This window comes from Podarcis gaigeae (genome assembly GCF_964106915.1).
Source record: "Podarcis gaigeae genome assembly, chromosome: 7".
Taxonomy (NCBI): domain Eukaryota; kingdom Metazoa; phylum Chordata; class Lepidosauria; order Squamata; family Lacertidae; genus Podarcis; species Podarcis gaigeae.
The window spans coordinates 51,319,323-51,607,680 of NC_139683.1; the positions used below are offsets into that span (position 1 = coordinate 51,319,323).

General features: G+C 41.3%; 1 protein-coding gene and 1 long non-coding RNA gene across 5 annotated transcripts; one reads left to right on the forward strand and one right to left on the reverse strand.

Moving 5' to 3' along the window:
- The first annotated feature begins 55,313 nt into the window (after positions 1–55,313).
- Positions 55,314–178,158, forward strand: CDH7 (cadherin 7). 4 transcript variants are annotated; one of them, XM_083746920.1, is made up of 12 exons: positions 55,314–55,493; positions 66,628–66,852; positions 113,522–113,816; positions 137,882–138,001; positions 145,391–145,558; positions 147,652–147,839; positions 153,926–154,179; positions 159,959–160,095; positions 161,814–161,935; positions 163,008–163,125; positions 166,147–166,398; positions 176,723–178,158. In XM_083746920.1, exons 1-12 carry the CDS (start codon positions 55,368–55,370, stop codon positions 177,214–177,216), a joined length of 2,499 nt encoding a protein of 832 aa, XP_083603046.1. In that variant the 5' UTR covers positions 55,314–55,367; the 3' UTR covers positions 177,217–178,158. The 4 variants fall into 4 exon arrangements, with proteins under 4 accessions (XP_083603046.1, XP_083603047.1, XP_083603049.1 ...); XM_083746921.1 differs by having other exon boundaries at positions 55,361–55,493; positions 66,439–66,852; XM_083746923.1 differs by lacking the exon at positions 55,314–55,493 and adding an exon at positions 55,616–56,156 and having other exon boundaries at positions 66,439–66,852.
- A 97,736-nt stretch (positions 178,159–275,894) lies between these two features.
- On the reverse strand, positions 275,895–278,489 carry LOC310849021. Its single transcript, XR_014566738.1, has 3 exons — positions 278,327–278,489; positions 277,186–277,282; positions 275,895–276,282 (listed from the first exon to the last, which is right to left on the reverse strand). It is a non-coding gene; the product is annotated as an uncharacterized lncRNA (long non-coding RNA).
- Between the last annotated feature and the right edge of the window lie 9,869 nt (positions 278,490–288,358).

Consider the following 288,358-nt stretch of genomic DNA (forward strand, 5'->3'; position numbering starts at 1 on the left):
AGCTCTCTCTCATACACTTAGATGATGTTTTCTGTCCTGGTCAGTGTGATCAAAAAATTGTTGTTCCCATTCCCATGCTTGGAAAACCATTGTCAGCGCCTTCCTATTAGCAGCAGTCTTGCACAGAAGTCAAACAAGTAGAGCCCATGTATATTTTTTGAGTTTGCACCCATGAGAAAAAAAGCTGTGGCTTAATTACTGGGTTGCTGTGCCAACAATATGTTTGACCCCATATTAGCATGGCTGGGGAAAAGAAAAGAACAACAATACGGGACCAAGGGAAATGCTGACCCATACAACATTTTACCTCTTCCAAGGTGTCAAGGACATTGTGCAGTGCCCTTGAGGAAAGAGCGCTGCCTCTCTTGCAGATGGTGGTGGGCAGGGTGGGTGGAGATAACAGCTGGAAGGGATGGCACCATACACCAGGGGATGCACTTCCATGTGAGCGTCAGGGAAATGATGTATGCAATAATTCTTCTGATTAGACAGGATATACTAATGAGATTTAACAATGTAAGGTAAGGCTGCTTAGATCCAGCAGGGAAAGCCACAGATAGGAGAGACTCTTTCCTCCACCCGTTTAAGGAGAAAGGGGTCCAATAGGACAGGAGGTGATAGAATATGCTGGTGATATTTATTTGCACCACTTTTTTTGCCTAGCCCAAGACTCGGTTGTGCATAAAAACCCTGAATCTGCTATGAATTTATTATCTTAACCTTTTAATTAAGCCTAACTGGCCCACGAAAGAAGCTTTTCCTTTGGGCATAATTGTTGGTTATGTGATGCTTTGGACAAGAGCACCTATTTTTTCTGCGCCCAAGTGCTGATGTTTTCCACAGAAGGCTTCTTTTGCCCTGCAGAAGCATAACTAGGAAGAAGAATGCCTTGGATAATGAAACTATTTCATGAGGATCTCCCCTCTCTTTTTGTTTGTTTGTTCTTTTTTCTACCAGCTAAGGTACTCTGGTCACAGATCAGTGTTTGTATGGCTAATGCATTCCATGAGTCTCCCCTACCCTTCTCTCCCCTGGCAGAGCTGACTACAAAATGTCCAAAGCTTTGCAATGTCAGTGTGTTGTTAATATCTCTACAGTAAACTCTTAAGTGAATCTGACAGTTGATAGTGATTATTAACCTTGCGCTGAACCAGTAATTAATCCATTCAAGCTGTAAAGGAGAGAGAGAGAGAGATGGGGAAAGGGAGAACGGAAAGCAAACTTGACTGCTGTGGCTCAGTGATTCTGCTGAATCCAAGTGCCCTAATCTGATATTATTTAAACTCATTAGTATTCCCTGTCTAATCTGGAGATTTATTACATACATCATTCCCTTATAGCTCATACACTCATTTGCAATTTCCAAGAAGCAATTCCTTCCTCGGCACATTTCAGACTTGGCAGAAATGAATGAAGTAAATGAAATGGAAGGAAATGAAATAAATATTTCTTTTTAAACAACAACAACAACATATTATTATTGAAACATTAGTTCCTATGTGTATTCAGTTTCTTCGCTTATGCCAATAATTCCTTCACTCTTGCACCACTGCTGCACAGATCAGTTCCCACCAAGTCAATTTTTTTTTACAGAAAATAAAGGACATGTTTGGTTGTTTTATTATTTATTTAATAATCATATTGGCAACTCATCTTTCCCCCCAAAGAGCTGAAGTGTACATGGTTCTCCCCCTCCTCATTTAATCCTCATTTAATCCTCACAACAACCTTGTGAGGTATGATAGCTAAGAGGTGGTGAAAAGTCCAAGGTCCCCAGGGAGCTCCATGGTCAAGTGGGAATTTGAATTTGTGGTGTGTGTGTGTGTGTAGTACTCCCATACAGTTTGGGAGGTTTAGGGGTGGGTGGGAATTTCTCATAAAGCCATATTTGGATTCTGATAATAATCCTAATTATTATTTTTTAATATTCCCTGCAGTATTGTTTTCTGATTTTACTCAAATGTTTTCGTGTGTGTGTGTGTGTTTAAAAAACCAGAACTGTATCATATATATTGGACATACACAGTGCTTTTTTTCTTAAAAAAATGTTTAGGGGTACTCTCATTTTGACTCAAGAAAATCACCATAAATGCTCGCTTCTGTCTGAGACTCAGGATACACCGTGGCAGGAAGTGAGGCCGCCATTAAGGGTATCAACGGAACTGACAATTCACCGTGCTAGAGAATAAACAATTTTTAAAAAAAAATAGATTCAAAAAATGTTTAGGGGAATGCGTCCCCCTGTGTACCCCCAGAAAAAAGCACTGGACAGACACATGATCCCGTGAATGCTAAACAGTAGGATTTACTAGCTTTCTCCTGAAAGAAAGTAAGTTACTCAGTACAAGAGTATACTAATTCCTGGTGTTAAAGGTCTTACTGATATTGCCACACAATACAGCCACCATTTTGCATTGTTAGCAATGGTGATTTGAGTTACATAATAAGTTATATTCCATAAGAATTATATATGCACTTCATACTTTCTGTTCATCGCTACATTGTTTGATAGCTGCTGTTGAATAGCTAATTATCAGGAAGACAGTTCTAAGTTCTTCTGATAATTCCCTGCCTGACATTTTTAGAGCAATCAACAGCCTAAGCAGAATAACTAGTTAGGTAAAGATTGAAGGGGATGCATTGAAGGATAGTTCTATTATCGTTGCATTTATTTTATTACTGTATCTTTTAAAACCACACGTTCATATAAAACATTGCAAGGGGGCATATACCTTAAAAACACAATACTACAATAAAAATATTCAACTCTTCAGTAAAAACTGGTAAGCAATTTTTGGTCAGTGTCTGAAAGGGACATTGGAAAGACATTCCACAGAGCAGGGCCTGCTCAATTTAAAGCTTGGTCCTTGATAAAGGCCAGCTAAGCCCTCAGGGGCATGTGGGACCACCAAAAGTGTTCCACAAGAAGTCCTCAGTGATTGATGTGGCACATAAGGATCAGATGGTCCTTGAGATACTTTTGGCCTGTGTGGACCATTTAAAGCTGGAACACTTAAACCATAAATGAAAACTGCATTTGTAAATATTGTTGATTGAAATGTAAATACATAATTGTGGGGAAATTAGATGCTTAAGAGCAAACAAATGTAAAATCAACCAACTCCTGCCTTCAGTAGCTAATATGACCCTCTTAAATCTGCCTTTAAAGAGGCTCTGGACTGGACTCCTAGCTCACCTTGGCTCAAGTTAAACCCTGCTCCCAGTTACCTTCCTCTGCTGATAAAGTTCTTGGTATTAAACTTCAAGGAATGGTTAGGAAATCAGGTTCTTGCTATATGCTGACAGGTGGTGAACTGACAACTCTCTTCAACTCCTATTTAACGATACAGATCAAGTGGACCAAAACAGAGCTGCAGATAAGACTATTTTGGTCATGGGTATCTGGCTATGGAATTAACTTCAAGAACAGATTAGAATAATTCAGAGTCTGGCCACCTCTGAGGTCATACTTCAGGACCTCCTCCTCTGATAAAGCTTTTCCATCATGCTGACACTTGTTAGCATCTCCTATTTTGTTTGCTCTTCAGATGGGGCTCCACATAACCTATGAGGGAAGGGAGTACAAGGTTTCCTGAAGGGCATCAAGAGCCCTGGCCATCTCATTAACTAAAAATAAATAAAATAGAATCCGGGACTTCAGAAAAGCACTCCTCTAAAAGAAGTTAATTCATGAAGACTCCACAGCAGTAACATATCAACTTGAACGTGGAAGATTTTTTTATTTTTATGAACACATGAATTTTCCTTTTCAAATAATTTTAATTTGCCTAATAGCTGCAACATAAACCTGTGAAGTTATGAATGATTGCAAAGAAATATTCGCAGAGCAAAATAAAGTTAAATCTCATTGACTCCTACAACTGGGCTGCTCTTGTGAGCTTCAGGACCCAAACGACTACTATTTTTGTAACAATACATTTTAATCAGACTTATTAAAGCTTATTATAATGTAAGCGGTTCATTGCCTCATGACAAAACCAGAACATTTCTGAAGTTGGGTGGATTGTGGACTCTAGTTAAGTGCAGTATGACCTACAGCCTGAAATGTGAGCGTGCCACTCATAAAATGAGGTATAAGCAGCCTAGCATGGCATGAGGACACAGCTGCTATCCTCAACAGAAGTGTCTCACAAGTGGGGCAGAGCCAGTAGGCAAGCTTCCCAGCAGGTGGGTCACTGTTGCTTACTGGGAGGGGAAGGGGACTGAGAAGTCAACATCAGTCTTATGAGTTGATGCATTTGCCCCACACCAACCTCCTTGCTACTTCACCCCTTCATATCTCGATCCTGGTAAACAACAGTTGCCTGTAGATATAATTAGTGCTTACTGGAAGGACAGATCCTGAATCTGAATGCTCACTGGAAGGACAGATCCTGAAGCTGAGGCTCCAATACTTTGGCCACCTCATGAGAAGAGAAGACTCCCTGGAAAAGACCCTGATGTTGGGAAAGATTGAGGGCACAAGGAGAAGGGGGCGACAGAGGACGAGATGGTTGGACAGTGTTCTCAAAACTACCAGCATGAGTTTGACCAAACTGTGGGAGGCAGTGGAAGACAGAAGTGCCTGGCGTGCTCTGGACCATGGGGACACGAAGAGTCGGACATGACTAAATGACTAAACAACAACATAATTATTGTGGGTAGTATTCAAGTTTGACTTAAAGAAGACCCCTTGAAATGCATCACCCTAACATAGCTATTTTCATTAATTTCAGTGGGTCTACTATGAGTCAAACCTAGTTGAATTCCACTCTGTCTAATTACCAGGGTAGATGTAATAATTACTGCATGTTAAAGACTTGGACGTTGCACAAGATTTGGTTCAGACCTTTATTCAGTGCTTTGGAAAACAAACCATTTTCATGTGAAGTGCTTCAGAGGCTATCCAGTTCAGGTTTTAATCCAAAACCTGATTAGGAGAAATGAAATTTCATATCTTGCCTATTCACTATTATGGGGAAAGTGAAAAATGACTACAGCTTATTTTCCTTGTAACAGAGCAGAACAAAATTTGTGGGCATGGCAGCCCTTTCTGAATGGATGAAGCTGGACAAATTACATACAAATGAACTCGGGGGTTTTGTTTGGACATCTGCCTGCCTGCCTACCTACCTACTCTGCCTTTTTTCTCTTTTGGGGGAGTAAAATTTGATGAAAATTGCTGGCAGGTTAGCACCTCCTGAGGGGATATATTCTTCCAATACCTTGATATCTCGAGAGGTATGATGAATGAACAAAACAGCTTCAGGCTTGTGTTCTGCTCAATTGACACCAAAACCCAGTGCAACTGTGTGGGCATGTGACACCGTGGCAGAAGGATTTGAATGCACAGCATTTTGCAGATGATTTATCTGCACCATTTTATTTTTTAACATCCAAATATCCATCTCAGTGGTCTTTGCCTTGGTTCAGGGTGCTTCAGAAACATCCCACTTCATACTCAAAAAGTCCCAGATCTGTCCAGAGTGGCCCAGTTCATTTCAGGATTCACCCAAATCCAATGCACATCTCTATTTAAGACCCCCTTCTAACATGAAATTGAAGAGATCAGATGCTGTCTTCCAAAACTTCATCCCCTCCATCTGCAAACCAGTAAGCATTCAGTGATTTCCTTCCCTGCACTGCATATCTTAGAGAAACAGCATCATGTTAACTTAGTCCTAATACTGTATGCAGAAATACAATGATGATCATTTACTTAATATGCCAACCAGATATGCCAAAAAAACTGTGCAAAAGAATAAAACCACTGTTCAAAGTGATGTACAATCAAAATAAAGAATATCAATTAAGTGTGACTTATTCTGATTTTAAAAATATTAAATTGTACATATATGGAATTTGGGCTGCAAGCACTGCCTAGTGGTCCCACAAACATTGCTTTCATTGAAATCATGTCAACATGCACACTAAGTATAGCTCTCTTAAAATATGTTTGGCTTTTCTCTTACCTGATTTCTATTTCAGCTTTTCTGTCAGCTTAATTGAGTCTTCACAGCATGTAAACCATTAAAGTTCTTCAGAATGCACAGAAATTAAACTCCTGAAGGATCCTGTGGCAGAAGTGACAAGCATTTGCTGACAAGCTACAACAGGGAACAGGGGAATTTCTACCTTCTTTGTGTTGCTATAGTATTCTTTGTACTATAGAGCACAAATTGATTTTTATAGATTTACAGCTGAAACTTGTTGAAGACTTTAATGCTCCACTTTTTTTCCACCACTCCCAGATTTCTCTCAGCCTCCAGTCTGATTAAGAGTTCTGGAGAACTCAAAAGCGTACTTGTTTTTTGACATCTTGATTGGTTTGAATAAAAGGGATTACTATATTGTAGATTTGGGGTTTCGTTATGGACCAACATGGGAATTGTGACTTGCCAATGGTGGCTCAATAAGATTGTTGCTAAACAAGGATTTCCTGCTGATGAAAAAGCACCATCATCTTCCCAAGGAAGTATCAATATGAATGAAATATCAATTGTTCCGGGTGCCCGGGACCAGGACAACTACATCCATAATTATTATCAATGCCAAAACTTTTCTCCAACCCTTTTCCAATTCTCAGGGGTGATATATTTTTGCCCCTCATCCTGTGAGTGTCCAGAAACTGCTGGGCCCAAAGTGATGGCCCAGTTCCAAACCAACAAAGCATGTTGGAATAGATTGTTTACAATGCTTTCAGAAAAAGACCCAAACTGCAGGACTTCTCCAGATTTATTTTTTAAAAAATATAGTTTTCCTATTACATTTCTGAATGTTTGCTGTGTGCAGAAAATTGCCAGATCTGCACAGCAAGCTGGTTCTTGTGAATGGCTTGCTGCGTGGAGCTAACAGTCACGGTCGCCACTAATGTGTGTAGAAACTTCTCACATTTGTTTCCTTTTAGCTTCCCAGCTATTGTGTTTGATGCTTTTTCACAGGGGTGCCAGTACCGCTACTTTCATGACAAGAGGAGCGCTGCATTCATTGTTCTTTCAAGGATTGGGTCAAGCTCTATGGGGATTTCATGGTTCGAGTCTAATATACACTGTCACAATATTTTCTTTTTCACTGAGTGAACACATCAGGGCTTCCTGTCCCTTTCCTTAACCCTATTTCTGCTGACTAGCCACCAAATGCACACAGTATTTAACCTGCCAAGAGCAATGTCTATGCTGCTCAGAGGTCACCAGCTAGCTTGTGCTGCAGAGTAATGCACTATACTTTGTACCATCCCCAGGAGATGAAAAGCAACATCTGCTTCCTGACAAGCTGTGTAGTCCTGAAGTGAGAGATTTATTAGGTTAGTCTTGATCTATGGTCTCCCATGAGGCAGGGTGTGTTGCATTACCATACAGCCATCAGGCACAGCTAATTCAGCTTCCTAAAAGGTGAACTTCAAAGGTTTGCATTAATTAGGAAAAAAATGAAAATCACCTTTCCCCTCCCTGCCAGCCAAGGGGAAATGCACAGCTTTGGAATTACAACTAAAGTACAATTAATCGCTCTGAATACCTGAAGGTCAGCTTCTCTTTTTCTTATCTGTGTAAGCTTGAAGAATTTACAAAAGATCCTGCAGGACCTACTGGTATTCCCCTAACTCTGAAGTGCTCTCTGCTGACCAACTGGAAATCAATTCATTATTGGATTGATTAATTTTCAGTATTTATATAGTGCTTTCAGGCACAAAGAGGCCACAATGCATTTTCCAATGCAGTCAGTAAAAGCACTCATTTGTAATATTTTAACACTGAAGCAGAAGCCCTAATAAAATATCATAAAATCAACATGACAAGAATACTATAGTTTCACACTGTACCATGAGCTAGAGTGGGCTTACTCCATGGGTGTAGAGATATGTTTTGACTAGATGATGGAAGCTTACTTTACTTTTGAGGTGATTGAGGAGTGCTTCTGGGTGTCCTTCCTTTCATTCTACAAATCATCCAGCCAATGGGCTGCACTCTGCCTTCCCATGTGCCCACACTTCAAGTAAGTCCCAGAGGAAGCTCATCCCAGGAGTGTCAGGAAGTGTGGACAGCCAAGAAAGACGCAAACTTGCAATGATAAGCAGTAGCAGTCAGTGGAAAACCAAATGCCAGGCTCACTGCTGGTTTCCAAAAAAGAGAAGGACAAGGGGGCAAGGAAGTTGGGGTGTTATGAGCGCAGTGTTGGGAGCCCAGGTAAGCAGTACAGCCTCACCTTGCTCTTCCTAATACTGATACTATGTTGTTGTTGTTGTTATTTAGTTGTTTAGTCATGTCTGACTCTTCGTGACCCCATGGACCAGAGCACGCCAGGCTCTCCTGTATTCCAGTGGATCCCACAGCTTGGTCAAACTCATGTTAGTAGCTTCAAGAACACTGTCCAACCATCTCGTCCTCTGTCGTCCCCTTCTTCTTGTGCCCTCAATCCTTCCCAACATTAGGGTCTTTTGCAGGGAGGTGTTATGTACTGAGTTGAATAGGATCCAAAATGCAGCAGTCTGATTGGTCCTAGAACAATAGGATTCAGAATGCGGCAGTCTGATTGGTCCTAGAACAATAGGATCCAGAATGCAGCAGTCTGATTGGTCCACAGGAGCCACCCAATCCAGCTCCAGGTGGAAGTGAATCCACAACCTGATTGGCCTACAGGAGAATCCCAGAATTAGGAACACCCCAGGCCGCAACGCACACATAGGCAGCCGCCGTACCTTGAGGACTATGAATGCAACCTCCCGGACAGGACTGGAACTTAGAGGGGAGGGTGTTATGTACTGAGTTGAATAGGATTCAGAATGCAGCAGCCTGATTGGTCCTAGAACAATAGGATCCAGAATGCAGCAGTCTGATTGGTCCACAGGAGCCACCCAATCCAGCTCCAGGTGGAAGTGAATCCACAACCTGATTGGCCTACAGGAGAATCCTGGAATTAGCCAATCACATTGGGCCCATTATGTAAATAATGTACCATATTAATATTTTAATATTTTAATGTTCCATTATTTTAATGTTGTATTTTATTTTTGTTTTTAAGTTGTAATAATTCATCTTGTTTTTATTATTGCTTGTAAGCCGCTCTGAGCCCGGCCTTGGCTGGGGAGGGCGGGGTATAAATAAAGAATTATTATTATTATTATTATTATTATTATTATTATTATTATTATATATAAAGCAGACATTCTGAGGGAACTTCCATTCTTCCTCACCACTATGAGGTGAATAAAGAGCATGAAATCCACTCTCGACTCTGAGTATATTTCAGGAGTCTTCTCTTCTCATGAGGTGGCCAAAGTATTGGAGCCTCAGCTAAGCTCAAAAAACTCAATTCTCCAAAATTCTAATTAAAAAATCCACCCTCAAATGTGCTAATCAGAAAAATGGAATCTTCTTTTGCAAAGGAATACAACATTTGAGAAAGTTTTGGCACAGTACTGGTTTCTTTGTATGATTGCTTGCATTGCTGTTTCTAATTGTATCCTTATTATTACTGAATTATCTCACGCACCACACTGCTCCCCTTGAAATCAATACTGCTGCTCTTGAGATGTAAAGTGCTACATGCGTTCTAAGGCAATCTTTATTCCCGCTGCAGTCCCTTGCATTTTGCTTCTTTATGCTGAAGATATATTTCACTGGAAACTTTTCACTAGATATATTATCGAGCATGATGATGATCTATGGCCAGGTTCCTTTCAGTAAAACAGTTCAGAATAACCAATCACAGGGGGGAGTTTGCCAGAAGTGTTTAGATCACATTTAGTTTCTCAACCAGAAGATGGGAGAGGACTGGAGGATGAGAAAAGGGAAGGAAGATACTGACTTTACTAAAAACAGTTTAAGTGTTGTCAGTTCTGGTTAGGTGTTGTTTCTTGATAATTAGCTGGAGACATGCTCGAAACGGCTTCAAAGCACATTTTTAATGAGGCCATACTGTGGAGTCCACAGAAATACAACACTAACTATTCAGTGCAATGTTAAGGAGCGCTGGATGTTTATTAAGCTAAGCACGTCCTTCCCATATATAAACTTTAGTCAAATACACACACACACACACAATTCTGTTTTGTAGTGTGTTGTTGTATGTTACAGTATTGTTGTCCTCTCCTGCTGCAGTTACAACATAGCAAGCTATGTGACAGTCTAAAAAAGCTAGATGACAAAGTCTCATAATTTTTAATCCTTTAAGTCATGGGTGCAGGAGCTTCCCTTGCCCAAGGGCCTCCTTCCTTTTTGGACAACTTTCTCAGGGCTGCATATAAGTGGTGGGAATGGCCAGAGATAAAAAGGCAAAAGATGTGACTCTTAGCTTTGTGCCAGTCGCATCTCTCCATCCAGACAAGTGTAAGGCATTGCCACAGTTCAGATACGCTAGTCAGGCAAAAGAACTTGAGGCGAATTCAGAGCAGGGCCAGTGAGAAGCAGAGCGTAAGGAAGTGATATGGCCTGAGGAAAGCACTTGTAGTGCATCTCTCTCACACGCAGATCGCCCCCGCCACTCAACAGCTGAGATTGCCCCTATTGAGAGGAAGGGGCAATTCCAATTTCAAACATTCCTCTCACACCACAGGTACCTTCTGGTGTGAAGGAAATCTAGCCTGGCATGGTGGTATGTAGGCACTGAAGTGCAAAAGGACCATTAGAAATTGGTCAGAAGTGCTACTGTTATAATCAGTAAAACTAACACAACAAATGCCATGCTTGAATGCAGGGAAACAGACAACCTTGAATACTTTCTCCCCCTCAGGACATTTTCAGAAAAGTGTACAATACGAGGTTTGCCTTTATAGGCTAATGAAGGTCAATTCAAAATAAAATCTTAAAACCTTTAATTAAGCCTGGATAAGTTAAACCAGTCATTATAATGCTAGAAGTAAAACCATGCTTTGTTGCCCAGGTGATACAATGAGCATAAGAAGAGCATTGCTGGATCAAGCCAATGGCCCATATAGTCGAGTATCCTGTACTCAAAGTGGCCAACCAGTTGCCTGTGGGAAACTCTCCACAATTTCCATATAAGTGGTTTTTGAAAACACGGAGATACCAGGCATTTTAATAACCTTGAAGACCCCCTTCTTACACTAGATGACAGCGTAGATGGTTCAGGACATGGCCTCTGGGCACAATTTTAGTTCATGTGTCCCTTCTTTCAACACCCAGGAAAGTCACTTGAACAACCTTTCTTGCATCTGTAAATAAGTTTCAAGAAGCTGTCTCTTTAGTTGGCTGACATATCTGATTGTAGGGAGTATCTGAGGAACATGATACAAAGCAATAGTGGCAAAATCCAGTTCATAGCGTACATTATAAATTGGCTGTCATTTCTGTTAATTCTGATTCACGCAGTCTAGATGTGTTACAGTGCTAACACAGGAGACACTTTCAGAAGTTGAAATAGCAGCTTCCTTGAGTGGGGCATGCTGCCACTTTGTTCTGGGGGTGAGCATTTCTGGTGATTTGTTGTTCCTGTGAGTAAATCACTTTCGCAGACAGACCTTCATGCTTGTCAAAGCTTATTCATGATGCACTTTGCATCAAGGCTACCTCTGAGTGTGTGGACTGACCTGCAATTGCTGTCCCAATCAAGCTGTCCCACCCCAATTGGCAGGTGGCCATTTTTTAATTAATAAATTTAGGGAATGGAGGTCAAACCAGTTTGGAAAGCCCTTATCAGTGTTGAGGGATTCTCCTTTAAATCTTTTGTAGTTGTAGGTGGCTAAAATGAGTGACGTGTTTTATACCTCTACTGACAAGGGGACTGTATTGCATTCCTTAGGTTTAGTTCAGGCTTGGACATTGTGGTACTAGGCAAACATCATGGTGGGCTTTCTCTGAGCATCTTATAGGCATACTGGTCTTGGCCAAGTATTTTAAAGCTCCTTCAATAAAATTGTGGCCCAAACAATCCTGTATCTTTTGTTCTACCCTCAGCAATAAATCATTTAAGGTTTATCCAAAGTTGAAAGCCATGAGGAGTACGTCTGAGTCAACAATGGAGAAAACCTAGGCACAAATAATGAGACCAAGAGTCATGAATTAAGCCCTTGCTGCAAGATGATCCACAGTATTTCTGATGGTTCTGAAGCTCAGCAAAATAAATCTGCTTCCCAAATCCCTCAGCATTAAGCTGGGAAGGAGAGACAAAGAAATCAGAAACACATGCAGCGTTTACAAGTAGATAAAAGCAGACAGATTTGACAGTTTGTCTCTGGACCAAACAAATTTATTGACAGTCCACCTTTGAAGCATTTGGCACCACTCTGTTTACGAACAGAAGAACAGGGTGAGATACACTTATTATAAGGAAAGGGTCGCGGGAGGCAGGGAGGGAAGAAGAGAACCCCCTCCTTCTTCCACAGGTCAACAATGGAAGAGCGGCAAAGCAATTCTGAACTTCGTGTTGCATTACAATCTCAACTGGATTGTTATATTTGAATTATGGTGTCTTGTGTTTAATAAGTATGCAGATCTTTGCAAGAAGGGGCAGTGCAATATCACACAGGGCAAACCATATCTGGGTAATGAACAGCCATGAATCGGTATTTACAAGCAGTTTAATTTCCGAGGTCAAGACTCACAAAGAAGTTATGTTCCTTATTAATTCATTAGAGGTGCAGGGCTATTTTATTGGAATATAAAAGATAACCCTAACTTTGATTTAAACAAGCTGGTAAATCCAGAGCTTAAACGATTCGGCTATAAACAAGGAGCTTTTAAAAAGAGAAGAGTCTATTGTGCATAACACTTCTATTTCTAACAACATAAATGTTAATGTGATAATAAAGCTGCTAATACATTGCTCTAAGACATTCGCTTCATATAAACAATGGCGTAGTTTTCAAATTTACTTTTAGCATTTTGTGGACACAGTGATGGAAAAACTGCTCATATCTAGAGCCACCTCTTTCTCCCTCAATAACCTGCACATCACTTTGCATGTGTGTGAGCTAGGGAGGAGGAAAAAGGTCGTTCACACTTAAGGTGGATCTACTGAATTTGCACTTTGCGAAACACAATGCGAACTGTCACAGTCATCCCGCAAAATTCACACATTTCACATTTTGCAATACGATTCTACAGCCAAGTAATGTGTGTAAAAAACACATATTTTATTTATTTCATAAAATGTATACACCTCTTGATTGTAAAGAACCTGGTTTATGAAAAAGATAAAACAATAAAATAATCAATCAGAGCAATTAACAATAATTTAAGACATTCAAAAGAAAATCACAATCAACAATTAACTAAAACAGATTAAAACATGAGCTTTTGCATTAAGTTAGTTTTGTTGCTTGTATTTATTCTTTTTCTTATTTAAAAAGACCCTAGTGCTTGTGTAGGGTGGATGGTAGGAAGACAGATCATAACATTTCTTGCAAACTAATAAGAACTCCAGTATTACCAGAACCAGAAAACTATTGAAACATTCTAACAAAAGGTAAATAGATTTGAAGACCTAACCAGCAATTATTGTGTCAGGGCACGATGATAAGAAACGCTGATAACAAAGTTAATGGCAGGATAGGTGGCAGTCTATCGGTTGGAATAAATTGTTAGGTATGCATGGAAGTATGTTGTTAGTTCCAGGGTAGTCAGAAATCACTCCATCTATTTCCTATTCCTGCCTTCATATGGTTTCATCGGCAGTCAAACTGCAACACCCATGCACATGAAGGAAGTATTGGCACACTTGAAGTAGGCAAAGTGAGGAGTGAAATCCTGGCAGCTGAGTAAGAGAGGAAATAGAATGGAGTAGCTTGAAATGGATTGTGTGTGTGTGTGTGTGTGTGTGTGTGTGTTTGCATCTCTGCATATATCTGTGTGTATATGAACATAGGCATGAAAATGCACACACATATACAGATCTAGCAGGGGGAAAAATAGCCAGCAGCCTGGTGAGAGGCATTATCACTCATCTAGTCTCTGGGCAATCATGTTGAGGCCACTTACCTGGAGGTAGAGAGGAAGGGGTGAGACACCAATGAGGTCTGTGTGGTGTAAATACACCGGCATACATTCTGAATTGGTTCAAATGGTGTATTTGCATAGCACTGAACTTTCTGTTGCCTTGCCACTCTCCCACTACCTCCTAGTAGTGATACAGCTGGCCAGAGGTCAGTTGAGCAGTGAGGCCCCACCACATTGCCCACTATTGGCAGAATGAATGACTGTTTGGGCAAGTCACTTTCTTGTTCACACTGAGAAGTTATTTTTAAATGTTCCCAGAACTGAGCACTACCCAGAGAAAGCAATGGAGAAATCCAAGATGTCAACGTAGCACTCCCTGCCAAATGTAGAATTGTGGGTGGGAAGCCAACTGCAGGCAGAGCACCAGTATGGAATGCTGACTGGCTACTGGAGACAATGGAAAATTCTCTAAGTGTGTGAATGGACTGGAGTGGCCACAATCCTAAATATAAGCACTCAGAACTGCAACTTTCTATTGCTTGACATAATTTGTGTGCTCTGATTTCATGATCAAGTTCATAAATTTATAAGAAATGTTGCTTTGTTGGTAAAAAGCCAAATTTCAATGATTCAAATAAAATTTTGAAACAAAATACCTTTGAAACAAAATACCTTTGATTTTATTTCTTCTTCCAACAACCTGTATAGTAATAGGTAAATGTAAAGGTACCCCTGACCATTAGGTCCAGTTGTGGATGACTCTGGGGTTGCACACTCATCTTGCTCTATCGGCCAAGGGAGCCGGCGTTTGTCCGCAAACAGCTTCCAGGTCATGTGGCCAGCATGACTAAGCTGCTTTTGGCAAACCAGAGCAGTGCATGGAAACACCTTCCCGCCAGAGCAGTACCTATTTATATACTTGCACTTGACGTGCTTTGGAACCTCTATGTGGGAAGGAGCTGGAACCGAACAATGGGAACTCACCCCGTCGCGGGGATTCAAACCGCCAACCTTCTGATCGGCAAGCCCCAGGCTCTGTGGTTCATACCACAGTGCCATCCATGTCCCATGTGTAGAAATAGCTCCATGCTAATCTATGAGTGGAAAACATGAAGTTCTGAAGAGGAATGCCCATGCATTAGGGGCAGGGCTTGCATATACACCCCTGCCCAACCAGCCTTTGAACCTTCTTGTGTTTAGGTGAAGTCATAAATACAGCTAATTTCCCTTTCCCACTAAACATTTCAACTGCCATTCCCAGATTATATGTGGAAATGTTCAGGTCTGTTTCGATGAGGCATACTGAGAATTCAGGAATACTCATGCACACAGTGGAAGTAAGAATAGTTGATTTCATTTCTTACACCCACTTTCCTTGGATTTAGTTCCAATGAACCCAATCAGACAACCTTCTGCATATGCATGTCTAGGGTTGTATTGCCAACATCATGTTCAGAAACATCATGGCAAGTTCAGAAATAGGATATACATGAAGTCATGGCTGCTTAATCATCTTAAAATCATGCACATGAAATTGCCTCAAACGGAAATAGTGATGTGTCAGGTTGCCAATAAAGAATAATTTTACTAGGCAAATATACCCCCCCCCAATTATGACTGTGTGATAGAACTGCAACATAGCTGAATACCGGGGGGGGGGGGGGTATCTGATTGCACATTTTTTGGCACATGATGCCACAAGAACATTTTATTAGGCAAATTGTTATGTTTATATACCATGCATGCAGATTACCATCTATAGAATGACAGCTGGGTAACATCGGCTGAATTTGCACCCACATCATAGATATAAACAGGCACACATTTAAATAATGGTGCAGCATTTGATGACTTCTTATTTATGAGAAGAGGCATGGGAAAGTATTTCTCAACAGCAAATATGACTAACTTATTCATGCTAAGATAGTTCTTAATAAAGCATTAATAGCAAAGGGCAAACTAGAGTATATCTCTTCTGAGTAAATATTAAACTAACTTAACTTCACCAATTGTTTCCGTTGCAACTGTTGTAGAATACAGAGCTAATTGTTTTAATGTTCTAGCCCTCCAAGCTGTGCAGATGTTATGCAAATTGCTTAGTTCTAATTTTCAGAAAGCAAAGAAGTTGTGGTAATTATTGGAAGAGTTTTCTGGATGTTTCAAATATTGTGTGGTATGAGTTGGTAGCCTTAGAAGGAGTGAAGTTGCAATGAATCTTGAAAAAATATCTGAATGCTAGGACATATACCGGCATTGACTTGCCTCTGGTGAATGCATCATCTACTATGTATATGAAATCCTAGATTCAGATCACAACAAGCAAATAGAATCCTATTGCATAAATAAGAGTACTCCTATTTGATAACACTTAAAGATAACAACACTCATGCCTTGGAATATATCTAGAATACCAAACTGGGGAGGTAATTGGCTAACAGAAAGTGTCATTGATAGAAGATTATATTCCCCAAGTTGCTGGACCCAGGATGGTCAGTGCGTAATTGCAGAACCCAATAAACTTGTGTGGCTCTCTCCCAGTCTTCAGGTCAGTATGGCATCCCATCTTGCTTTCGAATATACTGCCCTTCTAATGGTTGGGTTGGCATAGGGGCTGGTCTTCTGCCCTTAATATTGTGCCTCTTTAATTCAATTTGTGTGAATACATAAGCTGTTTTCTTGGCTTGGAATGAACTCTTAGCAAACTGATACTGTCAGATCAGTGCTCACTGCTATGTTTAATTTATATACGAACAAAAAAATATTTCTAACATTGCTTTGTTCTATTTTCATCTATACTTTAGTATAATGGCATTGTGGTGTCTGCAACAATCTGGCTCATTCAATTAAACCAGCCTTTTTCACCCAACCTGGGGACCTTCATATGTTTTGGACTACATAACCCATCTGCAACAGCTGGTGTGAGGAGATGGAAGTTGTAGTCTAAAACACCTGCAGAAAGCTGTTGTAAACAATAGAAAAATCAGTACAAAACTTGTACATGTTGGACCTTCATGCATACATAGTTCAGAAGCATAACCACTATTTGGGCACTAACTTCTCATAACTAATAGTGAATGAGTTGATTTCCAATTGTTCTTATCGATGTATTTCCAAGATGTGAGTGGGTAGAATGACAGTGCCCTACCAGATGATCTGTGCTCAGCCTAAAGCAAAAGTGAATTAGGGGAAGCACCATGCCACCCATGCTCTGGGCCAAGGGCGCAAGGACAGGTGGGAAATGTGCTCCATTGAAATGCATAATAACCTGGTAGGAAATTACCTTTAGCATTTCTCGTTTTCCAACTGCATTCAGACTCCAGAGCAAAGATGTGCTACTGCTGCTGCCACCACCAACCTATTTCCACAAGGTTCAGCATGAAGACAGTGTAGGTTTTGCTGCACCAGATTCTGCAGTCATCTTTCTGTGACCTGTTTCAACCCACACTCACGGGGGAACAAATGTACCAACCTTGTCTTGATGTTCACTAGGCAACATGGAAAGCAACTATGAAGGCATGACATAAAATGATATCATGCAACATTTGAAAAGCAAGCCAAAATATGGGAGATCATATGTAAAAAAACAACAACAACATGCCAAGTGGAGATAGATGATAAAGGATATGATCCCCACAGTGGAATTATATTAGATCTGCCGAGCTGGCTGTAATTGATAAATGAGTAGAGTTTATCCTTTCAAATTCTGTGCAATGACATCATGTTGTAATTTAATGCTGGGATCAGCTAAAGCTACACCAGCAGCAGCCCCCTCCCCAATCTTATCACCAATATGAGGGGACTTTTGCAGACAAATAATAAACAAGTTTCACTTTAGGCCAGGAAAGACTTCAGTAAAATAATTGCTTGAGGTCTGACACTGATTGATGAAGGGATGCTTATTTGTCCCCTCTATTTGGATTACTTTATTCTTTTTTCCCACTTTGCTGGTGATTAGAGGGGTTTCAAAAGTATCTAGATTAATTCTGGCAGAAAATGAAGGATTACCAACATATATTTCACCCTCCCTGCAAAATTGCATCAAAAGATGTTGCATCTCTTCCTTCCTGCTTAATTGTACTCAACAACTAATTGTTTACAGGGGATTAAAAAATAATAATAGAATAATCTTAGAACAGTTTCCCCCACCCCTTCAATAAAAATGATGGGTTGATAAAGCAGTAATTAATTAACTTTAGGGTCTGATATCAACATTCTAACATTGCCAGCACACCATGGAAGAAAACTTGAGAGGCAGAGTTGTGGTGGAATGGTAATATTTATTCAAATTTAACAAATAGAAGCAGTACCAAACAATAACTAAACTACGGGAATGTAGATTTTAATTGACATATGAAGGAAGGATCCCTCCCTCCCCAGGGCATGTAAATAGCCACATTTCATGTCTCCCCAGACAGGGATTGAGAGAAACTTCTCTCTTCCTTCTAAGTGAGCTTTGCATATGTGAACCTAATACATGTATCCAGGTATCACTGTCCAGCATTCACCAAGGTGTGCATGTCAGGCCTAAAGGGCAGCCCCAGGGACCTCCATCCCAAGCCAAAGGCTGTAGAAGAGGACACAAAAGTGCCCTGAAACCCCATAATGTTTCAGGGTACCGGTTAATGCTCTGTCACACTTCTGCTCGTCCTGGTGCCTTTCCCCTGGGAAAACTCACTGTTTACTGCTGAATTGAAACAAATGTCAATCAGGTTTTTCTGCAGATTGACCCTTCTTCTGATTCAGCAGTAAACAGTAGAAACTCCTAGAGAATGTGGCAGGACAAACAAAAAGAAACTGCTTGGATTCGAGCCTAGAAAACAAGCAGAAAACCTCTCAGACCTGTGCTTTGTAGGCATGGAACAAGTGGAAGTGTTGATGAGCCCTCAGTTAAGTTCTTAAATTCTGTTACCTGTCCACATTGAATGCCAAATAGCCCAAATAAGTACAAACATCAAAAGCAAGTAGTAGTAGTAATAATAATAATAATAATAAACCCGACAGTGTGGTGTAGGGGAAAACAGAGGATGCCAGTAGGCCAATCAGGGGCTCCCCTCAAAAGTTCTACTCAGCCCTCAGAAAGGGTGACTAGCCAAAAAAAGACCCCACACTATAGAAGGAGGTAGGACGCTGCATAAGATAAGGAACAGGTAGAAAGGTCAGAGGAGACTTCAGTTGCAGCCTGATAGATGCATTCCTGCCATGTGATTCCCAAGACCAACTTGTGTCTTCTCCCAAGAAAAAGGTGTGTGACAAATCCACCCTGCTAAATTGCAGGAGTGGCTTTAGGCCAGGAGAATAAAACTGATTTCATTCAGTTCCACTGGACCCTAAACTCTGCAAAACATTCGTGCAAAATTTGATAGCAGCCATTTGCTACAGTTTAGTGAATTGGGTGATAGACAGTTCAGTATGTAGGTTCTGCCTCAAGCCAAACACTGGTCATTTCATTCAAGCTGTTTACAACCATAAACCAACTCATGTGTGATCAAAATGTGGAGGTTTTCTCACTCATAACTGGCACCTGCAGAAACCCATTCATTTTTTTAAATAAAATGTTTCTTTGGTATTGGAAAGGGGCTAGCTGAAGACCCTGGCACTTAACTGCAATGAGATGGCTATCTCAAGTATCAGGTGCAGGGACAGAACATTGCTTGTCTCATCACCTGCCGGCTACTGCTTCAACTGCCCATCCACCTGGTGATGGTCCTTCAAAGCTGTTGCTCCTTCTTTAGTGCCTCATTCTGAGGAAGGAGGTCCTTCCTAAGAATGAGACATTGTAGGCGCAGGCCACTTTCGCTTTACCTCATTGGCCAAAAATCCTGTTTAAGGTGAAGCAAAAGGTTGCAATATACTGTATACTTTTACCTAATTCTAAACATAACTTCTAGCCACCATGGCAAAGCAGTGGCAGCACAGCTGCTCTTCAAAGTTACCTCATCCCTTGCTCCTTCTTCAAAGTAAGGCAAAGAGGAGGGGTAGACTGTGAGTTTGCTGGTGCTGCCATCACTTAAAGGTAAAGGGACCCCTGACCATTAGGTCCAATCGTGACCGACTCTGGGGTTGCGGCGCTCATCTCGCTTTATTGGCCGAGGGAGCCGGAGTACAGCTTCCAGGTCATGTGGCCAGCATGACTAAGCCGCTTCTGGCGAACCAAAGCAGTGCACGGAAACGCCGTTTACCTTCCCGCCGGAGCGGTACCTATTTATCTACTTGAACTTTGACATGCTTTCGAACTGCTAGGTTGGCAGGAGCAGGGACCGAGCAACAGGAGCTCACCCCATCGCAGGGATTCGAACTGCCGAGCTTCTGATCAGCAAGTCCTAGGCTCTGTGGTTTAACCCACAGTGCCACTTGCGTCCCATCACTTACACAGAAACAAAACAAAAGTGTAAGAGGATGGATAATGGAAGAAAGAAGGGGGACCGTAACAGTAGGAGGGAAAGAAGAGTAGGAGGAGTAGGGGACAGTAGCAGAGATGCCACCCATCTCAAGTGACACAATATGTTCTGGTAGCCCAAACCACAAGCAAAATAGCCCTTTTTTGCTCATGTCCCCCACCCCCTGGTATCCAGAGGCATGCTGCTCTGATCCTAGAGGGGTCACACGGGCAGCATTATTCATTAACTCCTTTTCAGAGCCATCCAAGTTGTTTGCCATCACCATATGTTGTGCTCCCAAATTCCATCCCACCTGCAAGATGGGATTAACAACATTTTCAGAATGGGACCTGCTATGTTACATTGAATTCCATCCTGCTCTGAATGCACCACCTAGAAGCCAGAGGCTTGTAGCACCCATAATGGCATCCTTCCATGCCCAGGAATAGTCTGTTTTTTGCCCTGCCTAGCATGGTCTGATGGCACACAACTCTGACAGAAACTCAGAGCACACCAAGCAATTTCTAAATTCTCTTGCCAATCAAGACGATCTTGCACTGATTGTCTCTGTTGAAAATATTGCAGTCATTGTATCAGATTCAGCTGGGACATATGAGCCAGCATCGTAATATAACCTAGGCACACTTGGCCATTATAGGTCCATGTCTTGCAAGCATGTTCCAAACTAGGCACATGTAAATGAATCACCTAAGCCCTCTTTGCACATGCCACTGCCAGGAATGAATTTTTGAACATCCCAGCTTCTGAGGTCCACTCGAGTTCAGCAGAGTGGGGGGGGGGGGAGGGAAATGTGTTAAAACTTTGTTTCCATTAATCCTTAAAACAATCTGATTCTGAACATGTTTTTGTTTAACTCTGTCAAAACCAATGGGATTTACTTCTGTCTCAGTACCCTTGAACTAGAGTCTCCCTACACACAGAAATAAAAACCCTGAATGTTCATATGGAACATTTGCATTATTTCAGTGTCAGGGACAGTACTGCCCATACACCTCCCACTGTGTGCTTCAAGCCAGCCCTGACATTGCCCTGAATGGTGTAGCTCTCTGTGTTCATTCATGAAAGAGCTCTCTGTGTTCATTCATGAAAGTGCCTGTGGAATTATGGATTGGATTGAGTATGCTTAAGGCAGTGGTGTTAAGGTTTGATGTTTGAAAGGGAAACTTAGATGTTCTGGTCTTGTTTATTGATTCAGTTTTGCAACATATCTTAGTAGGAAGGAATGAAGCTCAGTTTCTGTTTCTCATTTTCTGATCTTCAATTCATTTTGTTCTATTTCTGCATCAATTTGGGGTGATGTGTTGTTTTGCAAGCAATTTCTCCTAATCTAATGCTTTTATATACATTATTTTCCACTAATGTGTGCATATTTTGTACGCAATTTTTGCTTGGAGAACTTCGCGAAATCTGAAGAAGCGTGATTCTCAAAGAATAGCTGTTTTGATTTGCATATTGGTTCGGGAGGTAGGCTTTCATTAAAATTATGCCCCCACCTCCCCAAGTCTAAATATTAGTAAGCAACTTATTGTCTTGTAGGAAAAAGTCTCCCACTTCATCTTGATTTTTTCTTCCATCTTTCTATGTAGTCCTTTGATTAAAGTCTCTACAAGTTCCCCAAGGTTCAATCTACTTAAATAGTAAGCTAAAGTGTCAATGTATATAAGCCATATGTTTATTTCAGATAGCAATAAACTCAGAAATCAAGATGCACGTAAAGAAAAAGAGAAAGCATTTGATCTGGATTGAGACATATAATTTTTCCATAATGGTTTCTATGAAGGGCTTGTGTAAAAGGCAATTGTCTTCTGACACATCTGTTAATTCTGTGTTTTCCGCCCCTGGTTTTTGCATAAAGCCTGCTATGTCTAATTTCAACATTTGAAAAGCATTTTCTCTTTCTGCCTTTTTCCTAGACGCTATCAGGAGAATAAAGCATTATGGTTTTGCCTCTGGGGCACAGAGAGACATTGTCCCACTTAGAGAGAGGGGGAAATAAAATCCTTGTATAATAACTGCAACTCCATCCTATTTTATGAGCCATTCACAGCTGCTAATTTATAAGCTTTGCATTTCTTTCTTCCAGAGGAAAGATCCATACAAATACAGCTGCTCAAACGTCCCAAACTGTATAATGCCCAAATGTGAGTATGCAGAGCAAAGCCAAGAAACATGGATTACAAATGTGGATGGTTTGACAACAATAGAACTTTAATTTCATAATTTTGGAAGACAGACTTTGTTAGGTTTATTCATCCTAAGCCATTTTACATTTACTAAGTAGAATCACTCTCACTTCCTTTATTATATATTTCTGATTGCTGTTGGTTTTTGAATGTGTGTGGTAGGGATATATGTGGAAATTAGTGCTTTGAGCACTCCTATGTGCTGATGCAGGCTGCAAACTGCATACTGATAGCTACAAACCCAGCACACTGAAATACAAATGTGGGCAAAAGACATTTTAAGCACTGGTGTGCTTCAGATATTGTGGGCTTGCCTTAAAATAAGGACTTTCTGGACATGAAATTGAAATTATACTGCATTGTGCATTACTAGTAGATCTACTAGTGTTTTTCTTTTTTATGTAATAGATTTGGTTTTACTGGAAGATGTGGAAATCATAACTTATTTGTTAACAGCTGCCCACATAATGGTATGTCACAACTGGAAGGGAAAACAATCCTAGATTAGATTATTAGATCTTAAGGATTTGGGAATTAGTTCACATGGTTAAGCCAAGTAACATTACGAGTGTAAGGAAAGGCAGACAACCTAACATAAAATGGCTCTATTTATTCTTTAATAATTATGTACGGAAATAATTGCCAATCTGGTTTTGTTCCTCTTTTGTTCTTTCTTTCTTTGTTCCTTCATCTCATCTGTTTCCTCTTTCCTCTTACATTATCTAAGACAGAAATTTATTGTGTTATTTGCTATTATAATAAAAGCAAAGAAATAAATAGATGTGCGTAAAAGGCTACTGCCTTTTTTAAAATTAAAAGAACAACACTAAATGGAGTTGTAAAAACGTCATGCAGACTTCCTGTTTTACTGCCAGTCATGTTCTTTCCTGATGAATCTGTATTCCTAGCTATAAATGAGTTAATTACAAGAAGCTAACTGCAATTTTATACATGTCTACTCAGAAGTGAGCCCTATTGAGTTCATACTAGCTTTTTTGTGTGCTTTCTCTGACTAATGTTTCTGATTCTTTTCAAGAGAATGTGTGTTAAGGGCATAGCCCCAAGTGCCCTGAAAATAAGAAGACCATCCCCAAATCTCTAGCCATTGCGGGTTCTCAATATGTCACAGAGAGTCCTGAATTACCAAGGGGCCTTCTCTTCAGTACAACATTTCAACATGTTACTGGAAGTTCAGATCCCTGCGTCCCTCTAACCAGTGCTATTTTTCTAGAAAAAGAGGTGTCAACACTCACCATGAACTTCTCCCTTGTTCTCTTAGAATGGCAATGGTACCCACCTGAGAGGTGCTGGAGCTTTACTATGCCTTCCTCTCCCTTTCTCCCCTACTCAATAAACATCAGTTCCTGTTAGGGGAAAATGATGTGTAAACAGCCTATAACTATTTTCATGTGTATGTAAGAAAGAGTGTGCACATGAGTTTGCAAAAGCCTAAAGAGATGTGTTTTCAGCATCTTATGAAAAATGCATAATGAAGGTGCCAGATGAGCCTTTGTGGAGAGGGAATCCCACATATTACAGGCAACCACAGAAAATGCCCTTTCCTGGGCTGCTATTCCATCCCCCCCCCCAAATAAAGCTGAGGGCAGTGAAACTGCCAATAAGGCCCCCTTTGTCAAGCTTAACCTCGAAGAGTATCTTTAGGGAAGGATGAGATCTTTCGTTTATTTGGGATGTAAGTTGTATTTAGGCAAAAATCTAAATACATTGATTCCTCGGGTTAAGAACTTAATTCGTTCTGGTGGTCTGTTCTTAACCTGAAACTGTTCTTAACCTGAGGTACCACTTTAGCTAATGGGGTCTCCCGCTGCTGCTGTGCCACCACCGCACAATTTCTGTTCTCATCCTGAAGCAAAGTTCTTAACCCGAGGTACTATTTCTGAGTTAGTGGAGTCTGTAACCTGAAGTGTCTGTAACCTGAAGCATCTGTAACCTGAGGTACCACTGTATCAGTCACAAGAAAATACTAAGTGCTCTTCAGTTATTGAGAATGTGGTCTATTCATAAATGACTCTTTAGTTAACACAATGGGAAAGAAAAGTCATACATTGTCCAATGTTTACCTTTGCGTTTCCTTTCAAAGGAAGTAGTTTAATTATTTTTAAATTAAACCTCTCTGAATTATGGTTTTGATGTACTTTTTTGTCAGTATAATGTAAATTATGAAACACCACTGGAATTAAGGACCTGGAATTTGGTCCTGAATTAAGGACCAAACCATTTTTGGAAATGGTTGTTGTGGCTGTATAGACACCATACGTTTAAAAGCACACTTAAAGCACATAACTTCCCCCAAAGAATACTGCATAGCTTACCCCTCAGAGAACAATTCCCACACCCTGGGAAATAATGTGCTTTAAATGGATGTTGTGCAGATAGCAAAAAAGGGAGAGGAAAAAGTAGCTTCTTTATGCATCAAAACAAATATTTACTTGTGCATATAGTGTTGGCAAATAAGGCATAAGACATTTGTTTCTAAGATACAAATCTGAAGGAAACAGCCAAGACTTACATTGTAAATCACTGAGATCACTGAACACAATCATTTCTGAAATGCATTATATATAGTGATGCTTTAGATCTCAATTATATTTAGTGATTCATTTTGGCTGTACTGAGATGCTCCACTGATGCAAAGGAGCTGTAAACCAGGATTTACCAGCAACCTCGCTTCCCCTTCTCCATGCTTCATGAAATATACAGGGAAGATAGAAGCAGAGAAAGAAGGATGAGATAGTCTCCTTTCTCTCTCATGCTCCATTCTCTTTCTCTTTTCACCTTGAGCTGTTTGAGGAACACAGTTTATTGTTTCTGAATTATTAGGTTGAAAAGATGGGGAGGGGCAGCTGGTCCATATTCATCTCCTAATCCTCTTGAGTCATGAAGGAATGTTGAGTCTGAAGTGCAAGAAAGTGCCACACCTTGTCCTTGAAGGGTAAGGGACTGAGAAAAGTGGTCATCTCCATAAGGAAATTTGGTTCATCCTTTGGGGAACCCATCAATAAAAAGGACTACAATCTGAAGAACATAGCAGCGAATAGCAATGATCATTTTATGACCCATCTTTGCCACATGTAAAACACATTCCAGTTGTTGAAAGGGCAGCTTGAGGGGTATGAAGTAGAATTTCAACCTGTGAGCTACCATTGAGTTATACACAATGCCTACAACCGCACCAGCCATACCAGTGAGGAAGCCTCCTAATAGGTTGATGGAGGTCAAGTGGTACTTCCTGACCCTTACAAAGGCTCATGGATCAGGCTTGCTAGCTGGCCTCCACTACTAAGAGACCATACACAATGGCTATTGAACACCCTTAGCCTATGCTCCGACTCTTTTCCTGCCTCCGATAATAGGACTTGGGTGTGAAAGACTGACAGTGTGTCAGCATAATGAAGACAACTGGCTTACCAAGAATCAATGTGAATATCATATTATCTCACTTCTGTGGTTTTCTGTATCCACTCTATGTCAACCAGTAGCAGTTGAATCCTATATAATCTCTTTGGTGTGCTATGCTTTCAACGAGTGAGTTATCTCTTTTAGTTTAGCATTCCTTTTTAGTCTACCATGATATATAACCTTGCACTGAAAATGTGGTATATTGCAGCAAAGGGAATATTATGACTCTAAAACAAAAATAGGAAGCATCAAAAGTAGATAAAGAGAGATATAAAAGGGCATGGCATTTTACTCAGTTGTATTGTTTATAAAGCCAGATTTAATTCTCCAAAATTATCAGGAGATTTACAGCTTGGAAGTTCTGAAGGCTCAAAACACAATCTGCAAAATGAGAGTAAGGGAAGGAAAAGCAATTTTCTTTTGCAAGCATGTACTATCAAATTTACTAATTTGGACACTAACTCCATTCCGAAGCTTAGCCAGCCTTTAATAATTTAACAAGTAGCCCTGATAATCTGCTACATTGTGCACAGTCATTGTGCCATTTCTAATTAAAATTGACAAACCCCCTGAAACTTGCCCTGGACAAATGCGCTGGTTTTAAAGTAACTCAAATTAATTTAACTCTTTGGGAACATGTTTGTTTTATAATGTTTGGACACTTCTAAAAAGGGAGATGGAAGCTTCTATGATGGGTCTGAAATTCTTTTGAAATGTCACTGAAAATAAAAAGCGATGGTTCACATAATGTGTAAGTGATAGCACTGCTATATGTCAGCTGCATGTCCAATATTCCATACCCAGGATTTTATTTTGTTTTACAGTTCTGGATAGGAAAAAGGCAAAAATAATCTCCTGATTTTAAGTATGCTACGATTTTTCTTACAAACTCATGGGATGGAAAATGTAGCTTCTATTAGGTAACGTGGTATATATTAGCTAACTTCTTGCAGGGAAGTGGTATGCATAGTCAATCTCTGCAGGAAGCAGAATTGAACTCCCACACATCTGCTCAGTTTGGCTGTGGATTCCAGTTGCCCACAGGGAACCGATAATGCGCAGTTGATCCCTGCAGATGGAAAGCAGGATTGTACCACCATCAACTTGGTCAGTCCTCTTTGGTCACTTTGTTGTTGTTTAGTTGTTTAGTCGTGTCCGGCTCTTCATGACCCCATGGACCAGAGCACACCAAATACTCCTGTTTTCCACTATTTTCTCCCAAACCCTCTGGCCAAAGTTGAAACCTTTGGCATCAGATGATGGACAGGTAGATGACCCTGCCCACCTGTCAAAGTTGGCCTATGGAGGTGGGAGGAGGTAAAGATCTGGCCTGCTAGGCCAAAATTGTTCCCCAACCCTGAGATCAAAAATGGCATATCTTATTACATGTTTGCAGCTCCATGCTGTGTATGGTTTCTAGTTTTTACTACTGAAGAATAATTGATGCTCCGTCAAAGAAAGAATCCAACTGATAAGAGATACACTGCAGAGAACCCAGTGAGTGAGAATTCTAGCCATGAAACACCCATAACAAGGCACAGTTCACTCTACCAGAGTGGATGCATGTTGGAGAATACTTCCAAAAGAATCAGAATAACACACTATTGGGATAAAGGAAGATTTTGAGGAGCTTGGTCTTCTCAAAATGAAAGTATCTCATAATTAGATTGTATATGTGTGTGTGGGGGGGTATTTTTTTAGGGTGGCCTTGAAAATGGAATGGGGGAAATAAGCAACACCAAGAAAAAAATTGAGGCTAGAAAGACAACTGAGAGGGGGGGAAATAGTTGATTGTGCAACTTAATGATAAAGTAACCAATACTTAAAGATCCAAGTATTGTAGACCACATTCCTCCCTCATCTTTTATAGCGACCATTCAAGTGCTTCCACAGCACTGTCACACACGGTTTAAGCTTGGCGTATGGGGAAATATGGCTTTGTGGTCTGTTTCTCCCATCTCCCCTTGAGAGTCTGGATCTATGTGTATTGTATATTATATATATCATAACCTCAGTATCATGGACAGCAGGTGTGTGTTGGAAGGTCTGGATATTGAGTGCAATGCACATCCCCATGTGCCACTTTTTATATGAGAGATCACTGCCTCTTCCCTTACAGCCACATGGGGGAAAGTAAAGAAGTGCATTAAGATGAAAGGTTATTAAACCTACATTCTTCTACTATGGTGCATCTTTTGTTTTCATCCTGTGTTCACAGCTTTATCTCAAACTACAGATCCTTTACTTTGCTCCACAGAGCCACTGAGAACTGAGCCAGTTCCCATCAGAATAGCCTGATTTCTTCATTTGTACAGTACAACACTTTGTTCTCTCTCTAGATCACACTAGTGGATTTCTTCAGTGAGATGGAATCCAAACAGTGGCTTCTATAAAGAAAACACTTATCAGAGTCCTACTGGTGGTCCAGAGATGGTGACTTTGTCTGATTGTGCTCTCAAGTACAACAGCAGCACTGATGACAATGATGCTAGCAAGCCAAGCCTTCTTCTGCCATTGTTTAAATTTCAGTAGAGAGTACCTACAAATTTAGCTGGGGGGAGGGGTGTTGCAATTTGTAAGATTAGCAAAACTGATGATTTACAAGGTGGCCACTGGGTGGGGCACTAGTGCATGTTTATATAGAAAAGTGTGCTGTTGCACTCTGCAGGAGAATTCAGGAGAAGCTAACAGAGTAAATGATGTAATGATAATTAAGAAAAATATCATTGATTTATAGCATAGTGAGAAAAGCTTGTGTAAAGCTAAACGTAAATTGGCTTTAAAATGTTCATGTGACATTTTTCTTCCCCTCTTACTTTTTTAAAAAACAAAGTCACATTTTAGGAAAACTGCAATATAGCTTGCCTACAATAATTGATCTGCCTTCCTTTATCTAAGTATTTCCCTTTTTAATCCATTGGTGCATCCGCCTTCCTATTCCTCACATTGTGTACATTCTGAAATCAATTCATGGTCAATTTTCTCTTAAGTTAAAACCAATATTGTCAAATATTTGTCAGAGTTGTTGCTGTGGCTCAATCTAGGATTAGATTAAATCCTAGATACCTCTGGTTTCTGAAAACTATTGTTTGGGAGTTTTAAAAAGTTTTACCAAGAATATTTTTATACTAACGTATAGGCAGTTCAGCAGAAGAATCCCGAAATATGAGTCATCCTCTACTCCAGCCCACAAGGAATTAAAAAGCCAATGGGTGACCCTGACCTCCTGTGGGTTTATGGAATCTAATTTTAGTGAACAGCAAGGCATATAAGTCTGCCTGAGGGCAGCCAGCCACCCCTATTTTCTCAACAGCATAAAGGAAATTTTTTTGAATGGGAATCTTTGATGAATGCTACTGTCCTAAAATGTTCCGTGAAACTTCACAATTTCAACAATAATATGAAAGGCTACTAATCTTGCTTAGCACTACTGGAAATATGTGTCCAAGCGTGTTTGTTTCTTTGCTTTTAAAAAACAACAACAATAAAACAAGGAAAGTGGACTTTTTTGTTAGGGAAATATTCCTTTTGTCCCCCTTCAAAACCTGGCATTAATTGATGACTTTTGTACTGCCCATGGCCTGTTACTTTTATAAATTGTGACTATCATTTAGAAGCAAGGTTAAGGTAAAGGTAAAGGGATCCCTGACCATTAGGTCCAGTCATAGCCGACTCTGGGGTTGCGCCGCTCATCTCGCTTTATTGGCTGAGGGAGCCAGCATACAGCTTCCGAGTCATGTGGCCAGGATGACTAAGCCGCTTCTGGTGAACCAGAGTAGCGCACGGAAATGCTGTTTAACTTCCCGCAGGAGCGGTACCTATTTATCTACTTGTACTTTCGAACTGCTAGGTTGGCAGGAGCAGGGACCGAGCAACGGGAGCTCACCCCATCACGTTGATTCGAACCGACCTTCTGATCAGCAAGTCCTAGGCTCTGTGGTTTAACCCACAGCGCCACCATACTTAAACAAAGGGTGCACAACTATGACTGCTTTATGCATTATGAATGCAAGAATACTGCTGTCCCTACTCTGCCTGTAAAGCATCAGGTTTGCTCTAATACATGCAAATTACAGGCAGCTATAGCTCTTTCCATGCACTGTATGTATGAAGCGGCAAAGCATACAGAAAAGGGATATGGGGTTGCATCTTTCCTTCTTTTCCTGCTGGAGATGGGGCAAAGATATGATTCAGTTTGCATTCAGAGGCAAACCTACCTAATTCTAAGTTTCTGAAACAATACACAAGTCTAAATACAGCCATGCTTCAAAAGTAGAAATTCTCCGAATTTTACAATGCAATTTTACAGCCAAGTAATGTCTGCAAGAATGCATATTCTGAAGTGTGCATTTTTAAAAAATAGTCATGAAAATAACACTAAAAATGCATTACATTTGGGGAAACTGCTTTGCAAAATGTGTTTACTTTATTCAAAATTGCATACAAATATATGTATCCTAGGAGAAATTCACTGATGAATTTTCATGGCAACTTCAAAAACAACAACAACCTGATGAGGAAATGTGAAGAACTGAACCAGACATTGAAAACATGAGAAACCAAGGGAAACCAAAATAGACAGATTCTTCTGCTGGCCCCATCTTCACATGTTAGCATGGACATTAAAGGCAATAAACGTTCATGTATAGATCTCGATATTGTGGAGGTTTCCCTGGGTCCCAGAAAGGTCTCCATTCAAAGTCTTCCCAGCCTGGTAGACTTCCATGCCAATGTATGATTTATGGTGTGGGGAACAGCTATATATCACTGGAGGCAGTTCCAGAGGCGTTGGCCCTGAAGCCCTTTTCCGTTTGCTCCTTTGCCATAACTAAATTCTTTATTACTCATATTGTTCTTACCCACATATGACTATCCTCATTTATGCTACCAGGAAATGCACCCACTGAAAACCCTAAACGGCCTCGGCTCAGTATACCTGAAGGAACATATCCAGCCCCATCGTTCAGCCCAGACACTGAGGTCCAGCTCCGAGGACCTTATGGCGGTTCCCACACTGCGAGAAGTGAAGATACCAGGAACCAGGCAGAGGGTCTTCTTTGTGGAACCCCCTCCCACCAGATGTCAAGGAAATAAACAACTATCTGACTTTTAGAAGACATCTAAAGGCAGCCTTATTTAGGGAAGTTTTTAATGTTTGAAGTTTTATCACTTTTTAATTATTATCATAATTAATTCTGTTGGGAGCCGACCAGAGTGACTGAGGAAACCCAACCAGAAGGGCGGGCTATAAATAATACATTTTATTATTATTATTGAAAACGTTCCTGCTATTTGATTCTGGTTTTAATATGTATTGTTAATTATGTGATAAGGATAGTTGTCAGGCCTAACTATCTTTCCATAAGTCTCACTGGATTGTTGTTTCCAACAGCCTAGCCCTAGACCATGTACAAAGTGCAATAAAATAATTAAAACAAAACAAAACTGGAGGGTAAAAGAAATGTGAAGAAATGGAGAAGTTAAGAGTTCTGATAGTTACATTTCCATGCGCAGGATAAAAGAAGGAGCTCAAAGTGGATAAATATAAATGGTAACATTAAATGGAAAGGAAGGGGATATTTTCCTTTTGGTTACCAAATCTGATTTCAAGTCAGCTGCTTGAGATCCAAGCAAGATAAAGGGCCAATAGTTGTTTGCTGCCTGTCATGGAAACTAAAGAGCTGGGTTTGCTCCACATCAGTCATGACAGAAAACTAAAAGGTATTTATCTCTCTCTGGTGGGGAAAGGAAGGGAAATAAACCCTCACATAAACACCAATAAAGGTTTTGCCTGACAGCAAGTGATCTATCTGTTCCCTAACAGTTCCAACATCCAATTTTCCTCATGCTGAGGCAATTCCTGTCTTTATCAACTTCCTTGGCCTCATGTGCCTCAAAACTACATACAAATCAACAGCACAAGAAGTAAAATGGAGGCCCTTTTTAAAAAGGGGACAGCAGTGTACAATAATGGGAGACAAATTGCTACTCTTGCTCCAATTCCTAGTGCCCAAGAAACGCCACAATCGGCAAAAATACCATTGCAAGATGGCTGGATGGGCAATCGCCCTTCTAACCCTTGTGCTTGTGGCATTGTGTAAGTACACTAAATCAGTAACTATATCTCTGGCAAGCTAACTTGCTCTGTACACTGAAATTATTCCTTAAAAAGCGTGTTCTCACTAAAAGGAGAGCACGGGTTGCGGATGGGGCTATACAAGGCACCCCATGATTGCTAGGCAAGTTAAAGCCAGGGCTTGTTTAGATGGGAGGATCTGGTTATCTGGGGAAAGTTGATGTTGCAAACTTAGGGGTGGGGTCAGTGGCTATTTAAGCAAGGTCCACAGCTTTCTCTTTCTCTTTTGCTGTGGACATCGGATCTTGTGGACATCGGATCTCATCGGATCTCTGAGTGACTACAGCAGAAGTTTGGGTCGTATACCCTTTCCCTTTGTTTTTCTTCCTCCATTTTCTCCTCTTTCTTTAATTTGTTGCTGAAAGATCCTTCCCCACTTTATTTAATTTTCCTGTTTGTTTTGATTCCCTTTAATTTAGTCGGGGGGGGGGTGCTCGGCCTGGGCCCAGGGGCCGTGTGGGGAGGGCTTCCCTCAATTCCCCTGCCCTCTTGCAGGGTCGATCCCCAGTCAAGGGAACATTTCTTCTCAGTTTGTCCTTGCTTCTCCCTTCCCCACAGGCTTCTGTTGGTAGCTTCCCTGCGGCTGGCTGCCTGGCTAGGGGTGGCTTACCTTGCCCTGTAGCAGGCCCTGGGAGGCCGGCCTGGTGTTGCTGGGGGGCTGGGTGCCGCTGGTTGTCCCCAGAGGTGCATTGATTTGAGCGGAGAGCTGTGAGGCCTCCATTTTGCAGCCTCATTAGGCGGGAGCGCCATTTTGATTCCTCTCGGCCACGTGGCGGCCTCTAGCGTTCAGGCCTAGTAATTGCAGGGCCTGGTGGTTGCTTTATCCTAGGCTGAGTATAATTGGTACTACTGCGACCTCTTGTGGCAGTTGATATGTTTGCAGGCAATTAATTTCTTCAATTGCACGCAGCCTGGACGGCTAGTGTAGGTGTGTGTGCTGGTAAAGAGCACAAGGTTGTGGTTTGTTTCCGTATTGGACAGCTTCTGATTTGGTGGCTGGTGCTCTTCCCAGCTGCTCCTGGGTTACCGATCTGTTGCATAATCTGTAAGCAAGTGGTTGCCTCCTGTCTACTGGTGCATCATTTTATAGTCTAGGTCTTAGTTTTAATTAACTATTTAATTCATTCTGCTTCATTTTCTTGCAGATTCTAGCGTCTTAAAGAACTTAGTTGGTTTTTTTTTTTTTTTGGTTTTTTTTTGGTTTTTTTTTTTTTTCCTCCTCTACTTAATTTTATTTTCTTTTCTTTTCTCACCAGTAGTAGGAATGGCTCCTAAGAAGGCAGCAGGAAGGCCTGTTCCAGCCCGCTCCTCGAAGCGGCCTATAAAAGGCCCATCCCAGGCCTTGCGATCTCCGCAGCCTGGTCAGTCCTTGAAACGCATCCAGGCTATGGTTTCAAGTTTGTCTGGCGACCCGGTGACACTGGCAAGGGTAGAGGCGGAGATGGATGGCCTGCTACACCGTTGCTCGACCCCGTCAACGTCATCAGCATTCCCGCCTCCCCCGGTGGATGTTTCCTCTCCTGCATCATCATCTAGTGAAGAAGGGGAGCCACTGTTAGCCGGAGTTGGCTTACCTGATGCTCCGCAGGTCCAACCTTCGGTGCTGCCTGTATCGCAGGATGCAGTGCCTAGGGGCCGTGGTCGTGCCAGGGTCGGCGCCAGAAGAAGCGCATCGACCCGGGGCTGCGCTGTACGGGGCTCACCTGTACGGCCCCCAGCGCTGGGGCATTCTAATCCAGTTCATTCACAAGTTGTCTCTGTTCAGTCAGCCCCAGGTGCAGTGCAACAGGGTGAAGCGTCAGATTCTTCGATTGAAGACAGTCTTCCTCTTCCTCCAAGGTCCTCTTCCGGTGGGCATCGTCGCCGAAAAAGGGGCTCCAGGAGGCACTCTAAGAAGAGACGGAGGGACACATCGTCCTCCACTTCAGGTACTTCCTCCATCAGCTCTAGCAGTGATGAGGGGGCCCCCCTTAAGCTTTACTGGGGCTACGGGGAGTCGTCGGGGCTGCCAAAGTGGGTTTGGGAGCGTAGGGCAAATTCTCATAGGGCCAGGTATGGCGCCGTACAGGAGTGTCGAGAAGGGGTCCTGGTGCCTGACGTAAGAGTCTCCACCAATTCTGCTAGGGATATTATTCCTGGTGCCCACTTGTCTTCCAAATTGCGGTCTAGGATTCTGGATGGCCGCTACGTGGATATTTTCAGCTTGGCTCCTCCGCTTGATGGTCGGGAGCCGCTGGACAAGGGCCTTTCCGTTCCCAAAAGACGGACAATTGTAGCAAAGGCTGACAGGACTTTTGAACGTTGGATGGATAGTTTCCAGGTTTTTGCTGGTGTGATTTCTGCAGCGTATCCCAAGAGGTCTCTGCACCTCTGGGTTTATCTGTCTATTGTCCGTTCAGCTTTTACGATGGCTGGCGAGACTGCTGCATTATCATATGACCAGAACTTTAGGCGTAGGGCGGCCAAGATACCGACGGCCCGCTGGGACAGGAAGGACTTGGATGTGTGGACCACTTATGTGGCACCACGTATTGAGAAGAAGGCTTCTGAGTTGCAAAAATTCAAGCCTGCCACCCAAAAAGTTGGGCGCAAGTGGTTCTGCTGGGACTTTAATAAGGGCATTTGCCAACGTCAAGCCTGTAAATTCGCACACCTTTGTGACAAATGCTCTGGGAGCCACTCGGCTTCTGCTTGCTCCGCGGCCAGGCGGCCCTTTCGCAGGGGAGGGGGCTCCCAGCAGCCCCCCAAGGTCCCTGCCCAGCCTCCTGTTCCCGGAGCAGGAAAGTGATATCTTTTCTTTGGCCTATACTCCGGTTCGGCTACAGCCGTTACTGGCGTTACTGGAATCTTACCCAGACAGAGAGTCAGCGTCGTATTTGAGTAATGGTTTTTCGCTGGGATTTAGGATCCCAGTGGTCGTGGCCCCTGTAGCCCAGAATCCTAGGAACCAGAAATCCGTTAAGGACATGCCTGGTGTGGCGCGTAAGAAAATTGAAAAGGAGCTGGCTTTACGTCGTATGGCTGGTCCTTTCGCCACCCCCCCCTTTCCTAATTTGCACATTTCACCCTTGGGAATAGTTCCCAAGAAGGCCCCGGGGGAGTTTCGCCTAATTCATAACCTCTCTCATCCTAATGGTACGTCGGTTAACGACGTAATTCCCCCGGAGCTCTGTTCGGTGAAGTATGCCTCTCTTGATCATGCGATCAAGATGATAAGGAAGTTTGGGCCTGGTGCCCTATTGGCCAAGTGCGACATTGAGTCGGCTTTTCGTTTGTTGCCAATTCATCCTGAGGATTTCTGGCTGCTGGGTTTTCAGTTTGACGGGGGATTCTATTTTGATAAGGCTATGCCCATGGGCTGCTCGGTAGCTTGTGCGGCTTTTGAGTGTTTCAGCTCATTCTTGGAATGGGCCTTGCGCGACAGAACCGGTTTGGGCGGGGTTACGCATTATTTGGATGACTTTTTACTGGCCTCCGCGAGGGACACGGGGAATTGCGTGGTTCTGCTGCGTGCCTTTGCGTCCCTGGCTGAAGACCTGGGGGTTCCATTAGCGGCAGAGAAAACTGAGGGTCCCACTACGCAACTTACCTATTTGGGTATCTTGTTGGATACCGTGGCCCAAACCTCTAGTTTGCCGCCAGATAAGTTAGTTGCTTTAAGGAAGGTCATTGAAGAACTGCTCCCATTGAGGAAGGTTACCTTGCGACAGCTTCAGTCGTTGCTAGGTCATTTAAACTTTGCTTGCAGGGTGGTGGCGCCGGGGCGCCCGTTCTGCTCTCGCCTGGCCAAACTTAGCTCGGGGCTGCAGGCACCGCATCATAGGGTTCGTTTGTCCGCCCAAGTGCAAGCCGACCTCCGTGTGTGGCTGGAATTCCTGGAAGAATTTAATGGCGTATCACTGTGGCAGGACACTTTGAACCTCCACAATGATTTTCAAGTGCATTCGGACGCGGCAGGGTCACTGGGGTTTGGTTTGTTTTGGGACGGCAGGTGGTGTGCTGAACCTTGGCCCCAGGCTTGGTGTGGGGAAGCGATAACTCGAGACCTGACATTTCTTGAGTTTTTCCCCATAGTTGTTGCGGTACACTTGTGGGTCGAGCATTTTAAGGACCATCGGGTTTGTTTTTGGTCCGATAACCAGGCAGTAGTGACTGTTTTAGCTAAGCAGTCATCCCGGTCGTCTAGGGTTTCGGCCTTGCTTCGGGTGTTTGTTTTGCACTGTCTGCGTTTTAATATTGTATTTTCTGCTCGCTTCGTTCCGGGTATTTCTAACGAGATTGCTGATGCTCTGTCCCGTTTTCAGATGGAACGATTCAGGTCATTGGCGCCAGAGGCTCGAGACCGTCCGGAGATTTTCCCGGATCATCTCTGGAACCTTGGCAACACTTAGTTTCACAGGGAGTAGCAGCATCAGTCGCCCCTTCCACGCTAAGGTCCTATAAGAAGGCCTGGGCTGATTTTCTGTCCTTTAATGGCCAATCGGCGGGGGCGGTCATCACCCCTCATTCTACTGCCCAGGTGCTTAAGTATCTGGCACATTTGTTCCAGATGCGCCGGGCGGCTAGGACCCTGCGACTTCACTCGGCAGCAATTTCTTTCTTTAGCAGGGCCACTTTTGACAAGGACCCATGTAGGAAGTTTGTGGTGCGCCGGGCATTGGAGGGATGGGGACGGCTCACCCCATCGAGGACTGTTCCCAGAAGTCCCATCACTTTTGAGTTGCTGATACAGATGCGCAGTAAACTGCGGAGCATCTGTTGGTCCAAGTTTGAGGCCCGTCTATTTTCAGCAGCCTTTTCCTTGGCATTCTTTGGGGCACTGAGGGTAGGCGAGGTGGTCCTGGAGCAAAAACGGGATGGAGGTTCCAGGGGTTTGCTGTTGCAGGACGTGAGCATGTCACAGTCGGACCTGAGGGTGCATATCAGGAATTCGAAGACCGACCAGGTGGGTAGGGGAGCCGTCATTCGGCTCTCGGCAACGGGAGAGAAGGGTCCTTGCCCCGTAAAGGATCTTAAGAGATACTTGTCCTTGCGGCCGGCAGGCGAGGGGCCTTTGTTTATTCATGAAAATGGGCACCCTTTAGTCCGGCATCAGTTCACTAAGGTGATGCGCAAGGTGGTAGTGGCCTGCGGCCGCAAAGCATCGGAATTTGCTCCTCACTCCTTCCGTATTGGTGCCGCAACGACAGCTGCCCATTGGGGTTTGTCTGCAAGGAGGATAAAGGACCTGGGTCGTTGGAGATCGGATGCATTCAAAGTATATGTGAGGAAATAATGGTGGTGTGTGTACTGACATTTTTGTGTTTTAACCCTAGGTCTGGCCGCTATCCGTATTTGGATAGTGGGACACAGCATTGTGCACTGGGCCGCTGTCAGAGCTCGTCAATCTGGTCTGGGAGCTGGCTTGGGCCTTCCGCAGCACGTGCAGGTGTCCTGGATTTCCAGACGAGGGATGCAGTGGAGAGAATTATTGCCTCTCATGCACAGACGGGTCCTCCACGCTGGCCCCCCTACAGCGATAGTGGTGCAGCTGGGGGAGAATGATATGGTTTCCTCTTCCTGCTTTGGGCTGCGTGCTGCCATATTACTGGACTTGAGGGATTTGGCGGCCTTGGTGCCTTCAACCACACTAATTTGGTCGCAGCTGCTGAAACGCCGCATTTGGAGGGGTAGCCCTTGCCCGGCGGCCACCGAAAGAGTTAGGAAGCGGATTAATTCCGCGGCAAGCAAATTGGTGGTTGGTTTGGGCGGATTTGTGATTCCTCACCCTCTGATTTCGTTCAAGGCCTCTGAATTATTCAGGGATGATGGGGTGCATCTTTCCCCGTTGGGGAATGATGTCTGGTTGGATGCAGTGGTGTCCAAGTTGAGGGTGTGGTTTAGTCTGTGAGTGGTTGGCGGCGAGCGTAAAGGGCTCGGGTGGCGGTTAGGCATTGGTTAAAATTGGTTGGTGGAGGGGTATGGATAGGCTGGGCCTGCCCCTCCAATGCTGCACGGGTATTCCGTTAAAGGAATTCTGGAACTTACCATCCCCTTCGTCCAAACCCTTGGTGCAGGGTGCGGGCCGTGTAAGTTCCAAGGAGCATGCGGGGATTAGCTGAGGGTCTGTTTCGCAGCTCCAGTTGACCCTGATCTTGCTCTTCCGCACTGACTACGGAGTCAGGGCTGTCCCCAAGGCGGGGAGGACAGATAGTCTAACCAATGCCTAAGCAACCACTCACAATTTGTATTGATAATAAAGTTGTGGCCAAAATTATGCCAAAAACCTTAAACAAAAATAATGTGTGAAGTTTGAGTTATTGGGTTTGGGGTGTCTTGGGGACCTCAGCACGCAAAGCGTGTTCTCACTAAAAGGAGAGCACGGGTTGCGGATGGGGCTATACAAGGCACCCCATGATTGCTAGGCAAGTTAAAGCCAGGGCTTGTTTAGATGGGAGGATCTGGTTATCTGGGGAAAGTTGATGTTGCAAACTTAGGGGTGGGGTCAGTGGCTATTTAAGCAAGGTCCACAGCTTTCTCTTTCTCTTTTGCTGTGGACATCGGATCTCCCGCCCGCCCTCCCTTGTTGGGCTTCGCTTGACCTTGCTATGCCTGTCATGGGGTCGTTCGCCTTGGTGCGGGGGCCCAGTAGGAATTTACCTCTTGGCTGATTAGTGTGTGCCAATTGGGTTTTGCCTACTGCGTAGCAAATCGTCACAACTTGTAAGGTTGGCGGTTAGGCATTGGTTAAAATTGGTTGGTGGAGGGGTATGGATAGGCTGGGCCTGCCCCTCCAATGCTGCACGGGTATTCCGTTAAAGGAATTCTGGAACTTACCATCCCCTTCGTCCAAACCCTTGGTGCAGGGTGCGGGCCGTGTAAGTTCCAAGGAGCATGCGGGGATTAGCTGAGGGTCTGTTTCGCAGCTCCAGTTGACCCTGATCTTGCTCTTCCGCACTGACTACGGAGTCAGGGCTGTCCCCAAGGCGGGGAGGACAGATAGTCTAACCAATGCCTAAGCAACCACTCACAATTTGTATTGATAATAAAGTTGTGGCCAAAATTATGCCAAAAACCTTAAACAAAAATAATGTGTGAAGTTTGAGTTATTGGGTTTGGGGTGTCTTGGGGACCTCAGCACGCAACAATTAATGGCTCTAAGAACCAGCTATGCATGGCAAATTGATGTGTTCCTGTGATCTTACTGCAAAATGTGCCTTTTTTAAAAATGCAGAAGGGATATTCCTGCAGCAGCAAATACGTTCATAGAAATCAAGTGAGAACTGAAGATACTCTGGTGCATCTCAGACATGGACAAATCTGTGATGGAGATACATTTCCGTGAACCACATAGCAATGGATTTCATTTGAAGGATAGAGCCACGTGAGCCAGGTTCATTTCCCATGCATAGGATCAGAGTTAATCCCGGAAGAAAAGCTAAATCAGCATTAGGGTTGGCATTTTGAGGTATTTGCTGATGATTCCATTCCAGCAAAGGGCCCAGTGAGAACTGTGGAAGCCCCACAAGTAAGCTTCTCTTCTTTGTTGTTGCCACTGCCTTTTCACTATCCTCTAAGTGAGGTAGTAGTGACAGATGCAAGAAGGGAGAGCAGTTCACCCCTTTGGCGGAGGCTCAGATTGGGCGTAGAGGAATAAGGGAAAATGAATGTACAACGTTGACACCAGGGAAATAGTCAGCCTGCTGAATGTACCTAGACTGTCTGTATAATCTGGAAACTGAAACACACAGGGCTGGGTAAAATTAAGGCATGGGGATTCCCCCAAAGAATTCTGGGAAATGTAGTTTAAGAGTGCTGGAAATTGTAGATCTGTGAGGGGTAAAGTACGGCTTCCTTTACAGCACCTTTATATCTCTGCATATATTACAGAGCCAAATTTGGATCCAAAGGCTTCCAACATTGTCCTCTGGAATGCCGGCAAATAATGCAGCTGTCTCTGTGTGTCTCCTTCAAAAGTTTGCTACTCATTCCTCAAAATACCTCCATAGCTGATGTGACAGCCCCTGGAATTTGAGACCCACAAGCATCTTCCTAATGTACCTTTATAGCTGAGAACTGTCTGCCGACCTGAGACGATGTCTGAGGAGAACTCTATGCCACCAATGACCACTCTATCCCTGCTTTTCCAGAAGGGCTATGAAAGAAATTATGCTCCAATGAATGACAATGATAGGGTAGCTGAGAACCTCAGGCCATGCCATCTTATGAAATGCTGCCCGCTGAAGGAAATATTTACAATTTTATAAGTCGGATCCCCTGCCCTCCCGCCCTATATTCCTGCGTTCGCCATCTTGGCCTTTCTATGGACTATTGTTGGTCACCTGTTGAGGGGGCCAGGTAGGAATTTTCACACTTGGCAAATTGGCACCAGCCATGTGGTTTTCGCCTGCCTTGTAACAATCGTCACAACTTTATAAGGTTTGGCGGTTAGGCATTGGTAAACCTGGTTTATGGGAGGGAAGGTTGTGGCCTTCACAATCAACAGGGCTCCCCCTACTGGTAGTTGACCCTTATGAGACTACCTGCATGACCGGCAGGAGTCAGATATAGTTGGTTCAGTTCCAATGCCTAAGCCAGTACTGCTCACATCTGTAACCAATAAAGTTGTGGCCTTATTTATCCCATTAACCCAAAATAGTGGTGTCCATGTGTTTCATTATCTAAGAAATGTGGTAGGGCTTAGGGGCACACCATGCAAAAATGTGTGGTGTGTACACAGCCCAGGTCAAGGGGACAGTCTATGCATGTTTGGCAAGATTCCTTCCTTTAGGCTTTCCATTAACACCTATGGGTGGGAGCAGCATGGGGTGCAGCAGAAGGGCTGGGTAAGCATGCCCAGAAGAGCTGTTTCTCCTCATGTGATTTTAACTGTGTGCAATATCAACCTAGGAAGATGGCCCCAACATTGATATTGCGCCAGTTACCAAGAGGTATGAAAAACAGGCAACAGTAATTTCTGAAGCTCTGCTGGTTTGTCATATTGCGAGAGAGGCGGCTTCTAAAAGGAAAGGGGATAGAATCCCCACTGTGCCCATGAACCTCACAGCACAGCCTTTGGGATCCACGCCAGTAGCTTTCATTACAGCATTGCATCCGTGTTCAAATATTTAACAAGCTTGTTGTCAAAAGTAAACCAAGTATTAATTCAGGACGTAAAGTAAGCATAATAAAATATTCATAAGTACTGGCATTAAAACAACTGAAAGTAAAATGAGGGGGGGAATTAAAATGAAGTTCAAGATTTAGTAGGAAAAGAACTTACTCAATAACCTCGCTAGTCTTAAGCACAGTGACTGTCTACAACATAATATCGCAAATTACTTCAGCGATATGTAAATTTAACTCTCTGCATTCAGTAATTATGGGTGCGATGCACAAATCACTTACGTAAGAAAACTTGTGTGTGTGTTTTATATCAAAATACATGTTATTTCTATTTAAATAAATGAAATGTAGTTTACGTGGAAGCACCTCTCTAGCTAAGCGGTTTGTAAATCGCATTCTCTTTCTCTCTCTCTCGCCTTACATTTGTGTGTATCTAGTCTAGTGTCTGTGATTTATATCACTTAGAAAAACATGCATATGCAGTGCTTTTTTTCTTAAAAAAATGTTTCGGGGTACTCTCATTTTGACTCAAGAAAATCTCCATTTTATAGTTCAAAAAATAGATACAGTAAATGGACAAAAGTACAAAGATTCACAAAATGTTTAGGGATAGCTGTACTCCTGCGTACCCCACCCCCCAAAGACAACACTGTACATATGTATACAACCTGTAGTGGCAGTAACAAGGGGAAAAAAGTAGATAGACAAGCAAAGATGTAAGTAACAACTAATTCAAACTAGAAGAGTCCTGTTGAAAACAGTGGCCATGACTACTGTTTTGAATGTTGGATTCAGACCTGGGAGACCAGGGTTCAAATCCCCATTTGGTCACAAAGTTTCTTGGGCCATTCACTGCCTTTCAGGCTAACCTATCTCACAGATTTGTTGTGGGGATTAAATAAGGAAGGAAGACTCATGCATGCCACCTTGAGCTCCTGGGAGGAAAAGGCTGAATATCAGTGCAATAAAACAAACCACTGAATTAACAAATAAAAATAAGCTGCTTGATTTCAATGGGTCTGCTCTTAATATGACTTACAGCACAATCCCAAACAGGTCTACTCATAAGTAAATCCTATTGAATTCAAAGGGACGTACTCCCAAATAAATGCGATCAGGATTGCAGTTTTAGCTGAACACAATGCATAGATATAGATATACACCAGTACATTATTGTAAATACTATGCACATTGATAAAAAGAATGCAGTCGTTTTAGCATTTTTGATCATTCTATAAAGCAGACACATAGCTACTTCATCCAAGTTGTTTCAGCCTATAACACTTAACCCAAATGAAAATGTGGTACTCGTATATTCCATCTGTTGAGTATGTTCACTTATCCATCTGTGAGACTGTACGAGCCATTGGCTGAACTACTGTGATGTCAATTGCCAGGGTTCTACTTTTAGGGTTCTCTTCACATCTATCTAAAATGATCTGTTCAGGAGTTAACTGTGATCACAAGGAAACTGTAAACTGAAGGCACTGTGTACTGTTGATGCAAAGAAGAAGGGTCAGATATTTAATGTCTGAATTTAGAATAAACCCATTATGTTTTATGTTTCACTTTACCGCTAGTACTAAACTAATATGAAAGCACCAGTGCAACGTGTTGTTGTTGCTGTTGCTGCTGATTTGTTTATTTCTCAATTGTATATTAAAATACAGGGGTCCTGATTAAAGCTTCAGGACTACAAAAGTAAAGAGGCTAAAACTCTTGACAGTCATTAAACTAGCTTAACATTTTCACATTATTGTGTTAGGCATTGTTGTCTCATTATAGTCCTTCTGGTGAGCATTACAAGGCTGCCTGTCTCTTGCTCTTGAGAATCCCTCATTTTTCCTCATGTGTCAATAACTCTCAAAAGCCCACAGTGTGGTGAACCTTTATTCCCTTGTGACAGCTGTCAAAGCATTGCCGTGCCACACAATTCACGCTGTGTTCTGGTCCTACATATTAAGGCTTATCCATTCCTTGCAGGGCAACAAAAAGGAGGTATGCATGAAAAAGCAAGTCCAGGAGAATCATGGGACACCCAAAAAGAAACTGGGGGGGGGACTAAAAACATAAAGAAATTTAACTAAGAAAGCTGAAAAAATAAGACTTTCTTGCCTACGAAAGGCAGAAAGCATAAAAGTGACTGTCCGGGTTGCTTCTTAATGCTATGAATACACTTGAGGGAGGCAATTCTATGGCACGATCTGCCAGGATGGGCACCTTATGGTGCAGTGGATCTCTGGTTCAGCTGGTGTTAAGTCTCAAACCCTAGCTCAGCCAAAGACATGGCAGCATAGTTTGCTCATCCCAGCATAGTTGGGGCTCAGCTGGCTGAGCTGAGGCCATTGTAAGACCTCAGATAGGGGTGTTCTTAGGGTGGGCCAGGACCAGAGAGCGGGGATTCAGGCTGGATCCTAAGCCCAGTCAGCTCTGTCACATGATCTGTCAAGCTGGCATACAACACTATTTTAAAGCCCTGTTTCCCCTCTGCCAGGCATAGGCAGAGCAGCAGCAGCAGGTTTTAGATGTGGTGTAACTTTAAGCTGTTGTGTTCAGGTCCAGATAGCAGGCTTCCCACAAGCATCTGGTTGCTTACTTTGAGAACAGATTGCTGGACTAGATGGTCCTGCTCCAGGAGGCTCATCTTATCTTCTTATGATTCACACATAAGCACCAGAATGCACACAAAACTCTGTGTTGAGGGGCATGTGGCTCACACCAGCCTTTTTCCCAGCAATTGTACTTAGCAACTTCTGGGAAATTTTTCTGTGTTTAGAATAACTATTTATAAGCCAGGAATCGGACAATGTAACACAGTTCTAAAAAAAGCAACATATCATTATTCAGATACAAGTCTTTGCCAGTTTTAAAATAATTGAGGTATTTATTTTGGAAACTAATTTCTAGCATAAGCAATAGATACTCCTCTGTTACAATCGTTTTAGGCACTTTATATACTCTATGCAGGTTTTGTATTCGTTATCTGTGCTGTGTATTGTAGTTTTGACCTTCTAATTTGCTACTAAGTAGTGTAGTTGTATTGATTCAGTATCAATTGCACTGCAAAGTGGTGTGGCCTCATTGATTTAACTTGTAAAATGCTACTGGAATAAATCTGACAATTTCCCTCCCCCCCCAAAAAAAATCATCTCTTGAATTCACTTACAAAATTCCTGATTCAATTTCAGAAGGATAGGTCAACTGCTGTTTACTCAAAGAACAGTCTTGAGTCATCAGTTTTCTAATATTCCCCCCTCCACACCTGAAACATAAAAAAGCTAGGGATGAAGTGGTATAATCAAGGTCAAATTTCCAACTGAATTCAGCCAAGGTGGAGTTTCACCATGTGGGTGAAACCAACTTATTTCAATATTATAATAAGGCAAACTCCTTTTAAATTCATCACAGAATTCTCAAGATTTTTGCCAAGCCCCATTTCATTGGGTAGTATGAAACTAACAACACAATCCTAAGCCTACATCCACTGGGATGAGCAAGTTAAGATGTGGCAGATCATAACCAGAGTTAAGATGTGCGGCCCCATCATCTGCTGCCCTGTGCATGGAATGTGGCCATAAATTCTAGCCCTGGCTGTACCGGTGGAACAATAGAAGATGTGTTTATGCTTATGACTCCAGTGGCTGCTTTCTGCTGTTGTGGAGCATATAGGAGCACACTTGCTTCAGTGCCAAAAATAGGGAGGAGAACAGTTCTTTTTGTTGTGTATCTGTTCAGACTCCAGGGCCTCCTATACCCTGTTGCCATTTTAGAGAGGAGCAGTGGCCCATTGATGTGTTAATTAATCTGTTATGTCTGGTCTCACTTCACAGATTTGCTGGGCTGATTTGTAGCAGGGACAGAAATGGCAGGATTTGAGGAATGCTGTCTGACTACAATCATCTGCGGAAGCTTTGCTACACACCAGTTCAATTGCAAGGGCTTACATTTTGGCCTCCTGAAGTGCGCCATGCAATTTTAGCTCTGACTGAATGTTAAACTGTAAATAAAAAAAAAGTTTGAAAAGGAAGTCAATGCATCAAATTTCCAACCTTTGTCAAATGCTGCATATCCTTTATATAGCAATTTGGTGGTGTGTTTCTTCCAAGCACTAAGCAAGCTGATAAAACAATGTGAGCTGCTGGTTTATCACTTTTTTGAAAAATAAAATTGGGAACCAGAAATGAGGAATCACAAAAGAGGAATAACAAACAAACAAGTATTCTAAAGATGCTGTAAAAGGAGAAAGCAGCAGCAACCAGACACACATTTAACATGTGCCAACAAGAAACTCTGCAGTATCTTTTACCATTTGCAGCACAGCATATTCTCAAGCTCTCCCCTCCTTACCTCCTTTTAATTAAATATATTCACACATGAAATAATTTGGTGTAACTTAATAAATGTTTAAGCACCACTCCCTTCCATGTAACTGTCTTGTAGTTTAAGTCATTATGGCCTACTTTTCAACAGGAGAATGTCTTAATTTTGAGTGTATCAAATCTAATCCTACGGTTTATTGTGGGTAACCCCAGTTGGTCCTGTTCTAAGGCTTTCCCTTCTTTTTGGAGGAACAGAAGTTGCACGCCGGCACCGCTGGTGGCCTGAATCACCTCAATTTGTTCTAGCAATCAGAGGCAGCTGCTCCATGTGAAAGGAGCGTGGACCAGTGAGCAGAGCATTAAGACTGACCTCGGGCTGAATGTGAAAAGACTCAGCCTTTTCTACTAGGCCACTGGAGCATGTGCAAACAGATTTGCCGAGGTACAAAATGCTCCAGTGATTTAAAGCAAGGTTTTCGCCTCTCTTTCTCTCGTTTTCTTTTTTTAGGAATGAAACAGGACAGAAGACAATCTTAGCAACATCTGTTGCCTTTCACTTGTGCCTTGGCAGAGGACAATATCTTTTCAGAAAGCACTGACACGCATGAGAAAAGGGGGGGGGGAGAAGGCTTCAAGAGAGAAGTATTAAGACATGTTTCCCAACACACACAGTTGGTTCTTTTTTATGGAGGGTCTATCAGAATTCTTTTGATGAGGAAAATAAGAGGGTGGGAGGGGGGAGTCCCCCTTCCTTTGCCATTTCCCTCCCGTTTGTGGCAAAATTGTCCAGAAAGAAATCTTTAGCCAATAACAAAGTCCAAGTGGCCTCTATAACACTGCAGAAACTGTTAAATCTGCCTCCTTTTGCTTTTATTCTCTCACTGAAAGGATGCTTGACAGCCCTAATCTGAAACACACTTAATAATAAGTGTGAAGAAATTTATGCTTAACATGCGCTCACATCTGTTACTTTTTAATTTTCTCATTAATTTGAGTTGGCTAATCATAGCTCAGGAGTGGCAGCACTGTTGTAACACTTGTACTGTGAGTTTTACGACTTATTGTTTTATTATTATTTGTGCTTGTTGTTTAGACAAGTTCCTTCTCCAATTCCTTGACGACTATCCCACTCCCCCCCCCGCTCCATTCCATCTCACACTTTCCAAAACAAGAAAATGAAATGAGCACTAATTTTATCTAACTCAGAGAGAGAAGGGGGTTAGCTGCTCCCTTCCCTGCATCACTTTTCACAGGCAATTTTGCTCAGTCCATCCATGACATGCCTTCATAAAAATGACAGATGAAGCAGCTGAGTAACTGGTGGGTATATTATCCTCCTGCAGGCATCTGCAGCTCAGAAAAGCACCTATTCTATTGTTGGCCTTAGGACTGAGAAGTAAATTCTATATTGTACACAAAACCATTCTTACATCCATCCCACCATTTTGTAGATAAATTAAATGTGACCAACCCTCTCAAAAAAGAGAGAAAAATAACAAGGAAATGGCCTGACACGGATTAGCGGCAAAGATGGGGTGGGGACAAGGCAAGATACAGTTTTAAATAAACAGGAGGATATTGTCATCCTATACAAGTATAAATGTGCAGATATTGAAGATTTCACACACAATATTTACCTTTTGTGCCATGGTCTTTAGAGTAATAGCATCATACAGGTCATGTGTATTTTTGTCTGCAAGTGCTGATGTTTATGTAGCCAAAACAGCACCATGCATGCACAAGAAAAAAAAGTATTATCAGGTTCAGGGAAACACCAAAGTCTGCAGAAGTACAAACAAATAAATAAAAACTAAGGGGAGAGAGAGGAGGACATCAGAAATAGACTACTGTGGATTTTGTGGATTGAGCACGTTCAGTAGTCATGGAACACTGACTGTTGGGAGGAAGAAAGGAAAGCTGGGTGGAAGGGAGAATGGAATGGAAACACTATTTTTAAGGCTTGTTTTCTACTTTCCAGACTAAGGCTGGTTCAGCTAGCAGTAGCCCTGCTGAACGGAGTTTGGCTCTGGTGTGATTTTACACTGGCTTAACATACATACTTGCTTTACAACAGCTATATATATGTATACACACACACTATATACACACATATACACATTTACACATACATATACAGATGTAGGATTGCTCCCTAAAGGATGTGGGCAGGTGGTTTTTTATGAGATGGACAGAAGCAGTGGTGCCTGAACACAAGAAGAGCTGTAAATGAGATGGAAGGTCCACAAGTAAATATTTCCTCTGAGGGAAAGTATATCAACATAATGAAAGAAGCTTGTTTATTTGGTGGGCACATTCCATGGATGTTTTATTTGCAGCATTATTCCTCCACCAACCCCTGGAGTTCATCTGTGCTCCTCATTTCCTACCACAACTAGTAGGGAACTTTCATAAATGGCCACTGTCCTCATGACTGACAAGAAGCTTCTCTAGGCAGTGACCCAGTTATGCATTGCTACCCACATTTAGCCCTAAAGTACAAGAAGTAGTCTTTACTATTTCTTAGACAATGAATCAAAGTCAGTACTTTCTTAAAGGTTTTCCATACACAGGTGACCTTTAGCATTTTGTCTACAAGAGATCTGCTACCCCACAGTAAGATGGAATTGCCTCGTCTTGCTCCTACAGTGAGACAGTGAGACTATGAAACTTATATATCACAGAACATATGCTAGTTTCTCCGCACAGCATTTCAATGCCTCAGGCAAGGTCCAGTTAGCACTTTCTGTTCCTTTATTAGACCTTTGTTTTTCTTTACTCCTACAAATTTGAAAAAGGACAGTTGTGCATTTTCAGGTGAAACAAAATGATAACAGCATAACATATATAGGGATGGATTTGTTCTACAGATGTGTTGATGTTTGGAGACACACCCAGGCTACATTCCCAGAGTGGTTTAATCAATCTCGCTGAATGTGGAACTCTTGGAATTGTTACTCTGGGAGAGGTATAGGGGTCTCCTAACAACTCTTAGCATCCTTAACAAGTTACAGCTCCCATAATTCTCTGGGGGAAGCCATGACTGTTTAAAGTGGTATCCTAGTGCTTTATATGCATGATGTGAATGTGGCTCTAATGTGGAAACCAACAGGTAATATAAACAACAGATTGTGATATGTCATATAGCACAATGGCATATATGTATTCTGCCTGGAAATGATAGAATAATCTATCTTAGTCTACAACACAACTAGCATGTATCTTCTGAATTTGCATATGTGTGCACTAACCATTTATACATGTGAAATTTGCACAACCCTGTCTTCTTCATGCTGAGCAGATGGCACTTCTTCATTCACTTCACCGGGCAGCTATGAATGCCCAAAAGGCTGCACTTATAATATTGTGTTAGACTAAGGACAGCAAATGTGGTGCCTCGACATATTGTTGGACTACAACTTCCATCATCCTGGACCTTTGACCATGGGGCTGATAGTTGTAGTCCAACAACATCTATATGATTAAAGATTGCATGATATACAGCAAGTGAGAGAGAGAGCAAGTGTGACAGACATTCATGGAGTCATCTTCCTATTAATAAATCAATGTTAAAACATTTTGTTGTAGCTGCAGCGGAATATCCAAGGTTTAATGAATTAATGTAGAAGTGGGACAAGGAAACAGTAAAGTGAATTCCACTATAGAACTATATAATAGACTGTGAATGGCAATCAAGTTGAGTTCTTTGTTGCTAGAAAGTTTTCCGTCTTTTCTTGACAGGTGTTTTCTGCTCTTTTGAGAAATGTGAATGAAAGAAATAAGCGTAGATTGAAGAGAGTCAGAGCATGTGGATCTGTGTTTGATTTATAGTTATATCAGGATGCTTATGGAAATAGAAAGCATTCTCCTTTCTCAGACGGAAGGTCATATATTCAAGTCGCACACTTAGAGTTTGGCTTCCACATAATGCCGTAGTAAGGGAGTGGGGTTTGTGTGTGCGCGCTTAGAGCTAGTTATATTTCTGTCATGCTTATGCAGAGCATGGAACACTATGCCTGCTATCCTTCTGATGGAGTATCTGGCACATGGAAAGATAAACTTCCTGAGAATGTATCCTTCCTATTCCAGAAAAGCAATGTTATGGCTTAGATTGTAATAATATTCATGAGGGACTGGGGCTCTGTGGTTGGCATCTGTCTCAGGAGACAATGGAGGAGTATTCCTTTGGGGGTGAAGTCAAACTGCTGAAACTGTTGAAAGCTCCAGAGACCATTATGGGAGAGGCATGTTTTGTTGTAGCTGGGGCAGAGGAAGGTTGTGCTGATGCAGGCAGATGCACCCTACAGAGCGGGCTTGAAGTTGCCAGCCTTCCTGAGAAAATATCCTTCCAGAAAGGTAATGTTGTGGCTTCGATTGTAATAATACCCAATTCACAAGGGATTGTGGCCCTGTGGCCCTCCATATGTTGTTGGATTCTAACTCCCCTCCGCCTCATTCAGCATAGCCAATGATCAGGGAAGATGAGAGTTGGAGTCCACAATATCTAGAGCAGTAGTGGGGAGTTTCTTGTCCACTGAGACTCAGATCTCCACCAGGCCATTTTAGGCAAACCTTGCCTATTCTCCCTGTGTGGGACAACATATGTAAAGAGTTGCTGGAAAGTTCAGAAAGTGCCAAATGTACATTTTTTTAAAAAAGTACACATTTTGTTATTTCTGAGCTTAGCATTATACTTCATAATATAAACATTTACTCTCTGGTTGACCATCTGATGGCCTGTAGTCTTGATCTGGCACCAAGCAATTTTATCTGGCGCTAGTGGCCATACCAAATATTTACCAAGACAATTTTCTGCGTAATTTTATTTGCAGGACACAAAAGAAGATTGCACTGTGAAATGCTTCTACTTCTTACAATGTTGCTTTCTCTTTTTGATACTGTATCTAATATGTAAATGCACAGATCAAATTGCAAAAGCTACTTCCCTAGGGTGTCCATCAAAATTATGACAGTTGCTACCTCCCAGGGAATGATCACTCAATGCTTATTTTTAGGGGCTAGCCATGTCAGTTCAGAGCATTTGATCACCACAATCTATGTGTTAACAATCTTCGCCTTATGTTATTCCTCTGCCTAGTCACACAGGAAATGTGACAGATTGCATGAGCAGAAACAGCTCGGTAGTATTGGCGTAAGGATGTCTGAGGGATGAAAAGCCTGCCCCCTGAATCCTACATGCTCCTTTGTGAGCTAAAGTGCCAGATATAGAGGCTGAGACGACGCCATTAGAGCAGGTGTATGGCAGTGGCTAAATGTGTGCGGAAAAGGTACTGATTAATATGAATGCTGTAAGGATTACTGGCAAAATGTATCTGAAGAGCTTTGGACAATGGAAAGTACTCTTAATGTTATGTACCATTATCCAAATATGACTAAGAGAAGATTCGTCAGTTGCATCTGTTCCATTCAAACTAGACTACTGCAATATGCTCTGCATCACACTGTTTGGGTTTGCCCACACCTCCATTTGCCTCACTACTAAATCAGACCAAATAGCAACCAGGTTTTCCATGGCTGTTTGCTCTGATTCAGCGGTAGAGTGCATGTTTCCCAGGGGAAAGCTGTGGGACAAACACAAAACCACTCAGACCTGTGCTTTCCAGGCACAGGACAAGCGGAAGAGTGGATAAGCCTAGTGTAAAGATAGTTTGGAAACTTCCGCTGACACAGAATGCAGCCACAAATGTTCAAGGGGGCAAGATATTCGATGGAACCAATGCTGTCCAAATCACATGGTCTGCCTATTTGTTTTGGGGTTTCCTTTAAAGTGCTGAGGGTTGTTGTTGTTTTTTACCAGTAAACTCATAAATGGTTTGGGATCAGATGATCTGAAGGACCACCTGCACCCATATCAATCGGTCTCTAAGACAGACAAGCCCTAGAGACCAGGTCATTTTGGTGGTGACCTCATATCACAGAGACTCTCTCCTGAACCTTGCATCGTTTCAGTCATGCTTGCAAGCTGCCCTAAAAGATGGCACAGGAATGCCTTTAGTTAATAAATAAAGCAAGTCTGAGGTCATCACAAACGATGCCCTTCTTTTGCTCAGAAAACGTCTTAGTCCTTCAGCCTTGCTCTTTAATGGCTAGCCTAAGATTCCACTTTTCTTAACACACACACACAAACAAATGAAGAACAGAATCAGCTCCGTGGTTAATTACATAGGCACGCACAAGAATGTCACAGGCTTTTTGTGGTTGAATGCATTCTATTATATTGCATCCATGGCCTTGGATGCACAGGTTTGAGATGGGAGATTTCTTCTACTTGCCTCTTCAAAACCCCCACAAAAAACCTGTCCTTGAATTCACGATGCTAGAATGTTGTGCTTTTGGTCTTTGCTCATAACCCCTAATCAAAGATGCAAAACCTCAAAAAAGGGTTAGGAGATATGGTAGAGATCGTGATAAAGCTGGTCTTTGATTTTTACCCTTACAGAAATACCAGTGTTTGTATTTCATGTTTCAAAAGCTACACAATTTGAGACTGACATGATATTTGATTTTCTGAGCGATTAGGAAGCACGCACGCGCGCACACACACACACACACACACACCGCCCTACCCTTTTTTCATTCTTAAAAGGAGGAAATTGCTTTATTCTTGAGATATTTTGTTATCACTGTTGCCACAGTTCACAATGTGCTTTGAATTAAAGAACTACATTTAATTAGAAATCTACATAACAGCTTTGCTCTTTGAAAGTATGCAAAAGCTTTGAAGAAAAGGCTAATGCGCCTAAAAGGCAAATCAAAAGGCAGTGCAGGGCCAGGTTTATTTCGATGAGATTTCTCTGGTTGTGATGCATGTTTCTTAAGGACAGGAGATATTAAGAATAAATAAATAATAGTAATCTTTGAGGAAAATTTAATCTTGACACCAGCCATAGTAAAATCTAAGTTCAGAGCTTTTTTTGCTTTTTCTTTTTTGCAGATTCAACATCCACGTAAAACAAAGGGCTCACAGATTCTCATAGGCTGATGGCCCAAACCTGATGCCACCATCTCTACTTTTTACTAGCTGCTAAACCGGGGTGGGGAACCATAAGTCCAGGGTCCAAATGTAGCCCTCCAAGCCTCTACATCCAGCCCTGGCCACACCTCCTTCCTTTGCAAAGGAAAATAGAAGCAGAGGCAGAAAGGATCAGCCTTAAATTCTGATTAGTTGCATGACTTTGCCATTCTGTGTCAGCTCAAAGGAGTGTTGCTTCTATTTATATTTATATATATATATCACAGAGATTTGCACCTTTTCTCACCCTCTGGTCTAAACACATTTTGAAGCCCCAGGAGGCAGATTAACTGCAGCCCCTTTCCCTCTCTGTCAGAGGAAACCCACTCTCTGCTATTGCTTTGGATCCATCTGGATTCACTCTTTTGAAGGGAGGACTAGATGACAGTGGTAGGTAAAGGAGAAAAAGAAAAGGGCGATTGCTTTAAAAAATAAATTCTACATGAAAAAGATCCAGAAAACCTCCTGGCAATTCCGTACTGTGGAGCAGCTGTTTTCCACCCCAGCATCTCAGGAAAGCCCACTGGTGCTGACCAGCTCCTGCAGAGGCCCAAGAGCCTCCAGAAAGGTTAGGGTCCTCTGTGTGTTTGTTTGCAGGGCAGGTGGCATAAGGCAGCTTCTGCTCCCCTGCCCACAAAAGTGAGCAAGTGAGTGGTGGTTGCAGCTGCCTCCCATCACTTATCATGTCACACCTTACTTCTAGAGGTGAGATGGAAAGGACTAGGGCTGCCCTGCTATGCCCCGGGATTTCAGGTGAGAATATAAGCTAGAGGAAGTACTGTAGCTGCTTCTGCCTCTGCCTTTTCCCTATAGGCAGTGCAGTTGGGCCATGTGTCAATTTATCCATCAACAGGGCACCTAAAGAGAGTGAAGGTGTGGAAGGGAGCAGCAAGCCCTCACCTATGCTTTCTATCTTGGTGATACAGCAGTGCAGCTCTGAGGGCTGGGCTGGGCCTGACCCCTTTGCTGCACTGCCCACAGAGAGAGTACAGGCAAGCAAGAGGTGGCTTGCAGGACTGGTGCCTATTCCTGGGCAATTGGTCCCACAAGAGTGCAGCTGGATCAGGCAATGGGTCCACTCCATCCATTCAAAGCATATCCAAGGCACCTTCAAAGCACATGAATTCCAGCAAAGAATCATGGGAACTGTAGGTTTCCCCCTTCACAGAGCTACAGTCTCACCATTCTTTGGAGGAAGTCATGTGCTGTTAATGTGCATTGAAAGTGAATTAAATATGTGATGCCAGTCTGGCTCATTTATCTTTTTTCTCCGTATGGCACAGTAGGGAGGTGCAGGTCCAATCCTGACCACTGCTACCCACAGAACAAGCAGAACACCTGAGTGAAACGAGCTCTCCTTCCTGGTAAATCTCCTCTTTCCCTTTGGGTGCTGTGGGGGTGGATGAGGCCTGTGTGGACACCCTAGAGAGAGGACAAGCAAATGGAACACAGCAGGAGCATCGTTTGAGCACAGTATGGAGACTCCGGCCTTATGGCTGATGTACCTCCACAAGTGAAAACCCTACACACTCGCCTGGCTTCCTAGGCATGGGAACAGCAGCTGAGCCTGAACAGCAGGCCCTGTTGCCATTATTGTGTACATGGCTGGGTTGAGGGCAATTGCCCCACAACACCAAACTCTGCAATTAGCCCTAGCTTCCTTGTTCGCCCTGTCTTTTGGTGAGGAGGATGGGTGTTCAAGGTCAGCTTGAGATGCTCTGCTGCCCAAGGCAGGGTAAGTGCCATGCGGTGGTTAGCACATTGGGCCTCCCCATTTGGTTATGAAGCTCCCTTCTTGACCTGTGGCCAGTTACTTACCTCACAGGTTTGTTGTGAGGATACCATATGGAGAGGGAGAACCATGAGCTCCTTGAGAGAAGCGGTGGGAAATTGATATCATCAACATCATCGCACACCTCTGTCCATGGATACAACCAGGATTTATGTGTGGAGGGGCAGGGCAAGGACACTCACCTGTCACCATCCTCTGTCTGGCTCTGTCTAGCAGATTTGGAATGAAATGTCTCCACAACAGTTGCTTTAAATTATTTTCTATTGACCCCAAGTGTTCAGAAAAATCTGCTAAAATCTTTCTGCAAGTTCTGCTTTTAGTTAAGTTTTTTTAAAAATTTATTTACTTGATTTGGAGGGTGGGGACAGCTGCCCCTCTGGCCTCTGTCCCCTGAAAAAGTAAATGCATATAGTACCCCGGGCTAGCCAAATCATTTCCCCGTCCCTGAAAGTATTTTATTAATTAAATTAATATACCACCTTTCATCCCACTGAGCAGCAATACAAATGCAAGGATGCCAGGATAATAAACTAAGGAAGGCGCACTTCCCTGCGACTTCTTCCCGAGACCTCGAATGGGCCGCCTGAGGCCTCCCTCTGCCTAATGAAGAAGGCTGGTCCCGGGAGCTCGCTTCCCGGTCTAGAGCCGTCTCCTTGGATCTCTTTCCTTCCGGATGGGCTCCCTAAAACGGATCCCGGGGTCGACTTGCGCTGCAGCCGCCCGCCCCTCGCATCCCGGGGACTCTCTCCTTGGATCTCTTTCCTCTCTCCATCGCCAATCGAGGCGCAGGAAGCGCGGCCGCCTCTTCTCTTCAAGCGAGCGAGCGAGCGAAGGCAAGGCGCGCGGCGCTCGCGATCGGCCGGGGAAACGGGGCTCTCCTCGCCGCTGAACCGCCGCGCTCGGGCGGACGGCGCCGATTGGGCAGGGCGGGGCGGGGCCCGGCGCCGCGGGAGCACCCCCCTCGCCGCTCATTGGCTCTCGCGGCCTCTCGGCAGGCTCCGATTGGCGGGGAGGGAACCCCCTGTGTCGGCGTCCGCCCGAAGCTAAGCCGCTCGCCTAGGCGAAGCAAGTTCTCGAGCGGAGCCCGGGCACATGGTCGAGAAGAGGCGGCTAGGACTTCGCCGCTCCGGCGCCGGCCCGCTTGGATTAAAGGCTTCTGGCTCGGCGGCTGCGAGGCGAGAGAGACGCGCGGGGAAGGAAGCAGCGCGGAATAAGCAGGTAAGGCTGCATCGTGAGAGCAATTGCAGGGAAAGCGGTGGGTTAATTTCTCTCCACCTTCCCCTCCCACTTCGCATTTTCCTCCTTCGCAAGCCTTTCTCCCGAGTCCCGGGGCAAAGTCAGCTACCGCTCTGCGGCTAGACGGGCGGGCGAGGGGATCGCGTCCCGAAGTTTGCCTCGCCGATCGCGTCTCTCGCTGGCAGCAAAGACGCTGCCTGGGCAAAGAGGCTTCCCCGGGAGAAATGCTCGATTTCGCCGAGCTTGCAAAAGGCACCCGGAGCGGACTTCTGCTGCCTCTTCCCCTCGCCCTCCCACCAGTCGATGCCATAGATAGCAAGATATGATCGCGGGGAACAAACTCCCCATAAGGACCCTTAGAAAGAAAGCGGCTCGAGAATGGCTCAGGAGGCAGATCACGTAGGCAGCTGGGACGAAGCCAGCTACTCTTGCAAAAGGAAGCAAGGGAGGGGGCAGAGCTTCTCATCCCCGCCGCCCCATGCAATTTGCTGGAGAGCTAAACTGTTACCACCTTGCGCTTGTCCTACTGCCTGCTGCTGGTACTGATGCTGTGGACTGGAAGGCTAGTGATGCAGGCAGATCTCCGCGCGTGCCTCTGCCGTCTCCATCCTTTGGAAGCCGGGTTGTTTCGCAGTTTTTGCAAAGGTGGAAGTGAGAGCGTGTTTTTAATTAGCATGCACTTAGTGAGGTTCCCTCTGCGGTGTGTGACTGGCTCCTGCTGACCTCCATCGTGTGCATGTGCGTGCGTGTACCCCCGATTCTCCCCCCCTTTTTTTGTAAATTAGATTTGGCTTTTTGCCCTGCTTGCCTAGCTGATCAAACGTCCTGCTGATCGATAAAGTAAAATGGACATTTTGTCTAATGCTCAGGTCTTCCATTTGTGATGTCAGGTGAGTCCCTGTTGCCTTCAGGATGACTTTTGTTAGGGATGGGTTTAAGGAAGGGGGGGGGGGAGAGAGACTGTGCTCGGTGAAGCTTTTTTGATTCCGCAAATGGAATCGTTGATACTTTAAACCTTTTCAGTTGTTGGGAAGAATAGCCCTGTTTGATAGAAAGTGCTTGGAGTCAAAGCAGACTTGAAATGACACTCATGACTTCATTGTTTCATCTAACAGGACGCATTGTCCTTTCTCTCCCCCTCCCTTCTTTCTTTTGGAAAATAAAAATATTAAGGCTTTGTTGGATATAATTATACCTTGCTAAGATGACACAAGCAGCCAACCACCATCAATTACAACCATAAACCCCTCTTGGTAATGATATATAGGCTACTGTAGGCACCCCTGACTATATTGTGCTAATTTTGATGGCAGATGAATTTATGTGTCCTTTCCATTTATGCCTTTTAGTGAAAGTCAGATATGTTCATCTTTTGCAAAAGACAACAAGCTAGCTTTTCTGTTGACATTTGGATTCTGGGATTTTGTGTGAGTGCTAATATGTCAGGTAGCCAGATATCCTGACAGGTCAGTGGTAGGAAATGGTATTGAGGGGTCTGGTTGTTTTCTGGCAGTCAGAATATAAATTGTAAAGCTGCTGATACATAAATACCAGCAACGATTGATAATAACTGGCATGGCAGTACTCAGAGTATTTAGCAAAAAAAATAACTATAGGTTTCTTTAAAAGTATTTCCCTGCTGTGCTGCCATGATTTACCTTTGAAATCTGTAACTGAAGATGAGCTTTGTCTTTAGTTCAAAACCTCCCAAGTCTAACTTTTAAAGCACCACAAGGTGTGAGTACCTGAGGGAGTACAATATGTATGGCCTGTGCTGTTGATAAAGAGTAGCAACATTTCAAATAAGTAAATAAAATCAGCTGACAGAAATGGAGCTTAATTGATCAATGTTTTGTTTGGCATTAAAATAGGCTGAAAAAGGTTTCCTATGAACAGAAAATACTTGAGATTAGACACAGAAGCAGGACTTAGAGATGGATGGATGATGATGATCTGAACCAGTAAGGATATTCCTATGCGAATACCAAAAGTTTTCAGGTTTTGCTAGAGCTACACATGGAAGGCTTAAGCTGGTTAAGATAAGGGGGCGAGGGACACAGCACCATCCAGTGTTAAATAGTGATCATCTTTCTGAAAAAACTTTTAAGGTCTTCAGGGTTAATTGGAGGACATTGTACCTTTAAAAAGTGAAAGATTATAACTAATTAAGTACCGCTTATAGGTCAGGGGGATGGTGTTAACAACGACACTCTTTAAGTCTCCCTGTGCTGATAGAACCACAGTGCTCTGCTTTCCTTGTGTGTAAGAGAGTAACTGCAGAGCATCTGTAGAACTGCAATACATCCTAGAGTATGGCCATTTTGCCTAAGAAGTATGGTCCTCATTTTGACGTCTTGTTTTCAATGCCTTAAACCTGCACCCTAGGTCTTTGGTGCATGCATGTGTTTAACCTTTAGAAAAGTCAGCCGCTGGGCTGGGCATATCTGCTATTCCTATAGAAAACCATGTTTATTTCATCCTGAGTCAACATCCTTAGAGTGAAGAAGATTTTTTTTTTATCCCAAAGTGTTCAAAAATGTAAGTAGTTAATGGAAGTTGCTTATTTTCAACTTTTAAGTGATCTGGAGTTGAGAAACTCTTAGCACAGCCTGGGATGAAGTAAGATTCCATTGTCTATCTCACAACCAGATATTGCAGTAACATTTTCTTCTCAACTGTCTTCTTTAGCTGATGAGGTACCATTTGTTCATGTGTGCTTTCTCGCTAGACTTATCTTCTGCTTTCTCATGACAGTAAGGCATCAGATGAGCCTTGCTGAGAAGGGGTGCATAAAGATAGGTGGTGTGAATGTGGAGCTATTAGCAGCAATACAGGAGTGCCTCCTCTGGGAACATAGTGGCTTTGCAAGGAGGGAGCTGCTACAAAGTAATCCCTTCTGTATATGGAGATGTCTTAATCTTGACAAGGAAATGAAAACAAAGGCAGAGTTGAGTGCTGGATTTGATTCCTGCACCTCTGCTTTAGCTATAGAAATAGCATAGAAAAACAGTCTGTCCTCTCTTTTCCCAAATGGACGTTTGGGGGATTTTTTGAAATTTTGTTCTCAATGGAAGACAAATGGAAGCAAGATAGAAGAGCTCAAACTGTGTGTGTGTGTGTGTGTGTTGAGGCAGGCAGGGGAAGCAGCACTTTAGTAGGCTATCATTGGATAAAGTGCTCCAAATGATGGAATGGCTTTTTCTTTTTCACCTTCGAAATGATTTCCCCCTCCACTTATCTTCAGAATAAAAAAGAAAGAGAATCAGGGGCATTTGACTGGAATAATGTGCTCATTTTAATATCATAGGCTCATTTGAGAAAACCTTAGGAAAATGGGTTGGGTTACTCAACTTCATGTTGTAAAATTTAAACACACATCTTAAAAAGTTGTAAAAACATCGTGCACTTTAGTCCTGTTTCTTGAGCGTTGTATAAAGAATCATGATCACTTTTTTTGGTGTATATAGTCCTTACAGAAAACTGTGCCATACCCAGAAATATGCCTTTTCTTTGTTTTGCAAACTTGTCAAGTCCTTTCTTGTGAGTTTGAAGAACCAGGACTTAGTTCGATGTAGCAGGGCCGTATATTTGGACCAGTTCATGCTCCTTGGATGTAGATACCAGGAAGCATGCCATATATGTTTTCACTCCTTTGTGACTATTTAGCCAAGTTTAATAGTTAATACAGGGAACTGAATGCATATAATAAGCCAGCTTATCTTCAGAGAACTGTCTTCTTAAGGGAACCCTCCTATACTTCTCCCAATAAGACAGCTTCTGTCTTTGAGAACATCTGGGTCAGCAGTTGTAATATGGATCACAATCTAGTTATAGTTGTGGTATATGCTGTAACTACCTAGATTCCACTCCCTCCACACCTGTTTAGGGTCCATGAAGCAAAGGTGCATTGAACATGCCTGAAAAATTGAACATTTCTCTTTTAAGGTTGGAGAGGGGTGTGCAGTTATGCTTGAAAGCCCACAGGAGGTGGACTTAGATGTTGTACCAAAAGCAATTTGGTTTTTCCTGTGGGTTTGTGAAAGAGAATGACAAATTGTAAATGCTGTAGCTATAGCTGATCAGCTATCATGGGGCAGACCTGCTGCTTCCACAAGTATTCAAGGGGTCGTAGTTCAGACTCTGGGGATAGCAGTCAATGGTGGAATTATCACAACACACAGAGCGTTACTTGATTGAAAGACTGAGGAGTAGTGTGAAGATGAAGGGATAGATCTTGCACTGTTGACCTAGATGGGGTATAATTTTCCAGTTGCCATTGTCTGCGCTCCATATCGGGGTTGTTTCCAAGGAAAGTAAGAATCAGGGTTAACAACTGGGCGGTGCGATAATGCTGAGAAGCCAAAACCATTAAGAAAATGGGAAATAGATGTGAAAGAAGCATTTAGGGCATTAAAAGGCTGCACATGACCTTGCAATGGAGAACTCTTGCCCTGTGGATGACATGGATAAAATATGGAAAGTTCTTAGAGCAAGCTGCCTTTCTATGGGTCTGTAAGTTATAACAGGAATACATTTGCGGTCGTGTCGTGTGGAGGTCAGGAATAGAGGAGAAAAATACTGATGGGGCAAAGCCTCATGCAGAAGATCAGTCTTCCCCCAAAATGGCAGATTGAGAGTTGGGGTGAAGTGGGCTTTGGGATGTAAATGAAAAGGATGGATTTGTGCCTAAAGGTCAGGTAAGGGAATGAAAAGAACATGCCACTTCCCAAAAGTTTAATTGCTATATAAGTTAATAAACACTGTTAAGATCACTCATTCATGACATCTCAGCTAACTGGATCAGAATTGCAATTATTGCTATCATGGTGCTGATCGTACTTGTAGTCAAATATAATAATTAGTATTTTTAGAGGTGAGAAAAATCTTATGCATCCTATCTAAATCTGTGGCCGCACGCTATAGTTAACTGTTTATAATGACTGCTCGTATATGAACACTGTGAAGCACAGCTCAATGCTAAAGGCAGTTTCTTGGAAGTAAGTCCTTGTAACTTTCATGTAACTGTGTTTGCAGTCACGGTGTATGGGCATTGTGTTCCATATATAATGGTTGGAACCTTAAAAATCAGTTTACTTGGAAATAGGTTTCATAGAGTCAGTGGGGCTTATTTCCAAGCAAATGTACTTGAGATCAGGTGCAAAAAAAATTAAGTGAAACTTTATTTGCCACTATATTTTAGAATACAATTTCTTTCCCAATGGGACACTTAAGGTTACATGCAGGTAGCAAGAACTGTTAATTAAAAAACAACCTCAACAGTTTTTTAGGCTAGTGAACTAAATATGTTTGTTAAAACATATTGGAGTGGATTTTTAGTAGTCATTCATTACTAATATTTCTTAAAAACCCTTTCTGTAAAATAGACATGATTACAGTATCCTATCCCAATATAAAACCAAGAACCAGAGAATATGCTTCTCTGAGTTTTTGTATAGAGATTATTGAATTAAAATGCTGAGTTCTTTCACAGTATATGGGCTGCAGTGATAAAAAATGAGAATATTTCAAATTAGAGTTAAAAATAGAGTTTTTAATAGAACTTGAGGTTTTTTTAAAAAAAACCTTTTGAACTGTTTGATCTTCAGTTATAATTAGATGTTTAACATATACGCTAATTGCAACTGCAAATAATTTTTCCTCCAGCTCTTTTTGCCCGTTCATCAATTGTGCATTCCGAAGACATTCAAGGTTGAGACAAGTGCATTTTAAAACAAAATCTTTGAGTCACTTTCTCCTTCACTTAGTACTTTACTCCTTGAAGCAGAGATGACACAAATGACACCTAAATCGTAGGAGGAAGGTGCAGTCTCTTTATTGCTTTCAGTGGTAGTAATATTAGTTGCTGAAGCTGACAAACACAAGCCTTGAATGTATGCCTTGGCAGTTAAAAGGCCTTTCAGTAATATGAAAGCTGTGATGATATTTAACGACTTTGTACAGTAAATGATCCTGAAATGATGCTTATTCCGACACATACATATAACTCAGTAATGTGTATTTGTGTGTTTATAGCTTTAGTACATACTTCTATATGAAACAGGGGATAAAGTATATTTAATAAATAATTGACTGTTCTGCAAGAATGGAAGGATATTATAAACTCGATATTGCTTTCCCTTTTTTTTTTAAAGAAGTTTACTACACCGCAGTGTTAAACAGACTGGAAAGGCAAAGAAATAAAAGTAAAGAATTTGTGCAGATAAAATAACAGCCATTAAGACGAAAGCAAGTAAACTATCCAGTTGGAAAAATGTGTTGCCACTTAACTGAACAAAAATAATTAGAACAATGAAACATCCTGCTCAACCCATTTGAAAATGGGTAAATAATGAGGGCTTCCTGCAAACGATGCCAGTGCTTTGTAGGCCAGGGTTAGTCACTTGTTTACTTACTTCAGGTATCCCCCCCCCCAAAAAAAAGTCACTCCCTGTGGATCTGACACCAGAACTGCATAGATGCCACCTTCCCAAGACTGCATCTGGCTCAAGGTTCTGGTGGTTTTATATAACTCTTCTTTCAGATATTTAGCATTGTGCTAAGGGGAGTTATTGATGACCTCTGTTACCATTAAAAGCTCTGCAAGGTTTCTTACTATGCCATGGTGATAGTATATATGTAATGTGTACACACCATATATTTAAAGCACGTCTAAAACACATGACTCCCCCCCACCCCGGATCCTGGGAACCAGCACCCTTAAACTACAGTCAGTGTTCAAAATTAGCCCGTCACCAGACGCATTTTGCAAATAACACGGGTCCAATTGCAACCACGTGGCGATCTCTAGATGCAAGCTTGACGAATGGGGAAAACAAAGTGTCACTTAGAGAAGGACCTGGAATATTTTCATTGAAACTTGAATTTGTTTTATTCCGGATTGTTTTATTTGATGTTTTCATGTGTTGTAAACCACTTTGAGATTCGTTCTTTAAAACATAAAGCACTGTAGAAATGAAAATAAGAGCAACAGCAGCAGCAGCAACAACAATAAAGTCCACTGCAAAACAACAAACAAAAACAGCACTCAGACTTTCCATGGTGGCAACCGTAACCCAGGTTTAGGGCGTCATTTGGTAATTAGATTGTATATGAGTTTCTAACACTGACTAGAGTTTCCAGGACTCTTTGGGGGTTTCAATACGTGGTTTAAATATATAGTGTTTATGCAGCCATGATAATAAACCCAGGGCTGCCAGCCAAAACGTTGCAATATTTGTCCCCATGTCCTTTGCAATATAGAGTTCAATTTACATCAGAGCCTGATTTCTTTACACTGCATGTTCCCCGCCAGCCGCTGCCAGTAAAGTGAAGCGGTGCTAATGCTTAGCAAAATTATGTCAGGATATGATGTAACTGGAAAACACATGTGATGGAGGGGGAAGCAACAACATGAGACTGCCATTTCCTTCAGCCGCCCTTTGTTTCTGATAGCTCCACAGTGGTGGCTGTGGGTAAGCTCTTGACTGTTTGCTGCTTATGACTGTACCTTTGGATTATAGTGGCTCTCCACATGGCAATTTTCACGCTCTTCTTCAGGTTTAGAGGAAAGGATAGCAGCTTTTTTTTTTTTGTCACAATAAAGGTTACGGCAATCCTGGAGTATAAATGTTTCCTGGGAGCAAGACATTTCAAAGTGCTTTGAAAAGAGGCCCTAACATATTGCAAATGTTTTACTGACATTTCTTATGAAAATTGAGCTGGTATTTTTATCCCTGTTAAATAACAATCTGTTGCCTCTCTGAAGGAAGCTGACAGTTTATCAATATCAGATGGCTACTACAACTAAGCTGGATCTGTGTGGTTAGAACGGTAATGGAAGGATGCAGAAACAGGCACTGTTCAGCCGTTAAACCACGTCAAGGTTAGGGAAACTGAATCATAGTTTGGTAGGATATCTGGACAAACCATGGCTTCTATCAGCCAGCAAACCAAACATGATTTGAAATAGATTTGCAAAAGCATCTTGAGGCCCATCAGGAAAAACACGGGGTAGAAATAAGTATAATAAAAATAACAACATGGTTTGAGTATTGTGTTTACTATGGTTTGTTATCTTACCTGAATTGACAAACTATAATTGCAACTATAGTTGTGGCTGCGGGGCAAGGTACCTTATAGAAACAGAAGCACTGAGCAAATGGAAAACAAAAGGCGGAAGTCATAAAAGCAGAGAAGCAACTGTAAATCAAAAATCACAATTTCCCTGTATGCTTGGACGCTTAACCATAGCTTTATTAATGCAGTCCACAGTTTGTTATGATGTCTGAATCGAGTCACCCTCATTCTTGCACTTTTTAAAGCCATATCAGTGTATCCCCATGAATTTAGTTGGAAAGAAACGAAGTGACATCTCTTTTGTGTTGAATTGTTAAATCTTATTTAAAGCTGTGGTTTAATTAGAAACTCCAGGTTGATTTCATCATTCTGTTTAAAAGATAGACACTGCAAGTGAAAGGCCAGACTATTGGCAATCCATGATAGGCTTAACAACTGCCAACTTGCCTCTCTGTTGCTGAATAATTGCCTGAGGTGTTTAGAAGTGGGATGGCGGGGGGGGGGGGGGGGCAGAGAGGGATCCAACATGACTCATCATTTGGTGATTGTGATATTAGTTGTTTCTCATCTTCAAGTTGCCAACAATCGCTGCAGTTATCATATCAGTAATATAACTTTTGATATCATTTTCATGTTGATCTCCATAACTGGTATATGTATATGTATAACCATTCACACATTTGTGCTGACTGATTGGCTGATGGCGGTTTAATATTTAGGTGATTCAGTAGAAGCAAAATCTTCTCCCAGCATTTCTTCCTGCCCAACCTGGTATTTTAAGGTTATTGGGATCATTAACCAAATATATTCTCTCTCTCTCTCTGCCTTACAGAATGAAGCACTGGTGTTTTAAGTAGGAAGACTTATAAATTGCTACTGCTTAGTTAGCATACACAATCGGGTTGTGGTTTATCACACCAGCCTCTTAAGCAGAGATCTTCTGCTACAAGGAAGTACTATAAAAAGGCATTAAATGGATTCTGTAATCAGAAGTGCTTTTATTTGTATTATGGTTCTGGTGTACCTTTTGAAGAGTATTGCAAAGGAGCATCACAGCTGAAAGAACTGAAAGATTGTGGATGCCACCCTGGGCAATTCCATTGTTGGGAAGCAAATGTTTCACCTGTTGCTGGGGCAGCCAAACCTGCTTCCTGTGTGACTTCCACAGCTAGAGGAGCAGAACTGGTCCCTGCCCCTAAGACATCCAAACGTGCTAAAATTAAATCAACAGCACCCTGGTTAGGCTTTTGCTTTTTGATACTTTCTGGGCCTGGTCTGGCTTGCCAACTACCACTTACTATTTAAGGCAGGAATAGACAACCTGTTGTCCTCTTAACATTGTTGGACTACAGTTCTCATCATCCCTGACTGTTGCTTGCTGGGACTATTGGGAATTGGAGTTAAACAGCATCTGGCGAGCATTACTTTGGCTACCTCACTTTGGCTGCCCCGCCAAAAACAAACAAGCAAGCAAACAAAACCCTACAATATAATCATTCCACTTGAGAGAAGTTCTAAACATTCAACTTGCCATATAGCATAACAATGCTATAAAAAGAAAAAAGGAAATAGGAAAATAAAGAGATCATTGAAAGGAATATGATACCTGCTTTGAGCTAGGTTTGAGAAGCATATGCAGAGAGAGGGGGCACATTTGATAAGACAAATGGTTGCTTAGGTTACCATGTTCCATCCACCTGAAGCCACCATATTGCATTACAGACTATTTGCATATTACAGACATATCGCAAACATTGCACAAAGGAGGCATGTGTTGGTTGACTAATTGGTACTAAAGTTGATGGAGCTGTTCCAAGAAAAAGAAAGTGCTTCATTTCTGTATTATATTTTCATGCCACTCTTTCGCTCAGTGGTTCACAGTGTTGTATGTATCACCCCCAATCCACCTCTATTTTATTTTATCAACAGTCCAGGGTAGTAATATAGGCTGTGATATAATGACAGTCTCAAGGTTGCCCTGTGCTTTGTATGTTACTTCAACCAAGGTCCAACATTGTACTGTGTTCTTTAAGAATACAGCACAATGGCAACTAACCACATACTTCATTTTAAATTTTAAATATGTTTACTCAGATGTCAGCTCCAGTCCACTGAAATAGATTTCCTTGTGATAATGTTAGGTTTACAGCTTTTGTTGTAAAACAATAGGATTAGCACCCTGATGCTAAATATTAGTGGCAGAGCATCTGCCTGTGACATTGGTATAACATTACTGTAACATTGCAGGAGCAGCATGTGCTTAGAAATAGTTGAGAGGGTGTCACTACCAATGTGTCCAGCCTAGAAAGTATATGTCTCTGGGATGAAATACTCTTGCCTGATGGCAGAGGATTGCAGGCCAAAGAGTCAACTACCCACCCAAATTTACCTTCTTCCAAGTCTCATACTGCAGGTGCTGGTTTTGACCATTAAAGCTCTAAATGGCTTTGGACCAGGATATCTTAGAAACTGCAGATATCCTGCCATATGAACCTACCTATCATGTTCATGCCTCTTCAGAGGCCCTTCTTCATTTCACCTGCAAAGTGTTAGCTAGAACTGCCAAGGGGCAGTGGAGGCCATTCCTAAATTCAGGACATAATCCTGACAGGCTCTCTGCTAGTAAAAAGAAATACTCTCAGTCTTTCTCTTTCTCAAACATAGATACACTTAGCCATTGCTCAATAACAGTAATCAAAGGAAAAAGCACCCAGAATGCCAAAATATTGCATCTTGCTTCTTTTTGATGGGCGAAATGTAAAGTACAAGTTGTAGCAAATGAAAGCTGAAAGAAATGTAATTTACCAAGAAATAATTCTGACAACAGTTCTTTTCTGTTTTTCCTTTATAGGTGCCTCTTACACCATTTCTCTTGTGAAGGCTATTCAGTAGTGGAGACCTTTTTTAATCGAACACTCCACAAATTATTATCTCTGGACTCCCAGCTGACATCCTGCTGGAGGCTACAGCTACTAAGCCAACTGGAACTGTGCCCACTCTCTCTTGTCAAGGTTTTTTATTTTTTATTTTCCTCACACAGGGAGAAGAAGAAAAAATGAAGTTTGGCAAGGTGGAGTTCTGCCATTTTTTGCAGATAATAGCGCTTTTCCTCTGTCTTTCTGGGATGAGTCAAACAGAACTCCCTAGATCCAGGTCAAAGCCCTATTTCCAATCTGGGAGATCACGAACCAAACGCAGCTGGGTGTGGAATCAGTTCTTCGTGCTGGAGGAATACATGGGAAATGATCCCCTCTATGTAGGAAAGGTAGGAGATTTGATCAAATGTCCTATGGCAGAGATACTTGTCTGTCAGAAGCCACTAAAACTGTGATCATGAATTGTAGAGTAAGTTGTGGTAAAGAGACATCTACTTGGAGGTAAGATTCATTTATTTCAGAAGACTTGGGCCTTATGCTACAAATCCCTCAAGTGTGATTCTTGTTTGTTGCTACCTTTCCATTTTCCCTCACACTGGTAGACATGTGTAAAGTCTTCAGCCCCACTGGTTCCTCTGGCACTACTGTTGGTATCCATGACAGTGACACTGAACCTTTTGTGAAATATCCTCGGCCCCTTGGCCAGTGGGATCAGGAAAGCAATTGCAAGGGTTTGTGGGCCTTAATGGAAAATAAATGTGTTTGGCTTGAGCAGAAACTGTCTCAAAAGGTCTTACGTTTCCCAAAGTGCCACTTTCAAAGCCTGACTTGGAAGATAAAATTACATTTGCATGGTTACCTCTGGGGTTCTATACTAATCTGCCTCTAAGCTTTCTGAAACCTCCCCTTGGGAGGAATCGAACCATAGTTAAACTGTGGAATTCACTTCCAGATGATGTGGTGATGACCACCAATTTAAAGGGGGATGTACAGTGCAATCATATACAGAGGTGTCACTGAATTAATGTTGAATTAAGGACCCCAGTCTTAAACAATGTAATATGAAAGAATCAGAGAGGAAAGACATCAGAAGTTAGATTTCTTAGTACATAAATATGTAGATTCAGTTTTGTAATAAGAATTCTTTATTTCCTGTTTGCAGGAGGTTACTTATATTAATAGAGGATAGAGTTACTAGACACAATGGCTGTATGATTCCTCCAGGATAAGAAGCAGTATTAGTGGTTAGGGAAGAATAATAAGGCAGACCCTTCTTATGGGCTTCCCAGATGCATCTAGCTAGCTCCTGAGGGAGCAAGGATACTGGACTAAATAGGCAGGCTTCTTCTTATGTTCTTATATTTAGGGAATAACAGATTGTTTAAATGGCTGTTTTACAGCTATTAGATTTTTGAGCATTTGCCTTTTCTTATGGAATTGACCTTTTTGGATAGCACTTTAAGGAGCATCACTGGATAAAGTAATAGATGCAAAGACCAGAGTTGCATCCTCATGTCTTTCCCACATGCTGTGCAATTGAATAACATCATTTAATTTGTTTGCTTTGAACTGAATATTGGTAAGAATTCTTCTGAGGAAATGAGCTTGGTATTTCAGTAGCTTCCAGTTAATTGCTTCACGTCACATTTGCACAGCACCATTTTCTTCCTGCCCCATGGATCTGTGATGTTGTCCACAAACCTCTTGCTATTTCTGGGATACTTATTCCATTTCCACAGTTCACACATTACCTGAGAATCCATTTAGTTCTCCCATACCAAACCTTAACATAAGAAAGCTTTCTCCAATGTTCCGCCCTCCAGATGTTGAACTCCCATCATCCTTGACCACTGGCCATGTTGGCTAGTGCAGGTGGGTCTTGGAGTCCATCAGCATTTGAGGGGGCACCATGTTGGCGAAGGCAAACGTAATGCATGAGCTGAGCTCTCCATGAATGCACACACACGACTTCTTGGCAGCCTTAGTTGTTCCTGCAATCACAGTAGCTAAAAAAAAAGGTGGAACTGTGGCAGGTATACTGCATTATGAACCAGCTTTTAGCTTGAATAGGGAATGAAGCATTTAATTGCTGAGCTCATTTGGCTGATTGCACGTACATTGGCAATATTTAGGAAGGGGTAGGTGACTTGGAAGCAGACGAGCTGCAAATGTTTGTTGTTATTGTAGAGTATGCTGGGTGAAAATGGATTACTTTGTGCTTTTTTGTTTTTCAGTGGGGATTGTTTGGCATACAAATAATAGCGAATGGCACTCTCAGATTCTGTGCATGTGTGTCTGAAGCTGAAGGAGAAATATCACACACTGTTATATTATTTGAGAAATACTGTAATTAAAGTCTGTATGGAAATCCTTGTACACAGGCAGGCAGAGCTAAAGATGTGCATGCAACCATATTATGGGAATTTCCATATTTTGTTTGACTGCTTAACCATGCAACCCTAATGTTCTTTAATTTATTTGCTTTGGACAGAATACTGATAAGAATTCTCCTGAAGCAATGAGCTCGGCATTTCAATAGCTCCCAGTTTCATCCAGAATTTCTAAAGTAAAACTTGGAACCTAAAACGGACAGATTACCTTCTTACCTGCCTCCCTTTGAATCCAAAGTTCCCATATTCAGATCAGTGGCAGGGTAATAAGTCAGTTCACAATGGTGTGATGTGCCCAAGCTGCAAATATCAGATTTACTTCCAGTTCTGGATTATATAGTTATCATATGCTTGGGTAGCTCTGTCCGTCATGGGTATGAGCACAATGTTGGGCAAAATATTCTGGCATCACAGGAGGTTGGCTAGAGGAGCCTTGTGGTCCCTTTCAACCCTACAGTTCTATCATTATATAATCTGTAAGTAAATATAAGTCCAGAATGCTGGGCTTGGTCAACATAGAAAGGCCATTCTTATGTTCAGCACCTTGCTTAGCAAAGTTTTAATAGTGGTGAAGGACGTAGAATAATCGCTGCACATTGATTATGATTATGCTAACTTCAGCTGCCCAAACTGGTTTTTGGAGTCCAGCAACTGTGAAATCCTATCTTTGCACATAGGGTAGTTCCAGATACCTAGGATTTTGTTAGTTCTCCCTCTTGATCAAAATGTACTGTTCCATCCAAAGCATCATCATAACGAAACACATGTGGCAAGCACTGTTTCTCTTTACTTTGGTTTTAAGCATCTTTTCTTCCCAAGGTAACCAGCGCCAGGCAGAGTTCTCATCAAGACAGCAGTTCAGATACTTATTCCCCCCGCTGCCCCTGCCACACCTTTCACAGCTCTAAAGTGCTTCCAGGCCTCTGACAATACACTGTGCTCTAGGCCATCACTTTCTCTGTAAGGCTTATGCTGTGCCTTTTCCAAAGACTTTGATTGTGATTGAATATACTATCCCTGATTTGCTGTCATATCTTTGTTCTGTAGTCCTTTAGTGACAGACTGACAAAAGACAGTGGGGAAGGAATAGGAGAGATATGGAGATGAAGTTTGGATAGCATGTGTGTGCATGTGTATAGACTCCCCACCCCCACCCCTGCAAATCTCTATTTATTTGATCAAGAGAAATTGATAAAAATAGTATTTAAAATGACTGATCATTATTAAGTACAACTGATTGTTAAGTGCAAGTGATTAAAATTGCCTATAATGAGATGATTATAGATGAAAACAAACAGCTATTCCCTGGTCTTCTTATTACGAATCTATCTCTCTCACTAGAAGAAAGGATTCATCTTTAAAAAAAGAAACGCTTTTCCCCATCCCCAGAGACACTGAATCTCTATTACTGGTTTGCAGATCACTGACAGGTGCATCATCCTAACAAGATGTTTCTGATGAGATTGTACAAGGAACCCAGGAAGGAGTTGTGTTGTACAAGATCCCATTGTGGTTATTGTTAGAACACCGCTGACTCCACCAAGTTTAGCCAGATTGAGATACACTTTACAAAGAAGGACTTTAGCTGTCAGTAGTGAATGAAAGTCAGAACTAAATAAATCACTGGGTGAAATCAGAATTAAAGCACCAGGCCTCTTATAATTATTATTATTGTTATTATTAGTTACTGGCGCATCACCCTAAGGTCCCAGGGCAGCTTACAGCATAGACACATGATGGTAAAAACAGTTTTAAACAACTTACAATCACCAAAATTAAAGTGGGTCCTTAATATATTCTCAGGTGTCAAAAGCCGGGGTAAAGAGGTGTGTCTTCAGCATTTGCTGGAAGCTGTATAATGAAGATGCAGGACACATCTCTGTGGGGTGGGAGTCTCACAACTTATGGGCTGCCACAGAAAATGCCCTCTCTTGGGCTGCCACCCCCTGAACCTCAGGGCAGAGGAACTACCAAAGGGCCCCGCTGTCAATCTCAGCACCCATGAGGATCAATACAGGAGAGTCTGGTCTTTCAGATATTTGTGGTCTGTATTGCATAGGATCTTAAATACTATTGTGAGCACTAATGTGACATGACCTGGTAACCAGTTGCAGCTGTTTTAAACCAGGTGTTATGTCCATGGGACGTGGGGGTGGGGGGAATCTGGCTGCTGCATTTTGGAACAGTTGAAGTTTTTGAGTTGTCTTCAAAGGCAACCTCATGTAGAGTACATTGCATTATTCCAAACTGCAAGTTACCATAGCATGGAGTACAGTGGCCATGTCATCTCTGTCTAAAAGAACTGTAGCTGGTGAACCAACCAGAGCTGAAAAAGGCACTGCTAGCCACTGAGGTCACCTGGGCCTCTAGCAACAAAGATGGATGCTGAAGCACCCCCAGATTACAAACCTTCTCTTTCAGCAGGTGTACAACCCCATACAAAACCAATATCCAGTGGACCAATATCCAGGATTCAGGAACTATTCACCCATAGTTCCTTGCTATTGCCAGGAATCAAAGTCAGTTTATGGGTCATCATCCAGCTCACCACCGAGTCCAGGCATTGGTCCATCATATCAGTTATAGAAAAGTAGAGGAGATTGTTGACAACACAGATCTCCTAATAACTGATCTCAGTGGCTTCATGTGGGTGTTAAACAGCACTGGGGAGAAGATGGTACCCTGTAGCAGCCCTCAGCACAACTGCTAGGGGGCCAAAAGACAATCATCCAATGTTATATTCTGAAACCGATCCCAGAGATAGGATTGGAGCCACTGTAAAACAAAGCTTCCAATACTCACTCTACTAAGCCTGCTCAGAAGGATACCTTGATGAAGCCACTGAGAGATCAAGTAAAAATAACTGCGTCATACTCCCCCTATTCTTCTTCTGATAAAGGGTCACAATCATTTTAAAAGTAATGTGGTTATATGATACGGGTTTTGGTTTTTTCCTCTTTTTCAAAATTGAGGATATGCACTTCTGCTCTGGGATCACTTGGTGGTGAAGATGGGAATTCTAAATCTCACTTATCAATAAAGAATACACCCTAGTCAGAAATGGTGGTGGAGGCATCTAAGTACAGTGGTACCTCGGTTTAAGAACAGGCCTGTTTACGAACTATTCGGTTTATGAACTCCACAAAACTGAAAGTAGTGTCCTGGCTTGTGAACTTTACATCTCAGAACGGTCTTAGAACGGAATCAAAACAGTGGAAGGGCACCAGTGGTGGGAGGCCTCATTAGGGAAAGCACGCCTCGGTTTAAGAATGGTTTTTGGTGTAATAATGGGCTTCCGGAACAGATTAAGTTTGTAAACTGAGGTACCACTGTATGTAGAAGAGAACAGGAGTGGGGTATCTCTACTGTTTGCAAAAAATAAGTAGATATGCAAAGAAGTGTTGAAGGGGAGCACACAGTGTGCCAAAAGTCTAAAGGATTGTTTTGAACCAGAAGTTCAAAGGTTTTGTGAGGGGTTGTATAGAGATGGGGAAGAAATTCAATTTTGTTTGCATTTTAATGGGAAGCTATCTAATTTGCGCTTCTCAAAACTAGCAAGCTATCTTTCTATATTTGTGCTTTTATGAATTTTGTGATGCAGTTCTCAAGCTGAAACAATTTTTTTCACGAGTTTTTCAACAAAATTCGCAAGTTGCTGAGAATATAGAGAACTGAATTTAAGATAGGAAAAGTTAGAAATAGAGAGAACAAAAATGGACAGATTGGTGCATACCTAGCTGTGCATGTGAATTTTACATACTCTTTTGAACTAACAAGCTGTTACCTTTAGTTATATTATATTTATTTTAGAGAATGATTTATCTTAAGCAGAACAGCAATAACCTGCTTCATCATTCTGTTTTGCTAGAAAAAGATGTATTAATTAATCAACAACATATTTAGATGAAAAATTACAAAGCTTAGTTGACTTTTACCATTTTTATACTCATGTATCAAGCAGTCATGTACTAATGTGTCTCTAATGATATTGATTTGCTTGGCCTTCATATCAGTTGTGTGTTGGAGGACTTTAATTTTTCCATTTTTCATATGTGGGGTTGAAGCTGAGAGGTAAATCCCTAAAGCAACATTGCTGAGCCCATAGCTGCAGTGGGATTTAACATTCTCTGATAGGAAATCCAGTGCACTTTCTGCTGATTCATAGGAGATTTTAGCTGAGGGTTTTATTCCACTGAGCAAGAAAAAAAGCATGACAGAGCTCCAATTGCTAGTTTGCTTCTCTCTCCCTTTTTTTTATTAAAAAAATATTTTTTAGTTTAAAATACAACTGCAAAATATCAAGATGAACAAATCAATAAAAGGAAAAAAAATCATAACTGTGACTGAGTAAGTAATAGAAGTGGTTTACATCATCGTCTTCATCTCCGATATTAATATATAAATGTCTTCTTTCTGGGTGATTGTTAGCATTCACTTTAATAAACTCATATCATTTTATATATAATCAGTTTGGTGTCCGCATCCCTCTCCCCACAAACCCCTGTTTTCCCACAAACTTTTCCATTATGGATGAAACCTGTTTCTGTTAACATTCTTTACCATTACTATTTAGTTTGCTCTGATAAAAGGATGATAAATGAAAGCACTAAGACTCGGACCCTAATTATTTATGGGTTTTCTTGTATTGGAGTCATTTTTAAAATAAAAAAATGCAAACCAGTACAAATAACCCACCTGTCTTGCATTCTAATTATAATATTAAAGACCCAGGGTGCGCTTTTACATAGAATCAGATGCTATTGCTATAAACATTCAGTTAAATGTATTCATAATTTTTGCTCACGTAGAAAACATCTGTTTTGCCTAGAAAGCTTAACTTTTTTTCCAGGTGGGAAAAAGCAGATACTACTACTTGCTTAATGTAACAGTTGCTTAATCTTTATTTCGTACAATCTCTAGGGTTTGGAGATAGGGACTACTCAGTGTACCCATGGAAAAGACATTGGATTTACTTCTGAGAGCAATACTGGTGGAATTTGTTGCATGCCAAGGCCCTGGCGCACCCCTAAGAATAATAAAAACACATTGACACAGAATTTTAGTTTAAACATTAATGGGCAAAATTTAGGCCAAAACATTATTGATTACGGAAATGTGAGTGGTATTGGCTTAAAAAGGTAAAGGTACCCCTGACCATTAGGTCCAGTCGTGGCCGACTCTGAGGTTGTGGTGCTCATCTCACTTTACTGGCTAAGGCAGCCAGCGTACAGCTTCCGGGTCATGTGGCCAGCATGACAAAGCCACTTCTGGCAAACCAGAGCAGTGCACGGAAACGCTGTTTACCTTCTCACTGGAGCGGTACCTGTTTATTTACTTGCACTTTGACGTGCTTTAAAACTGCTAGGTTGGCAGGAGCAGGGACTGAGCAATGGGAGCTCACTCCATCGTGGGGATTCGAACCGCCAACCTTCTGATTGGCAAGTCCTAGGGTCTGTGTTTTAGACCACAGCGCCACCCGCGTCCCTCTGGTATTGGCTTAGGCATTGGCAATAACTATATCTGACTCCTGCCCACCTTGCAGGAAGTCTAGAAGGGTAAACCACCAAAAGAGGGAGCTGCGTCAATGGCGACCAACTGAAGCTCACCCCGGGGTTCCCGCTGGGTCCTGGCATGGCCTTAGCCCCCATAGCATATGATATATGAGGATATGTTCAGTGTTATTATATTACATGAAGCATTTTCGTATATATCTGGTATGTTTGGTAGTTTTACAAATGTATACCATACTTTAATGGAATGACATTCTCTCTGATTCCATACTATGTTTTATATATTATTTTTTTCCTCTGAATGAATTGGTGCACCTTTTTGGATAGACATTGTGATGTAGCCTTTGCAATATAGACAGAAAGTTGAATCCACCTAAGTCATGTTTAGAGTAAACCACTTGAAATCAATGGACATCATGAACTTAGGTCCATTGATTTTAGTGGGCCTATTGTGATATGATTTTGTTGGACCCATAATGTATTACTTGAGTTGAGGGTTTAGTTGGCTTTGTACAAGTGACATTTTCACAGCCACAGGGCTTGGTTTGTAATCCAAAAACTGGTATGCTCACATTGGAGAAAGCTTTCATGCACAATAAGTGCTTTGTTTCTTGTTTTCCCACTGCCAAAGATCCGAGCTGTGCTTCAGTTTTAAAAGAAGTATCATTTGGCAGTGAAAAATGCTACACTGTTATTTAAAAAAAGAAATTGATTTGTCTGTACACATGATTGTTTTCTGAATACACAGATCATTTTTTAGGTGGCTTCTGTAGCATGGCAATCTGAATTAATGCCATTGCAGTACTGACCTTACTGAACTGTAAGGAAATGAGTGCTAATGGCTATAAGCAATTTGTACATTTAAAATGAGTTATGTATGCTTAAAGATAGGGACACTTAGGATGCACTTAATAGTAATTAGACATTAATGAAATACAGTGTGGAGTGAGTAGGTTATTATTCTATTCTCATCCTACACAAAGTCTGACTGACTTCAGTAGGGCTTAGTTTATGTATTTTGGATAAGAGTGTTAGATTAGTACGTTTACTGCTTCTGTGTATTACCAGTATAGGTCTCTGCTGAATGGGCTCAGTATTAAAATAGTTATTCACAGAAATACACGGAGATAGTGTGTGTGTGTGTGTGTGTGTGTGCGCGTGTGTGTATGTGTGTACACACACACACACATCAAGTTTACCAACAGAACTGCTGAAAATTTCACTAGGAAACACCACCTTCTTCTAATACCCATATCTTAACCAGATAATATTGTGGGCTCCTCCAGACTTTCTGAATTCCAGGCCCAGGTCCGCACTTTAAAGCGCTGTGTCTGAGCACTTTTTCCCACTGGCACTTTCCCAGTGATAATCTACACTTTACTGCTGCAAACTGGAGCAAATGTCAATCCACAGAAAACCCATCTTTTCCAAAAAGAGCCCTTGGAACATGATGCTTTAAACCATGAATCTGTGCCTAGAAAGTGTGGGCAAATGTTAATTGTGATTGGCTCCTATATCACAATTGAGCCTGACCAGTGAGAAAACAGTAGAAAAAGTGGAAAGTGATCTTAACTAAATAGCATGCCTCTGTCCTTCATTAACTATTAATGCTTCCAACTCAGAGGATTTCAATAGGATGCAGTACAACTTAACTAGTTGGATTGGCCTCTGACCATAGCTTTTATGTGCATTTTCCTAAATCTTTTTTTTTTAACCAAATGGGATATCAAAATTCAGCCATATGTCATGGCAAGAAGCGCTAATGGGCTTCAGAATGCGATTCATGTCTCTGGAAAATTATACAATGATTAACAGAAGGAGGTTGGGGTAAGTATCACAGCTGGATCATTAAGATGAGAAGTATAAAGTTTGTAATTAAAAAAAAAAGGATGAAGAGCAGCATTAAAAAATTTTGTGTTCTGTCACCTGCAAGGTGTTCTTCAGTATGACAGAATATATTTGCAGTGAATTTATTGAGAGCCATCAAGCAGAAGAACATGTTTAAAAAATATTGTGGTTTCTCCTTGCATAGTCACTTGAAAACATAAACCTTAGAACGCCAGTCTCTTTGGAGAATTTTGAACACAATTCTGTTCCTTTTGAGATCTATGGGATAGATCTATCTAAACTGACTGCAGCATGGCTCACAGATCATAAGGGGGAAATCTAGCCCTCGTTATAATATGAGTCCTTGTATACACTATTTTAGCTGACTTTTATTGGGAAAAATAAAGAGATTTTAGGGCCAACATGGTGATGGGGATGAAACCTGCCTGTTATGCATAACACTGAGTGACATTGCTTCCACTCACAGGGAGTAACCCAAGAATCGTTTAAAATGTTCATAATCTATAGTGGAATTTATATTAACTTAAATTTCTCTGGAAAACAAAAAGTATAAATAGGAGAATTCAGATATTTGCATATATTGTTTTTAGATTACCAGAATTTTTATAGCACTTTTCAAAGTAGTCCATGGTTCATGTTGCATTTTATCCCCACAACAGCAATGAAATGTGTCATAAGCTAAACTTAATTGTCAGGGAACTGCCATTGGAGAGTCAGGTGGTGGAAGGGCTCAAGGAGGCTAAGAGACCCTCAGATGCTGAGGAAGGAACCAGCAGGGGGAGAGGGAGAGTTCCTGCAGAAACTCAGGCGGAGGGATGGCTCCAAGATGCTTCCAGTGAGAACAGCGGGGAGGGCTCAGGACCTCCACTGGGGACGCCTACTCCGTGCAGGAAACTGTCACGCAGAGAATCCAGACGGAAAGTTTCCGTTAAGGAACTCTTATGTTGGCGTAAATTCCGGAAGCGCCCACTGACGGATTCTGCCAGCGATTGAGGTAGCCATGCAGCCATGGCTCCGCGGACTGGGAGAGTTTAGAAACTGATTTGCAGAGCCTGGAGGGCTTAAACGCTTACGCACGAGTAGCCTCCCTAATCCCATAACAGCAATCCGTCAGTCTTTGATGCTACTTGTGCGAAGGAGAGGCATCATGAGCAACCCGGATGGAGCCGGAGGAGCGGGAGGAGGAGCTGGAGCGGGTCCAACTCTGGAGGAGAGAAACAGGGCTTTGGAACACCAGCTGGCACTGCTCACGGCGCGGCTCGAGGAAAGGAGAGCTCAGGATGCGCAGGGAAAACCCACCCCCATTGCAAGGAAGGTACCGGGGTTGGTACAGAAATTCGGGGGTGACCCACGGAATTACCAATCCTTTAAAACAGAGATGCAGTACGCCCTGAATCTGCAGTTTGATGACTTTGCCGATGAGGAATCGAGAGTGGCTTTTGTGATTGGTCACCTCGAGGGGGGGGCGAGAGACTGGGTGAGGCCCCTGATGGCAGCAAATAATGACACCTTAAAGGACTTGAGGAAATTCTTTATCGCGATGGACTTGATGTTTTCCAGCCAGATCGAACAGGGGGTGGTACGCAGGCAGCTAATGGCGTGCAAACAGGGAAATCAATCCGTCCGGGAGTATTGGACACAATTTACCATGCTTATACATAAATTGGGGTGGGACCTATCTTCGGATCCAATTCAAATGCTGTTTGAAGAAGGCCTAGCCCCAGCGGTGAAAGACGAACTTTCCCGCGTGCCCCGTCCAGACTCCATGGATCAGCTGACTAAGGCAGCGCTTGCGATTGGAGCGCGCCAGGAGGCGAGGGCGCTGGAGAAGCGGGAAGGGAGAGGAGAGCGTTGGAATGATTTCCGCATTCCTGAGATGCCGGAGCAACCTTCCCCGCCAGTGGAACCGATGGAGATTGGGGGTGCGCGCGGGCGCGGAACTTCAAACGTCAACGAAGGGCGGAAGAAGGAGGAAAAGAGCGCCAAAAAATGTTTCCTCTGCCTACAGCCCGGACATTTTGCCAGGGTCTGCCCACAAAGGAAGGGATGGCAAGGAATGGTGGGGGCTGTTGGGAGTGAGGAGGAGGGGGTTAAGGAGCAGGTAAAAGCCAATGCCTGGCTGCCAGCGACAGGGCACAGCAGCCAGGCCAAGGAGCAGTGAATGTGCCCAAGCCTGAACCCCCCCGAGCATCCCTTGCCATAGAGGTGCTGCTAGAGCTGCCCAACGGACATCCACTCATGATAAAAGCCCTGCTAGACTCAGGCAGCTCCTGCAATTTTATGAGTAAGGAGTTTGCGTCAGAGCACCAGATACAGACACTGCCCTTAGGTAGTTCCTTGCAGGTGACCACGATTGATGGGAGGGAACTCCTGGGGGGAGAAGTAACCCAACAGATGGTTCCCATGACAATGAGGGTGGCAAGGCACATGGAAGTCATTGCTTTTCATGTAGCCACCCTGGCAGGGCCTCCCATCATATTGGGAATGAGCTGGCTGGCGTTACATGATCCGCTAGTGGGATGGCACCAGCGAACAGTCTCTTTTGGGTCCGCTCACTGCTTAGAGCACTGCAAGGGAAGAGAACTTCAGGGGCTGGCTAGGGCAAGCCTTGCCGGGACGGCGATGGGGAAGGAGGATGAATACCACGACAATACGCAGACCTGAGCGAAGTCTTTAGCGAGAAGGAAGCAGATAGACTGCCCCCACACAGACCCTTTGACTGTCAAATTAACTTACTCCCGGGAGCCCAGCTACCAGTGGGCAAACTGTACGCCATGTCGGACAGGGAGATGCAGGAGTTAAGGGAGTTCATAGACAAGAACCTGAAAAGAGGGTTCATCAGGGAGTCAAGAGCGGTGGGGGGCAGCCCAGTGTTTTTTGTGGACAAAAAAGCCTCTAGTAAACCCAGGTTGGTCGTGGACTTCCGGGCCGTCAATTCGGTGTCAGAACCAGTGGCCTTTCCCATGCCCAGGATTGACGACATCCTGACCAGGGTGAGGAAGGGAAAGATTTTTACCAAGCTGGACCTGAGGGGAGCGTATAACCTGATACGAATGAGGAAAGGGGATGAATGGAAGACCACCATGTTCACCCCCTTGGGGGCCTTTGAGTATCTCGTTATGCCCTTCGGACTACAGGGGGGCTCAGCCTGTTTCCAATCCTTCATGCATCATGTCCTGGGACCTTTGCTCTATAAGAATTGTGTGGCCTTCTTAGACGACGTGTTGGTCTACTCAGAGGACGAGGAGCAGCATGTTCGAGATGTCCGGGAGGTCCTACACAGGCTGCAAGCAAACCAGCTGTGGGTAAAATTGGAGAAGTGCCAGTTCCATACCAGAGAGGTGGAATTCCTGGGGTACCGTTTGTCAGACAAGGGATTGTCCATGGATCCCAGCAAGGTCCAAGCGGTACTGGAATGGAAGACACCCAGAACCAGGAAGGACGTGCAGAGGTTCCTGGGGTTTGGAAACTTCTATCGGAAGTTCATCAAAAACTTTGCCCACTTAACGGCGCCCATCACCGATTGTCTCAGTAGTAAGAAGAAATTTGCATGGACGGAAGAGGCGCAGCGAGCGTTTGAACGGCTAAAGAAAGCGTTCGCTTCGGAAGAACAGCTCTTGCACGTAGACCTACAGAAACTAATGAGGGTGGAAACAGACGCATTAGATCGAGCGGTAGGAGCGGTCCTGCTCCAACCGGGGAAGGATGCATCGGACTGGAGACCGTGTGCCTTCTTCTTGCGGAAGTTGAATAAGTCCGAAAGGAACTACACCGTGTACGACAGAGAACTGCTCACCATTTATGAAGCGTTTCGACGATGGCGGCACCTGCTAATTGGAGCGCAACACAAGGTCCAGGTGTGCACGGACCACAAGAACCTGGAATATTGGAGAACGGCCCGGGTCCTGAACAAAAGACAAGTGCGATGGGCCCAGGAATTTTTCAAATTCCATTTTGAGATTCGCTACGTACCGGGGCCGGAGAACGTAAGAGCGGACGCTCTATCCCAAAAGCCAGAGTATATGGAGGGGGAGGGGCGCCCGAAGAAAGGCATATCATCCCAGAGGACCACTGGGTGTGTGGAGCAGCATTGGTGGGGCAAAGAGAACTGGTAGAAGGGACAGAAAGCGATGAATACGCCCAAAACAAGCTCAGAGAGCTCAGGAGAGCTGGGGAGAACACAGGGGGATTTGAAGAAAGGAACGGGGCGTTGTATTACAGGGGAGCATTGTACATACCAGAGGGGGAATTGAGGAGTAGGGTACTCAAACAACTGCATGACAGCCCCACTGCGGGGCACTTTGGGCAACACAAAACCATGTGGTTAGTTACCAGGCAGTTCTGGTGGCCCAAGGTGAGGGAAGAGGTACGAGAATATGTAAGGGGGTGCGACCGCTGCCAGCGAGCAAAGGGGGAGAGGGCGGGGCCGGCGGGGTTGCTGGAACCATTGCCCACACCCGAACGGCCATGGGAGGCAGTGTCCATAGATTTTATGACGGATTTGCCAAAATCCAAGAGGAAAACTGCGGTAATGGTAGTGGTGGACCTGTTAACCAAGATGTGCCACCTTATTGCTTGCTCACATGCGGTCACGGCGGAAGAAACCGCCAGGTTGTTTGTAGAACACATTTTTAGGTTGCATGGCGCCCCCTTGAGGGTGGTCTCAGACAGAGGGAAACAATTTACGTCCAGGTTCTGGAGGAAGCTCATGAGCTTACTGCACGTAGAGGTCAATTTCTCGACCGCCAGACACCCAGAAACAAATGGGCAGGCGGAAAGGGCAAACGGTATTCTGCAACAATATCTGAGGTGTTATGTAAATGACAGAGAGAATGATTGGATAGAGAAATTGGCCCTGGCCGAATTCGCCTACAATAACGCAGAAAATGTGTCCACTGGCATGAGTCCATTCATGGCCAATTATGGGTGTCATCCCAGGGCCTTTCCGGGGGAAGGAGGGGAAAGATGGAGCGTACCGGCAGCGGAACATTTTGTGGAAGAAATGGAAGCAATACATCAACAGCTGAAATTGAGTTTAGATAGGGCTAAGGAAGAATACAAGAGGCAGGCAGATAAGAGCAGAAGGGAAGGAGAGACCATAAGTGTGGGGAACCGGGTGTGGTTGTCCACACAAGGGTTGCCATTCAAGGGGGGTTGCAAGAAATTGAGACCGAAACGACTGGGACCTTTCGAGGTTATACAGCAGGTCAATTCGGTAGCCTTTAAGCTCAGGCTGCCCGACAACATGAAACTGCATCCAGTATTCCATAGGTCATTACTGTCACCATACCGGGAGGGGCGGGAAATTTTGGGACGGGAAGGTGAGGTTCCCGCGGCACCGCAAGTGGAAGAGAGGGGACGCAGCAGTCATGTAGCAGAAATACTCGACTCTCGGTGGAAGGGTAAACAGGTGGAGTACTTAGTAGAATGGGAAGGGGAACCGGAGTCTGAAAATACCTGGGTACCGGCAGAAACGGTCAACAATGAGGTATTAGTAGAAACGTTTCATTGCCGGTTCCCAAGGAAGCCTCAGCCCTTGGCTAGGTTCTGGGAGAAACACTTTGGAACCACTGACGAGGAAGAGGAGTTCAAGGGGTTCCCAGAATCAGGACAGGAAGAGGAAGAAGAATCAGATGTGGAAGAGTATTCGGGCAGAAGGGACAGTAGTAGATGGAGAGCGGTTTTCGAGTCATCCGAAGATGAGGAGGATTCTTTCCGGGGGTTCCCAACCTCACCACCCAGAGAGGAGGGGGAAACAGGGGGTGAGGGGGGTCCTGGAGGGGAGGTGGATGTCAGGGAACTGCCATTGGAGAGTCAGGTGGTGGAAGGGCTCAAGGAGGCTAAGAGACCCTCAGATGCTGAGGAAGGAACCAGCAGGGGGAGAGGGAGAGTTCCTGCAGAAACTCAGGCGGAGGGATGGCTCCAAGATGCTTCCAGTGAGAACAGCAGGGAGGGCTCAGGACCTCTGCTGGGGACGCCTACTCCGCACAGGAAACTGTCACACAGAGAATCCAGACGGAGAGTTTCCGTTAAGGAACTCTTATGTTGGCGTAAATTCCGGAAGCGCCCACTGACGGATTCTGCCAGCGATTGAGGTAGCCATGCACCCATGGCTCCGCGGACTGGGAGAGTTTAGAAACTGATTTGCAGAGCCTGGAGGGCTTAAACGCTTATGCACAAGTAGCCCCCCTAATCCCATAACATTAATCTTCAGCCCCCTTTGCATTTAGGACATTTATAGAGTTATCAGAAGTTGTTTCAGAGGTGAGGATAAAATGTGTCCAGTGAGCTTTGTTAGCCTTTTATGAACTTTTTAAATGACACATTAATGCCACTACTGTATACACTAATTATGACTTCTACAGATTATTTATTTTGTGTGACAGTCAAGTTAAATCACTTGTGTTTAACGATAGTATTTGCTTATGTTAGCCATCTTGGGTCAGTAGCTGTTAAGGCCTTAAAGCAGGTAGGATCTATCTTCCTTTTTCTCTTGCACCACACCCTCCTGTGGTCCACTGATTGCAGTGTGTATTGGAGAGGGACTCTGTGCTCAGCTACAGTTGCGACCCACGGAATCCCAGTTTTTGGTTACTCTGACTGGCAGCAGATTTCTAGGGTCTCATAATATTTTCCATCACTTGGAATCTGATATTTTTAATTGAATATGACACGGGTGGTGCTGTGGGTTAAACTACAGAGCCTAGGAGTTGCTGATCAGAAGGTCGGCGGTTTGAATCCCCGCGACGGGGTGAGCTCTCGTTTCTCGGTTCCAACTCCTGCCCACCTAGCAGTTCGAAAGCACAAAGTACAAGTAGATAAATAGGTAATGCTCCGGCGGGAAGGTAAACAGCGTTTCCGTGCGCTGCTCTGGTTCACCAGAAGCGACTTAGTCATGCTAGCCACATGACCTGGAAGCTGTATGCCGGCTCCCTTGGCCAATAAAGCGAGATGAGCGCCACAACCCCAGAGTCGGCCACGACTGGACCTAATGGTCAGGGGTCCCTTTACCTTTATGACAGATAATGAACCTGAATCTTTTGTATGTAAGCCTGTACACTATTGCTGTGCTTTCACCCCTCCCCTTACAACCAAGTTGGGTTCTTGCAAGTTGGACCTTGAATGGTCCTTACTTTTCCTTTTTCTCCAAGGGTGGTAAAAGGAAAGGTTTAAGAAACTAAATCCTTGCAATGCCACCCTTTTTTCTCTTTCCTCGTAACTCAGAGCAGTAGGCGTAATAATTCTGTTTACCGAATTTTTGTTGCTGGTTATGATACATGATGATTGAAAACAAATAACTTTTTTACAAGACTGGCTGGAATTGGGGAGGCTGTCACAAGAGCTGTACCATAAAATCTGTACTTATAAGCTGCATGCCTTTGGTGTGAATACAAATTAAGAGAAGCGGAGGTAATTTATTTTACTAGATCAACTAAGTGGAAATGCCAATCCCTACAAAAAGTAAACTTGAAGTTTCACACACTTTTTAATTTAAAATGGAGACTATGCTTATGTTTCCAGTTTTTGCAGAGCAAAAGTTTATGGATACAAGACCTCTTGCACCTAGACAACATTCAAGTCAGGCTATTGCACTTATAAAACATGGAAAATGCTGTGCCAGTGCATTGCTTTAGGTTGTAAAAAGCATTATCCAGGAGTTGTGTTGACATGGCGGAACAGGGTGTGTAAATGAATTGCAGTAATAAACATAACCATATCTGTGTCGTCAGAAACGTGTACTAGTGCAAGATACTGCAATCAATTTAATGCAGAGCACCTGATCTATAGATAACCCCCCCATAAGATGGTGTGGTAATCTGTTGGGGTTCAGTAATGGACTGGATGAGGGCTAAAGAAGCTCACCTGCATCCAGATGGAGATGCTGTTGGTGGTGCTTCATATATGAACAGATGTTGAATTCAACCGGTTCTGAATAGGGCAATTCTCTTCATGCACAACACAGCTTGGAATACTAGTAGAGTCAGTATTATCAGTTGAAGGTGAACTGGCTTCCTTTTTGTTTTTGTTTTTGTTTAATTTTAAAAAAATATTTATTTATACAACAAGAAAAAACAAGAAAACACACACACACACACACACACACACAAAAACCACAAGTATCAAATTACACACAAATTACAAAAATAACCATAGACGCATAATTTTCTTGACAAACAATAAAACATCTATTGGTCTTAACACTAAAGACCCAACTTCCCGTCTATTCCATATTTCAAGTTCAAATTACTTATTGCCAGTACACATTTTTTTCATAATTAAACTTATTCTCAATAAATCTAATTTCTTCTCTCTACCTAGCAACTATTACTGAAGTTCCTCGAATGCTGCAACAGAATTTAAACTACTATATTTATTTTTCAGATATTCTTTGAAAACCTCCCATTTAGAAACAAATTCCTGTTTGGATTTATTCTTTATTTTTTCTGATAAACCATCTAATTCGGCATATTCTGTCAGCTTTTGGATCCAATCTTGTATAGAGGGGATTTCATTACTCTTCCATTTTGCTGCGATCAAAACTCTTGCTGCCGCCGTCGCATATAAAAAGATACCCTTCCTCTTTTGTGGAATATCCAAATCTGTTATTCCCAGGAGGTAGGCCTCTGGTTTTTTATTGAATGAGATCTTTAGCATTTTTTGCAGTTCTGCGTGTATACTCTCCCAGAATACCTGTATTTTCCTACATGTCCACCACATATGGTAGAATGTTCCTGAGTCTCCGCATCTCCAACAATTGCTTGACACATTTTTATACATTTTTGAGAGTTTCCATGGTGTTAGATACCATCGATGTTGCATTTTTTGAAAGTTCTCTCTAATCGTGTAACAATTTGTGAATTTCCAATTGATCTTCCATAAATTTTCCCATTGGGCCATGGTTATTGAATGGCCAAAATCCTGAGACCACCTCACCATTGCCACTGTTACCTCCTCCTCCTTGACTGTCCAGTCAAGGAGGAGTCGGTAAGTTTTGGAAAGAGTTTTTCTTTTAGAATTTACAAGATCAGATTCGAATCGGGAAGTTTCTACTGAGAACCCCTTTTGTTTGTCAGATTTAAATTTTTCAAATAACTGATGGTATTGGAACCAGTCTGAAATGTGTTCTCTTATTTCCTCAATTTTTTTAAATTTTATTTGGTTATTTTCATTTTTTAGAAGTATTTTATATGTTGGCCAGCTTTCCTGAGTATTTTTCCGTTTTACTGCTATGGCTTCTACTGGAGAAGTCCACCACGGGACTTTAGGCTCCATCAGGTTTTTATATTTTTCCCATACAGCAAAGAGTGACTTTCTTATTATATGGTTGGTAAAATTTTTATGAATTTTCGCTTTTCCATATATTAGGTAGGCGTGCCATCCCCAACGGTTGTCAAAACCTTCCAGGTCCAGGAGGTCCGGATCCTGCAATGTGCACCAATCTTTTAACCAGGTGAAACAGGCTGCCTCATAATAAAGTTTTAGGTCGGGTAGGGAAAAGCCTCCTCTCTCTTTTATGTCTATTAAGATCAGGTGTTTAATCCTGGGTTTCTTCCCTTCCCACAAAAATTTGGAAATTTCTCTTTGCCATATCTTGAGACAACCTGCTGAAGGTGAACTGGCTTCCATTGTGCAAAGCTATTTTCATACTAAGGCTGGTGCACCAAATGTGAACTATTGTTGGTAGAGAAAGGCTGACTGTGGTTATTCATACTTGGTTAACTACAGTAGAGTGGAGAAACTTTAGTTCAGAATACTCATTTATGCCCAAGTGCTTTTATTTAGGGCATGTAGCTCTCTTAACACCAGCAAGACTAATTAGGATGAAATCCTCTGCATACTGACCTGAAAGTAAGCTCTGTTTATCTTGGCGGAACTTACTTCCAAGTAACTGTGGCTAGGATTGGACTGCATGCTGACTTAAATTCAAGTGCTTAAACAGAAGATTGTGGATTCGGATAATGGGGCAATAGTCATCCTGGCAAAGCCCATTGATCGTCCACCCCCCACTGGACCACAATGCAGCAATAGACAGCACACTGCCCTTTAGAGATAAATTGGATGAGCAGGTTGCGAAATTAAAGCAGCTGTTCTAAAGAAAGTGAAATACCAAAGTTAGGAAGCTTTCTGCATAAAAATGATGCACATTTAAAGTGAGCTGCAATTAGTAACAGAAGGCCAATCAGTGAGATGGTGGTGCTTTAGAAATGGAGAGAGATGAGATGTCATGAGATAGAAAGCTTTAACATGGGTCCATGAAAGGGGGTGACGGAAGACCTGCAAACCTACCATATGCTTTGTGCTTATAATGATTACATTACGATCACATTGCCCACATGGGTAGAAGCGATAGATAGTTCTGCCAGGATGAGACATGCAAATTGGATCCATTAGGATTGGAGAGTGCTTAGACAATCTAGGGGAAATGTTTACATGCTGTGTCAAGTGAAACTTCAGAATGATCAGTCATCAGCACTGTGTGTAAGTGATGCTAGCTTTGGCTCTAATCTATACAAATAGCAGAAGCTTTGAGGGAAATTCAGGTTGAAGAAAGATTGTTGTTTTTTTTAATTTTAAAAATTGCTTTAGAAGCTATAATGACAGCTCCCTTTAGGAGATGGCTGATGATGTACACTGTCCAAAAGTATGGCAGGCACATTAGCAGGAGTCATTTTAATGAAGACAGATTTGGTATAGGTAGGAGAGAAAGAGAAGAGTCTGATTCAGTTTGCAGTTAATGGAATAACTAATGTAAATAGCTGGTTCGCTTACTGTCATCATGATCACAATCCTTCAATTAGATGAAAGAGTCGGCCTCTGGGTGTAGGTGGAGCTCACCGTGCTTAACCAGAGTTCATTTCATTTGGAGGGGAAGACAGTAGGGGTGGGGGGAATAGAGAGCAGAGCTCTAATTTTAATCAATGGTTGGAAGCCTTTGTGTGCGAAAATAATGTATCTTCCATCAAATAAGTTGAGCTTGAGTTATAGTGGCTAATCAAGGAAGGCTGTGTGCAAATCTTAGCTTCTTGGTGGCGCATAGACTATATAAGGCTACAAATGTTCCGGCAGACACTGAGCTGTTTCAGGATTTGCTCAGACTGCACAATTTGAATCTTAATGAAGATTCAGCAAACCCACAGGACCAAAATATAACAGCACAAGTCATTTCTGTAATTTCTCACCATTGGGTCGTTAATGGAACATAAATCCACTTTAACACCAGCAATTAACAGTCGTGGCTAACTTACAAGAAACGCCAAGAGTAGGGCATAGCAAGATTCAAATTCATGCCATTTTTACTGATCTAGGAGAGAAGAGCTAATGCACCGCTGTCTCGATTCTAATCCATTAATGTCTTCATTTGCAGTTTAAACGCCACAAGGTGCTTTGTTAAGCGAATAAATTTCACTTACGTGTGTGGGAGTGTGAGGAGATTATGTTTATTTAGTGCTATGCATATTCAGCGGAATAATAGGATTTTAAAAATGCAGTAGAGAAATGTTTCAAAATGTGTATTGGTTGTGTGGTTTACACTGAAGTTAATGCATTTGCTGATTCTTATTTTCCCGGGTTCTCCACTTAAAATTCTACAGTGTTTCTTCCCCCACCTACCCAACCCATAATTTCACGTGGAAGGTCATGGGCTTAGCCACAACCTCCCCACCTTCCTCTTCAAGAGTTGAACATTTAGTCTTGCTCATGCTCACGGTACCTGGAAGGCCTAGTAACAAAGTAATAAAATAGCTAAGAAAATTATTAAATATTGTACAAATTATACAAAACCTTTTTACTTGGAAGGACTTAATTTTAAATGAACTAAACCAGGTGAGAGTTACAGCACACATTGGAATGAATGTAAACTGTGGGTTGGGATCCAGAAGAGGCATATAGAGTGCTACAACAGGAGGTATTGGCATATTGTTACAGTTGGCATCTAGTATGCAGGCACCATGTGTTATAGTTCCACTAACTTAATCCAGGCAAAACAGAACTCCTTTTGGCAGGTGGGCAATATGACTCGGGACTGGATTTACAGCCAGTTCTGGGAAGGCTTGCAGACTCACTGAAAGAGCAGGAGTTTAGTTTGGGGGTATTCAACTGGTCTTCCTGTTTGTTGTGGAGGTGCCAATGTGGCAGTTAGACTGGTGACTGGGAGTGGCCACTGAGACCATATAACACTGGTCCTGAAAGACTTACATTGGTTCCCAGTACATTTCTGAGCACAATTCAAAGTGTTGGTGCTGACCTTTAAAGCCCTAAATGGCCTCGGCCCAGTATACCTGAAGGAGCGTCTCCAACCCCATCGCTCAGTCTGGACATTGAGGTCCAGCATCGAGGGCCTTCTGGCAGTTTCCTCACTGTGAGAAGTGAAGCTACAGGGAACCAGGCAGAGGGCCTTCTCAGTAATGGCGCCACCCTGTGGAATGCCCTCCCATCAGATATCAAGGAAATAAACAACTATCTGACTTTTGAAGGCAGCCCTGTTTAGGGAAGTTTTTAATGTTTGATGTTTTATTGTGTTTTTAATATTCTGAGACTCTTGAGAGTCCCATGGACTGCAAGAAGATCAAACCTATCCATTCTTAAGGAAATCAGCCCTGAGTGCTCACTGGAATGACAGATCGTGAAGCTGAGGTTCCATTACTTTGGCCACCTCATGAGAAGAGAAGACTCCCTGGAAAAGACCCTGATGTTGGGAAAGATGGAGGGCACAAGGAGAAGGGGATGACAGAGGATGAGATGTTTGGATAGTGTTCTCGAAACTACCAGCATGAGCTTGACCAAACTGCGGGAGGCAGTGGAAGACAGGAGTGCCTGGCGTGCTCTGGTCCATGGGGTCACGAAGAGTCGGACACGACTACACGACTAAACAACAACAACAATATTCTGTTGGGAGCTGCCCAGAGTGGCTGGGGAAACCCAGCCAGATGGGTGGGGTATAAATAATAACTTTTTATTTTATTTTATTTTATTTTAGTAGCTAAGGGTACAAGTTTTGACCCTTCCTGACAAAGCCAGACTTTCCTATGGCCATTACTGCTTGAGTGACCTCCCAAATTAGACTACTGTAACAAGCTACAGGGAACCAGGGATCAAGTTACAGGGAACCAGACAGAGGGCCTTGTCGATAGTGGCGCCTACCCTGTGGAACACCCTCCCTTCAAATGTGAAGGAAATAAACAGCTATCCTAGCTTTAAATGACATCTGAAGGCAGCCCTGTTCAGGGAAGTTTTTAATATTTAATGCTGTACTGTTTTTAACACTTGATTGGGAGCTGCCCAGAGTGGCTGGGGAAACTCAGCCAGATGGGCGGGGTATAAATTATTATTATTATTATTATTATTATTATTATTATTATTATTGTTATTGTTATTGTTATTGTTGTTGTTATTATTATTATTATTATTATTATTATTATTATCTCTACATGGAACTGCCCTTGAAAAGTGCTTGGGGACTTTAATTATGCTGCACCCTGAATTCTGATAGGAGCTAGGTAATTGGATTTTATCATGTTGCTTCTACTTGATTTGCACTGGCTGAAAATTACTATCAGGGATAAATTCAAATCGTGGGTGTTAACCTGGGTACCTTTGGAACCACATATCATTTGTGCTCCACTCATCATCTGCTGCCCTCAAACTTGGCACATGAGACTGATGTCTACTGCGGTTAGGACCTTTTCAGTTGTGGCACCTACTTTTTGAAATGCCTTGCTGAGCAAGTTCTGTTAAGCCCCATTGCTATATTGCCTCAGGAAATTGGTGAATATCTGACTTTAAAAAAGTCACAGAAATTGTGTAATCTTTGCTGGCTCAGTTCAATTATTTTTGAGCTTCTGTGATTTGTTAAACATGTTGGACAAGGATAATGTATTAATTTAAATGCGTATTGGGGTTTTAAAGGATTATGTCTTTTATTCTGTTTTTATTACTTTTTGTTATCTCCTGTTGGGGAAATAGTTGGCATAGAAAATTTAAAAATAATATAAAGAATCCTAATGAAGGGCAAGGGCTTAGAAACTGATCTGAAAACATACTCAACTTCTACTTTGTTGTAGTTAAGCAAGGTTTGCTCTGACTTCAATAATGGAAGAAAAGTGGTAAATTAATATGATAAAATTAGTAAATAAGTCTAATGTACAGAGAAAATTTAAAAAGGATGGTTGAATAATGTTGAAGTTCTCTATTGCCTGATTATAGCAGTCAGCTGTTGCCACACACTGAACTGATAAAAGGTTTGTCAGATGTTTTACGATGGCTGCTTTTTTATAGTGGTTTTGTGTAATGGGTCTCTCATCCCATTCAATATGCAGGGGCTGGCTGAAATCAAAACAAGAGAGGAGATGCACACAGACCCAGGACAGTGTGCATACTATAAGCTAGTCATGAAACTGTTGCAGAACCTGGTATTGCTGGATTCAGCACCATGCACCCCCCCCAAAGAAAAGGTCCCAACAAGTCTTAGAGGTGGAGGAAAAGGTCTTCTGGGTGGTGAAGTGGAAGAACATGAATGAGTGACATGTACAGAGGTGTGCAAATGTGCCTGGTTTCTGAGTTCTTTTGTGTGCAGTATTTTGATTTTATTATTTAGCCAGTACATACAAAAAATTGCATCTGCACCATAAAAACTTTGCAAATGCTTTCCATCCCACAAATACGTGGACCTGGAAGTTTTAAGCTACATGATTTTTCTCACATCCAACCTGCCCGTGGTAAGTGCTTAAGTATCCACAAAAGTACCAGTGCCACAGGTTGGGAACAAGACCTGTAGTAGAATAGTTGTTGTTGTTATTATTATGAATTAGCAATTAACCTGCGCATTCCTCCTCCACTTTTCTCCACACTATTGCTCATTACAACACTCAGAGCCTTGCATGCACTCTCACCCTCCCATCTGTTTGAGCATCTTCTTAAGGACCCATTCACCACACTGAATTGTGAGTCAAGTGTGTGTTTAAGGATCATTTCTGAGAAGAGATGCTTTTATTAAATATGTGTCTTGTATGACATAGATGTGAATAACCTCACTCCCAGTATAGCAAGCAATGAATTTGCTGCTAAGGCAAAGGGGGTTAGGAGGGGAGTAGGCTATAGTCTATTAATTTAAAAAGGGTCTATGGAGTGCTTAACACACACGCACACGCACACACACACAAACACACACACAAATGCAAAAGTATGACCCAATCATGGAAGTAGAAAGGATCTGGAATGGAAGAAGGTAAAGCTCTGAATTGTTCTTTGACAGCCTTCAAACATTCACCAATCCTGAACTTTTGTCTATTATGTATGTGAGGTCGCTGATTGCAAGGGAACAGGCAAATAAATCTGGCATATAAAAAGTCCATCTAACTAGTCAATCTAACACTCATTATTGTGTACACTGAATGATAGCAGCTCTGCACAGTTTTGTAGGGTGGTCTTCGCCAACTCCAGGATTGAATGAACCTGGGACCTGTATGAATAACACCTGATCCATCACTGAGCTATATTGTCTTTCCTAAGTCCCACTGGTCTGTGACACAAAGCTGAGAAAGACACAAGTCAACCCTATCCTCTGCAGATTTATTTAGATGTAAGTCCCATAAATCATAGTGGTGGAGCCATGGAGCATCCCAGCACTAGCATCACTGCAGCCTGCCTGGCTGGGGCAGGGCAGTGGCAAGTTCAGGAGTAACAGCGGCAGCAGCAGAGGCAAGCTGATACTTCTGCCAGTAGGTATGCTGTGGCGATGCAAGGTTGGCCCCATGGCTCTGTCACATGACATAAGCCTCTACTGATGCTCCTAGTGGCCATAAATTCAGTGGAGCTTACTTTCATGCACATTGTACATATGATTGCAGCCTTAAGTGCTTAGTTAAGGCCTGTTCTTTACACACACATACTTAGGAGTAAGTTGATTGAACTTTGTGGGATCTACTTCTGAGTAAACATGTATCAAACCGAATTACAAGCAAGTCTCATTGATGTGAATTTGATAGAGGCAGCAATTCTAAACTCACTTACGGTACCTTGGTATAAGCCTCATTGAATTCAATGGAACTTACTTTGAGTAACACATGAGTATGTTATAAAGAAACAATCCCAAACCACTGAATTTAATGGCAGAACTCTCCTAAATTTTAATAAAACGTACAGCTTGTTGCTAAGCATGTTTATTCAGTAGTGACATTCATTGAGTTTAGTGAGACTTTCCTGTTCAAATGTAGGCAGCCATCACATTCTCTGCATTATACCCAATGCATTTTGATCAATGTGTTGTCCCCCATAGTAATTATGTATACCTGTCAATTTATGTCCAGATTTTTCTTTTCTACCAATCAGAACAAAATGGTTTGGTATAAAATAAATAAAACAAATATGCAAGTGCTGGAAGCAAAATAATTCATGGAAGTTAATTTTTGGAACTATATTAATAATTTCCCTAATTCACAGAATTCATTAGAATTATTTAATTAGAGAAGTTAATTTCAGAGTCTGGTCATATTGAAGGAAGAATTTGAGAACCATCCCCTCTTCTAAAAAAAGAACAATGAGATTTGGGGGAAAATCTGTTTCTTGACAGTAACTATAAGACTTAAAATAGATGATGTGATGAGATCTGCCACAGTAGAATTATGCATCTTTATTACACATAATGGAAAGGTAGTTAATTACCAGCTATATTCAGAGAAAAATAATTTATTAATGATTTCCTTCTTATTAATAAGTTATCTTGCTCAACTGCATAGTTGATAAAATTCATGAAGTTGGGCAGACTATTAAGTCGTTTTGGGTGGAAGTCCATGGTCCCGTTGAAGATGTCTCAGGGCCAAAGGACAGATTGGGTCACCCTAAGATGTCAAGAGACACAGCTCTGACATTAAGTTGGGCCTACCTCTCTGACATCACTGGCTCCTCGAAAGTCCTGACCCAGCTGATATTGGAGCTCCAATGCCAAAAGTGGTGGGAAGTGGATGGTTTCCTGTCACCCCGATGTTTATGTGGTTGTCATCAGCTTAGTCCAACTTTTGCAGAGCAACGGAAGCAGTTAAGACTGCAATCCTAAACATGCTTATATGGGAGTTAGCCTTCCTGAACACATTGTAAGTGGGGCTTACATCCAAGAGAAAAGGTATAGGATAGCACTATAAGACACAGCATCCTAGACTGCAGTCTGTCCAGCCTTTTGCTTTGGTTCCCTAGGAATGAAGACATCCTGGTCATCAACTTGTTTTATTTAAGGCCTACTTTAGGAATTACAGAAAAAGGACAGGAAAGGGCTGCCATGACTTGTGTCCTTTCATCAGGCTCGAACCCTGGATTGCAGACTCTGGATTCCTCCAGAGGATGACTAGGGTTGGGAAAGGAAGGCTTGAACAGAGGGAAGCCCTTCCTTCATCTCATCTGGCCTCTAGGGTGGAGAGAGGGCTTCCAGCTCCCTTTCCTTCTGGGGTGGGGTGGGGGCTTGAGGGAGGGAGGGTGTAGAACAGGGTTTCCCAAACTTGGGTCTTCAGCTGTTTTTGGACTGCAATTCCCATCATCCCTGACCATTGGTCCTGCTAGCTAGGGATGATGGGAGCTGTATTCCAAAAACAGCTAAAGACCCAAGTTTGGGAAACACTGGTGTAGAATCTCAGCTTGGATTGGCAAAATATGGTTCAGGAGTGGCTGGGGGCAGTGGGCCTGGTGTTCTCTCCCAGGACCAGGCACTTCCTTGGGAGAAGGGAACAGAAGCAGGCACCTAGACACAGCTTGCACCCTAGCTGCTTATGCAGAAATAAAGACTCTCATGGGTAGGTGCAGCACCTAGATAGGTAGGTATGGAATACTTGTTGCAACAACTTCTCTTGAGCTGTCTTGAACTTCTTGTAACTGACTCCAAACCCATGTACCTTGGACATGCTTCCTAGATTAGACCCATCCCAGCCAACTTTGTACTTTGTATGAGCTTTGGGACTTGAAGCACTGTTTTCCTGCTGCTGAGTCTTTACACTTAGTAAGGATCCTTTGCTTACTTACAAGTAAGAGCATCTGTTGCTGGCAAATCCTACCACCAGCGCTTTCCTCACACACTGTACTTGCAGGAGTAGTAGGGAGTTGCAGGAGCAGATACTGAAGAGGAAAGGTTTCCTGCACTCTTGTGTAGAAGAGGAAAGTTTGTCTGACACATACTACGCTTACTGAAATTCCCACTTCATCGCAACTATTAAAGGTGCAGGAGGACTGTCTTCTTTTGAATCTCGCCACCCTATTACGAGGTGTGAAGTTAGTATCATCAGGTGCCTAGAATTTGCCCTGAGGGTGCCTGTTGCTGAACCTTCACAAGCTAAGCTCCTTATGCTGTCTATATGGTTTGAATGTTTTTCTCCCACTGACACTTTTTCTAAATCTACCTATTATCCAGTAGTTTTCCTCTCTCTCATTCATCCCAGTATCTTTTCAAATCACCAATTCTTGCTTTCTGCTTCACAAGTTGTTCTTGGCCAACCCTCCTCTGTTGAAGGTGGCACAGTTAGACATATTATCTCAGGGATGGGAGTCCTGCAGCTATCCAGTTGTTACTGGGCTTCAAATCAGCTAGGGCTGATGGGAGTTGGAGGCCCATAGCATTTGGATGGTCATAGCTTCTGCATCTCTGCTGCCTCTTTGGATCTCCTTTTGGGAGTAACTGGTTTGTTTCAACATTTATTTTTTGGTTTATATTGAGTAGTTTAAAAGTAGCAAAGGGGTAGCAGCTAGAGGACATGGAGTAATGAGTGGCCTTAATCATGTTTTGATTCAGCAGCTTTGCACATTTTATTTATATATGGATTGACTGTTTTTATAGAATTAAAGGTTAGAATGTGATTCTAATTTATTGCAGCTTTACTGTATCGTAAATCATTCATCATTAAAATGTGCCGATTATGCATGGCGTTGTAGTCCAGTGCTTTATGGGCTTCCTCAGAGTCAATTAGTCACAGTAATTACTTCAGATGCTTCACATTCACAGACTTTACCATTTTCACCCGTCCTATAAAGTTGAAAGATTTCTAGAAAATGTGCAACATTACATTACTAAAAGGTCATATGTGGTTTGTTTGTTTGTTTGTTTATTTGTTTGCTTGCTTGCTTGACCACTGAGCAATTTTCAGTAAATGGATCTGTTTTCCCCTCATTCTCTTTAAAAAAAATAGCCCCTGGAAACCTATTTCTCTATATTAATGCATTTTGGAAACAGGTTCCTGTAAGAAAATCACTATGAACCAAATAGTGCTGCAAGCTATTTTGGATGGCTTTATGTTGCAGTGGAATAATCCTACTAAACTATACACCAGTAATTTGATAAAAGAAATTCATAGGTTATGTAATGCTAATAGTCCAATACCTACAGATGTTGGCATGCAGTATATATTAGTTACTTTGAAACAGTTTGAGGAACAAAGAATCTCATGCTGAAATTGGGGGGAAATTGGGTAATATTATGCAGAGTATTCTATGACAAGCTGTAACATAATGCCACACTGATGGTTGCTAAGGTCATTAGAGATGTTTCTGTGTCTTGTATTGCTGCCCCCATAGAGTCTCTTTATGATTTGTTTGCTCATTTAAATCCTAGCTTTATTATGGGCTGCTTCACCAATAAAGAACAGTCAGTGCACCCTGTCAGCACCTCTACAGGTGGTCTGAAGTGTTCAGCTCCTTATGCGTCCTCATTAATTTTGATGGAGACAGCAGCTCTGCAAGTTCAAAAGCTCTACATGCAAAAGGTACACTTTCCACTGAAGTGAATGGGAAAGAATTGATTTTTGTTGATCTTTGTTGATTCCAGATCACAACAAAGAGGAACTATAAGATTCATGGTTCCAGCACCATGTCATAATTTTTAAACATTGCACCAGTGTCATTTATCCAGTGAGTAACACTGATAGATCTGAATTTATATTCCAGCACTGCTATGGACCTGCTAAAGGACAGTGCATATGTTGTAACTACCAAATGAAGGTTGCTATAAAAGTTCATGTGCAAGTGCAGATCAGGAGTATTGGAAACAGTTCCACATAAGTTAGGAAAGAGATTTGTATTGGTGAATATAATTTGCGTAAGAGGAAAAGAGCAGTTGTGGGGTAGCCAAGAATAGTGAAGAAGAAAAGAAGATCACATTGTTATCAGTAATCAGAAATGATCCAGGAACAGTTCTGTAGAATTCCCAACCAATCAGCATCACATGCTAAAAAACTATCAGTGTCTTTGAGACACCTTGAATAAAAGAGAAAGGTGAAAACATCATTTGGTTAGCTGAGTAACTGAATGCCGTTTCCTGCATCTAAAAGATCTGAACTTTCAGTGTTGACAATTTGAAGAATCATCAGACTTAATATGGTTGAGCTCACAGTTCATCTGGATCCTCATGGTCTGAGCTCCTTGCTGTTATTCATTTGGCCTGCATCTCTCTGTGAACATGATGGTGGTATCAACAATGGCATTTAAATTTATTATATAACCTGTTATGACTCTTGAATGAACTCATCAGGATAAGTACGCCTCTCCTCTTGTGTGTTCAGTTAACACTGAATACCTGGAAAAAGAGTCTGTAAGCTGGATCACCCCATCCACAAAACAACTTTATTGTTGTGTGGAAAAGGATTAATGGCAATATACACATGGCAGTCTCAAACTATTCTGCATTAATTGTTTTGTTTTGTCACGTGTGTTCTTATTAAAACTTATTTCAGCACTGAAATGGTGAGTAATATTTGCAGTAGCTACTTGGATGGAATTGAACTTTGCAGAGCAATTTTAATGTTCAAATGAATTGAGAAATAAATGCAAGAGTGCATAGATCAATTTGAACAAAAGGGATAAAGAAGCTAGTTCATTATTATTTGAAAATAATTTCCTTAGTTCAACTTGCAGCAGTGTGTGTGTGTGTGTGTGTGTGTGTGTGTGTGTGTTTGTGACTGTTGGGGGAAAAAACTTGTGGCTGAAGAACTGCATATAGTTTTATGACAAAAGTTGAAGGTTTGTTCTGTTTAAATCAACATAAATTGACCCCACAATCGCCTCTCAGAATGTATCATTTCATTACCCATTGCAGTCCAGTTCCAATAACATCTATGAGGGTTTTGCCATTTATTTCACCCCTTTTTGACGGTGCTGAAATGTGAAATTGTTTCTTCCCCAAATTAAATCTTAGATTGAATATTTAAGATAATGACATCACTGATTAGTTACCTCTTAATGCCTTTTTAATCCTCCTGATGTATTCCTTGCTAGGGTGCTAAAAGAATAGATTGCTTCGTTTAGTCAGTGCAGGCTTAAAAGTGTCATGGGGATACTCATCTACATTAATGAGCCTGGGAATGTGAGCATTTAAATGTGAGCAACAAAGACTGCAACTTTATCTATAGAATATCAGATAATGAACAAATGATGTACATCACCCTGTTGATTTTTACCACCCAGACTTGCTGAGCGGCATTTAAAATTTGATATTGACAAATGGCCATTTTGTTGAGAGGCGTGCAGTGATTATAGCCTGCGAAAACTTCTCGCACCTCCATGGCACACTAGCTTTCCTCTGATTCTGCTCCACCTGTAACAGCTGCTGCCCTGTGCTTTTTCTGTGGCTGAACTCCTCTTAATGGACTGGCTTCATATTTCTGCATTGCCAGAGGGCTTTCAGTGCTGCTATTAAAATTGAGAAGGAGGAATAGAGTAGTTTACTGCTGTAGCTACACAGATGGAAAACTGAGAAGGCCTAGCAAAGAAATACATGTTTATGTATATGTGTGACAGTGACAGTACTTGAGATTGAATTTATATGACCCAGCTGGTGCTCCCTCTCCCCCTCTCTCACACACCTCAGTTTCTTTCCATCAGATAGTCAACCCAATAGCCACTTCATTACATTTTATGTTTCCACGGAAAGCTACCATCTGCATTTGATCCTTCATGTTGAAGCCTTGAAAATGTCCATGACATGCAAATTGTAACAGGGGTGTATTTTAGATTTTTTTATCTCACCCTGTAGACTGGCTAGGATTTAATAAGGACTGTGCCTGTGATTGTTTCACAACATAGTTTTACATATTGTCTTACAAGTGTTCAAAGACATTTAGAAATACGACATATCCAGCAGCACAGACACAGCCGTTAGATATGAGCTGTGAGACATTATTTCCCTAAGATGTCTAATGCTTGATACAATAGACATATGATTATATTTTGAGGAATAGAGAGCAGACTTCAGATGTGTGGGACCTATATTATTATTATTTATTATTATTATTATTATTATTATTATTATTATTATTATTAATTTAACTAGGAGGTCCACCAAAATAAAGAGTTCAGGGAGGACATGTGTTAACATTAAGGAACTAGATGCTTCTGAAGACCTGCTCAACCCAGGAATATGTTTATTTTCTGTAATCAAATGGAAAGTCCTTTGATTCTTAGTTTCAGCATCCTAGTTTAGAGGACAAGAAACTTCTGTTGTATTAAAAATGTGTTGAAAACAGTTGCTGAATAATGACAGTTCACCCAGTGATCTCTAGCCCAGCTAATCTTCTGCCTGTTCCTGGTGTACTTTTCTATTCCAGGAGACATTTTAATGAAGTTCCCTGTTTTTGTAATTGATTTTAATAAATATAAGCCTTTGTTGGGTTTGAGAATTAATTTTAATTTATTTTATCCATTGCATGCTTTTTGAAATTTGTATGTATGCTTCTTAGCCATCCAGTGATTAAGCAGTCTATAAATAGCTCAGATAAATAAATAATGCATATTTACAGCAATGATGAGAGCACTTAAAGTATCTCTATGTGGTTGTCATTGCCATGTCATTTTATTCTATTTGTTTTATTCATAGTGTTTGTGTGTCATCCAATAACAAAGCAGAAATTAAAGCTGTAAGATATAAAATAAACCATAAGCATGGCAATAGAATAAGACCAGCAACAAAGAAAGTCAATATAAAGGCTGTAAGTGACACTAAAAGACTTAAAGATTAAAAAGCCAGGGAAAATAAAAACAACTCTCACCTAGTGCTGAAAACTAATCACTAGGTGGACCACAGCAAACAGCAAACCAAATAAAGTTTTTACAGAACCTGAGCTGCAGTGAAATGGAAATGGTGCTGCATGTGGCTGATATGGGGTAGAGTATAAAACAATGTCTTTTTATATTCCTCATCTCCAGTAACAAAGACGTGTATCAATGAACATCCACAGACTGTGAATTTGTTCCTTTGGGGAGGACTGTAACCCTGCCCAGCAAACACCGGTAAACTGGAGAGATGAGCCAACCAAAATAAGGACCACCGTCTTATCTGGATAGAGGTTCAGTTTATTGATCTACATCCAGTACAGTACTGCATCCAGGTGCTATTCTAGCACCATCACCACCTCACATGAGAAAAAGTGTCATGTGTAATCTGCATATTGATGACACTTCAGCCCAAACCAGTAAGTGAGCTCACTCAGTGGTTTAATGAAGGTGTTTAAAAACCTGGGGGAACAAACATCCTTCAGGACAATGGCATAGATGCAAGGGAGTGAAGCAGCAGTTATGCAGAACTACCTGATGAAATTGCCTGTAGCACAGAAGTTTCTGATGTCACCCCCCCTTTCACTGAGAAGGAATAGTCCCACAAATGTAGGGGGACATTCAGTCCAAAATTAGTTAAAACAATCTGAAACTGCATAGAAGTTAACATTTCAGAAAGCTGGATCATAGAGTGGAATGCATACTTAACAGAGTTTAACCTTGGGCTTGGAATCCATACCTTTAATATGATTTGAGAACTTCTACTGCCTCTGCTCCCCCAATAACAGAGGCCCTACACAAATTATAAAGTTGTTGGGAGTGTCTTCCTTAAAAGAAATAGAAAGAGCCTATTAACTGTGTTTCAAACTGAAATCCTTTTCATCTACCCTTTCCAACATAGCATAGTTATGCTTCACCAAGCTCTTCCACCAAAATGATCGCACAGTCTTGAGAAATGGAATGAAATGAAGTGAGTGGTCTTCATGTCCATCCTAAATTTGCCTCAAGGGACAACGGCTTTATTTCCAGTGAAACATTTTAGCAATTACAGCCACTCTTTTCTGTTTTCATCTCTGTGAACCAGACCCTAAGGGATGCAGAACATACCAGCTCAATGTAGAACAGTCCCTAGGCTGCTTCAAATTACTCAGGAGGCTACGGGGAAACTATAAGTAATTGGAAAAAAAATACAAAGGCTGTTAAAAGCCATATTTCCTTTCAGTCTACTAAGCTCTGAGAGCTGAGAGGCTGGACTTCAGCTTCCAGAAAGACACATTTGTTTGTCTGTTTTGTAAACATATGGCCACTTGATAGAAAATCCCATTTTTAATTATCCTCCTTCTAGACAACATTTTTGATGTAAATTTTATCATGCAATTTTAGCTGAGAATATCCTGAAGCTCAAGCCAGTGTTTAGAAGCAATTATGCATGGAATACACTCCCTTTATAATATGGGTGAATGGTTGGATACTGTCACACAAATGGTAAACACTTTCCATTGATGACAAGGTGTGCGATTACCACTAATACTACCCCCACCTTACACTGTAATATAATGTGTCTGGGATGCATTCCTGTGCTAATATAGGATGGGTTTTGCTCAACAACAGCATTCTTTGGGAACATCAAGAGTCTACCGCAAACCCATTTTCCTTCTCAGGCTTATCTTTATTTCATTTTTTACAAAATATTTTCTGTCATTATTAAATGATTCACATTCCTCCCTCTCCAGCCTCTAACAGAGTTGCCATCTTCTTATTCCTTTTAGCATCTATACTAATGGTGAAATCATTGTCCAAGGATGGATCCTCATGCAGCCAGAATGACTGCATCTTCATACAAGAGGCAGGGAGCAACAGGCTTGGGGAAAGAACTGAACTAGCTCAGTGACCTTGGGATGCTGAATGGCTGTATATTTGCAGGGGTGGGGGGCAGAGTCAGATAACCAGGGATGGAAGGAGGGAAAGGAATAGCATATCCTGGAAAATGATTTGGTTAATGGTTGAAGCATTTTTCAGGGATTAAGGCAGGACCAGCCTTTCTCAACCTTGGGTCCCCAGATGTTTTTGGCCTACAACTCCCATTATCCCTGACCACTGGTCCTATGAGCTAGGGATCATGGGAGTTGTAGGCCAAAAACATCTGGGGACCCAAGGTTGAGAAACATTGGACCATATGGTTTTTGTGGTTTCTTGAGATCTCCCTCCCTAAATTTTTGTGGCTTGTTTAGAATTACAATTTTTAGTTTTAGTCAACAACAACAACTGGCTGCTAATACGGATTTTTGTGGCCCTCTAAGGATCATTCAAAATGTTTCTGTTTTAAACTTTTTGAAACAGTAGTGGAGAGTGCCAGGCACTTCCTTGGAGTTTTTGCAAACCAAAAAAATACCGTGATCTTTAAAAGACATTGTTTATTTCTTTGCCAAGTCATGGTATGAAGCAAAATATATTTTAGTACACAAAGAAGGGAAACAGGTTGCGCCCTGAGGCCCCCAAGCCCTTCCCCAGTAAATAACTTCAAATGGACACATAATTTTAGTTGAAGTTTTTGGGCAAAATTTAGGCCACAACTTTATTGATTACAAAAACAAATTGAGCGGTATTGGCCTAGGCATTGGTCAGAGACTGTAACTGACTCCTGCCTCTCTGGCTGGCAGTCTGAAAGGGTAAAACACCAAACGAGGGAGCAACATCGGTGAAGATCGATTGAAGCTCACTCCGGGGTTCCTGTGGTCCTGGCATGGCCCTAGCCCCTCAGGTGGACTTCAGATGAGATCCAGGACCCCCAGATTCCTTTACCGGAATACCCTATTTCTGGAGAGGCAGGTGATGGCCACACCTCCCCTCCCCCACATTTCTATAAACCAATGCCTAACCGCCAAACCTTACAAAGTTGTGACGATTGCTAAGGGGGTGGGCAAAAACCAAGTGTCTAAAGCCAATCTGCCAAATGGAAAAATTCCTACCCAGCCCCTGCTCTAAAGCAGGTGACCCAATCCAAAGCAAGGCCAAAGCAGCAGCACCAAATTAGGGGGGGGAGGGCGGGTGTTCGGCAGCACAAAGCAAGTGCCCCACCCCCGGTGCGCTGCCGCATTTATAGGTCCCTGGGATCACGCCACTCTCCCCAATTGGACCAAACAGCCAAGTGCGATCCCGGGGCCCAAGAGACAAGGCTTGGGCCATGCCTAGCAACAACACACCCCGTGGGGGTGGCTTAAGGGTCCCAAGCGCAACCTGGACCCTCGATTTAGGAGGATCCCAACTGCTAAAGTCAAAACATAGAGTCCTAGCACATTTTCCTAGGCGCAAACCCCATTGAGCACAGAGACTTATGTGTCTGTTAAGTAAATGTGCATAGAATTGCTTTGTGATGGTAAAATATTGGCAGGAATATTAGATGATTGACTGAATCCAGTATTTCACAGTTATAGCCATATAGACCCAGGCTCTTAGAATGCCCTGGAACCTTGGAATTCCATTGCCAATGCTGAGCTAGATGGATCTGTGAATTACTCAGTATAAGGCAGCTCTCAGTATACAGTATAAGACAGTATAGTGTCTTGTCCCTATGAACTGTCTTTCTATGTCCTTAGTAACATTCTCATATCACTGTATAAAGCAATTTAACACAGAGATGCAATGACATATATTATTCAAATGTCTTCTAATTTTTGGAATAGTTTGCAACAAAAGCAAACAAAATAGCAATAGCAGCCGTCCAAAAGTTGTTTTTGTTTTAAAACAGCTTTTCTGGAGAAACAGTTTGCTTCCCAAGAACTCACATTGCTGCTCCCTGGCAAGACAAAGCCCTTAGTTACCCTGACAGTTTGCAACATATTGGTGCCAACTTGAGGGACCAATAACACAGATCTGACATGCGCTGCCTATGCTGAAAACCTCTGGGAACTGATGCAGAATCAGTGTATGAGCTTGTTTGCCCCATCAAGCATTCTGAGGATGTTATCTCAGAGATTCTTTGCCCGAGATGTCAATTTCTGTCTAAATAGAAAAGAAATTCCAGGGTATTTCCACCAAACAACCTTGCTGACTAACTTGGGTCATACAGAGGTCACTGTTAACATCTCTTGGGATAAGGTTCTCTGTATAGTGAATATCACAAATGATCATGCAAAAGGCGAGTTAACCAAAAGCCTTTGAAAGTGAATTAAAGCCCCTTGATTTACCCCATGAACACAGAAACAGGCCAGATGGTTTGGTACATTATGTATTACATAATCTGAATGGGACATCTGGAACATGGAGACTACTTTAAGTGTTTGGGCCATGGCGTTCACTGACTTTAAGCCAAGGATGACTGGAGATCTGTAAGTGTCTATTTGGTACCATTTTGTTCAAAGGGTTTTATTTTGTAAATATTAGAATTGTATTATTGGCCATAACAAGTCAACAGCATAGGACAGGGTAGCAATTTTAATGTTGCTAAAAAAAACATTCAGGGCAGGCGAAAACTAAAAATTGGGAATCCTCCTCCTAAAGAGCAGTAGTTCCAGACTTTGAATTTTGGGGTTAGTTGAACAGGATCTGCTCATCTAGCCCCAAATCTGTGTAGCAGAATGGAAAAAGGGATATAATAGTTCTCGCTGTTCTTCACAGTGTATGGGATAGGGTCTGAAGAATCACACCTTTTGTGGAATGCCCTCACCCTGGAAACATGCCTGGGATCAATGCATGTAGCATTTGGGTGTTAAGTGATGACATTTTTGCATGCCCAGACCTGAGGATTTGATAGAGGGATAGTTTGCCTGGGAATTATTCTGTTGCTGTTTTTTAGTTGCTCTTATTGCTCATTTTTCATGTTGTTTGAAGATTTGGATTGTTTCTTTTTTTTTTTTTTTTTTTGCATTTTAAAATTTTATTGAGTTCGATTAAATATACATTATATACATTATATTCGAATTTCGACATTTCTTATCATTTTGGGCTTCCTTCAACGATGTTGACATTCATTCGTGTTTGAGTCTTAGAATCACATCCCCTCCTTTCATATTGCCATTCGTACCTCCTTTTTTACATTGTTTCAATTAAACAATACTTGTTAGCTCTTTACAAAGCCTCTTTAAATGCCGCTAACGTTGTATTTACAAAACATTTGTTCTCCAGATAACCCACGAATTTCCCCCAGTCTTCAATAAAGTTTTGATCTTTTAAGTATCTTATTTTCCCTGTCAGTTTGTCCAGCTCGGCGTATTCTGTTAATTTTGCTCTCCACTCTGCCACCATTGGGATTTCTTCCTGCTTCCATCTCTGAGCTAACACAATTCTGGCTGCCGTGACCGCGTACTGGAAGAGTTTGTAATCCTTTCTCCTAATATCCTTTCCCATAATGCAAAGTAAGAAAGCTTCTGGTTTTTTGACAAAAGTATAGCCTAACATCTTTTTCAGTTCATTGTATACTTCCTCCCAGAAGCTTTTAACTTTCTTGCATTCCCACCATAGATGGTAAAATGTCCCTTCCTTTTGTTTGCATTTCCAACATTTGTTGTCTACCTTGTACATCTTGGCCAATTTCACGGGTGTCATATACCACCTGTATTGCATTTTCATCACATTTTCCCTGAGTAACATACAGGCCGTAAATTTTATATTCACTCTCCAAAGCTTTTCCCAGTCTTCCATTTGAATATTATACCCGAAATCCCTCGCCCACTGTACCATCACTGACTTCACCTCCTCCTCCTTCGTGTGCCACTCCAAAAGTATTTTATACATTTTAGAGAGGTTTTTATGTTCACTGTTTATTATCTCTTTTTGAAATATTGATTCTTTTTCCTCATAGCCCCTTTCCTTCACCTCTGCTTTAAACATCTCATTTATCTGGAAGTAGTGAAGCCACCCCTGTGTAAGCGTTTTAACCTGGTCGTATGGTTTAACTTTCCACTTCCCTCCTTCATTTATGACCATTTCTCCATACATCCCCCTCTTTTCTTCCATATTAACTTTCTTAACGCTTGTTAAATCCTGGGGAGAAAGCCAGTGTGGTGTTCTCGGCTCTAATATGTTCTTATATCTGTCCCAGACCTCTATTAGTGGGCCCTTAAAGATGTGACTGGTGAACCCCTTGTGCGCCCTTTTTTTATCCTTCCATAGGTATGCGTGCCACCCAAATTTGTTGTTGTACCCTTCAAGGTCTAATAACTCTCTGTTTTCCAGCTTAACCCATTCTTTCATCCAACACAAACATGTCGCTTCGTAATAAAGTCTCATGTCTGGTAGGGCGAAGCCCCCTCTTTCTGTAGCATCCGTCAACAACTTAAATTTAATTCTGGGTTTCTTCCCTTCCCAAACATATCTAGAGATGGCTTTTTGCCATTCTTTAAAATTTTTTGTTCCTTTTAGTATGGGTAATGTTTGGAACAGAAATAACAGCTTGGGTAACAACATCATTTTCACCATAGATATTCTTCCCCAGAATGATAGTTTCATTCTGGCCCAAACCTCTAAATTTTTTTTAATTTTATTCCAGACCGGAATGTAATTGTTTTGATATAGGTCAATATTTTTGTCGGTAATCCAGATTCCTAAGTATTTTATCTTTTTAACAACCTCAATTCCAGTTTGTTGTTGTACTATTGCAGCCTTATCCTGATCCAAGTTTTTAACGATCATTTTTGTCTTACTCTTATTCAATTTGAATCCTGCAAGTTTCCCAAATTCCTCCATCTCGTCCAGAATCACCCTTATACTTTCTATAGGTTCTTCCACCGTTAAAACCACATCGTCTGCATAAGCTTTAACTTTGTACTCATTTGAACCTAATGTTATCCCTTTAATTTGCTTGTTTTGTCTTATTGCATTCAGCAGCACTTCTAGGACTACTATAAAGAGCAACGGTGAGAGCGGGCAGCCCTGCCTCGTTCCCTTAGAAATTTTTATTTCCTCAGTAATAACTCCATTGACTATGAGTCTCGCCTTCTGCTCAGTATAAATTGCCCCTATACCATTTAAGAACTCCTGTCCCACTTCCATTACCTCCAAATTTTTAAACATAAAGTCCCAAATTATATTATCGAAGGCTTTCTCCGCGTCTATGAAGATTAGGCTAGCTGGTTTATCGCGACTATCTGATAGGTATTCGATAAGGTTAATTATGACTCTTGTATTGTTTCTTATTAACCTACCCGGGAGAAAGCCCGTCTGTTGCTGTTTTTTAGTTGCTCTTATTGCTCATTTTTCATGTTGTTTGAAGATTTGGATTGTTTCAACTGATCTCGAAGCTTTTGGTGTTTATAATCACTCTCAGGGCCATTTTTGTGTTTTTCCATTCTTTTTCTTTTAATTTACATGCTAAGTTATTTCTGCACACTTGTAGAGCACTCTTGATTATTTAGAAACCAATCAGAGTAGACACATCGAAAACCATTGATTTAAGTACCATGCATTTTATGATTATGAGGTTGGGAGTGAGTACATGGAAGCACTGATGACCCTGGGATAGATCTGGGCCCCTCTCAGGTGAGAAATGGAAGAGGAGCATTACATAGTTCGGGGGTGGAGGGTGCATTAGTGCTTCAGAGATTTGGATAATATATTGCAGTGTCCCTTTGTATGTGGGTTGTAATATTGTTGAATTTGAGTGGTTTATATATGAAAGGTTGATAGAGGCAGTATTTGACGTAATGAACAGTTGCCATGGTTACACGAAATGGATGGTGAATGAGATTGGCTGATTGATTGATTGATTGATTGTATGTTGTCTTTGTGTTATACAATCAGGTCTCACTTACTGAACACAATAAATTCCCTGGAAATTGTTTGTTAGGTGAGCATTTGCAAAACAAGTCCATAATTTCCATTACAGTATTTCCTATGGAAGTAATTCTAAAGTGGAATTTGTCCACTCTCTTCCCCCACTCTCTTCATGGTTTCTTCCTGAAATGACTACAGCCAATAAGCAAAGGAGAGACAAAGGAAAAATGGATTTGTCTAATCTTTTCTGCTCCTTGATTTGTCTGATCTCACCCCCCCATTTTCTCCGTGGTTTCTGCCCGAAAATGGCTGCCACCAACCAGCAAAGCATAAAGAAACAAGGAAGTAAGAAAGTTGGCTGTTCAGATGAGTGAATCTGTGGAGCATATAGCAAGGTCTGTGGGTATCAGGACCTGCATGTGTTATATTGCCTTATGGTGCTCTCCAATTTTATCTATTTTTATATTGTGCTTATGTATATGGTTATTGTTTACTTATTTTATTATGGAAGCCATTGATATTGCTTTATTGTCCTTTTTGTGTATATATGTGTGTGTGCTTACATGTTTATCTATTGTAAACCACTTCAATATCCTTCAGATAGTAAGAGGTTTATAAATGGAGGAAAGAATAAGAAGTGAGAATAAACCAAAATAAAATAATTCCTTCCAGTAGCACCTTAGAGACCAACTAAGTTTGTCATTGGTGTGAGCTTTTGTGTGCATGCACACTTCTTCAGATACGTAGAATAAACCATCTATCAATTCTATTTGGATTCAAACCAAAATGCTGCATTGTACATGTACCTCTCTCCAGAGTACTCTTGTTCAGTGCTCAAAGCAGCCAGGAAGAGAAGTCTTGTAGTGGTTCTTGGGCTTTGAAAGGAATGAGAACCTCTTCCCCTACTTCCCATTGCATTAGATACTGTTAAAAGAATTTCAGAATTTGGGCTGTCTGCCAGCTCTGAATCTCAATGTTTTGTTTCTCTGGGCAAGGATGAAAAATGGTATGGGGGACTTTAAAAACAAAACAAAACCCACATCATGCTCATTCCTCATTCCTCATACTATGGATTCTATGGGGTCATAGCATATCATGAATACAGGATACTGTGGGTTTGATCCAGACTTTGCTTCCATGGGCAGAGTGGGAAAGGCTCCTCTTTCTGATTCCTCCTTCCACCCTGCAACACCCAGCAATATCTCTCACATTCTTCTAGAGGGTTGGGAGGGTCTTCTAGAAAAGTGTGGGGTTACAGGAGGAGAGGTGGAATCCATTAACTGAATGAAAGGTCCTCTGTGCATGAAATGAACCTCTCTGTCCTAAGTGCACTTAGTTGCTCAAGCAGGTCAACTCCTTCCCTCTTCTCCATTGTCCATTTTTAATACTGACAACTTCTAATATTCCATGTTCGACTTTCTTCAGCCATAGACTGTCTGCCCAGAGCTAGCAGCATCTCTGTGGTAGAAATTTGTGCTTCATTTTCTTCTTCTAATAGTCCATTTATACCATTCTACCAAGAGCTAAATTGTGACTAAGGAAATTGCTGAGGAAATGTATTTCTGACTCTTTTCAAAATATTTCGATTATGCATTGTTCCCTCGCTGTGTTCTTTCATTTCCCTCATGTTGGCACTAAAATACTCATAACAATGTTCACAAAAACTCTTCAGAGTGTTCTTTGCAGCACTGGGAACATCACAAATGTAACAAGCCAACCTATGGTAATTAAAGCTTCCCCCCACCCCGCTGTGGGCTCAAGGTTTTCTGTGCATAGAATCTGGTTCTTTTTTAAAAAGCAACCTTTATTGGAGAGGTGGGGGAGAGACCAAGCAGTTATTCACTGATAATGATGATGATGATGATGATGATGATGATGATAATTTATTTGTACCCCACCCATCTGGCTAGGTTTACCCAGCCACGGGCGGCTTCCAACAAAGATTAAAAATACGTTAAAATGTCACTATTGCAAGTGCATGGAAAGCAAATGCAGTAATTTAAGTTATATGGTGGCTATATATCAGCTAACGCATCTGTAAACAGGAATCTCCTTAGTTAGCATGGACCTTTTAAAATACAGTGTCTAGGATCCCCCCCCCCATCTTCAGTTAACACCAGTCCTGTTCTGTTGTTAGACAGTAGTTTTATGTGTGTGTGATTGTAACACTTGTGATATTTCTAACCGGAAAGAGAGAATGCAATAGACTTGATGGGAGCAATGATAGTATGGTGCAAGGAAAGGAGTGTGCCGTGAATCTACTGGGGTTGAGAATATTCAGTGGGACACATGGAGAAACCCCCTTCAGAGCTTCATCCTTAACATACAGGGTCTGAAACAAGTCAGTGGGCTGGTGTACATGGCTTGCTTGTGAGCACTAATCAGAGCTTAAACAGAGAGGGTAGCACTGTTTCCAGAGATCTTGGATATGTTGAAACAGCACATTTGCTTTCCTACGAATGTCCTTGAATGTGCCCTGTCCTGACCACAGTTGTGCACCCTGTGAGGTATGTCTGAGTGTTTCAGGTTGGTATTTGAGAAGGGGTAAGGCTGGAATTGCAGTACCTTGGACAGCTCCAAGCATAGAACTTGATGGAGAATCTCAAAAGGGTAGTCCTTTGACCGAGAGCCTTGTCTTCTGTTATCTCTTAGTCTGTATTCATGAGTGTGGATGCCATAGTGTAAAGGAGGTTCATTCCTCAGAGGAATCTGGCTCAGAGGGTATTATATCGGAGTGTCTGACTTGTGGGATTTGGCTCAAACGGACTGCTGGTCTTTCTTTTTTTTTATAATAATTTTTATTAAGGTTTTCCAAATTAAAACAAATTAAAACAAATTAAATCCAATTTATAAACTTTTTGCCAATAACCAGGACTTCCCCTCCCTACCCCCTCTTGTGTTCCAAATCTTCCAAATAAGCAATTAAATTCAACAAGTTCTTATCCCCAAATTACACTCATCATCAGTAACCCAATTTATCCAAATTCCCATCCCCTAAGATCGATCTATTCCCTTCCACGAGTTCCCCCCTTTCAAACATAGTACAGATGGAAATAAAATAAATATGAGTAGTGATTTTACAACCTTTGGATTCCAGCTTTCCCTCCCCTCTTTCCCCTTTGCGTTTCACCTATCCCTCTACTTCTAATATCTTCCTGGAGTTCCCACATTACACTATGTCCCTCAGGTTCTTTGCCAGTCTTTAATTACGAGTGTCCAATCATAGAAGGAGTCTATCAAAAAAGGGGCCCATTTCTTCTATCCAGGTTTTTATATCCAGGAGTAAAAACTCCAATTTTGTTTCCATAAGCTTGTCAAACCTGGATATCCCAAATGTTCCCTCTCCCAGTTCTGTCCAGTTCTTGTTGTTTCCTTGTTCTTGTCAATCATTCTCCTCCTTTTTGTTTCTCTGTTCTCCCACAGAAATGTTCTTTTTCCAAAAGTTTCTAGTGTCTCTGCAGAGGCTTGTTATTCAGGAGCAAAGCATTGCATCATGTTCCTTTCATTTTCCAACAAATAGTTCCATTGTTTCCTGTAGTGTATAGACCTCTGTAGACAAAATAATGTTCCATTCCTGCAGTTTCCCAGGAGATTAAAAGTTCCATTCAACTGTTCAAGTTTCCTGTCAAAAACACATGCAATATCCCTCAGCTCCTCTAGATGGATTACAGTAGCAAAGTTCCCTTCCAGAATCATATCCACCAGTCCAAGTAGCTTGTTAGTCCATATTTGAAACAGTTTATGTTCAATTTATAACAAATGTAACCGGCAAAGTCCTCATAACAAAGTCTCTATTTTAATCTTCCTTTTTGACAGCTCTTTGACAGCTGTCAAAACCTCCATTGCTCTTCTCCAGGCAGTTTCATGAATCGCTCCAGGGATTCCGGGGGGGGGGGTTGCTTTTTTAAAACAATTCCACTTTTCTCCTCCAGCTCAATCTTATAATTTTCCCTCGCGAAGTTGCTAATTCGGCAAAATAAGGTTACACTCGATCTTAGTTGTCCAGTCCTTTGTTTTGGCTCTTCTACAATTTAGGGGTGGGCTGACTTCCTTTTTTCCGCCTCCCCCGTTCGCTCCAAATTTTAAAAATTTATCCCTTTTTTTTTTTTTTTAGTCCATATTCCAATTACTCACGGGTTCTTCTTTAGATCCAAATTTTCAATAGAAGAAGTCAGCGCTCTCCGCCGGATGGCATGCGGCTGCGCTCGGCAGGGATAGCAGAGAACTCAAAGCACCACGCTTCTCCCCGGCACCCGATCCGTAGCCTTTAAAAAGGCTCCTTCACGAGTCGGGAGGGCGCTAACGGTGCCAGCCGAGTCTCCATGTCCACGGCCTCCTCTGGCCGTGGTTTTTAAGGGTCCCCGCATCGCCGGTGCGGTAGGACCCAGCCCCTGCCAAGCAGGCTCCCTCCGGAGCTCGGAGGGAGTCCGCCATTCGGCGATGGCGCCGACCCGGAAGTCCATGCTGGTCTTTCTGATCCAACTGGTGACAGTGCTCGCTATGACTTACTTGCAAAACATTTTGAGGACAAAATTGCTATCCACCACCAGAACTTCATTAGTACAGCAGATGACTTTCAAAAGGCACCCACAGCACTGTCTATGTCTGAGGTGTTGGATGAGTTTCAGTTAGTAAGGCTTTAGGATATGGACAAGGACATTGGTTCTGTTTGGTTGCTCTCTTTACTCTGATGGATGATAAAAAACTATCAAGGAAGGGACAGCTCTCTGGGCTAGAAGGTGATTAATGCTTCCTGTCTAGAAACTCCTTAAGATCTGGATCTGGAACATCTAAATACTTATTAACCAGTTGCTAAAGTTTTCTTCTTGGGCAAGGTTCTTGAAGATAGAGTTGTGAGCTATTTCCAGGCTCTCTTGGATGAAAACTGATTTTCTAGACTCATTTCATTCAGGGATTACAACTGGTTTTGCCACAGGAACTGGCTTGGTCCCCCTGTATGATGACCTTTGACTGGAGAAAGGAACAGGGGAGTGTGTGACTGGCTTTCAATACTATGGTATTGTTCTGGAGTGGCTTCCCACATTGGGAGTGAGAAAGCAGTGGCTCCTTTCGTTCTTAGTTGACCATCTTCAGTGGGTGGTGCTTGAGGAGTGTTACCTGGCTTCATGGATCCTTCAATGTGGGGTGCCGCAGAGTTCAATTTTATCTTGCATGGTGTTTAACATGTATTTGAGGCCTTCTCTGTGGTAGCTCCTCATCTATAGAATACTTTCTCCAAGGAGGCATGCCTGGCACCATCACTATCTGCTTTTAGGTGCCAAGCAAAAACATACATGTTCTCCAAGGCTTTGGGATCTTAATAGCCTACTTATATTTTAGAATTTTATCTGCTTTTTTCCTATAAATTAGTGGTTTATTTTAGGTTGTTTTAGGCTTGTTATTTGACTTGTTTTCAAATACTTTTTGTAAGTTGCTTTGAGTTCTTTTCTCTGAAAAAAACCAAATAGAAATATGTATAATACAATACAGTATAACATACGACTGTACGCTATAGTAACCATCCTGTTTATGTGAATGTAGATAATAGATTAACAAGCACACGGGTATAGCCATAAAGAATGCAGGAGTGCAGTTTATTTCATATTTGTACCAATCTAGAATTATCGAATTGTGGAAGAAAGCTTCCTAGTTGAACATGATCTCTATTATGTTTATGTTTCACCAAATTTGATTTGTTTTGATTGTGTTAAAACTGAAACAAGCAAAAGAGCTTCTTTAAGACCAGACAGATCAGTTAGGACTCAGTTATATACACACATGCTTTGGAGAAAGTCCTGTCAAGTTCAGTGAGACTGGCCTACTAGGCATGCAGGTAGTATGTGAGAACATATTATTAATGATTATTATTATTCCATTATTTTAGTAAGCAATTAACAAAATACAGCACATTTGCTATCAACAAGTATATTGAAAAGTTTTTCTATTCATACAAATCCATGGTATTACTTTTCTTTATGATTATTTGGATCCAAATATTCAAAAATCTTAAGGTGCAAGCCATATAAGTCAAAAATCTTAAGGTGCAAGCCATGTAAGTCAATATCACAAAGATAAACCTACTAGTTCAGTTGGTAGATAAAGAGGTACTTATTCTCAGGGTTGTGAGTTCATGTCCCACATTGGACAAAAAAATTCCTGCATTGCGGGGGTTGGACTAGATAACCCTTGGGGTCCCCCCAACTTTACAATTCTATGATTCCATGAACTTCTAAGTAGTGGATTACTCTGGGGTAAATCTACAAGATTGTCAACCTCCTAAGTTCAGCAGCTGTACTCAGAGAAAGCTACAGGAATGTGATGTTCTTGCTTTGAGCTTCCATGAATGCATTTGAAAATAAGATTGTTTATGGAATGAGATGGGACTGTCTGGCTCACGGGAGCCAGCTGAGAGCTTCCCATTGTTTGTTACATGCTGTGCATAATCAACATTTGGCTTAACTTTCCAAGAATGATAAAATTTCATATACTGCTGCATGACATGTGAATTATTATTATTATTTTTTACATATATTCATACCACCGACTTTCCTGTAAGTTAATCTCATCTCTCATCAATTTTTCACCAGCTTCACTCTGATGTTGATAAAGGAGATGGCTCCATCAAATACATCTTGTCAGGAGAAGGGGCAAGTTCCATTTTCATTATTGATGAGAACACGGGGGATATTCATGCTACAAAGAGGCTTGATCGGGAGGAACAAGCCTACTACACCCTCCGAGCACAAGCACTAGATAGACTGACAAGTAAACCCGTGGAACCAGAATCAGAATTCGTCATTAAGATTCAGGACATCAATGACAATGAACCTAAATTTCTGGATGGCCCTTACACTGCTGGCGTGCCTGAAATGTCTCCTGTGGGTAAGTACTTGCAGTTGAAAATCAATTCTTGTTTTTCTTCCCTTTTCATTATTTGCTTTTTCAATATTTTCTTTCTTCCTATTGCTTATTGCTTTATCACACTACTGTGTTGTCTGTGACTTACTTCTCTTGAGTAAAAGCCAAGCTTGAACCCACCCCTGAAATCTGCTAATCCGTGACATGCAACACTCAAAGTTTCTAGATGAATATTTCAAGAATAAGGGAAGGAGCGTATCTGTGAAACTATTTTCTGAAACAGATAAAAGGTACCATACATTCAATTGGCAACCGAAATAATCAGGTAACTGAAGAAACTAAAATATGGTTTTGTAGAACTGGAACAGGTTTCAGTGATTGGGGCTATGTGAGGGATGGGACAGGATGGAGGTATATGAAATCAAGCATGTTGTGTAGAAAATGTACATATAAATGTTTTTCTTCCATTTATGAGGAGTCATCCAATCACTGAATGTTGAACTATTTGGAATAGACAAAAGGAAGTGCTGCACAACACAGAGCCTCTTAAAGTATGGAATTCTCCTCCATAAGATGTAGTGATGGCCACCAAAGAAGATTAGGCAAATTCAAATTCAAAGAGGATGGGATAGGATTAAACTAGTAGTGATGTCTATATGCCACCTTCAGGATCAGTGGTAGCATTCCTTTGTACAACATACCAGTCAGTGGAAAACAATAACAGAAGGGGGCTGTTGCCTTTATATCTGGGCTACTCATAGGCAACTGGTTGGCCTTTGTGAGAAACTGGATACTGAGCAAGGGAGATATTAGTTCTGAACCATATGTACGAAAAGTTCTTAAGGGACTTTTTTGAAGATTCATTTGAAGTGCTTAAAAAACGTTAAATTGATGTTGCACCCTAAGTGGTCCTTCAATGTCCTCAGCAGGAGAAGTCCCTAGGTACCAATCCATGATTGTCCACACATCTCTGCTTCACCTTAAAGAAGCAGATAAAACAGCCCTGTTGAAATGTAGTAATTCGGTATTGTCACTGATTGCTAAACATTGAAAGAGTTAGTCATTATTAATAACATTGTTGTCAGTCAAGGTGAGCTTGGGTTTTTAGGTACTGCTTGTGTATTTGGCTATTGTTCCTTCTCAGGAATAGGAAGAAGATACCATCAGTTTCTGATAAGTATTCCATGTTCAGTCTCAACAGACTATTATCTGGGTGTTTCATTTTTTCCCTTGTACAGTAACTGGAGTCTATCTTGTCTTTTCTCCATTGAGTTAGATATACACTCTCTCACACACAGTTCTAAATGTGTTAGTTTTCTCACTGAACTGTGCTGGTTATAGAAACATAATTTCTTTTACCTTAATAACCTTAAGATACCAATCCCCCCCCCCCCCCGGATCAGGTCACTTTAGAAAGGCATTCATCTCTAGAGTTTGGGAAGGTATTCTACCTTCTACAAATTAAGCTAGTCTCTACACCAGAGGCAGTCAACCTTTTTATACCTACCACCCACTAATGCATTTTTCTTGATGGTAACATTTCCTTACCACCCACCAGTGCTGCAGTAACATGTAGCGTAGAACCCCCTACTGCCCACCTGGAATCCTGAAATGCCCACTAGTGAGCAGTAGGGACCAGGGTGACCACCCCCGCTCTATACAGTAGCTATCAGTGTGTTCAACTGTAGCTTAAAATAACAATATGTGGGCTGTTCTGTGTCAATATTTTCTTTGCAGTCTATACTGCTCTAACTGCCTCCCTTTTTGCTTCAAGATAGTGGTGGCTTTTGGTAATATGGTTAAAAATGTCTGGAATGATGGGAATTATTTTGCTGTAAATTAAGTTGCATTGTCAGTCATGAGTCCATGTGGCAGGCCCAAGTCAACAAAGGTATTGCTCAGCTGTGCAACAAGCCTATAGCATGCAATAGTAGGCAAATAAGTAGGCAAATACTGATACCCCTAGAATAGTAGCCCACAATAACCAGATAATATCACCTTCCCAGTGCACACAGGTCAGTTGTGAGCCCCAAATGCATAAAAGTTCATTGCTTTGTGTTGATCAAGTTCTTTAGCAGTCACAGGGTAGAGTTTTGTTATTTATGTCATATCAAATTCCAGTCTACCATACTGTATTCTTGGCCCCTTTACAACATTTGGTTAGACCCTGATATCCTTGTTTGATAAGGTCTAGGAACTTCTTCTTGTATATCATGGTGCAACAATATAGGTTTTTTGTTTTGTTTTTGCTTACTTGTTTTTTTGTTTTGCTCTTAGGCTTTCAATTCACTTAGTTGCATACAGACAGAAGAGTACTTCCTAGCATACTCTTCAGATCGTTTCTCTTCAGATTGTATAAATCTTTCCCCTTTTTGAAGAGTACTTCCTAGTAGTCTCTGAGGTATTGCTAAGGTATTCAGGTCCTCCTGATCTAATATAGTGTAGGATTTATCCATGAGTAGATGTCTACATCTGACAAGCCTGTTTTAGAATGCTGATAGAGAAGCACACATAGCATGTGCCTGATTTCTTCCTTTCACTTGCAAGTCCCTGTTTGCACTATGGGCTTCATAATAATGCATCTGCTATGGATGCCTGTTTTTGTCTTCTAACGTACTTGTCTACTGAATTGAATCTCATCATTGTTACTAGAAGATGCTGGCCTAGTAATGTAGTTGAACCAAACATTTTTCTTAAATCAAGGTCACCAAGGGTTTATAGTCTGTGAAGAGTCTGAAAGAAAGTAGATCACATAGGCATCTATAAAAGCTTTATAGTGCCCAAACACTAGCAAAACATTCTCTCTTTTCACCCCCTTCAAATTTGTGCATAGCATTTTTCTGCTTCAGTAAGAGGTTAGGTAGGCGGTCTGGAACAGAATGCAGTGAGCTTGCATTCTGAACTAGGCAGATGCGGTGGCATCACACCTTATTCAAAACTCATTGCAATAATAATAATAAGAAGAAGAAGAAGAAGAAGAAGAAGAAGAAGAAGAAGAAGAAGAACTTGTTGGCATCATAGAAAGTATAAGATTGGCTATCAGAAGTTGTGTGACCTTTATATTTGTAAAGGTAGCCTCCTGAACTATCTCCCAAGCCTGGTCATTGTGGATTTCAGTAAAAGGTTTAGTGGCTGTGCCTCTTTGAAGATGTCTTTTGAATATTTATTTATTTTAGTTAGAAGAATTTATAAAGCACTCAGTCAAAGTGTCCCTATGTGGTGAACCTAAAGCAATTACAAATAAAACCAGGAATGTTTAGAAACAGCTATATGTAACTTGTTAACATGTCCAGGTAAGCTTGATGAATTTTTTTTTTAAGCCATTGCCTTAAGCAGGACAATGAAAATGTTCAACAGTGTCAGAAAGCAACTTGGTTCTGTAATGTTAGTCAGTGCTTACAACTCTTTGGACAATGTCCTTCTCTAGGCCTGTCCTTGTCCCATATTGTGTGATTACTTGACCCAAGAACTGCATTTCAACTTTGCATCAATTAGTTTGGTCCAGATTCAAGGAGACTGTTCTATAAGATGACCAGAATTTTGTCATGCTCTTCCATTGATGTATTAGGATGTGTATTAGGATCTTGTCCACTAATATCACAGCTCCTTTTGTGTTTCTAAGGAGGCTTGTCATCTTTCTCTGAAAAATCCTGGGAGCACTTGTGATTCCAAATGGCAGACATTGAAAACAATATCCCAAAGGACGTGATAAATTTAGTCAGTTCACCACTCAGTTTTGTCAAAGGTGTTTGCCAGAAACTGCTTGAGGCATCCAATTTGGAAACTACTTTGGCTCCTGTCACTTTGGGAAAAAGGTCATCTAGCATTGGGAGTACATATTTTTCTCTGACTATAGCTTCATTAAGTTTTTAAAGATCTAGACAGGTGTGCTTTTTCCCATTTTTCTTGATGACAGGGACCATTGGTTCATACCGTGAGGTGAGCTCAGTCATTTGCTTAAGTGTGCTCCTTTCTTTTATCCTTCCTAGCTCCATTTCTACATTGTGATATAGGTGAATAGATATTCTGTGGCTGTTTGTACGTAGTATTGTTTGGCCACAGATCTTAAAGCAGTGTCCACAATGTCTCATTTTCTTAGGCAGTTTTTGTCAAACAGTCCTATTTCTCCCACAACTTTTAGTAGCCCCATTCAGGCAGCTATTTCATGACTGAGGATTGTATGGCAGACAGCAACGGCTCATCCGTGTAGCTTCTTAGTGTAGTAGAGCATCCAAAACCATGTATAATATTCCTTGGGCTGTGTAAAACAATTGCTGCCTTTTGCACATCTGTGAGTGCTCTGGAATTTTGCATAGGCCTTCTCTGAAATAATTGTAAGATAGGCTCCTAGATGTATTTTGAAATTAATAGCATTCTGACTGGTAGTTAAGTTTATTTTCCAAGGAGGGTCAGTGTCCTTACACAACATAAACTTTAAGAAAAAATGCCTGTAGACCACTGTGGTGAGTTGTTGCACCACCTGAATACAACAGGTTCTCTAGGCCTATAGCGATAGTAAAATGTCCTGTCTTCAAACACTTTCCGCACTATGCTCCTCTAGCTTGACTTTTGTAATTGGTTTTTGTGAATTGCATAGAGAATTTTGATCAATGGGTTGTCTAGAAATGGCATTAAATCAATAAATATGGCTTTGTAAAGAGTTACATCCTCTTACAGTTGCATACTTTCAGAAAGCACTTGGTCTATAATTCCAAGCACCAATTTGTCTTTAGAATCTTCAAGCTCACTGTGTTAATTCATGATATTTATGGCCCTCCTCAGCAAAGGTAAAGGATTTAAAAACATTGTTAGCTCCCCACACCTGTACCATAAAGGAATGAGCACAATTCTTTTCTCTCTGGAGCTTTTTTGGTCAGGCAAAGGTAAACAAATTTCACTCTTTTCTTCAGGATTCTTTAAACTGGAACCTTCTGGTCCGGGGAACTGTGCCTAGAGCTGGGTGAATCTCTCATCTTTTCAGTCCTAAGTTCAGTTCTCCACATTTTTATATGAAAATCAGCATTTTAGTGTGAATTTATTCTAATGCACACATTTTTCTTTGCAGTTTTGTTCATTATTCATTTTTGCAAAGCAATTTCCCCTAATATAATGCCTTTCTGTATCTCATGTTCACTAATATATGCATTTTTGTACACATTGTTTGTCTAGAGGATACCACTAAAAATACAGAGAAGTGTAAATTTGGGAAGGTGGCTGTTTTGTGTTGTTTCAAAATGTACAAATTATGTAAGTTTGCCTTTCAGTGTGGACTAAATAATAATAATAATAAAAATCCCCTCCATAACGGTGACACTGTTTGTTATATTTGGAATTTGTGAGATCTGACACCAAGTCATGGAAGAATCAGGACACCAGTCAGTCTCCACGAAGAACAGAGCAGTAGCAGGAATCTCATGGCTGCACATAGATACAACTATGCCTGGTGCTATCAAATGATTAATGCAATCTAAAGCCCCTACTCTACCCATGTGGCTTTGCCGAGTGGTGGGGCCACTGCCACATCTGCAGTCTTGCAGCACATTGTGGCCATGGTGGAATATGGGGTGGGGTATGGGGAGGCAGTAAGACTGCTGTACTAGCCGGGAGCTGGCTTCACAATCACAGGCTTAATGCCATCATGTGGCAACAGTGAGACTGGCTCAAGATCCAACAAGTCCCAGATTAGCTCAGCCCTTTGCACTTCCTATATCAGGGCCTTCTGCTAACTCCCCATGGCTGGCATCCCACTACTGTCACTCTCACTCACATGTTTGGCAGGCAGAGTGACATTTGCATTATACTCTTTGCAGTGCGAGGTCATCTTGGCTAGGAGAGCTGGGTAAAGGGACACCTCATCTTGATCCAAATCCCACCCAACTCAGCTCAAGTGTCTTTTGGATTGCTCTGCTAACTATATAATGACACCGTCCACACAGAGAAAGACTAGTTTATTGTGGCATGAGCTTTCATAGCTAAGGTTCTACTTCATTTGATGCAGTTTTAGACCTAGGTAAGGGTAAAGGGATGCCTGACTGTTAGGTCCAGTCGCGAATGACTCTGGGGTTGTGGCGCTCATCTCGCTTTACCGGCCGAGGGAGCCAGTGTACAGCTTCCGGGTCATGTGGCCAGCATGACTAAGCTGCTTCTGGTGAACCAGAGGAGTGCACGGAAACGCCTTCCCACCAGAAAGGTCCTTATTTATCTACTTAAACTTGTTCACAGATGCCATTTGTTTATCTCAAGTCAACAGTCTCTTGGTGTTTTTGAGAATCCAGATTGTATCCAGACTTATTTCCCCTGGAAATGGCCATACATAAATAGCTTGGCTGTATCTTTGGGTATATTTATTCCCTTCATTGGTGTCCATCATTAGTCGTACACAGAGTAGAACCATTGAAGTGAATGGAACTAACTTAGTCATGTCTATTAAATTCAATGAGTCTACTCTGAATGACCAACACTGGGTACAATCTCTTGTGTTCATGTAACTGTGTTAGCAAGTAAGTCTTCCAGATTGCAGACTGAGAATATAAAAATACCACATCAGAACAAACAGTCTCCAGTTGCTGTGCACTGCTCTTGAAATCATTTGTCCCTGTAGCAACGTAAACGAGAGTGGTTTGAAACATGAGTCAGGGGCAGAGGGGAGACAAGTAAATCACTTTTACTGCAATATGATTTTACTAAAATGTAAGCATAAATATTATTGCTGAGTTGATAGCTGGCTGTTTTCCACAGTCCTTTAACACAATGTCAGTGAAGGAAAAAGGAGAGTAACCTCTGAAGGAAAGATGGAGATCAGTGTTTCTAGAGGGGGGAATCATGAGGGCAAGAAACAGAATTCTTAAAGCTGTTTCCAGCTGCACTCCATTAGAAGGCAAAAACTTGGATAATCCATTACTTTTAAGACCAAATGATTCCCCAACTTTACGAAGGCTATATATTTGAACAAAGAAAACCCCAATGCTGAGATCTCTCTCTCTGTGTGTGTGTCTCTCCAGTGGCCTCTCCTAGGGTTAGGAAAATTTGATAGAAGCACCACACTTTAGGTTGCCTTTGTATTAAATATATATTGTTCTTAAATCTCTGAGATTTTTGTGTGGATTTGTATTCCCCGAGTTCAGCAGGGGGCAGCATAGGAAAGTATCTTGCTCCTTCATCTTACCCCCTGAAGAGGACGGCTCTCCAGCTTTCAAACCTTTGTTATTTTTCTTCCCTTTTCCTATGCTGATCTTTTTTAACTCAGTGCTTTAATCCCCAAGCCACATTCTCAACAGCAGTGTTTTTGTCGAAACCCAGAAACATCTCTGAAATAAATATCATGAGGCCTCAAAGGTTTCATTGGGTTCCAAACACCCCCTTTTTTGCAAAATAAAAAATAAAAAAATGAGGTTAATGACTCCATGACCCTCCATACTGTCTGCCTGTTGCCAACATGATTGGAAGTGCCACCACACCTTATAAGATTCTCTACGTTTCCAACTATGGTCATTTAAGGTTTCTTGTGCTGTAGGAGGGCAACTAGCTACAATTCCCAAAGTTCCCTGGGAAGGATTGTTAAAGCACTCTGGGAATTGTAGTTCGGTGAGGAGAATAGTGCTTTCCTAACAACTCTTAGCACATTTAAGAAACTGCACAACCATGGGTTCTTAGAATATTTTTTTATAGCTTATGAAGCAGCATTCTTTAATAATAGGCATCGCTGAAACCTGGTGGGATAAGTCCCACGATTGGAATGTAATAATGGAGGGATACAATCTATTTCAGAGAAACAGACCAGACAAGAAAGGAGGAAGAGTGGCGTTATATGTCAGGGATGTGTATACCTGTGAAGAGATCCAAGACTTAGAACCTCAAAGCCAAAGTGAGAGCATTTGGGTCAAAATTAAGGGAGAGAAGAATAACAGTGACCTCATTGTGAGAGTTTACTATAGATCCCCAAGCCAAACGGAGGACATAGATGATGCCTTCCTGGAACAGATGGCCAAGCATGCAAAAGGAAGGGAGATAGTAGTAATGGGGGACTTCAATTACCTGGATATTTGTTGGATGTCAAACTCAGCCAAGAGCATAAGGTCAAACAGATTCCTCACTGGCCTTGCAGACAACTTCATTGTCCAGAAAGTGGGAGAAGCAACAAGAGGAACAGCCATTTTAGATCTGGTCCTAACCAATGTTGATGACCTGGTTATTGGGCTAGAAGTGGAAGGATCATTAGGCGCGAGTGAGCATGCTCTTCTGAAGTTTACTATACAGCGGAAAGGAGCAGCCAAGCATACTAGGACTCAATTTCTTGACTTTAAGAAAGCCGACTTCATAAAACTTAGGGAAGTGCTGGGTGAGATCCCATGGACAGTAAAACTAAAAGGAAAGGGAGTTCATGATGGCTGGGAGTTTGTTAAGAGGGAGATAGTAAAAGCACAACTTCAGGCAATACCAATGAGACGGAAACATGGAAGGTGCCTAAAGAAGCCAGGGTGGCTATCTAAAGAACTTTTAACTGAGTTAAGATTAAAAAAGGATGTGTACAAAAAATGGAAAAGGGGGAAAACCACCAAAGAGGAATTCAAACAAATAGCCAGCACGTGTAGACGCAAAGTCAGAAAAGCTAAAGCACAGAATGAACTCAGGCTTGCTAGAGAGGTTAAAAGCAACAAAAAAGGCTTTTATGGGTATGTTCGTAGCAAAAGGAAGAACAAAGAAACAGTGGGGTCACTCAGAGGAGAAGATGGTGAAATGCAAAGAGGGGACACAGAAAGGGCTGAACTGCTCAATGCCTTCTTTGCCTCAGTCTTCTCCAATAAAGAAAACAATGCCCGACCTGAAGAATTTGGAGCAAATGATTCAGCAGAGGAAACACAGCCCAGAATAACTACAGAGATAGTACAAGAATACTTGGCTAGTTTAGATGTATTCAAGTCTCCAGGGCCAGATGAACTGCATCCAAGAGTATTAATAGAACTGGCAGATGTGATCTCAGAACCACTGGCAGTCATCTTTGAGATTTCCTGGAGAACAGGCGAAGTCCCGGCAGACTGGAGGAGGGCAAATGTTGTCCCTATTTTCAAAAAGGGGAAAAGAGAGGACCCAAATAATTACCGCCCAGTCAGTCTGACATCAATACCAGGGAAGATTCTGGAGCAGATCATTAAGCAAACAGTCTGTAAGCACCTAGAAAGGAATGCTGTGATCACCAATAGTCAGCATGGATTTCTGAAAAATAAGTCATGTCAGACTAACCTGATCTCGTTTTTTGACAGAATTACAACCCTGGTAGATGAAGGGAACACAGTGGTTGTAGCCTACCTTGATTTCAGCAAGGCATTTGACAAGGTGCCTCATGATATTCTTGTAAAGAAGCTGGTAAAATGCGGACTTGACTATGCTACTACTCAGTGGATTTGTAACTGGCTGACTGACCGAACCCAAAGGGTGCTCATCAATGGTTCCTCTTCATCCTGGAGAAGAGTGACTAGTGGGGTGCCACAGGGATCTGTCTTGGGCCCGGTCTTATTCAACATCTTTATCAACGACTTGGATGATGGACTCAAGGGCATCCTGATCAAATTTGCAGATGACACCAAACTGGGAGGGGTGGCTAACACCCCAGAGGACAGGATCACACTTCAAAACGACCTTGACAGATTAGAGAACTGGGCCAAAACAAACAAGATGAATTTTGACAGGGAGAAATGTAAAGTATTGCACTTGGGCAAAAAATAAATAAAAAATGAGAGGCACAAATACAAGATGGGTGACACCTGGCTTGAGAGCAGTACATGTGAAAAGGATCTAGGAGTCTTGGTTGACCACAAACTTGACATGAGCCAACAGTGTGACGCGGCAGCTAAAAAAGCCAATGCAATTCTGGGCTGCATCAATAGGAGTATAGCATCTAGATCAAGGGAAGTAATAGTGCCACTGTATTCTGCTCTGGTCAGACCTCACCTGGAGTACTGTGTCCAGTTCTGGGCACCACAGTTCAAGAAGGACACTGACAAACTGGAACATGTCCAGAGGAGGGCAACCAAAATGGTCAAAGGCCTGGAAACGATGCCTTATGAGGAACAGCTAAGGGATCTGGGCATGTTTAGCCTGGAGAAGAGGAGGTTAAGGGGTGATATGATAGCCATGTTCAAATATATAAAAGGATGTCACATAGAGGAGGGAGAAAGGTTGTTCTTTGCTGCTCCAGAGAAGCGGACATGGAGCAATGGATCCAAACTACAAGAAAGAAGATTCCACCTAAACATTAGGAAGAACTTCCTGACAGTAAGAGCTGTTTGACAGTGGAATTTGCTGCCAAGGAGTGTGGTGGAGTCTCCTTCTTTGGAGGTCTTTAAACAGAGGCTTGACAACCATATGTCAGGAGTACTCTGATGGTGTTTTCTGCTTGGCAGGGGGTTGGACTCGATGGCCCTTGTGGTCTCTTCCAACTCTATGATTCTATGATTCTATGATTCTGCAATCAGATAGGTGTTTGATGGTCTTCCATTGCCATAAGCAAAACTGTGAATAGTTTTGTAAGTACCGCTTTGCCGTTTTGCCGGTGAGTCTTGGGGAGGACCGCTCCCGCTGGAAGCCCATTTTCCACCTTGGGCCTGGGGGCGGGCCCCATACTCCACCACAGCATATAAGGCTCCAAGGAGGCCTCGGGACATTGCTGCTGCTGCTGCTTTGCCGTGAGTTTGTGGGGAGGACCGCTCCCCCTGGAAGCCCATTCTCCACCTTGGGCCTGGGGGCGGGCCCCATACTCACCTCTGCAACCTATGGGGCTCCAGGGAGGCCTCGGGTGTGTGGGGTGGGGTGGGGTGGGTGTTTAGCTGGTTGTGGGAATATGTTTAATTTAATTATGTTGTGTTTGTAACTTTCTGTTTTTTATAGTTTTATTATTCTGTTAGTTTGTTTTTTGTATAGGTTTTAATTTGATTTTAACGGGAGGGGTCAGGGCTGCCTGGGAGTGGGTCCCAGCAAACAAAATGGCTGGGGCAGGTTCCACAGGGGGGGGGGCGTGTACTGGGACAACCGATCTCAGTGATCTTGGGTAGGAGGAGGAGTTACGCTAAGACCTGACCATGTCATTACCGAGGAAGCAGGCTTAGTCGTTGTCTGAGGACTATCCCTGCCTCCAGGTCTGGTCTGACCGGACGGATACTGGAATCAGCAAGGAATACCCACACGACCTGAAGGTGCTGCTGTGCAATGCCATGTTAATGATCCATAAAACCATTGTGATCCATGACTTGATCGTGGATGGAGGATTTGACCTGGCATGTGTGACAGAGACTTGGTTGGATGAAGCAGATGGGCCTGTCCTTGCCGCTGCTTGTCCACCAGGTCTCTCTTACGCACAACTCTTATGCAGTGATTTTTAGGAAGTCATTAGTTTGCACCAGGCATCCTATTGGAAAGACCCAGTTCTCTGAGTGCATGTTCTGGAAGTTGGGCAATAGGGGCAGTACAGATTCCTTTTGGTGTACCGACCTCCCCACTGCACCAAGGATTCCCTGTCCAAGCTGCTTCAGGTCGTGGCGGATGTTCTCCTGGAGACACCTAGTTTGGTTGTCCTAGGGGATTTTAACATCCATGCTCACTGGAACAAGACAGTTTGAGCATATTACATGGATCCTGGTTCAACTGCACTGGCTACCAATTAGATTCTGGGCCCAATTTTGACCTATAAAACCTTAAACGGCTCAGGACCGCAGTACCTCAAGGACCGCCTCTTTCCATATGAACCTACCTGGACCCTGAGATCATCTTCTGAGGCCCTTCTTCATGAGCCTCCTCCTCAAGAAGTCCAGAGGTGGCAACACAAGAATGGGCCTTCTCTGTAATGGCTCCCCATCTGTGGAATGCTCTCCCCAAGGAAGTTCACCTGCCATCTTCTTTATACACCTGTAGGCACCAGGCAAAAATGTGCCATTTTAACCAGGCCTTTGATTGATTTGATTGGCATCCTATGCCCTTTTAAAATGTGTTTTTTTTTGGGGGGGGGGTTTATTGACTTGTTGTTTTTTATTATGTATTTTGTAGTTTTATATTTTGATTTTATTCTGTGAACTGCCCTGAGACCTCCAGGTATAGGGCAGTATATTAATAATATCAATAATGTATTTAATAAATGTGGCCCTTTTTGCCCAACAGAGCCAGTGTGGTGTAGTGGTTAAGAGTGGTAGACTCGTAATCTGGTGAACCGGGTTCGCGTCTCCGCTCCTCCACATGCAGCTGCTGGGTGACCTTGGGCCAGTCACACTTCCCTGAAGTCTCTCAGCCTCACCCACCTCACAGAGTGTTTGTTGTGGGGGAGGAAGGGAAAGGAGAATGTTAGCTGCTTTGAGACTCCTTCAGGTAGTGATAAAGTGGGATATCAAATCCAAACTCCTCCTCCTCCTCTTCTTCTTCTCCTTCTTCTTCTCTTATTTTCATTGAGGGGAGGGATGAGAGTGCAGTGAGATATGATCTTCTCCTCTTTCTGGGAGTTGTTGACGCTCTTTCAAATCAATGAGGGAAGAGGCAGGCCTCAAGCTAGTGCAGTAAAGGTCATGTCTCTTATTCTAGTACAGCACAGATATTTCACTCAGGAATATCCTAAGCATATCTGCTAGAGGCTCAGCTCTTCTTCATTTGTGTTTGTGTGTGTTTGGCTCACTTCCTTGCATTTTCTCTTGCTCTTTGAAATAAATCAATATCTGAGACTGCCTTGTATGTTTGATCCTGTGCCAGTGAATGCTTAAGGCCTTGTGCCCTGTGGCTAACAACCGCACAGGCAATGTACTCTCCGAGCACCCAGGTAATCCTTGCATGATGCTAGCCATGGTGTTAAAGGCAGTTGTGCAGACTGAAGATTTTACACATGCAGGAACTGGGGTGGGAAGTCCTGTGGAGACAACCAAACATGTCACATTCAAAGTAAGTGTAAAGTAAAAGAAGCTTGACTCCTTCATAAACAATGTTTGAAAGTAGGTGGTAATTAAGCCATTTGGACAAAAGCCCCTATGTAGCTTCTTGTATAATCCTAGCAGATGTCTTTGTTTTGGAGAATGAATAGAACTTGAAATCAGTGGGCTTTTCAGAGAAGATTCATTTAAGCTGTGTGGTGCAGCTAGATGGAAGTTACTTTTATAGATAATTGGAGACACATCCTTTCCCTGATTTATGATGCTAACAGTTTACTATGGTTATATATGGCAGACTACTTTATTAGTTCTGTCGCACATACAAGTTATTCCTTCACAGTGTATATTCTTGTTCAGATGGTAAAACAGAGGGAAATTAATTCCTGTACAAAGGAGCAGCAAAAGGTGTATAAATCACCAGAAAATAAGGTTTAAGTGGGATTATATGTGGTGCATGGGCCTTGTATACTACGGCAAATTAAATCTACTTCAAGCTTCTTGGAATGGTATATTTAAATGCCTTTGGGGTTACCAGTGGAGTTATATTTAATACTGCATTAATATTGGATTAAGGATTTAGTACCATGAACTGCTTGTGTGGCATTTATCTTACATAGTCACATTGATTCATAGTTTATTTATAAGACACGGTTTCTAATTAAACATCTACAGCATTTATGAAATATTAAGGTGAAACAAAGTATCTACCTCCTATTTTGTTTAAAATTATATCCATGGCAAGGATTTTATTAATTAGCCATTAAGCATAGCAAAAATAATTTTCAGCCAAAATAAATTATGAAAGCATGAAAACTACCAATCTGATAGAGATGATTACTAAATTCTCCCCAGTTTTTTGGTCCAGATTTTCTGATCTTGTTTGCAGCATGGCAGCAGTGCATTAGCAATCCACTATTCTTCCATTTAAAAATAAACAATTCTATCTGTAAAGACTGCTGTGCATGCACAGTTTGCCTTATATTCTTTTTCATCATGTCTCTCTCTTTCCCCTTCCCCCTTCCACATTCCAAGTTCTCAATGTACCTAAATATCTTTGCAAATTAATTAAATACTAGACAAAGCTTTCTGGGTCATCTTGGATTGATCACATTCTCTCAACCTAAACTCTACCTCACAGGGTTGATGTGAGAATAAAAGTGGGGGTCACTATGCATGCCCTGAACTCTTTGGAGGAAGGTTGCAGTGATGTATTAGAATATAATAATGTGTGTTAAAGAAATGCTGATGGAATGTTATGTATGTTTCCATCACCATATATGTGCACTGTGGTTCATTAATCCAAACAGATTCTGGTGTAACCCTGACACCAAAAAAGACAGAAATGAACAGATGGAACTGAAAGCTGAGACAAAATGCATGTATGTTTGTTCTGGAATTAATTTTTGATTTTATCCCATGTAAAATAAGCAACAAGATAGATTGGAATGGTTAGAATGGTGACTGAATGAGTCTTGACCTTGACTGAATCAGGGTGACCTTTATCAGAAGAAAGAAGTATGGGTATATGTGCCAACCTATCATTCTTGATCCTTCAGCAGCTTTTTTTTTTTTTTTTTTTTTTGGAGATACCGTTGACTATAGCATCCTCCTGAACTGACTCAGTGAAAGAGATAATGGGCACTGTTTTACAGTGGTTCAAGTCCTATCTCTGGGGTTGGTTTCAGGTAAGATCATCTTTTGGCTCCATAGCTCTTGTGGCTATTTAACATCTAGTTGCAGCCTTCGTTATTATGAGATTTGGGGTGAACTGTCATCAGTATACTGTAACATCTGCACATCTCTGTAGTGTCTAAATCAGGAGAGGCCTTGGAAGCCTTGGGCCACTGCCTGGACTTGGTGATAGGCTGGATGAGGGTCAAGTCTGAATCTAGGCAAGATGAAGGTTCTGTGGGTGAGAGAGTCAGTTGTCATCTTTGGATGGTGGTGTACTTCCCATGTACTCCCATGAAGCAGCTGGTTTGTACGTTAGGGTGCTCCTGGATCTATCCCTGTCACTAGAACTCCAGGTGACCTTAGTAGCTAGAAGTGCCTGTTGACCAGCTTCAAATGATAAACAGCTATGGTTGTTTCTGGACTGGGATAGACTGACTACTGTCATCCATGCAATTGTAATCTCAATATTGGATTATTGCCATTCACACTATATGGGACAGGCCCTAAGGTTGTTCCAAAAGCTGCAGCTACTGCAAAATGCAGAGTCTTTGACAACTCACTGGGACAGCAAATTGCTACCATGTTACACCACTGCTGAAAGCATTTCACTGGCTGCCAATTAGCTTCAAGGCTAAATCCAAGGCACTGAGTTAGCTAAAGGATTACCTAAAAGATTGTCTCACCCCTTATATACCCACCTGATTACTGTGCTCTGCAGGACAGAGCCTCCCACAGTCATTATCTCACCAGAATGTCCATTCCATAGATTGTCAGAATTTGGCCGTTAGTGTGGCAGTAGCTACCCTTTGGAACTCCTTCCCATGACATATCAGACGAGCACCAATTCTATTGTCTTTTGGGGGCCTGTTGAATGTTTTCTTTTCTTTTTAGCAAGCCTTTGAAGTGGAGATTCTTATCCCAGTCTGCGTTGGATTTGAAATTATTTTTTTATATGTTTTAAATTGTTAAATCACCTTGGTATGTTTCACAGAAAGCCACTCATAAAGGAGATAAATAAGATATGCAATATCTACAATCACAAATATACATTTTGTGTAAGCATGGTGATTGGCCATGAGATAACTTTTCCATGATGAAGAGTCAGCACTTGGATACAACTAAGAGAAAATTAAGTATGCTTAAGTACCACTTCACTCAATATGCCAGCAAGTTTAGAAAACTCAGCAGTGGCCAGAGGATTGGAGAAGATCAGTCTACATCCCAATCCCAAAGGAGGGCAGTGCCAAAGAATGCTCTAACTACTGCACAATTGCACTCATTTCATATGCTAGCAAGGTTATGCTTAAAATTCTACAAGGAAGGCTCAAGCAGTATGTGGACCAAGAACTCCCAGAAGTGCAAGCTGGATTTTGAAGGGACAGAGGAACCAGAGACCAAATTGCAAACATGCGCTGGATTATGGAGAAAGCCAGATAGTTCCAGAGAAACATCTACTTCTGCTTCATTGACTATGCAAAAGCCTTTGACTGTGTCGACTACAGCAAACTATGGCAAGTTCTTAAAGAAATGGGAGTGCCTGATCACCTTATCTGTCTCCTGAGAAATCTCTATGTGCGACAAGAAGCTACAGTTAGAACTAAATACAGAACAACTGATTGGTTCAAAATTGGGAAAGGAGTACAACTAGGCTGTATATTGTCTCCCTGCTTATTTAACTTATATGCAGAATTCATCATGAGAAAGGCTGGGCTGGATGAATCCCAAGCCGGAATTAAGATTGCCGGAAGAAATATCAACAACCTCAGATATGCAGATGACACAACCTTGATGGCAGAAAGTGAGGAGGAATTAAAGAACCTTTTAATGAGGGTGAAAGAGGAGAGTGCAAAATATGGTCTGAAGCTCAACATCAAAAAAACTAAGATCATGGCCACTGGTCCGATCACCTCCTGGCAAATAGAAGGGGAAGAAATGGAGGCAGTGAGAGATTTTACTTTCTTGGGCTCCATGATCACTGCAGATGGTGACAGCAGTCACGAAATTAAAAGACGGCTGCTTCTTGGGAGAAAAGCAATGACAAACCTAGACAGCATCTTAAAAAGCATAGATATCACCTTGCCAACAAATGTCTGTATAGTTAAAGCTATGGTTTTCCCAGTAGTGATGTATGGAAGTGAGAGCTGGACCATAAAGAAGGCTGATTGCTGAAGAACTGATGCTGGAGGAGACTCTTGAGAGTCCCATGGACTGCAAGAAGATCAAACCTTTCCATTCTTAAGGAAATCAGTCCTGAGTGCTCACTGGAAGGACAGATCCTGAATCTGAGGCTCCAATACTTTGGCCACCTCATGAGAAGAGAAGACTCCCTGGAAAAGACCATGATGTTGGGAAAGATGGAGGGCACAAGGAGAAGGGGACGACAGAGGATGAGATGGTTGGACAGTGTTCTCGAAGCTACCAGCATGAGTTTGATCAAACTGCGGGAGGCAGTGGAAGACAGGAGTGCCTGGCGTGCTCTGGTCCATGGGGTCACGAAGAGTTGGACACGATTAAAGGCCTAAACAACAAGTACCGCTTCAGTTATTAAAATGACAAACAGCCATGACTAACTGTGGCTTCCCAAACTTAACTGTACGTAACTTGGAGGCTGGCCCATTAGGGCAAACAAGACACTTTCCCACCAACTTAAGTCTGCTCTTAGCCAACCCCCAGCTGTCTGCCTTCCTGCATAACAGCCAGTTTAGCAGGGTGGAAGTGTCTGTCAGCTTCCAGTTCCTTTGTCTTGTTGTTACCCATTTACAATTCAGCATGGAGGACAATAGGGATAAAAGTAGAATTAGTTGGCTCTGCCTCTCATTGGCTCTTATTCTTCCTGTCACTAGCTCTGGCTCCACCTACTGCTGGCCCCCTTGCCTTTGACCCTACCACTTCCAATGTACAACTATCATATGTGACAATTTATCCCTGTGTATAAGTGATTTCTGTACAAAAAAACAATGTTTGATGACTGCCTCACCTTCAGTAAATATGTATGTTGGTTTCTGTATGTGTGGATAACATGCTGAAGTTCACTTCTTATTCAGTGCTCCACTGAAGTGGTATGTCAACTACAAGTTTTTAAATAGAACCAAACCACTTCATGCATGTGATAAATTCATGCTTCTGAACCATGTAAAAATACTGAGGGCTGGGGAGTAAAAATATAAGGTTCTACCTTCTTCTTTTCTACAATGCCAAAAAAGGATGGTGAGCCACATCCCAGGTTTTTTTTTTTTTAATAATAATAATAATAATAATAATAATGCAGAATAGGTTGTTGACAGCACAATCGTATGCATATTGACACAGAAATACGCCTCATTGAGTTCAGTGGCATTCAGTGGTAAGTGTTTATAGGATTGCAGCCTTAGCCCTTTACGTGATAAGCTCACATGAACTGCTCAGTTAAAGACATAGAAAGGGTCCATAAAAGGTAAAGGGGCCCCTAACCATTAGGTCTAGTCGTGACCGACTCTAGGGTTACGGCGCTCATCACGCTTTATTGGCCGAGGGAGCCAGCGTGCAGCTTCTGGGTCATGTGGCCAGCATGACTAAGCCGCTTCTGGCGAACCAGAGCAGCGCACGGAAACGCCGTTTACCTTCCTGTCAGAGCGGTACCTATTTATCTATTTGCACTTTGACATGCTTTCGTACTGCTAGGTTGGCAGGAGCAGGGACTGAGCAACGGGAGCTCACCCCGTCGCGGGGATTCGAGCCGCCAACCTTCTGATTGGCAAGTCCTAGGCTCTGTGGTTTAACCCACAGCGCCACCCACGTTCCTTTCGAGAAAGGGTGCATAGTTTGTGTCAATTCTCACATTATGCAAATTGTGACTTTGCAACACATTTTTTAAAAAAATCAGTGGAAAAGTTATGCGTCAGTGATGGTGCTTCTCTGAAGGAGAGGGAGGGATGTATCTGGCCCACATCTGTGCAGAATCACATAGAAGAGAAGAATGTGCAGAGAGTTATGTTGCGGAGCTGGTTCAGCTTTCCCCTAACTTTGCTGTTGTAATGACACAAGGGGAATGTGTGTGTGTTTTCCAATGAATGACGGAACGACCCATCAATTAGTATCATGCTTATTGCAAATGTGGGCATTGCTTTGTGATTGACACAAGGGCCAGCCAATTAACACTGTGCAAAACTCACTTCTCACAGTGGAAAATAATCTGTCACAGCCCAGGGAAAGGATATTGATATGTGCAGGGATTTCTGTAGTAGGCTTATTGTCGAATGTATGTATATATCCTTTGCTATATGCTTTGTTTAGAGTTGTCTATATTAGGAATATTAATAGTTGTTTGTGCTGCTTATTTTGTGTTGTGTGTGTGCATGTGAATAGTTTGGATTTACTGATTGTTCATGACCAACTAATCTAGGATTCCAAATTAATCTGGTTCAGTAGTATTGAACCAGTGTTTTAGCACTGGCTAAAACAAGACCTGATGAATTTTGCAACAGTTGCTTGGCATGCTGTGAGCAATGGTGCACAAGCATATTTCTACTCCTCCGAGACAGAGTGGAAAAGCAAAGTAATATAGTCTCCCTGCACTGAGTTGTGTGTTTTGACTTCCTAACAAGTGTGCAGACCTACACACTTCATCGTGGAGGGTGATCCAGAAGTATCACCTTTCTAAAATAGCTTCTCTTCCTGCACACACTTCCATGTTATAGTCTTCTCTCATACTTGTTCCACCTCAGAATGCATTTGGGAAGATTGCTGATCAAAAGCATTTCCCCTCCATGTGATATGCAGACACATACAAATCAGTATGGAGTGGTCTGCTCATGTGACCTTGGCATAATATCACTGCAACTGGATTATTGTGAGAAGGTAAAATGAAGGTTGCAAGGTTGCCTGTTGAAAGTATAGTAAACATGATAGTGGAAAATAGCACTGGTGAGAGACAAATGAGCTGTTTAGGCATTGAAACTCTTCATTTCCTAACCACTTATCAACTCAGAAGTAAGTTCCATTGAATTCCTATACTTATGTACCTGAGACTTGCAGCCTGAATCTCTTACTCTGTTTTTACTTGTTATAACTTATTTTTTGTCTGTGTTATGTTAATGCTTATTGTAGTCTTTGTAGACTTTGATCTGATAATCTCTGATGTGGTAAATCCCCTGGTAGAAAGGTGCTATAGGAATGCATATAGGAAGGTGCTATAGGAATGCAGGATGGTGCTTCTTCCTACAGCAAGAATGGTGAACTGGGGGCCCTACGGATTTGTTAGTTGGCATCAAACAGTTTCCACAAGGCCATAGGTTCCCCATCCCTGGCCTTTAGCAATGTCTGTGGCTCTTTTCAAATTCTGCATGCTGTGAAATATAGGTCACCACTCATGACAAGAATTGAAAGCTGCTGAGCAAGAATAGCTTGATGATCCTTCAAGAAGAGCATCAGAGAAGGGAATAGGCTGGGCTAGTTTACTCCTTTCCCCTGCCTTCCCCCTTGCTGCCCATCCTACAGCATTTGATCATTCTTCTGGGGACATTTTGTGTTCCAGTTTCCCTTGTATATGTGGGAGCAACTTTTCTATGAACAACTCCTACATAGCTGGGGGAAAAACCCCAATGTTTAAATGAGCCAGTCATTGGGTAGGGCCTGATTGCGAATATTTTCCACATTTCAGCACCTTCCTCTGGCTTACTGCTGAATCTGTTGGACAGCGCCATACAATTTCCCTTTCCCCTCTTGCCGTTGTACTCAAATCCTGCTTGCTTGTTTCCTACCGGCATCTGATTGGCCACTATTAGAATAGGATGCTGGACTTAGATGGGCCATTGGCCTCATCCAGTAGGCTCTTCTTATGTTCCCTTGTGTCTAGAAGAGGTTCACTCAAGACCTCCCCAAGCATTGCACTTGTTTTAGATTTACATTTAAATCATCACCTTCCACATTTTCTGTGTAGAAAATCCATATTTCCCACACGTATCACACAAAGAGGTTTGGGCAATCAAAAGATATTTTAGTAACTCCATTTTTTTATTTGACCCCTGGAGTTTAGCAACTGTACTGGCTTCATCCATAATATTGTCTGCAAGAGAAACACCTGGCATTAGCAAGCCAGCAGGATTTACAAGCCACCCCTAGTGGGCTTACAGAAACTGTCATTGCAGTTATGTATGATTCTGTGGTTCCCTTAAGAATGATCAGCAGTAAACATAGAGCTTACTACGGGAGGAATTTGTAAGGATTGTTGTCAGTAACTGCAGGTCTTGAGAGTTCAGTTAGCACTTCCTGGAGAGATTGTACATTTCAACATGACAACACTGGTATTCAAAAGAATGAATTGAATGAGCTTTAGTAGCTTCACAGTATAGAGCCCCTTACCATGATCACTACAGAGAATATAGCAAATAAATAGATCCAGTTTAAAAAGTCACAATTTTGCTGGCTTAGATAGATTTGCATTTTCTTGTCCAGTTCCCAGAATGGGAGAGTTCCAAGCCAAAATAGTAATAATAAAGTATTACATGCTATCACTGCTTTTTAGAATAAATAAATATATAAACTTTCATTGGGGACACTCTGGATATGTTCTGATGTACCCACTCTTAGATCTTTTAAAGAGGTGTTTTCTATCAGAGGGGAGAAACATTCTGCATATACAAAAAAAGAGGACCTTATATCCTTACCCCACCCCTTTTTAAAGAAGTTAGATCATCTTGTAAAGGAACAAACATTTTGTACATGTTTAAAGGCTAGGGTCTTTGGGAAGGGACACTCTGGAAATGCTCAGAATAAATCAAACTTGAGTACTCAGAGGTACTTAAACTGCCAGCATAACATGAGAGTGCATTTGATATTGCTAAGTTTGGGACTCGTTGCATATTATGCACACTCTGGAGAAAAGCATGTTTGCCAGTGCTCATTGGGAGATGTTTTTTGTCACATTGTTATAAATCTTTGCACTTATTTCAAAATAATTTTCACACAAGTTTTGAACACAGGTCATACCAGGGAATTGCTGCTATTCTTCGGAACTTCAGTAGTGCTTCCCTCTGATGTGCTCTGAATTCTTCAGGTGTTCTGTATAATCTTAGGACCCCAATGACGTGGGATCTGTGCACCTCAAGGACCACCTCTTTCTGTAGATTCCTCTCCACAAACTACAGTCAACGTCTGAAACCCTGCTCCATATCCCTTGATGGCAGGAGCTTGACTGGCAAAAACCAGGGCCAGATCTTTTGTCTTGTGGCATGCCTTACCAATTGAGGAGTGTTACCAGATTGCTTTATTTTTGCTGGTGCATGTCACCGTTTCAATGGCTTTTTTGGGTCTTGTTATAGGGGCTTCGCTTTGATGTCCATATTTGTCACGTGCAGGGGGAAGTGCTTTGGATTGCAAAACACCTTGAATGTCTTTGAAAACTAGGCAGGGTGAACATTTTAACAACAACAACAACAACACCGCAGTAGCGGATGTCAATAAATAAGGCGTCACCCTCTCCTTGAGAAACACATATTCCTCAGATCAAGGTCATTCAGCAAGTTCTTCCCTTCAGAGCTGAGCTTTCCTCATTCCCATTCCCCATTTTCTTTGAAAGAGGAAAAAGCATCATGTACTTCCTGTGCTGCTGGCAGTGATAAGAGCCTTGCTAGTGAAGTTAATACAATTAGACACATTTGCACAATAAAGCATAAGCAGTCCTGGCTACTTACTAAATTATATTGTGAGCAGTCCATTAATTAGAGAATCAGACCAGGACATGACTTTCATAAACTTGTTAAATTGGCTTAGAGCTACACCCATTATGAAGTTTTAATATCCTATTTAGTATCCTATTTAAATAGGTGTACAATTCTTTGGATTTCAGAATCTTTAAGGCATTTGGAATGAAGGTAAGGGCTTCAGAATGAAGCCTGTGCTAATTTGTGTTGAGATGGGGAACCATGGTTTCTGTGGATTAGCTGTTCTTTCATTGTAGACTGATTTGGGATATTTGACCAAGTACTTGACCTTAAAGGAGGCAATGATTACTTTATTTTCCTGAGGCTTATCTTTAAAAACAAACAAACAATTTTTATTGCTTTTTAAACAAATAGAATAAGCATTAAATATTTATCCAGTAGTACAGCTAATGGTGTTTGTTTTATCCATTGTCTCTAGACTTCCATTTAAACATTCAGCATTCAAACATATTACTTTAATGTAACCTTGCCACCTAGAATATTGAGCAGACCCCCTTCTTTAACTTTGTTAATGAGCAAAATCAGAGGAATACTTTATTGGTCACTGTGACCATTTTTACCCATCCCCACCCCCCAAACCTGGAAACACTACTGCATTACATGACCAAAAACCATGGAAAATTCTTACCGAAAAGTCTGCATGCATAAGTTAATGTGATTTGTCGAAATCTACACACATATGGGAATACTTTTATTGAACATTGTACATGTGCTGGCGTATGCAATTACGTTTATAGTGTAATATATGAGGAAGCCCTTATTAAGCAAGAAAACTAGATACAACAATTTCCAAATGTAAGAGCTTTTTTATGTTTTCCAATTTCATTACTCACCAAAGGGCAGTGAAAGTATATTTTTATTATAAACTTAACATTTTTTATTATTATTAACGATTTACTGCTTCAGATTAGGCATATGGGTTTTCAGAGAGAACAAAACCTCCTTTTTCTGCTTGGTATGAAAGATCAATATTGTGTTTAGAATGACAACTCTCTGGTTCCCTTCTAGAAAAATTCACAGCCGTACCTTTATAATGAAGCTGGTAGCACAAGTCAATTTCTGAGTGAATAAATGTTTACATAGTGAATTACTTCTAGTCAAGGATTGCCTTGTTTGTAATCTCATCAGAGAGGCCAAAGGTTAAGTGTTCACAGCAAATTAACAACCACCTCACTCCAGTCATGGTCTGGGGCAAGTCACCTTGACACACAGGTGACTTGAGGAAAGCTTTTTCATGCCATCCTGTTCTCATCTCCCTGTGGAGTCATGGAGCACCGAGATCATTAAAAGTCGATCAAATCAGCACTTTTAGCAGAGGGTGGAAAAAAATTTAACGGCAAGAAAATAGGTTTAAAGGCTTATTAAAAGCTCAGCGCCTCTCTATTTTTAGAGGATCAACCGTTTCTGGGGGGTAGCAGAAGTCATTTAAATTGCAGCTACCATTTTACATCAGAAGCCCCTTTACTTTTAATGACCCTCATGCAAGTCCTGCCAGTGATGACTGAATTCACTGGGTTGCCTTGGCAGGCGGCTGAGGCACATTTTCTATAGCAACAAATGGAAGAAATAATCTAATCCCATCACTACCATTTCTTACATAAATGGGGAACTTATGGCTCTTGAGTTGTTGCTGAACTAAAACTGTCAACATCCCTGAATCTTAGCCATACTGGGAGTTGAAGTCTGTTACCAAGGCTTTTCCTCCCCCAGCCAGAATGTCATTCTAAGAGAATGAGGGAGATGTTCATGGTGAGTTCCAGCACCTCTTTTTCTATAAAAATAGCACTAATTATTACTCCTCTGAACATTTTCACAGGAACCTCCGTGGTACAAGTAACAGCTACTGATGCCGATGACCCTACATATGGAAACAGTGCCAGAGTGGTCTACAGCATTCTTCAAGGACAGCCTTATTTTTCTGTGGAACCAAAGACAGGTAAATGCTCTTACACTTCCCATATCTACAGCTTTTATCAGGGAAAACTGAAAAGAACCTCCAGAGTTCTCTGACAGAGGTCACTCTATTTGACTATCACTATAATCCCATGATGCAGGAAAGTAGGGCTGCCCATGTTCACCTTGTGAATGAATGCATGAATGAAACTTTATTTGCATCAGCCATCGGCGATAGCAACAAAAAACATTGTGATATACACAGAACAAAATAAAAAGTCAATTATATAAAACACAGTTTAGGGTCCTGAATTAGCAGTCAAATAGTGGACCTTATTCTGATTGCCCCAGCTAGAAACCTTGCAACTTTTGCAGTCATCTGCTCCTCTGGCTCCACGAAAGCCAGCGTGGTGTAGTGGTTAAGAGTGGTGGACTTGTAATCTGGTGAACCGGGTTCACTTCCCCGCTCCTCAACATGAGGCTGCTGGGTGACCTTGGGCTAGTCACACTTCTCTGAAGTCTCTCAACCTCACTCACCTCACAGAGTGTTTGTTGTGGGGGAGGAAGGGAAATGAGATTGTTAGCCGCTTTGAGACTCCTTAGGGTAGTGATAAAGTGGGATATCAAAATCTAAACTCTTCTTGATCTGCCAGGAGAAATGACACTGTGGCAGTGGCTGGGTGACCCAAAATGGTCAATAAAAGAGGCATGATAATCTCAATCCTCAAGTCTTTGTAAAGAGTGCATGTGAGGACGGTATGCGCCACTGATTCAGTGCTACCATCTCCGCAGGGACATATGCGTTTTTTGTGTGGAATCTGTTGGAATCGTCCCTCAAATACAGCCAAATTATTATTATTCTCATTGCGAGAAGTGAGGTTACAGGTTAATATTTAACACTGTATTGTTTTTAACACTTGATTGGGAGCCGTCCAGAGTGGCTGAAGAAACTCAGCCAGATGGGCGGGGTATAAATAATAATAAATAATAATAATAATAATAATAATAATAATAATAATAATAATATTATTATTATTATTATTATTATTATTATTATTATTATTATTACCTTGTGTTCACCTTGTGTGCTCCCTCTGCCCCACTTTGTCCCCTCCGCAAGCCTATTCATGGTCATGGTTGCAGTTCATGGAGAGAGTTTGCATGTGCTTGGCAGACTGCCTTGCTGCAGATGTGTCCCCAACCCCATGAGAAAGGGCTGTCATAGGGGCAAACAGGGCAAGCATGCAGGGCCTGCTGTCCAGCATCCTGCAGTTTGAATCATCTGAGCATGGACATCCGAATAAAGCTTAACTGAACTCCAGATTGCAGTCAAAGGCTGTCATCTAGTAAAGCTGTCTGTGGATAAGTAGACACATAAATGGCTGTGAAGGCTAAATGGGACCGAAATGGAAGAGTATTTTTTTATTATTTGTTGACTATGGCTATTTGGAAAATACATATCACCCAATTAAACATGGTCTCTGGGTGGTTCACAATTATTATTACTTAAAAAAACCACAACCGGTCAGATACAATCAAAACTTTTTTTAAAAAAAATCAATAGGAAGGAACTATATCAGCTAAGGATCAGTGTAAAATCAGCATGAAGCCATCATGAGGCAACATAAAATCAATAAGAAGGGGGGGACACCCAGCATCTTTGAATATCAGATGCAGGAGTTAAACAGCAGGGAATTATCATCATGTCCTTACTTCCAAAGTTATCTTCCTGGCCATTGTTGGAAATGGAGTGCTAAACTCAATAGACATTAGGCTGATTTGGTAAAACAATTCTTATCCTCTAATGCAGGCTTTGCCTGTGGATACATTTGGAAACCTGAGAAACTGTGGCAAGCAACCTTGCAGCTGCACAAACCACATATTCACTCACTCTCTCTCTACATACACACACACACACACACACACACACACACACACAAAATCCAGTCCCCAGCTGTGACCTTCCCCACACTCAAAGTCAAAACAACTGTGCCACAGTTAAGTTTGAAAAAGATTTGTCTACAACTGGAGGCTTCTTTTAAGCCTGATTGCAGCCGTGGAGCTGGGAGATACAGGGTGCTGCAGTCATTGGGGTGGGTAAGTCCAGTTGAGGTCAATGGGATTTACTTCCAGGTAAATACGTATAGCGGGACACAGGTGGCGCTGTGGGTTAAACCACAGAGCCTAGGACTTGCTGATCAGAACGTTGGTGGTTCAAATCCCCAAGCCGGGGTGAGCTCCCGTTGCTGAGTCCCTGCTCCTGCCAACCTAGCAGTTCGAAAGCACGTCAAAGTGCAAGTAGATAAATAGGTACCGCTCCGGCGGGAAGGTAAACAGTGTTTCCATGTGCTGCTCTGGTTTGCCAGAAGTGGCTTAGTCATGGTGGCCACATGACCCAGAAGCTGTACGCCGGCTCCCTCGGCCAATAAAGCAAGATGAGCGCCACAACCCCAGAGTCAGCCACGACTGGACCTAATGGTCAGGGGTCCCTTTACCTTTACCTAAGTGTGTATAGGATTTCAGCCTTAAAATGCAGTCTACTTTTATTCTGAAAAGTAAGTCTCCTTGGGTCTACTGGGACTCACTGCCAGGTATGTGTAAGATTGTAGCCTTTATCTTGAGGAAGAAGCCACTGGTCATTTTAAAACTACCTTGTCTCTTTTGGCATGAGAGCTGTTGCAGAGTGGGAGGGAATCAAAGTTCTCACTGTGATTGTGCCTCTCTTTCCCAATTGACATGCATGGACCGTATATTTGGATATGTGGAATTTATAGTCTAGATTTTATTAGATGTGTGTTACTGCAAAACAGTATGGGGGTTTTAATGTTCTTACTTATGTTCTTATTTCCACATCCCTGAAATGTGTTTGGTTTTTGTAATAACAAGTATATATTTGAAACATGTAAATACTTGAAATTATTTGTATTCATCTCTACCTTTTCCCCCCATTGTGATCTCATCCATTTCCCTAGCTTTATTTATCTGCACTCCAGCAGGTTTCCTGAGACTTTTTTTTTTAATCTTCCAAATATTCTAAGAAGATGGGTTTGGGTTTTTTATGTCTTATCTTTGTGAAGAGTTGTTTGCACTTCAGAGTTAGAGTTTGCATGGTACAGTTTTCAGAGGAAATTTCCTACATTCAGAATACTGTCCAGTATTATTATTATTATTATTATTATTATTATTATTATTATTATTACCTTTATAGTCAATGTACAACCTGTGTACAATGAAATTAACAATGAAATTAAAATGTGGCAATGTTTATGATTATCTCTTAAGTAAAATATCTCCCTTAGTCATTGTGCCAATTTTGAGCACTCTGGAACCTCTTCCTTACAAATATTCACCTGTGCAAAATGAGTAAGTGTAGGGTTCTCTGATCATACAGACAATCAATCATGTGGAAATAGCCCTCTGTGCATACCACTATATGTACAGGGGCTTGCTGCAAAGATAATGAATGTGCACCCATCAGTGGTGGAACCTGTCACTTCTATGTTGTTCCCTTCCGCTGACCCACATTGATTTTGCACAATGAATGTATGCAAGGGGATCGCAAACAATTGATGGGGGTCAATGCTAAAAGGGTTATGGGCCACATTGCCATACTGGGTCATTGGTTGTATCAAAGAGCAGACAGTATCATAGGCAGGAGCAAGAGGGAATCATGAAATAGAGCATGCCAGAACATTCTAAGGTCAAGACAAAAGATCGGAAGCCAGGGCTTCCGAGCAGAAGCGTAAATCGTTTGGTCCAAGGGTCAAGTTTCTGGGCTTTAAGACTCACTTTCTGCCCCAGAACAGCTTTTCTCCCTTCTCGCCTGACTTTCTACTCAAAGTTTGCTTGCTTATATTAAAAAGATAAATATTTTTATTTAACAAAATTTATATACTGCTTGATTGTACAAAACCTCTAAAATCTACTATTGTTCTTGTTAAGTCTCAGCCATCTCTCTCTCTCTCTTTCTACTTTCCTTCAACATCTCCTCTGGCTACTTTTCCTCAGCATGTAAGGTGTTGCTGGTGCATGCATTGGTCAAACCACAAGGCTGTGGCATGGCTGGGGGCGAGTGAGGAGACATAGGGCAGGCTGTGACTCTTGGGCCTACCTGACCATGGCCCAAGGCCCACTGGTGACTCCCAGACCACTGTTTGAGAAACACACACAAACGTGTGTGGGGTGTTTGTGTGGTATTATTATTTCCCCCAAAGTAAGAGGTTATTCTGAACATGACATTGCACTTGTCATTCATAGAACAATAGAAACCCCTTTCCACACACCAGATGGGCAGGCTGCAAGGAAGCGAGCATAATTAAGTCCTCATACATACAGGTGCTTTTGCCATTTTCATTTTGCTTAGAGCAAAGAGTTTCAGGGATTTTATCTGATAAAGCATGGGCAATGTGACAGGAGAGGGGCCTTGGGCCTACTCAGCCAAGCCTTGAAATTGCCTTTATTTCTGTAATTTTCAGCCTATTGTTTCTTGCCCTTCCTTCAGCAGTTAATGAGTCTGACTGTTCGTACTCCTTCAGATCTGTTTTGTCAACTTTGCCATAGCCTGTCATACAATTAATTACATTCTTCATGAAGGGAGACATCCCACAGGCTTGTGGGGTCAGCATATGATTTAAAGAAGGACAGATTGACAAAAATAACACAAGGGAACCATTTGTGAAGTTGTCTTTTAGCCTTCCCAGCCTGTTTAGTATGGATGAAATAAAGCTATTATTATTTTACTTTATTTTAAAAAATTGTCCTTTCAGCACAGGGAAGATTAATGAGCTGCTCTGAATTCAAAAGAAGAGGAAATAAATAAAACTGGAACTAAAGAGCTTGCAAACATTACAAGGAGATATAGAAGCCCCAGTGCACCTCTCAGTTATCCATGTATTTTATGTTTCCCTTCTGCTGACATGTAGCAGTGGTAGAGTAAAAGCCCATCTCTCTGGAAATCAGAGACACCAGCTGGACTGTGTAACAAGCATGAAATAGTCATAAAGCCTTCCTGGTTTGAGGAGGAATATTTATTTATCTGATACTTAACTGCACAGCAGAATGATGACAAGCTAGCTTTTCTCTCTCCTCCCTTTACATTTCAAGCCATAATTACACATGGCACAGAGATGACCAAATGGATAAAACTAAAACTAGTTCAGATAATACAGTGTTTCAATTACTATATCAAAGCTTCCTAATTATAGTGAGTGCTTTAGAAGTGGTTATTGTTTTTTTAAGTTTGCTTTAAAGAGATTAGCTAATTCAAGATAGCTTCATTGAAATGCATAGTGTGATACAAGATTATTCATAACAGCAAGAATCTGTGGGGCCATTTACCATTTTGAGCCATTAGGAAACTCATTGTGGCAGCCTGGAAGTTTAGAAACTGCTCTGTTTAGATTGATGGGCCTCAGCGGCACTGGGGCTTGGGCTAGCTCTGTTCAGGCTCAGGATTCCTAAGAGAAAAGTTCAAATGCTGTTTCACTGGCAAGTCTTTCTCAGACAGAGCCTTAAATGGGAGCTGTGGTCCTATCTCAGTAGCTAGGCCTCCCTCCCTTCTTTTAGAAGTCCTTGACTACAGTGGATCAGAGGAAGCTGTTGTTCCACTAGGGCTTCTGAACTGGAGTCCATGTAGGCAGACAAGAGCAGCAGAGAGGTACTGACACAATGGGCTGACTCTGAGGTCATTTTGTCTCCAAATTCTTACCCTCATCCCCTGAAAAGGGGAAATGCAACTCAAGGGTCATGACATCCACCAAGTGTTGAATGGCATATCTTTTCTTGTTCTCCTCTTTGTGGGAGAGAATATATAGAATGACAGGGTGGATGTCCACAGTAAGCCTTTTCCTGGATCTTGAGTGCTCTCATTTTGCAAATGAATCTCCACAACCCTCGAGACATCTATGCACAGACCACATCAATCCTGCATCTGTCTAGATGACATATATGGAAGATGACAGGTCATTACAAGGCGAAGTATGAGAACCCAGTGACCACCTTGAAAAAGATGGAATTGCTTCTGCATGGCATCTATGTCTTTCCATAAGCAAGTTGTGTGTATTAACATTATATGGTCTGTCTCTGGGCTACTGTTCCCCAGCTGGATGCCCTCCAGTTTAGGCTTTAATTCCCATCATCCCTGATCATTGGCCATGCTGACTGGCACAGATGGGAGTTGCAATGCAAAACCTCTGGAGGAGTTGGGTTTGAAAATGCTGCTCTAGGTGCTTGCCCAAGATTCCTGACAGAGGCTTCCAGCAGCATGGAGGCAAAACAGTCTTTTGAAGCTTAGAACTAATGGCAAGTGGGTGGAAAGTAGCCTACCCCCCCTTTTTAAAAATGAAGTCCTTGCTAAATGCTCATAAGCAAGAGAGGTGCAGCAGACATTTTAACATGAACTATGGATCATGTTTAGTCTTGGAAACGAACCAGCATGTTTAAACTTTATAGCACTTATATATTTCCCCCCTTATTATTGTTAGCTTGTAATATATTGGGAACATATCTCTTGATTGCATATGCTTTGAAGTATAGTGCTTTTCCATTTCAGTGTTCGGGTTATGAATGGATACAGCCATTCTTTATACAGTACATTGACTATATGTATGGCTGTAAGCTAAATTCATTAAAACAGGAGTGATGGGGTATATAAGGTAGTTCTGACTTGCTCTATAGTAAATGCTGAAGCACAGGAGTTCCATGTTTTTTAAGGGTGCTCTATTTCAGCTACATGAGTCTAACCACAATGTATATTTTCACATTCTGTGTAGCACAGGTCTGGACTGAAAACGGGGTTGTGGATCAAGCTACAGTGGGTGTCTTCAGGGGCACAACTACTGTATTCTTTTTTCTTTGTTATTATTGTTTACAGAGCAAGGGAAAGAATGATGGTTAAGCATGGAGAAAGAGACAAAGGGAAGAAAGGGATAGACAACCAAGGGCAAAAATACACACACACTTCTATATCTAGAGCATGCCATGCAGCAGGTTGAAGTTAAAGGTGAGTCCTAGGTCTGGAAACATTGAAAACTACATTATTAACATGCAGGGCACAGTTAGAGAAGGCTAAGTTCACATTATATCCCACTAGTGAATGTTCAAAGCTAGTCAACATGCCTAGTAATAAGGCCTGTCTTTTGGATTGTTCCTGTTGACATGTTGGATCAATTCAAATCCCTTACATTAGTGCAAGGGTGACTAATCTGTGATCCTCCAAATGTTGCTGAACTTCAACTCGCACCATCATTGACCATGCTAGCTTGGGCTGATAGGAGTTCTAGTTTAGCAACAACTGAAGGGCTACAGGCTAGCCACCCCTGCTTCACTGTACTCTGTTTATCTTTTGATTGGTGTATATTTTCCCTGCTATGCTTCTGAGTTGGAAATGTAGCTCTGCCACTGTTTCATTTATATGCATTTTGCCATATTCCAGGTATTATCAAAACCGCGCTTCCCAATATGGACAGAGAAGCAAAAGACCAGTATCTACTTGTCATTCAAGCGAAGGATATGGTTGGTCAAAATGGAGGGCTCTCTGGGACCACCTCTGTCACCGTCACCCTTACAGATGTCAACGATAACCCTCCCCGCTTTCCTCGCAGTAAGTTTCTGTGGATGATAAATGAGGAAGACTATATTTCTTACAAAACTAAATCTACGTTAGTTTCAAGTCCAGTAGTGAGCCTTTCAGGTTCCCAGCTGTTCAAGTGTGTTGGCTGCACTACATAGTATCCCTGACCATTGCACCCTACACATATTCTGAGGGGTTATGCAAATGTCCATTCTCCATCTTTGGGATCCCTTTTGGGGGTTTTTGTGCATCAACGTGTGTTGCCAGTACTTGAGGATGTTTGATTTCTTTCTGACTTTATGATTACAGTATTTCTGTGATTAATTATAAGGTGCATCAAATTACCCTATGTAGGTGGATGCATAGTTGTTCTTGTGTGCATCTCGCATTGCCTGACTATCTCTGTCAATTCTCTCCCCCACCCCCCAAAGACACTGAGAGTTTCATAGAAAAATCAATCTGGGAAGAACTAGAAAACAATCTGCCCTCAATTTACTTGCTTTGACCAAGGTGGCTCATGACTGAACTAAGCAAGGAAAAGAAACGAGCTTATTTCCAGACTTGAGCTAGCCTGTTTATACACAGTCTGCTGCTCTTCTCCACCTTGCTGCGATCTTTCTTGTAAAGTCATTGCAGGAGTGAATTAGACTAATGTGAGGAACATATGCATGCCCAATCTGGTCAGTTTTCAAGTGGGTATGAAAAGAAACAAGCCAATCAAAGCAAGACTGGGAATTAGATTCTTTCCCCCCTTGAATTGTTTGGGTAATAATAAAACACCAGAGATTCAGCTTCTCGAAGTGAGAATGTTAGTGGCTTCAGCCTGCATTTTGTTAAGCTGCAATCTGTATCAATTTCAGCTTGAGCCGCAGGTTTAGAGTTTTCACAGGAGAAGAAGGATGCCTTTGCAAGAATAGCATTTATCTCAATTACATGGCATGAAGAGCCAGGAAACTGTCTCCTTAAGACACAATTAAGACTTATCTCTTATTTTACAAATGGATTTATTCTTTTCTTTGGTGACATGAGATATACTCAAGAGAAAATGTCATTGGCTGTAGTCTGCCTTGGTAGGAAAGTTAGGTTAAGTGTTATTTTTCCTTCTTAGATGTTATTTTCATCAGTTTGCTTATGCATCACTTGCTTATGTGGATTTATATTTGTGAGAGCGGAATAATGTTGGAGGAATGGACTCAAATAGCAAAGCTTAAAGAATTTGTTCCTTGCAAACTCCAATAAAAACAGATATTATCTGCACATCCTGAACTAATGTGTAGACCAGAACATAGTTATCCTTTGGATTTCACACTTCTTTGCATTTTTACAATGCAATTTTTAGCTCAAAATGCATTTGCAAATTGATACTTCAAGAGAAAACACATTTAGAGATGAACATTTTGAGAGAAAATACCTTTAAAAATGTATATTTTGCAAGGAAATATGTTCCAGTATATATAAATTCCCATGCAGATGTTGTTGTTTTTTAAAAAGCATAGGTTAAAGAGGAGCAGGCATATGAATGCATGCATTTGAAAGAGACATGGACTGGAAATAGAAAGATCCATCCTAGATTCAAATAATACTGTGAGCAAAATTTAACTATTTTGGAGTGGATCTAACAAAGCCTGACCTATTAATATTTCCTTCCTCCAACATGACATTAAATACTACAAGCAAGGAAGGTGGCAAAAATAATTTTTAGAATAAATTGTGGATGGAAGCAAGGGTAGCAGCGGTCTACTTGTACAATGTGGCAGGTCCTTTCTTGAAAACCAGAAAGATGTGCCATCCTATAGAGGGCACAGAGGAGAGAATGCTGGTGTTGTGATATTAAATCACCCAGTCTTCAACAACATGGAGCACTTTAGATGACCATGCTGGCTGGGACTGGTGGAAGCTGCATTTCAGTCATCATCACAATCAGCATCAGCATCTTGAGGGTACCAGATTGGTCAAGGCTGAAATAACATTTTCCCTCATGGCATTTTAAAGAAATACCAAATGTATTGTGTTTAGAACCCTTCCGCTATAAACTAAGTGAGGTCATTGATTGATTGATTGATTGATTGGTTGATTGATTTGATGAACAGATGAAAATCCAGGGACTGTTCTGAACTTTACAGGATCATATCAATATAATGTCCCAGAATCGCTACCCGTGGCTTCAGTGGTCGCCAGATTAAAGGCTGCAGATGCTGATGTGGGACCGAATGCTGAAATGGAATATAAAATAGTGGATGGTGATGGCTTGGCTGTTTTCAAAATCTTAGTGGACAAAGAGACACAAGAAGGAATCATTACAATACAGAAGGTAACCTCACTTCATTATTTCTGTCATGGTACACAAGTAACACCATCTCACTTTCAGTTTATGCAAGGAAGACGCTTCAGCCAAAAGACAGATAAATAAACACAAGTGAGACCTGCAACCAAAGGTTGTATTATAGAGTACTGCTGCTTGGGATACCAGCCATTTCATTCCCCTTCACCCCGTTTTCTGTCCCTCACCTCCTCTAACCATCAGCTAGCAGACCATGGCCACTCAGACATAGTTTCTATTGGTCTGTTTTTGGGGTTCCCACCTGGGGAGGAAGCTGTAAATATTTTTGTTCCTCTGAAAACCTTGGGGTTCTCCCAATTTTGCTGACATCTCACATGTGGGGTGATGCCATTTTGGTTACATAAGCAACAACTCACAGTCTGAACATTGGAAATAGAGAGAAGGATGCCTTGATCATAAAACACACATTAAGAATTCCCAGCTATGTAGGACTCCCCCCGCCCCGCCTTAGTCGGCTAATAGGTAAATATCAGGAGTGATTTCAACTGATGTCAACATACATACATACATTAATTGAAAATGGATAGTGTAACCTTCAGTAGTTATGTCAGGGTTAACAAGAAATGTATCAACAGTGCCAATAAAGAAATGTTGTAGTTCTGTGGTTGAATGGACAGAATGAAGGACGAATTCTGAAAGTTTGATCATCCTGTGGTTTTGTTCTATACATATGGAATCCTTGCAGTAGACAAATTGTCATTGATGTTACTTTTTCCATGAACAATGAATGATTCTGTAAATGAGGAAGTTACTTTCCTTAGTCTATTCAATGGGGAAGGTAGGAATAGATGGTCCCTTTAGGGAAATCTAGTTGATTCTTAATCTGAGTATGTGCCACAGAAAACAGTTTTGTTTTCATAACTTTTGTTGTTTGAAGACAGTATTGCAGTCTTCTTCCTTCCTTCCTTTCTCTCTGTGTGTATGCATGTGCACATGCGTAAGTGCATTTCAATATTGTTGTAATTTTCTGATTTTAGTCTCTTTGTTCTTATTGCATTGATTGTTTTATAATCCCCAGTGAAATTGCCTGATGGAACAAGGTTCCTGGGACTCTTGTTCATTTGACAGATGCACAAGCCTGATTAGTGTTAAGATTAACCAGAAGGGGGGAAATGATTCTCCAGCAACAGGGCTTTTGAATGGTAATGGTAAAGAGACCCCTGACCATTAGGTCCAGTCGTGTCCGACTCTGGGGTTGTGGTGCTCATCTCGCTTTATTGGCCGAGGGAGCCGGCGTACAGCTTCCGAGTCATGTGGCCAGTATGACTAAGCCGCTTCTGGCGAACCAGAGTAGTGCATGGAAACGCCGTTTACCTTCCCACTGGAGCGGTACCTATTTATCTACTTGCACTTTGATGTGCTTTCGAACAGCTAGGTAGGCAGGAGCAGGGACCGAGCAATGGGAGCTCACCCCACCGTGAGGATTCGAACAGCCGACCTTCTGATTACCAAGTCCTAGCCTCTGTGATTTAACCCACAGCGCCACCCGCGTTGAATGGTAGATTACGGTAAATTATATCATTTTATAGTTGTCATCTAGTTTTGTTTAAAAGGAGAGCCTCAGACTGCTTCCTTTGAAGAATAACTGCATGTCGAGTCCTTCCTTCCTTCCTTCCTTCCTTCCTTCCTTCCTTCCTTCCTTCCTTCCTTCTCTTGTTCTTCTTCAACAGAGAGGGCTTGCCTTGTAATTTCCTTCAGACAAGACAAAATGCTCACTTTTTTTCAAAAAAGTTGAATGGATGAGGCATAGGATCTAATCAGATAACACTAATGCACAGATATTAATGAAGCTGTCAAGCTCCATTCACTGTGCTGAAGGAAGAACAAAAGTATGCTTTGTCTTTTTAACCTTCAGCACTGTTCTAGTGATTTGTGAGATGTTTGTTTGCTATTCTAACAACTCCCATATTTATGGTCCCATAGTTATGGTCAGGAAGGGGTAAAGTGAATGCCAGCTAAATGATGTTTGTTATAAAATAAACATTAGCATCAAAGTGAAGCAAAAGAAGCAAAAAACAAAAACAACCCTTTTTGATGGAGCATTTTTAGAAATTAAAGCCCCTCTCCTACTTTCTGCATTGTAAGGGCTACTTTGCTTTCCACTATGTCACTGCAAAATTTCATCATTTCATGCATGAGAAAATCAATAAAATTATGATTTTTTTTTTTATCTGATCCAGTATTTGAGAGCAAGAGTCCTGTCAGACAGATGGAGCCATTTAATTATTGCTGCATAGAATCACAGAGTTTGAAGAGATCCTGAGGATCATCTAGTCCAATCTCCTGCAATGCAGGAATATGTCGTTGTCCCTTACAGGGATCAAACCTGCAACCATGGTATTATCAGCACCATGCTCTAGCCAACTAAGATGTCTGTTAGTTCAGGGTGAGCAGGATCTAATTCTGTGGGATGGGCTGAATGTTGTATATGGCAGCCATTACTGATTAACAACTGTGGGAGAGAGGTCCCTAGGCACTTACCAGCAAGCATTTGCTTGATGGCAGCAGAGGGACTGGGCGGCTGGCGCATGGCTCTTGAACAGTCAGAAACACCCAGTGTAGGCCTATAGCATGATCAATCCATGCTCAAATGTGACACTGCCTGGCCATGCTCTTAAACAGTATATAATTTATTTCTCCTCCCCTGCTCTATTATTATCTGTCACAACAATAAACTATTGCAATTTATAAAACACTAGAGTACTGGTGTTCTTGTCACATTATCCTCTTTCCTCTATGAGTTCACACTTCCGATGCAAGACATTAAAACATTAACAAATCCATAGAACGCATTTCTCCATTTTGACATTTTCTGGCATTATTCTATGGACACTCCACACTTGAAGCTCTCATTCTCATGCTAAATGATGGTGCCATGTGCTGTCTGAACATAATAAGGGTACCTCTTACCCCAGTAAAAACAATTAGGCATGTCTATTTCTGATTTAGGAGAGAACAGAGTTAGTTAGCAATTGTTGTATGTCTTTATGTCAAGTGAGCATTATGCCATAGTCATCAAACTCTTTCTGTCTGCTGTATTTTTATTAGGAAACTTACAAGAGGGCTGCTTTAAATAGATTTCTTTTGTTTTCTTCACATAAAGTACTTAATGTCTTGAAAAACTGGCAATAGTTCATACTCCATTCACTTTTTCCAACTGGCTGCTTTTGTTGTAATAATTTTCCATGAAGCAGTTTTACGAGACTGTGTGCATGATGTATCCTATACATTTCAGCAATTCTCACTCTTGTTTTTGCAGTTGGTACAATCTTGCAAAAACAGCAGTGATTGAGACTTGTTGAAATGTAATCATTTACTTCTTTATTATATTCTTAACCCAAACATTCATCATATGATCCCAGGTTGCCTTATAGTTCTGTTACTTAGCAATTCCAATGGGAAAATTCATAATGCACCATATTCACAGCATTGCTAAATAAAATAGCAAATGTGATAATAATATGTTGGTTGAAGTATGTGTGTATATCTGCAACTTCCTGGGCAGTGCAGTTGGTATCAATCCTAAACCCCGAACCAAAGCACTTTGGAAAGACCCACGGCTTGTTCTCCATAGCTCCCCACACTCAATCAGACCCCTTCCAAAACTTGGGGTCTGAGTCAAAGGGACACAAAGACACAGACAGTTTGTGAAAACCTCCAACACCCAATATAACTTTGGTGGTTTGTTTATTTTTTAAATTCAATTTATATCCTGCCCCTGCTCTGAAAAGAGCCCAGGGCATCACATAACGATAACATTATGTATGATTGTTGGGACATGGGAGAAGTGCCGTTGTGAATGATAGCTCTAGTTTCGAGCCACAGAATGACCTCAACAGGAGTTTCATTTTATTTTCATTCATGGTGCTTTTGGGAGAGATGTGGAAGGCTCTGATCAGCTGCTGTCAATTGAGAAGCAAACAAAAACAAAGCCTCTGTTTTCATTTATCATAACTCGCTAATCTCTGGACCTATCCTTATGAAGTTTTGCAGGTTTTTCGGATAGGGTTCCCCTCACCGTTTATGCTGCTTTCATACATACTAAGGTACCAAAAGTGGCTCCCCAAGTCCTGCTGTCGCTTACCAAACAGTTTGAATCCATTTTTTGACCTTACCTGACCTCTTGTGTAATTTGTAGGCACTTATTTGATCTGCTACCTCCCACGTTGTGAAGTGTTGTGATAGCAACATTAACTGCAATTTGTCCTACCATTCTTCTTAATCAATCTAATTTACATGTTTGATTGTGACATTAGCAGCAGTTCAACTGCTTACCATTTGGCTGATTTATATGATTTGAAAACAGCTTCACACACTCAAAAATATTATTATGATTTATTATTGTTAGCTTGAGTTCCATTATTTACTCTCATTAAATAATTATCTTGTTTTCTAATTACCCACATTTTGAAAGTTAATGTGTAAAAATATCAAATAAACCAATCAATTACTACGCAAATTCTGGTTTCTTTTCTTCATTTCTTCTCCTGAACATATGCTGTTACCTTATAATAATAAAAAATAATATTTTTTATGTACATTAAATTTAAAAATTAGCAATACAAAGAGACAATTTACTTACCAATGCAAACAACATTATGCAGTGTTCTTGCATTATGCAACCATGCCCTGGTAGAAGCTCCGTGGAACTGCATTCTATTCATTTAGTTAACAAAATGTATACACTGCTTACTAGAAGTCCTCTAATGCTTTACAATGGACAGTTCAAAGTATTCATTAAAAACACAAATAAAAATAAACATTAAAAACTAGTTACACAAACATATTAAAATGGAAAAGGCAGTAATTTCAAAACACTGCTAATTACTAAAATCACATACTAAAATTATGTGCCTAGGTAGGATTGCAGTAAGGGGGGGAGGAAGTCTGTAGCAGTCACCAAAAACAATAACCTGCCATATATCAATAGACAAGCAGATCCAAAGTGTAAGTGCTGCCACACTTAAGGTTCAGTTTCTTGCGTGTGTGAAATCAACAAATTGTGGCGCTTCTAAGTGGTTGAACTGGCATGTATGGGGGTGAGGCAATCCTTCACAATCTGATCCCCAGCTACTGAGTGCTTTACTTGCTAATAATAACATCTTGAATTAGGCCCAGTAACAAATTGGCAGGGAGTGTAGATTTCTAAGCAAGGCTGCTCTATGCTGACAGGGTCTTGTTCCTGAGAACAATCATGCTGCCGCATTCTGGGACGTGGGTAGAGCTGTGGTCTAAACCACTGAGCCTCTCGGGCTTGCCGATCAGAAGGTCGGCAGTTTGAATCCCCGCAACAGGGTGAGCTCCCATTGCTCTGTCCCAGCTCCTGCCAACCTAGCAGTTCTAAAGCATGGCAATGCAAGTAGATAAATAGGTACTGCTGTGGCGGGAAGGTAAACGGCGTTTCCGTGCGCTCTGGTTTCCATCACAGTGTCCCGTTGCACCAGAAGCAGTTTAGTCATGCTGGCCACATGACCTGGAAAGCTGTCTGTGGACAAATGCCACCTCCCTCAGCCTCAAAGCCAGATGAGCACTGCAACCCCATAGTTGTCTTTGACTGGACTTAACTGTCCAGGGGTCCTTTACCTTTACCTCTTTTTTTTACCTAACTGTAGCTTTTGGACCAAACACAAGGGGAGCTCTTTGATGTAATCCTCTCTTGAAGTCACCGTATTCTGTCTAAAGTTTGGTAGACTAGGTATTCCTGCTTGGCTCCCCATTTAGCTAGACTACATTTAGCTCCCCAATTAGCTGGATTATTTAGTGTTCTTACTGGTGTGGTAGATGCTCTTTCACAGACCCTTATTCCATTTGGACCTCAGTGTGGGTTGACTTTTAAAATCTCTGTTGCTGGGGGGGGGGGGGGTCGCGGATGGATCTGTTATGTGAATTAGCTCAGACTGTGAGAAATACTGGCATTGTGGCACAAGTAACATTTTGTACTTAGGAATGGTAAGCCTACATATTATTCACTCATATTTGCAAGTCAAAGAGCTGGCTGATTATAATTTAGAAGTTGACTCTGCTGCTTAAACTTCTAAATCACTTTTTCTCTGTAGGAGCTGGATTATGAAGCCAAGGCCAGCTACACCTTGAGAATAGAAGCGGCAAATAAGCAAGTTGATCCTCGTTTTTTAAGCCTTGGGCCCTTCAGTGATATGACAACAGTGAAGATCATTGTGGAGGATGTAGATGAACCACCTATATTTACCTCACGTTTGTACACTATGGTAGTGTCTGAAGCAGCTAAAGTAGGCACCATCATTGGAACTGTTGCAGCTCATGACCCAGATGCATCTAACAGTCCTGTGAGGTAATTTTGCATTTCATTTCCTACTTTTGCTGCTACTTATATCTATATTAAAAAAAATTACTGTATTCCCAGATAGAAAAAAACACCTTGGGTTGTATCAAACTAAGTTCTTCTCAGAGTTGTTGTTGGCTTCCAGCATTCTCAAGAGACAATGAAGTATGCCTCCCGGGGTGGAGCCAAACCACTGGAGAATCACAGTGCCTGCTGGGACTGCAGAGACCAGTAACTCATACTGTTTTTGCTTCATTAACAGCACTGAAATGACCTCTTCAGGGTGCAAGTCTTGGGCTGCCCAGATGACAATATTTTCTCCCTCTTGGTCTCACTGATGTGGTCCAAAGAAAAGCAGAGCACTACATTTTGCACCAGCTTGGCTGCAGTAGTCGCCAGAAAGAGGAGTACAAGATGCCATTCAACTGCCTTGGGGACTCTGCTCTGGATTTGCACAGGGTTTACTCTTTAGCCCCTCTTTTCCTAAAGATGCCACACATTGCAGTGGATATGGAGTTTCCCTTGGGGTTTACTCCTGAAGCCTTTCTCATTAATGAATATAGTGGAAGTTTAGGATCAGAGTTTTCCTTCTCCTAGATGGGCCACCTTCTCAGATTGATAAGTCGCATCTGCCCCTCCCTTCCCTCTACAGCACATGCAGTAACTGCCTTCTTGAACATTGGGCCCAGTATTGGTCTCATCTTCTCAATCCACCAAAGCCTGTCTTTGCATGTAGGGGAAGTCTCTAACTCACCAAAGGTTTAAGATCCATCAGCTACACTCTTCTGGTGTAGCTGCTGTCACATATTGACCCCTTCCCTGAGCCACAGGCAAGAGCTGAGTGCAACTCTCCAAAAGTGGACAGACTACTCCAGAAGGAGCATGTCATGTCCCCAGCAGAAATACTACCACTTCCCTCCCCAGAGTAAACCCACTGGAACTAATAGACCTAAGTTGGACATGCCCATTAATTTCAATGAGTATATTCTTAAGTACAGCTTAGTTAGATACTGCTGAGTATATTTTGTTGTCATTTGGATTGACTTGTCTTGGTATTTTCTGGGTTCAAGACAAAGCTTGGGAAAAGAAACTTTTAAGTTCATTTTGATGTGGAATAGTCTGTGCACTCCCATTATGTATGCATAGGCCATACATTGCTTGTGAAAGTCTTTACTCATGTGGCGTTTCACTTTGCTAAGGACCCTTGAGCAGCCAAATCAACATATCACCAATTTGTTACTACATTGTAGCTGTAAACAGATTTAAATCCTTTGGGGCACAGCATAATACAAATATTTTAAAACATAAATATTCTTTCGACCCTGCAGTATGCGCCCATATAATTACATTTCAGTGATTTTGTTGTATCCCCGTGTTTAAATCGCCTTAAAATATACTCCCCACTCCCAGCACTGCACATGAAATCATAACTGGATTATGTAAGGAAAATATTTTGTAGAAGACAAGAAGCCATTATTATCCACAATCCATAGCTTATGTTCCAATTAAATTAATTACGCCAAACGCTTTGCAGAACAAGTTATTTACAGAAAGGAAGCAATGTGTATGCTGGATGCATATCGGATGTGCATTTTGCAGAAATCTGTTCCCAAGCCTCTCTTTACTGGAGGTGCATTCATTTATAAAATTGTATTTTTGTAGCTATTTCCTTGCAATGTAAGTGCTGAAAATGTATTTCAGCCTACAAATATTTCTCTCTCTCTCTCTCTCTCTCTCTCTCACACACACACACACACACACACTGCTGTTTTTCATATATATGTATATCTCATTCTACTTTGGTCAAAAAGGGAGCTCTTCAAAATAACTTAATGTGATTCAAAAGTACTGTGAATTTTCATAGAATGTTTATCAAATACTTGTGTAAAAGAGCAAATACAATTGATAGGCCTGAGCTCTGTCTGTTTATAGGGCAGCAGTGCTAACCATGCAGTGTGTTATTGAAGCTAGACTGAAATCCTGTTTAGGTGCCGGGGCTCCCCTTGAAAAATATATGATGAAATAAGAAGAGATCACCTTTTAACACATGAAATGTGTCCTTTTGTCATCTGGGACTGGGGGAAAGGATGAAAGTTCCAGAGGATTCACAGCTACCAAACTCAAAATGATATGAAGTGCAAGGCCTTTTTATAGCCTTTTTATATGCCTGCCTGCCTTTGTTTAGTCCTGATTAGAATTTCTCCCAAACTTGGCAGCTTGAAAGAAAGAGAAAATGGGGCAGTACATCTGATAAAACATATTGTTGTCACTATTTGTTTTAGACATCTTACACTTATTCATTATTTTAGTATATAAGGCCGTACTTCTATACAGGTTCCCTAAATTACTCTGCCATAAAGGTTTTTATTGCAGTCTTCCTCGTTTTGTTGTCTGCTTGAGAAAATTGAACTACAGCTTTTAAAGTGACTGGCTCCATCACTTAAAAAGCAGATTGAGCCTGTCTAGGAAAAGTGATTTTGACTATACAGGTGTCATTGAACAGTCTTGGGAACATTACTATCTCTCTCTCAGCCTTAGCACAGGAATTATAGTAATCCACTTCAGTTTAAGGAAACACCCAGGGTTGTATCCAGTGCTCCATGTGCATTTTTCCACTGGTGCAACTAAACTTCCTTGTCCCTCAGCCTCCAGAGCTGTTTTGATGCTGTTCAGGGGGCTAGAGGGGAAAATGGGAGGAACAGGAAACTCTTCTGCTGGTGGTAGCATCTAGTGAACAGAACCACTCAAAAGTGTGATCCAAAAAGCAAACATTAGCTTGGATACAGTTTGTTTTATAGGTCTCCCCAAATCATTGGAGCAGGGGTTGAGAGATGTACAGGGGGCTGCAGTGGGAAAGGAAGGGAAGAGAGAAAAATGTTGTGCAAGCTGCCTACACTCACGCTGCTTGAATACAACCCAATGTTATTAGAAGGCTTTAATCAGCTGAATTTTTCTCAAGGAAATATGTCATGCAAACTAATGTTCTCGGAACCGGCTTTTGACTAGCTATGCTGAACAGTGTCAGGGTTAATAGCTAGGAAGCTTGAGAGCTGTCCAGAGATTAAATTCCATCTGCCCAGGCCTGCCAAGAGTGGCTACATTGCAAAGGTGACAGGCAATGTCTCTGGGGGAAGGATGCCAACCATGAAGCTGTTCAAGAGCTGTGCATTGCTGACCAAATACAGCAGTTCAAGCATGAGGGGAAAACAAAAGCAGGGAGTTACTAAAATGAAAGCCAAATGAGCATGACATCAGTGCAGAAACATTCCTAAAGGGTAGGCAATAAAAATAATTGATGCTCTTTGGGTTCATTAAACTGGACCAATTTAGTTAGAGTCACACAAGGGGTCAGATTTTCAAATTTCATCTGCAAGGGTCCTCCAAACCCCCCATTTTGTTTTTCCAGGGGTTGCAGAGAGAAGGGGTGGAAGAAAACTCCATTCTGTGATTGTGAATTATGTTCCATTCATGGAAGATACATTAGGATGCAGGCCATTGCCTTCAGTAACTATTGTAAATAGTTTATATTCAGTAAATATTGTTATTTTTGTAATATGCAGTTATAGTTTAAAATGTAATTGCTCACTCAGTGAAATCAACAAAAATATTTGGATTGGTTAACAACCCTGCAAATAATTCGTGTCACTCATGTCACTTTCACAAAATTCTAAATGTTCCCACTGGCTCAAAATGGTGGGTGACCCCTGTTGTATATTTGCAAAGCCTTTTTGAGCAATGTGATGGAAAATCCCGCCTTTTCTGTTCTATGAAAGCGCTGTTGATTCTGGAAACCATTGTAGTGGATTACTGCACTAAGAAACAGGATGAAGGCTTGCCATCTGGGAATAATACTGTGAAGTACAAATGTGCAAACTGTCTCATCTTTACAATCAAAATCATCACTGTTTGAGCTATCCATCCTTTTGGTTAAAAGTGAACGAAGACACACACACACACACACACACACACACACAAAGAGAGGGTTTTTTATTGTTGTCAAAGTACTTCCGAGGAAAGTGGAACCATTTCATGTGAAGAGAACATAATTTGCAACAGCTTGTCCTTGCCTTTTTTCAAGCAGTGGTATTTGCATCCTTAAGCACACTCCCACAGCATTGTACCTAGTGCTGTCAGTAGTTGCTATGGAAGATCTGAACTTTTGCTTTACCTTGATTGGCCAAAGAAGTGAAAATCCTGACCTGCTTATTTCTTTCCAATCAAGCTGTGGAATGCTGTGTGGCCTTTTCAGCTCCCTTCTTCTCCACTGTACATTAATTGACTAAAGTACTCGTATGTGTGTTTTTCAGAGTCTTTTTGCTGGCGACCCTTCTGCAGGTATCTTAAAGTAAAATGTGGATGCTACTCTATTTTGATTTGCTTATGAAGAATCCTAGTTAAATAGTTTCCAGTGCTACTTACACCAGGGCAGGAAAACCTGCCACACGCCAGATATTATTGGACTTCAGTTTTGGTCAGCCTCAATTAGCATGATCAATGAATGGTCATGGATTAGTAGTACAATAAATGTGGAGGGCCACAGGTTCCCTATCCCTGATTTACATCCTCATCACAACTACACTTTCCTTTATGTGCATTAATCTGCTTCTCTTCGCCTCCTGCATCATGTAGAGAGATTAATGTGATTGAGAACTCCCTTTCAATGGAAGGTGATCCTTTTGGATGGATGAGTCACTGCCCCACCAACCTCAATCTACCCTCAGCCAACCCTCACCTGCCTACCTTCTGACTTAAAACTGCCTGTTAGCTTTCTCCTCTTAATGTCTCAGTGTTGTCCCTTTTATAATTCAGCCGGGAGGAAGATAGGGGGCAAAACTAGAATCACTTGCTCCAGCTCTGGCTCTCATTGTCTCTGGCTCCTCCTAATGTTCAGTTCTCTGACTTCTACCCTACCAGTCCCAATGGGCATCATCAGCAGGGCTATAAAAAAACCCAACAAATTTATTTCATGGCAAGCAGGTGACTTCAGGCTGACATTTATTCACTGTCAATCAGCATTCCAGTTAAACACAATCTGGCCTTCTGGTATATTGTGTTATATCAAAGGTGTGTTTCTAATGGATCTAAAAGTACATAGCCAACTTCCAAGAGGATAATTAAACAGTCAATAAATGGGCATTTTCTCCCTTTCTCATGGCTTATTTTCTGTCTGAGCTTTTCTCCTCCTTGAAAACAGCTTGGGGGATCAAGCAAGGCGAGCTTAAGCCAAGGTTGCTCAGTGACAGGAGTCTGTGTTTGTATGATGACAATAAGGCCCCAGGAGCAAATGTAGTAATACGTAATCCCTGACCTACTCTACAGTTTTCTTATTCACCCCATGGGCTTTTCTGCCTGTGACAAAAAGTTCAGTGTCTCGCAGTGGAAGCTCTGCTGGGAACCACAGGGAATTGATACAGCCAGGTGGCACAGTTCCAAATCTATTCCACATTAGGTTGGGTTCAGAAGCAGAGTCTTCCAAAAATAAATGAGTGGTCGACCTAAGAGCAAAAGAGCAGAAATGGAAAGGAAATACCTGTGACCTCAGTTAGGAAGGTATCATGAAATGCAGGAACTGAGCCATCTTTCCTCGACACAGTGAATTTTGCAGAATCAGATGGCTCTGTGTAACAAACTCTCTGTGTGCTGTAAGGGCTGTAAGACAGCTGACAACAAAGGAGAAAAGAATCTTGATGAAAAGCTCTTTGAGCTTAATGTGAAATAAATGAAACTTAACACGCACACACATTGCAATTATACATACATCAAAAGTTTTCTTTCATCTTTCATCCAGGTACTCCATAGATCGAAACACAGACCTGGAGAGATATTTTAATATTGATGCCAACAGTGGGGTGATTACCACTGCGAAGCCGTTGGATAGAGAAACAAACGCTGTTCATAACATCACTGTCTTGGCTATGGAGAGTCGTAAGTTCCCACTGCAAAGCCATTTTTTAAGCCTTTAAAAGTGTTGGTGAAATGAATCAAGTTGTTCACGAAGAACCTTAAGTGTTGGAGATGCTTTAAGCCATAAACAGTTAACTGTAATGAGTTAAAAGTTAATGCTATTTCATGACAATTCTCTAAGGTTTTTAGGCAGTATCATGTATCATAGAATCCTGATCTTAGAACTATAATGTCTCAAAGAGGGCAGAAACACCCTTAATTTATTTATATATTATTGTTTAATCTTCCATGGGCATCTCTTTGGATTAAAAGAGAGAGGATAGAAATTAAAGAGTTAAATAAATATATGGGGCAGGATTCACCTAGGATTCACCCAGCAGCAGAAGCCCTGTTCAAGGATTTATGCATGCAAAATGGGGTTTTGCCCTATCTCTTTCCACTGCCCCCCTCCAAATTGTCTTGAGGGGTCTGATGAACCCCCAAAATTGGGGGGGGGGGAGAAGAGAGGGATTGTTCCCTCTGGCAACCTGAAGTGTACATGCAAATAGAATGAATGGAAGCATGTGACTTTGAATTTTACCCATGGTGTTAGAATTGACAGTATATGCAGAAGTAGTCAACAAGGTGCCCACCAGAAGTTTGGAGTGCAACTCCCATCAACATGGACCAGGGGTGGGAAATATTTAACATATGGCCTAAACTGAGGAACAAATTTGGCCCATGAGGTTACTTCTCAAAAACCACTTCCACCTTACAATCTGCTGATGTCACTCTGATGGGGGATGGGTGGGTCAGGGTTCAATCCTGCATTGGCTGCTTACACCTGTTTCTAGCAGGAGACTTAGGGCACACACAGCAGAAAGTAACCCCTGCTCATCAGTTCATGAGTGATGGTTAATTCCTACTGAGTTTAGCTGTAAGTGTCTATTCCCCTGCTAGGAACAGGTGCATGGAGCCAAAGCACAGCATAAGTCTGTTTGAAAACCCTTTTGCAAACAGTTCCACAATGCATTTTTAAGCTCCACTTTTCATGGGTTTGATGAACAGGCTGCTTGCAAAAGGGCTTTCAAACAGCCTACAGTACCCTCTGAAGTCCTGACAACCAGGGCTTCAAAGCATACTATCACCTGGCATCATAGTTATGCCAGGTGATTTACAAGTGGGCTGGGTTGCATGTCTGTCAGATTTGGCCAACAGGATTGGAGAGATAACCATCCAGCCCTTTGGCCAATAAAATTTTCCCCAGCTGTAATCCAACAACATCTGAATGGCACAATGATGTATACCAATTATACAGTATAACAACTTGCAACTGTAGAATTACAGTTTACTACATTTGTATAACAAGGGTTCATTAATACTGCTAGATTAAGACCCATCATTTCTCATAGATGCATCCATGGTTATACAGGGAAAATAATTACAATTCTCTTAACTGCTGGCAAAAGAAAGGAAATGGAAGGAGCTGGAGAAATTACCCTTCTTTATTCCCTTCCCTGTACCTTTTTCCTCATACATTCAATGTAGGCCATTAGGAGAAATAGGACAATGTACTTGAAGAACCATTGGCCTGATCAAGCATGGCAGCCCTTTTCTTCTTTTCAGTTTGGGTTCACTCTTAGTGACAAAAATCCCACTGACAACTTAATTTTGTGGTTCCAGAAATATGGAACATATTTCATAGTTTCAGAATTGGTTCATTATGAATAATAACAACTGGTTCTTGTCCTTTGAAACAGAAAACCCTTCGCAAATTGGGAGGGGATATGTGGCCATCACTATTCTTGACATCAACGACAATGCTCCTGAGTTTGCAATGGATTATGAAACTACTGTCTGTGAAAATGCAGAACCTGGCCAGGTGTGGATTTATATTCCTAACAGCTTGATGATATTTGCTGCACAGCAGTAATTTGATTTGCATTGATGCCTCTTTTAAGATAAAATATAATCAGTTTATTGCAGTAAAAATGACATGTTGATTTGAAGCTAAAATAAACATTAACTAGATATGAAACCATCATCCACGAGCCTGTGAGAAAACTGCACAGGGAAATCTACACTGCATATGATTTTGATCATCCTCTACACTTCCTAATCCATGAAAATTTCCATTCTTCCAGTTAATTTCACTAAAATAGACCTTTCTTAGAGTAAAACTACACTGAGTACCAGCTAGATGCTTTTATGCTCAGATTCCATAAATGGCCTTCTTTCTCATGTGTCCTCAACTGTTGAATAATGAATCTCTCATAATTCCTTGAATTCCTGGAACATATTAATTCTTTAAGAATTGCTACTGTGTCACATCCTACCAACGTTCTCAATTCAGCTTGAATTTTTTAAAAAATATTATCAGCAGAGGCGTTACCCAATTAAACTGTTCCACCAACACAAGGTTTTTTAGATAAGCAAGGAACTTCCCTGCCCTTTCCTTATGCAGCTCCTAAATATGTTCTGGCAGTTCTCATAACCTTCTGGATTCAGATTTACATGGCATTCAGGAAGTGTATAGGGAGGATGGGGACGTTTTATTGTGCAACTAAAACTCCTTGTTCTAGCGGAACTGTTTTGTTGGATATTTCCCCAGGTTTTTATCTGCACGGACACCATTTAAATGACAATGGCTTCCTGTGCCCCCATGCAACATTTTCCCCAATTTAACTCTTTCAGCATCCCTTGTAACCACACACACAAAATTAACAGGGGTGCTATCAAAACAGAAACTCTAAACCAAATTCTAATGAGTGCCTGAATTTTGATGAGTACCTGAATGTAACAAAAACGGACTGTGGGTCACACCACTATATAAAATTTCCTCTCCCTTCTTAGAGCTCTGAGAAGTTGCCTTTTATTGAATGCAGACTAAAATATTGCCTTGTATTTAATGCAAACTAAAATCTAACCTGAAGGCAAATCACTTTTCTCTCTAGGCAATTCAAAGAATCAGTGCCATTGACAAAGATGATCCACCTAGTGGTCATCAATTTTCCTTCAGTCTGGCAGGGGAGGCTGCAAATAACCACAACTTTACATTACAAGATAATAAAGGTAAGGTACTGGCTGTGATTGTCAATGTCAACCCAAGGGCATTGTGAGCGTTGACACACCAACACTCTTATTTCTTCAGACAGGCAATACCGACTGTCACCTGGAGTAACTTCACTGTCAGGAAGAACATTAATTAAGAGCAATCAGACCCCAAAGTAATTTTTATCCATAGATTATCTGTCAGGAGAAAGAAGCTGCTGCTTAAATCATTTTAAGCCATGAGCCAAACAGATGGGCTTCAGATCCATTCTTAAACAGACTCTTTTTCACTTTTTGTTTTTATAGGTCTTTATCTAAATTAGATTATACCTCAGGGCAGCAGCTGAAAAATTTCCTGGATCTCATGTTTGATTAATGTAACTCAGGAAATATAGAAATGAGCCCTTAAACACATGGCAAATTGGCCACCTCTTTGAGAAAACAACTTTTTCATCCATATCTTCTGCTGCTAAAAATACTTTTTGGAAACACAAGCTAAAGGTTCCATGTTTCTAGGCTGTTAGTATGATATAGCTCTCCTACGTGGAACAACATTTTGCTAAAGGGTAGAGATCCTTGCAAAGTTGGAAAGAGCTATTCTTGCTTTATTTATTTATTGTATATTTCATTTGCCCTTAAAGGTGGATGTTGGAAAGAATTCTAGATGAAGTCCTTCAGCTCCCCATCTCAAACATGAAAAATAAATGCAGCAGATCCTCCACAACAGAAAGCCATTACCCTTTTCTGAAGGGTAACCTTAACTGGTGTGAGGACTGGTAGCGGACATTTCAAAGGAAGAAATCTGTGTCACGTATAATAGTTCAATCAATGCCACTGCAATTTGCAAGTTCCCATTTACAAGTTCTAGAATCTTCTGCATTCCAAAATAAGCATGTAGAAGTTAGGAGGCTTTTCATTGTTTTGTTGCTGTTTGTTGATGACTAGTTTTATTTTTGGGAAATGCTCCCCTCTGTTTCAAGTTTTACAGTTTGTATTAAAAAATACAAATATGCCAATTCTGATTTCTCACCGTATTCACAAGTGATGTTTAAGCTTACACCTCCTCCAGAGAGAAAAGCATATATTGGTTCTGAAATATTAGAACTGGCAGGAGATTTTTAAAGTCAGTTGTCATCTTTTTGTATATTTTTAGTATATACACTGAAATCTTTGTTATTCATTTATTCAAAGATCTTAGGTGTGATCCATTAGCAAAAAGTAAATTATTTGTTGTATCTGTTCATCCGTGAACATCTGAAAAACAATTGGAAATCAGTTGTGACAGCAATTTGTGTTGATTCACATGGTACCTCTGAAAGGAATTTCAAGAGCTGCTAATTTTATTAGGTCTCAAATGCACATCCTTTTAACATACATAGCAAAAGGTAAATATACATGAATTATCTTCAAAATGTGTCATTTATAATGCATTTTTGCTCACTTTACTCCTTGAAAGATGTTAACAGAGATGCATTCATTGAGGATGTTCTCTTGACTACATAGATTTGCCCCCTAAGTTTCAGTCTGGACTTCCTTAGTTCCAAGGTTATGTTTTTTTAACAAAGCCATCTGAATTATTATAATAAACAGCCCCATTTTAAGAAACAATCCAATGTTTTAAACCATGAGCCACCAAAGAAAAATACTGTTCTCATCTTCTCCAGCTGATGTGTTGTACACTCAGCTATGTTAGTGTCCTCATGTATGACGCTGATGATATAATTATGGATAATAGCAAGAAGCCTACAGAAAGGGCTATAACTCAGTATTAGAGCACATACTTCACATCAATCAATTTGGCCTTTCCAGGTCAGTGTAGACAAGATTGAGGTAGACCATCTTATAGACCATTCTGTCTTCTTAAGAGCCTTATTTTTCCCTAATTGGTTAAAGAAAATAGAAGGATCTGCTTCACAAAGTTATGCGCTAAGGGTGTGTGTGTGTTTTTCTTTAAGTGCCAACAGATAAGAAACACGGGACCAAACAAAGTTCATTAGAACTTAGCCATTACTTGCAAGCACAAGTGAGCTGTCATTTGCACACACACTTAAGTGCCAGTGCAGATCATGTCTCTCTCTCTCTGTGTGTGTGTATACAATATTTATTTTGTGCTCATGGGTACACAGTTGTATACATATTCTTCCTTGTGCAATTTACTTTGTACCATTCATGCACATTAGATTTCCATCCATTTTAAACCACGAAGTGCTGTACGTTTTAGAGAAACAATTAATTTAAAGCACCTTTAAGAGACCTTTACATTCCTTGACATTAGAATCTTGATATCATTTTCTGAGAATTTGCACATTTTTGTTTAGATTAGCAGTGGCTTTATTCAAATTCTTAACTGAACGACAAATCCTTTTCTCAGGGTTTGATGAACACATCCCTTCCTACACACACACACACACACACACACACACACACATCAAAACCCTCTACAAAGATAGAGTGGCTAGAGATACTCATGGAAGGCCAAGTGATGTAGCCCTCTTTTTCAAAAAAATAAATAAATGGAAAAAATTGAGTGAAATTTAACATATGAAATGAAGCACTCATGATAAATTTTCCTTTATGGGCTTAGTGGATCAGAACATGTCTCCCTGCTGTTCTCCACATGCACATGGATCCTAGACCAGAATAAGCCAATGACGGTAGACATGAGAACATGAACTTTTAACCTTTCTGTTGTCTTTTCTTGATCCCCTCTATTAAGATTGCACCTTGCATTTACAAGGCCTGTCATCAGGCAATGTGGAAGACTTGCCGCAGCTTGACTAGGGAATTAGGCAAGGAGACATGGAACTGCATTAAACAAGGGATACCTATGAAGGGATAACTATGAAGGACCCAAGGTGGGCTAACCTTCAGCCCTTCCCAGGGCTTGTTCTTTGCAGTCTCAGGTTGTAAAGACTGCAAGCTTGTTGCTATTGGTAAGGGTAAGACAAAGGGCATAATAAATTGATATGTATTTTAAAAAGGCACAGAATATTTCTTGAAGAAATCCTGTCAGTTTCACTCTTTGTCTTTTCCTCGGTCCAGATAACACGGCATCTATTCTAACCAGAAGAAATGGATTCCGGAGGCAGGAGCAATCAGTTTACTATTTGCCAGTATTTATTGTGGACAGTGGCTCTCCTTCACTGAGCAGCACCAATACACTCACTATCCGGGTGTGTGACTGTGACGCAGATGGCATTGCCCAAACATGCAATGCAGAGGCCTACATCTTGCCAGCAGGACTTAGCACCGGGGCACTCATAGCGATACTGGCTTGTGTTCTGACATTGCTAGGTATGTCTTTGGGTTTTGTTCCCTGGAGAGGGACAGTTTTCCTTCAGAACAAATGCAATTCCTTTACTTATATGTGTTTGCAATTGCTTGGGTGGGGATCAAATAAAATGTGTTTATTTATTATGATATTTGTATACTGCCTGTAATGTGGCCATCTCAAGGTTGTGTACAATAGATCATGAAATAGAATACAGAAACCAAAATGCAAATAAACTCACTAAATACAAGAAGTAACAATCAAGAGTTAGAAAAGGAAATGGAAACCTTAAAGGTTCTACAGTGGGAGGCAGTTGATCAGGCCAATTCCCATCTAGTCCAGCATCCTGTTCTCACTGTTCAACCAGATACAGCAGTACCTTGGTTGGCGAACTTAATCTGTTCCAGGAGTCTGTTCGACAACCAAGGCATGGCTTCCGATTGGCTGTAGGAGCTTTCTGCACTCAATCGGAAGATGTGGAAGCCACATCGGACGTTTGGCTTCTGAAAAACGTTCACAAACTGGAACACTCACTTTTGGGTTTGCAGCATTCGGGAGTCAAAAAGTCTAAGTACCAAGGCATTCAACAACCAAGGTATGACTGTCCCTGTGGGAAACTTGCAGGCAGAACCTGAGTGCAAGAGGACTTTCACCTCCTGCAGTTTCCAGCAACTGATATTCAGATATATAGCCATCATGACATCAGTAGCTAGCATGAACAGAAATGTTTTCAGAATGTGTTGAAATTTTGCTAATATTGACATGTGACTTATTTCTGGGGGAAAACCCTTCTAGAGAGTGAGTGCCACCACAGATAAGGCCTTTGGGGCTTCTCATATCTAGGTACTGACCAACGAAGACTTACTTAATTTCAGTAGATGAAACTGCATCACACATCTTCAGTTCTCTAAAGTAATTAGTTTCTGTCATGTCAGCCACACTTAAGACACATTTGTTTAGTCCGACACAAGATGTACAACATGGGTAGGCAAACTAAGGCTTGGGGGCCAGATTCAGCCCAATCACCTTCTAAATCCGGCCCGCAGATGGTCGAGGAACCAGCGTGTTTTTACGTGAGTAGAATGTGTGCTTTTATTTAAAATGCATCTCTGGGTTATTTGTGGGCATAGGAATTCGTTCTCCCCCCCCCCAAAAAATATATATATATATATATATAGTCCGGCTCCCCACAAGGTCTGAGGGACAGTGGACTGGCCCCCTGTTGAAAATGTTTGTTGACCCCTGATATAAAGGATAAGAACTGCAGCCTTAAAGCCTAACCCGCAACCTTAGGCTTATATATACCAAATCTTATACAGTGGTACCTCTAGTTACAAACTTATGGTAATTCATTCCAGAGGTCCATTATTAACCTGAAACTGTTCTTAACTAGAGGCGTGCTTTCGCTAATGGGGGCCTGTTGCTGCTGCTGCGCCACCGGCACACAGTTTCCGTTCTCATCCTGGGGCAAAGTTCTCAACTCAAGGTAGCTCTTCCAGGTTAGAGGAATTTGTAACCTGAGGCGTTTGTAACCTGAGGCATTTGTAACTCGAGGTACCACTGTATTTAGATTTGGTAACACTGAAGGTAGCGTTACTTCTACCTTTCCAGAAGGTATTCAGTCTCTTGATTATGCATTTGCAGCCTGGAATCTGTGATGGTTACAGACTCACACCTGGTTATCCGGAATAAGCTCAGAGGCACAGATACATTTATACAATCTGTGTTCTATTCTCACAATCACCTCAGATTAGAAGCACCAATTCACAAGTAAAAAATGGCACTGGAGACTGGGGGGGGGGGGGGAGCACATTTTCTAAAGCCTAATCTATAAAAAGCTCTGAACTGTGATAGCATTTTTTAAATCATTGCTTGGCACCTTACTTGAGTGCATATGGCAGTTAGGACTTGGCACAGTCCTGGCACCTTCTAGGCAAATAATGATCATGCAAGAATTGCCAGAACTTCACATTTCTTTGAAGCAGCTTTTTCATCATTATTACCATGTGTATAGATCATTGTCTGTAGTAGACACACACTGGTTCACATTTCACATTAATGCACAGTAAAAAAAAATCCTATGCTTTCATGTGAATGAGCAATGTATGATTGCCTGCTGCTGAAATCACAGGGAAAACAAACCACAAACACTAAGCAATTTTTAGCTTCTTGTGGTTTGTGTGGAGAGAAACCCTGGTTTTGGACAACTCAACACACCAGATCATGGCTTGTTTCCTGGCAGCAGTGGAAGAGCAAAGCACCGACAATTACCAGCATGCTTTTCATTCATATTAAACCATAGTTTAAGTATGGTTCAATGGGATGTGCAAACCAGGCCACTTTATAAGTGAGCTACATTTGCAAGCACCTTTTTTTAAAGGCTAGAATTGTTCCTGTTTTTGTAAAGGAGATGATTTACATCCTCTGTCAAGTAGGTGCATTTATTTTAACTTTTAAAGTTCAGATATACATAGCTCAAGTCAAGCTATGATAAGGAGTGTAACAAACAGTGCTGGGAGCAGTGAGGTCTCTTTAATCAGGCACAACTTACACATGGGAAATGCAGGCAGAAAACTGGATTAGTGAACAATAATGGACATAGTCTAGTAGTCATAAGCTTATAATGCCCAAACCTTCACATGTCTGCTCAAAAGTAAGATTTATTGAGTTAAATGTAGTTTATCCCAGATAAGTGAGTACAGTGGACCCTTGGGTTGCGAATGTGATCCATGCGGGAGGCACGTTTGCAACCCACAGCACTGCATCTACGCACGCACGGGTCGCGATTCGGCGCTTCTGCGCATGCACAAGCCCCGAAACCTGGAAGTAACCCATTCCGGTACTTCCGGGTTCGGTGCAATGCGCAACCCGAAATCGCACAACCAGAAGCGTCCGTAACCCGAGGTATGACTGTATAGGAATACAGCCAAACATAAACTTATTACCACTTGTGTATGTGTCCAAAACCCCTTAATAAATATAGCTGGCAAATGTTAGATTATTGAGTATATAACTGAAGCATCAACATGCATTTCCATTTGCCCCAAAATATTAATGAGTATGAAAATACCATAGAGCATATGAAACAGATACAATATAATTGCATTAGTAAATTTTTTGACATACACGTGTTTCTTTCATGTAACATTGTTTTTTCAAACAGCATAATATTTCAGGTGAGTAGGTAAAACTTAACAAGGATTCAGTAGCGAATATTGTAATTTTGACATGCCTTGATATTTAATTGGATTTCTGTTCATTTATGTTTCTTAAAACTTTACCATCTATTGAGAAATGTCTATGTGACAGAATTTGAACCTAGTAGGGAACCAAGTGCAGTAACTGCTAGTGCAAAATACCGATCCATCCATCATTTTTCATTTGGCTGTGCTTGTCAGAATTGACACATTCTTCATATATGGATTCTGGTTTCCAACCTAGGCCTCCTGTGGTTCAGGTGTCTTAGGAACAGACAGGTAGAGTTTTCCAGCAAAAGTATGAGATTCAAAGACGACAGTGTTTTATTCAGGAAGTGACATTGCCCATGACAAGAAATGACATATGTGAAGACTAAGCTCTCCAGACAACCTTTCAGACTGTTAAAACTGCAAAAACAGCTTCCATAGTTTACATGCAATGCTCTCCATATTCCAAGTGTCACAGAAAAGAGCATTTCAAGCTAAACTGAACTTTGCTCAGAATTACTGGGAGTTTTAAATCAACTTGGCAGAATACAAATTGTTAGATGAAGAACAAACTTTATGCCACAAATATTTCTGAATTATTCTCTACCTAGCTGTTGCCTGATTTAGAGCAGTGTTCAGAAAGACATCTTGGAGTCCAATTCCATTCATGTTTACTTGGAAGTATGAGTCGAACTTAATTTAACAATCGCAGAAGTATCAATTGCAGTATCTGTTTAAGTAAATTATAGCTGTGGGTTGCCTAATTTGACCAGACTGGCAGGAGGTTCTTAACCCTTTCCCCCCTGTACTGATACACCATGGGGTTTCTTCTCTCTGCACTCCTCCCAGCGGTCATTCCTCCTCTGGTCACTGCTATGGATACATAACCTTACTGTCAGGGACTTAATATTTTAAATAATCATCCTAATCCCAGAAATTTACTAAGGATAATATCCAACTAAGTCTAACTTAGGTCTGACATACTGAAATAATGGGCTTTATTGATTTAAATGGATCTGTTCTGAGTATGATTTGTCTACTTGTTTCATATCTCTCCCCCCCCCCCCAATTTTTGGCAAAAAAAGGAAAGCTAATAGATAAAAAAGAAAAAGAAAGAGGAAAGCTAAAAATATGTCACAGGCCAAAATTGCCTGATTCTTCCCTTTCAACAGAGAGGAAGTATTTCACAATGCACCTCTCCGTTACTCTTTTAAAACTCTGGATGTATACCCCATAACTCATAATGGGCAACCTTTGCTTGTTAAATACTGCTCAACCTCTATTCCTTATTTGTAAAACAATAAATAAAAGGGAGCTGCTGTCCGCATTACGCAGTATGAGGTGAGAGACTGAAGTGGTAAAGTTCCAGCCTGCACCTTTACAGGCTAAGGATAGAGTGTCACACTTTGAATTTTTCCCCATGTTAAAAAAATATCCCTGCAAGTAGCAGACATGCACAGGAGTGGTTTAGTGTATTCCTGTCCCTAATGCGAACATGCTACTGCATTTGGGGAGCTTTTTATACGGGAAAATGATTTTTTTAAATTAAAAAAATTACACAGACTGAATTGGTACTGTCCATAATTCTCCTTCCTAAGTCTCTTACTTCATTTTTTTTTCATTTAGACAGGCACCACCTCTCAGATCCAAATAGCCCTGTTGTTATTGGAAGCCTTTAAGGCAATCTGTACATATGAAGCATATTGTACTCGAACGCTTGTCAGCTGTGATGTTGTTTTTTTAAAAATGGGGGGGAAGTAAAGATCGAAAAAATACATGATTGTAGCTTATAAAAAGCACAAGAAAATCATCTTGCTGGGTGTCATTATTTTTATACTGTACATAATTCCTTAAAGAAATAAGTGAGGAAAATCTTCAATACCTCTGAGAATTATATGGCAATTGCGGTGTAATTTCCCCCAGTTAACATCACAGACACACAATAGTAATTGCTTTTATAATAACTGTTTAACATAATCGTAACGATCATTTTGTGCCCCCTCAGACATGCACAACTGTTTCTCAAACTCAAAAGGTTTTTCCTGTGCTTCAGTTAGGCACGGGAATGTTATTGATAAGCCAAAACCTTTTTCCTTGTCTGATGTATAGGAGCACTGGTGTGCACAGGGGAAGTCCCCTTTATGGCCCACAAGAAAGTGTCCTAATAGCCATTTTCATTTCCCCGTAATATTTCCCCCCACATAAAATCATTTATATATTGCCTTTCAGCCTCCAAAAGGCCCCAAGACAATTGACAATGTTAAAATAGCATTTGGGGGGGGAAGCCAAGAATGCATTAAAATAATCCATAGACAAATGAGAATTCAAACCATTCAGAGCTGTGCAGAATGAAGAGGCTTAACTACCTAGATGTGGTCAGTGAAGAGGCCTCCTAGGTGGCATGAAAATAATGAGTATGTTCATGTGGAAGATCAAAGCTGGCATTGCCCCTAATATAAATAAAGAAACAAAAATAAACATGAATCCACTACTTTTTGGTGGAAACAGCACAGTCATCTGGAATGTGTTGGAGGATCACTCAGAGAGTGCAGCATTTCTGGTAATTGCACTATAAGAGTCTTAATTCCCTTCCTCTTGAACCTTGCCAAACTCAAACCTGAACTTTAGAAACAATGTACGTTCCGCCTGGCTTTTGGTACCAGCAGTGGGTGCACTAGCCTCCCTACTGGCATCAACCAAACTCGTAACATTCATTTTGGCTGGAGTGTACTCTTACTTTGTACCCATTCCATTGATTGTATGGGTTGTTCCAGGGCAGAGATGGCAGCCACGTTCTTCCTAGCCAGGCTAATAAGATTGCTATGCTCAGTCTCAAGGGAGATGCAAGCTCTACTGGCTCCGTAATTATCACCAGTCTGGATTGAAACAAGCTGGAGAATAATAGTCAACTTCACCTATACAAACTTTCCTGGGAGTAGGGATGGGGAAGAAATTTGATTCAGTTAGTGTTTAAAGGCAAACTACCTAATTTGCACCTTCCAGGGGTCAGCACACTTTTTCAGCAGGTCCACTGTCCCTCAGACCTTGTGGGGTGCCGGACTATATTTTTTTTTTGGGGGGGGGAATGAATTCCTATGCCCCACAAATAACCCAGAGATGCATTTTAAATAAAAGCGCACATTCTACTCATGTAAAAACACACTGATTCCCGGACCATCCATGGGCTGGATTTAGAAGGCGATTGGGCCGGATCTGGCCCCTGGGCCTTAGTTTGCCTACCCATGCACTATGTGTACAAAATGATTATGCTAAAATGTGCACAAAATGCATCTTTTGGGGAAAATTGCACACAGAAATGTGTATGTTAGGAGACACTAAAATGCTGATGAATTTTCATGAGGTCTTTTTAAAAATAAATAAATAAATGGTAAACTGATGTGGAAACTTACGAGTGAATAAATGGGGAACTGAAATTGATTGAAATGTGGAGAACTGTACTTAAGAGTGGGAAAATAACAAACTGAAATTATCAGATGCACCCATTCCTACCTGAGAATAAGCCCTATATGAGGCAATGGGACTTACTTCTGATTAAACACAGAATCGTAGAATGGTAGAGTACAATGCAGGAATATTTGCCCAATGTGGGGCTCGAACCCCATGACCCTGAGATTGAGAGTCTCATGCTCCATCAACTGAGCTACTCTAAACATGCATAGGAATTCTTTCTCAATTCCAGAGAGGAAAAGTAAATGACTTAAGGACCCAATCTGGGGAATGAAGAGGGGGTTTATTTTCTGCTGAGGATAATTCACCATTGTTGGGGCCCAATACATAGTGGGGAGACAGCACTCAATGCTGATCCATAGCATAGGGCCCAATCCAAGGGTGGGGCGGGGCATAACCCCTGCCAAAGGTAAGTAGACAATAAACATCTCTGCCCTTTGATTGGGCTCCTGCAGTGCTCCCTCATGCAAACCAGTGGAGTGCCTTCAGATTTATTCACTTGCTATAGAGAAGGAAACCTTGCAAGAAGATAGGTAGGTAATTTTTTGGATTTCCTCTGTGGTTGGTTCAAAAAAATTAACTTAGGTCTTCTGATTTGGGGGAGGGGGAGTGTCATAAAATTTTGGGGTTAATCCAATGCAAGTTTAGGAGTGCTCAGTCATCTATTTTAAAATATGTGGCTTAGTGGGGATGTGTTGTATGCTTGTAGCAATGGTAGGTTTTCAATTTTGAAGCCTGGAGGTTGTGGTTATAAGTAAGACTAATGAACAGTCCTGAAAATTAGCCTTTCTGGCCATTCAACTAGACACTGATTATTGCCATGAAGTTGTTGGGATTCCCCTCCCTTTCTCCTTCAGTATCTCTTCTAAAGCAGTTCCCCCATTGAAATCCAACTGTTCTTGCACTGGAATTCTGCACTAACTAGTTTTGCAGGCAGCGAGTGCCATGACTCTTGCAGAGTCACTAAAGTGGGGTTTATTCATGCAAAGGTTAAAAATTATTGTTCAGGAGCAGTTGGAGTGATTAGAAATTAATATTCTCTTAAAGCCATTTAAATGCTAAAATGTTTAACCTTTCAAAGGACTTCATATTTTTCTTGGCTTCAAGCAGTCGTGGGCTGTGTGAGGCATAACCACATAAAACATTCATTTTTATCGTGATTTTTATTGTACCTCTAGGCTGGCAGATCTACTAAGTTTCATATATTTTGCACTTATTAGCAGGTATTTAACTCCCCAGATGAAGTCTGCTGAACATGTCATAGTGTGAAAACACATTTTCACTGGAGCAAAGAAAAGATTAACTGCTCAATACATGGCTGTAGCACCATCCTAGTGTGGTCAAAAGTAATTCTTTTAAAAGAGAAAAGAGACGAGCTTCATCAGTGGGCTCTTCATTTGAATCTTATTACTTTCCTCAATATTTTATTTCATAAAATTGTAGGGCTAAGTCCTGAAATTTTTCCAGTTTAATGACTTTATAGTTCTTACCTTGCGTTTGTGCTCATTATCAGCCTATGAAATTGGCCACAATAAGATTGCCACTTGCCAAAGGTGACTGATTTTCACAGCTTTGAAAACCAGCCTTCTAGATTCACAGTGTGTTCTGCTACAGACTTTTCCACACCACAGAACAAGTCTTCCAAAACCCACTTTCAATATTATCCGCACATCTTATTTCTTCAGCTCATTTATATGCCACCTTTAATTACAAACAGTATCGTGACAATTAGTAATGCAATAAAAGAATAAAATAAAATGTACAGTGGTGGCATCCAAGAATTTTTTTAAAACTCATTGCCTGGGAACACCTGAGCAAATAGGTAGGTTTTCAGCAGTAGACAAAACAGCAAATAATTGGGGCCTGATGCTGGTTAGCTAGTTGCAGTCTTAAAGAGGAGGACTGCAGCATGTTAGTTGCAGGTCCCACTTGTTAATGTGCCTGCCAAGCAGTTTATAGTACCTTTCCCCATACTCAGAGCCATCTAAGAAGAGAAACATGAAAATGGCACCCTACTCAACCTCAATGTATACTACTACTAAAGGTAGTATACATTTGAAAATTAGAATACGTCAAAATGTTTTCATTTATGTGGTATTGTGCTAATGTAGCCACTGAGTTAAATTGCATACTTAAAACATCATTTTAGGGGAGAGGTATTTTCTGCAACTTGTGGTTCTGCAGCTATTGTTGTTGCAAACAACCAATAAGCCATCACAATTTATGAGAAAATAGTTAAGATATCTCTACTGTGATGCACATTAGACCCTCCAGCTTTGTTTAAGAACTTACGGAACTTGGACTGCAGGTTCCTTCCAGTAGGTTATATTGCTTATTGAAGGCAAATAAAACAATTTATATCCTTTGTTTTTAAAATAAAACAACAAATAGATGAACTACCCTTAAAACAATGTGCATGTGTTATCTGGAACTGAAATGATGTCTTTGCTTGATTTATGAACAACGTTGGTTGCAAATGATGATAAATGTATGGTACAGCTTAGTATGATTATCTATCTATCTATCATCTATCTATCATCTATCTATCATCTATCTATCTATCTATCTATCTATCTATCTATCTATCCATCTGTCTGGATTATTATGTGTTATACAAGTCATGCTAAGTGCAGGCCTATTGAAATCCATGAACTTCCATTGGTTTAAATGGGCCTACTCTGCATGTGGCTAACTCTGGAGATCACCCATCATCATTAGAGTATGGTCACATCTTACATGCATTTAACTTACACCATTTCAACCATACGCAGGTTGCGGGTTGAAATCCTACAAGTTAAATGCAAGCAAGGATGAAAGCTTAAAAACATTTTTTTTTTCCCTGCCAGATTTTCCTGGCACAAAAAGAGCTTTTAAGCTCTCTCTGCTTGGGAAGCAATGCCCCCTCCACACTCTGACTCTCAAGACTTAAATGTTGAATAGTCTTTGACTGTTTCCACAAATGCTCATCTTGGCACTAAAGCCAACAAGAAATCCTCTTAAGCATCAGAAACAGCAAAATTATTACATCTTCATATCATAGGCCTGATCTAATAAATGCCAGCAGCCTTTGCAGTTCTCATCAGAAATAATTCACAGGTACACGGTGCCGTACCCTGCATTAAAGGAAAGTGTTATCTATTAGAGAGATGCTTTTAATGCACAAACGGAGACTTATGTTAGACATTATTTAACAACCCTGAATTTCCCAATCAAGGATCGAATACTTCATCAGGCAGCTTGTCGTCATATACTTCAATAATGGAGTCACTTCCCAAAGTCTGACAGTTAAATTACACATAGTATGTTTATGAATGTGCTTTTATCACCTGAGCAATTAAGAGTTCAGAAGAAGGTCTCTTTTTATTGCATGGCTGTGAGGTTGTAATATTTGGCCCGAGCTGGCTCTGGAAATTTATGTTTTGGCAGCCAGTGTAGTATACAGAATTACATATGAAGATGTTAAATCAGGATGAGGGTGGCAATAAATTGTTTAATGTCTGAAAGCCCTTGGTCTAAAAGCCATTTTAGAACTTGTTAGCAAATTTAAAAACTGACTGTATGGTATGACCACCATAGTGTGTGAGCGGTTCTCTTATGCATAATTTAGAAATAGCTCTGCTGGTAAGTAAAACCTTAATGAATGGATAAAGTTCAGTATATGCCTTCGCTAAATGTATCGCCTCTTCCATTGCAGTGCTTGTCCTACTCATTGTTACAATGAGACGACGGAAAAAGGAGCCCCTTGTTTTCGATGAAGAGAGGGATATCAGGGAAAACATAGTCAGATATGATGATGAGGGAGGTGGAGAGGAAGACACTGAGGCCTTTGATATGGCAGCCTTGAGGAACCTCAACATCATCCGAGACACCAAAACGAGGAGGGATGTAACGCCAGAGATCCAGTTCTTGAGTAGACCATCCTTTAAAAGCATCCCGGATAACGTCATTTTTCGGGAATTTATTTGGGAAAGACTAAAAGAGGCTGATGTGGATCCTTGTGCTCCACCGTATGATTCCCTGCAGACATACGCATTTGAGGGAAATGGTTCGGTGGCTGAGTCACTCAGCTCTTTAGATTCTATCAGTTCAAACTCAGATCAGAATTACGATTACCTCAGTGACTGGGGGCCTCGTTTTAAACGGCTTGCAGACATGTATGGAACTGGACCAGAAAATTTGTATTCATAGCCTTTGAACCTTTCTATGACGATGCACTAAAGAAAAAGAAAATAAAAACTCAATATCTGGGACTAAGGAAATTCTGTAAATATTTCTCCATTTTTAACCTTTTGGGTTTCTTTTTGCCTTGGTGAAGCATATCTTCATTAGAACTTTGTCCTAGGGACTGCACTGAACACACACAGATTCTGAGCATCCGATGGCATTTTTTTTTATAACATTAAGATGCTCGGGCATGTGCAAATAGATAGCAACCCTCGTATACCTGCAGAGGCAACCAACCTCTAAGAGTAAGTAACGCACTGTGACCTCAATGAGCCAATGATATCCTGTAGATGCCTTCGCAGTACTGCTGGGTCTAGACTGCAGAGTCTTTGCTTAGTGGAGAGAAGGGGGAAATCATTTACTACGTACAATGTTAATACAATATATTGTCTACTACTGATGCAAAGTTCTTTTATTTACAGTGTTGCATGCAGTTTGCTGGCTCAGAAACAAATCCAACACGATGACTTTTAAAAATGTTGGTCTTAAAAGCTATTTAGTCCCAAAGCCTCTGTAAATATCTGGGTGACTCTAAAAGTAGATTGCAATTCCTGTTATGAATATCTGCAACATGTGCCATTGCCTTATCAAAATTGTTTCCAGGATATGTCAAATCAGAAATCTGGAAAGTGATTACCACAGTTTTGTGATGCCTATGTAGGTATGGGGGGGAATTGCTGTCTATTTACAGGGTTTTTTTTATTATCCTTACCTCTTCTGATTAGTACAGGAGAACTTATCCTTTCTTCATTTTTTATTTGTTTTTAAATAAAACATTGATGTGTAAAGTTATGTTTATTTTGGAGCTCCAGTCTCCATCACATTCAGGTTTATTATACTGCATCATGGTATTAGGTGCTTGAGAACATGCTGTTTTTTCCTCTAGTCTCAGCTACATGAAGGAAATGAAGCATGGAAATAGAGAAATTACAGTGAAGCAATTGAGTCCCTCGTTCATCTCTCTGAGAAGAACACTGCTACAAGGACACACCACTGTCATTGTTCTTCTGAGCCATTACAATGTCTAAGATATTTGAATAAAATGTTTGTACTTTGCATTTTCAAAAGGAGACTACAGAGGCAGTCGGGAGCGTCTCTAATGCAAGTTGTAGCTTTCAAGGTCATCCATTCTATGAGCTCCAACGATTTAAACAAACCTGCACCTTCCATCAAGTTTGCTACCTCTTTTGCTGCTGTGGAATCACAGCAAAAGACTCGGCAGCAAAAGACTCTTTTACATTTCTTTCATATGTTAAGCAGTGTGATACGATTAGCACCAGAATCCATCTTCAGATCCTGACGCACATAAGTATTTCCCCCCCAGGGAGTTAACTTCATAACACATCATCTCTATGCTGGTTCAGGTGTGCCAAACTCAAAAGATGATTGCAGTCGGTTAAAATAATGTTGGATTTTTTGAACTAGAATTTATTAGACTATGACAAGTTTTTATGATTCAGGCAATATTTATATTTTAGCTGTCCTGATTTATTACTAGCAAATAGGACATGGATTCAAGTAGAATAGCGCTTTATTTTAATAGTCTTTTCCTATTTTCGTCTTTCTCACACTTACCCCTTTGTTTTTCTGAAGATTGCTTTTGAGTTCCTGAATAAGGCTCAATCCTGAAAACATTAACCCCTCCATTCTTGGTTTTCAAGACTTGCTCCAAAACTGAATAGTGCTGGAATTTAAGGGTTTGCAGGACTAGGACTAGCCATGTGCTGAAACCTGTCCTCCATTGCTCAAGAGATTTAGCCCCCTGTGAGAAAGTTTCTGTTTTTTCTGCCTCGTTCTCATTGTGCTTGCAAATTGCTTCAGAATTTTTTTTCAGAATATTGGTGGGTGTGAGACAGAGCTTACTTTATTGTGAGGTGGCCAGGTGGTGTGTGTATGTGTGTTTTCTTCTTTTAATTTCCAGTAAACAATTCTCCTCAGTACTCTGCCGCCTCCCTGGCTACCTGCACTTCAGTCCTTGGAAGAAGTTTGTGTCGCAATGTCTTCCCTTGAGCCCTTAGAGCCAGGGAAGCTAGCTACTAAATGGCTAATTTTGTTTCTAAGGGTATCTTTCCTTTTACCAAACACTTCACAGCAAAACCACTGTCAGTTGGGCTCCACCATCCTGTGCTTACAGGAAAGCCAAGCTGAGGGGTTTTCAGGGAAGGCTGCAGAATGCAAACCATTGAAGAGGTGATTTATAGAATGAATGAAAGAACACACAAATACCACTTGGTCACTTTGGAAATAAGGTAAGCACACCGCCCCCAAGAATTTCACATATTTTTCTCTCTTCTTTGATAAATTTTGATTCCAATGTCTTTTTGCATTAATTGATGGAGTTGGGGGAGGGGGACAGAAGAAATTATTGGTGGTACTCACTAAGCCTAATTTGGGGAAAAATAGGGGCAGGGTTCTCAGAATCTGTTACCGTGAGCCTCCCTGAGTCAGGATGCGAATGGTTTTCGATCATTCCCAAACTTTGAAACTTACACAAAACAAATTCTCTGCATGAGCTGCCTCTTGTCCTAGGCAGAAAAAGATCTGTAAAAAGCTACACCAGGAAAAGCGTCATAGCTCCTCCTAATGTGCTTTGAAGCATTACAGATGAATGGATGTCCTTTAAAATGAAAGCAGCTTCTCACATCTGAAAGCCATCGGCCCCCAACACAGTCTTCCAGTTACCTAGCTGGAGTGCTTTACAAGTTCACACTCTGCCAACTGAACACATACATAGCTGAGACAGGCTGCTGTTAGGGTGAAGTTTGTGCCTCCCCTAGCAACTACTAGCACCACCATAGGGAGGCCCACCTGACATTCTGAGAACCTATCCTATAGAAGGTAGTGCTCAATCTGAATTTGTTCCTTTTGAAAAAGGACTCTTGTAGGAAGGAAAAACTAACACAATGGATGGAGGAATTTCCTTAAGGCTCTGTAATTCTTGCAGCTCAGCATTGTCAATGAACTACATGAAAGTGGCCTTCAGCTTCATCAAAAGAATAAAATTTGTTCATGCACAACACAATTCTTTACCTTGGGTAACTTTTTTGTAGACAATCATTGTTTCATGATTCAGTAGACTTTGCTTCTAATATATATATATATATATATATATATATATATATATATAATGTACTGATTTTGTAATGGAACTCAAAAATATTGTCCTTGACTTTTAGTCACATATGTAAGATTTCCAATAAAAAAGTTTTAAACAATGTCTAGCGTATGAACCTCAATTAGAAGTTGGGCTGCAGGAGTTTTGTAGTTGTTGCACAATAAGGTTTCATAGAAAATTATTGAAGAAGATTCTCCTTGCAACTTGAAAATACTGTAGTTGAAGGCCAGGATCCAAAGACTTGCACATTTAGCTCTCAAAGCTGATGGTAGCTTTTGGTTTCCATTTCTCAAACGTCATGTCACCTGCCAAATTACTTTTTAAACTAAAGAATTTGTGATAGTATGTTCATAGAATAAAGTAAATAAATGCTACGGAGCCCTTTGAGAGACATGGGCCACTTTGGCTTCTAAATAGGACTTCTAAATAGACATGCATTTGATTGCACTGCTAAAGTGTCTCTGCAGACCCTGGCCCCTATATTTGCATTTAAATAATGAAGTGTTGATGTCATAAATCACTCAAAACAACTGTAGTCCACATACATGTTTCTCTCTATATATGTATATATCTGTATAATATCCTTTTTTCAAATATATAAAGTGCATTGTTACCTAATCCATGCCATGAACACGATTCCATTCATCTATTGTTCTTCACAATGAGTCTCATCAGTTGCAAATGTTAAGGTCAAAACAATATTATTCCTTCCTTTAAGTCCAGTACAGAGACCCAAGTGTGTTCAGATCTTACACATATAGTTCCCCCACTCATTTCAATTGGGGCACTCTGCCCAAGTATTCCTTTGCATTTCTACTGAACAAATGGACAATCCCTCACAACTGAGGAACCTCAATGTGGACATGAGAGTTCAGGAACACATAAGTCATTACTTGACCAGGGTGCTTGACTGCAATATCTATATATATAATGTTCCATTATTATTATTATTATTATTATTATTATTATTATTATTATTATTATTATTATTATTATTTTATTCCCCACGCCCATCTGGCTGAGTTTCCCCAGCCACTCTGGGCAGCTAATCTGGTGGCAAATGTTCCTATGATTTAGATTGGTCAGGAGAGTTGTGAATGAACTTTGTTTCAATATATTTTTATTGTTAGATATTTCTGTGGATTCCACAGTATGAGAGACACAGATTAAGTCAGCAGAGACATTAATATTGGAATAGAACATTTTGATGTGAGCATGAGTAAATTCAAGAATGTGGACATGTTTAGCTAACAATTATTGATTCACATTTGATGCCACATTTCCTAGTTTGCTGTATATTTTAATGTGTTGATATACTACACTGTTAACTTTGGCTGTAAATCACTTCAGGCTCCATGTACATAATCCAATTTCTTGCCTAATACTAAAAACCTGGCCTATTGGCATATAATATAAATAAGCAGTGTACTAGCAGGTGCTCTACCATTGCATTCCTTTGGTGTCTCAAGCTGCAGTCCAAATGGAAGTATCTTATATTGCTAATATATTGTTTGGTTCTTAAGACCTGTTTGCTGAGAGGATTTTGATTCCACATGCTTCCTTCCATAAAAAGGTATTGTGTGGGCAGTGACAGGCAGAGTTGCACTTCCATGTATATAATAATCAGTAGTAACCTACATGTTATTGGTACAAACCACTATTCTTATCATGTTCCAAGCCTAATCAAAACTTTAGCTGTCTACCATGTGTTCTGCCCCAATTTATAGATGCTCAGCAAATCCAACCTTAGAACCTTTTGAGGTTCATTACTTATAACATGGTGTCTTCATTATCTTTTATAATGTCTGTTTTATCTGGGTGCATAACAAGGGGAGAAAGATGTAGAAGAAGCAAAAGTGAATCAGGTCAAGCTCCAAATTTTCCACACACACTGACATTTATTACATCTTTGCTCTGCCTCAGCACTCCCTGATATAATTATAGTGTATCTTCTCATTGAGACTAAGTACTCGTCAATTGGGACTAAATGTGATATCAAACCAGACACTGAAGACACCATTAGACCATTCAAGTCTGACTGGAATGGTCAGCCTAAGTCTGACTGCCTTTGTATTTCCTAAATGATTGAAGTGTTTTTTTAAACCACTCAGCCCCTGAAAAACAGCAACATAATGATGGGTTAGCATGAAAACTACTTGTTAAACGATCACAGAAAATGCAGCCAAGGGGAAGGATGTGAAATAGTCATTAGAGTCATTAAGAGAAAAAGAGACTGGTGAATCAAATTTGAATGCTCCATCACTTCCTTAATTACTTTTCTCATTCCTCCTAACACAGGTGAGCCTCAGCCACTGAATAAGTACCCTGCATGCTTTATACCTCTGTAAGGCAAACATGTTTTAATTATGAACTTGAACTGCTTTTGGTATAGTACATTTAAGCCTTTTGCTTAGACTGTGTCCTTGGGTTTCCATGGCTGCTTGCAAAAATAGCTATTGTACATGGATGGAGATGGATGTGCAAATGGTTGCAAGTGGCATATGTGCTTGTCAGTTGTTACTGTGGCAGCAGAACTGGTACAAGTTTAAAAACAGATGCAGCAGATTCTTATGAAGAAGCTCAGTATTGAGAGTTTGGCTTCCAAAAAGGCAGCCTGCCCACCACTGCTGATATCCCCCTGCAACATATAGCCACAGAAAAGTGTTGGATATGTTTTATGGTGCACTCTTAATTCACAGAAGGCAATTGTGTTGCTTCACAGGACTGGGCAGTGTCTGTGGGAACTGAGTGTGCACTAATAACACCACCTGCAAACCAATGTAACCTGTTTCATGAAGGTCAAAGATTTCAAAACCGTTACTTTAAAGAGATGTGGGAAGCCAAATACTTCCCATGCACAGAGTATGGGCTGATGATGTTTTAACAAATGTTTATTATATTTTCTGGTTTAATTTGGTGTACAGTACCACACTATTTTATTACAACCTGGAGTTTGGTTTAGTACCCTGCTAAATAAAGTGAGCAGATGGAGTCATACCCTTGTGCTTCTGTAGCCCCTAAGCTCTGAGATGGGCTGTTGACTTAAATTAGAAATATGTGAGCATGCCCTTCTGGCCAATCACAATGTAACTGGAACATATGTTACTTTGAATAATATCACCCTTCTCTTAGCCAATCTGGAAATCTCTCATGTAAATTAATGTTGATTTCCATCCAAAGGTGTGTGTTGGGTGGGCATTTTAAAAGCCTTATCCTATGGATCACTTTTAGGTGCTATAACCCATTATATTCATTTGAATATCGGTTCTTCTGTATGGACTTGCAATAATTACATGGGAGTTTACATCAGTTACATAGCAATGTCTACTCCAGGCTAGTCAAAACATTTAAAAAGTATAAAGGGGGGAGAGAGGGAAACACTGTAGCTTAATCTTGGACTACCTTTGAAATGTGGGTAAACCAGCCAAATGAACAAGTCCAGCTGAATGAAGTTCACTAAGTTAGTTCAAAAATATTTTAACTACATCGGAAAGTAGTTCCCCAAATTACCAGGTAAAAATACCCAGTGAACTACAGGTGAATCAAGTTCATTTTAAGCTAGAACTTTGAATAATTCCTAATTTATCTTCAAGTTCATTCCCTTCCCTCAAGCCTTGAACTTTAGCTTTATTTTCTTTTTAGAAAAGTAAATTAATCAGACATCTATAAAGAAAGTTATGAAGAATAACATGGAGGTGATGTCCTAAGGCTTATTAGGCAGCTACAGAGCTGTTGATGTTGCTAAGGTCACTTAGTGATCCATCCGAAGGAAGGAATGTGAAGCCTTTCCTATATCTTCCCTGCTGAAAGGATTTGGTTAAGCTTTTTCTAGTATGGAAATATGGCATCCTGTTTGTCAAACATCTTATTACTTGTGTTGCCCCTCATTGTCCTGCTGCTCTCTCCAGGAAAACCAGTTTACCAGTGAATCAGAACAAATGTCAATTTGCAGAAAACTCGACATTCATTACTATTCAGTGGTAAACAATTATCCAGGCTTTCCCAGAAAAAGTAGCAGGGCAAATGAAAAACCTCTCAGTCCCATGCCTAGAAAGCGCATGTCAAGTGGGAATTAATTTGGGTGAACTCTTTGGGGCCCTGTATTTTGGCACTGCAGCTTGAAAATTCTGGAAGCTGAATATATATTTCCCACGATAAACCTTTACAACTAAAAGGTTCATCTGAATAAACCTTAACTGGAACTAGTTCCATTTGGGAAATGATTAATTTGAACTAGAAGTAGTTCCTTTTTAAAACCAACTTTCCAAGCACTGGTGCCTTGAAGGAAAAGGAGAGCTCCTGAAGCCCAGAGCTGTAATAACTTTCCCCGGACTCATCAGGCATTACATTGAAAATGGCCAAATAACATGCATTGTTACCTCATTGGCCAGTCTCCCTTTAGCACTGGTTTGTCGATTAGTGTAAAAGACTGGTAATATGACAAGGAGCTGCTTCTCGAAGGGGCTTCTGGCTGCAATATGCACAACAGCTCCAACTGCCTTCACTGAGAGCTGAGCAGGTATTTTCAAGGTCAAAAACTGGGCCTAAGAGAATTGCTTCCTCTGGCTGATTATCTGAGCAGCATTGTAAAGAAGCTTTGAGGCTGGGAGGCAAATGCTGTTTATAGAACGGGTGGCTGCAGTGGGAGTACATGTTATATCAGCAAAAGGGGAGGAAACAGCAGTGTTGCAGTGAAAAGGTTGTTTCCTTGCAAAATAATGATGAAACGGGGCTTAGGAAGCAAGCAACAGCAGTCTTAACAATCTTAGCAAAGAGATGTTTAGCCTGATATCTCAGGAAGGAGTTTCAGAGACTTATGGTCAAATACTTAGCAGAATAGATCTGTAACATCCCAGGACTTTTGCTATTTCACAGGGTTTATTATATCTGCTATTTCGAGATGTATTTCAGCCTTCTGTGTTCTGTCTTTTCCCTCAATCTTCTCTTTGTCAAATACGTCTTTCAAGACTCTCAACCAAGTTCTCTGGGAACCTTTCTTTCAGAGTTGGATAGATCCTCTGCAATCACTTCTTTACTGTACCTATATCATGTATTTGCATTCCCAAGAGAGTTATTAGTCATCTATTACAATTATTTAGACGCCTCCTTTCAGGATACAGATCCTTCCAAAGTGGCTTTCAGATAACAAAGATACATCAATAAAAGTACAATAGCAATATAATAATTAGAATCCTACCCGCAGAGCAGTTGATGACCTGGAGGTAAGGCAGAATTCAGCCTAGCTGGAATAGATTCTGATGTCTTGGTTGTTTGTCTGCCTTTCCTTTCTCCCCTGGGAACTTTCCCACAGGGCAGCTGGTGTTAGATGGTCCTGAGAGAGAAAGAGGAGCAGAAAGGCCATCTCTGGTCTGGTCATTATCTCCACTGCTTCCTTCACTCTCATTCCTGAAATCCCTTCCATGGAGAAGTTGATGGCAGATGGCTCTGTGGAAGGAAGAGTCCAACTGGAATAGGTTCTAAAGTGGTCTGCACCAGCTTTCTGCTCTTGCGTGGAATCCTGAATTGCACTTTGAAAAATTGCAAATCCTATGGATGAAAGTGGCATCCTGAAATCCTACGGAGCTATTCACCATGCTATCTTCCATTTGGTATCTCGGATTATTGAAACCAGCACAGGACCTTCTGCACTTACTAAATTGATAAAAACTAAATTGCCATGGCTGACTTCAAATTCTATCTTATCAGGATTCCTGCTCACAGGGAGAAATTAGAAGCTTATTCAATCAAATGTACTTTATTAAAACCCTCTTTGGACTTTCATGTTAATTGTGTGAAATGTATGAAGAGCAGCCTCCATATCTGGGGACACAAGGTTGGTGCTTGCATGCACACCTTTCCCACTATTCCCAGATTTACATGCTCATGTATTCAGGCCAAATGCCTAAATGTGACTTTTGTCATTCCAGGAACATCTCCTGTTAAAAGCCTATCTCTGGGCATGTGGGTGGGAGTGGAAGAGAGACCTGTCTGTTTAGAAAGTTCAGTCAGGTATGATGTGGTTATCTGATAGTTCTACTGAACAGCTTCAGTGATTCTGAGCTTGTCAAGAGGTCACTGTTTCTAGACTCCTCCTTGTGGACTGAATGCATTTGGCTGCACAATAGAGCAATCAAGTGACAAATGCACATTGAGAAGGCTGCCTAGCCAGAACATGTTACCCATCTGTCGAATATATTCTTTAGCCTTAGCAACACCGATTCCTCCTATAGATTCTGCCCATGTATTTGGCCTAGCATTTGTATCAATCTGCACCTACCTGCTTGTCTAAATTGATCCATTGTGCTCATATTCTGGGGATTTGGGGATTTTTTTAAAAAAAAAACTGCTTAGGATATTGTTACAGAACTTTTTCTTAGTTTCTAAAGTGAGACTCTGCAGTTCATCATTTGATAGAAAATGTTGCCCTGTCATGTCCTGAAAATATAAAGGTTTTCCCCCTGAGTTGTGCATTCATAACATAATTACTTCTTCTATTACTATCTTCTTACTTTTATTTATTATGAGATCTTCTACTCTAAATAGAGTGCTCAATGCATATAACATCATTAATTTAAAATAATACAATTAATAAAGGGCTCTAAAATAATAAAAAATGACTCCAGCATATGTCAAATATGGCATGTTTGTCCCATCTTTCTTTTTTATTTAATTGATCCTCATGAACGTAGACATAGCAAACAATCAATTAATCATTTAGGCATCCTTTCAACAACCTGGTAAGATTGAACAATATGTTACTGTCTGCATGGCTTATCTAACTTTAAATGACTGGTAGGATCCAGTTTCCAAATTTTGAATTAATTATATATCTGATGCCTCAGCAGTACATAGAATAAATTACTTAGGACCCCCCCACTCCAGTTGTTTATTTATATCTCTGCTACGAAAATATGACACCTGCTCATTTTGTCATTCAACCAAATTTTAGGTCATATTTGTATTGGTTCACTGTGATTCTGGGATGAGAGGGACTTTGAAGAGTCAGGATGAAAAATACAAGGTTTGGCACAAGCTGGTCTAGCCAATCAGTTCTAGAGCCAAGTGATTCTAGAGGTTAGGCAGCTTTTGAGAGTCAGGGAAAATCAAGGCACATAGGCCAGGTAATTACACTGCAGTGCATTGTACTTTATGTGCAGTGCTGTAAAGGAGATGAACATCAAAGGTGCAAGGAAGAAGTCCAAAGCCAGCCAACCAGGCAGGTGTTGAGACTAAATGTATTTGTAAGGCAGGCAGATTATACTGAAGCAGAATGGTTGATCTTGTCACAACAAGATTGGATTGGAACCCAGGATTGGAATCTGCCAACAATGAGTTTACCCTGACCAATTTCCAGACAGTAGCTGCTATGTTAGTTGGTTTCAGCAAAAACACCAAAGAGTCTTGTGAAACCTTAAAGCAGAGATGGAAAACCTGCAGTCTTCTAGCTGTTGCTGGACTACAACTTCCATAATGCTGTGATCATTGGCTATTCTGACTGGAGGGAGTTGGAAGCCAGCAAGAGAGTCTCCATCCCTAACTTAACAACTAATACATTTTTTTATGGCATAAACTTTCATGGACTGGTGCCCATATTCATGAATCATACTTCCCTAGATGGTCCAAAAGGATACCATGGTTGATGGTAGCAAAAGCCACAGTACATGGTCTCTGAGGTCATAATTAAATTTGTTAGCCTTTAAGATGGCACAAAAGGGATGCGGGTGGTGCTGTGGACTAAATCACAGAGCCTAGGGCTTGCTGATCAGAAGGTTGGCGGTTCAAATACCCGCGACGGGGAGGGGGGGAGCTCCCATTGTTTGGTCCCAGCTCCTGCCAACCTAGCAGTTTGAAAGCACATCCAAGTGCAAGTAGATAAATAGCTACTGCTCCGGCAGGAAGGTAAACGGTGTTTCCGTGTGCTGCTCTGGTTCACCAGAAGCGGCTTAGTCATGCTGGCCACATGACCTGGAAGCTGTACATCGGCTCCCTCAGCCAATAAAGCGAGATGAGTGCCACAATCCCAGAGTCGTCCCTGACTGGACCTAACGGTCAGGGGTACCTTTACCTTTTTAAGATGCCACAAGATGTGATTTCTTGCTTATACTCATTATTTTTGGTTCCAACACTTTACTGGTAGTATTATGACAGGTACCTCCATGTTAAAGGAACAGGCACAAAAAATGCAATGGATTTTCAAAAGCCTTTCAGATAGAAACCCAAATTTGAAAACAAGAGAATCAGGTTCAAACATTTGGTTATTTTGAATCTCGTTGAGTGGCCTTGAGGAAGTCACTATCTTCAGCAAAACAAGCCTGCCAGAAGGATAAAGATAGATAACAGTATATTAGTTCACAGTGAGTGCTTTAGATAGGGTAGGAAAGAAACTGGTATTAATAGTAACATCCTTTGCTACAAGATGCATTTGCTGGCAAATTAATGCATGTAATGGAATGAAGCCAGATCACCTTCTTCTGACTATTATTTATCATTCCACTGATCTTTGTGTCGTCATTATCCACAAAGTCAGCAATGATTTTCTCTTCCTCCTGTTTAATCAGCAGTTCTCAAAATATCTAAAAGCCTTCTCCAAATACAATGAACAGATGTGCTGCCTTGTGAGCCAATTTCCCCTCCCCACCACATCCACCAACAAGGTGTGAATTTTTGTTAAAATGCATTGTTTGAGAGAAACCTTTGATGATTTTTTTAAAGAAAAACTACAGCAACCATCTCTTCCTGATATCTAAGACTGATGTAGTGTTGGTTGGAAATACTGGAGGAATGTCAATATTTTTCACATTTAACTGAACATTTAAAATGATTTTCTTCTGTTCTTTGCTATCTCCTTCAGAGAGAGAGTTACAGATAGGTAGCCGTGTTGGTCTGCCATAGTCAAAACAAAAAAAATTCCTTCCAGTAGCACCTTAAAGACCAACTAAGTCAGTTCTTGGTATGAGCTTTCGTGTGCAGTGTATCTGAAGAAGTGTGCATGCACACGAAAGCTCATACCAAGAACTGACTTAGTTGGTCTTTAAGGTGCTACTGGAAGGAATTTTCCTTCAGAGAGGTTAAGGCAAATTGAGGTTATAATGCCGAACGTTTTAATATAACCCCCCTTTCAAGAAGGTCACCTACAATATTAATAGCTACCCTAGTCAAGATATTGAGAACCCATAGAAAACAGAAGCTCCCATGGGCCAGCCCATTAGTTTTACCCTCCTGTTGCAGGAGAGAGGAAACATCTCCTTGCCCAGAGAAAAAAGACATCAATGTCTTCCTCATTGGGCCATGAAGTCCAGTCAAGTCATCCACCTAGCATCACATGTGGGCAGTGATTTTTTTTTGAGGGGGGGATGGGGAAGGTGCCAGTACCCATATATTGATAAAAGTCATCAGTTAGTAGCATAGCCACAGGCGTGAACTTGTGGCCTAGATTCTGATGTCCTAACTCTCACCCAGCAAGTCAGATCTGAGAGAGCCTTCTGCAGACTGAAATACATTATTTTGTGACCACCCTTTATTTCCTTGACTTATTTCTCAATAAACTGCCACCAGAAGCCTGTTAGTGGATTAAATCAAGAGTGGAATGAATGCAAGAGAACATGTAGTTTTAGATATTATGGTCTTATTACAGCCAGAAAATGCAACCACACCTGGAACACTGTGTCCAGTTTGGATCACCACCAGTGGTGGAGGAAGGGGTGTGTGGGAGTGTGTGTGGTCTTCTCCGGGTGTCATCACTGAGGGGGGAGTGACAAAATGACAAAAATATGAGGGTTTTTAAAAATAAAAATGGGCTCATGAAACTTTTTAGTTCAGTCAACAAACGTAATGAAACGCGGCTGGTACTGGGCGCCACACTGCGGGGACTGGCACTTACCATGGAGCCTGCAGCATGCCCAAGACAGGAGTCTCTCCTGGGAGTGACATAGCGGCTTGGGTGCCTGCAGGCTCAGCGCTGCCTTGAAACGGCAGTGTGGGACTTGTGTCTGCCCTCCACCTCTCCCTCCGCTGCTCTACAACTGAGGGGGAGGCGCCGAAGAGGCTCCACACAGCGTGCCCTGCCCCCATGGGTGTCCCGCCCCTGGCTGCAGGACGCGCGTGCCACACCCGGCACCCAAGCAGCTAGCGATGCCACTGATCACCACACCTCAAAAAGAGCATTGTGCACCTGAAAAGATGCAGAAAAGGCCATGCAATGTGATCAGGTTGGAGTGTAAACCCCAATGCCCTTTGAGGAAAGGCTATCAAGCTTGTAATTTTGTGATAGAACTGTACAAAGTTGTGCATGGTGTGGACAAAATGGATGGAGGGACTTTTCTCCCTCACTCAGGAGTCATCAATTGAGGCTGAAGGGTGAGAGATTCAGAACAGATAAAAGAATATTAGAAACTATGGAATTTACTATTGCAAGATGTATAGATGGCCATGAACCAGAGATGGTTGTAAAAGAAGCCTGGATAGATTCATGAAGAATAAGGCTATTAATGGCTGTGTATGTGAATGTGTGTGACTGATCAGAGGCATGATGGCAGTCACTGAGGAACAGCTGCAGGATAAGACTATCGCCCTCGTAGTCTGCTCCAGGGCTTCCCATAGGGATAGAATCATAGAATTATATGATTCCATGGTTCATACAATGGTAGCAAAAGTCAAGGAATGAGAGTCCACCACCTCCTGAGGGAGACCATTCCACTGTTGAACAGCTCTTACAGTCAGAAAGTTATTCCTGATGTTTAGACAATCTCCTTTTGGCCACTGTGGTGAACTAGATGCTGAACAAGATGGTTAAACTGGGATCTTCTTAAGAGTCTTTTCCTATGGTGTGGTGGGAATAGCCCGGAGAGAGCTCACTTTTTTACTTGTGTCTATTTGCTCCTGAGTAAGTAATGGGTCTGCAGATTGCTGTTACGCTCCTCAATAGATTAATGTATATCATTTATTTACCCAAGAAGCCTCTGATCTAGTCCTGGCACCTGCTGCACCCAGGACCATTCCTACAGTGAAATTGCTGGAGCAGTTCTGAGGTGCTATGGTGGCATGTATCACATTCACTTGTTCTGCTGAGCTCCCTGGGCCTTTGCTCTCCCCCTAGCTCTCACTGGAGAAAGTACACCAGTCATGTGCATTGTGACGCTGGCATTTTTGTTGATAGCACTGCATTCCTTTTAGACCTGCTTTGGCTTGTGCTAGGCAATGGCCATAGAATCAGAATTCAAGAGTTGGATCCATGAGGATTGTTTAGCCCAACTCCCTGCAATGTGGGAATCTTTTGCCTAACCTGCAGTCAAATGCTCTATTGACTAAGCTATCCTTCACCTGATGTCATTGAGCTTTATGAAGTCACACGTGATGTGACTATTGAAGTAACTCACACTAAGATCCTGTTGAAATTCTTCTTGGCTTCTCTGAAACATTTTTAGCAACTATTTTGATTTTCTGCAGTTGTTTACCATGCTTCTCTTCTCCTGACTTGTTTCAGTTTGGCAGGTTGCATGGTGGGTTAAAGAAACATCATGTCATTCTTCTTTGTCATAGTTCTCTGTGAAAGTCACTTTGACCCTCAATACGCACCTGAATTCAGCTTTCAACTAACTTGTAGTTTTGAAGGCCGTTGAGATGCTCTCACATTGAACATCCTACACATTTTGTTTTGCTGACCTAAATGCGTCATACTGATCCTTGACATTTAAAGTTACAATGCCAATTAAGCATTACATGGAATCTCAGAAGACCAAGGGAAGTGAGATATTTATATCTAGAAGACAAAATAGTGAATAATGTGCAGGACTGACTTAAGGTTAGAATACAAAGCTTCAACTCTTAACAGCAAACATCTGGGATGGGTTGTTTATAACTGAATGTATTCACTGGTGAGCTGTTAACTTGGAGGCATTAAATTTATGACAGTTTAGGAAAGAATAAAACTGAGCACTGGAGACTGAAAGTTAAATTGTATTTCACAAGGAAATAAATCCAACCTGCTTCTAACTTCAAATACACAGGGTACGGTAATTCAGCAAGGCAAATTAGAGGTCAATCATTTGAAGAAACACAGAGGTCCATAACTTGGCTGCCTTTTTGCCACCTTGAGAGGAAATGGATAGCCACATAATTCCACTGATATTTTAAAACATGATTTCCTTTACTTTCCCTGTTTCTCATTTCCCCCCAGTGCTGAGTTCAATTCACTGCATTTCTGAAACAGGGTTGTGTTGTTGTTTTAAGTCCTCATGACAATTCATCAGGATTTAAGTGTACATTTTTATTAATGTGTGCATTTTTGTATGCAGTGTTGCTTGATATAATGCAATTTTGTATCTTGCAATTGTCACTAATATGTGCATTTTCTCTTATACAGAGGTGGGGAACCTCAAACTTTAGTACCAAATGCAGCCATTCATGCATCTCTCTCCAGACCACATTTCCTCCAAGCCATGCCCTCTCCCCCCCAGGCTACACCTTTCAGACCCTCCTTGGGTGTTTTTACTGACTGGAATTTGTCCTTGAATGTGTCATTATACAGGAGATTGCAGCTATTAAAAGCACAGCTTTGAACACAAATTATTTCTGTTGTTGTTGGCATCTGTCTGTCTTGAGAGACAGAGTCAAACCACTGTGTTAGCAGCACCAAAGTGGCCTCCATGGGGCATAAGCATGGACAGTGCATATGGAGGTCCTGGGCTGCCAAAACAACAAGCCTCGCTGATGTGGTCCAAAGGAAAACAGAACAATGCATTTGGCACTAGCTTGGCTGAGGGAGTTGCCAGAAGGAAGCGTACAAGGTGCCATCCAACCGCCTTAGAGATTCTAGTCCTAGATGGGCTACCTTCCAAGGTTGACAAGCCCCATCTGCCCCTCATTTCCCTCTGCAGCACATGTAGAAACCATTTTCTTGACCATTGTCCCCTCAGAGGTTCTCTTCATATGCATGGAGAGTCCCTAACCCATCAAGGGTTTGAGACAGTGGCTACCCTCACCTGGTTTAGCTGGCCATTTGAAGCTGTTCCTGGGATGTGGCCACTGTTACATGTTGAGAGCTTCTATGAGCCACAGGTAGAGCTGAAGGCAAGTTGGGGACCAAGAGTGGACAGACTACCCCAAAAGACAGCAAATGCTGTCATGTATTAACTACTGCCTTGGTATTCATTCTTTGATGAAACTATAAATCATTTCTCAAGAGCATATGCAGTGAGCATTTGTGAGCTGATATGTTTTCTGCATACAACCCAGAACGAAAAGCTGAAAAAGCACACAGGGATCTTCCAAAGAAGATGGTTCCCAGAGCATTAGTATGTGAGAGTATAATCCATGGATGGAGGAGAAATTTGATATTGTTTGCATTTCTACGAGAAACCACCCAATTCACACTTTTCGAACCAATGAATGGAACAAAACACAATTATCCTTTTCAATTCATACATCTTTGAATTTTGCAATGCAGTTGTCCCATCAAGCAGTAGGTACAAAACTGCAGGTATTATGGATGCATGGGGCAGGGGGAGGTACATAACTTTAACATATCATTAAGGTTATATACCTTCCCATGTTAATGTGAACATAATGTTAAAATGCATTATAATAAAAGACATTGCCTGCAAAGATGTGTATACAGTTATACCCTGGAAGTCAAACAGAATACGTTCCAGAAGTCCGTTTGACTTCCAAAACTTTCAGAAACCAAAGTGTGACTTCTGATTGGCTGCAGGAACTTCGGCTTCCAAAAATTGTTCAAAAACTGGAACACTCACTTCTGGGTTTCAATTGTTCGGGAGCTGATTTGTTCAGGAGCCAAGGTGTTTGAGATCCAAGGTATGACTCTATTAGAAACAATTTGCACTGAAATGCTGATGAGGATTAAAAATAACAATAACTGGTATGGAAATATGGAGAGCTTATCTTAATACTGGGGGGGGGGGGGATTGAGACAAAAATTGACAGATTCACCCATCCCTAGCTACTATGGAACATCTTGTTTCATTTTCCACTTTCAAACTGTAGATATTCACAAACAGGAAGCCTGAGTTTTGTTTTGAAGTCAGTCTTGCACACACCTAAAAGTGGTGGCTTTTGCTGGTCAATAGGGTAGGGGCTGTTCTGTGTAATTAATGAGTAGTGGACTCAAAATAAAAGCCAAGCATCAGCAATGCCAGACAGACTCTAAGGAGACACTTGGAGGAATCCAGCTGACGACAGCAGAGAGAATTTTGCACATGTGTGCAAGCAGCATCTTTGGGAAAAAATCTGTCTTTTAGAAAAAGAAAGAAGAAAGCCAACTGCACTTTTGCCATTTATATTGCAATATTATGTATTATATTTACATAAAATATTGTGTTTTATGTTTTAACCTACCCAGGGACCTTAGGCTGAAAGGCAGGTAATAACTTACCACCACCACCACCACCACTACTACTACTACTACTACTACTACTACTATATATTGTGACTGCTGGTTCTTGGCTGCTAGTTTGGTTTTCTAACCTAGGAAGATTCAGCTTGAATTTCTGCTTTGTCTCTTGACAAAAGAGATCCTTGCACCTCTAGCTTTCTTGTGTTTTAAAAAAACCTCTGCTCCTGATTTGTTAATCCAAATGAGTCTGAAGTCTTGTGAGGTTAGCAGCGTGACTGCAGTGACTATATTTAGTACCCTGCCTACACAAATCCTGCAAGTAAGACTGCTGCTGCCTGCTCATGCACTATCCCTCTTTTATTGTCAGTGTGGTTCTCCAAACCCCCACCTTCCCATCCTCACGACTGAAAATATTTGGCTATAATAGCCTGTTCCCATATAGTCAAGTGAATCTTAAACTTTTCACCTGCTCAGGCTCTTCATTTTTAAACAGCACTGAGGGAACCCAAAGCAATAACAAAATTGGCAGCTGTCCCAATGTCATCAGGAGAGGAAGGAAAGGGTGGGGGGGGGAAGGGGATTTCAAGATGCTATGCTACTGTGCAAAATGTCAGCGATTAAAATTAATTAAAACTCATTAAGTAACTCCCACCTTCATGCTCCCTATTGGTGTTTATTTAATTTTAACATTACGATTGTGGTCACCCTAGGCACAGGCCATTAAACAGATAGAAAGCTAGAAGAAAAGACCTCACATAGAGTATAATTTTGGGTGGAGGGGGGTTTGCTAAATTGCTCTGATCATCAGCTCCCTTCTGCACATATTGATATAGATTATATGTGGCTGTGGCCTGGGGGAGTAGAGATGCAGGTTCCAATCTTGCTTAAGCTACATGAACTTTAGATCTACTTTCTTGTCCTCTGGTTTCCCTCTGAATGTTATCTTCACTCTGAAAACCTTACATGGTCAATGCAACATTACCAGAATGGTCATCACCTTTGTGTACTTTATCATTACATTTTTGTTGTTACTGTTAAGCTCATATTTCTGGTAGAGTTAAAATAAAATTTTAATTTCAGAATAGGCAAGGCTCATTCATATCTGATTTTTGCTTCCATGGACTAGAACCATTTTTTAAAAAGCCATTCATCCCTGGTTGCCTCCCCATCATCCGAATGCCTAGAACATTATATTGTCCTCTTTCTTGAGTTAAGGTCAGCCAAGTTTTATTGTTGTATGGGTGATTCCAACAATGACCGTAATAGTTCCAGCTGCTTCATCTGAGAAAGATATGCCCTGTGAACCCAGTCTCAGATTCATAACTCAGTGGGCTACTGATTGTTTGTCAGATTTCAGTTATGTCTTGGTAACATCCTTCCTGTACTAGATTCCTTCATCCATCCCTGATAAGAACAGCCAATGTATGAGCACCATTGGAGACCTGGAACCTCATCTTTTCTTCAGAGAGGTCTTAGTGAGTTTTTGGCTTCTCTAGTATGTAGGGTTGGTTGAACCTCCTCTCATTACTGAGCTCTCCCTTCTGTTCTTTGCAAATTCCTTTCTCCCTTCCATCTTCCCACAATACCTGTTTCTGCAAGGAGTTCTCTTTCCTTGCTTGCCAATGGATTATAACCCAGAAAGAGTTCCCTGTCAGTTCCAGCTGCATCTTCCATGCTGAAGTGATATTTCCTTTCCTAAGGTTTGTCTTCATTCAAGTATATGCTGCTGATCTCCTTCTCCCTCTCTTTATAATATGCTGAGGAAACAAAGAGCATCCCACAAAACTCTGAGGCTCCATAGAGACAGGTTTGGACTGTGTCAAGACTTTGAGAAGTCCCAGCTACAACCAGCCTTTGACATGATTTGAATCACAACATCCAAGGGGGGAACCGTAGTTCAGTGATTGAGCATGTGCTTTTGTGTTCAGAATGTTTCAGGAGTCAATACCTGGCAACCCCGATTAAAAAGAAAAGACCACAGTTGGACAGGCATTGCTGGGCCCAGGGTACACTAGGGGTAGCAAACATGTTTCCTCCAGATGTTGCTAGATTGCAATTCCCATCATCTCCAGCCAGCATGGCCAATAATCAGAGACAGTGGAAGCTGGAGTCCATCAACATCTGGTGAGCATGATATTGGCCAGCCCTGGAGCACACAGTATTGGACTAAAGAGACATATATTGCAGGCCCAGGTGGACACCCCTCCCCTCTTGGTGACTGAACAAGACCAATGACTCACACATGGCACGGTGTACTGGGATTCAAAATGGCCACAACTTTTATTATCAATTTCAGATGTAGGAAACCTTGGCTTAGGCATTGGGCGTGTATCTGTCTCAGCCCCCCAGCCAGGGGAACTGAGGCACAGCAGTGTTAATCAGATCAGAGTGGGCACTGCAAAATGCATGTTTACACAGCAAGCCCCCGCCTCTCCATGCAGCTTTGGGACGTTCACTGACAACCTTTCAGCGTATGGCCAGTGACTCTCTTCACAAACCCCCTTTAACGGGGAACCCTGAAAATGCAGCTGCAGGTGGGGGGGGTGAGTCACCACTTCACACACACACACACACACACACACACACACACACACACCAGTAAGAATGATAGACTAAAGGATTTCTCCCAAGACCTAAAACTGCCAAAGTTGTGACAATTGCTATGGGGAAGGTGAAACCTGCCTAATTCCTTCCTGGCCCTTCAACAGCAACCATCATAGGACTGTAGCAACACCCACGAACCTGAAAAGGAGAAAGATTAACATAAAGCTGGTGATCAAAGGGAGGATAGGGTGGGTGAAGCTCCAAAGCCAACTGCACTCTCAGTACAGGCTCTGCCTCAAATTTAAGCCCCAGAAGCAGACCAGAGCGATGCCTTCTCACCTGTGGTCCACTTACCTGGCGCTGCCCCCAACAGCGCCACGGATAGGTGCATTTGAACAGGGGGTTTGGTGATAACCCCCTAACACTCCACGGCACCAGGAAGGCGTGCCACCTCCTGGTGAGTCTCGGCAGGGATTGGGGGTGCCAAACACTGGGGGCTGCAAATGGCGCCTACTATCACAAAAGGGGTGGTGAGCGCTTAGTCTCATCAGATTTAAGGCAGCTTCCTGAGTTCCTGTTATTTTGTATTATTAGTTACGTTACCTGAACATATGCTGATAAGCTTTAGTGTGTGTTTGGATGCTATCAGATTCCCTTTTGAATCAAGGGGCAGACCAAACTGTTCTAAACTGCACTGATTTGGATACCTCTAAAAACCCACCTGCCCAGAAGCTAGTGTCATGGCCCCACCTAGTGAGTTGCTTCTGATAATGTACCACAACAAGACACATTTTTTCTACATTTTTTCATAATAGTGCTTGGGACTGCCATTTCTCTTCAGAATTCCCTGTGTTTCTCTCCCAGATCCCCTTCATTATGACATGAATGGCCTTCATTATGACATGAAATAGTGTTGTTCCAAGGAGGAGTCCTGAGGGGAGGAAACGGGGCTCCCATTAGCAGCCACCATTTGTATATGATATATAATCATCAATAAAATCACATGAAAGGGGAAAAAAGAGGGTCAAGGGACTTCAGAGAAGGCCAGTTGCTTCCAGATTCTTTTCATGTATTCCACAAATGATGTCAGGTTTCCAAATCTATTCGACAGTTGATATCTTCTCTTAGGCATTATTATAATGTCAGCTTATCCTAGCAAAAGAATTTGTGACACTCTTAAGCAATACCTTTTCCTTTGTACCTTTATCTTTCAGATGGTTCAGCAAGAAAACTTTCTTGACTTGCTGCTTCATCAAGTATTCTCCATTTTATTATATAAAATGTACTCTTCCTAACCTCTTTCTTGTCTTTTCATTTTTTGAATGTTAATTTGAAATCGGTATCTTCCCCCTTTATCTTTAAGTCTGCTCCTCCAGTTCAGTAAGCACAATGGCAACTTTAATCACAGACTCGGTTATAGCTGCTTCAGCCAGCATACCATTGAATACACATTGGTTTTCGCTGCATGTATTCTTAATGTCTTTTTTTGAAAGAAAGACAAAAAAAAGGTGTTGTCACTTGTTTCAAAGATTTGGAAACACTGCATTTCTAATACATCAAACTTTCCTTGCTCTAGGCAGCCTTCCCCAACTTGGTGTTTTGATGAAATTGGTGTATTGTGTAATTGGCTTAACACTTATAAACTGCTTAGAAGACACCTTGGCAATTAAGTGTCATATAGCAACAAGTCTTCTCCTCCTTTCCTCCCATAATCATCCCTGACATTTGACCAGTTGCAGTCTAATTTTACCAGGTCAGTGACCATATAATAAAATTTGCATTGCAGCTGGAGGACACTGAGTTGATGAACGCTGCCCTTGATGGCTGCTAGCTCCAGCCATAACATCAAGCCTGCCCACTTGATATGCACGTGTTCAGCATGGACATCTTCAAATGGGTGTCTATGCTTAATGTGTGGAGGGCAAAGATTGGGGAACAATGTGAGATGCAATGTCAGGATGGGAGCAGCACTGACTGGTTCCCACTCCCTGTTGCATCTATGATTGCTCTACACATGAAAAGGGACATACCTTTCTTTAGTTTTAGAAAGATGTAAATGGACGTATCCGAAGCTCTAGATCAGGCATGGCCAAACGTGGCCCTCCAGCTGTCTGGGACTACAGTTCCCATCATCCCTGACCACTGGTCCTGTTAGCTTAGGATGATGGGAATTGTAGTCCCAAAACAGCTGGAGGGCCAAGTTTGGCCATGCCTGCTCTAGATGATCTGTTCACATCACCCTATTTTTTTTATCTGGAAAGAAACATGATTGTCAAGATCAGGGAGCTGATGGTGAACTGGAGTAGCAGATAACAAGACCAGTAATGGTTCCAGTCAGTATATCAGGAGCCCTCCCAAGAATTTAATATGCTCATACTGCTCTACATATGTCATAACGGTTGAGATCACAACTTAAGCGTTTGGAACGGTCTGTCGCAAGGTAAATGCTTTGCATGAAAAAGGTTCCATATTCAATCCCTAGCATTTTTAGCTAAGAAAAGACTGTTCTGTGTCAACTAAGCTGGAGCTTGATGGACAAATGGTCTGACTCAGGTATGTATTAAGTTCCAATTGACTAAGTTAGCTTTACTCTGAGATGGCATGTTCCAGGACATTGGAACAACCAAATTAACAACCCACTTTAACATGCTCTCATTGAAAATTATGGAAGCTTGTGGTTCTTGTGAGGGAAATCCATTGGTTCTGTCCCCAAAGCTTAGATTTTAGCATTTTATGTCAGTAGTTAATTGAAGCTAAATTTGGATATGACTCACAGCACGTAAAGGTTGAGCAAGTATCTTCATGTCTCCACTACTGCTTCCAACTGTTCGTTACCATAACTGCACTTGCACAGATTTAGTAGTTTGCCAAAAAATGTGGTAGAATTAAAGTCAGATTTGACTTTCAGATCACTTTTCTTCTTGAACAGGATGCCTGTTTACTTCATTAGGTACTGAATCAAGTCTTATGAGGTAAATTTGTTCATGTTGCCAGCAGGTATGTTGGTAATTAAGACATAGAAATTCATTTGCATAGGTAAATGATGAGAGTACCAACAAATAGGATGAAAAGGAATCCTTATACAACTAGCCATGATGCTTACCCTTCAAAATGGAAGTAGCCCCATTGGGATGGATTGAGTTTTCTCCTTTCTGTTTTCTTCTCAGCCCATAAACAGCAGACCATAAAGGGTCATCTGTGGACAGTTCCCAATTTGACACCCCAGATCAGTCTTGATGCAGGCAGCACTCCTGAGGTTTAGTAGAGGAGGCCATCCTATCACCACTGTTGAAATAAGCTTCAGCTGGATGGTTTTGTACTTGGAATGGGACAGGTTGCCGTTTTGCCTTTCACTTCAGGTTGAAAACTACCTTAGGCCAGCCCTGCCACTTAAACTTATTCTATTTCACCAAATGGAAGGGGAAAGAGTTGGAAGCACACACAAGCTTCACTTTATAATGACCTGTTGTAATGCCTAGACACATGCCTATGTGTGTGTGTGTGTGTGCATGCGTGTGCGCACGCACACACGCACGCACACACCAAAGGGAGGAAAGAGAGAAAACAAGGCTGTACCTCAAACCTTATGAGGATCCCTCCATAAGGATTGCAATCCCATAGAGAAGTATCACCTTTTCAATGTTTTTCAATGAATTTTCACATCAGCCATACTTTGCAAAATAGTACTGAACATGTTGTCTCCATGGGACATTGTCTCTATTTCAGAAATGTGTGGGAACATCTGTGGCTCAGTGGAAGAGCACATGTTTGGCATGCAAAAAGGTCTTAAGGTCAATTCATGGCATCTCCAAGTAGGGTTGAGAATGACCTCTACATGATACCTTGGAGACAGCTCTCAGTCATTGCTGAGAATACTGTGCTAGATAGACCAATGGTCTGACCCTGTATATGGCAGCTTCCTGTGTTCCTAAATGAAGGAATATCTCCACAGAAAGAGCAGTTAAAAGCAGAACCTTGCTGGGTTTCCATCTCCCACTGGGAGATAACTTACCTGTTTGCCTTACTGTTTCATCCACTGTCTGCACAGCATCATTACTGCTCAGGAAGCAGTTACTTTCGTTTCATCAGTTAATGGTGACAGAGAGTGCTTTTGTTTATAAGACCTTCTGTAAGGAACTTTCTTTTGGGAAGTTGACTGACAACCAAACCATTTTCTTAATGAGGTATTGATTTTCTTGAGCTTCCTTTCCATGTCAGACATGAGAAGTTCATACTTTAAAGACACTGGCTGTAACCAGAAAAGCAATTCAAAGAATATATAGTTCCTGTATATAATGTTCCCATTAATTCTTGTTTAGTGGGATCCCCTCCATGCCCCCTCACACTCTGCCTGTAACTTTCTTAAGTTACTTTTGTCCTTGATGATTGGCTGCCTCTAAAGCTTAAAGGTTTAATTGGGCCTTTAAAGCAGAACTTACTTTTTAAAGGAGCAACCTTGTTACGAGCTATGACTGAAACTTTGTTAAGGAGCTCCTTAACTACTCCAGATAGGAATGTGCATTCAATGCCACCACCGTAGTTTATTTGCACACTGCTTTTCCATAATAAACTGTGCTCAAAGTGGCTCACAACCTCAAAAAGTTAACATAAGATATTTCATTAACAGCTTAGCAATTTGTGCTGTCTTAATTTAAGATGGTGTAATTTAAGAAGCTGCCTTTATTTAAGAGGGTGTGAAGCTGATGTAAAGTGGGCCAGATCCAAACTCTGTTCAGGAATGGACTTATTGCTGGCTGAGCCTTCCAGAAGTCTTTAAAACAGAGTTTGACTTACACCACCCTTTTGCCAGTGCAAGATCCACTAGGTTGCCAGGACATATGATTGAACTTAATGGGGTTAGGGTCCATCATCCTGTCCTGTTCCCCCTCTGGCACTGACCCAAAATGCCAATTTTTCAGGGCTTACATTGGCGAAAATTCCACGGTCTTAGCTCAGCCAGCTTAGCCCTGGCAAAATAAAAAAAGAAAGAAAGAAAGAAAGAAAGAAAGAAAGCTAACTTTAGGATTGGGAATGGTTTGGATTAAGGCAGACATATAAAGCTGGGATCCAGGGCAGGGGAGAAGTCCTCTAGACTTCCCTGACTCACCTCCAGGCCATGCAACCTCTCCCAGGTCCTGAGATTTATGTATGGCTGATGTGTGTCCTTGAGCTGTGATACTGCTTCTTGCTTGTCTGCTTGTGGGGAAAAGAGGGTGCATTAAGTATGTGCAGAAATTGGTCTGATGTATAAAGGTAAAACGTGCGCTTCTTTCTTAACCCCTTTTGCCTCTGACCCCGTCCACCACTGGCCTGAGGCCCTTGGAAGGAAGGAAGGTGAGCCTCCTTCTGAAAAAGGGTTCCCATCTTCAGATTAGAGAAATGACATGGGAAGAAATAGTTAAATGTTCCCTTCCCTAGTGCCAATTCCCCAAACAAATTAGCAGCCCCTCATGGATGTTCTAAAAGTAAGAAAAGACAACCCCTTACAGCCAGCACACTGGGGAAGGTAATGATTATGAATATCCTGAATCACTCACCTACTTCAGCCTTTAGTGAATTCTTTCCCATCATTTATAATCTTTAAAGGAAGGCAGGTTGTCACCCAAAATATACATGCACATTGTTAACTGTGAAGGGCATATTGGTGCTTCTGAACCATTTGCCTTGTGTTTCTTTTACTTACAATATATCCATATAGACTCGTCTGTGTGTGTGTGTGTGTGTGTGTGTGTGTGTGTACGCGCACACACAGTTTTATACTATCTTTTTACTGCTTTTATATTGCATTTTCTGTTTCAATTATTTTTGTTTGTTTCAATTATATTGTTGACTGGGCTTTGTTGTACAGTGGTACCTCAGGTTACATACGCTTCAGGTTACATACGCTTCAGGTTACAGACTCCGCTAACCCAGAAATAGTACCTTGGGTTAAGAACGTTGCTTCAGGATGAGAACAGAAATCGTGCTCCGGCAGCGCGGCAGCAGCAGGAGGCCCCATTAGCCAAAGTGGTGCTTCAGGTTAAGAACAGTTTCAGGTTAAGAACAGACCTCCAGAACGAATTAAGTACTTAACCCAAGGTACCACTGTACACCACTTAGAGATCTTTTTAAAAATAATAATAACAATAATAAGTGCTTTATAAATGTGTCAAATATCTATATGAAAGTAATATAAATGCAAAAAGACCAGGCCACCACTTTTGTCTATTTAAAAGACTTAATACAGGCACAGGGCAGGATCCTTCCTGGATTCAGAATGGAGACACATGCATGTACCCATCGGTGGCTTATGACCCTTGGAAAAAAGTCTCCACTAGCATCAATGGGAGTAACCCCACTCCCCAAGCTCCTATCTGAGTGATCCCCATTCTGATTGTGGTGGGGAGTGGAAATAACTTTGCCCTCCCTACCCCAGAAAGAAGCATTCCCTTAGCACCTGAAATGAAGGCTAAAACGAGTTTGAGTGGGCAATCCTATGGCGAGATCTGCCAGCGATGAGCAGCATCCCAAGCATTTAGGTCCCAGCCCAGCTCAGCTGAAGACACACTTGTGCAACTAACTCATCCTGATACAGCTGAGCCTCATCCAGCTGAGTGAAACCTGGCTGAGGTGTAAATGCCCCCAAAGGATGCTCTGGAGGCAGGACCCAAGATACTTAGACTGGATGCTAGGCCCACTCAGCTCAATCATCTGACCTGACAAGCCACCACAGAGCATTATTTTAAAGGCTCTTTTCCTGCTGCTGGGCTTAGCAGCAGTAGCAGCCCTGTCACTGAACGGGGCTTCGATCTGGGGTAACTTTGTGCCAGCTTACATTCGACCAGCTTGCTTTACCCCAGCTTCTTGTGCTTGGATTGGTCCCCCCTCCCTGTATACCGGTTATTAAGTGGATGCTTAGTTAATCTTCCTGAGCTCAGCTTCTCAGGATCTGCAAGGAGCATATCCTTTGATTATGACTTCACAAGTTTGCATGGAAGATCACATCTTTTGTTAAATATTTAATGAGCCTGGAAAATTTAGATATTTTAAAGCAAGCCAGTTTATGCTGTAACATAAAGCGCAGAGGTTTTGACCTCGTTGATGTGGAACTCTCAACCGGTTAAATTGGTGATCATTATCACTTAGATGTACAGGAAGAACAGGAGAACAGATTTGCCCCAGTCAGTTCTCCTGAGTTAGCTGCTTTGCTGTACGTTAATTTTTCTTCCAAACACCATAGCTAACTTCAGAGTGCTGGGTAGCGGGAATTATTATGGATTACTTCTATTTCTAACTTGATCTATTCATTCTATATAGAAATGATTCTTTTCCTTTAAAGTAAAGCCTTAAATTGTCTTCATAATGTCCTTTGTAGTACAGCATATAGATTTAATTTTTCTTTCCTATTTGAGGAGTTAACATCATCAAGCACATCAAAAATGGCCCGGAGGTGATGAGAACTAAAGAATGACACACAAAAAAGGCTTTATGGTGATTCAAGGGGGGCATACTTTGGAATAATGGATTTTTTTAAAAGAAAAGAAAAAGAAGAAGATGAACAGAATAATATAATTTTCTAAATTATTTTAGATAAGCAAGGCCATTTCTTGCCCAATTCAAAATAACAGAGAAATGTGCAAATCACAAAATGTATAAATTAGAGTAGGGAAGGGGGAGGGATGAAAGAGAGATGGAAAGAAAATGGAGGGCAATAGAAATTATGTTAGGATATGACAGAAACAGGATTAGGAAAAGGGTACAAGTCATCTCAACATGGGACTGGCTGGATGGAGATGGAGACTGAAGCCCTATATAGAAACTGTATACATATGGAAAATTTGGAAATGTTTCCAAGGCAGCCTCTTCATGTCAGTAATTAGACATTATGAGCTGAGGCATGATACAGCACCTGTATGAAAATGTTACTGAGTTGTGTGAGCATTCTTGTTGAAGATACCTCAGCTGAGCCTATGTTTCTCCTTTAGCCCTGTTCATGTAGTGCTCATGTGTAAGGAACTACTGTGTTTAATTTGGAAGGGGTCCCACAACTTTAGCTACACTTCCCAATGGGTCAGGGCTGCAGGCCTGTGGCTGATTATCTGCTTTGCATGCAGAAAGTCTCAGGCTCAGTTCCCAGCATCTCCAGGCAGAAGCCTCACTGTGAAACCACAGTCACTGTGGAAAACTCTGAGCTAGATGGACCAACTGCCTGGCTCTCTGTATATGTCAGTTTCCAATATTCCTATCTTGCCTCTCCTTCCTAAACCAACCATGCATTGCACATGGAAACCCACCAAGAAGTCCCAATGCATGAAAGTGTATTGTCTGGTCAAAATGCCCATGTGACTGTTGACATCTTGAATATTTAGTAAGAGAAGGCTTTGTCAACCTGGTGCCCTTCAGGCATTTTGGACTATAAGTGCATCGGCTTCAGTTATGGATGGCGGAGAAATTAGGTTTGGGTAGGATTTTAATGTGAACCTATATAAATCACACATTCTGAAACAAAACACTGCTGTATTCTGAAATTCACTCTTCTACAAATATTTTGATGCAGCACCAAACCCCCCACACTCAAGTGACAAAAATGCATATATGAGGAGAAAATGTGCTTAAAATGTATGTATTAGTGAAAATAATATGTAAAATGCATTCCATTACAGAAAATTGCTTTAAAATGTGAATATCAGGCACAGTTGCATACAAAAATGAGTATATTAAGAGCAATTTCCACAAAAATTCTCAAGACTTTTCATGAGAACTTTTTAAAGTTCTCTTTTTTTTAAAAAAGAGAACTTTTTAAAAAAATCAAGCTGATGCAGAAATGTGCCAAACCGAATTTAAAGCACAAAAATTGACAGAATTGTCCATCCCCTAACCCCAGCCCAGCTAGCTGAGGTTGATGGGAGTTGCAGTCAAAAACCTATGGAGGGCACCAGGTTTGCAAAGGCTGAATTAGAGCAATCTTATGCCACCGTAGAGTCCCAAGCTCAGCAGTCCCATGCACATCTTCTCCCTTAAAAACTGAAAACCCAAACCAAACTGCAACCCTTTAACCATTTGCTCCCAAATATGTATATACTGTCACATTTTGCCATTGATTTTTTTTGGGGGGGGTTGCTTCTCTGCTTCATTCCAGTTAGGAACATTCATTGAGACAGAACACCCACCTGTCCTTGTCATTAAAAAGGCACCCTGTCTTAAGAACCTTAAGACGTCGGGAGCAATGCATCAAAAAGGTTAACGGCAAATGAAATGGTGCATTTCGTTGTCACTCTGGACTTCATTAAAATTTAGTATCAGTTATTGGGCGTTTAAAGATCTCAGCTCCCATTGCATCGTCCGATTTTGCCCTTGCCGTTTCGTTAATAATTCAAAAACTTTTGTTTCAAACATCTCCTGTCAGCATCTCTGTCAGCATCATGCTAATAACTCGAACAGCACCTGAATACAAAAAAGATGGGAATTTCAAGCATGGTGTGTTTGTGTGTGAGAGAAAAAGCAGAGATCATGCCTGATCCTAGGAATCTGGAGTAAGACATTAATTTTTACACTGAGTAAAAGAAAATGTGTGATCCTTAAAATAATGTTGATGTTTGCTAAATAAAATCATATATTGATTGCCTTTGTAATACCAGCAAGCCTTTTCTGGGAAGAGAATTTTTCAAGAAGGCTTCCATGTTCAATGAGATGCCATTGCTATCAAAAGTGTCTCCAGTTTTCAGGGTGTGATCTCTTTTTCTCTTACTGAATTTGAAACCCTTTGTTAAACCATGTCTAAATATACGAGTACAACTTGGATTGCACAGCTAAGGAATCCTAGCTCAGCCTAAAACTATTCTATTTGTATGACTGGGGATATGCTTGAGAGTTCAGAGCTGTATATTCATCTCAAGAGTTTCCTCTAAAATTCAGCATTCAAAGACTGGTTCAAAACCACTGAGCACAGATAATCCCTGCTGCTTTTGGCAAATTAGTGTGTGCTGTTCCCCTAGCAGGAAAATAATACTTGTTTATTTGGAGAATTCTCCTAATGTTTGTTGCAAATGATGTTTGTTACAAAGTGGTATCCGTATACCACTACCACAACACCAGATCCGCCAAAAGCCAGCAACATTTGCTCTTTGGCTAAAGTGTGTGCAGTCACTTTGAAACCTGCTAATAATAGAATTTATTTTAATTAGTGTTGGACCATCTTCTCCCAGCCCAGATTGAGCTGCTACTCAGTATCATCTTAAAGAGTAGAAATATTCTATTTAAGGTGTGCCAAATGTGGTTTGACTATTTCTTTATGTTCCATGAAGAGATCGTGTTTGTTGTTCAGGAGAGCACTCTATTACTACATGGTGTATGTGTTCACTCTGATTCTTTGCTAAAAGGCTTAGCGTGTCAGAATATTTGCTTTGTGGCCTAAGTCCCAGTTAAGTGCCTGATGTAAGTTTTGCTCAGAAACACTGAAATAACTCTCTCAGGTTGAGTAAAGTTGGCAGAGACAACCCAGTACGATTTCTGTTGCACGCCACCCTAATCTCTGGGCGATGTGAGATTCCAGCGGTTCCAGATGCTTACCTAGGGTTTTGTTTCTTCGTTTCTTCAGGACAGCAGAGACAGCCTTTATGACATAGGGTTTATTTACACATATATAGAACCCGAGCCTATGATGTAGCAGTTTGTAGCATTAACATCCCAGAAGGCCTTGCATCTCACAGAGCCACAGCCTTGGATTCAAGCAGAAATCAGACATAGCTCTCTTTCTGGCTTCCCAGCCTACAGCTTTGGTTCTACCTTCTAGCTCGACCCTGACTTTGAAGGCACAAGGAGAAGGGGATGACAGAGGACGAGATGGTTGGACAGTGTTCTCGAAGCTACCAACATGAGTTTGACCAAACTGCGGGAGGCAGTGGAAGACAGGAATGCCGGGCGTCCTCTGGTCCATGGGGTCACGAAGAGTCAGACACGACTAAACAACAACAAAAAAACTACCAGTAACTTGAAGGAGGGGGCTTACCCCTTTGCTATCTAGCACAGAGTCACTTCCTTTGTCACCTTAATGGCCCATACTTAGAGGGCCATCACCTCACCAGGAATCCCAGGTATTGAATCTGTGCTGGATCCAGGAATTAGAAGTGGGCTCAGGCTTACAGACTACCCCCTACCCAAACTCATAACAATACCTTTCTCCTGTTCCATGTGTTTGTTACTTCATGATAGCCACTGCAGTATAGTGTTTAGAGTTTTTCACTATTCACAATGAATAGTGAAACTCAGCTTCAGGTGGCCACTTGGTAAAGTTCACTGGAGGGGTGTTCACACATCACATTCAACATCTGTGTATCCATGTACATTAATAGCTGAGTTGCGCAACTCTACAAGTGTACACTCTTTCACACGAACCCAACTTGCATGTGTTTCAGTATAACATGTGAGAAAGGCTTAGGTAATCATGAACAGTTCCTATCCTGTCAGCCTAACCAATTTCACATGGTTGTTGAAGGGATAAAATAGGAGGTGTACATTTACTTCAACTTGCTCCTCACTGGGGAAAAGGTGGGGAATACATGAATCAAGGAAGCAAATTTATACTTAGATAAAATAGCTGTATAGTACTAAGTGTGCAATGTTAACACTGAATAGGGTGCAAAAGTACAGCAATGCCTTGGGGTGTTCAAGCCCCCTGGCTATCAGTGAATGAAAATGCTTTATAAATCAGTCAGCTCTTCTTTTTCCCTGTGCAGACAACATTCAAGGTTTTTCAGATTACCCACCTTTAAAAAAAAAAGTCGGTGTCAAGTTTTTTATTATTTATAAATTATGCTTATGACTGTTCATTTGTGGGCCATGGGCTGTGTTAAAGACACTAGCAACCATTTGCGCCTCATTAACTCAGATCCTTCAACTGGTGTACATATTGCTATTATCGCAGAAAGATAATGATTCCAAAGAGTCATTCTATCATAGTCTAGACTTTCTAATGAGACACCACCTATAAAGGTTCTTTTACTCTCATTTTGAAACACTGACCTTTGAAAGGGAAAGGTCAGAATACAACATAGGGTGAAAAGTGAACACTTTCTTTCTTTTTCACTTTTTCTTTTTTAAAAGCTTAAGCACTCTTATTTACCTCTGCTTAGAAATATACTTTGAAATATATGTCCTATGTCATGGTTACTAATGCGGCCCCTGGAGTACACATAGAATCATAGAATCATAGAGTTGGAAGAGACCACAAGGGCCATTGAGTCCAACCCCCCGCCAAGCAGGAAACACCATCAGAGCACTCCTGACATATGGTTGTCAAGCCTCTGCTTAAAGTCCTCCAAAAAAGGAGACTCCACCCAGTGGCGTAGCGTGGGTTATCAGCACCCGGGGCAAGGCAAGTAATTTGCGCCCCCTAACCCATGGATTTGCGCCCCCTAACCCGTGGATGTGCGCCCCCTAACCCATGGATTTCCCTAACCCCCAGATGTTGCGCCCGGTGCGTCCGGCCCCCCCTGCACCCCCCACGCTACGCCCTTGACTCCACCACACTCCTTGGCAGCAAATTCCACTGTCGAACAGCTCTTACTGTCAGGAAGTTCTTCCTAATGTTTAGGTGGAATCTTCTTTCTTGTAGTTTGGATCCATTGCTCCGTGTCCGCTTCTCTGGAGCAGCAGAAAACAACCTTTCTCCCTCCTCTATGTGACATCCTTTTATATATTTGAACATGGCTATCTTATCACCCCTTAACCTCTTCTTCTCCAGGCTAAACATGCCCCGCTCCCTAAGCCGGTCCTCATAAGGCATCATTTCCAGGCCTTTGACCATTTTGGTTCCCTCCTCTGGACACATTCCAGTTTGTCAGTGTCCTTCTTGAACTGTGGTGCCCAGAACTGGACACAGTACTCCAGGTGAGGTCTGACCAGAGCAGAATACAGTGGCACTATTACTTCCCTTGATCTAGATGCTATACTCCTATTGATGCAGCCCAGAATTGCATTGGCTTTTTAGCTGCCGCGTCACACTGTTGGCTCATGTCAAGTTTGTGGTCAACCAAGACTCCTAGATCCTTTTCACATGTACTGCTCTCAAGCCAGGTGTCACCCATCTTGTATTTGTGCCTCTCATTTTTTTTTGCCCAAGTGCAATACTTTACATTTCTCCCTGTTAAAATTCATCTTGTTTGTTTTTGCCCAGTTCTCTAACCTGTCAAGGTCGTTTTGAAGTGTGATCCTGTCCTCTGGGGTGTTAGCCACCCCTCCCAGTTTGGTGTCATCTGCAAATTTGATCAGGATGCCCTTGAGTCCATCACCCAAGTTGTTGATAAAGATGTTGAATAAGACCGGGCCCAAGACAGAACCCTGTGGCACCCCACTAGTCACTCTTCTCCAGGATGAAGAGGAACCATTGATGAGCACCCTTTGGGTTCGGTCAGTCAGCCAGTTACAAATCCACTGAGTGGTAGCATAGTGAAGACCGCATTTTACCAGCTTCTTTACAGGAATATCATGGGGCACCAGCGGAGTCCCTTTCTGGTGCTTGCAGAATCCCCTCTCTTCCCTTCATATAAGCATTTTGTCACCAATAGCAAGCTTTCTTCAAAGCCTAAAAGCTGGTGGTGGGAGGGATGATCATCCTGGAGAATGCAGCTGGGGAGGGGAGATTAACTCTTGTCTCTCCAATTACGCTCTCCAGGAAAATCACCCCCCTCTCTCCCAATAGGCTTGGTGGGGGGAGGGAGAAGAAACAAAGGCTCTTTTAAATTTTAATTGCTGGAGAAGGACTTGCTGCACATTTTAAGGATAAAGTAGCTTGTCTTTATGGTAACTCAGCAGTTGCTGCAATTTCAGTTGAAACATCCAATGCCACACTTTGTGAATTGATGTGGGATAGGTTTCAGTTTATGCCCAACAACATGCTCTCTTGACTGCTATCCCTTTTGGCTTATTAAATCTAGCAAACTCTGGTTGCGTCCAGAGCATACTCTGAAAGAGGCCACTCCCACAGAAGCTGGCTCTGGACCCATTGATTTGGGCTCACTACTAAACAGTCATAAATGTTTTCCTCCTAAGGTAGGTGATGAAGCAGGGGGACTGCAGGCATTGTTGGATGGCATGGATTATGTAGACCCATCCCAATCTAGGTTCAGATTTGTCATGTTCAGGTAGGATGCCTGATACCCCAAGGCAAGGCAGTGCAGGACCATGGATAGCTCTAACAACTCGCTCCAATAAAGGTTGATAGCAGCCTGAGCCTTCGTTTGCTTCTGTCTCACAGGCTACTTTACCCAGGCTCCTTCCTCTTGTGGATAACTTCAGAATCTTAAAGCGTCAACCTTCAGGTCTGGAGCTGCTCATTCCTCCTATGTACCATAGCCTCCCTTCTGGGCAGTTCTCTTCCACTGGACTAATGTGTTGTGAGAATCACTGGGTTCCCCAGGCTCAGGGGAAGGTGCTCTTGAGGGTCCTGGATCTGGACCTGCAGACATTGGTGGTATAGGGGATTGTTCTGTGTGCTCCTGTCAGCCAGGCTCAGTGTCTCCAGGAGCAGTGTCTCCTGGTCTCATAGCCTGAGACCCTGATACCTTTGACTCTGAATTTTGATCTCTGTTGAACTCTATCATGATAGATCTGACCATGGGACAGAGTTTCGCCTGTTCAGCCTGATGGATAACCCTTTCTGAGAACAAGACAAAGGGAATGCAAACTTGAATGTGCCTCTTGATCTCCACCACTGCCATCAGTATGTATAGAATAACATACAGTACAATCCTTTGCATTTATGCTCAGAAGCAAGTCCCACTAGGTTAATCCAAGATAACTCCTATATCTACAGTGGCAGTGGTTGGCAGGCTGGCATATTCAGGGTGGCATTGCTCACCTGGTTACTGACAGAGGCACAGGGAGCTCAGTGCAGTGACAGGAGCACTCTCCACTGTAGGGCCTGTACCTTCCTTACTTCCTGCACATTGCCTCTCCTTTTTGCTAACTGGCAGTGATGCTCAGCTCAGTATTAGGAAGCCAGGTGAACAACACTTCACCCACTGCTGAGCTATAGGAGAACAGCTTCAAAAAGCCAAATCTACACCAATATCAGTATCAAATGGTGCAGCTTTTCCTAGACTATGCAACTTTTGATTGCAACTGAGGAGTTGTATGTTTGAATGCTTCCCAAAAAACACAAAACTGTAAGCCCACCTGGGGGTGGGGAAAGTTTGTCAAAGGAAAAGGATAGCTTAGAAGGCTTTTCTTTATGTTCCAGCTCTCCATATGCAGAACAGCTGTGTTTTCACAGGGAAAAACTGAAACATGTGCTCCCCGTCTGCAGTCTGCAGTGGCACAGTCCAGCAATGTATGTACCACATGATTCTGCTTCACGTGTCTCTGAGGATCTTAGTTCAGCATAATAGTCTAAGGAATATGGAACTGTTTCTTCTAATAGTAAGTGGCGAGGGTGCCTATAAATCTTAACAAATCATCAGCAACACCAAATAATCTCTCTCTGTTTTAACGTATTTGCCGGTTAAAACTGATCTGTGAAGAAGCACCAGTCTTGTAAAGAAGAGGAGTTTGATTTTCTTGTGAAGAAAACAGTTATTTTGTCATCCAAAGGCTTTTGCTTTATCGGAAGCAATTCTTTCCCAAGCTGTATCTTCCTGTTCTCTGAGAAAAGAATCAGGGGGTACGAAAACAAGACACTCGAAACCACAAACAACAGAGAAAAGGAATGCGATTTAGTGAATCCATGAAAGCCATTTGTTGCCTGCTGTGTGCTGGCTGACTTTTATCTTGTAATTACATTGAATCGGCTCCTAAACCTTTTGTTCCTTTGGCTGCACCATCTTCTGCGCAAGGCACCATCAGTATGCCTTAACAATACATTAGCAGAATGACAGCTTCAATGGCATACTGAAGCAACATCTCATCACAGCAGCTGCACACTCTGATGATTTATCACTCCAACACATCATCGGAATGAGGCAGACTAATAATATATGATTAAAAAACCTACAGGGGCATTATGCGGGAGTAGATTCAATTTGGGCATTGCAATGAAAGGTATACCAGAAAACTACTGAAACGTCGAGGCATATACATAACTAACCTATTTGTGTCCTTGTAAGGGGGTAGGATATTTGCATCCCAGACTTGTGAGTTCAGCACTTTCCATATGTTATGGCTTTAAGACCAAAGCTGTATGGAACATCAAAGGCGGCATCTCAGTGGGGCAATCTTTTTGGATCCTCTTAGAAGGAAACAAGGGCTTTACTATGCTTCAGGGTCTGGCTTCTCTCCCATTTCAGGGCAGCTAATGGAGCCATAACTGTTCAGCCCATAACAGGCTGGCAACGTGCTTTTGAGGGATGGTCTCAAAGGACACATTTGGAAGCCTAATGCGGTTGAAGAGGATTATAGTATTTATTATTGCTAGTTGCAAGGTGAAAGTCAGGCTGTATAGGGAACACATTGATCTTGAAGGCATTTGCTACTGAGAAAGATGTAAATAAAGCCAAAAATTCATCTTTTTTTGGGGGGGGGGGTTATGCAAATAATATAGTCCAGTGAACCACACATGCATGACTGCCAAGTTTATAAGAACAATTTTCTTTCTACTTTGCCCTTAGCACCCTTTTTCTTAGCTCCTTAAGTCAAAAGCATTTCTTTTCTTAAGAAGACTGGGATGTCTGCAGTGATTTGTTAGGTTATTTCAGGCTTTTCAGACAAACTCATGAAGGATAGGGCTATCCTTGGCTACTAGTCATCATATAGATGAATGACGTGCTGGGCTCAGAAACAGCGTGCCTCTGAATACCATTTGCTGGGGTACATCAGTGGGGAAAAGTTTACACCCACATGTCCTTCTGAGTTTCCCAAGATATTACTTATTGGCCTTTGATCTGATCCAGAAGGCCTCTTCTTTGCTTTTCTTGCAGAAATAACAACAACAGCTTTACCGAGTGACCTCAAGTTTCCTAAGGGGTGGCAAAATCTTCTCTCTGTGCTGCCTCTTTCTACAGCATTGAGTTCTATAGTCATTTATCATATCAGTCCTTCTTTCCCAAATCCAATCTGTGTCCAAATCCAACTGTAAATCTGCTTGCTCTGAACAGTAGAAGAGGAATAGACATACCAGATTCAAAGGGATTCAAATTGTGTCTTTTCATCCTTATTTTTATTTTGAAACAAAAACATGTTAAAATAAAATATCACAGTGTTTTCTAGTAATTGTGCTCTCGGTTTCTGTCAGTGGTTTCAAACAATGCAAATATATTGCTCAGTAAAACAGAATGATACTCTGGTTTGAAAACACACTTCTGTGAACAGCAGCTCCATGAAGGTTTGGAGGCAAAGGTGGCTTTCTTTCATAGATAAATATGTTATCTGAGAAATATCTGAAAACCTTCGAACATCTCTCTGATTTTTTAAAAATCTGATTTTTCTCATTTCCCCAATAAACTAGGAGTGCAGAACCTCAGGCCTCAGAACTATATGTGGCCCTCCAAATATCTCTGTCTGGCCCTTAGAACTGTATCCATGCCATGCCCTTCACCCCAGGCCACACCCTTCACTGGCACTGCTTCATGCCCTGAGTGCTTTTTGTCCTTAAACTCTTATATTGATTCTCCCTTGCTAGGATGTAGTCTCATTTAGGGCCATACTGTATGTGTGTGTGAAGAAATTAGCCTCCTGTACAAAGGTAAACTTTACTGTTGCCTCTGGCCCACCACCAGCAGGCAGTCCTGGGGATTTGCCCTGAAGTGAATGCAGCCCAGACAGTGAAGAATGTACCCATTGCCTTTGGCAAAGCTGTGATGCTAACCAGTGGCATGCAGTCAGTGGACATGGGAGACTACGCTTGTCCTCTAAATGTTCCCCTGGCACCTCCTTCCCAACGGGAAGCTTCTGCTCAGCTTTGGGAGGGAGGTGTGATGCTCTTATGCATGGTGTCGTGGTGTCAGGACATCACAACGTCACACACACCTAATAAAAAATCACCCTCACAAGCTGGCACCTGTTGCCCTAACTGTTCCCCCAGGAAAAATATTCACCTCACGCCATTGTAACATGTTGGGTTCAGGGCCATTGGGAATGAATTTGTATGATGAGTAAAGTATTAGAAGAGTAAGGACCAACTAAAACAAAATCAACAACTATCGATCCATAAATAAAATTGACACAGCACAATCCCATGCAGCTTTATTCAGAATCGAGACCCACTGAGTTCAATTAGGCTTTCTCCCATGTAAACCTGTCTCATCATTGCAAGCGCCATTGTTAACAAATACTTTACAAAAACCAAACTTGCAATTATATCATTGTTGATAATGGTAGTGATAATATGTTATAGCCTGTCTTTCAAATAGAACATTCAAAGAAGATAAAAGCAGTAACATACACTGGCATACTTTTTTTAAAGGTTTTGGGGAAAATACTGGCACCATAAAGAAAATAGCACTCTCCATTCTTCTGGGAAGATGCAGGCGGTGCTTGGTGCTTGTTTTTCTGAAGAAAGTTTTCCACCTTCCAACCTTGCATCAACTAATTTGTTGTGCATAATCATTCATGCCACATAAGCATATGAATAGCCCTATTAATGTCAGCACTTAAGATCAAGCACATGTTTGGCTGGATGTGGGCCAAAATGTATTACAGCAACATTTCTTTCCTGGTTGACCTAATGTCATAATGAGCCATCTATCAATGTAATGCGGTAAAAGTAATATTTTACATTATTTAGATCATGTCTTGGTGTACTCCCCAAGGGCTCGGACCCTTCCACTGACAACCAGCCAATTTTTACATTGATTTTAAAATAAGTGTCCTGACTCACAAGACCTTGCATGTCCTTGGATTCTCTTACCTTAATAAGCTGCCTTCACTTTACATTCTGGTTGAGTGCTAAGATCTCAGGATGCCAGTCTCTTGATTGTGCCAAAATTGAAGCTGAATGAGTTAGTCAGTGCAAGCAAACTGATCTTCAAAATACCGAGAAGGGTCAGAGTTTTAAGACTCAAGGTCAATGCATGTCTTCTTCTTCTTCTTCTTCTTCTTCTTCTTCTTCTTCTTCTTCTTCTTCTTCTTCTTCTTCTTCTTTTTGGGTGCAGGCAATATTAGGCCTATTTTTCTTGATATGAGTCTGTGCTTGTACCATCTATGTAACAGGCTGATAAACACAGAAAGAACATGGGGTGCTTCCTTATACCAAGTCAGACCACAAGGCCTATCTGCCTCAAAATTGTCTACATGCTGATGGGCAATGGCTTTCCTCTATTGCATTCAGCATTCTTAAATCTGGCTGGACCATGTCCTTAATTTCTAGTTTTCACAAGAATATTTCTCTTCACATGCAATTTTCAAAAGGCCAATTCAGTCCATTATAAAGGACGTTTGTCAGGATTTTTCAAGTCACATATACATTTACATAGAATGACAGAATGCAGTTCCAAGAAGCGTTTGTGGGTAAAAATTAAATTCTAAAAACATAATTATAATTCTACCAATTATCTTTCACTGCACAGTATGGTACTGTGCTATGCATGAAGGAATATGAAAGATAAGAGAATATAAAAGGGGAAATGTTTTCTGTAATGGGATTACAAAATGAAAACAGACTGTTATGTAAATTTACTAATTACTACAAGCTTTCCAAGAGTGGTATGTTAACAAAAATCAATAATTACATTTACTAAGTCACACTTTTAAGGGGTGGTGGTGGTGAGTAAAGTCATTCTACAAAATCAGATCTGTTTGTGATAACCCTAAATGTTGCTATACCAAACTATAACTTGAAATCCAAATGGATAGTATGTGTTAATAATATTCATATTCCTTTGTCTGTAGTCCCTCACTCCAGTTGTTTCTTTATGTATCAACCACTATGGGGCATATACAACATGGTTCTCCTTCCTGCAAAATATTTCATATTCCCTTCAGTGGAGTGACAGCTTTGTGCACACAAAGGAATGTAGGGGTATGGATGCTCCCTTCACTAAAGTCAGTGGTGAGGTCCTTTGACATAAGAGCTCTGAGTCATAGAAATCATGGAACTGATCACAAGGGATGTTCACTTTTATAAATGGAGTTCTCTTTCAGCATAGCAAACTGAAGCAACAGGATCCAAAGCAACCGACACCCCCTCCCTCCTACTTTTTCTGTGGTTACACATTCTTATAAATGCATTTTTACATGATAAAAAACCATTTCACAGATGTAGAATGCAATAAACCACAGCTATATAGAGATGGCAGCTGTTGGTGGAGGGTATATCTTTTTTTGTGATGTTTCACAATCAAAATTGAGCGTGGAAGAGCGTGGAATATATTCTATAAACTGCAGCAGCTGAATTGAATAGTACTAAACTAAGCCCTCTACCTGGTTTGAGATTTCAGCGGTGAGGGACTCTTTTTTAAAAAAGGAAAAGTGGATTTCTCAGAAGGAGAGCTGTTTTAGAAACACCGAGTTCACGTTTTCCAAAAGAAATGCTACATTACATTAGTGGAAGACAATTTTGCTAATGTGGACAACTGAAGATTGGATCATGTAGCCTAATTCAATTCTAATATGAAAGGAGATCTTCAGAATGATTTGTTTCAAAATTCTGCCCATGTTCATTATTTTCCAGGATTTATTTTAATGCCTGCCAATGTGTGGCAGTAGAAGACTCATTAAAATGCTCGGATGATCTTTGAAGAATTAGTAGAATGTTTCAAATACATTCTTGGACTTTCTTGATGTATCTTGCCTATGGCACTTATGAGTAATGAGGCCATCTACATTCATGAAATACAAAGTTGGTTTGCAGAAAGCCATAAGATACCAACAGCATATTTACACACATATTTTAAAAGTTTTGAAAATGCTTTTTTTTAAAAAAAAAAAAAAAAAGTGTTTTATGAATTTTCCATAAGGCTCACCATCATCCTCTAGTTGTATATTGCACTTAAAACACAATCTAAACATTTTATTTACAGCTGTATAGCTGAGTCCATAGGTTAAGGTTGCAAACCTGTGCAATTTACCTGGGAGTAAGTCCCACTGAACACAGGAAGGGAGCAATCATCAGTGTAGGAAGCTAGTGTAATTTATGCCAGATCTAACTTTCATTCAAGAGCTGCCAGCTGAGCCATTTGAAGCCTGGCAAAGGGAGAACAAGCCTTTAAAATAGAATATGCCTTACACCACCCTTTTTGCCAGCCCATGTTTTGCTGGGTTGTGAGGTCATGTGACCAAATGGAGCAGAATTAGGATCCAAGCATAAGTCCTTCCTGCCTGGTCCCACAACTTCACTGCAAGTGCCAGGCCAAGAGCGAGAACGTCAGTGCTCAGGTCTGCCATCTAGGCTCCTCCCCTTTGAATGTCCCTGATTGGACAGTTTAAACTTTTTGGTTTGTCAGGCTTTCTGCCCTTAATGCATCTGGACAGGGAATTTGCAATGGTCAGTTGCTGGGATGTGACTCTTTGCTGCTCTAGGAATGGAGGGCAGTAACTTCTGCCCACCCAGAGAAAGCTAAGTGGTCATTCCCACCCCCCACCCCTGGAACATTCATTTTCCAGTGCTTCTGCCAGGAAAATTTCTGCCAGTCCCACCTCAATCATTTTAGCCAGTATGAGGGAATCACACTAGTGTATCTCTAGCTGAGTCAGGCATGGTGCTTCTGCCAGCTTAGCCGGGCTGAGCTGGGAATGTGCTGGCTGATCCAGAAACCCACCACATCTCAACTCACTCATCCTGGTAGATCAAGGGTTAGAATTGCACCTTTAGACTTACTTCTGAGTAAGCATGCACAGGATTTCATTGCATGTGTGCTACCGGCACATTGAATTGATGTGAACACTCCGTGGCCCCGACTTCATGCAATACATATTAAAATATAGTTGGTGTCATTTTCTACTAGAATAGGAAACGTTGGGCATTTTAATGTGCCATTTCATGTTCCTATTATATGGATACCATTTAGCAGGACCTTTGCAGTTTTGTTATGAATATTCTTTTTATTTAATGATTGTGTTTCCATTTATTTTGATAGCTTCTGCAGTGTTCTCAGCTTGCCTTGTTTATTTAGGAATGTTTTACATAAGTTAATTATGCATTGAATGAAACAAATGACATTTGCAGAGTGCTGTTTGTTAGGTTATACACTTGGTGGTCAGGAAACATGGGCGATAAAGCTGCAACTCTCAAATCACATTTGTTTGTTTTTTTGTTAGAAAACACTACCAACCCCTATTGGTATTGATGGGGTTATTTCAGTGAGCAGAGATTGTGTTTATTATAACCTAAAGCAGAATATACCAACTCTACATCAAACATTTCTCTATCTCCCCCATAATTAGTTCTCCCTGTACAATGTCTGTGTCTCTCTCCTGAGTAATTTACACTTCTGCAAAGTGATCACAAAACAACTGGGGGAAGTTCACACTTGTAAAATGAGTGAAAAATACTTTTTTCTATAAGTATTCATACATCCAAATGAACAAGAAGGTACCCCAAAAAGTCCAAACATTAAGTTAAAAGGAAACCAAATATCACTGTTTAATCACTGTTGGCTGCAAGTACAGTCAGAATGCAGACGGAACAAACATGGACTCAACTCTTATTTTTAACAAAATTAGTGTCTCAATTGGGCACCCTTTCTGTTAGCTTCATATTTGACAGATATGACTCCTCCTGTGTTTCCATTCACATAAACACTTTGATTTTCTCCTGCCAAACATACCCTATAGTAGCCTTGTAAATAAAAATCTCCAAAAACAAGACCTGAAAATATACAAATAGCACTTGCATTGCATCCATGTAACTGTTAAACGCATCTGATTACAAAATTACAGCATAAGCAATGAATACTATGAACAACAGAATGCTAGCAGAAGTCCATTGCAACACAGGCATGGTGGCAATTCTATGCACAAGAAGCTGGTGTCAAGCAAGCCAGAGCAAATTAAGACTGTAGAAAGTGACACCAGATCAATAATAATCCCACATCAGTGCCAGATTTATGTATAGGCTAAATAGGCTGAAGCCTAGGGCCTTTAAATCTAGGGGGCCTCGCCAGCCAGCTCACTCCCCAGTGCCACAGTCTCCCCTCTCCCACAATTGCAAACCCAAGACTTCATGCAAGGGCAGGGCAACTCAGGCCCAGCAACTATGAGACTCAGGGCCAGCCAGTTGGGCCCAATTTGAAGCAGTGGGGCCCAACTTGAATTTTTTTTGTAGGGCCCCAGTTCACAGCCAAAGTCTGCAAAATCTTATAGATATAAATAAAATCCATCTAGATTGCCCTGGTGCGGGGGCCCCCTTAGGAGCAGCAGGTGGGCCCAATTTGGCCCAATTGCTCCAGTTGCCTTAAGATCAGGCCTGATGAGACTGTGCCGGGGTTGGACAACAAAATATCTGTGAAAGGAAGAGGAGCAGGTTTGCTCAAGTGTGTTGCAGGTAGAAATACTGTTTGTAATGAAGTGAGAGCAGTAGTTTACTTGCTTGAATTAACAAATAAGAAAGTTTTGAGAATTTAAATTCTAGATTAAAATTGATTACTTAATTGAGAAGGGGATTGTAACACAAACACTGGGGCCTAATTTGAATAGTAGAGTGCCTGGTATCTGGTGGGCAATCTCATCCTTTATTTCCACACTGTGTCTGCAGACCAAATCACCTGTCAGGAGTTATGAGATTCAGGTGAGGGTCAGATGCCTTGACAATCCCAGCAGGTATATAAGAGGACAACCACCCTGGACAGGCCAGTTTTTTTTGTTTTTTTAGGAATAACATTACAACTTCATTTTCCTAAAAAAGAATGCTTATTCCACAAAAGGTTTACAAGTTCAGTTATTGCAAAAGTTTTTCAGTGTTAATTTTGTGCATTTTTAAAAATCATTACGGTATTTAACAATAATATCTTATGTCCTTTAGAGGAGAAATTGTGAATTACAGAATTTTGAATATGCGTCATCATCCTTGGCTTCACTCAGTTTTGTTTATAACACTCTTCCATTTTCTTCTAGTTGTGAGGGTGGGAGATGGGGATGGGCCTCACAAGTGGAGTAGCCTAGGGCCTCTCTTCATCTAAATCCAGCCCTGTCCCACATCTATTAAAATTCTAAAGAATTTCTAGAGCTTGCTGAGAGTAATTCAGGGGAGGGCAGGTTTTGGCAAAGCACTTATAAAAATCCCCTCAGAAATGCCAGGTTCATAAAAAATGCAGAGGAATTTGGAAAGCTGAGATCAAATTTGATAATAGTTTTTAGTCTATGTGGGTATTTTCGATTAGACACATATATTTTCCTATTAGTCCTACTACCACCCCTAGAGCTGCTGTCATATAATTGTTCTCCCAATGTTCTGGGGAATCTGTTCTCATCTTAGTATTCCAGAGGAATAAGTGCATAAATTCTATTAATACTACAATGAATTTATCCATTAATTTTTCCACACACACTGAGAGAGGAACAAATTAATTCCTCAGCCTCAATTTAGTTCCCCCCAATTCAATATGCATTCTATTGAGATATGTGTTAGAAGAACACAGTGCCCTTGATCTAACTACTCCCCACAAGCTTGAATTGGGAGGAGGGAGCAATGAATTTTATCAGAAACTTCAACTGAGTAACATAAGGGTGTTGATTATGAAAAATATTTACAGTAGGTTATAAAGCTTAACATATGTGCTCACGCTGTATTTTTAAATGAAACAACAACACTGGAAGGAGTATTTAAAATGTTCTCTTGAGCTGCATAATTCTGGGAAGTGTGACTGGTTAATGCTTTCATACATGGTGGTAAAGAATAGTACACTTCTATGAATTCTTAGGAACCGAATAAGTTGCCTTACACTGAGTCAGGTTTCTGGTTCATCTAGGTCAGTATTGTCTGTGATCCCAGGCAGAGGCTCTCCAGGGTTTCAGGTTAGGGGTTATTCCCAGTCCTACCTGAAGGTGGCAATGACTGAACTGCATGCAGTGCAGGTGCTCTGCCACTGAGCTATGGCTCTTCTTTCTCCTACTGGCCAAGGCTCTTCCATCTAAATGAAGTATATACATTTGTAAATGGGATGCTCCAATCAAAGGTGGGCACTCTGAGTTGACAACGGGTCAACTTCAGTGTGTTCAATAAATAAAATGACCTTCTGCTCTTGTGCCTTTTGTTTTCACACAGGGGCTTACTTTGGTCTTTCTAATTTCAGCCAAAATTCGGTACCACTCACCTTCCGTTGCACTCATTTCACTATGTCATAGATGCAACTCTCTGCAGCATCTCCTTGGCTTGGTGTGCAGTGCAGCGGAACTGGTTGTGCTGCCCTAAATCCACCTCTATGCACTGATCAGGCTGTGGGAATGGGGTAGCAGTCTACCCCACCTCTATTTTGCTTGTTGAAGACTCTCCTGTCTAAATCTTAATATCTGCTTTTTCTTAGGTCCACCGTGGTACCCTGTGTGGGATAACCAGCCTCATATAACCAAAATGCTTAAATCTAATTAACACATGAAGGGGTTAATACCATAGAGTAAGTTGCCCTGCCAGGCTTAGCCCACTTTGGGAGGAACTAGGTAATCAAGATTTTGTTCTGCTTTGAGCTGGTTGCTGCAGCTCATAATGCATTGCTCTTACTAGCCACTCTTGACTTCATATACCAATAATTTAGGAACTTTCACCACTATAACTAAGCCAAGTTTTGCTGCCTATGCAACTTTTTCTGAATGCTGTATGGAAAAGCACATGAGCTGACCCTTGCAGAGTTTGTAAGTAAACCATTTCTAACTTAACAAATGTGTGGTCTTTTTCTGTGCTAGAGGAAGAGGGAAGTTTTAGAACCCACAAGGGCACATTTTAAAGGGCTAACAACCTATATTTTAATGCTTTACTTTGCTGCATATTCTGTGATTTTAAATCTTTCCTGAGGTTGTCTCACCAAAAAGTACTTGCCCCAAACTTGGATCTTGGCATCCAGGAATTCTCCTTTTATACCTAAATCTTCCCTTGCCACCAGCACTCATGAGGAGCAGTGGGGAGTGAAATAAGATCAAGTTTCAACAAATATAGGGACCATGTGTTCATTTGTGGTCCTGGGATTATATTTTGCAGAAAAGTTTCCCCCACCATGAAATCTTTATGTGTCCATCCTTTGCATGTAAATAAGTATTTTGGTAAGTCTCCAAGAGGACACCTTTTATCCAGAGCCTGGACAGGAATTGATTAAATCCAAGAGATCCACACACTTGTAAGTATTCCTTTTTTTGCTCACCCGTAACCTAAGGCAAACAGCTCAGAACTAGGATAAAGATAATCATGCTTCTGAAATATAATATCTTGCCCTTCCCCTTTTGTCTCAATGAGCCCTAAAGCATGACCAAGCCCTGGACAAAACTGCATGTATCAGTGAAATAATCGAAAGCGATGGTTTTCATAGTGCAGTGTATGTATATTTTTTCTGTCTCACTGGCTTCTTTTCACTTAGGACTCAGCAAAAGGAGAACGACTTATTGAATATTCAGGGTATGTGAGCAGCTCAGTTTCTGCTGAATCTAACTAAAACTGATTAGGCGAAATAAAGAAAGATCTTTTTTTCCTATGTTTTGTTCACATTTCAATATCTCCTGGGCAGGACTTTTAAGTTATTCCAATTGCATCTATTCTTCATACATTCATTTATAATGACTAGTGATTTTGGACATATCAAGACAAGAATATGCAGCTTATACGGAATATCTTAGCGACAGGACCACTAGGTTTTAAGAATGTGTATCAAGATTGAGGAAGTATTTTTTTTACAATGGGCAAAAATAAAATAATATAAAATAAAATAATAATATGATCTATGCCCAAATTGTGCTTGTTATATTTAGGAACATAAGAAGCTGATGTATATTCAGTCCATTGATCCACCAAGCTAAGTATTGTCTACTCTGACAGAGAACAGCTCCCTGGGATTTCTAACAGGGTTCCCTGCCAGCCGTACTTGGATATGCTAGCAATGAAAGGTTTCTTCATGTATTCTTTGTGTATCTAGTATTGTATATCCATCAATGGGATGTATGGGGTCTGGTGGGGGACATGTCATGCTCCTTCTGAGGTAGCTTGTGTACCTTTGGTCCCCACCTTGCATTCAGCTCTCACCCATGGCTCCTAGAAGCTGACAGTGGCCACACTGCAGGAAAAACAGGCTCTGGTGGATTGAATGGATGAGACCAATAGTGGACCCAATGGTCAAGAAGACAATTTCTACACTTGCTGTAGAGGGAAGTGAGGGGTAGATGAGGCTCATTCAACCTTGGGAGATGTCTCAACTAGGAGAAGGAAAGCTCTGATCCCAAACCTCCGCTGCTGTGTGAGATATCTTTGGGAACAGAAAAGCCTAAGGAGTAAACCCTATACAAATCTGGATCATAGCAAAGATGATCCAGATCCAAAAACCATCCCTAAGATGGTTGGATGGCACCTTAAAGGGTTTACTCCTGCAGCCAAGCTGATGCCAAACGTATTGCTCTGCTTTCCTTTGGACCACAGCAGGGAGACCGAGAGGTGTGTCTTGTTATCTCGACAGCCCAGGACTTCCATACACACTGCCCAGACATGAACCCTGAGGAGGTCACCTTGCTTCTGTTAACACTGTGGTATGATTTCACCTCCAGATGCACACTCCATTGTCTCTCAAGACAGACCGAGGCCAACAACAGATATCCATCAGTGATGCATCTTGGGAGACTGTCAATTGGAAGTATCTTGCTTATGATGCTCAGTAGTAAAAAACAACTACAAAAGTTTAGCAATTATATGTGAACTATTCAAATTGGTTAAACTAAATGTGTGGATTTTTATTTATTTTTTAAATAGGAACCTAATCAAATCAACGGGAGAGTGAAGCACAAGCTTAAATATGTCCAACTGAAATAAATGGGACATGCAAGTGCTTAACCTTGGGTGGATATTGCCATATATTTTTATTTTCCATTGTCCTGACTTAGAAAAAAACCTTACACACAGATTTTCTTTTTTGCAAGGCTCACAGATAAGTTCCCACAATGTTGAATCACATTACTAATGACACATCAGGCCACAGTACGTACATTTGCTTGTAGTTTACTTCTAATTATACTTGACATCAGTCAATTTTTTTTAAAAAAATTAGCATGTATTATTTTAAAGTTCCATTATTGAATTAAATAGGACATGACTATGTTTTCAAAGAGGAAGGGTAAAAATTAGAGAGCAAAATTTGTGCCAGGGTAGTGTAATAGTGTGCTGGATAGATACCAGGAAGACTCAGGTTCAAATTCCTCTTCAACACAAAACTTATTGAGTGACTTTCAGTTAGTCAGTGTCTTTGTGGTACACAGTGTTAGCCAGGAAATAGCTGGTTCATTTCTCTCTCTCTCTCTCTCTCTCTCTCTCTCTCTCTCTCTCTCTCTCCCTCTTCTCCTTTGCATGGATTATTTATTGAATAACATTTTAAACCAGGAGTCTTAAGGTGACTAACTTCATGAAGAGCTTGCTCTTGTCTTACATTCTAGCCATCTTGAATCCAAATTATATGCAGTGGTACCTCCAGTTGCAGACGGGATCCATTCCAGAGCTCCGGTTGGATCCCGAGGTTTCTGCAACTAGAAGGACCACTTCTGCGCACACGTGCAGCACAGTGGAGCGCTTCTGCGCATGTGTGCTTGGCAAAACCCGGAAAAATACTTCCGGGTTTGCTGTGTTCACATCTTGAGGGATACGCAACCAGAGGTGTGCATAACCAGAGGTACCACTGTACTTGCATGCGTATGGGAATCAGTAGGTTAAGTCCAGCTGATGGTGATCAGTGGGGCTGAGATTATTTCCCTTCTCATGAGAAACCCCATAACTTGGTATAACAACAACAACAACATACAATGGTACCTCAGTTTAAGAACAGTCCTGTTTACGAACGATTTGGTTTAAGAACTTCGCAAAACCAGAAATAGTGTCCCGGTTTGCGAACTTTACCTCGGTCTAAGAATGGAATCCAAACAGTGGAAGGGCACTGGCAGTGGAAGGCCTCATCAGGGAAAGCGCACCCCAGTTTAAAAATGGTTTTGGTTTAAGAACGGACTTCAAGAGTGGATTAAGTTCATAAACCGAGGTACCACTGTACCCCGCCCATCTGGGTGGCTCCCAACAGAATATTAAAAACACAATAAAACATCAGGCATAAAAAACTTCCCTAAAAAGGGCTGCCTTCAGATGTCTTCTAAAAGTCAGATAGTTGTTTATTTCCTGGACATCTGATGGGAGGGCATTCCACAGGGCAGGCGCCACTACCAAGAAGGCCTCCTGCCTGGCTGCCTGTAACCTCATTTCTCGCAGTAAGGGAACTGCCAGAAGTCCCTCAGAGCTGGACCTCAGTGTGCCTTCAGCCTCTAAGCTAGTGAAATGTCAAGGTGATAGCATCAATTAAGTAAAAGGGGCAATTTCCCCTGAGCATACCTTCCTGACAAAAGTCAAAGATATTGGGGATGGGGGCTATTTGATTAGGTATGACCCAACTGCTATTTCAAATGAGCACACAAACAACATGGGAATCATGTCTATGTAAAGTGACTTATTACAAGCACCTTATTTTATATATATATAGTGGGTTTGGGGTGGGTGTGCAAATGCTCAAAGCCTAATAGGTTACATTGTCAGGCATAGGTTACTTTGATTCAACTTATAAACAGAGAGTGATTCCCCACCACCACTAGGAAAAAGAGACTGAGGTCAAAGACCCCAATTTATTCATTTAGACCTCTCTATCACCATTCCAAACATCATATGTTAACCTCTGAGTTTAAAACTAGGAGGGAAAAATTACAAGTGTGACCTCCCTCATAGATGGTGAAGAAAACAAAAGACTTTTTGTTGTTGTTGTTGTTGTTGAACTGAGGTTTTTACAGCTTGCTTAACTATATGAGAGAACGAAGTGCTACCATGCCATAATTGGGGTGAGATTGGAAGCCATGTCATAATTAAAGCATTGCAGACCTTTCAGTTTCATTGATTGAAGCTGGAAGTGAACTTTCCCTCTTAAGGGACAGCCCTTAGACTAAAGTCATTTCCTGTTTACTGCCCTGACATCTCACCTTCACCCCCTCCCCATGGCCATCAGAAGTCACTAGAAGTGAAAGAACAAAACTTCAGATCAGTCAGATTGCAGATGATGAGGATGAGTGGAGGAAATCAGCAGAGGCTGATCTAGACAGACATTTGACAGGCTTCTGCCTGGAGAACAAACTACTGTTATTTGGGGACTGCATTACTTTATCCTAGAAGCATTTTCCCCTCTCAGGACTGTGTGGATTTTAGGCTGACCTGAACTTAAGAAGATGCTGTCCTTCCTCTATTTATTCAACTCTCAAAGTTGTGTTTGTTTGTTTGAAAAAGTGAACATCTGTTGTTGTTGTTGTTGTTGTTGTTGTTGTTGTTGTTGTTGTCGTCGTCATCTTAACTTCTTTTTTTAATAGAAAAGAACATAAAAACCTGAACCTATGACCAGTGCAATGTTTTGCTTTCAAAGTACAGTTTCTACCTGTCTGTTCATATACAAGGCTGAATGAGAGATATTTTGCTCATTCTTACAAGCTCATGGATTATCCCAAGTCCCTTACTGTCAAAGTCAATAGGACCAATGACAGAATTACCTTCTTTCTTTTCTTTTTACAGCTACCTTCACAAGGGGTGAACAGCTCTTCAGAAAGGCTTATTTCATACTGGCCTTGCCCCAGGGCATTAAGCTAGCACCCCACTGTGCCCTCCTTCTACTTGTGACAGTTATTATGCATTTACCCACGTGTAAGCAGCATAGTCTACTTTGCAGGACTCCCACTAGGTTATATTGCAAGCCTGGCTCACACATGAATGCAGATGTTTTGATTTTGTACAAACACAGTTGTTAATTTAATTCACTGGAGAGAAAGGTTCGATCCTAGCCTCCTCTCTGTGTTCTGCTAATTTTCAGGTTACAGAACATCCTTTAAGTAGGGGATAATTTAAAAGTGATACTCCAGTTTGAAACAATGCAGCACATCCTATTACCTCAGAACTCTTCTCTCTCTCTTTTTTTTAAATAATTTTTATTAACCGACCAATCAAATCAAATCACATCACATAAATTCCGAATTACAAAGCCGAATTTTAAATTTTTGTTGAGGGGACCCATATTTCAAGTTCCGAAGGGGTATTCCGATCATCTTCTTGCTACTGCGTTAATATCCAAATCAGTCCTAATAAAGTTCATAATTCTATCCAGTCTTATCTTGCTGTTTCCACATCTCATCTTGTTCGTATATTTTTTCCTTTTTTTTCTTTATGATCTCTTCTGATAATCTCTTTAAGCAGATAAACACCAATTATAATCCTGTGTGAATTTTTCCGTTCGTCCAATCCTCATATCGAGATGGTTTCCATATATCATCGCTTTCATAAATAACATCGCTCTTTCCATCATTAATCTCACAATCTGTCGCTCTTAAATCCCTCTGAGGAGTCTCACCCACAATATAAAAACAGCTCTATTCCTCCTCCCAGACTTAAGTCTTTCGACAGAGCTTGCCAACATGGCGATGGTATTTTTAACTGCGTCATTCCAAAGCTCTTATACTTTCCACGATCTTCTTAAAACATGCTTTGGTTAGAAAATTTATCTCCACACAGTCATAAATCCACAGCTTAAGTCATTAAAACGACATTTCTGACTTGTGGGGGGCGGGATTCTTGTTTAATCACATAGAGGAAAGAAAGGAAAGTTCCCCCCCTCCCCCATCAAGTCCCTTTGCCATACCGAAACTTGGCATATCTTCTCATGATTTATTCTTGTTCCTCTGACCCGTCTTGTTTATCAGAGATCTCGTCAGGTAGCAGTCTTTACTCCCCCTCCTTCCTTGAAATATGTGCATTCGCTTCCTCCTAATTGTTTCTTTTGAAGTTCTTGCAGCTAGAGGCGCGGATCAGAGACAGCGTCCAGGAGTGCCGAGATCCACAGGAGGGCATTCTGCCTAGTGCCCCCATCCTCACAAATTCGGGGGTGGTATAGGGCACAGCGGGACGCAGGTGGCGCTGTGGGTTAAAGCCTCAGCGCCTAGGACTTGCCGATCGAAAGGTCGGCGGTTCGAATCCCTGCGGCGGGGTGCGCTCCTGCTGCTCGGTCCCAGCGCCTGCCAACCTAGCAGTTCGAAAGCACCTCCGGGTGCAAGTAGATAAATAGGGACCGCGTACCAGTGGGAAGGTAAACGGCGTTTCCGTGTGCGGCTCTGGCTCGCCAGAGCAGCAATGTCACGCTGGCCATGTGACCCGGAAGTGTCTTCGGACAGCGCTGGCCCCTGGCCTCTTGAGTGAGATGGGCGCACAACCCCAGAGTCTGGCAAGACTGGCCCGTACGGGCAGGGGTACCTTTACCTTTACCTTATAGGGCACAGCAGGCAAGGGCAGCCCCCCCAACCTTGGGGGGGGGGTAGGGAGGCTATTTACTCCCATCACAGCCTCCTAATTACTTTGTGTGGGTCGGAGAGATGTTATTGTCAGCCATCTTCTGATGCGCCCCTAGTGGCCCCTCCACCTCAGAACTCTTCTCATTACCATTCTGTTACATCTGTGAACCAGGCCCAAGATGTGCCTATACATGTAGCTGAGCAAAGTGGTAAAATCCTGTGGGTAGAAGGAATGTTGATAATATATCATTATTATTATTATTATTATTATTATTATTATTATTTTAAATGAGCTTGTGGATAAAAAGTTAGGATTCCAGGTGGAAAAATCGAAACTGGAAACAGAACTGTTAGAACCTAAGACTAAGGTACTCTCAAGAATGTATAACTTGTTGCTGAGGTGGAATACACAGGATGAAACGGTTAAATCAGCTATGATAAAGTGGGCACAGGACATTGGCTATAATATCATGTTTGCTGACTGGGAAAAGTTATGGACCACCGGTATGAAGTTTACGGCATGTAATGCCTTAAAAGAAAATATTATGAAAATGATATATAGGTGGTACATGACTCCAGTCAAGCTTGCAAAAATATACCACTTGTCAGACAATAAGTGTTGGAAATGTAAGGAAATTGAAGGAACGTTCTTTCACCTCTGGTGGACCTGCCCCAGGGTTAAGGCCTTCTGGGAAATGATATATAATGAGCTGAAAAAGGTATTTAAGTATACCTTCCCTAAGAAACCAGAGGCCTTCCTTTTGGGGATTGTTGGCCAGAGGGTGTTAAAGAATGATAGAACATTTTTTATGTATGCAACAACAGCAGCAAGGATACTCGTCGCTAAATATTGGAAAACCCAAGATTTGCCCACACTGGAAGAATGGCAGATGCAACTGATGGACTACATGGAGTTAGCAGAAATGACTGGCAGAATTCGAGACCTGGGAGAGGAAGCAGTGGAAGAGGACTGGAAGAAATTCAAGGACTATTTACAAAAGCACTATAAATTGTACGAGAGTTAAGAAGGATGAGAGATTTGAAAACAACTGGGCACCATAAAATTTGGTGAAAAGATTGCGAGAATGAGTGAATTTTATGAGAAAAATAGATTTTGAATAAATATTATGGTAAGATTAGAGATTTAAGATCTAGATAAAATTATTCAAAGTTAGGGATAAAATATTGGAAAAGTGTACAATAAGAATGGAAATAAGGTGATAATTTGCTGGTTAAGGTTCTATAAATTTGGAAAGTAGGAGTGAGAGACGTGAGGGAGTCCAATAATGAAGAGAAGGAACATTGTTTGTACTCTGTTATGTTGTTTTTTTCCTTTCTTTTCTTCTTTTTTCCTTTCTTTCTATTGTAATATAAAATCTTCAATAAAAATTTAAAATAAATAAATAAATGAGCTTGACCCCCCAAACTAGGAGAGACTTGAGTTAGAAAGTTTTTCCTTATGTATTAGTCTTCTACTTGCAGGATATCTTGGCAGTTTGTGTGTTTGTTTTTGTTTAGGAAAAGAAATAAAAAGCCCAAATGGCAAATGCTATCATAATGTCTTCTAGACCACACCTCCTTCCTTTTAAAAAGCAATTGCCTTTTTATTTAGTTTAGGAAAAGCTGTGGACTCTCCTTCTTCAGTGCTGGAAGCCTATTTTTTGAAAACCAAAATATCAGTATGTCCACCCATTATAGATAATGCGTATTTCTCCTTGAGTCAGGACTTGGAGAACTATAACAGAAGAAAAATGAATTTTGATTAAAGGATACAATTCACTGGTCATTTGTATATGCCCTTGCTCTAACCAAGTTCCCATTACAGAACTGCTGCAAACTAAAGATCTTTTTTTAAAATAAAGGAAAGTGATTACATCAGAAGAGTGGTCACTTAACTGCCAGTAAATTGATGGATAACACTGTTATGCAAATAGAAACCGATTGTAGTCGAGTATGGGAGGGTTTCAAGACAAAGATGTCAAGGTGTCAAGTACCCCATTAACTTTTCTTAGGATGAAGAAAGAACGTTCCCACTTTGATATAAATAAATTAATCATTAAAGTGCTCAAGGTAAATGAAGTATTTCACTAGGGAAGGGAATGCATATCGGCAAATGGGCGGCTCAGGGAAATTTGCATGGAGAGGTGCTGCAGTATATGTGGATACAGAGCAATAAAGATAAGGTAGCAAAACAGGAGAGGAATGATCCCACATGCATATCTAGAATTACAAGATTAAGGCTGGTTCACACACACATGGCAATCACTTTAGACAGGGAGTAGCCATTCAGATGTTGCTGGAGTCCAACTCCCATCAGCTTTGACCACTGGACAAACTAGCTGGGAACTGACAGGAGCTGGGAGTCCAACAACATCTGGAGGACACCATGTCAGCTATTCCTGACTTAAGGGCTATATCCCTCAGCGAAGACTTTCAGGTCCACCTCTAAAACAGATATTAATACATGAGTACATGGTGAGAACCAGGAGGCAGAAGCAGCAGACCTGTAACGATACTCAGCCTGGAAACTGAGCAGGGAGGACTTGAAATTGAATAGTGGAGGGTGGACAATGGAGGTGAGAAGGGAAGGGAGCAGGGATTTTTGCTTCAAATAGATGTAGGAGGGACCATGAGGAGGTTTGTTCCCCATTTGAAAGCATGTTTTGCAGGAACACAACACAGCAAAGGCTTCAGATCACGCAATAATTGCTCGAATTGTCTTCCTCAGCAGGTCAACCCAGCAACGGATGAGCCTCTAGGAATCTTGGTGGAACACCTTGAATGGAGCTGTCATGCTGTCAGGAGAATCACTAGCAGAAGGGGCAGGAAATTGTTTTGAGCTTGGGGATTCTGACAGGAAAAACAAATGACCTTTAGATGGTATTCAGAGTTTAAAATTATTTCAGATCCTGTAGTTAGAAAGGATCCTCTGGTCCTTGAAAAATTATCATTTTATCCCAGTTTCATTTGGTTTCAGAAGGCTGTTTCATTATTTTTGAACGCTTGTGGGAAGAAAATGCTTAGATGTCTCCTACACTGCATACTGCCTTTAGAGAAAACATCCCTTGGTTTGGAGGATACTGAATAATAATAATAATAATAATAATAATAATAATAATAATAATAGAAGAAGAAATGAAATGAATCTATTGAGTAAAGATTAGCATTTGGATGCAATCTATATGAAAAGAGATTTGTATAGCTTTGTTCAACTCACAGGAACACTGCAACAGTGGCAAGGTTGTAAAAATATCCACTTATATAATCCATTTTTTTATTAAAAAAATATTGTCATGTTATAGATTAGTAACTGAACAATAAAGGAATGTAGGAACAGGAAACCCCATATTGTAGATCAGTGTTTTTTAAATAAAAATACATTACCTGGTAAAGAAACACACACACCCCGAGCTACTAACCCACTTCCACCATAGCAATCCATCCTTAAAAAGATGAAAACCTAAATGTGAAAAATACTTGGATAATGAAACCAAAGTTATCCAAAGCTGGGGGGAAAGTCCAGAACTGAATCTGCTGCAAATGAGTGTTGCAAGCAAAATAGAAGTACTAATGAATGGAAGGCGTGCTGCTATTCTATAACAAGGCAGGGGAAATTCACACATCATTCTTGCATAGTGAAATATGGACCCCACTATTTAAATGCTCATATTTATACTTTAATGTATATTGGTATGTTTCTGTCACAGGGCCTTCAAAGCAACATGATTATAAATACATCTAAGAAAGTTCTAAAAAGAATTCACTAATAACATTTGTTGTTGTTTTTAGCTAACCATCCACCCCAGGCTCTCATCGCAACAGTATCTCAATTACAAAATTCCAAAAGATTTCCCAGGTCTCCGTAGGCATTGAAAAATGTATATATTTTCACCTGGGATTTTCAATGGAGCAAGAAATTTGAAATGATTGTTGAATCTCTGGTAAAGAGCTTGTCTGATTGCTTTGTTGCATGGGAAGATTACTGGGCAGTCTGTGATGAGATGAGTGATTGGGTAATCTGATGTAAAAGTGAGGCTGAGTTTTAAACAAATTTATCTACATTGTAGACAAGAAAAGAAAAAGAAGAAGAAAATATCTATAGGAGTACTTCCAGAAGGGGACAATGTAGAAAGAAAGTCAACAAAGTCTTGTAGCATTTTAAAAACTAAGAATTTCATACAGTGCTAGTACTGCACAGAGTAGATTCATTGAAGTGAATTTGCCTTAGAAGAAGAAATGCCTATAACCCTGTGAGATCTGATGTAGCAGAAGACCTGGGAGAGGAGTATGTTGGAATTACAACGGGAAACAGACACCATTTCTATGGTTCCTGTTGATGTCTATATTGAAGGACCTCTCAAGTCCTAACAGGATACTCTTCACTCCTGTGTTGCACAGGACATGGCGTTCTGACACTCTATGCGCCTCCTCTGATATCTGCATGCTTAGGGCAATGATCTGTAGAAATGGCTGAACTTGGACAACGCTGGTTTCTCTCAGTTTCTCATTTTTCAGATTTTAAGTTCAGATCTCCACATTTCCAAACCAGCTTGCAATTTTAAGCAAGCAAACAAACAAACGAATGTTTTCCTGACAATTCACCAGCATTTTAAGGTAAAGTTAAAGGTAAAGGTACCCCTGCCCGTACAGGCCAGTCTTGCCAGACTCTGGGGTTGTGCGCCCATCTCACTCAAGAGGCCAGTGGCCAGCGCTGTCCGAAGACACTTCCGGGTCACATGGCCAGCGTGACATCGCTGCTCTGGCGAGCCAGAGCTGCACACGGAAACGCCATTTACCTTCCCGCTAGAAAGCGGTCCCTATTTATCTACTTGCACCCGAGGGTGCTTTCGAACTGCTAGGTTGGCAGGCGCTGGGACCGAGCAACGGGAGCGCACCCCGCCGCGGGGATTCGAACAGCCGACCTTTCGATCGGCAAGCCCTAGGCGCTGAGGCTTTTACCCACAGCGCCACCCGCGTCCCCACACCAGCATTTTAGTGTAAGTCTAATATGCAAATTTTAGTATGCAATTTTTTTTGCCTAATATACACAATTATTTTGCAAAATGATCTCCCCTAATATGATGCATTTCTGCATGTTATTTTCATGAATTTATGCATTCATGCACCTAGTATAGGCACATTACTTGGCTGTGGGGCAGTACTGCAAAATTCAGAGAAGTCTGAATTCTGAAGGATGGTTGTGTTTCAATAGGGTTCGCTTTAAACATGAACTGGATTGAAATTTCCCTTATTCCCACAGACTTTGTATGTGCACACAGACGTTGTGTGTATTTGTATGCATAGTTCTAGGTATGAAGCTCTCTTTGGCATATGCAACCCTGATAAATCAGGGTTCATTCTGAGTTGCAGATTTCGGGGAAACCTTTACACATACAACTATCTGTGCCTGTAGATGTATTGTTCAACACATGCGTGGAAAAGGACACCCAAACAGTGCTTCAGTGATGATTGCACTCCATGCTATAGCTGTAGAAAATAGGGCCTTCAAGGGAAATGGAAAGAATGAAACGATTGGTGGACTGAGTCATTTTGGTAGTAAACAGAATAGCCTGCTAGCAATGGTTCCTATTTCAAACACTTTTCTAGTTCTCTGTCATATGGTTTCATTTTACCCTGTCAGATACCTGCAGATTATTATTATTATTATCATTAAGTTTTTAATAACAGCTGTAGGCTATTGTCTTTTGGCTTTCAATTAGTGCTAAAACAACCTTCCTTCTAACTTTGGGCTGGAATATATTGCTATATTGTGGTTCAAATGCAAAAGAAAATTTATGAGGTGCGGGTTTCAGGACTCTGCATCTCCTTATGTTTGCCTAATTAAAGGTTATCTCCATTAGGAGTGGCTGTCCTCACTCCCACAACCAACCAACCACACAATACAACACCCCTCTCACAAATATTGGCTTGTTCTTCATCTTTCTTGCCCTAAGATTTGCCTGCTAATGATGGCATTCTTCCACAGCATTTCTAGTGAGATACATGACAGGCCCTTTGATTCTGCTTTATCAATTGCTGCTAGCTTTGGTCTGGGTGGCTTAATGGCAAATAATGACATTAAGCCTGCTCAGGAGCATCTTTGACATGCTGAGTTTCTCGTCTGCCTGGCAATTTTGTTTTGATAAAGCCAAGGCTATGGACTGTTTTGTGACACTTTTAAGGGAAACCTGCAGCAATATTTTCAAAATGCTCAGCAGCAAACAAAGGATACCCTCAGAGTGGTGACTGCCTCCTCCTCCTCCTTCTCCTCCTTCTCCTCTCCTCTTCCTCCTCCTCACCGACCCAAACTGAAGGCTTGGGGAGATAATTTCAGGGACTTTAAGATAACCTTGAGGGTGGGAACCAAAGCTCTGTGAAAGGTTTGTGAGGAGGAATAGTGCCCTGCCCTAAATAGGAGCACAGTATGGGTAACTGAGGCTGCAGTCCTAATTCTAGTTACTAGGGAATATGGAGTTCAGCAGGACTTACTTTTGAGGAGACATGTTTATGTCTTTGGTCTGCAGAGTGAATTTCAGGTAGGAGAACCAAATCAAGATTTTGGGACTAGATACAGGTCTTGTTTGTTTGTTTGTTTGTTTGTTTGTTTGAAGCTCTGGATGGTATTAAGATCAAAGTCCCTGCTGCATTAGTGAAGGCTGTCACAGAAGCAAAGCGAGAGGGAGATCGGCGAAGCAGCGACAAGCCAAGGGTAGCTCTGAGGCTGAACTGAGTTGCAGGAGAGAGAGAGAGGTGTCAGACTGAGGAGGAAGTTGAAAGCCACATGCCTAGAGATCAGGAGGGAATATAACTGAAAGTGAAGTTACCTGTCGTCAGCTTTTGGAGACAAATGAAGAAAGGTAGGAGGAACCATGAGGGGTCGATCGAATCTAAAAGATGGAGACATGTGACATTTCCAAGTCATGACAGGGCAATGCCCCTGGCAGCAGTGAAATTTCCTGTAGCAGTGCATGTGGTGGGATGAAATTGCCCTCCTGACACAGCCATCACTGCTGGGGCGGTAATATGGGCAGGGTATTTTGGCTGCATTGCTGTTAAGCCCCAACCAGGAAAGCAGCAGTGACACCCTTTTCCAGAGGGCAGCTGCCTGGATCTTAGGGAGGCAGCAAGCCCAGGCAACAACGGGGGTAAGTTTCAAATCTACTGTTCTACCAAGCAGCTTCCACCGATATTAACATTAAATTATTACAATGTGGTTTTTTTAAAAAAAGAAAGAAATGCTAGGTTTAATAAAATACTGAAAGGTAGGCTAAAAGTAGGAGAGTTTGAATAAATTGAGGATATTAACAAACCCTTGTAATGAAGATGCATTAATTTTTAATGCCATTTTAAGTAAAGTATATTAATACTTTATGTATGCTTTTAAGGTTCTGGAGGCAGAAGCTCTGTACTTATGCTAATTATATTGCAAACACATTTTCCCCTGATCCTGTGGCTATATCTATGACTGTAGTACCCTGTATTTAATTTAGTAAATAATGTTTAAATTAAGTATTTATCTTCCTAATTTTACATTAAAAATAGAATATGCCAAAGGTATGGCATGTACTTTACTACTAATGAATACACAGGATGGAGCCGAGTGGAGAATACAGTGTAATAAAACTCGATAAAAGCTTATTTTACAGTGTGAGATGGCTTCCTTTTGTACCTGTGCAAATTGTAGGGTTATTACAACTTTCTACAGGAAGAGCTGCTTCAGAACTCTGATAGCACTGGTGCAACTGGGCCATTAGAAAATACTCAAAGCCACTCACACATTTGGGGCAACACATTGTCGTACACTGGTTGGAATTTGGGTGTGCTGTGTCTGATGTACATGCCCATGCTATGGCACGGGATATGATGTGTGACCCAACACATCTCCATGAACAGTTTTCCACTGGCAGTTTTGACACCGCTTGATGGTTCAGCAATAACAACAATCCTCAAAACGGTTTACCAAAATAATAATAATAATAATATATATGTTCCCGGTGACCATAAAAAGAGAAAATGAGGGGAAAGCAAAAGGCTACCCATTCTGAAACAGCGTGAAGAGAAATGGTATAACAACAGAATTTTCCTGAAGAATTCAATTTCTTGTGCACCTGGATGTCTCCTTCCTTTCTCCACTGTCATGCTTTCCTGCTCATACAATCAGACCAAGATTCTTTGCACCTATCTCAGGACTTCCCATTTCTCTTTTGTGCCTAGGCCAAAGAAACTGCAGCAAGTTGGATTGTTACTTTGGCTGATTGCACATAGTGCGTGTTTGGGAGTGGGATTAGGCACCATCTGTGCATGAATTGGAAGGCATTATCCATGCGTTTGACCATGGATGAACTCTTTTCATCCCCAAATTGTATCCCATTTTGGGTGAGTGGGGGTTCAATCACTTTGATAATATTCTGTTCCCATACCTGTGTAAGAGAATCATGCGTGCCAGTAGTTTCATTCAGAAATCCATCTGTTGGATTCATACTAAGAAAGTAATGTTTGACTCCCATTGAAATCAATGGAATGAAAGCTGGATCCAGCCCGGGGTGGGGAGAATGGTGTCATATTGTTAATTGTTTCATCCTAAAAAATAATGGTTCTTCTTTATCCCCTTTTCTTTTCTTTTAGTCCCCTTCAGCTGTTCAGCCTGGTCACATGAAAACAAAAGTGTGCAGAAGGAGGGAGGGGCCATGAACATGGTGCCTTGTGTGAACCAGGAAAGCCCACTCTGCCTCAGATGAAAATCTGAAGCAAATTGCAAGTATGTTTTCCTGAACATACTGCTTTGAATCAGGGAGGGGGCAGTGCAAGACACCCTAAATTCTGGATCAAGTTATTTGAATTTAAGTGTGTATTCAAGCCAGACTCATGTGCTGCTTGTGTTACAAAAGGCTGATAAGAAGCGTTGGGATTTGATATCCCGCTTTATCACTCTCCTTGAGGAGTCTCAAAGCGTCTAACATTCTCCTTTCCCTTCCTCCTCCACAACAAACACTCTGTGAGGTCAGTGGGTTTGAGCGACTTAAGAGAAGTGAGACTAGCCCAAGGTCACCCAGCAGCTGCATGTGGAGGAGCGGAGATGCGAACCTGGTTCACCAGATTATGAGTCTCCCACTCTTAACCACTACACCACACAATGAATGCTTAGGAAGAACAGTGTAAAATAGCTGACGGGCGAAACTCAGAGGTTTTATGCTGCTGAACCTCCTCCACTGTAGGCTTCAGGTTGTACATCATGGTCTCTGCTGTATCTTATGGTCCCATGGAAAACACAAACCCTGGGTTAAAGCATACCTGTCAAGTGCCCTGTTTTAAGCAGGACAGTCCCCTTTCAAAGTGCTCCAGGCTCTGCCTTCATCCTGGGGCACCCTGATTTCACATGGCGGGAGGAGGGGAGAAGCAACAGGCGAGTGAGGGCACAAGAGAAGTGGTGGATCAGGTGGGCGAAGAAGAGTGGGTAGATGGGATAGTGGAGTGGGTGTGTCCCCCTGAAATGCTGAAGGGTATGTTTAAAGCACGACTGAAACCACTGGAATTTCAAACCGCTCAGTGTTAGAGATGGCATGCAAGCCACCATTGGGAGTCCTTAAAAGGCACTTACATGCCCCGTTCTGAACTTCATACTGAACACATGAAGGTTGGAGATGGAGAGGTTGTGCCCAGTGATGTTTGGGACAGGGCCACTGAATGGCATCACATGTCCAGGTTCAGTGCTTGAAGTGGGCTTTAATTTTGTTCTTTTCTGGATTTGCAACCTCATCTTAGCCAAGATATTGTTGAGGTTTATATTTGCATAACCATTTCCTGCCAATTTCTCTTCACCTTAGGGCACCTATATAGCTGTGTTTGAATCATCACCTTTTAAAGGATAATAGCAGCTGGGTATCCCAAACTGGGGACGCAGGTGGCGCTGTGGGTTAAAGCCTCAGCGCCTAGGACTTGCCGATCGAAAGGTCGGCGGTTCGAATCCCTGCGGCGGGGTGCGCTCCCGCTGCTCGGTCCCAGCGCCTGCCAACCTAGCAGTTCGAAAGCACCTCCGGGTGCAAGTAGATAAATAGGGACCGCTTACCAGCGGGAAGGTAAACGGCGTTTCCGTGTGCGGCTCTGGCTTGCCAGAGCAGCGATGTCACGCTGGCCACGTGACCCGGAAGTGTCTCCGGACAGCACTGGCCCCTGGCCTCTTGAGTGAGATGGGCGCACAACCCCAGAGTCTGTCAAGACTGGCCCGCACGGGCAGGGGTACCTTTACCTTTACCTTTATCCCAAACTAGTTGGCTCACATCACATGGATAAATCCTCATTTATCATGGAGACACGAACTGGAACTAGTTAGTCATCCCGTGATATATTTTGGGAATCACCCAATGTACTGAAAAGTAAATCAGTCATTTTCTGATGTCTGATGAGTCATCTCCAAGGAGATTTGTGTGCTACATTAAATCCAAGCCAATATCCTTCCCAATGAATTTAACCTTTTCTTCTTCGTATCTAAAGTTGGCACAGCAAACGGGTGGGGAAGTATTGCTGAGGACAGATGGTAAGGCACAATTAAAAAAAGAAAAGAAAAAAGGCTGTTCGAAGGTAATATGCAGGATCCACATTTTAAGAAGATGATGTGGTATTTAGAGTACTTACAAATATGGACCTGACCTCATTTTTATTCCCTTTAAGTTACTGCTGATCAGTTACAACTCCAAAACCACATCATGAATAGCTTTTCCTTTTTCGTTTGTTTAAAAAATTGTGTTGTTGTTGTTGTTGTTGTTGTTGTTTAGTCGTTTAGTCGTGTCCGACTCTTCGTGACCCCATGGACCAGAGAACTCCAGGCACCTCTGTCCTCCACTGCCTCTCGCAGTTTGGTCAAACTCATGCTGGTAACCTCGAAAACACTATCCAACCATCTATCCAAAAAATTGTGTAGGCCTTTAAATATACAACACGATGCTGGGTTTTGTGTTGGGTTACCAAAGGAAGTCTTGGAATCTGCAAGGAAAGATAACACAACTGAATTTCATTTCCTCTGATGAACTTTAGACGTCAAAAACTTGTCAGACTTTAGACAAGTTAACTTTACATGATTGAAAAATATACTTACGTGTGGGATATATCCTCTTATGAGTGAAAGGAAACTACCTAACAACGATTTTATAATGCCTTTATTAGGACCAACAAGTCCATGAACGAGTGAGAAGAATCTCCAGTACATGAACTTTCTTCATATGGATAGATGTAAAAAAATAAAAAATAAGGGGGTGGAGAGTTGTAGTTTTTGTGACATGTCTAAAAAGGAACAGACCTGTTCATGGCAGGCATAGTTTAATGTGGCACCATCTAGATGCAGTTGTACAAATCCCATCACTTCTGACAAGTAGTAGTAGCTCAACACTATTTGAGGGCTGCATGTGGCCTTCAAAGCCTTTTTGGCAACCCTCAGCAACATTTGACGAACTCCCATGCCCTCACACTGCCTTCCCAAAGCTGGGTATGGAGGTATTGGGTTTTGGGAAGGAGATGTGAGGCTTCTGACAGGGTTCTAGAGTCCTCCTGCCTCCTTCCCAAAGCCTAGTTAGTACTTTCCCAGATTTGGGGAGAAACTGGGGCACTGCCAAAGCCTTGCACCTTCTTCCCAAAGTCCACTGCCACATTTAGTTGGCTTTGGGAAAGCAACATGAGGGTTCTCTCTCTCTCTCTCTCTCTCTCTCTCTCTCTCTCTCTGTGTGTGTGTGTCAAGTTTTGTCCTTGCTCCCCCCACTACAGTGTGACAAGGCAGTGTGTGGTCCACAGGCTGTGTGTCAAGGTACTCAACTTTAATAGCCTGGAGTCAAAAAATACCAAAACGCGGGAACACAGGTTGCATATGAACTATGGCAAACTATAAAACAATACTTTCCACCATTAGCCTAGTTGTGTTTTTTAATAGATATTTATATATTATTTTGCTCTTTTCAATTGTTTTCCACTCTCCCCTGTGTCCTTCCATTTCTGAAGTGGAATGAGAGAAAAGGAGATGGAATAAACGAAGTCTCCACTGGGAAGCAGAATCATTTGCCATTCATAGAAAATTAAAGAGCACACACACGCTCACATGCAATTATTTTAAAATGTATAATTAATTAATTATCATGGGGGTGCTTAACAATGCATTTAAAAATCAAAGTACGGTTCTAACATCGTTTTCATCAATAAAAGGACCTATTAACCACCTGTCTTACCATTAAACACAGCAATATTTAAATGTCTGATTCCTCCATCAGTTGCACATGAAAATGTAGACCCTTTCAAAAATGGTTAATGCAATGCAGCACATTGGGTGGAGGATCAGGGCATGGGATAAATGCATCACACTGATGCACCCCTGTTGGAGATGCAAATATTCTCTACAATATATTATTGAATTCAGGTAAGCTGAAAAAGTCAGCAGTGTTCTCTAAGTGGAGTGGTCTGTATAGTGCTTTTTTTTAGAGCTTTTATGAATAATAGAAGGATGATTTTAGAAAATTTGCTTTGCTAGCTAAACAAAATCCAAGGTTCAAATGTGAAGAATAAAGGTAGAACACAGCTGAAAAATTGTTAACTTTTCAAATGTAGGGGCTTAAACTAAGCCAAAGTTGGATGAACATTACTCATGTTTTGCCCTCTGAACTTGTCTATTGGAAGAAAACAGTGCATTTCTATATGGATTATATAGGGGCAAATACTGACTTTCATCTATATATTTAGGGCAATTCCAGATCACCCTTATGCATGAATGAGCATGATATGCAGTCACCAAAGATGATGAAGGAAGATCTAGCACAAGCCTGAATGAGCAATGGATGGCAAGCTATGAATGAAAAAATGGGGCATTAAAAAAAAAAAGCAGACCCACAAGTTAATGTTATCCTTAGGCAACTTTCACTTATTCAACCAGCACTTACAAGACTGACAGATAATGCAGATGCTGATCTCAGCAGCACTAAATAGCTGCTCTTTTCAAAAGAGATGAACCAAATTCCTGAAGTTTGATGTCCACTCCAGAGGCATAAATACTTAATCTGTAAGGCATGTAGGGAAGCTAAATTCCAATTTCAAATTATTTCTCTTTCATATTTTGTGTTTGTGTGGGTGTACACACAGACACACAGACACACAGACACACACACACACACACACACACAGCACATTGTAATTTGTTATGTTGTGCTGTAATGTTGCTTTACTATAGTCAATGTCATTGTTAATCCACTAAGACAACCTGAAACACACTTTTGCAGCTCTGAAATATAAAACACACATTTGATATCCTTAGAGATATTGGAGTTGCAGAACTACTGTGCTAATGCTCTGTTAATTACTCACCACCCCCTTTCTCCAAACAGTACATGATAGTATAATATAGTTCCCTTGATCATCGCTATGATCCAGGTGAGGTGGCTTACGCTGAGTGACAGTGACTAGCCAAAGATCACTAAGTAAACTTTGTACCTAAATGTTTTGAACCTTTGTTTCCCTGTCTTAACAAGCTGACTGGTCCAGAACCTCTCCTGTTACCCTGCAGGCATGGGAATGAGCAATGCTGCTGCAGCTTCCACACTGCTGCTGTGACACACGTATCAAGGTCTCCTTTTTCTGTCCCCAAAGGATAAAAAACTAGACAAGTTTTGCTAGATGCAAAATACACTTGTTTGGAAAATATTGACACACACTGATCCAAAAAGGACCCAGAGAACAAGCTGCATGGTGTTGCAGTTTTCCTACCCTTGCCCTGGATTACTAACATATGAGTTCTTTTATAGAAAAGGCTGCTTTTTATACCACCTGAGAAACTAGAATAATCTGTTCCTAATAATATAGTATGTAGGAAAGAAGACAAGTCTTCTTGCATTGGTTTGAAGTTGGTACAGAGAGACTGCTGAAAGTACTGTGTAAAATTAAGACCCCAGTGGCCGAAGCATCGAGAATGAAGTCTCTTTCCCATTATAGCTTAATCCTTGCTCTGCATTCAATTTGCCTGTTATCAACTTCTCTTCCCAAACTATCTTTAGGGGTTAAGAAGGGTAGGGAAATAATATTTCATTTTCACTTCACTGAGATTTTCTTATTCTCGAATTGATTTCACATTTTAAAGTTCACCAGTAGTCAAGCAGAACAAAAACAATTTACAAACAGTAGAAGTCTGAATTTTCCAAAATGAGATCTATTTACTTTGATACGTGCAGTCATTCATCCGTACTGACTTCAGTATATCAGCACTGTGTAGACCACTAGGAACAGAAATGTTGTTCATTCTACATAACACTCTTTATGAAATAAATGCTATTTCCACAACAGCTCAGATGGAAGAAACCAAATATCACCCTTTGTGAAGCAGTGTCTATTAATCCTTGTTTGTGAGATCAGGTCAGGAACACATGATTGGGAACAGAGACACCAGCTTGAGGGGCGATTGAGGGGGGCAATGTTTTGCACGTGACATCGGGACATCGGGAAGAGCCAGGGGCAGAGCTGAATGTATTGGCCATGTGGCTTGATGGCCAATGGCTCCTCCTTCTTGGTGCTGCCACTTGTGGGAGGCTGCTTCAACTCTCCTTCCTGTGAAAGGAAGTGTCTACAGAACAGTGTGTGGAAGACTCTGCCTCCGGTGCTATATAGCAGCTGGAGTGAAGGTAGCAGATCGTAAAACCGATCTGAGAGAAAACACATTTATTTAATATACATTATTACATGTGCCCTGGTTCTCCAAGTTGTTGAGAATTCTAGGGATTATTGGAATGAGAATATTGGAGACTTGTGGCATTATGTGATGTATGGTAGTATATGCATGTGAGCATAGGTGGAGATACAACTTAATATCAACAGATACTCCAAGGTTCAATTGCTAGGAGGACCCAGCCAAAGTCCTCTGGATATTCATTAGCTTCCAGCAAATAAAAGTCAATCTCTCTGTGTTTCTCAAAAAACACAAAAAGCCTTTCCAGTCAATTTTTGTCTTTAACACACAGACACACACACACCAATGACATTGCTTCCACTATTCAGAAGCAGATTTAGCGTAGCACACAGGGTGCTGAGTCTAGGGGGCACCACAGGGCATCTCAACTAATGAATTGAGCAGAATGGAAGGCAAGAGGCAAAGGGGTGCCAGATTTTGGCCTTGCACAGGTGCCACTGAAATTCGAAATACTAAAGTGTGCCCCTGTGCTATTCCTACCATAATGGCAAAAGTACATCCAGTTCCTGTGGTAGCATATTGTCCCTTGTTTACATTGCAAAGCAGATACTTAAGAAACCTGGGTAGGGCTTTTTATGCAACAAAATAAAGTGGTTTGATCATTTTAGCAGAATTATTTTCCAGTCCCCAATCTTGAAAATATGTAATCACGAGATTGGAGGGGATCCCACAAGTCATTTAGCCCAATCTAAATCCCAACACAGTATCAAGATTCCTGCTCTTCTGTTCAGAACTGTATCCAAAACAGCCTGATGTTAATAATCTCCTTTCCCCCCCAAGATATATGTGTTAGGCTTTCTGTAGCTAGTCCTGAAGTACTCACATCAAGAGTGCTTTATAAATCTAATGTGATTTATTGATTAACTAAGAGACTATGACCACTTTTTGGTGGTTCAGCAACCACTGGTGCTTTGTAAAAGAAACATAGACACACAGAATGAATATGCAGTTCTATGGGTCTCTTTTAGGCAGGCATTCTTGCACATCATTGCTCTGCAGTGAAATGTTAGTCACTGACATATGTGGTATAAAGTGAAATATATGAGAAAGGCAATGTAAAGCCAAAGGGCAAGAGTTAGAGAGAAGTCGTATTCAGCAGCAGACAAAATGCTATGGGCAGCAAGAAACAAAGGCATAACATAAGGTACATAACAGAAAAATAAATGGGAATATTTGGAATATGAATGAAATCTAGAACCAGCATGATTTTGGTGGCTCAGGCTAATAATCAATATCAGTCTCATACATTTGCAATAGTATGGTCAGTGGATATAGTGAATAGGGCAAGTGGAAGAACCACCAGCTGAATTTTCAGAGTGAAAGGCAAAAAATATATATGCTCACATTTACTCCTCCCCTGGCCCCTGATATCCATCTTTAATACATTTTTTTATCACTTTCATCCTTAAAAGAGCTCAGAATGGCATACATGTCATACTATGTAACCTATGCCTACATAGCTTAATGGGGGTTTAGTCCCCTCACTCCAACTAATTGGCCAATGAAAAATAGAGGCAAACCCTCTCACCCTCACATAACCAACCAACCAACCAAAACAGACAACACATTTAAAAACAAATAATTCAAGAAAATGCCCCTTTGCTCCCCCATCTACCAAACTGCTAGGTAGGGGCAGGATTCTTTTTCTTTTCTGAATGATTTTGGAAAGAGGTTGGAAGGCCAGAAATGGACTTCCAGCTGCTTTACCATCTTCTTTTCCTATGAAGAGCGTATCTGGGCCCATATAGAGCCCAGAGGCATTGGTGACTCCATACATACATCACAGTGATCCTTAAAATAGTATTTCATGGTAGACCAGGGTGGTTTTTCCCTGTGTGATACTGAAGTGAACCCATAATAACTATGCAATGGGATTCATGAAACAGTCTATTTCACCTCTTATTCTGGCCTCTTATTTGTTCTGTGTCTCTGTACGAATGTTGGGATGGTTGGAAGGCTGCATGAACCGCTCTGCTTAGCTGCAAGGAAGTTCTTATGTTTATAAATCTACCTGTTTCTGCTGAGTAGTGATATGAGATCAGAACCTATAGAGGCATGGAAGCCGAAGTAAGTCCTCCATTCTTGGTACTCACAGGTGAAGACTGAAGATGTAAAAGCTCGTGATGCTTATAGTTTATGGCTTAGCTGAACCAAGGACTTCTGGTTCATTGGCAGTGGTGCTCAGTACTGGAGGAGGAGATGGAGTGGCAGCGGTTTCCTTCTGGTGGCGCTGTTCTCTGGGATGGGACAAGGTGAGGTGGTTGTTGTTGGCCCTGTACCTGTGACACACTAACACTGCCAACCCAGAGCTCCCCCGACCTCAATACAGCCTCGTCCCGCACCATCCCTGTCCTGGTGAATCCAAAGCCAGCACCTGAAGGACACCAGTGACACTATTAGTCCCTCATGAGATGCTGCTTCATGGTATTCTTAACCACTGTGTCTTAACCACATCTCTGAGAATGAAAGTGAAGTGATTAATCCATAATGGTGTGTGTGGGTGTATGTTAATTGGGGTGGGGGTGGGGAAAGAGCTGTTGATCCAGGAAAGTTTCCTGAAACTTAGGGTGGTACTCAACTACATGTCACTCAGAGTACGCCCACTGAAATTAATGGGCTGAACTTACTGAAGTTAATTAATTTCTATGGGTCTTCTCTGCAGAAGACATATTTGAATACTACCTTGAGATTCCAAGATGACTGGATGATTTCAACATCAATATTTCTATGATCACCAAATATATACCCACTTTAATCATAGATACCTTTGGTCTGACAGCATGCAGGCTTTCAGTCGCTCCTTCAGCAGTTAATAGACATAGTGTGCTCATTTTGCTGCCCCCTGAGAAGCTTTGTCAGTGAGTTCTGACCTATAATCTATATTTAAGGTTCAGTAGCATTTCAGGAATACACACAGTGATCTTATTAATCTTTAATAAACATGACTCCATTTCATTTCATGGCTGGATTTAACAACATTAGTTTCCAAGATAAATTACAGGTGAGACTACAGAACAGACAGAAATATAATTGTTCTGGACTTTATTTTCACTTCCTGCTTTTTTTTTCATTATTCAGCCATGCAACTTTATTTTTGTGCTGACTGGTGCATTTGAAGAAAAATACCTCTGTAAGTAAGATGACAATCACTGCCATTTTTATTTTAGGGCTTCATCGTTCTGGCTGAAAACACTTTCAAGGTGGAATATATATATGTGTGTGTGTGTGTGTGTGTGTGTGTGTGTGTGTAAGTGTGTGTAATATAGCTCAGATTCCAGTACCACACAGCATTCTGGGTTTTTTTTGGGGGGGGGATGTAATTCATATAAATCTCTTTCTGCATCAACGCACTGATCTCACTGGGAGTAGATGACCCATCACTGTGTAGGGTCAGCCAGGGAAAAAAAAGTAATGTAATGTAAATAGCTCTGCAGATTTGGGGGGGGGGGAGGGTTGCAACCTATTACTGGTCAAAGCCTGTCCTGAAATGGTTCACAACAACAACAGTACAGCCATATGGTAAAAAGTAACAGATGAACTCCCAATACATGTTTAATTTTAAATATCTGAAAAGACTGATCTTCATTAAACATCCTTTCGGTACACCTCGCTAAAGTGTTTGAGTGAGTCAGAGAAGCAGCCAGTGGACACTTGGTCTCCATAGGTATTTTTATGCACCCTTTATATGCATTTCTGTACACATTACTTAGCTGAAGAAAGGCTTTGCAAAATTCAGAGACGTGTAAATCTCAAAGGATGGCTGTGTTTTGGTTTGCATATTGTTTCAAAAGCGCCATGGTGCATCTACAGCAGTACAACTTGATGCCTGCAACTGCCTCAGCTGCAACAAAACATATCTTTCCTGTACTGGTCTCTTCAGCCACAGCAGGTGCTGCAACCATCCAACAGTTTGACTTTACCCCCAGGCACACTCCGCCATTGTCTCTTGAGTCAGATTGATGCCAACAGCAACGCTAGCACTTCTGTCCCAGGCTGCCTTCATACGGCAATTTATTCCATTTCCCAGACATTTCCCTAACTGTTAATTATATTTGAGCTTTCCCACAATGTAAAATCCACTTCCAGAAATCTAATGGAATATAGCACAAGCTTAGTGCTCATTTCCGTGTTAATTGATTCCAAAAAAAATCCATTTGCTGCCCCCCTAACCCGGAAAATCACAGGGGTAAAGTGACAAAATTTGGAGCGGTATACGACCATACAGTTCTTTCCTGCAGTTTTTCATAGGGGAACAGAAGCACATACATTCACAAAGGGTGATGATTGTTGTTGTGTCACATCACACACACTGGTGCGAATGAAATTTAGTGCGACATGCAAGTATATTGGTCAAACAGTCACAGTTCCATAACACGACAGGCATTGCCGCATGAAAGGAATGTTAGAAAATGGAGCAGAACTGCTAGCAGTATAATCAGGAAAACTAACACAATATTCCCACATCTTAATGCACCTCCCATTTCTAAGGTTCCCTTTATACTGTATGACTTTTTGCATTATTGAACTGTGGCTTTTTGATCAATATACCACCATGCCATGCTAAATTTCATTCACACCAGTGGGAGGGTGTTCACAACAGCAGACATACCTAGGCATGTTGCCATCCTTTGTACACATGTGTGCTTCTGTTATTCCATCATGTGACTCATGAAAACAGAGGGAAAGAACTGTATGTTGTAATACAATCCCAAATTATATCACATGGCATGTTCCAATTAAACTACAGTGGTACCTCAGGTTACATACGCTTCAGGTTACATACGCTTCAGGTTACAGACTCCACTAACCCAGAACTTTGCTTCAGGATGAGAATAGAAAACGTGATCCGGCGGTGCGGCAGCAGCAGGAGGCCCCATTAGCTAAAGTGGTGCTTCAGGTTAAAAACAATTTCAGGTTAAGAACGGACCTCCGAAATGAATTAAGTACTTAACCCGAGGTACCACTGTACATGAAAAAAATGGCATTTTTTTTCTAGGAGTTAATGGGGCTGCAAACCTCCCCTTCACCCCCAGAAGCAATTAACATGGAAACAAGTGCTAAACGCCCACCAGATTCCACTAGATTTCCAAAAGCGTCTTTTGTATCAAGTGAAAGATCACATAAAATTCAGAAATGCAGTATTTCCAGGTAAGGAAATATCGGGGAAAATGAATAAAGTGCTGTTTGAATGCCGCCTTAGTCATTAATCTCATTTCTGCTCAAGAAACTGATGAATCCTACTAATGTGTGGGTTTTGACTGGAGCCTAGTATTTTCTGTGCTATACTACAAACATGGGATTTCAGATCATTTGAGGTTCTCATATACATAAACAAAAATGACATGGCTTGATTCAACGTGACACATATTTATGTCCTATTAATAGAAAATGTATTCTGGAACATATGTTCATGAATTCTCACCATGGGGCCTGGTTCCTCCTATGTCTGCTGCTAGTGGAACAGCCAAGGTGCCTTCTGTTGAACTGGCACCTTTCCATGTGGTACTGGAAATTAATCAGGAGACACAGCAGGCCAGTAATAACTTTCCTATCCCAATTCTTTGAGCTCCTGCCCTGCTATGCTAGACTGCTACCACTGTGTGAAATTGTCCTTTTTTTCAGGAGGCAAGGGATATACAAAACTCCATGCATGCAAAAGTCAAGACATGGTGTCATCTGGCAAATGAAGTTCTTTCACTGAAACATCTGAATCCGCTCACAAAGGGGTGAGTTCCAACATCTCTTCTAGAAAAATAGCACTGCTGATATCATTGTTTTTGGTCTATGCTATTTGCAGTCACTGCATTTGAGTGAATATGTACCAGGATCACACGTGGTGATGTGGTGCTCCCTACTGAAATATGAAAGGTTCCATATGTATTGGTATTCCATCGTCTTTTAAACATGCACCTGTTTACATAGGCAGTCCTTTGATCTCTTGACCTGAGTCACCTGCTTTAATGACCGTGTTGATTTAATGGGATAATTTTATTGCATATTTAAAACATGGGTATTTGTATTTTAATTTTTTCATGGAGTTGTGTTTTTTAATTCTGTATTTTAATTATGGAGGTTTATATTTTATGTTTCTGTAATCGGTTTTTATACTTGCAAACTGCTTAGAAGCCTGTTCTGGCAATAAGCAACATATTACAAAAACAGCAGCAACAACAGCTATAATAATATAACATAATCACAGCTACATTGTCAATGGGTAGAGCAGACATGAGGAACCCATACAGAGGTTGCCCTCATCCCTGACCGTTGGCCAGGCTGCCTGGGGCTGATGTGAAGATGAACTTCCTCATTACTGGGTTAGGAATACCATGAGACCACAGTTAGGAATGGTGATAAACACCCTGAAACGCGAAAGCCCTAAAAATTCAAGCTGAACTTGAATTCCAGTGATCTCTTATTATCTGTGGCCATTCAGATATTGTTAAAGCTACTACTCCCAGTTTCTCTGAACAGCCTTGCTGACTGTTGGGAGTTCTAGTCCAGCAACACCTGGAGGACCAGGGGCTCCCCATGCCTACCTGTTACAATGCAATAACTACCTTTTTGTATATGCTACATTGCCCACCTGAAAGAGCAATTCAACATCAAGAGAAGGTTCAGCTGAATCAGAGGTTCTAATGCAAAGTCTATGAGAATGTGCCTCTCATCTTGTGGGAATTGAAATCTGTCAACTAATAACAATGACATTTTCAGCTTTCTTGTATCTTTTAACTGACAATTTTTAATGAGCTTTGCAAACATGAAGCGAGCTTCAGTCCAGATTTGTGATATCCATACAGGACACCACTCCTCCTCTTTCTGAACATTCTCAATGTCTGTGATGTCTTTTTTCTTTTTAAAAAATCACAGTAGAACTGTGCTGCTTTTTGACAAGAAATGGAGAGAGAGAAAAACACAGAGGAATTATAGCTGACAGCATCCAAAAGAGACAGCTGGATTTGGGCATAGAATTCTAGGATTAATGTCCCTGGGTTTATGATGAGAAGTATTGTGAAAACACACATTGAAATAATGAATTGGAAATCTGGTTTCAGAAGAAATCCTCTTGTTTCAGCTTGATCAGGAATGATTCTTCCAAGACTGCACACCATACTTTTCTTGTTTTGGATGCTGACTGATGATTTATGTTGCGTCCATCACAGCCAATGGCTGCATAACTAAGTGCTGCCAGTTTCTGGTATTCATGGGATCACAGATCCCTGGAGAGATTGCTATAGATCCATCCTCCTGCTTGATGAAAGTAGTATTGTACCCTAGCTATTACATAAATTCAAGAAAAATAAGGCTATCTGTGGCTAGTAACCAGTCAACAGTGGTGAAAACACAGCAGCTGAATAATATGGCACTCCTGCCAGTGCACTGCACCATGCTGACCTCCCAGTCACCATCCCCTTCTCTCTCCCAGCAAGGTGCAATGACACCAGTGACAGGAGATCAAGTAAGTGGTGCCCCCTTTCATGATGACTTATGCTACTAGCCATGGTTACTGTTAACCACATCCAGAACCAGAGGTGGCATGCTTGGGGAACAACACTGGGAGAGGTCTCCTGGACTCAGGTCCTCCTTAAGGACTTTTCATGGATATCTGCTAGGCTACTATGGATAACAGGATGCTGGAATAGGTAGGCCTTTGGTCTCATCCAACAAGGGTCTTCTTATTGTCATTGAACAGGGTAATTTAGATATAGTAATCAGTCTCAGGGCTCAGTTCAGGACCAAAGTACAGGTTATAAATTATTCTTCCCTCCATTTTTCACCCCACAGCAGGCTTGGGCATGCTGTGCCTGAGCAGAAGAACAGCACTTAGAAAGAGGATGCTTAATCCTCTTCTCTCCAGGCATTTGTCATCACAAAACTTGCTCTCTCAATCTCACCTGGGATAAATATATAGACTCCTCACAACTTCCCTGTGTCTTTCTCCTCTGTGGGTGAAAAGGTATCTAGGGAAGAGATCCCTCTTCTGCCACCCTTTTGTTCAAATGCAGCTGCCTGGAAATGACAGGATGCCATGAAACATACAATTTGGGCCTCAGTGGGCCTTCCCAGCACCCGCTGGCCTCACGCAGCCACTCAGCTTTACTGTAACTGAATGACTCCCCATGCATATGTTTCTTTTGTAAATCTGCATCATGGATAAGCTAAGTAGGTCTGGGTTTGGTCAGTGCTTGGATGTGTGACCACCAGGAAGCTAAGGCATATATACCACCTTGTGGTTCCATGACAGAAGAAAGCCAGGATATAAATGTTAGAAAACAAATAGGGTTGTGATAACAGTTATAGGCTGATTATGAGAAATATTGTTAAAACTAAAAAAGGGCCTTCATTTTACTATTTAAATCACACCCTCCTTTCTAGCCAAATGCTCTTTTGTTTAAATCATAAAGCCCCTGCACATTGTTTTCTTCCCAAATAGCCATTTATTTTAGAAATAAGGTAAGATAAAGGTAAAGGACCCTCTGGGCAGTTAAGTCCAATCAAAGGCGACTATGGGGTTGCGGCACTCATCTCTCTTTCAGGGCGAGGGAGCCGGCGTTTGTCCATAGACAGCTTTCCAGGTCATGTGGCCAGCATGACTAAACTGCTTCGGGTGCAACAGAAGACTGTGACACAGCAGTACCTATTTATCTACTTGCACTGGCGTGTTTTTGAACTGCTAGGTTGGCAGGAGCTGGGACAGAGCAATGGGAGCTCACTCCGTTGCAGGGATTCGACCTGCCAACCTTCTGATTGGTAAGCCCAAGAAGCTCAGTGGTTTAGACCACAGTGCAAACTGCCTCCAGGCACACCACTATAGTGAAACAGAGTCTTCTAGCACCATAGAAGCTAACAGATGTATTACGGCATAAGCTTTCATCAACCAGAGTCCACTTTATCAGATGCATGAAGTATAATTCTCAGTAGCCAGTATGTACGGGGCTTGACAGGTGTAAGCAGTGAAGTCAAAGGGAAATTAAATGCAAAAGACACAGACAGGGACAATTAAATTAGAACAAGATGCGTACAAAATAAGTACACTGACTGTTTGCGACAACATTGATAAGTGATAAAACAATAAACTTGGTAATGTGGAGTTAATTAACGCCCATAATGGGACAGGAAATCATTATTCCTGTTCACATCCAAATGGAGAGAATTGAACTTCTTGATGAATTCCAAGTCAGCAAACACTCTAAAGGTTCAATGATTTCTTTGAAATAAATTTAACTGCAGTCCTAAAAATGTTTATCTCAAATTTTCAAACTAGGGACGGTTTTTCATAGGAGCAAAAATTGTAACATCATTGTACACATTAGTCTTTTTGGACCTGTGTCACTTTTGCATTCCTTTGTTTGTTCAGTCCCATTTCTGCATTTTGGTTTTTTGTGCTTTTAAAAAACCTACACATTTTTTAAAATAATAATAAAATTTTTTGAAAGCATTTTGCTATATAAAAAAATGTGCATATGTATCTTCTGTCAAAGTACACATTTGCAGACACAGTATATCCTAAAATATGCCCCACATTTCAGTAGAGAACTGTATCACAAAACTTGGACAAATGCAAAAACCAAAGGATAACAGTTTTGGTTGTGTATCTGAGGGTTTATAATGGGCATTGGAGTGTCAATGCAGCAGTCAAATAACAATGAAAATTGGGGTGATTCAGGGGTCTTTCTGTCCTCCCAAATAAAAGTGCAAGGTCAATAATGATACTGAGTTTAATCAGGCCCTCTCAAAACTATGTGTCACTCTATCTACCATTCTATTTTTCCATACCACATAGCTCTGTATTTTCCTCTCCCTCTCCCTCTCTCTGATTCTCTGGGTGAGGCACCCTCAAACATGGCCCTCTAGCTGTTTTGGGACTACACTTCCCATCATCCCTGACCACTGGTCCTGTTAGCTAGGGATAATGGGAGTTGTAGTCCCAAAATAGCTGGAAGGCCGAGTTCGGTGATGCCTGCTCTAGGTGCATGGGCTTTGCAAGAAGTGAGACTGTCCAAATTGCCACCTGTGAAAGAGTTCTGAATTTTTATTTTTAAAGCATACCCACTGATGGGTTGTTGTTGTTGTTTTTAAGTTAAACCCTTCATTTACTTTTTTTAAAAAAATGTACAGTGCTGTTTTAACAAGCACACATAACCCTGAACTCTCCAGAAGTCTGCAAGCAGGGTTCTTGGTTATTTTAAGGTAAGAAAATGCATGAGACTAACCCTTACTCTTTCTCATCATGAGGGCTTATGGAGGAAGGTGAATCACTTTGACTTACCCCATTCTAGAGGGGTTCCCACTCATCCACGTTGGCAGAATGGGGGGGGGGGGTTAATGGTGTTTCCAAATTCCCCATTATGGTGAATGGGAACTATAGAGCAGTGCTGATCCACAAGCAGAAACTGAAAGAGAGAGCACAGAACAGCTCAGAAAAAGATTGGATTTACTAGATAGATGATAAGATGATAGATAGAGATGATAGATGATAGATGGATAGATGATAGATAGATATAGATAGATATAGATAGATAGATAGATAGATGGATGGATAGATCGATCAAGAACAAATCTTGGAGCCTGTGCATGTGCCTAATAATTCTGTGTCAATTTTCATGTTAGTCCAGGAGGTGTAGATCCACCTCATTTGTATTCAAGTTTGCTAAGACTGTAATTTTCACAGATTCTTCAAGGAAGCCCTATTGTGCTCAGGGGCACTTATTTTTGAGAAAACATGCATACGGTTGTTCTTCATAGTACACACTCATTTCTTAAATTGAAATCAATCGGGCATTTTTATACAAATCTTATTATAATGTTTCTATACATCCGGCAGTATCTGTAAAACCAGAAGCAACTCTTTTAATACCATATGTCTTTGAATGTTGCAGCTGCTAAATGGTGGTCTACCCTAAAGCTCTGAAGAAATACTTTTCTTCTCTATAATTAACCTTTTATTTTAATATGTTCTTACAGGCTGTGTATTCCGTTCCTTCCACTTTGATGAATACCATCATTAGCGTGTTCAACCAAATTATTATACTATATACAAGTAGCTTCTTAGTTTGTGGGAAAATACCTTTGTATCTGTCCCCAATATGAAACTTTTTAGTTATTTAAAATACTTCCATCGCACCTTTCTGGTGCTCATGGGGACTCACAACAGTCTGGGGGGCGGGATACAGAGTGATGATCTTCCTTCTCCTAATTAATCTTCCAAATAACATAAACGATGATCAAATTGAAGTTCAAAAGCTACAAATATATCAAAATCAATATGCTGGAATTGGTCTCTTAATTTTTTTGTTTATTGTTAGCATACATCTGGCTTCCATCCAATGGAAGACTGCACTGTCAGATGTAAAGTCAAACCATTGGAGAGTTACAGTACCTGCTGTGGCTGTAGACACCAGTATGGGAGAAACATGTTTTATTGCAGCTGGAGCAATAAAAAACATCTGGTTTCATTGTTACAGATGAACCATGGCACGTCTTCTCTCTAGTTCCTCCCAGAAGTCATTGCTCCTCTGATCACTGTTGTGGATTCACAACCTGAGTGTTTGCCCCCAGGCGCTGCAGTCATCTGCAAGGGATTAATGGCAAAGAAGTCTGTAAATAAAAGAGATAAAGTTATAGTTTGGAAGCCTTATAATTTCCTGACAAACAGATGTAGAAAGTTACAGATAGGTAGCCGTGTTGGTCTGCCATAGTAAAAAAAAAAAAAAAAAAAAAAAAAAAAAAAATTAGATGTAGAAAGGCTCCAGATAGCTAGTTGTAGCTCATCAGTTAAGAACACCATGCATTTTTACTTTATTATAATTTTTAAACATACTCTTATATATATATATTTCAGTTTTTGTTTAAAATACCAGCTCTAAATATGAGCATATAGGTAGCCCAATTTGGTGATCCAGTTAATGGTAATACAAAATATTTGCATTGTGAAAGAAAAAATGTTTTACCAAAATGAAAGTGAGAGTGAGTAGAGGGAATGCATTTTGGGAGTATTTCAAGCCAGTCAAAACAAAATAAATATTCTGAAACTTTCCATTAAGTCATAAAATTGTTATTCTAGCAGAATAAAAGCTTTCATTTAATAACAGGGTACATTTACATTTGTGGGGATTTTATTAACAATAATCATTTCATGTGACTTGCATAGCTTTTTGTGGAAAGGAGGCGAGAGAAATTGAGAAGCCACTATTGATTTTAAATCTTACTGCTAGTACTCCACCTACAACATTCAGGCATATGCATAACTGATGCCACTGGCTTGGGACTGTGCACACAAACTCAACCCGCCCATGTGACCTGTTTAGAAGAAAGGGGTGCTGCATTCAGTCCTTCTCTCCTATTCTCATCATCATCGTCGTCATCATCATCATTCATGTGCCTCCTCCATGAAAAGTTTGGAGGTGGGCAATATGAAACTGGGTCTTTTCTGTGGTGGCTCCCTGCTTCTGGAATACTCTCCCCAGGGAGGCTAACCTGGCACCTTCATTACATATCTTTAGGCACCAGGCAAAAATACTCCTCTTCTCCCAGGTCTTTGTCCGATTAAACAATCTATGGTCTTTTAAACTGGGGGGGGGGGGTATTTTTGTTTGTTATTTACTATGTTATGCATTGTTGTGTTTTAATATTGTAAACTGCCTGGTGATTGTTGGATGAAGGCTAGTATAGAAATTTTAATAATAATAATAATAATAATAATAATAATAATAATAATAATAATAATTTCTCAATCAAGAAATATGCATGGTTCCAGCTGAGAACACCAACTACCTTTAGGACAGAGCTGTATGACTATGTTACACTGCTCAGTGTGGGAATCTTTTAAGTTTGGCTGGTAATTTTGACCAGGCATATTATTTACCAACTTGGGGTTGTATCCACTTAAGTTTTACCCAGCGTTAGGGATGGGTGAATCTGCCAATTTCAGTTTCCTTTGATTTCTTTTTTTTCACTCTTAGGTTCAGTTCTCCACATGTCCACATCAGCTTGCCAGTCCTTTTAAAACAAGCCCTTGTGAAAATCCAGCAGGGTCTTAGTGTAAATTTATCCTAAGATATGCATCTTTGTATGCAATGTTGCCGGATAAATGCATTTTTACCAAGTAATTTCCCATTCTGCAATGCATTTTCATAAAAACATGTGTTTTTATGCACCATTTATATGCATTTCTGTACACATTACTTAGCTGAAGAAAGGCTTTGCAAAATTCAGAGATGTGTGAATCTAAAAGGATGGCTGTGTTCTGATTTGCATATTGTTTCAGAAGCACCATGATGCATATGCAGCAGCATCTGCCCCAGCTGCAATGGAACATATTTCTCCTGTATTGGTCTCTACAGCCACAGCAGGCACTGTAACCTTCCAACAATTTGACTTCACCCCCAAAGGCGGACTCTGCCATTGTCTCCTGAGACAGTTCGCCTATTAATGCAAACTTAACTGATTATCTCTCACATTCCTACCTAAGTCAGTTATGCCCATCAGTTTTAATAAGCCTACTCTGCATATGACTAAAGTTGGCTACAACTCTTTCTGTTTTAAACACCACAAGGAGATGAGTTCAGACATAATGCTCTAGGTTGTGGACAGTCCCTCCACATAAACATGAGCAAACTTGCATGAGAGTTACCATACTCAGAAGTGGCAGAATTGTCCTTAAAAATATCAGCTACATTTTCCCTGGACCCTCTTGCACTGGCAGAGTAGGATTAACCATGCATTCTGTAGAGCTCACATTTGCACCACAAAAGCATCTTCCAGTTTAATAAGGCAGAGCAAGAAATCAGCATGAGCTTGTAGGACTAGATGATTTCCATGATCACATACTAGTTTCAAAATAAATGTTGCACAGAAATATCCTAGGAGACACATGATACAATGTGAAGAGTCATTGCTGACTTGGAAGAAGAACCAACATGCTGTTTTTTTGGTTTTGGTTTTTTTTTTTTAAGTTCCCTGAGTGGGCGTGTTTTTCATGCTTGGACATAAAGCTTTGTGGAGTATGCAGCTGGAAAAATAGTCACCTTTTTTTTTTGTATTGTAAGTGGATAAAAGCAACTAGCACAAGATATGGGCAAGAAGAAGAAGAAAAGTCAAGAGGAGAAATTTTGCTCAAAATAGCCACTCTAAATTTACCAGAACAAGAAAGCCAGCAATTCCATATTTTCCTGTTATTGATTCTCATGACAGTAAAAGCTATGTAGGCAAGATAGGAAATGATTGACTGAAATTTCAGTACAGGACTGATTACATTAATTTTAAAAAAATCAACTGGGAGTGGAAGAGAGATCCAAAGATCTCTTCTCCCAAGAAAATAATTACTTTCAGTGTCAGAAATGTTTTCTGCTTTGTCAATAACTTTGGATGTTTCATAATCTGTATATTTACTATAGTAAATTAACCTGAATAGTTCTGGGTGTGAAAAAACAAGTACAATGAAGGGATGTTGGGACATCCTGATTTCTGGAAATTTTGCAAATGAAACTCATTTGCTTTTAATTATCAAAATGTAAATGAATGATACCATTTCAACCATTGTTGCTTTTTCTTTGAGATTGAAAAAAATCTTGATTTTGCTTTTAGAAACTGTTCTTTACAAAGGCCAAAGGTTCTGCCCAGGAAACTGAGAAGGGCAAAATGAAACACACACACACACACACACACGTGATTAGGGAATGAGAAGGAGAGAAAAAGCATTGAAATTATGGAAAAGAGAAATTTATACAGAACCTTTCTAACAGGTCAAGGTTTGGGGAGATTGAGTGGAAGCAATGAAGCTGGCAGATAGGATTAATTAGAGTTAAGAATTAGAGCACTGTTTGTGAAAGAAGAAACAGATAAGACAGAAAGGGCTACAATGGATCCAGAATCCATAAGTTAAATTGAGATAGCTAGAAACTGTTTCACTGCTAATTATTGATGTGCAATGAAGTAAAGACTCCTTGGGTGAGAAGGTCTCACCCAACCTTGTCTTTATAAGCTTGGCAGGAGCAGGGTGTCAACAAGCAAGACATTTATATAGCTTCTGCTCAGTTATGAATCTCTTGCCTTGTTCTTGTACTTTGAGTTTTGGACTTTGTGCTTGTTGCGGAGCCTGTACTGCTAACAGCCTGATTAAAATGAGAGTTACTCTTGTTGTGTTTTGGGATGGGAGCCTGATACTGTTAGTTGCAAGTATGCATACACACCCCGAGGCCATAGTTGAGCTCTGGATTGTTAACTATATGTGATGAACCCCAGCTGATTCCCAGATTAGACTTAACTCTTCTTGGTTGTACACTTCTGACCTGAAGAAGCCAGAGCTTTTACGGCTGTTGGTGTGGGCTGCTATGTTTGTAGTAAGAAGATTTCAGAGTTTTAAAGTGTGATTCAAGATCAAGTCCACACAGATGATGATTTGAAGGTGCCAAGAAACCCAGCACCAAATAGTACATAGAGAGCTTTATGTAATTTAGACTTAATTTAGACTTAAACTTCCAGAGCATCAGTCTGCTGAGTCATCTTCTTTGTACTCTAGATGCAACTTCTGGCTGGATCTGTGGTTTCTAATTTCATCCTCTCACCAGTTGCCATGGTTACACAAGAACAAGTGATCTAGTGCCTCTTCTTCAGGGTCCAAGATAGCCTTCCAATTTATGTTGGTTGCAGTTTTTGAAATGACATGGACTAAACGCAAAGAGAGTTTTGCCTGCAAAAGCCACATGGAAGCCAACAGGATGTATGTGTATAGTTAAGCACTTAAGTTCATATTGATTGCAAGGGGATAACTTCAACTGGATTTCTGCCAAAGCTGTTTTCTAAAGACTTGGACCTGCTAATATGGCAACAGAGAACTAAGTACTGCATGGTCGAATCTGGCAGAAAGCTGCATTGGATATGTAAATAAAATACCTTATGATGTCTCATATGACATAGGAAGCTGCTTTAGACCAAATGTCTTGCTCAGTATTGCCTATGCTGATGGACCGTGGTCCTCTTGGTTCCAGGCAGGAGTCTTTTGCCATCTTCCTTGGACTTGGCAGGGATTGAATCTGGGGCCTTTTGCTCTGTCACTGAGCCATGACTACTGGAAGAAATTTACAGTTATAAACCCTCGTCCAGCAAGGTCCTTTGCATATGTGTACACATGTACAGTACTGCAGATATTTGCCTTTCTGAACAGGAGTTTTCAACCATTCCTGTCCCTTTGAAAAGAGGTTTCAGTTCATTATAGGCATCCTACTGTGAGGGGTTGAAAAACAGCACCTCAAAAGCCCATAATGTATATGAAGCTTCCAATGTGCTCTGTTGCATTGGACCATAATCTCAGCTCTACCATTTCATAGTTAAAATCAGGTGAACTTTTGCTATGTGCTAGCCACTTAAAATGTCGTTGGTGTTAGCTTTAACTGCATGGGAAGCACATGGATTTCACAGAGGTTCTTGTAAGCATTTTAATATGATGTAACGAAAATGTGAGAACTTTTGATATGTGCTAGCCACTTAAAATGTCGTTGGTGTTAGCTTTAACTGCATGGGAAGCACATGGATTTCACAGAGGTTCTTGTAAGCATTTTAATATGATGTAACCGAAATGTGAGAACAATGCAATAGCATTGTTAAGAAGTAATTAAATGTGATTAATTTTGTGGTTGTGATTGTGTTGTTGTTGTTGTTGTTGTTGTTGTTGTTGTTGTTATTATTATTATTATTATTATTATTATTATTATTATCTACTGCTGCTGCCGCAGCTTCAGCCACCTTTCTATTTCCTTCATTTGTTTTCAGGGAAAACATTCCCAATTGCTTCCTTTTTTTGGCACTCACCAATGGCAACTGAAATCAATGAAAACAGATTTATAATAAGCTTTCACATAAATCCTTTTGGTGGAAGAAGCAAAGAATTAAGTCCCAGAAAATGAGGGGAGGGGAGAGATTTCATTTGGTAAGCCCTGTTATCTTTCATTGTAAATATTATGCATTAATTTCTTCTTTCTTTTTGAATTAATGGTCTGGTGCTAAAGAAGTCATCTGGTGGAAGCCCTTGCTAGCTTTGTTAATTGCTACCTTTCCTTCTGTTCCCTCCAGAAAATGTTTCCTTGAAGCATATTTTTCTAGCTTCGGTCTGAAACAGTGCTTACTTTCAAACTAATTTTCACCCAAAGCACTTTCTCTTGGTTTGGGTGCTAAATGAAGTTACTGAGGGGGAAAAGCTTGCATTCCAAATTGTAACTCACAAAGTTACAGCACAGGAAATGATGAATGTACCTCTCAGTGCAGTCTTTTCTTCCCTACCAAAACCAAACAAATAAAAAGATAACATCTCGACAGATTAAAAATAAAAAGTTGTAGTAGTGCATTCCTGTAAGCAATCAGGTAAAGATCAGCCTGCATTTGTCTGCAAATTCCTAAGCCATAATGTGACACATCTTTGATATGAACCGCTCCCAATAAACAATCTTTTTAATTCGCATTTTCTGCAAATCTGCCTTGATAGAAGGAAACATGCTTACAAGGCATATAATTCCTTCTTTACACACAGTATAATTACTGAAGGAATTACTGATCTAAATCTACATAATCACTAATTGAAAAAAGCTCATCTTTCCACGTCAGACATTGAAATAACCTTCAGATACATATGGCAAATTGTGTGTGTGTGTGTGTGTGTGTGTGTGTGTGTATAGAGCTTCATTTTGTAAGTTGGGTTTCTTGGCCATATTTGCTGAATTTGCCAAGCCTTTATTTTATGATAAACTTTTATCTCTTTGTGGTAGCACACAAAGGGATTTCAAATGCAATGTTTTATTCATTTTTCAAAGTCCAAAGCTCCTTAAAAGTCTCAGAAGATTTCTTCCATTCTTCCCTCCCCTGCCTTTGTTTGTGGGTGTGAATGTGTATGTGTGCCAGTAATTGTGCAACAATAGAGCCATTTTTGTTCTACAGGAAAAAACTAACCTCTCCCCTCAGTTTTCTGTGCTAAGGAGTCTGCTTTTTGCTTGACCCTCTTATTGGCTATAAAAGCTGGTTGAGAGTTCAGGGTTCTTCTGTCACTGAAATGCTCTACTCTGTTTATTTCTCCTTCAAGTGGGATCAAAAAGCCACAGTGAAGAAAGGTGCTGTGGACCATAGAAGACATGAAAGTGGCAGAACCATCTTGAAATATATGTCTTCCCAGAAAATCATGTATGAAGTGGGGCAGGGAGTTCAATTTTCAAGAGCAAAAAGAATGTATGGGTGAGTGCTGTTGAAACCTCCTCTATCAGAGTTTACATCTACACATTCTGAGGAGCTTTTCTTCACTCGGGAATTGGTTGGGTTTTTAAAACTGTTTGTGCAATACTTCAGTAATCTATCTACCCACTGAACTTTGTATGAACACCAGCTTCATGTGTAAGACAGCCCCACATTCACTGCATTGTGTGACCAGGCTGCAACAGCCCCAGCTCCCAGGGATCATAAGAAAGGAATAAATACTCTGACAACGTGTTATGGAATTAAAATTAGGCCACAACTTTATTAAACTTCCAAATGTAGGAAAACCTTGGCTTAGGCCCTGGGCTTCTACCCTCCCCAAAGCTGGGGGAACTGGGGAACATCAGGGTAAATGGGATATGGGGGTGCACTGCGAGACTTATGTGTATGCAGGCAGCCCACCCCATATCCCTGCACGCAGGGTAGTTCACTGAAAACCTTTCGGTGTATGGCCAGTGACACCCATTATATAACCCCTTTTAAGAGGGGACCCTGGACTCGGTGCTGCAGGGGGGTGAGTCACCACTTCACGCCCCCCCCCATAAAAGGGAAGAAAAGACTAAAGGATTCCACCCAAGGAAATAAACCACCAAAGTTGTGACGAATTGCTACAGGGAAGATAGAACCTGCCAATGCAGGAAAAAAATTTCCTGGTCCTTCAGCAGCAACCATTTAAAGACCATTGCAGTGCCCGCTAAAAAGGGAGAAAAAGTTAACCTGCAAACAAGAAAACACTAAACTAAGGGAGGGTAGGGTGGGTCTGGCTACTGTTGGCTCCACCCCCCATATATAAATGGGACTGGCCCCTCCTCCCAGCAATGAAACTTGACAACTGAGGTTGGGCGTGAACCTCCAAATAATAACACTGAGAGGCAGGTCAGTTCCTGTTTGCCATTAAGTTCCCTGGGAACTGTAGCACCGCGTGCAATCCTGCAAAGGGCACCCATAATGTAAAGTGTGAGTGCTCATTACAATAATCTAAATGAGAAGTTAACTGAGCACATATAACTGTGGCCAGGAGATATGTGTATGTGTGTATTTATATACACACACATAGCCAAGAAGTGTTGTAGTAACAAACCAGTTTCCTCTGGTGAAAAGTACAGTGGAAGCTCAGTTTTCAAACATAATCCATTCTGGAAGACCGTTCAACTTCCGAAACATTCAAAAACCAAAGCATGCATTTCCGGAAGCATTTACATCTGGAAATCTCAATACGGAAGCTGTGTGGCACGTTTGGCTTCTGAAAAGCATTCAAAAACTGAAGCAGTTATTTCTGGGTTTTCGGAGTTTGAAAGTTAAAATGTTCAACTTCTGAGACACTTGAAAACCGAGGTACCACTGTACAGAGTTTGGGGCCTCTGAATGGCTCTAACTACCTCCAGACTGCAAACCTGGTATTTTAGCGGGAATGCAACTCAAATGCATCAAAATTATGCAAAAGGATATGGTTTCTAACACATTGTGAAAACTCTTTATCAAGGGAAATGTCTCTAAAATCTCCCTAAAAGCAATGCAAAATGCACAGAAAAAACTTCCGAAGTAATAAACTAAGGACACATATGGGAGTGCAGTGTCTAACCACTGTGGTTAGATAATGCACTGTTTGATTAAAACAGTTTGCTACCTTGAGTGTGTTGTCATTTAAATCTGCTTCAGAAGATTGGAGTGCCCTCCTGAGCAAATTTCAAGGGGAGGGAGAGAGGGGAGATGGCTGAAAATTGTCTCCTTGCACCGTTCCAATGGCTGATTTGCTTCTATCACAACACAGTCACTGTTGGATACCATCCCATAGCAATTTCTTTGTCCCTTTCAGAAGATGCCCAGAGGATGGCAAGGAGAAAACAGGCTTTTTCATTGGTAGCCCCCTGTTTGTATAAACAGGGAACTTTATCTTGCATTGGCACTGAGATTTTTTTGGTTCCAGGTGAAGGCATTCTTATTCAGATAAATTTGGATCAAAGCTAGAAAAAAGGTGCAGAAGACAAAGAAATCTTCTTAAGCAACTTGCACATCAAATCTCATTTAAGGTGAAAGTCAGAAGCTCTCTTTACAGGCAACTGAAAGAAGTTTTCAAATACCAATAAATACAGGGATTATACCAGTCACCCAGATCCCACAGATTTGAGTTTGTACACCTTTCTGTGTCCTGTATACATGTCCCTACAATGCTGACATATCATCAGTTGTGATGCAGTACCAGTGAAGTGGTTTATATTGCCAATCATAAGCAATAATGTGCTGTTGAATTTTTTTATCTCTGAGTACTTTTGCCTACAGGGGTCATGCTAGTTGTTGATAAATTAAATTAGCACTTGGAAGGTGCTCAGCCATGGGGTACCCAAAGCAGTCTTTGTCTGAAAACTATCTAAATCAGGGGATGTCAACCTGGTCCATACTGCCCACTAGTGGGCGTTTCAGGATTCTAGGTGGGCGGTAGGGGGTTCTACGGCACAAGCTGAATCCTCCTTCCATCGAGCACTGCTGGGCGGTAAGGAAATTTTATCAAGAAAGATGCATTAGTGGGTGGTAGGCATAAAAAGGTTGACTACCCCGGTTTAATAAACTTGCCCCCTCCTTTGCATTAAATTCTGAAGCAGAAGGGGGAAAATAACTTCCAAATGGTTTTTTGCAATTATTTTTTTTACTAAGAATCACTTAAACAGTCAGAAATTATGTAGATCAAGCTACTATGCATATATATATATATATATATATATATATATATATATATAAAAGTACAAACTCAGCTTATAAAAGCACAAATCAAGGGGCTTATTCACCAGCCTCTCTTTTTTAAAGAGGGAAAATGTTTGAGACCAATTTTAGAAGTAGTTTAAATGGAATTTTAATTGATTTTCTTAATGTTAATTTGGAACACAGTTCTCTTTATTACAAATGAATTATGGACACAAATTCAATAATCTTAGGTTAGAATAAACCTTCCCTTCAAGGCTTTTTTTAACTCAAATAATTCATTTTCTTCCTCAATACTTGGTTAGCTGTTTTTACTTTTTACTTTTTCTTTTTGTAGTGGGCTCACCACATTAGTGTAAATAGGCTGGCTTTCTTCTTCTGTCTCTTGGTATGTTTTTGGTTGTTTATTTATATGTTTATTTGGAAAGTCACTACAAGGGGCAGCAGTAACAATACCAATTGTGTTGGCAGCCTGGCTATCATTTTTTATTCTTACCCATGTCCTGGACCTAGCTGCATTCCAGGGCAGTGTGTTTGATTGAGAGAGAGAGAGGACATTTGCCACAAAATGGTGGAAAAAAATATGCACATTGGCCTTATTATTGATGGAAGGGAGGAGAATATCAGAAATTTTAGCTATAATTTGGAAATAACTGATGTTTTTGTTGTTATGGTGCTCACTAATATTTGCTAACCTGATTTCACATACAAAGTTTGCAACACGTTTAACTGAAACACTTCTTTGATGTATCTACATCCAGCCCGGGTCTCAAATGGTGCCATGTTAAAATGATTTTAATCTATGGTTACCAGATGTCCCCGTTTCCCGGGGACAGTCCCCTGATTTACAAATCTGTCCCCGGACAAAATCTATCCCCAGAATATTCCCGGATTTCATTTAATGTCCCCGGATTTATATTTTAAGTGTTATAGATTTATTAGTAGGGAATGACTGTTGCGTGATTGGTTTAACGGCACAAGACACATCATATGGGGGCTTCTGGTGAGGCAAAATGGTGGGCGCCATGGCAGTGAACAGCTCCTGAAGCCAGCCAGAGCCAACTGTGCCACTGCCAAGGGGGAACCGGGGATCCGGTGCGTCAGCTAGAGGTACCGCTGCCCCCCCCCCGACCCAAATCGAGTTGGGAGTGAGAGCACCTGGCCAACTGCCCAGTGCAAACCCTGGAGCCAACACAGGGGAAAGGAAGAGAAGGAGAAGGAAGAGAGAGAAAGAGGAAGGAGAAAAAAGAGGAGAGCCGCCACCTTGCCGCGCCACTGCCACTGCTGAGGAGGAGAGGTAGGAGAGCACCGGGAGGGCAAGGACACGTGGCCGAGCCCAGGCCCGACCTTAGCCTATTCCACAGTGGCTAGTGCTCCAAAAGTGCAGGCCGGGGCCCCGAGGAAGGCTGTGTGACAGAGGAGACCACAGAAGAGAAGATATTCTTTTTAAAACACACACACACACAAAACATTTTTTTTTTATAACTTTTTTTTCTCTTTAAAAAAAAAGTGTCCCCAGATTCTTTGAAAAAAATCTGGTAACCTTATTTTCATCTGAGGCTTATGCCTCATGGTTTTACTGTTTTACTATTACACTGTAAGTGTAAGAGTGTGTTATTTATGAGATTTATTGTTTTTCATTTTTTTAAATGCAAATGCCACTTTTGGTGCAGAGCTTTGTGGAAAAGTACCGTAGATTACAATAAAGATATGACTAGGAGAGAGAAAAGCACTTGGGTATATAGGAGCTAATTAGGGCTTCATAGCTCAAGCCCAGTACAATTGCCCATGCACTGCTATAATAATCAAATTATGACTTTTGCATCCTTGCCATTAAAATCTATGCCTTTCTATAGCTGGATGTGCTCTGTTCTGCTTTAAAAAGACTGCTGGTTTAGTTGTCCTCTCTGGATTCAGTTATGTATTATCAGTTGGTTCCTTTCTGAAGTAGACTTACAGCAGAGGTTAGCCGCATGCTCTAATGCAATGCTATGCCCAAGCCCTCTCCAAGGGAGTTTCCGTCCAGGTTCTATAATGAATGACTGCTGCTGTGCCAGCAGAGCCCTTGTGGTTTTACTGTATTAAATAAATGGCCGGCATGCCTGAAATACTAAACACAGAACTGGCAGCTGGGACAAGCATATTCCCCAAGAAATTCTTGAAGGAGTTAATGCTTCAGCTCTCCTTGTACATAATCTATGGTTATGGGTCTCTCATAAGAAAGCTCTGCTGTATAGATGATGGAAGCAAGGCAGAAAAGAAAGTGATCCTCTTCTCCAGCTCATTTGCACCAGCTCATTTTCCTGCAATCTGTCACTGAAAATGGTGCGATGAGTAGGCATGTGCAAAATCCTCCCTATTATCTTACAGAATCATAGAATTGTAGAGCTGGAAGGGACCCAAGGATCATCTAGTTCAACCCCTTGCAATGCAGAAATCTTAACTAAAGCATCCTTGGCAGATGGCTATCCAACTTCTGCCTGAAAACCTCAAACGGAGAACCTGTTTCACAGTCAAACAGCTCTTACTGTCAGAAAGTTATTCCTGATGTCTAGTCAGAATCTCCTTTCTTTCAACTCAAATCCATTGATCCAAGCACTACCCTCTGGAACAGGCGAAAACAAGCTTGCTCCATCTTCCATGTGACAGCCCTTTAGATATTTGAAGATGGCTATAATTTCTCCTCCCAGTCTCCTCTTTTCCAGGCTAAATATAGCCAGCTCCCTCAACCATTCCTAATATGGCTTGGTTTCCAGACCCTTTATCATCTTGCTGCCCCCTCACTCCCCCCCCCACACATTCCACGTTGCAGCTTGTCAATATCCAATATGCAGTTTTCACTTTGGAAAATGAAAAGCTCAGATATTCACTTTTATCCCTAGAAATGCAGTGACAACAGCCCTTACACCTTATTTGTGATTTATTCCCCATTGCTCCTGATTATCTTGCCATTTCCTTTACTTCCCGAATTTTAAACATACTTTGAATCTACTCTAATTCTTCTGCTACAGCTAAACAACCCACACTTACTAGTCTCTGGGTAGGATGAATTAGGGTGCAGGAAATCAAATATTCTAGTTCAAATAATTCCAAGGATGTAATGACCCATTTGCATTTTAATACAGATTTTGACTATCACACCTGAGACTTCCAGTAAGGCAGGGATTAAAATTTTAAAGTAATTAAGAATTGATCACCCTGTGCATTTGTTTGCTCTATTAAATAAAGTTGCTTACTCTTGTCAGCAAGAGTGAGGCTGACCCCAACTTGTCTTAAGTTATATTGTGGTTCTAGTTGTAGTAAGCATTCAGAAAGGGAGCATATATTGTTCTATTATCCACTAGGTTGCTGTCAGCCAGATGCCACTGCTCATCAACAAGGCTTGAAAGCCATAGTTACTTGTTGTTCTAGCATAATGCAATCATAAGTAAGCCCCACTGCACTGAATTGGGGGAAAAATTAAATATATTCATTGAGAAAAAGAGGACAATTCATTTCAGTGTCATTACCATAGCCTTGATAGCTCAATATGTTACAACATTTAAATAAAAGTCCCATTTATATGGGCAGTATATATCTCAACCGAACCTCAATGGTATACTTTGGAATCTCATTTGACTATCATTAATGAGCACCAAGTGAGATATCTATTGCCTCTTCATATGGAGTCTTCATTTAAATATCATCACTGATATATACCTGGAAAACAGCTCTCTAAGGCTTTGCCTAACCAGGGATCCCCAACCAAGTGACCATGTATTATGGACTACCACTTTCAATGAGGAAGTCATTTTCTTCTAAGTAAGGCATAGGATTGTGATCCTAATTTTCTGTACCTTTTTTCGGTTTCATATTTTTATCAGATGGAAATGGTGGCGCTGTGGGTTAAACCACAGAGCCTGGGACTTGCCGATCAGAAGATCGGTGGTTTGAATCCCTGCGACGGGGTGAGCACCCGTCATTCGGTCCCTGCTCCTGCCAACCTAGCAGTTCAAAAGCACGTCAAAGTGCAAGTAGATAAATAGGTACCACTCTGGCGGGAAGGTAAACGGCGTTTCCGTGCGCTGCTCTGGTTCGCCAGAAGTGGCTTAGTCATGCTGGCCACATGACCCGGAAGCTGTCTGCAGACAAACGCCGGCTTCATCAGCCAATAAAGCGAGATGAGTGCCACAACCCCAGAGTCGGTCACAACTGGACCTAATGGTCAGGGGTCCCTTTACCTTTACCTTTAATACAGAATTCTGTATGTGGCTATGTTACAGAATTATATAAATAAATTATGCTTGCTGTTCTTTGTGTCTGCAAAAGATTGGGGGGGAGGAAGGAATGAACTAAAATTTATGTTTTCTGTTTCTATTGCGTGAGTCACATTAGAAAGAAATTCAATCTGACCTCTCCTTGGGCAAATGTGATTGACAGAATTTCGGTGGATGTGGTATTAATGCATGCAAATAGCAGATTCAAAATGTAGCTTTTCTCAAGTTACATTTTATCATATTGATTTCATAGGAGTTACACTGCTATTGTACAAATTTATGGTATTAACCCAAGCAGCTACAATATGTGCATGAACCTGATATCTCCACTTCTTTTCTGTTTTCACTATTCCTTCTGTACGTGCCTAATATTGGTGCTCAGCACCAGGGTCAGCCACTGAGCTTTTCGGGTACCTTCCAAGGCCTCAAGGCTCTGGCTAGGCTCACTTCTATGCCTGCCCTGTGTTCCCCTTATTCTTTTGGTCTGACACACTCACCAAACTGATGACTGGATCTAGCCATCCTTGTATTTCCTACTATGCCCTCAACCTAGGGTCACTTTGAAGATTTATGGGAAATTGAAAAGACTGCCATATCTAGCTGCCCAAAACTACTTGAAGTGCTGTCACCACAGCCAAGAAAACCCACTAAGACCTACTGACATGGGAGGAACACACCATTCTCTAGAGCCCTCTCAGTCTTGTTGCCAGTCCTGTTGGTGGTAGAAGGCATCTCACTTAGTGGACACTATGAGTTTCAAATTAAAATCTTCATCTCCCCCACTAGAAATGGTAGATGGGCAGAGAAAGACACCTCTTTGTGCTGTGACCCTGAAGAGTGAAATCCATCCCTGTTTAGTCTTTTATATTTTTTAAAAAGTTTTCAATTTTCTTGATTAGGGGTGGGAAACCTTTTCAGATGGGGCCAGAGGCAAAAATGGATGAAGCAATGGATTTGACTATTACTTTTTGTGCTGTAGGTTGCGTTCAAGCCATGTAAAAGTCAGTGGTTTCCACACACACACACACACACACACACACACACACACACACACCTCTTGATGCTCCATCCAAGCAAGCAGGGACATGATCACAGTTGAGTAACATATTTCAGCCAAGAAAAAGTACATGAGAAAGGCATGGAGCAGGTGGGGGTATAGCTAGGTGTGGTGTGACCTGGAGAAGCATGATGTGGCGAGATTCCTGAGAACCAGACAGAGTCGGAATGGCCAAATTCATCCCTTAGGTCTGAGGTTCCTCACCCCTGCTCTAATTAATACTAAACACTAAAAAACTTTACTATTGATAATAAACATTTTAACACATAAACTTGTTTTAATAAATATTCTGGGAAGGCTTTTTTTTAAAGACAATATTATCTGGTAACTGCTAAAATATATATTTTTAAATGCCCCTTCTAAAGTATCTTTTTTTGTCACCAGTTGTTCCAGGAATACATTGTGTTTTTGCCGTCCACAGCTGGGATGTGATCCATAAGCAGACCAGCCTTTGAGTGATCAGTCCTTTCTGTAGTGTAGATGCAGGTGGCAACTCAATTCTTGACCCAATGCACATTTTTCTAGCAACCTAATCCATGAACCGGTTAATCTGCAATTCTTGACTTTCAGCCAGTTTAGTGTTGTAATGCTGAATGGTAGATTGATCAGCCTTTCCTCTCTTCTATCTTTAAAAAAATATGTAGAGTTAAGTTTTTTCATTCATCAAGATATGTTCATTTGCTCAAGCATCTTAAGACTGAATAGGCTGGTTCACACATTGCCTTTCACATTTATTGCATTTTGCCACATGGTGCTTGCATCCATTCAATCTCATCTTGCATAATGTAACAATGAGTCATAAAGAGGTTATGTGTGCCTGCTCATACATACTTAGGTTTGTTAGCCAGTAAAGGTTTTGTTGCTCTTACTCATCACACTAGGATGCTTGAACTAAAGGTGTGTGTGGGGGAGGTTAGAGTAGGATAAATGTTGGTTGAAGCCACCTTGAAGTGCAGACAATTTCCGTCTGAAATTCTAATGTGGGTTTACTGATTTGCTGGCTAGCTAGTAGAGGGGCCATGTGTTGCATTTATAAAGAAAACATGACAAATGTGTCATATACCTTCAGTGCTCTTTGTTCCCAAGGAAAGCAAAACCTAGGCACTTCCATTGAGCAGGGAACCATGCAACACTGTTTTGCATCTTATATTCCAGGGGTGAAGGGGAGCAGGGGCTTTTCTTATGAGGACAGCACTCTCAGGTTCCTGTTGATCTAAGCAATCCCTCATGGCATCTACTGATGCTTCCAAATGTGAAGCTTGTTTGCAAAACTGCACTAAGTGGCAGCAAAGTCAACAACTGCAATTCTTGTTAATGTTGAATCTATCCTTGGATAGAACATGTGATTTCATTCATTACATAGACCCTGTTTCACCACAAGGGGGACATTCCCTTTGGGGCATCCATCATTGGGCCACATGCCACTGATGGAAGGTGCCAGAGGCAAGAATGGGTAGATCAATAAATGTAAATTTTATTTTTGTGTAGGTTCATTTCTAGACACACATACCTGTGTCCTCCATCCAAGATCCATTATCAGAGTTCAAGGCATTCCAGTCAGGCAAAAGCACTCAGAGGGCACACCAGGGCCAGTGAGAGGTATGGCCTGAGGAGAGTTCCAAGGGCTACATAGGAAGGAGTGGAGAGTCCTGACACAAAAGAACAGGAGCCAACTTCTCTCTGTAACTCCAGTTTTCAACTTTTCTTTGTGTACAATAAATGTGCACAGCCATTTTCATTTATTATTTATTTATTTTGCTTCCCTCCAGAAGCACTGTTTCCAAATATACAATAAGCTTCCAGTACATGGAGGTGATTACCACATCTGCATTCTTAATCATGTGCTTGCCAGCATCAGCACAAATCGCTTTCTTATTGTTGGGGAATTCTTTCCTTGCTGAAGAATTCAGAGTCTCAAAGTACAGCAGCAAAGCTTAGTGGCTGAGGCCTATAATGAATAGGAGTCGGGGATCATATTTCCCTTTTCTGAATTCTGTAAGATAATCTGAAGCTAAGGCTATTGCCAGTTCCCCTCTCACACATTTGTCATGAAAATCTGCTTCTTGAGCTGATGTTGGGGGCAGACTTTTTTCCATAGCTCGGCAAAGTTTGATTTAAGCAGCAAAAAATCCTCATTATCCAATAGCAGATATAAATACAAAATACATATACACATGCATGCAGCAGCTTTTGCCAGTGACCTTAAATAGCACATACATTGCACTATGTCTATAAAAGTACATTGGCACACATATTTTAGTGCTGGGTGAAAATTGCCTCCATTCTGTGTGGCAAAATAACAGGGATACTGGATTTCCTCTGCAGGGGAACAGAAATTCTCCAATGTTTCGGGATGGCTGAAAAAGAAATTCTCTTCTGATAAATTTTGGTGTAGTTAATATTGAATGAAATTATATTCATGTGGAATACAGGAAGTAGTGGACTAAGAGAGGATGATCAGAAGGCTTAGGGGACAAGCCCCACTGCTTCCTTCAATCACTATTAAACAATAACAACCAATAATTAAATCTGGAATCACAGCTGCAATACTTTATTCATTGTAGAGACGTTGGAGGGCACTTCAGCAAATATTCTCTGGTTTGTCCCAATGAATTTCTCCAACAGTTTGGAGGGAACAAAAAAAGAAAAGGAAAAAAAAAGACACACACACCCAAAATACTTTTTTGAGAAATTTCAGCCCAACCCAATTTTTTTTGGTAACACAATATACTTAGGATTCTCAGGGGAAGCACATGTTATACAGAAGATACAGTAAATTTATTCTTTGTTGCTGATGGATCATATATTACATGTGTTACATGTATGAACCACATGTGTGTTCAGCATGGATATAACCCCAACATGTACCTTCTGTGAGAAGAATGAAAACTGGAACGTAGAGACTGATGGATGTTTAAAAGATTTTCAAATATTTAATCTTTTACCCAATAAATAACTTTTCACTCTAAGAAACTCTCAAAAATGTGTGTTGTTATAAAGAAAAGATGGAGAGTACATGGCTTTATGTATGGGCAATCTATCTGGAGATATTTGTATTTTGAGCAGTTAGTGATCTGACATGTTTATCCTTCCTGCCCCCTGTTCCTTCTTTTTCCCTATCTCTCGTTCAGCTCTTTGATGGCTGAGAACAGCCTTTAATGCCCTGTGGAAGGAAATGATTGTGCTGGGTACCTTCACCTTCTTTGATGTTAGACATTTTTTGGAGAATGTGAGGCATTGGGAGAGGTGGCTAATGAATAATCTGTACGTAGTCAGTCGAGCAAGCCACGCAGGCTAAAGGCTAGCTATCTATAAATCAGATGGTGTTGGGCAGAAGCTCATGCATGGACTGATGGCCACAAGGCTGTGCAAACTGAGGCTACCTGGGGAAGTCACTTCGCCACTTCTTAAGGGCTTCCAGATTGAGGTGCTTGCTTTGTATGTATATATCACTTGCTGTTTACAATAAAATCTTTAACCTTCTCACTCACTTGTGTTTTGTATTACTTCTGAATCCCATTTAAACGAACCACCTTGCATTTGTCACGACACTTTAACAGTAGGTTTTGTTGTTGTTTAGTCATTTAGTCATGTCCGACTCTTTGTGACCCCATGGACCAGAGCACACCAATCACTCCTGTCTTCCACTGCCTCCTGCAGTTTGGTCAAACTCATGCTGGTAGCTTTGAGAACACTATCCAAACCATCTCATCCTCTGTCCTCCCCTTCTCCTTGTGCCCTCCATCTTTCCCAACATCAGGGTCTTTTCCAGGGAGTCTTCTATTCTCATGAGGTGGCCAAAGTATTGGAGCCTCAGCTTCACGATCTGTCCTTCCAGTGAGCACTTAGGGCTGATTTCCTTAAGAATGGATAGGTTTGATTTTCTTGCAGTCCATGGGACTCTCAAGAGTCTCCTCCAGCACCATACAAAGTGATAATATGCAGGCAGCACCCAGTCATAATACACTGACACACTCTTAGCCCTAAAGAATAAAGATAACCTAAATTCCCTTAAGGTATGCAAAAGGAAGTGGGTGTAACCAGCAGTACAGACCAACAGGAAATAATGACAGGAGCAAAGCTTATACTTTTCCAAAAGACAGCCAAGATGCATGGTCAGGATCAAGATTCTAATCACTGCTTAAGGGTTAAGCTGAGCTCTTCTTTTCCCACTATAGCCTTGCATTTTAGTCAGGTCAAGAACACCCTTACCCACTCAGGTCAGAGCTTCATAGCATTGTCAATTTGGAAGTGTGGGGTGGAACGGTGCATTGCCAATTTGCCATTGAAAGTGCTATCACTTAAATTCTTTTGGTTGTGTGTCCTGTATGTCTTGGTGTTCTTTGTGCACATCCTGCAACTCCTGTACATTTGGTTGGGTGTACGTGTACAAGACTGTGGGGAGCCAAACCCATTTTTGATGAACCAGCATCAAAGAAGCCCCCTAAGGGTTGGCCAAGAATAGATGTGGTCCTTGGGCAAAAAAAGTGGGAGTTAGCTATTCCTATGAAAAACATAGCCTCTCATCACTTAAGAAAAAGGAATAATAAAATATACGATCTTATCATTTTGCATAAAGAAGTGAAAAGGGCAGCATTCAGGTGACTATAGAAAAATAACAAATTTTGATTAACTTTTCTATGCCCTTAATCCAAACCATTCTACATTTTGTTATTCACATTCAGAATACTTTCGACTTGCATTTCTCGCAAAGCAGCTTCAAGTACCACATGGCAAACTACTTTTAAAACACATGGAACTTCCAAAAGTTACATGCTTTTCCAAGAAATATAAATAAATGAGCCACAATGAGCCTAAAGTACATTTTTGGATTGTGACATCCACCTAATAAATATCTCTTTCCATCTATCTGTATTGTAAAGTGGTTCAAATGTGCTGTTGAATTTTCATTAAGAATGAGTTTTTAATGAAAATAGACTTTTGCAGAGTGCAGTTAGCACCAGATTTATATAATCTGGCTGGCCCATCATGATTGTAATGGTTCTTTACCTATGTGGTGCTTTCTCAAAGCATGCAAATCGCCCTAAGTTTTCATTTTTATCTCCTATTGAATTCAGTAATATATCCATTGTATCAATGGCATCTTAAATCTATGTAGCATATGCTTAATCAGCAATGTGACCAAGAAAGATTATGGATGTCATTCCTGCAAGGAAAAGCAATATTTCAAGCATAATATATAAGTGTTGTCAGAGACTTGCAATGGTGATTTAGTTTGTACACACGACTTTATTCAAAATGTAGGAGGCGCCTACAAAGAATATATGAAAAAGCACACTCAAGGGTTGGAATTTTGTTTTATTTTTATTTTTTATTTTTACAGCATAGTCTCCTGACAAATACTAGTCTAGTGCAGTTAAGGAGTGGTTGAGCATTAAGTGAATGTACAGATGATCACATGTGACTATACCAAAGAAATCCATTGGAACATCAGATAATCAAATAGGAGTATAAAACCCCCTTCATAGTAGCAACTAGAACATAGAGTCATGCAGATTTTCCAGTTACATTCTGTTATAGTTGCATGGGTTTGATGTTCATATTTTGCTTCACTCATCTTCCAGTTCAACTTGCATATTTTCTAAAATTTTACAGTTGGCACAAACTTTGCAGTTCATGGCTCCCTCCACTTGGATCTCTTTATTCACCTTCTGTCCTCTCCACTACCTGCAGCTGGACAAAGCCCAGTGACGAGGGAAAAGAAAGATGTTAAACAGAAACCATGGCAAGCTGTGCATGTGTAATCTCAGCAAAGCCTTAGGATCAAGATCCAATGAATGACAGATTACTAGCTCAGTGATGCTACTCCAGAAGCAGGATCAAGTTATTCCGAGCCCCAAACTTGGGTAAAAAATTAATCCCATTCATGCAAGGGTGGATTTAGGGCTGTTGGAATGGTGCACATACATTGGATGCTGAGCCAAGGGGGCGCGTCTCAAAGTCTGGTAAGCAAGGTGCTGGGCTTTGGGGAGGAGGCATGAGGCTCTAACAGGCAGGGCTGTCTTCAGCATATGTGGTGCCGGGGTACAAAGATCCACTCGGTGCCCCCCCCCCAGGTTGCCCAGTTCCAGGTGTGCAGGAGGGCAGAGCCAACTGGTCACCTCAGCGTCTCGCTGGCTCAGTCGCCCCCAAACTTGCACAGCAGAAGAGCCTACCACAGCGCTCCGACCAATGGGCAGGCTCTTCCCTGGACTCAACTCTTGGGCCCTGGAATCTCGGCCTCGTGCCCGGGTGCCCTACTACACCCCTAGCACATATGGGTAAGACGGCCCTGCTAACAGGGTCCTGTAGTCTTCCATCCTCCTTTCCTTACCCTAGTTTGTACTTTCCCAGCTTTGGGAAGGAGGTGGGAGAGTGCTTGGACCCTACCAAAGCCCTAACATCTCATTTCCAAAGCTGGGTACCTAATTACCTGTCTTTGGGAAGGCAGTGTGAGGATGCGGGGGGGGGGGGGGAGGTTTGTCTCCAAACTTTGGCCTTGCACAGGGCACCATAGTACCCTCGTCCACCACTGTATTCAGGCATTCCCCCTCATGCAGTTAGGATCATATGAGCAGGGAGAATGGGCTATGCTACCTTTCTCTTCTGCTCTGTCATTGTTAGGGCACGTCTGAAGACTTTCAGAATGGAACAAATGTTAGTGCTTCTAGTCTTTGGGTTGTGAGATAACATGCTATAATACAGAGGAGAGACAAAAACAGAGTCATGGTTTGTAAATCAATTAAGAGGGGGGGAAGTCAGATTCATTTTAGGCATAAAATTGATCATTTTCTGGTGCTTATTTCTGTTTGTAAACTTCATATTTTCTTTCAGCTTGCTCAATATTGCTATATGGTCCATTCTGTTATGTCAGTAGTTTTGCTGATTCTTGTCTCTTCCTATAAAATTACAGCATTCGAGACAGAAGATGTGATGAAAGAGGCTTAGTCTTAAGAATCAAGCTTCTGGAATGGAAGAGAAAAGAATAGTGATGCTGAACATTAATAACACATTCTGAAATGAAATCTCTGCACAATAGGAAGAGTGTCAATCCAATAGACAATTCAGAGGGAAGAGCTGTAGCTCAGTGGTAGAGAACATGTTTTGCATGTGAAAGTGTTCAGATCTATCGCTAACATCCTGGGACCATGCAGGACCTCTACTAGCAGTACTGAGATAGGAGGACTAATGGTCTGACTCAGCATAAGGCAGCTTTCTGTATTCCAAAGATAGTTGGTTAATAAAGAAAGGACCAACAAATGGTATTCTGGAAACCAAAAGTCCTGATCTACTGCTTATCATTAAGAAAGCCTCTTTCACCTTTTTTTCACCAGCTGTATGGCGTTGGATCCAAAGATGCCTTGCCGAAAAGAAAGGCACTTCTGCTCAGGTAAGTTAGCTCTTCTAAATTCTGCAGCACCTTTCAAAAAATGAAATGGAAGCCTTGCCAAAGGTCAACAGAGTAGCTGGAATACTTATTAGCAGCAAGAAAACAAAAACGTGTTGTGGTGTGTTTATTGGCTTACCAATTTGTAGCCCAATGTCTAGTACAGGTGTATAACCATAGGACTCAACTCCTACGGGCGGAGGTCCCTTTGACCCACCCAATAAACTTTTTGAGGGGGCCAGGGACCCCAAAAGTTCTCAAATGGTGCGTGTAGACTGTAGAGACACTCCTGCTTATAACAATTTGTGACAAACCAGCTACAGTGGTCTGCCAGGACATCCTATCTTGTACCTCTCTTAAGGCAGCAAAAATAGGGATGTTGTCGAGCATCTGGCAAGGTAGTCAGCTAGGTTTAGCTTGGTGAGTCGCAAGCTGTGCACAATTGGGGCACATTCACACCATACGTTAAGGCCACAATGATACTACTCTAAGCAGCCATGGCTTCCCAAAGGAATTCTGGGAGCTGCAGTTTGTTAAGGCTTCTAAGAATTGTCAGGCAGCCCCTAATCCCTTCACAGAGCTACAATTCTCAGAGTGATTTAACAATCAATCCCTCTCCACAGGGAACTGCAGCGATTGTAGCTCTGGGAGTAGTATAGTGGTCTCTAAACAACTTTCACTCCCCTGAACAAACTACAGCTCCCAGAATTCTTTGAAGCCATGCCTGTTTAAAGTGGTATCATAATGTGTTACATGTATGGTGTGAATGTGGCCCAAGTGGTATACTTTATCACATGCTTGAAGAAGTCTGGGAAAGTGATAATAAGCTGACTAGATATTCCAATGATTTAGGGCACACTAGAAAACAATTTAGTTCTGCAAGATGAAAACCAAATACTAATCACATTTGTACTCAAGCATACAGAATGCAATTCAGCATGGTCTTGGAAAGGGGTTCCCTGAGTCTTACCTACCAAATTTCCAGGGTAGTGCTGGGCCTGCCTGTCATGTTGACCATTGGAAGTTTTCCATTGGGAAATGACAAGATGTAACTCATATCAATATAAGAAACCAATGTTTCTCTCCTTTTCCCCCTCCTGTGCTTTCTAGTCTCCCTGCCCTTGCACTCTTCTTCCTTAGCGTTTCAGGCAGCTTCAAACTCCACCCCACCACTAGAACTTAAAGCATTCTAGAGCCTGCTCTGCTAGGAAAAGATGGAGATTGGAGACGTGGCCTCATGCTGTTTCTTTCTAATATTATTCAGAAATAGCGCTCATTTACACATATATTTTCTTCAGAACTTGTTACAGTTTTTCTCACAAGTCTTTTCCCTTCTCCTTTTAAGCTTAGTTATATTAGCTTGTAATTATTCATTTTTTTAAAAAAATTATATATTAGTAAGTCTCAACCTGGCAAATGACGTTCTGAGCATCTGTCTGAGTCCACCCCTGTCAACACATTTTTAAAAAGAACACAAAGGGATCTTTTAGTTTTAAATTTCATTTTGCAAACTGCCGCTCTACTATTGTTCCGTTTCATCCACTGTTTGAGAACCTTTTCAAGGAATCAATGTTGAATTTAACCCCTTGACTTTAGGTGAAAGTAAATGGATTTCAGTGTGCCTAATTCTGGTGGATTGTGACCACAACACATAGGCAAACATTTAAATCCTAAGAAATACTGCATTTTTTCAGGGGGGAAACCCAGTTCTTACATGCTAGAATTTCAGAACTCCTTTGGGGTTGGATGTTATTTTTAAACACACTTGATCCTGAGATATAAATTGTTGGAAGTGCAACCGCACAGATCATTCACTGTGCAATTTTAGAGTTATTAGTAAATCAGCTAACCAAGTTGTGGTGTTGCTTAGCAACCAGGCAGAGACAGTTGTGGAGGAAGGGGGTGTCACCACTGAGAGGGGTGACAAAATGCCAGGTGGCACTCACCGTGGGGCCTGCAGTGACGCGGTGACTTGGGCGCCTGCAGGCTCCGCACTGCCCCAAATGGTCCGCCCGCCGCCTCCCCCTCAGCTGTAGGGTGGCTGAGTGGGAGGAGGCTGGCAGACTCCTTGGAGGCCCCATGGAGTGTCCTGCCCCAGCTGGCCCTGCCCCATGCGTGGCTGGCCCTGCCCCTGGGCACAGGGCATGTGCGCCGCCCCAGGCGTCCAATCGGCTTGCTCCGTCGCTGGGCAGAGTGGAATGAACTTTACTGAGATGGCATGTGCTCTGATTAACTGTGAAATTTTCCTCTATGTTTTTTTTTTTTGGAAAATGATATTTATTGAAGTTTTACAGACAGAAAAAAGTTACAGAATAAATAAATAAATAAAAAATAAAAAGGTACAAAAATACAAAGGAAAAATACAAAATACATGAAAAATAAAAAGCAATTAAAAACAGACCAATCTTTTCATGTCTTATATTTCATTTACTTGTTTCCTGACCTCCTCACAACTTCCTTTTTTGTATTCCAGTTCACATGGTTAATTCAGCAAATACTTTCCCTCTTTGTTTTTATCTTAATTCTATATCTTAACATATTATAGCTTCATATTTTCATCTGATTATTAATCCATTTTTACATATTCTTTTTAACCTTGTTGCTAAAGCCATTTCATTTCAATCCAACATCATTTTAACATTCATTAATTTTACAATGTTTCTGCAAATAGTCTTTAAATTTCTTCCAATCTTCTTTCACCAACTCTTCTCCCTGGTCTTGGATTCTGCCAGTCATTTCCGCCAGTTCCATATAGTCTATCACTTTCATCTGCCATTCTTCTAAGGTGGGTAGATCTTGTGTCTAAATTTTCCTCTATGTTTGGTTGAATGTCTCCTTGCTAAGAACAAGGTCTCAAGTAAGAAAGACATAATCTCTGTGTTTCTTCCTTCTCAAATTATACATTTTTTTTGTTTCTTCAGTTTGCATAGTAAAGTATTGTCAGCATTTCCTTTCTCTCTGTGTTAGTTAAGTGACTTTGCAAACATAAATCACTCCTCCTTCTGAATCTTGCATTTAAATGAGATGACTAATGTGAGCTGTCATGGATCTTGTTCGCTGTGATATACACGAGCTCAAAAAGGGATCTGGAACACATACTTATTCATTTAAATTATTATTATTATCCCAACTTTCAATTTCAAATTTTGAAGGCAGCATGCAATATCACACTGAAGTGTCTGTTATAAAAATAAAATATACAAAGCATAAAAACACACACCAAAAAATCAGCAGCAGTAGTAAAAAAGTGGCAATAAATCATATAATCACCAATCATATCCAAAGCCTGGGAAAGTAAAAAAGTTTTTACAGGTGCCTAAAAGCCATCAGGTTTGGTACCAGGTAAACAGATAAGGGGAAGTGGTGTAGTACAGATCTTACTATAGCGAGGGTTTTTTCATATATATATATATATATATATATAATCAGTGATTTAAAAACATGAATCTTCCTGATGAAAAATAAGAGCTGAGCCAGAGGCTACAGGGAGCAGTGAGGTCGCTTGTAGGCAGCAAATCATAGACAGAGAACTTAACAGAATAACAAACAAGAACTGGGATTTATTTAACAAGCAGGGGAGAGCAAACAAAAGGGGTAAGTCAGACAGTATGTTGTTTAAATTAAATATTTCAATAAAAACAGAAGGAGATGGATTCTAATAAAATAGTGATCTGCAGATGAATGATTAGACCTGTTCACCAGATGAGTCACTGGCTGGCTGGGATGCAGCCATAAGCCTCTGTTTTGGTCATAAATGTGGATCTGCTTTTGTTGCTGAACAAATGTTACATGTTCTTTCCTCATTAAGGCCAGCACCATGATGGGGGGGTGGGGCTTACTTGGGTTGGCCCCTACCACTATTGGTTCCTGGCAGCTGCCTTGTGTACCATTTGATGGAAGGGCAGGGTGAATTTTAACAAAATAAAATTCACCATCACTGTGGCCTTCTTCACCTCTTCTAGCAATGTTCAGCTATGCATCTCTGAATTTCCTCCACCAAGACTTCCCAGCTCTCCCAATCTCCACTGGCAAAACTTTTCCAAGATCTTCTCAGTTGGTCACCCGTGGTGGGTCCTACTAGTGCTGTGCTCCAGGCATCCCACAGACAGGGTGACTTCCTTCCTTCCTTCCTTCCTTCCTTCCTTCCTTCCTTCCTTCCTTCCTTCCTTCCTTCTTATGTCTATAACCCACCTTTCCTCCAAAGAGCTTGGTATGCACGGCTCTCCTGCTCTTCATTTATTCTCACAAAAGTGGGTTAGGTTGATAAACTATGACTGACCAAGGTTAGCCAGGAAACTTTATAGCTGAATGTGGATTTGAACCCTGGTCTCCCAAGTACTAGTGCAACACTCTAACCAGTACACCATGTTAGCCTTATATAGCAGTTTGTTTAATGTAGCATGTTCAACTGATGTATTTTTTTAAAAAGTCTGTTATACAATATATACATTAATTAGGTTTTAGGCTGCAATCCTATGCACATTGACTTAGGAGTGAACCCTAATGGACAGTGTTTGACTTCATTCTGAGTAAACATCCAAAGGACTGCCCATAAGATAGCCCCACTGAACACAGCGGAACTTACTTCTGAGTAAACATGGATGGAATAGCACTGTATGTTACTTCTCTGCAGTATTCTCTTCTTTTTGCTTCACTTCCGCAACCTCTGTTGTTATTCAAAACTATATGTCAATTCAATATGAACATTTATTTATGTGCATGATCCAACGATTTGTGCTTGAACCGGTAATAAACATAATGGCATTATTAGAATTATCTGTAATTTCAGTAGAGACATAGTCTTGCATTCTGTAATGATACAAATACATTTCTGTAGAGAGGAGATAATGACAATAAGTGCTGAATAAAATATAACATAATTTTATTTTAATTTTCCTGTGGTTGTTTATAATTCTGACCTAGAAATAGCCCCTACCAGAATAACATGGTAAACTGTACAAGGAGCATTATATTTTAGAAATTGCAAAATGTGTATTCGTAAACGTTGTGATAAAAATAAATATCAGACTGTCTATATACCAAAGACATGTTTAGAATGCAGCACATTTTTTTAACGAATGATCGTATCTATCAACTACATTTGCAAATGTAAAAAATATTTGCATTCATCTACCTATCTTAGTAAGAGTAGAAATGGATTATGACTCCATGAAGCTTGATCTGAAAGAACATATCCTTAATTCATTTGCCCGTGTCATCTCATCTTAGATGCAAAACTTTAGATGTAACTAAAGTAATGGCATGGTAAACATCCTACATATGCATAGCATAGATGAAGAAAAACATGTGCAGGAAGTGAACAATTTATAGCTGCCATTTAAGATCAGATATTGCTCATGAATAACCACAGCAAATTCATCACATAACTACAGATAATAACAAACAGTGTAAATGGTGTCAACATGCAGAATCAATAGATCACTTCATGGCAAGTTTCCCTGTACTGTCAAATACTGATTGCCTAGCAGCCAGGAAACATGGTAGAAAATAAGCTTGCAAAAATATCCACAACGAATTAGCTCAAGAATTCCAGAGTGGGTGCCGTGTTAGCCTCCTGCAATGAAACAACAAAAGATGTTTTAACAATAAACCATTAACCTTTGGTTTTAACATGTTCTGTTATGGGCTTTCCACATTCATTCTAAAGGTCCGAAAATGCCAGGAAATTACAGCTATGAAAGGCTGCACCCTTAACAGAAGTGTTATTTCAGCAATATTGATGGGCTACAATCTCCTATGTTGTGATTAATAACAGCTTCACAACTGCAATGGAGCTGAATCAGATACTTCTCTGATTCAGTGGGACTGACTGTCATTGTGATGGACTGAAGTCCCAGATTTGTCTGTTCATTGAAACAGATATGTGGAGTCTAGGCAACTAAAGCTATTCTGCAACTGAAGCTACCATTGCATGTTGCAAGTACATGGAACCAGGAACCACTAGCATACATATAGAATGATACAGCTGGAAGAAGCCTTGAAGCTCAACTAGGCCAACTCCCTCTTAGTGCTGGATGGTAGTAGTAGTAGTAGTAGTAGTAGTAGTAGTAGTAGTAGTAATAATAATAATAATAATAATAATTTTATTTTTAATACCCCACACATATGGCTGGATTTCCCCAGCCACTCTGGGTGGCTTATAGCATATTAAAACAAACAAACAAACAAACAAAACAACAGACATAAAAAACTTCCCTAAACAGGACTGTCTTTAAATGTATTCTAAAAGTCAGATTTCCTTGACATCTGGTGGGAGGGTGTACCACCAGGTGGGTGCCACTGCCGAGAAGGCCCTCTACCTGGTTCTCTGTAACTTCACTTCTCGCAGTGAGGGAACTGCCAGAAGGCTTTCAGAGCTGGACCTCAGTGTCTGGGTTGGATGATGGGGGTGGAGACGCTCCTTCAGGTATACTGGGCCGAGGCCGTTTAGGGCTTTAAAGGTCAGCACCAACACTTGAATTGTGCTCAGAAACATTCTGGGAGCCAATGTAGGTCTTTCAGGACTGGTGTTATATGGTCTTGGTGACTGCTCCCAGGCACCAGTCTAGCTGCCACATTCTAGATTAGTTGTAGTTTACAGGTCACCATCACATAGAGCACATAGGTGAAGTATTCTTCCTAATGCCTCCTATGCATCTCTCACACAGGCTTTTGGTTACATGTGTAATCCAGAAACATCGTATAAGGCAGATTAATATTGCCCCGTAGTGTAGAATCTGCAGAAGAGATGAAGAAAAGAGAATAGTGCCTTACTTTTAAGCACTTTGTGAGTTTGTGGTACAAGCTTTGGACCACGTAGGTTATGGAGCTGCATTGTAACTATGTGCAACCTTAGTCAAATGGAAACCATATGTAAGGTATAGGGTTAAGACTTGGTAGTTCTCCATAATATTGCTGTGTGAGTGACCATTTTGTTGAAACTCTTGCCTTTTAAGTCATTAGATAAAGCAATGTACATAAGGGACTGTGAACAGACACACATCCTTATGTAAGTAGTAAATCTCTCTTCCAAAATTCTCAGTGGTCATACTGATCTTTACCATAACCACTTCCTCAAAGAATTTGGTGCAGTATATCAGCACACTGCTGTTTTCAAGGTAGAATCGTGTGGGGAAAGAAGTGAAAAGAGCATTAGAAAATGGGTCAGAAATGCTAGCAATATAATGAGTAAAGCTAACACAATATTACCATGTCTGAATTCACCCATAGAAACCTTCTGGACCATACAACAACTTCATACGGAATGTGAACTTCCTTCGACTACTTAACTGTCTAGATTTTCAGTTACAACACTCATGGCCTACAATGCAAAGGGCAAGGAACGGCATGTCTTTCACTGTAAAGTCTCAATTCGATGATTATTTTTTATGCACTACAAAGAAGAGATCTTTCATCAGAAAATGGGATTGTGACATACACACAACACATACTTTTGGCTCTCCTTTGTGCAATGAAAATGGATCTAAATAGAAAGATAATTGGAAGACCGATTTTTAAAGAAATCAAATAGCTTACAGTTGACTTTGCTTTAATATTTCTCAAGTTCCAAGATAAAAGGTAGTCTTTGTCTGACAGCAATCATTGTTTGGGCTGTCATCACCCAGGTCAGCTATTTCATCACTTTACAGGTTGTTTTTTTAAATGGAATACCCAACAAACTGCTAAAATTCATCAAAACTCTGAGAGAAAAGATGTATTTTTCCAAGTGACATTCTAAGGCTGCAACTCTATATTCACTTATTAGTGAATGAACCCCATTGATAGATTTTTGACTTACTTACAAGTAGACATGCAAAGGATTGCATTGTTAGGCTGCAGCACTGTACCTAACAGTAAGCCTATTGAACTAAATAGACCTACCCCTAAGTACACATTTACAGGATCGTGATACTAGTCTCCTGTTTCTATATATTATAGTACAGTAAATGACAAGAAATTGAACCACAGCTAGCTAGACCACTGAACTGTCCTCACACTCCTGGGATAAAACCATCAAATGAAGTAAATCATTAAAATTATGGGATATGCTGTTCATATATTTATGTGCTGTGACATTTTTATTTACTTATTTAACCTTTTCACACTCAGTGCAGGTATATTTGCTATCAAGGTGAGACCTAAAAAGTGTTAGGATATTTCCGTTCCACCTTAAAAGGGAGCAGGCTTTGTGAGTCACAGAGTCTGCGTATTTCCTGTTCACAGGATGTTTATGTCTTCTGTTGTTTTTCGTTTCTGTGTTGTTGCCTGAGCAGACCGAAGCAGGCAGTCATGTTTTTTTCTTTGTTCTGACCAACGCTGAATAAACTTGTAAATATGCTCTCCTGCTGTGCATCTTTCGCTGTGTGAATTCTGCTGATAGAGCGTGCATCAGCCCAGGAATGTGGCAATCTATTTCTGGAGCTTGTGTCGCTAATTGCTGATACTGTGTGTCTACGGGAGATCAATGGACGAGCGGAGACGACGTGGAGTCATGATGGACTTTATCTCCCTGGCAGTATCCCAACAAAAAGTTCATTAGATGGGTGACACCACAAAACATTAGACCAAACACATAACCATTTTTTTCCAGCACCATTACAAAATGCCTTTCAGATTGCACTAGCACCATTGCAACCACCCACTGAACTCATTGCACCAGTCCCACTCCCAGTCACATACACCTTGCTGGATGTATTTATTATTCCCACCCCGTCAAAAGAAGCACAAAAGCCTTCTGCTTTATTTTAATGCCAGCATTGTTTACAATACTGTTAGTGTCCCTGTTTGCTTTGGAAGATGTTAATACTGTATTTAAATCACACAAATTATGAATTTATGCAAGCATGAAATATCTAAGTTGTCACGACTATAATAAGGGGATCATCCATTTATATCACAAAGCATTTTCAAGCTACTAGGAGCACTTAGTTGATATTGCAGACGCTAAAAGGAGAATGACCTGATGGGTCACAAATTGTATTCCATTAACAGCAAAGGATATATTTTCAAGACTTAATAATACTCTACTTCTATTAGCCACTGCAAAAAATAATTCTCACAAAGCCAGATGCCACATATTAGCCTCTCTCTTTTTATTTTCCACATGGAATTTTAACTTTGGAAAGATACTCCATAAACCATAATTTTAATTCTATACAAAATACAATATAATGCATTTACATTTTATTGTATAATAGCATGTATTGTCCCAAATCATTTATTATTATTTTTTTGCTATCTGGATGCATCCTTTTGTCTTTTATCTGTCCATCAGAACTGCACTCCCTCCAGCCCAGCAAACAGCTGTGTTTTTGATGAGTAGGGTAACACCAGGAAGCAAAATTGAGTAGTGGGAATAATATCTCTCTCTCTCTCTCTCTCTCTCTCTCTCTCTCTCTGTGCGTGTGTGTGTGTGTGTGAGAGAGAGAGAGAGAGAGAGATTATTCCCACTACTCAATTTTGCTTCCTGGTGCTACCCTACTCATCAAAAACAGAGAGAGAGAACAGAGAATGGCTTGTAAGAGCCTTATGCAACCAGTGGACCAGAGGTTGCTCAAATGTGTCTTGTACATCAGGTTGCAAATGGTATCAAGTTTATGCACACCTGCAGTTATGTGGAGAACAAGGATGAACAGATCTGTCCAACTTGAGCCTCTCAGTTTCTCATTTTTTCATTTTCTCAGTTTCTCTCTAGCCCAATGGTTGCCATTAATTTGATTTGAATTAATTTTATAATGAAATGATTTTAGAATGTTGTCTTATTTTATTGTTGTTAGCTGCCCTGAGCCCAGCTTCGGCTGGGAAGGGTGGGATATAAATAAAATTTATTATTATTGTTGTCATTATTATTTTCTCATCTTAAATTCAGTTCTGCAGAAATTTGCTTTTTAAAAAAGAAGGGAGAAATTCTCATGCAACTTCACCAGCATTTTAGTGATAATTTCTCCTAATACATTTTTATATATGATTTTGAAACTGGGCAAAAACAATTTGTAATGCATTTCTGTCATTTTCACTAAGATATGCATTTTGTAAACATTACTTGGCTAGAAAACTGCATTGCAAAATTCATTGGTCCATTGTGGTGCAAGGGGAGCACCTGGCGGGAGGCTACTGAATGGAGGAGGAGTGCCTATCTTCAGGAAAGAGGGTTGGCATTTTAAGACTCTAAAGTTAGCCACAAGAGGGGCAGAAGCTTACAATGGTTCAGTCTAATCTCAGCCTTTGCTGAAGCAAGCTGCTTTCTAGAAGCTATGTGGACCTTGCTGCTTTCTCCATGGAATCTGGCATCAGATCTGAACATGAGTCAAGGCCACAATCTCCCACTGATCTGAGTGTATTTGTGTAAGCAATAATACCTGAAGAGGCACCCTGCTAGCTTTT

Excerpts from the sequence above, each read along its gene's own strand:
- CDH7 (XM_083746920.1), top strand. The coding sequence starts at position 55,368 with ATGGTCGAGAAGAGGCGGCTAGGACTTCGCCGCTCCGGCGCCGGCCCG. Across the intron at positions 154,180-159,958 it reads GCATCTAACAGTCCTGTGAG|GTACTCCATAGATCGAAACA; the intron begins GTAATTTTGCAT and ends TCTTTCATCCAG. Across the intron at positions 163,126-166,146 it reads TACATTACAAGATAATAAAG|ATAACACGGCATCTATTCTA; the intron begins GTAAGGTACTGG and ends TCCTCGGTCCAG.